This window comes from Loxodonta africana, chromosome 9 (genome assembly GCF_030014295.1).
Source record: "Loxodonta africana isolate mLoxAfr1 chromosome 9, mLoxAfr1.hap2, whole genome shotgun sequence".
NCBI lineage: Eukaryota > Metazoa > Chordata > Mammalia > Proboscidea > Elephantidae > Loxodonta > Loxodonta africana.
Genome location: NC_087350.1, coordinates 57,413,198 through 57,701,555, shown reverse-complemented (window position 1 = coordinate 57,701,555; position 288,358 = coordinate 57,413,198). Strand labels below are relative to the sequence as shown.

The 288,358-nt window shown below is 41.1% G+C and overlaps 1 protein-coding gene across 1 annotated transcript; it reads right to left on the bottom strand.

Moving 5' to 3' along the window:
* Nucleotides 1-61,150: 61,150 nt before the first annotated feature.
* Nucleotides 61,151-201,344, bottom strand: BRINP1 (BMP/retinoic acid inducible neural specific 1). Its single transcript, XM_064291546.1, has 7 exons — nt 200,892-201,344; nt 134,191-134,381; nt 128,976-129,145; nt 125,628-125,733; nt 93,815-94,051; nt 88,563-88,785; nt 61,151-62,291 (listed from the first exon to the last, which is right to left on the bottom strand). Exons 1-7 carry the CDS (start codon nt 201,107-201,109, stop codon nt 61,151-61,153), a joined length of 2,286 nt encoding a protein of 761 aa, XP_064147616.1. The 5' UTR covers nt 201,110-201,344.
* Nucleotides 201,345-288,358: the final 87,014 nt, after the last annotated feature.

The following is a 288,358-nucleotide window of genomic DNA, read 5'->3' as shown; positions in this document are numbered from 1 at the left end:
TACAAGCCTCCTCCCCTTTGATGTCTCCCAAAATTCTTGGCACCTTAGTCACTTCCAAAAAAAAAAAAAATGCTTAAGAAGCTTGGAGATGGGAATATACCAAGATCAATGTATCTGTCAGAGTGTCTGTTCATCTACCTGTCAATCACCCATTTCCAGTTACTCTTTGTGGATCTGGGGGACATTAATTCCTGACTGGACTTAGCAGAAGGCACATCTTCTCTCTTCAGAGTCTGGATGCCTCTCCAAGTGCTCCTCTAAGCCTACCGGGAAACCTTGAAGTTTCCCTTGAAACTCTCAGCCCAATACCCTGAAGCAGATGTCCAAGGACGTTTGCTCACTTAATGGCTGCTCAACATGTTTTCAGATCCGCACTATCTCCCCATCAGCCTTTCTGCAGCATGCATTATGCCTCCATCCTTGAAGCAGGTTCCCCAGTGCAGCGATTAAAACAGTTCTGTATTGGATAAACCTGGCACAATTTTCTAAAAGTCATCATCTCGGCATTTCCCCCACCACAGCAGAGAACCTCGCCTTCAATATCTGGGCTTGCTCATTTGTTTTCCTTCAGATGTTCTTTGAGATACTCTTTGCAGTGACCTCTGCTAAGGGAAGGGAACGTACACTCTTATCCTGGCATTATGCAGACACAGTGACAAATTGGTCTATTTTTTACACTTGACAGAAATGGTAGGGGCGGAGAACAGGAGAGACATATTAACTCATGGCGATATCTCTGACCACTGGTAGATAGAGTTTGGGAAAAGTTGTTTTTTCCCTCTTTTTTAAGTTTCCCTTCTTACCTTCTTATGTCAGTTCTCATATGTTCTTCCTTCAATTAGTCCCAGAATGTGACAATACTTCCAAAGTAGACTACAATCCTAGCAGATAATTGAAAGCAATATGACCAAGAGCAAATTTGCCTTTGCTCTCTTAAGCCAGCTCCTTATCCTAACCTCCCTCCCCAGCCTATCCTTAGTGACATAATCATTCTCCGAGTTGTCTGGTATTCAAATGATGGGTTCATTTTTACTCCACCCTCTTTTTGACTCCTCATGTTATTAAATTCTATTGATTTTTCCTTTGAAATATAGTTTTTGCTCACCTCTTTACATTTCTACTGTGTGTCCCTAATATGGGTCTGTGAGGGGTGGGCTTGTGTGCAACTGTGTTTGTGCAATTTTTGTTCCTTCAGCCACATTTTCTTGTACAGCAAAATTGTCTATTTTTCTGCACTGTATTGCAATGAATGTAAAGCGTGGTTGGACTGATTATCCTCCCGTGCAGTGTTGTGCTGATATTCTTCCCTGATAGGAGAAGTCATTCAGGGTGTCGCCTACTACTATGTCTCGCAAACTAGAAACTGACCAAAAGGGTGAGCTATCGATGGATGGCATGGTGAGAATTTATCTTGTGTGATCTTGATCTTGGAGGGGTCAAGGTGGCTGGGAAATAATTCTATCCGGTGATTTGTTAGATGTAATTGCTCGCTTAGAAATAGATCAGGAGCTACAGTGGGAGAAACCAGGAAAGTGACCTGCTAAGTCACTCTTTCCTCTGGACTGCCTCTCCTCCTTATTCCTTGTGCCATTACTGGATCCATTCCACTGTATTCTCCTTAACTCCTTCCTCATTTGTTCCCTTACAAAAGATTGTAGGCTATTTAGGGGGAAAAAAAATTCTGCCTTTTCTCATCAATGTAGCCTTAGCCCCTAGCCAAGTCTCTCACTATCACTTAATAAATGCTTAATAATTTTTAATTGAGTTGAATTGTGACAGCCTTTCAGGCTAGAGACTTTACAAATTAACATTCATTTTAAAATATCACTTTTCTCTCTTGTGCTTATTTTCCTTTTGTCCTTGCTTGGTATTTTAAAGTCTTTTTTTTTTTTTTTTTTTTCCAGTCCTAACCAGTCTCAGCACTCTTAATCAAAAACTGAAGGTAGAACTATCCATTTACTGGTGTGCAGAGGATTACATTGGAGGAGTACATTGATAAGAAACCGTTGCATTTCAAGAAAGAAAACCCCCAAAACAAGGTAAATCTCCCAGGAAAGTGTGAGATCACTTGTTCAGAGTATTAGTTGATACAATCTTGGTTGTAAATTAAAAAAAAAATAAAGCGTTGATGTAAATTAACTTATACAGTGTTGTATTGTTCTTAGCTGCCCTCATGTAGGCCCCCAACTCATGGCAACCCTATGCACAACAAAATGCTGCCTGGTTCTGTGCTATACCCATGATTTCTTACAATCTGTAGGGTTTTTATCGGCTGATTTTCAGAAGTAGATCTCCCTACCTTTCTTCCTAGTCCATCTTAGTCTGGAAGCTCCACTTAAACCTGTTCAGAATCACAGCAACACACAAGGCTGCCCATGAGGCACATTGGCTGGGAATTGAATCTGGGTTTCCTACCTAGAAGGCAAGAATTCTACCACTGAACGACTAGTGTCCCTCAAACATACAGTAATGACATTAATTATCTGATACCATAAAATTTCTCAAAGTTGCAGGGACTTCTTCAGGGTTAATAAATTCCGTCTCTTCAAGAACCTGAATTTTTCCATCTCTCTTCTCTGCTATCTCTGGATTATCAACTTTATCCTCAGACTCATCCCCCTAAAGTTCCTAAGATGTTGCCAGCAGCAAATGAGACCTTGAGCTCCCTTATTCACATGGAGTGGGAAACAGAGATTTCCAATCTTGAAATATGTTTATTCCCAATAAACCAAAAAAACCAAACCCACTGCCGTAGAGTCGATCCCGACTCATAACGACCCTATAGGACAAAGTAGAACTGCCCAATAGAGTTTCCAAGGAGCGCCTAGAGGATATGAACTGCCGACCTCTTGGTTAGCAGCTGTAGCACTTAACCGCTACGCCACCAGGGTTTCCTTATTCCCAATAGCCAATTTAAAATGTATTCCTACCCCAAGATGAATAATAGGCACCAACAGAATGTGATACAATAATTGGCTTGTGTCTAGATTCCTGGACAATCAATGGGAAAGAGGGAAGAGTTATCAGGATTGGCTGATAGGTATTTCAACCACATATCGCTATTGACATTTTGGGGGTCAGGTAATTCTTTGTCATGGGTGCCGTTCTGTACTTTGAAGGATGTTTATCAGCATCCCTAGTATTCAATCAATAATGGCATTAGCACCTCTCCCCAGTCATGACACCCCCTAAAAAGTCTCTATACATTGTCAAATGTCCCCTTGGGGGCAAAATTACCCCTGGGTTGAGAGCCACTGGCTCAGACCAATCAACTTGAATGCTTTCAAATCAAGCACCACGTCCACCATAATCAGCAAACCCTCCTTCACAGATTTTCTCCTTTGAAGTTGTAAGTTTTATTTTAAAATGTTGGTCTTACTTACAAGGTTATGGCCAGACTATCGCAAGCTCTAACTTGTCTCTCTGACGTTTGCTTCCTAAACCTCAGAGTCTATAGTCTGCTGTGACTCCATGTCACCTGAAATGTCTTTTTCATTTTGCCTTGTACCACCCTTTCTACTCTCTAGTATGTTGCCTCCAGTGTCCAAATTGGGAAGGCACTTTTTGAGGAGGGCAACCTGTTTCATGGTAGTTGATGCCAATACAAAAGAGAGAGATTAGAGGAAAAAAACAAGACAAAACAAGGTATCATAGCAAGCAAAGCTCTGCATATTCACTAGAATAGCTACATCTGCCTGGCTCCCATTCTATGAACAGGGACTGCGCTGGATGCTTTGCACGCACTGTCTTATTTAATCCACGATAATTCATGCAATTTATGTTTTTGTATATACATTTTACAAGTGAGGAAAGTGAGCCCCAAAAAAGGTTTTATTCTTGTCTAATGTCATGCAAGAGTCCCTGGTGGTGCAAATGGTTGACACACTCAGCTGCTATAATCAGAAAGTTGGAGGTTTGATTCTATCCCTGGGTATCTTGGAAGAAAGGCCTGCCGGACAATCTACTTCCAAAAAAATCCACCATTGAAAATTCTGTGGGATACAGTTCTACTCTGACACACATGGGGTCTCCATGAGTCAGAACTGATATGTCATGCAGCAGGTGTGGCATAGACCCACGATGTGAACCCAACACTCTGCCACTCTAAAGCCACAATTTTCTAGTTCAGTGTCTGCCAATATCTATGTCACTCTTCTTTTCTTAGTGTACCCCTTGGTGCTCTAACCTTCTAGGATTATATCATTCTTTAGGGCAGGGAGACTGGGCACAGGGAGAAAGAGAAAGAAGAGGGAGTTCTGAAAGAAAGGGAGGTTACTGAATGGAAGCCTGAATCTGCCTTATGGATTCTGTCTCCACAAGGCTGCCTTCTGACTCATGTGATAAATCCTGCTCCCTCCAGTCACTTTCTTCAGCCACAGCTGCACACAACATAGTAATCACCATCAGTAGGGGTCATCTCCAAATTGCAAAGGACAGCCCAGCAGAGGAAATGATAACAGATAACACACAGGGCCTGTATATATCCATCATGCAGACAAGGGCTGCATGCAGAATTCTAAGTCCATCCCCGTAGCTCCACACTGACTTCCACTTCTTTTGCAAACATACTGGTTTGAACCACAGCTTTCAAAAGCCTCCCTGCTGTTTTTTTTCATCTTCCTTAAATCCATTTTACTTAATTAGATTAATTTTTTTCTCACTTAACATTTCAGCTCTCTGTTACCAAAAGTGAAAAACAAGAAACCTCCAAAAATGAAGAACTATTAAAGATCAACTAAGCTATGGCTTCTTGCCTCGTTGTTGCACAGCTCCTAGCACAACGTCTCTGTCCCTCTTGATCTGGCCACAGCTGAGATCTCACTACTCTTCTTCATGTCTACCAGTTTCTACCAGACTGAGCCTCTTACACCATACACTCCAGGACTCCTTCCATGTGCCTTTGCCCGTGCCACTCCTTGTGTTTAGAATGTTCTCTTATACCTTTCTCTGTGTCCAGGTTGTCCTGTTTTGGCAATCCAACTTTTGCCACAGTATCATTCTGAAAGGCTAGAGTCATTATACCCATATGATAGATAACCACCTGTCTGTCAGTTTGTTGTGCTATGGTGGCTTGCATGTTGCTATGTTGCTGAAAGCTATGCCACAGGTATTTCAAATACCAGGAGAGTCACCCATGGTGAACAGATTTCACCAGAGCCTCTAGACTAACAGATTAGGAAGAAAGGGCTCGCAATCTACTTCTGATAATTAGCCAGCGGAAACCCTATTGATGACAACAGAACATTGTTTGACATAGTGCTAGAATAAGAGCCCCCTGGGTTGGAATGCACTCCAAATACGTAGTGGCTGCAAAAATGGATTCAAGTACACCAATGATCATAAAGATGGTGCAGAATTGGGTAATGTTTTGATCTGTTGTACACGGGGTCACCGTGAGTCGGAGCTGACTCAATGGCAGCTCACAACAACCATATAGATGACAAAAGATTTAAGGGACATGATCGAAGTCGTGAAGTTGGTAGGCTGTAGAGCAGGCAACTGAAATCTGTGTTCTCTGATTTTTTAACTCTTAGTATGATATAGGACCCCTGGTGGCACAGTGATTAAGAGCTACAGCTGCTAACCAAAAGGTCAGAAGTTCGAATCCACCAGCCACTCCTTGGAAACCCTATGGGGTAGTTCTACTCTGTCCTATAGTATTGCTATGAGTCAGAATTGACTCGGTGGCAAAGGTTTTTTTTTTTTTTTCTTTAGTATGATGTAATACTCACCATTTTCACCACACCATCTAAGCATAAAGGTATACCCTCAAAATCACCTCCAGCCCCCTTTCTCATAGCTACTTTATCTTCAGACATCAGCTGGTAATATCAACACGGTCCATTTAAGCACATTATCAATAAAATTTCTCTCCTGCTCTCTTTGTCCTAAACTCAAAGGAATAATTTCCATAAGATTAATTCTGAAGTTACTGTTGCATTTGTATAGCTGATGCCATCTCCTGTTATCTTAATTGCATATTTGGAAAACCCGCCCTGTGCCTGTTTCATATGGCATGCCATTTGGTGTTTATGACCATCATCCTACAGTCAACAGCATGTGGGGCACTCATCCAGTCTGAGTACTAAACTTACCCAGTCTCTCTCCCAGGGCCGTCATGAGAAATAACTAATAAAAATAATTACAGTAATAGAGGGTCATATAAATGCCAAATGCAACAGCAATTCTTCAGTCTAAAGTTTCTTAATACCTCTCCTCCACCGACATCATAAAAGTGGTGGAAAGGCAAGATGTTAGGCATAAATAATTGGAAATATTTTCTCAGGCATTATTTCAAATCCCTCCATTAAGGGTTAAGATTCAACTTTAGGGTCAACCTGAAGGTTAGGCAAAACTTCAGGGATAATTGAACTTGAAACCAGTGTGACCTTTTCGAAGACCTCTTTTTCTATTTATGTATTTTTCTCCAACCAGCAATAATAATAATATATAAAAAGATACAGGAGTAATGCTTAACTAAATCAGATGCAGATGGCTGTTTTATCAAGCTGAGGCAATTTTTATCATTTTAAAAGCTTTTGTTTTTGTAAAGGAAAGAAAACGAGCTATGTTCTCTTGCCTTTTTTTTTTTTAAAGAGGAAAAAGCATATGTTTTTTTATTTGAAATGGAGTATTAATGGCGTTATCTCTCGAAAATTGCTGCGCTAGAATGAGTTGTAGAAAATGCATTTACTTGCAAGGTTTCTGGTAAATTCTTCTCTGACTTAGTTAGTGGCATATTATATCAGCCTACCTTTCCAAGACAATACTGTACACACACCCAGAGAGTCAATTTCCTGGGCCTCTTTTATGAGATCGTCTTGTTTTCTTTGTTTATATTATTGATTTAGGGAAAATCATTTGGCGAATATTGAGTGTTCACCTAAATGAGAAGGTGGTAATATGCAGCAAGCAGACAGAGAGGGATATCCTGTAACTGGGATAATAAAACCTTGCATTGGCTCTGCAATTTATGGTGAGCATTACCCTGTTTGAACCTTACCATACCCCTGAGAGTTGTGGGGACAGAGAATATATCTCAATTTTATAGATTAAAAGTCCAAGTATGGAGAGGTTAAGTGGCTTTCCCCACCCCTACCTCCACCCCACCCACCCCCCATGCAGCCAGACATTAAACCAAGACTAGAAACTTCACCAATCAATCCAATGTTCCATTGTCTGTACAAAACTGCTTTGATATTCAGAACCAACCAATCCATCCAGAAGCATTAGTAGAGCACATACCGTTTAGCTGGGGCAGCTGCTCCTTGGAAACTCTATGGGGCAGTTCTACTCTGTCCTATCGGGCCGCAGTGAGTGGAATTGACTAGACGACAATGGGTACCGGGTCAGGTATTGAAATACTGATAGACACGCAGCATTTTTAGACACTGCTCCAGTACGCAAGGTACTTAGCATCTTGAGTCTAAAAGGCAAAACAGAAACCCACAAACTAATTAGTGAAGAAGACGTGAGTTAAGGGTCAAACAGGGGCCCAGGTAGCACAGTGGTTGTTAGGCTACTAACCAAAATGTCGGCAGTTTGAATCCACCAGCCACTCCTTGGAAATCCTATGAGGCAATTGTACTGTCCTGTAGAGTCACTATGAGTCAGAGTTGACTAGACAGGAACTTTTTTTTTTTAAAAGATCAAACTGTAGGATCAAGGTAGGCTAGTAATGCTTGTGAGGACTTTACTGAGCAAGTGGTCTTTAATAAAAGCCTTAGGAATGAGTAGAAAATTACTGATGATTTTTTTTATCAGCTAACATTTATGAGTAAGTTACTTGAGTTTCAACTTCATTCGCTTATCCAACAAACATTTCCTGGTTTTGACACTAAGAAAGTATTGTAGCATAATGGAGAGCTGCAGGGAAGAGATTCTGGCCCTGGCAACTTAACTGATGACAGTGAGCAAGTAGCTTCACCTCTTTACACCTCACTTTATCCATCTGAAAAAATGGGTTTAGAAAGGATCTAATTTTAAAAGTTTCCAGGAAGAGTACATAAAATAAAATATTGGCAAATAATAACAATGATAATTTATTTATGTTGTTGTAATTATTATTGTTATTTTGATTATTAATACCCTGTGGTAAGGGTTGAAGATACAGAAATAAATAAGAAAAAGTCCCTAGTCTTAAGAAATACCATCTAACAAAAGGGATTGTCCATATCCCTTTCTTTATTCCTTCCTTCTCCCTTTCTTCTCTTTTTCCTTCTTTCTTTCCTTCCTGTCTGCCTGCCTACCTGCTTGCCTGTCTGCTTTCCGGTAATTCCTTCATTTAGCATTCCTTTCTTTCTTCCTTCCATAATTATTTTCTGAGTACCTCATCTGTGCCAAGTGAAGTGCTAGGTGCTCAGCTTTCAAGGATAATTAGTCAGGGACCCAGCCCTGAAGGACCTCCAGGTCTGGATGGGGAAACGACCCACAGTAGACAGTTACGATGAAGGGTAAGAAGTGCTGATGGGGACACACCAAGACTCCAGGAGAGCATGACTCCATGGCAGAGAGCACTGTCTCCAGTGGCAATTCAAAGTCTTTGAAGAAAATTCGCAAGTTAGTCTATAACATGACCATAAATGAACTAGCACCCCTCAACCTCCCTGGGTTTGTTTTCTAATACTCTCTACAATAGTTCCTTCTTTCTAGTCTTGGTAAACTCCAAAGCTATTCCTGACACAGGACATTTGTACTTGCTGTCTGTGATGATTAAGATTGTGTGCCAACTTGGCTGGGCCATGATTCTCAGTGATTTAGCAGTTATGGTATAGTTTGGCGGTCTTATAATGAGGTAATCACCTCCATGATGAGATCTGATATAATGTGATCACCTCTACGATGGGATCCACTATGAGCAGCCAAAAGAGAGTTCTCTGAGGGGTGTAGTCTGCATCCAATATGTGTGGACTTTCTGGCAAAGCTCACTGACTTTTGCTCTGCTCTTGATCCTGCAATGGGCTTATTAGCATGTGACTTCCAGTTCTTGGGACTTGGGCCAGCAGTCTGCTGTCTCACCTGCCGATCTTGGATTCATCAGCCTTCTCAGCCATGAGCCAGAAACCTGCTGTCTCACCTGTGGATCTTGGGTTACTCACCCCTTGCAGCTTCATGAGTCAGGAGATGCTTCTAACCTGATGCTGACACCTGATCCACGGACTTGCCAGCCTCTACAAGCACATGAGCCATTTCCCTTAGATTAATCTCTCTCTGTATATATAATCTTCACTGATTTTGCTTCTCTAGAGTACCTAGCCTAAGACACTGTCCCTGATACCTGGAGACACTCTTCTTTAGCTCATTCAGTGAATGATTTCTTTTACCACTCAGGTCTCAACAAAGAAGCCTCCTTCTTAAATCTTATTAAAAGAGCTAGGCCCTCCACATTATTTTATATTCTCTATTACCTTTTTTTTCCCCCACTGGTTTTTTCAGAGTATGCATATTTACTTGTTGCCTTGTATCTTAATATCTCATCCACGAGAACGTAAGCTCCATGTAAATGGAAGCTAACCTCTCTTGTTCCTTACTTCATTTCCAGCCCTTAGAACAGAGGCGGGGGGAGGGGGGGGATAAAATTGAGAAACTAGCAGATTCATAGTGAGCAGGCAGAGATATTCTGAAACAAATAACATGGAGATTCGTGTAAAGTCAAAGAAGCAGAATGCTGATAGATTTAGAAGGCCCTGTAAAGCGTAAGTCCAAGAGAGATGGAAGAAACAGAAGTTCAACATGATTCCGTCCACCAGACATTTATGGAAGACTTATTGCATAATAAAGGGCTATGCTAGCCACTGTCTAGCGGTAACAATAGTAAGGTTAATAATAGCTAAACTGCTAAAACCTATTGCTGTGGAGTCGAATCTGACTTATAGTGACCCTACTTATTTCAGAGTAGAATGGTGCTTCACAGGGTTTTCAATGGCTCTAAGCTTTTGGAAGTAGATAGTCAGGGCTTTCTTTCTCAGCTCTGCCAGGTGAACTTGAACTACCAACCTTTTGGTTAGTAGCCGAGCACAAACTGTTGGTGCCATCCAGGGACCTTGCTAACCTGCTAACCAGTATTAATCATTTCCTATGCTACAGGCCCTGCTCTAAGGACTTTACATGTATTATCCAATTGGTAAAAAACACCGTGAGGTATGCAGTACTAAAATCACCATTTTCTGAAATTCTCTATTAACCCAGAACTAAAACCATTCCCAAAGCCAACTCTTCAGACAAAGATTAGATTGGACTATAACACATTAAATAATACCCGGGAAGAGTGTGCTTTCTTAGTTCAAGTAAATACACAAGACTAAATGTGTCGCTCCTGTCCAGAGGCAGGATGAGAAGGCAGAAAGGGATAGGAGCTGGTTGAATGGACACAGGAAGCCTGGGGTGGAAAGGGGGAGTGTGCTGTCACATTAAGGGATTGCAACTAGGATCATATAACAATATGTGTATAAATTTTTGTATGAGAAATTAACTTGAGCTATAAACTTTCACCTAAAGCACAAGAAATAAATTAAAAAAAGAAAAAAAAGTCCAGACTTATTGGTCCAGTTGAGACTAGAGGACTCCCTAAGACTATTGCTCTGAGATACTCTTAAAAAACAAACAAACAAAAAAGAATCACCATTTTGAAAAAAGAAAATTGAAATGGAAAGTAGAGTGGCTCACCAAACGCCAGCTGGCAAAATTCACATAAATGGCTGCCAAAGGAAAAGAGAGTATTAATGAAGTTTTGCCAAATTCCTCCGTATGAATGAAGGAAGAGAAATAATCTCTCAAGACACGTCAAAGAAGAAGTCATGGATAAGGCAGGCAACATTTGGTCTACACCTGGTGGGGTGAAAAAGGCATTGCTAGGTAGAGGATGGGGTGATAGACTCTCCAGGATGATGGGAGGCCATGGCTAACACTACAGGGTTGTCAAAACGCAGTTGAGTGTTTTCCTGCTTGAGTTCCAGCATCTGATAGTACTCAGAGTTGGAATCACATTCTGATATGTAACAGCTCTGTGACCTGATCAAAGTCACAGCCCAATTTCCTTCTTTGTAAAATGCCACCCATCATTGCTTGTGGTGAGAATTAAAGTAAATCTTGCATTTGAAGTACAGTACCTGATACATACCAATCACTGAAATGCTTTCAGCTCTCATTCCTGGCAATTCAGGAACATAAGCATCAAAACCATCAAGAAACTCTGTGTAATGTAAGCCTGTAAAACACAATCTGAGATCAGTTCAATGAAAGCTATGAATGTTTGTGAGAAGTTTAGACTTTTTTCTGTAAGCCAGTGGTTTCAGACTCACATAAAGGGCTCTAAGCCTACAATGCATTGTCAGGAGGGATCAGTCCCTGGAGAAGGACATCACGCTTGGCACAGTACAGGGTCAGCGGAAAAAGGGAAGACCCTCAATGAGGTGGATTGACACAGTGGCTGCAACAATGAGCTCAAGCATAACAACGATTGTAAGGATGGCTCAGGACTGGGCAGTGTTTCATTCTGTTGTGCATAGGGTCGCTATGAGTCAGAACCAACTCGACAGCACCTAACAACAACAACAACAACAACAAAAGCCTACAATGCAGAATATTCTAGGAAATGGTGGTTCTCAGGAGAACTCAGTAGGGCATCTAAAGTATTCTGTGTTATGATTATTTTTAAACACAGTTCATGGCTAAATAAAACAAAATCACATTGCGGGTCAAAAGCAGCCATTTGGCATCTAAGCAACTAGTTTGAGACCTCTGTAGGTGATCTTTTGAGAAAGAACATACTCCAACTTATTTTTGAAATATCACTCAGGCAATGTGGAGAGAATGGATTTGGGGATGCCAGCTTGAAGATTACTGAAATCAAGCAAGCAGTGAGGACCTGAATAAGAGGAGTTGGAGAGAGTTTGAAAAAACAAGGCTGACTGGAAAAACACTGGGTTAAAATGGGGGAAAAGAAAAAAAGGCAGAACCAAAATTTAAAATTAAAAAAAAAAAAGTAGACTTTGGTTTTAATTAAAAAAGAAAGAAAGAAAGAAAGAAATTACAAAAATTCTAAAAGAGGTCCAAAGAAACCCTCAGGGCCATTGGATTTGCTCCAGAAGACCCCTGAGTGGTTCAGAGCTGACAGCTGGTGATGTTGCTGAGAAGTGTCTGAAAATGTTAAGACCCTCCTGCCCTTGCAAAGATACTGGCGACTTCACTGCAACAAGTCTCATGTAGCCAAGGAAGCAAAAATATAGGCGCAAAAATGTCAATGTTGAATAACAGAGACTAGAGTTCAGGAAAGGTGATGGGAGTAACCAATTAAGACTCTAGTTGTGGTAGAACAGCTCCTTCTGCATCACAGCAGAAAAGCCTGTCTTTGAATCCTCATAAACCTGTGTCCTTCATGGAAGTACCCACTGAAACAATTCTGCCCAACAGACAGCTTTGAACACCACTGTGCAAATGACTGTGCTCTGGGCAATATGGGTGAGTGTAAGAAGAACATGGTGCAGATCCTTTAACCTACATAGTTTAATCTGAATGTAGAATGTATTGGTATTATTTGTATATCTGTCACATGTGGAAATAATAGTATTTTAGATATACTGAGTTATATAAAGATACTATGTAAATTATATGTAGTATATCTACACTAATTACATAAATTAGTACTACACTAATTACATAAATTAGTACATAAATAAAAACACACCATTAAAATTAATTTCACCTGTTCCTTTTTAAGTTTCTAACACAGCTACTAGAAAATTTAAATTCATAACTGGCCTTTGTTTGTGGCTCACATTACAGTTCTATTGGACGTGCTGTTCTGGACTTTGACCAGTTGAACCTCTTGCTGCCCCCTAGTGTAAATGGCACCTTACTGCCCCCATACCTTAGCCCCTTTGTCTTGTCTTTATCTTAACTGAAAATCTTACCCACTCCTGAAACCCATCTGAAATATCATAGCTTCAATTCAATTTTATAAAATCTCTAACCACACCAATAACCTCCCTTTGAACTTCTGGAGACTTCATTTATTCTTATATGTTTATGCTAGCTTTCCCCGTATTTTTTACATTTATTTAACCAGAATGTAAATTTTTTTGAAAAGAATCATATATAACACTCCATTTTTATAAGCCATAGAACTTTCCATAGTGCTCTATATTTTTTGTCTTCTGAATTTAAAATAATTCCAGGATATTAGAGTCTGTTATGAGTATTAATTAATAATTGGGATGTGGAAAGCTAGAAGTATCAATCTAGGAAAATTGGAGTTATCAAAAATGAAATGGAATGCATAAAAATCAATATCCTAGACATTAGTGAACTGAGAAGGACTACTATTGACCATTTTGAATTGGATAATCATATAGTCTACCATTAAGACTCATTAACAACCTGTGATATGCAGATGACACAACATTGCTTGCTGAAAGTGAAGAGGACTCAAAGCAACTACTGATGAAGATAAAGTGTGGATTACAACTCAACGTAGAGAAAACAAAAATCCTTACAACTGGACCAATAAGCAACATCATGATAAACAGAGAAAGTATTGAAGTTGTCGAGGGTTTCATTTTACTTGGATCCACAATCAATGCCAATGGAAGCAGCAGTCAAGAAATCAAACGACATATTGCATTGTTCAAATCTGCTGCAAAAGACCTGTTTAAAGTGTTAAAAAACAAAGATGTCACTTTGAGGACTAAAGTGTTTCTGACCCAAGTCATGGTGCTTTCAATCACATCATAGGCATGTGAAAGCTGGACAATGAATAAGGAAGGCCAAAGAAGAATTGATGCCTTTAAATTATGGTGTTGCCAAAGAATAATGAATAATACCATGGACTGCCAGAAGAACGAACAAATCTGCTTTGGAAGAAGTGCAGCCAGAATACTTATTAAAAGCAAGGATGGCAAAACTTCATCTCACATACTTTTGACATGTTATCAGGAGGGACCAGACTCTGGAGAAGGACATCATGCTTTCTAAAGTAGAAGACCCTCAAGGAGATGGATTGACATAGTGGTTGCAACGATGGGCTCAAGCATAATAACAACTGTGAGGGTGTTACGGGACTGGCAGTGATTTGTTCTGTTGTACATAGGGTTTCCATGAGTCAGAACCAACGCAAGGGCGCCTAACAACAATAACTGCATAGTCTACTATGCTGGGAACACTTCAAGATCTATTCTGAAGTGCAACGCCATCAATGATAAGATAATATCCATAAGCCTACAAGGAAGACCAGTTAATATGACTATTATTCAAATTTATCCTCAAGGAGATGGATTGACACAGTGGTTGCAACAATGGGCTCAAGCATAATAACAACTGTGAGGGTGTTACGGGACTGGCAGTGATTTGTTCTGTTGTACATAGGGTTTCCATGAGTCAGAACCAACTCAAAGGCACCTAACAACAATAACTGCATAGTCTACTATGCTGGGAACACTTCAAGATCTATTCTGAAGTACAACGCCATCAATGATAAGATAATATCCATAAGCCTACAAGGAAGACCAGTTAATATGACTATTATTCAAATTTATCCACCAATCACTAATGCCAAAGGTGAGGAAACTGAAGATTTTTTGCCAACTTCTGCAGTGTGAAATTAATCAAACATTCACTCAAGATGCATTGATAATTACTGGTGATTTGAATGTGAAAGCTGGAAACAAAGAAGGATAAATTGTTGAAAAATACGGCCTTGGTGATAGAACAATGCCGGAGATTGCATGATACATTTTGCAAGACCGATGACTTCTTATTGCAAATACCTTTTTCAATAACATACATAGCAGCTATACATGTGGCCCTCACTGAATGGAATACACAGGAATCAAATTGACTACATCCGTGGAAAGAGGCCATTGTCTCTTATCAATATCATCAGTCAGAACAAGGCCAGGGGCCAACTGCAGAACAGAACATCAAATGCTCAAGTTTAAGCTGAAGCTGAAGAAAATTAAAACAAGTCTGTGAGAGCCAAAGTATGAACTTGAGCATATCCCACCTGAATTTAGAGACCATCACGAAAATAGATTTGATGCACTGAACATAAAGACAGAAAACCAGACAAGTTGTGGGAAAACATCAAGAACAACAGACAAAAAGAAGCAAAAGGTCATTAAAAAGGCAGGAAAGAAAGAAAAGACCAAAATGGATGTCAGAAAAGACTTTGAAACTTGCTCTTGAACACAGAGTAGCTAAAGTGAATGGAAGAAATGATTGCTTAAAAGAATTGGACAGAAAGATTTCAGATGGAAGCTTGAGAAGACAAGTAAAGAATTATAATGAAATACGCAAAGATCTGGAGTCTGAAAGCCAAAAAAGAACATGCTCAGCATTTCTTAAGCTGAAAGAACTGAAGAAAAAAAATCAAGCCTCAAGTTGCAATATTGAAGGTTTTTTGGACAAAATAATGAACGAAATAGAAACAACAGAAGAAGGAAGAAATACAAAGAGTCGCTGTACCAAAAAGAATTGGGTGACGTTCAATCAAGAACTGATGGTATTGAAGAAAGAAGTCCAAGCTGCACTGAAGGCATTGGCGAAAAACAAAGCTCCAGGAACTGATGGAATATGAATTGAGATGTATCTACAAATGGATGCAATGCTGGAAGCACTCACTCATCTATGCCAAGAAATCTGGAAGACAGCTACCTGACCATCTGACTGAAAGGGATCCATATTTGTGCCCATTCCAAAGAAAGGTGATCCTAAGAATGGGAAAATTATCAACCAATATTATTAATACCACAATCAAGTAAGACTTTGCTGAATATAATTCGAAAACTATTGCAGCAGTACATCCACAGGGAACTGCCAGAAGTTCAAGCTGGATTCAGAGGACATGGAACAAGAGATATCACTGCTAATGTCACGTGGATTTTGGCTGAAGGCATAGAATACTAGGAAGATGTTTACCAGTGTTTTGTTGACTATGCAAAACCATTTGGCTATGTGGATCATAAAAAATTATGGATAACATTGAAAATAATGAGAATTTCAGAGCACTTATCTGTGCTCATGAGGAACCTGTGCATAGACAAGAGGCAGTAGTTCTAAGAGAACAAGCAGATAGTGCTTCGTTAAAATCAAGGAAAATGTGTGTCAGGATTGTATCCTTTCACCATACTTATTGAATCTGTATGCTGAGCAAATAATCAGAGACTGTACCCTATGAAGAAGAATGTGGCATCAAGATTAGAGGAAGACTTATTAACAACCTGTGATATGCAGATGACACAACCTTGCTTGCTGAAAGTGAAGAGGACTTGAAACACTCACTGATGAAGATCAAATTACAGCCTTCAGTATTGCATTGGGCAAATCTGCTGCAAAAGACCTGTTTAAAGTGCTAAAAAGCAAAGATGTCACTCTGAGAACTAAGATTCGCCTGACCCAAGCCATGATGTTTTCGATTGCCTCGAATGCATGTGGAAGCACTACAATGAATAAAGAAGACCGAAGAAGAATTAATGCCTTTGAATTATGGTGTTGCTGAAGAACACTGAATATACCATGGACTGTCAGAAGAATGAACAAATCTGCCTTGGAAGAAGTACAGCCAGAATACTCATTAAAAGCAAGGATGGCGAGACTTCATCTCACATACTTTCAACATGTTACCAGGAGGGACTAGTCCCTGGAGAAGGACATCATGCTTGGTAAAGTAGAATGTCAGTGAAAGAAAGGAAGACCCTCAAGGAGATGGATTGACACAGTGGCTGCAATGACGGGCTCAGGTATAACAACAATTGTGAGGATGGTGCAGGACTGGGCAGTGTTTTGTTGTTGTACATGGGGTCACTATGAGTCAGAACTGACTAGAGGGCACCTAACAACAACAACAATAGTGTGTTATGGAATCATGCTTTGGGGATCCCAGAAACTCTAATATAAGAAAAAAAAAAAAAAAAAGCCATTGAGTGGATTCCAACTCATAATGACCCTATAGGATAAAGTAAAACTGCCCCATAGAGTTTCCAAGGAGCAGCTGGTGGATTCAGACTGCCAAACTTTTGGTTAGCAGCCAAGCTCTTAACCACTTCACCACCAGGTTTCCAGTATAAGAAAGGGAGGCATTTATCCCATGTTCATCCTTTTGTGCCATTGTAGCTACTGGTGTAGGTTGTCAACTTCATAGGACCCTGGGGTAAAATGGAAAATGAATTCCTGAGAATGCAGAGGATAACACTTGGAACACAGTCTGTGAAATTAAAGTTAGCAAATCATGCATTTATCTACAAGAAAGTTAACAGTATATAATACTAAGATAAGGTAGCACAGAACTCTCCCTGTCTGAATTCAGTGCCTGAAACTGAAGAAGAGACTAGATTGGCTATATACTAGGGGAGATGGGGATAAGGGGTGGAGATATCACTATGGATTAATAGAAGATGGGTTAGAGATGGTATCTTGAGCCAGACTCAGAAGCATGTGGCTTTGAGACATCAATGAAAGAGACCACCATAAAGTCAACAGCAACACTAGGTGGCATTCTAAAATCATTGAATCATTTGGTATAACAGTGTATTCCTGTTAGTAAGCACTGGGGTGGGTGGTGATTCCTGCAAGTGAGAAATATTCCCTGAAATTTAGTCTAATTGGGAAGAAGGGATAAGCCATTTGGAACAGAGAGGGGGAAAAATTATCTCTACCTATAAAAAAAAAAATTTTTTTATCTACCTATCTACGTAGCTACCTACCTACCTACCTATCTACCTACCTACCTATCTATCTATCATCTATCTATCGTCTATCTCTCTATCCATCTACCTACCTACCATCTACCTATCATCTATCTATCATCATCTATCTATCATCTGTCTATCATCTATCTATCGATCTATCATCTATCTCTCTACCTACCTACCTACCTAATCTATCTACCCATCCATCTATCCATCTATCTATCATCTATCACCTATCTATCACCTATCTATCTATCTCTCTCTATATCTCTCTACCTATCTACCTACCTGTCTACCTACCTATCTACCTACCTACCTATCTGTCTATCTGTCTGTCTATCTGTCTATCTATCATCTATCGATCTATCATCTATCATCTGTCTATCTCTCTACCTACCTACCTACCAACCTACCTACCTACCTACCCACCTACCTACCTACCTAACCTATCTATCCATCTATCTATCCATCCATCTATCCTTCTATTCATCTATCCATCTCTCTCTCTCTCTATCATCTATCTCTCTACCTACCTATCTACCTACCTACCTAATCTATCTATCTCTCTACCTCTCTATCTATCACCTATCTATCTATCTACCTGTCTACCTACCTACCTGTCTAACTACCTACCTGTCATCTACCTACCTACCTGTCTGTCTACCTGTCTGTCTGTCTATCTACCACCTACCTACCTATCTATCTATCATCTATCTATCTAATCTATCATCTATCACCTATCTATCACCTATCTTTCTATCTATCTACCTACCTACCTGTCTACCTACCTGTGTGCCTACCTGTCTACCTACCTACCTGTCTACCTACCTACCTGTCTACCTACCTACCTACCTATCTATCTATCTATCTATCTATCTATCTATCTATCTATCTATCTATCTATCTATCTATCTATCATCTATCTATCTATCATCTATCTATCTATCATCTATCTATCATCTATCTATCTATCTATCATCTATCTATCTATCTATCATCATCTATCTCTCTATCTATCGTCTATCTCTCTATCCATCTACCTACCTACCTACCTACCATCTACCTATCTACCTATCATCTATCTTCTATCTATCAATCATCTATCTCTATCGTCTATCTCTCTATCCATCTATCCATCTACCTACCTACCTACCATCTACCTATCTACCTATCATCTATCTATCTATCAATCATCTATCTATCTATCTATTTATCTATCTATCTATCCATCCACCTATCTACTTATCTATCTATCTATCAGTCTGTCCATCTATGGAGAGAGAAGAGAGATTTAAGAATGCTGACCATGCTAGGGAATAGCACACATTCTAACTGGTAAGAATTTAAATGCATTATTCAGAGTAGGCTAACTCCTGTAACAAACAGCAACAATTTTCAACAGTTTAATGAAATAAAAGTTAAAAGTTTATTTTTCCCTCACAACAGAATCCAATGTAGAGAATCAGTGTTTGTAGGAAATGTGTGTTCCATATGGTTATTCAAGGACTCATGTTCCCTTCATTTTGTGCCCCACCCCCCACCCCATAGGTCATGAGAGTCCTCTCCATTTAGGTATTGGAAGGGGAAAAGGAGAGATGGGAAGGTTTTTTAACTTGCCAAGCCTGGACATGTCATACATAATTTGCATTCTCATTCCATTGAACAGAACTCTGACACAAGGCCACACCTGGGGAGATGGGTTAAAGAAGAGTAGATGCCAGATACTGTAATAATCAGAGTATCTAGTATGGTGTATATGTTGGATAGCCTTCTGCCATTTGTTCTTTCATTCATTCCTTTAATACACAATTTCTCAACCTCAGCAGTATTGGACATTTTGCACTGGATAATTCTTTGTTATGTGGGGGCTGTCCTGTGTATTGTAGGATGTTTAACAGCATTCTTGGTGTCCACCAACTAGATGCTAGTGTCATGCTCCCCCCTAGTTATAACATCAAAAAATGTCTAGAGAGGTTTTCATATGTCTTAGGGGTGAGACAAAAAAGTTGCCCTGGTTGAGAAACACAGATTTAATATATTGAACACTTCCAGATTGTCAGGAAATATCTCTTACTTGCTAGAGTGGTATAATTATGGAATTGTTGAATCAAGGACATCAGGAGCATACCACTCTTCCTGGTCCTTCATATATACTGTCCCTCAAGCATCACACCAAGGAGAACGAACTGCAGACAACAGGTCTCATCTCAATTATCAGCCCATTATATGTCTGCAGTCACCAATTTCTCTTTGTTTTCATTTCCTTGTTTCTCTTATCTCATAATCAATAATTTGCATCCCAGTTGTCTTCTAATTTGATCCCTATTCAGCTTTCTTCTGGATACTAAGTTCACCTTTCGACAACACATGAATCTACATGTAGTCTGCTGATCAACGTAAAACATTTTTCTCTGCTAGTCAGTGCTCACGCATAGTTAATCCAAGATACAGACTTACTCCTAAAAGTAGCATATCCCAGGAATGTTAAAAAATTGGCACTCTTGCTGTGGCTACCACATCCTGCACTCCTGTCAGACATCACTAATCAGTCACAATACTGAGTCTAGAGTCAGCCTCAGAATCCAGATGTACTTGCAGTCACTATTGACTGATCAGAGCTGGCATAAGATATTAAAACCATTTGCTCCACAACCTCTGCTATAACCCCTTCATTTTAGAGAAGACAAGAAAACTGAGGCCAGGTAATGAATGGATCTCCAAGGCCACAGAACATTTTTAGGCTCTGGCCTTCTGTTCCCTCTTCAGTCCATGTGGTATAGATTAACGAAGCCTGCCCAAGACTTGTGGGACCTTCTTGGAAGCAGGGCCTTGGAAAAGGGTGCTGAAAGCAGGAGTATTGCTTGGAAGGGCAGTTGGGGTGAATTTGATTTTAACAGATTCTCTTTTCTTTGCTTTTTGAACAGCAAAAAAATATTCAGTATATTGAACAGAGATTGAAGGACTATAACTGCCCCTACCACCATCATTTTTAAGAGGTTAAAGAGAAAAGAAGATTCTAAATTCTAACTAAATGCCTGAATTTATGACTCAAGAAAAGTAAGATGCAGCCATGCGAGGAATAGGTTAACTGCAACAGGATGTGTTGAGCCTGAACGTGGCATGTATATTGAAATGATAGGATTAGAGATTCCTCCTTATCCACACAGACTTTTTAAGGAAAAAAAAAATCATCTGAGTTTGGTGGGAAATCACAAGTTGTTTATGCTTTATAGTTTGTACACAATAAAATATATTGGGAAGAAAAATTGATCTGGTTAATTTTCTCATCTGGGTTTTATTTCCCTATCCTCAGCTTTCCTGGCTTGCACAGTCCATGTTTATGTGAAATGGGCTGATGCTTTCAGCTTGCCTTTTGATAATTATAGTCCTCCCCAGGAAAACAGCCTTACAGAGGAATTTTATAAAGGTTTTAAAGATTTTATTATGAAGGATTCAGTTCTCCCACAATTATTGGTTTTAAAAGGTACTTTGCTGCCATTGCCAGAAGAACAGCTATTGATCCCCTTGCAAAGGGAAGACCAACTCTTGTACACCCACATGAGCCCTGTGCCTTGGCATCTTTTAAACTGATATAATAATGTTGTAAAGTAAAGTGATCATTTGTCTTGTTGTGGAGCCTCTTATCTCCACTAATGGTGACAGAATAAACTTTAGGCCTATAGGCAATAGTAGCTACAAATTTCAATTTGGTTTTAACAGTACATTGGAAGCCATAATGAACTTCATGCTATTGCATGAAGTTTGTTCAAGAAGCAATTGCCAAACTTGTTAAGTAGACAACTTTCTAAATACCCCTATTCAGTCCTCTCCTCTCCATCACCTCTGCCTTAGCCATCAGCTTCTTTAGCTGGCAGTACTGAAACAGCTTCCCAATCAGTATCTCTTTTGCTTGTGTACACCTTGCTACAATTACTCAGTCTCTCCATTGCCTACAGGAGAGAGTCCAAACTACACCACGTGATATGCTAAGCCGTTGTGAACTGGTTCTTACACACTTTGTCTCTTACCTTGTTCCTTCATGAATCTCATGATCTATTCTGCCAAATTAGAGATTATAACAACTGTTGGAATAAAATAGTTTATGGTATGTCTTTCAAGGTGGCTGTGCCATCTAATCTATGGCATTGGAGTTTTAGAGCCAGATAGATATGAGTTTTATTTTTTGTTTCTCCACTTGGTGAATGGTCTTGAGAAAATAATTTAACCTCTCTAATCCTGTATCTTATAATGACCATTAGAATAAGAAGAAACAGATATAGGGAGCCAGGTACAATAGCTGCTGTATGGTTGGTATGCCTGATTCTTCTCCACCTTCACAATCATTAGCATTGTTGCAGCCACTGTGTATATCGTGTGCCTTCCAACCTAGGGGACACATCTTCTATCAGACAATATTCTGTTGTGATCTGTAAGATTTTCAATGACTAATTTTTGTAAGTAGATCGTCGGGCCTTTTTTTCTAGTCTGTCTTAGTCTGGAAACTCTGCTGAAACTTGTCCACCCCGGGTGACCCTCTGGTATCTGACATGCTCCTGGCATAGCTTCCAGCATCACAGCAACATGCAAGTTAACCTCAGTATGAAAAACTAAAAATTTTAAATTCTTATTGTGGCAGAAGTGTTTATTTTATGTGTGTACTTACTAATGGGTTTCTTTATAGTTTCTGGTTTTATGTCATAAATAGACCTTCCCACCTCAAGGTTTTTTTTTTAATTGTTTTCTTTTGTTTATAGTTTCACATCTGAAGTCTTTGATCCACCTATAATTAATTAGGTGTAAAGAATAATATAGAGATTTAGCTTTCATTCCTCTGCCCATACCAAATGGCTAGCCTGAGGTCCAAGAAATCTATTCAATAATTTATCTTTTTCCCATGGATGTGAAACTTTATAATCTATTTTTTCAATGTACATCTGAGCCAATTTATAGAATTTATATTCTGTTCCACTAATTTGTTAGTCTATTCTTGCTACAGTAACACATAATTTTAATTACTATAGCTTTTTAATGCATTTTAATATCTGATGGTATTTGCCTTAGGCTGGGTTCTCTAGAGAAGCAAAACCAGTAAAGTGTATAAATATATAGAGAGAGATTTATATCAAGGAAATACCTCACATGGTTATAGAGGCTGGAACATCCCAAGTCTGTGGGTCAGGATAGAGGCTTCTCTTGATTCATGTAGCTACAGAGGCTAGCGAACCCAAGAGAAACAGGTCATACAGGGCTCTTAATCACAGGCTGCGAAGATCCACAAATCCCAAGATTGGCAGGCAAGACCACAGGTAAGCTGCTAGCTAGTTCAAGTCCCAAAAACCAAATGTCAGATGAACAGGAGCCAGCCGCAGGATCCAGAGTGAGCAAAAGCCCCTGAACCTTGCAAAAATGTCCGCTTATACTCGATCCAGGCCACACGCCCAAGGAAACCTCCTTTCAACTGATTGGCTACTCACAGCAGATCCTACCATGGAGGTAATCACATTATATCAAATCTCATCATGGGAGTGATCACAACATCATAAAACTGCCAAACTACATCACAGCTGCCAAACCACTGAGAATCATGGCCCACCCAAGCTGACATACTACCTTAACCATCATAGCAATAAAACTAAAAAACCCAAACCCATTGCCGTTGAGTCAATTCTAACTCATAACGACTCTACAGGACAGAGCTGAATTGCTCCCATAGGGCTTCCAAGGAGCAGCTGGTAAATTTGAACAGCCAATCTTTTGGTTAGCAGTCAAGCTCTTAACCACTGTGCCTCCAGGGCTTTCTGATGGTACTTGGGCCCTCGTGGCCCGTTGGTTAAGTGCTAGTCCCTCTTATTTATCTTCTTTTTCAAAGTGATCCTGGCGATTTCCTCATGTGTATATTCCAGATAAATTTTGGAGTCATTGAAAATATGACTTAAAAAAAAAATGTTTTCAAGTTCCAAAGTGAAATATTTTATTCTATTGGGATTACATTGAATATCTAGATTAATATAATTGCTTTTTTTTTTTTTTTTTTTTACCATATTATACCTTCTTATACAAGAACGGAACCTTGTTGGCACAGTGGTTAAGAGCTACTGCTGCAAACCAAAAGGTCAGAAGTTAGAATCCACCAGCCGCTATCTAGAAACCTTATGAGGCAGTTCTACTCCACCCTATAGGGTCGCTATGAGTCAGAATCGACTCCACAGCAACAGGTTTGTTTTTTCTGGTTTGGTATACAAGAACAGGTTATGTTTTTTCATTTATTCAAGCCTTCTTTTAGACCATCAATAGAATTTTACAGTTTTGTTTTTTTCATATAGGCTTTGCACGTATCTTGTTAAATTTATTTCTAGGTAATTAACATTCATTACTGCTTTTATAAATATTTTCTTACATTAAATTTATATTAATATAGTATAAATATGTCTAATTGAATTTTTATAAATTCTAACAAATTATAATTATCATATTTCTAATAATTTAATTCATTTATCTGATTTTTTAAAGATGTGTAGTGATTTCATGTGCTAATACTAATTTTCCACCTTTCTAATATTATTTCCTTTCCTTCTGTAAAAGCAGTAATTAATAGTCCCAGAGTAAAGTTATAAAAAACATTCAACGTAGTGTTTTTCTTGCCTTGTTCTTTGTTGTTGTTGTGCGCTATTGAGTTTATTTTCAACTCAAAGCACCCCAACGTGACAGAGTAGAATTGCCCCATAGGGTTTTCTAGGCTGTTATCTTTAAGGCAGCAGATTGCCAGATCTTATTCCTCTGGAGCCACTGGGCACTTAACCATTCTGCAATCAGGGCTCCTTGCCTTGTTCTTTACTTAAATGGAAATGTTTCTAGTATCTTGCAATTAACAACCATTTGGTTTGAGATAGGGTTAAGACAGTATTCCTCTATTTCATATTTTATTAACCCTTAAAAATTGCTATAGATAAATTTAATAATTTGCCTTTTTGGATATCAGATGAGATAACTGCATATTGAATCCTCTCCTTTGATTTATTAAATATTGAATAATATTAATTTAATTCCTAATATTGAACAGTCCTTTTCATCCTGGGAGGGAGGGGAGGTCACTTGGTTGTAATGTGTTAATCTATTAATATGCACATAGATTCTATTTGTTAAGAATTTAGGGCTTTTAGATCAATATTTAGAGATGTATCTGTCTGCACTTTTCTATATTGTCCTAATTGTCTTTTTCTGTTACCAGCATTGTTTTTCTTCATCCATCCAACCGCCTACACACATACACAAAACATGCACACACACAAACACACATGTAATTCTTTTTAAATTAGATAGCTAATGGATAATTTATTTTTGTTTGTTATTCCAAAAGAACCACCTTTCATTTTCTTTATTAATTCTGTTTGTTTCAGATTCATTAATTTTGTTTTTACTTATTAATTCCCACCTTTTCTCTTCCTTGCATTTATATTGATATTCATTTTCTAAGCTTTTAGTTGAATGATTAATTCACTTATTTTCATGCTGTTTTATCTAGTAATGGGTAATATGGCTATGAATTGTTCTCTGAACATAATTTTAACTCTAGTACATAGGCCTGGGCTATGGTATTTTCATTGTTTTGTAGATATTCAACAATTTTGATTGTGTTTTGTTGCTGTTGTTGTTATTGCATGAGTCATTTAAACAAGAAGGTGGGATGGCTGGAATTTCTGATCTTGCCCCTACCCTTACAACCCATTTGATTTCATTGTGATCAGAAAGTAGCATCTCTCAATTTCTACATTTTATCAATTACTAACATTTTAATTAAAAAAAATAGCAAACAAAAATAAGATTGAGATTTGTAAATGCTCCATGGCACTTACAAAGAATACGTATTTGCTGTTCTTTGGTATAAAATTCAATATTACCTGCCTTATTAGTTACTATCTCCTACCAATGTTGTTCTTACGTATATAATTTTGACATGTTCTACTTTTTTTTTGCAATATTGATGCTGTGATACACACATAAAAATCTATAAAAATTAGTTCTCCATTGTAGATTGCAAATTGTATCATTATAAAGCCACCCTCTTTGTCTTCTTCCTTTATTTTTACTCTGATTTTAATGTTATCTTATCTTTGTAACTTAATCCCTGATTTAGTTTTGTTTGAACACTGTGTTTTTATTCAATATTTTATAATCTTTCAGAGGCAATTGTTTTAGTTGTGTTTTTACCGTTTCTAATTCCAAGCTATTTTCTGAATCAATATGATTTTTTATTAATATATGAGTTTCCCCTAATATAATTAAATAATAGTCTCCATTTTTGCTTTTGTTCAATAATTTTATTTTACATAAATTCTGATGTTTGTGCCCATTAGATTTTCCTGTTTTTTATGCTTTGCTTTTTTATTCATTTTCTATGAGCCAAAATAAAACCTCCTTTATAACTACATTTACAGCTAATAATAATATGCTAAGTATGTTTTTTCTTGATTTATCAAATGTAAGTAATATTTATGGAATCCCCTTCCAAAAAAGAAAAATTAACACACACATACATACACACACACACACATATACTTTCTTTCACTTCCCATGTTCTCACTTACATTTTGTGTTAGCTTCATTTTTATATAATTATTTCCATGGCTCTTAACATTTGCATTTTGCATAGCAACCAAAATTCCCACAATTTTTTTTTTTTTTTTTAACCACGACTTCTAATTTAACATAAATTCAGTGCATAAGATCTCTGTTAGGATAGTGCCTTTCTTTCTAAGCATTTTATTTTGCTTCATTTCTTGGTTGACTGGATTTTATGGTCAAGTCTTTTTTCAAAAAAGACTACTGGGTGACATTTTCTCCAAGTTCTGCCATGTATAAAAATGCATTTTGGTTGCCTTTATTCTCAAACACAAATTTGGCCAGTTGTAAAATTCTCGGATCACACTTCCTTTCCTTTGGCTCAAGGTAGACATTGCTTGCATGCATTGCTTCATTGTCTGCTAGCATTGAATGTTGCCTAGAAAAAAAATAAGAAGTCAGCCTGTTCCTCATCCCTCTCCCTGATTGGGTTGGGTTGTGTGTGTGTGTGTGTGTGTGTGTGTATATGACTGCTCTTAGGAGCCATTTTTTATCTTTGAAATTTATTAACTCCACATAGCTATGTCTTACTTTTTTGCAATTTTTTGTTTGTCTCTTTATTAAATCAACTTTCCTTGGACATGGTGCAGTCTTTCACTTTGCATATGTAGGTATCTCTATAATTCAGTATTTTTTTCTGTTACCTCCTAAAAAGGTTTTCTTTTCAATCTGTTCTATTTTTCTTCAGAAACACTAATCAGCCATATGTTAGCTCTCTACTATATTTCGTATAGAAGAACATGCTTGGCATTTCTCAAGCTAAAAGAACTAAAGAAAAAATTCAAGCCTCATATTAAACGACACAGGAAGCATCAAAAGAAGACGGAAGGAATACACAGAGTCACTATACCAAAGATAATTGGTCAAGTAAAATATGATCAGGAAATGATGGTACTAAAGGAAGAAGTCCAAGCTGCACTGAAGGCATTGGTGAAAAACAAGGCTCCAGGAATTGAAGGAATACCAATTGAGATGTTTCAATAAAGGGATACAGTGCTGGAAGGGCTCACTTGTCTATGCCAAGAAATTTAGAAGACAGCTATCTGGCCAATGACTGGAAGAGCTCCATACTTATGCCTATTCCCAAGAAAGGTGATCCAACAGAATGCAGAAATTATTGAACAATATGATTAACATCACACACAAGTAAAATTTTACTGAAGATCATTCGAAAGAGGCTGCAAAAGCAGGGCCAAGAAGGCAGAATAGTCAGACATTTCCCGTGGGCCCTCTTACAACAAAGACCAAAAAAAAAAAAAAACAAGTGAATCAATTATATATGACAATTTAGGAGCCCTGAACATCAAAGGCAAAGTTGAAGAGTCATACTGAGCAGCAGGAGGAGGGAGTGACAGTTCGGAATCAGGGAAGAAGTGTCAGACTTGAGCTAGCCAGCACCCAGCAATCTGGATTGGCTGGTGCATGCAGACTAAGGCAAGCAGTAGTGCTTGGGATGCATTTTACCACATTGGGAGAGACCGAGTGGTAGAGAGTCTGTGCAAGCCTCTGGAGCTATGGAGAAGCAGAGCTGTATCTGCAAAAGTTAAGTACAAATCTCCATACCCCCTAAGCCAGGAACTCATAGCAAGCACTGCCCCTTAGCCTAGGCACAGGCATAAGGGCTCCATGAACTTTGAATGTCTTTTACCCCACCTAGACCTGTGTGACCAATTCAACAGCATAGGCTCTTATTAGCAAAAAACAACAAGGTTTATATCTGAAGCCTCTTTTCAGCTGCAACAGTCAAGGGGCAGTGGTAAATTTGTGACAACTTGACAACACCCTACCCATTAAGCAGGGTCCTCACCCATCCACACCTGGGGCCTGAGGACTGGTGGCTTCACCCATTCCAGCTAGCCACCCACAACAGGGGTCTGAGAATAAGTGATGCCTCCCAGTTCTTACAACCAACTGCACTGGATGCTCCAAGTCCAGCTCCAAAACCCGCCCATCTACATGGTCTAGGTAACACCGACATGCCTTTTATCTAGGCACTCAGGGGTAGCCATCAGCACCCTACCTTGCTCAGAATATAGCCCTTTATTGCAGCCAGATACATTTGCTTGCTCCAATCACCTGTATGTAGCCTTGCCCACTTGGGTCTGTAGGTGAGAACCTGCACACACACTGGTGACAAACGGCCTGGACACCTGAGCTGATCCACACAAGAAAAGTAAACAGACTTCTGGGCTAGAACACAGTAAGCAAACGTATGATAAATAAATATAACTTATCAATGGCTCAGAGACAACAGTCAATACCAAATCACATAAAGAGGCACATCAAGATGGCTCCAGCAAGGGGCCAAAACAAAGAACCAGGAAACCTCCTGGAGGAAGAGAAAATCTTGGATTACCAGAGGTATAATTCAAAAGATTAATATACAAAAATCTTCAAGAGATCAGGAATATTAGGCAAAACTCAGACCAAACCGAGGAATACACAGACAAAGCAATAGAGGAATTCAGGACACCTATACAAGATCAGAATGACAAACTTAACTGGTTACTAGAATCCATAGGGAGACAGCAAATACAAATCCAAAAAATTAACAATAAAATTTCAGAATTGAACAACTCAATAGAAAGTCACAGGAGCAGAATTGAGGCAATGGAAGTCAAAGTTTGTGAGACTGAAGATAAAGCACTTGAGAGCAATTTATCTGAGGAAAAATCAAATAAAAGAATTTTTTTAAAAATGAATAAACCCTAAGAATTATATGGGACACTATCAAGAGGAATAACCCTCAAGTGATTGGAATACCAGAACAGGAGGGGGATAACAGGAAATACAGAGAGAATTGTTGAAGATTTGTTGACAGAAAATTTCCCTGATATCATGAAAGACAAGAAGATATCTATTCAAGAAGCTCATCAAACCCCACATAGGTTAGATCCCAAAAGAAAGTCACCAAGACATATTATAAACAAACTTGCCAAAACCAAAGATAAAGAAAGAAATTTAAGAGCAGCTAGGAATAAATGAAAAGTCACCTACAAAGCACAGTCAATAAAACTAAACTCTGACTACTCAGCAGAAACCATGCAGGCAAGTAGGCAATGGGATGACGTATATAAAGACTTGAAGGAAAAAAATTACCAGCCAAGAATTGTATAATAAGCAAAACTATCTCTCAAATATGTAGTTGAAATTAGGGCATTTCCAGATAAACAGAAGTTAAGAGAATTTGTAAAAACCAAAATTACAAAAAATATTAAAGGGAGTCCCTTTGGCTAAAGAACCAACAATATCGGGTAACAACCCAAGTCTAGACCACAGAACAGAACAACCAGATATCAACCCAGACAGGGAAGTCACAAAAATAAGTCAAAGCTAAAACACCGAAAATAGGGAAATAGAGACATCAATATGTAAAAGACGACGACATTAAAACAAAGAAGAGGAGCTAAATAGTGTAGTCATAGAACTTTTGAATGGAGAGGAAGTTAAGACAATATCAAGAAATGAAAGATTTGTTTAAACTTAGAGAAATAAAGGTAAATTTTAAGGCAACCACAAAAATTAACAAATCTCATCAAAATAAAAAAGAAGAAAAACATACTCAGCAAATGCAAAATCAACAAATTATTGGAAAAGATGAAAAGAAAATACATAAAGAAAAATGATTCAGCACAGAAAATTAAGGGGAACAAAGAAACTGTCAACACCCCCCCAAAAAAACCCAGAATGACAGCATTAAACTCATTAAAAAAAAAAAAAAAAATTTTTTAACCTATCAATAATTACACTGAATGTAAAAGGACTAAATGCACCAATAAAGAGACAGAGAGTGGCAGAATGGATTAAAAAAAAAAAAAGATCCCTTATATGCTGCCTACAAGAGACATGCTTTAGACTCAAAGATACATACTAAAATTCAATGCATGGAAAAAAAAAGTATCAAGCAAACAATAATAAAAAAAGAGCCAGAGTGGAAATATTAATCTCTGACAAAATAGACTTTAAAGCAAAATCCACCACAAAGGATAAGGGAGGACACTGTATAATGATCACAGGGTCAATACACCAGGAGGACATAACCATAATAAATATATACACACCCAACAACAGGGCTTCAAAATACACAAAACTAACTCTAACAGCATTGAAAAGAGAAATAGACAGCTCCACAATAATAGAAGAAGACTTCAACACACCACTTTCGGTGAAGGACAGAACATCTAAAAAGAAGCTCAGTAAAGACACAGAAGATCTAAACGCCACAATCAACCACCCTGACCTCATAGACATATACAGAATACTCCACCCAACAGCAGCCAAGTGTACTTTCTTTTCCAACACTTATGGAACATCCTCCAGAATAGACCACATATTAGGCCACAAAGGAGACTTAAGAGAGTCCAAAACATCAAAATATTACAAAGTATCTTTTCTGACCATAAAGCCTTAAATGTAAAAATCAATAACAGAAAAAGTAATGGAAAATAATCACATACATGGAAACCGAACACCTTGCTCAACAGCTACTGGGTTATAGAAGAAATAAAGAACTGAATAAAGAAATTCATAGAATCAAATGAGAATGAAAACACATCTTAACAGAACCTTTGGGACACAGCAAAAACAATGCACACATCCAAAAAGAAGAAAGGGCCAAAATCAAAACATTAACCCTATGAATTGAACAAAAAGAAAGAGAGCAGCAAAAGAAGCCCTTGGGCACCAGAAGAAAGAAAATAATAAATATTAGAGCAGAAATAAATGAAGTAGAGAACAGAAAAACAATGGGAAAGAGTCAACAAACCCAAAAGCTGGTTCTTTGAAAAGATCAACAAAATTGGTAAACCGTTGGCCAAACTGACAAAAGAAAAACAGGAAAGGAAGCAAATAATCCAAATAAGAAATGAGACAGGCAATATCAGACCAGACCCAACTGAAATTAAAAGGATCACAACAGAATACCATGAAAAACTGTACTCCAACAAATTTGAAAACCTAGAGGGAGTGGCCAAATTTCTAGAAACACACTACGTACCTAAACTAACACAAACCAAGGTCCCAAAACCCAGTGCCGTCGAGCAAACCAAGGTAGAAAAACTAAATAAACCTATAACAAAAGAAGAGATTGAAGAAGTAATTAAAAAACGAAACAAAAAAAAAAGCTCTCAGGAAAAAAAAAGACTTGGCCCTGATGGCTTCACTGGAAAATTCTACCAAACTTTCAGAGAAGACTGAACACCAGTACTAATAAAGGTATTTCAGAGCATAGAAAACGATGGACTACTCCAGAATGCATTCTATGAAGCCAGCATATCCCTGATACCAAAGCCAGTTAAAGACAGCACACACAAACACACAAAAAATTACAAACCAATATCTCTCATGAACATAGACACAAAAATCACCAACAAAATTCTAGCCAATAGAATTCAACAACATATCAAAAAAAGTAATTCATCAAGATGAAGTGGGATTCATAGCAGGTATGCAGGGTTGGCTGAACATTACAAAAACAATCAATGCAATACATCACATAAATAAAACAAAAGATAAGAACAACATGATCTTATCAACCGATGTAGAAAAGGCATTTGACAAAGCCCAGCACCCGTTCATGATAAAAACTCTCAGCAAAATAGGAATGGGAGGGAAATTCTTTGATGTAACAAACAGTATTTATACAAAGTCAACAGCCAACATCATCCTAACCAGAGAGAGTCTGAAATCATTCCACTTGAGAATGGGATCACCATCTTATTCAACATTGTGCTGGAGGTCCTAGCCAGGGCAATAAGGCAAGAAAAAGAACTAAAGCCATCCAAATTGGTAAAGGAGAAGTAAAAGCATACCTATTTGCAGATGATTTGATCTTATACACAGAGAACCCCAAAGAATCCACAAGAAAACTACTGGAACTAATAGAAGCCTTCAGCAAAGTATCACGGTACAAGATAAACAAACAAAAATCAGTTACATTTCTCTACGCTAAAAAAGAGAACTTTGAAAAGGAAATCACCAAATCAATGCCATCTACAATCGCCCCAAGAAGATAAAATACTTATTAAAAAATCTAACCAAAAACATAAAAAACTTATACAAAGAAAACTACAAGACACTACTGCAAGAAACCCAAAAGAGACCGACATAAGTGGAAAAAAATACCATGCTCATGGGTAGGAAGACTCAACATTGTGAAAATGTCAATTCTACCCAAAGAGATCTACAGATACAATGCAATCCCAATCCAAATTCCAATGACATTTTTTAAATTATTTTTTATTGTACTTTAGATGAAGGTTTACAGAACAGACTAGTTTCTCAGTAAACAGTACACATATTGTTTTATGACATTGGTTAACAACCCTACAACATGTCAACACTCTCCTTTCTCAACCTTAGGTTCCCTTTTACCAGCTTTCCTGTCCCCTCCTGCCTTCTAGTCCTTGCCCCAGGGCTGGTGTGCCCCTTTAGTCTCGTTTTCTTTTATGGGCCTGTCCAATCTTTGGCTGAAGGGTGAACCTCAGGAGTTACCTCATTACTGAGCTGAAAGGGTGTCCAGGGGGCCATACTCTCAGAGTTTCATCACTCTCTGTCAGGCCAGCAAGTCTGTCTTTCTTTCTGAGTTGGAATTTTTTTCTACATTTTTTTCCAGCTCTGTCCGTGACTCTGTATTGTGATCTCTATCAGAGTAGTCCAATGACTTTTTTTAACAAGATGGAGAAAAAAACTACCAACTTCATATGGAAAGGGAAGAGGCCCTGGATAAGTAAAACATGACTGAAGAAGAAGAACAAAGTGGGAGGCCTCACACTGATTTCAGAAACTATTATACTGCTGCCGTAGTCAAAACAGCCCGGTAATGGTACAACAATAGAAACATAGGTCAGTGGAACAGAATTGAGAATCCACAAGTAAATCCATCCACCTATGAGCAGCTGATATTTGATAAAGGCCCAATGTCTGTTAATACAGGACAGAGTAGAACTGCCCCATAGGGTTTCCAAGGAGCAGCTGGTAGATTCAAACTGCTGACCTTTTGGTTAGCACCTGTAGCTCTTAACCACTATACCACCAGGATTTCCGGGGACAACAATAGAAGCCCTAATAAATGCATAAACAGAATACAAACCATAACTACAATGCACAAACACAAGAAGAAAAACTAGATAACAGGGAGCACTTAAAAATCAAATACTTAAGCTCATCAAAAGACTTCGCCAAAGGGTAAAAAGAGAACCTATAAACTGGGAAAAAAAAAAATTGGTACGACATATCTGATAAGGGTCTAATCTCCAAAATCTACAAGATATTGCAAGACCTCAATGACAACAATTAAAAAATGGGCAAAGGATATGAACACACACTTCACCAAAGACCATGTCTTAGTCATCTAGTGCTGCTATAACAGAAATATCACAAGTGGATAGCTTTAACAAAGAGAACTTTATTCTTTCACAGTAAAATAGGCTAAAAGTCCAAATTCAGGGCATCGGCTCCAGGGGAAGGCTTTTTCTCTCTGTCAGCTCTGGAGGAAGGCCCTTGTCCTCAATCTTCCCATGGTCAGGGAGCTTCTCAGGTGCAGGGACCCTGGGTCCAAAGGATGCGCTCTGCTCCCAACACTGCTTTCTTGGCGATATGAGGTCTCCCTGTCTCTCTGCTTGCTTCTACCTTTTATATTTCAAGAGATTGCCTCAAGACACAATCTAATCCTGTTGGTTGAGTCCTGTCTCACTAACACAACTGTTGCCCATCCTCCCTCATTAACATCACAGAGGCAGGATTTACAACATATAGGAAAATCACACAATACTGGAACCAGGGCCCAACCCAACTGATACACACATCTTTCAGAGGATATAGTTCAATCCATGACAGAGGATATTCAGGTGGCTAACAAATAGATGCATAAGGAAATGCTCACAATCATTAGCCATTAGAGAAATGCAAATCAAACTACAATGAGATACCATCTCACTTCAACAAGGCTGGCACTAATCCAAAAAACACAAAATAATAAATGTTGGAGAGGTTGTGGAAGACACTGTGGAAATCAATTTCGTTCTTTCTTAAAAAGCTAAAAATAGAAGCACCATGCCATCCAGCAATCTCACCCCTTGAAATATATCCTAGAGAAATAAGAGTTGTCACATGAATAGATATATGCACACCCATGTTCATTGCAGCACTGTTCACAACAGCTAAAAGATGGAAACAACCTAGGTGCCTAGCGACAGACAAATGAATAAACGAATTATGGTACATACACACAATGGAATACTAAGCAACAATAAAGAACAATGACGAATCCTCAAAACATCTCACAATATGAATGAATCTGGAGGGCATTACATTGAGTGAAATTAGTCAATCACAAAAGGACAAATATTGCATGAGACCACTATTATAAGAACTCAAGAAAAGGTTTAAACTTATAATAGTGTTTAAACACAGAAGAAAACATTCTTTGATGGTTACGAGGGTGGGGAGGGAGAGAGAGGGGAATTCACTAACCAGATAGTAGACAAGAATCTTCTCAGGTGAAAGGAAGGACAACATGCAATACAGGGGAAGTCAGCACTATTGGACCAAAGCAAAAGCTTAAGAAGTTTCCTGAACACAACCAAAGGCTTCAATGGACAGAGTAGCTGGGGCTGGGTTCTGGGGACCATGGCTTCAGGGGACATCTAGGTCAATTGGCATAACAAAGTTTATTAAGAAATGTTCTGCATCCCACCTTGGTGAATGGCGTCTGGGGTCTTAAAATTTTGCAAACAGCCATCAAGGTGCATCAATTGGTCCCAATCCACTTGGAGCAAAGGGGAATGAAGAACACCAAAGACACAAGGAAAATATTAGCTTAAGAGACAATAGGGCCACATAAACCAGAGATTCCATCAGCCTGAGACCAGAGGAACTAGATCGTGCCTGCCTACCATCAATGCCTTCCCTGACAGGGAACACAACAGAGTCTCTGACAGAGCAGGAGAAAGTGTGGAGCAGAATTCAAATTCACATAAAAAGACCAGACTTAATGGTCTGAGACTGGAGGAGCCCCTGAAGCCATGGTCCCCGGAATGCTCTGTTAACTTAGAACTAAAATCATTCCCAAAGCCCACCCTTCAGACAAAGATTAGGCTGGACTATAAAAGAGAAAATTATACTTGTGAAGAGTGTGCTTCTTAGTACAAGCAGTTGTATGAGACCAAATGGGCAGCTCCTGTCCAGAGGCAAGATAAGAAGGCAGAAAAGGACAGGAAGTCATTGAACGGACACCAGATACCTAGGATGGAAAGGGAGGAGTGTGCTGTCACATTATAGGGATTGCAAATAATATCACATAACAATATGTGTATAAATTTTTGTATGAGAAATTAACTTGAGCTGTAAACTGTCACTTAAAGCACAATCAAAAAAAAAAAAAAAAAAAGGCTACAGCAGTTTAGCAACAGGCAAAGGGCAGGAATTCAAGCCGAATTCAGAAGAAGATGTAGAACCAGAGATATCATTGCTGATGGTGGATGGATCTTGGGTGGAAGCAGAAAATACCGGAAAGACGTTTACCTGTGTTTTTACTGATTATGCAAAGGCATTCAACTGTGTGGATCATAACAAATTATGGATAACATTGCAAGGAATGGGAATTCCAGAACACTTAATTGTGCTCATGAGGAGCCCATACATAGATCAAGAAGCAGTCGTTCAAATAGAACAAGGGAATACTACGTAGTTTAAAGTTAAAGAAGGTGTGCATCACGGTTGTAGCTTTTCACTGAACATATTCAATCAGTATTCTGAACAAATAATCTGAGAATCTGGACTATATGAAGAAGAACGGGGCACCAGGTTTGGAGGAAGACTCATTAACAACTTGCGTTATGCAGATGACACAACCTTGCTTACTGAAAGTGAAGAGGAGTTGAAGCACTTACTGATGAAAATCAAAGACCACAGCCTTCAGTATGGATTGCACCTCAACGTAAAGAAAACAAAAATCCTCACAATTGGACCAATGAGCAACATCATGATAAACGGAGAAAAGATTGAAGTTGTCAAGGGTTTCATTTTACTTGGATCCACAATCAACAGCCATGGAAGCAGCAGTCAGGAAATCAAAAGACACGTTGCATTGGGTAAATCTGCTGCAAAGGACTTCTTCAAAGTGTTGAAGAGCAAAGATGTCACCCTGAAGACTAAGGTGAACCTGACCCAAGCCATGGTATTTTCAATCACATCACATGCATGTGAAAGCTGGACAATGAATAAGGAAGACCGAAGAAGAATTGACGCCTTTGAATTGTGGTGTTGGCAAAGAGTATTGAATATATCATGGACTGCCAAAAGAATAAACAAGTCTGTCTTAGAAGAAGTACAGCCAGAATGCTCCTTAGAGGCAAGGATGGCGAGACTGCGTCTTAGATACGTTGGACATGTTATCAGGAGGGATCAGTCCCTGGAGAGGGACATCATGCTTGGTAAAATAGAGGGTTAGCAAAAAAGAGGAAGACCCTCAATTAAATGGATTGACACAGTGGCTGCAACAATGGGCTCAAGCATAACAACAATTGTGAGGATGGTGCAGGACCAGGCAGTGTTTTGTTCTGTTGTAGATAAGGTCACTGTGAGTCAGAACCCACTCAAAGGCACCTAATAACAGCAACAAAATATTTCATAGTTACAATTTTTCCAATAACTTTTACTCTTTATTCTTTTTCATATTATTTTAAATTATTTTTCTAAGTCTGCTCTCCATAACCCTATTTTTATGCTCAGTGAAGTCTTAATTGTACTTTTTTAAAAATCTATTCATTCCTTGGAAACCCTATGGGGCAGTTCTACTCTATCCTATAGGGTTGCTACGAGCTGGAACCAACTCAACGGCACCTAACAACAACGACAATAAAATAATGATTTTATTATTCTCATTCTTTTTTTAATTCATCCAGCTCAATTTTATGCATAATACTGTGTTATGCATGGGTCCAATACTGTATCTTATGATATTATCAGTCATCTTTGAATAAAGTCTTTTCTATCAGGCCAGGTATTTGCTGTGGGAAGGTGGGGGAGAGGGAGCCAGGACAAATGGGAGCTTCATTTCTGGGGACATTCCTCTGCCTGAGGGCATTCCTAGCCTTCATGATCAATTCCTCTGTTTATGCATGAACATGTCTCTTGTGCTTTCCTAGAAGCTCCATTTTTTTTTTTCCTAGAAACTCATTTTCTGGGTGATGATTTAGACCTGTATATCTTTATTCAGCTAATTCTGCCATGCAAAATAGATTATAGAGATGATCCAGCAACCAATCTATTTTCCCAGGAGGTGTATAAGAGATGGATTCAGAGAAGACCATCGTAACTGTTTTAGTGCTCAGGAGATGGGTTAGATCAGAGTCTTCACCAGTTGATCACTTCGCCTTCTATTGAGTGATGTGCAGTTGCTCATTCAATCAGCTTGAGGAAAGTCATCATTCCCTTGGAGTCAGCATCTTGCCTGCTACCCTCTGCCCCCTTCTCACAATGAGTAATGCCTATGCCATGAGAATTTGCCATGCTACTTCCTGCCTATTCCCACCATGACCCCAGAATGCTTATAACTTTTAAAAATGCATCTGGGTGGAGAATTTTGAGGAAAGATGGGATGAATAAATTGTTCTGTAAATGCAAAAATAGCACATCTGACCGCTACACACTTTTAGAATGACTAAAATTCAAAACACTAACGATACCAAATGCCGGGGAAGAATAACAGCAACAGGAATTCATCATTCATGGGAATGCATGATGGTATAGACGTTTTGGAACACAGCTTGGCAGTTTCGTATAAAGCTAAATGTAGTTCCACCATATGACCAACACTCACTCACACTCTTAGATATTTACCCAACTGATTTGGAAATTTATGTCCCCATAAAAATCAGCATGTTAATGTTTATAGCAGCTTTATTCATAATCACCAAAACCTGAAGCAATAGGTGAATAGATCAACAAACTGTGTACAACCATAGGATGGAATATTATTCCTGATAACTTGAGCTATCAAACCACAAAAAGACATGGTGGAACCTTAAGTGCATATTGCTAAGTGAAAAAAAGCTAATCTGAAAGGCAACATACTGTATGATTCCAATTATATAATATTTTAGAAAAGGCCATACTATAGATACAGTAACAAGGTCAGTGGTTTCTAGGGATCTGAGGGAGAAGGAGAAAGGGTTGAATAGATGAAGCAGAGGAGATTTCAAAATAATAAATCTATTCTGTAGGGTACTGTAATGGTAGATGCATGACACTATGCATTTGTCAAAATCCACAGAACTTTATACACAAACAGTAAATCTTAAAGTATGCATTTAAAAAAAAATTATTTAAGAGTGTGGAGGATCCCAGGAAGACTGTGGGAAGAGAATCTGCCAATGTTTAAAATATATAAGATAACCTCTCTGAGCCTAAAAATATGCTCCATACCCAAGAGGAGTTTACTGGTCAATCCAACCCCACGTTTATTTCAAGAATCAAACATTGAAATTCAAGAATGACTGGTAAACACTTAGGAATCTTTACAGTCCCCACTGTATTGCCTGGACAGGTATTTGAAGCAATCAGAATATGGCATGGCTATTTTTATTAGGCTTGTGGCAGACAGTGCTGAATGGTGTTAAGGGCAGTGGCACTGGATTGACTGACTGTGGATTTGAATATTACCTCTATCAGTACCAACTGTGGGAACCTGGGCAATTTATTTGATATCCCTGAGCATCAGTCTGTGACTATTTGTGGCAAAAAAATAAATTCTTTCTGTGAGATGCATGGTAAATTTCTTGGCACCAATTAGATATTCAATACAGCTACAGTAATGCTAATGGTAGCCAGTAGTAGTTGGCAGAGTTTTATTGGAGATAGTTAGCACTGGTTATGGCTTATAAGGCATTGAGTAGCCACCTGGTCTACTACTGTGTGTGATCTGCCTTGATTTGATCATGACACCTGTTAGCTTCTGGAGAACACACACAAAGGCCAAATTAGCTCATCTTCCTCAGCACAAGGCTGCCCACAATATGAGCATGATAGATGGTCACTGATTCAAAATAAATAGTTTTGATTCACTTTTTATAAACTGAATTAAGGACCAGATTGACTCTAATAAGAGGGGCCAAAAGATAAATTTTAGCCTCATTTAATCCAGCTTCATACTCTACCCACAAAGACTTTTAACTTGTTAAGGCTATATATGACTCAGCTTTATTTAATATAAACTATTTGGGAAAAATATAGAGTAGAAAATAAAAATTATCTTTAATCCTACCAATCATAATATGCCACTTCATTTTAAGATGTTTCTGTTTAGTATTTTTAAGGCACATACATACATATTCATATGTAGGTACAATATGTCTGTAATATATTTAGCATTGTGGAGGGGGTGGATTTTATAATTATTTTAAAAGGAGCATAACCTTATTGTTTCCTAACTATACCAAAAAAACCCAAAAACCAAACCCAGTGCGTCGAGTCAATTTCAACTCAAACCCTGGTGGCATAGTGGTTAAGTGCTATGGCTGCTAACCAAAGGGCCGGCAGTTCGAATCTGCCAGGCGCTCCTTGGAAACTCTATGGGGCAGTTCTACTCTGTTCTATAGGGTCGCTATGAGTCACTTCCTAACTATAAAAACTATACAGAAAAACAAACTAAAGAAAAAGTTTTCCAAGCAGGAATTTATTCTTTTTTGAAGAACAAGTCTTTAGCCTTAATGAACAAACACAAATAAAACTCTTTGTATGTTGATGGTCCTTCTGGAATCCCTGAAGGTGTTTGAGAACACAGCCTCTTAAACAAGTGAAACATGGTCCTCCCTCTATATTCTTATTTTGACCATTAATTTATTTAGAAAATCTTTTTACTTCTAGATAACAGAAAGTTATGTTTCAGTCCAGCGTGAATTAGTGGAGTCTGAATTAATGAGATTTGCCTGTATTTAATTCAGCCTCTTCCAGCATGTGTTCTTCATGATAAAATCACCCCAGGACGCAAGAACAAAACAGTAACAATTAAAATGCAACAGCAAAGCGTCAGCTCTGAGCATACATTAAGAAATCAATGAGACACCATTAAGGTTTTAAATCTTGTCCCATAACCAGGAGTGAGTGGTTTGCATTTCAGCTTGAAAAAGCAATTCCAGGGCACCAGCTCACCATAGAAAGCACCCTACTGACTCTAGGTCTCTAGAGGTACAATTTGGGCTTTGTCAGTAAAAGCCTTGCAGTGGAAGGTGTTAAAGCCATCTGCAAAGTAGACCTAGCCCAAATCTGAATGCACTTGAATTTGGTATGGATTAGAGGACCACGCTGGTGTTCAGTAGAGCATCTAGCCTGAATCATTATGGTTGGTGAAGGATCTAGGATACTGAGCGTGCTAGTAAAATCAGGAATGGATGTTGGAAATAATTGTGAAGGGAAGTCAAAATCGGGGAGAGAAAGGGGAGTTGACGTGAATGGCAGAACAAGAGTAGATGATATTGCAATGCAAACAAGAGATGATTGGCCCAGAAATGGAGCACTCACTCATTAGTGCCTTGACTGTACCCTGCAAATATGTCTATTATTGTTCCTTGGATGCACGTTTGCATTATTTTAGAACGTATTTCTATTCCTAAAAACAAGTGTAAGCCCTTTGAGGCAACAACTGAGTTGCAGTCCCAGGAAACAGAACAAAGTTTGACACATAGCTAATGCCTAATGAGTGTTCATTAAATAAACAAATGAATGAGCGACACTAAAACACAGAACCTCATTGTTTTAGAGCAGAATTTTTAGTCTGTCTAAGGGGAGAAAGAGAGCTGAGACAGGGCTAGGAAGTGGTTGATGAGAATAGGTCTGAATATTTGGCTGAATTCAGATATAACACAAAGAAATTGTGATCAGAATTAAAGGTTTATTGCTTAAGTATCAGGCATGGATTTGGGGAAATCCTGGGTCTGTTGGGAAAGGAGTTGTTTTCTTTAAATATGTGGTGTTAATCAAGCATAGCAAAGGTTATGTAGAGCTATTTGCATTTCAAACATCCACGGAACTTCATACTAGTGATATCCTGAGAGTTGAAAGTCAACAACGAAAGCCAGTGTTTTCCATGAGGTCAATGTAGAATGGCGTCAGAGGTCACGCCCCAGGCTCCAGGACCACTGAGAATTCAGTCCTGGCAGCACCACTTACTTCCTGCAACATGCAGGAAATTTTCCTTCCTCTGGATCCCTGGTTCCATGTAGAAAAAAAAAAATGTAGAAGGAGTCCATTAATTAGAAGCATGTTCCAGACCTCTCTCTATCCACTCACTTATTTCCCACATGAAAGTGGAGTGAGTCTTCTGATAGTTGAGTTCAGGAGAGAAAATGAGTGGCCTTTCTTCTCTGAAATCTGTCTACTTGCAAAGAACTGTGCTGCTCTCCTCTCTGGCATGTCGTAAGCTTGAGATGGAAGTTTTGTCCTTAAAGAAGAGGCCTGTGCTTGTCCAGTGCTGCCTGTGTATGGGTGGGTAAGTCCATAATTGTGGGGTGTAATTTTGGGAACCCATTGTGGTACACATCTAAACCACATGCTCCTACTTTTCCTTTATCAGTGTGGGAAGTGATATTTAGATCTCTGTTTATCCATTCTCAACTTTAACTGGTTTAGACCACAGGTGACATTTGGCCCCCTAAAACATCATCAAGGACAGTGTTGGACATCAGGCAGCTTAGTTTTCCTTGTCCATCAAGGAATATTCCAATGCAGGTACTCAATGGAGTGTGAAGAGGAATAAAGAAGACTATGGGTGGGAAGTGAATGGTTAATCCTAAAAGAGTGTACTCAGCTAAGAAGTGAGGTTTAGTAATGTAATGGAAAAGTACTGGTAAGAATGAGGTCCATATTTCAACTAGATGATTTGCACACTCATAGTATGAACACTTTCTGACTGGAGAGGTTTGCTCTCACCACCTCTTTGAGTTGAGCAGCAGCAGGGTGTCTCAGTATCAGCACAGAGTTGTTGTTGTTAGGTGCCTTTGAGTCAGTTCCAACTCATAGCTACCCATGTACAACAGAATGAAATAGAATCATTGCTATGCTTCACCCATCTTTGCAGCCCCTGTGCGAATCCATCTCATTGAGGGTCTTCCACTTTTTTGCTGACCTTCTACTTTACCAAGTATGATAGCCTTCTCCAGAGACTGGTCCCTCCTTATAACATGTCCAAAGTACATGAGACAAATTCTCACCATCCTTGCTTCTCAGAAGCATCCTGGCTGTACTTCTTCCAAGACATATTTGATCGTTCTTCTGGCAGTCCATGGTATATTCAACATTCTTCACCAACACCGTAACTCAGAGGCATCAATTCTCCTTCAGTCTGTGTAATTCTTTGTTCAGCTTTCACAAGTATTTGAGGCAGTTGAAAATACCACGGCTTGAGTCAGGCACACCTTAGTCCTCAAAGTGACATCTTTGCTTTTTAATACTTTAAAGGGGTCTTTTGCAACAGATCTGCCCAATGCTATTTTCATTTGATTTCTTGACTGTTGCTTCTTTGGACATCGATTGTGGATCCAAGTAAAATGAAATCCTTGACCCCATCAATATTTTCTCCATTTATCACAATGTTGTTTATTGGTCCAGATGTGAGGATTTTTGTTTTCTTTAAGTTGAAGCATAATCCACACTGAAGGCTATAGTCTTTGATCTTCATCGGTAAACACTTCAAGTTCTCTGCTTTCAGCAAGCAAGGTTGTGTCATCTACTGATCCTTCTTTATTTCCAATTTTTGGATTCCAAATACCAATAATTATCAATGCATCTTGATTGAATATTTGATCAATTTTAGACTGCAGAAGTTGGTAAAAATTTTCAATTTCTTCATCTTCGGCATTAATGGTTGGCGCTTAAATTTGAATAATGGTTGTATTAACTGGTCTTCCTTGCATGCGTATGGATATTATCCTATCACTGACAGCATTGTACTTCAGGATAAAAAACCAAAACCAAACCCAGTGCCATCGAGCTGATTCCGACTCATAGCAACCCTATAGGACAGAGTAGAACTGCCCCACAGAGTTTCCAAGGAGCACCTGGCAGATTCAAACTGCCAACCCTTTGGTTAGCAGCCGTAGCACTTAACCACTACGCCACCAGGGTTTCAGGATAGATCTTAAAATATTTTTTTTGATGATAACTAGGACATCGTTCCTCTTCAGTTTGTCTTTTCTGTCCATTTCAGCTCACTAATGCCTAGGATATTGATATTTATGGGTTCCATTTCATTTTTGATGACTTCCAATTTTTCTAGATTAGTAGTTTGTACATTCCACATTCTGATTATTAATGAATGTTTGCAGCTGTTTCTTCTCATTTGAGTGATGCCACATCAGCAAATGCAGGTCCTGAGAGCTTTACTCCATCCATGTCACTAAGGTCAATTCTACTTTGAGAAGGCAGCTATTCCCCAGTCATATTTTGAGTGCCCTCCAACCTGATGGGCTTGTCTTCCGGCACTATATTAGACAATGTCTCGTTGCTATTCATGAGGTTTTTTCAGAATTAGACCACCAGGTCCTTCCTCCCAGTCCGTCTTAGTCTGGAGAGTCTCCTGAAACCTGCTCATCATGGTGGCCATCTGCCATTTGAAATGCTGGTGGCGTAGCTTCCAGCATCATAGCAACATGCAAGCCACCAGTATATTACAAACCGACAGACAAGTGGGGGGAACACATAGCAGGTGCTCAATATTTGCTAGATGAAAGAAGGAATTAATGACTTAAATAGCATGAGCTTGGCTGTTAGAGTAAGTGTGAATTGTGCACTTCCAAAGTCCCAAAGCCAAAGACATTTTATATGACTCAGCTTCTTCTTCTGTAAAATAGGAATGCCTATAACTACCTTTCTTTCAAAGCCGTTTGAAGAACTAGCAATATGAACCTACAGGTCAGTGTCAGGCATGTAAGTGATAAAATGGCCCTGCTTCATGGGGCACAGTCAGAAATCCATCCATTCTAGGAACACCCTAATTGTAGCCAATGGGTTTGATTACCTACAACTTTATCCCTCATGTGTTGAACTAGCATCGAAATGAACCAAGGAAAAGTTTAAATGAGGTTATAATCATGTCAGACCTTTGCCCTGGTGAGCACTAAAGATGTGCCATAATGCGGTTATGAGCAACTTCTAATACAACAGAATTCCTGCTTTCTACACTCAATGCAGTATTTCCATTCACTTTATTTCTTATCAGGTGTCTAAAAAGTATACATTAAGGGTTCAAAAATTTATTTTTTAATCAGCTTGTTAGACAGTTCCACATACAATAACATCATTATATGGCAGGAAATCCTAGCTGATGTGAAGGGTTCCTTGCAATGTGACAGATTTAGGTCAGTGTCATTAATGCACATCCAGATTGATGTTGCCAGATTGACGATCACAGGAGATGGCAAATTCCCTTTGCACAGGGAAGAGTGAAAGAGGATTTGTCACAGTAGATCGTTCTTTCCATCAATTGGCCTGGCCCAGGCAGAATTCTGAGCCAGATGCTTCTGGAGAACGGATGTTAAATATCTACATAGGCTTTGGTCAGGTCCCTGGGTGGTGCAAATGATTTGTACTCGAACTGAAAGGCTGGTGGTTCAAACCCATCCAGCAGCACCATGAAAGAAAAGGCCTGGCAATCTGGTTCTGTAAAATTATATCCAATATAACCTTATGAAGGAGTTCTACTTTGTAACACATGGGGTCACCATAATTCAGAATAGACTAGACAGCAACTAACAACAACAATAACAACAGGATTTGGGCAGAGCACAGCCTGGTGGTACAGTGGTTAAGAGCTGGGTTGCTAACCGAAAGGTCACTAGTTTGAATCCACCAGCTGCTCCTTGGAAAACCTATGGGGCAGTTCTACCCTATCCTATAGGGCCGCTATGGGTCAGAATCAACTTATTTCATTAATGGTAATGGGTTTTGGGCAGAGCACTGAAATGGGAGTCACATGTTTTCATTCTTGCCTTATCTCTTCCATTGACTACTCCATGACCTTGGCCAGTTCTCCTTATCACTCTGGGCTTCCATCTGTGCATTTCCAAAATTAAGGAAAAAACACATGGGTAGTTCATTTTTTCATCCAGCAAATACTAACTGAGCACATACCTGGTGCCAAGTGCTGTGCTAGTACTAGGGATGCAACTGAGATCAAAATAAATATGGTCCTTAGCCTGAGATTGTGACATAGCTTCTCTGCTTACTTATATATAATGGATATAAATTTATTCCACAACATACAGATTGATTTTTTTCTTTTCTGGTTTTGAGTTGTTACCTACCTGATTAGTAGGATGACCATAGCAGTCATTAATGAGGTTCCCGCCAATCCTCTCTTGGATACTACATTAATTTGCACATACATGGTTCAATGCAAATGAGGTAGAGGCCTGGTCCTTGGTCTCTGCTGACTATTACCTAACTGGAGATGCCATGGACCAATCCTGTGTGGTTTTGAGGGTACTGCTGCCACAGAGGACCACACTAGACTGTTCAGTGTCCTCTCACTGGCCTCAGGGTCTTCACGAGGGGACCTGGCTACTTCTCTTACCCAGCGTCCAGGTTCTAAGGCACTGAAGCCAGCAGCTGCTTCAAAGACCAAGTCCCCCATGCGTCAGTCAGGTGTAGCTCTCCATCAACCCTTTATCAGGAAATCTACACCACCATGTCATCTCCCAAGGAATCAGTTCTCTCTTCTGATCCAAGCACCTGTCTTTCTCCACCTGGCCTCCACCTACCTCCACAGTGACTCCACCTTAACTCTGTGATGGATCATCATTGCTGTCTATTGCTATGCAGGATGCCATTCCTCTAGATAATGATGGGTCTACATCCAGCGCATGGAGCTATGCAATGCAGCCTTTCTGCTAACCTCACTGGATGGGTTTTTTTGCAGGATGGCCTCAGAAACTCAAATAAGCTGCTGTCCTTCCTGAGGATTGGATACAGCTCTTCTATCAGCAATGCTGCCCGTTTTGGGTAGTATGCATGTATGTACAGGAAGGGACAGTCATTATGGATGGTTACCCCTTGTTCATTTATGATGAGCCGATTTCCAGGAAAATAAGACACAGTTAATCTCTCAATCAGGCTATTAATAATAGTAGCTAATATTTATCTTGTGTTTATTGTGTACCTGGTGCTTTATATGCATAATCTCCTTTAATACTCCCATTTTAGGAAGTCATTATAAGAATCAAAATTAGACATGTATGCAGATAATGAACTTTCAGAGGAAGGATGGAGACGAACCAATATTTTTTTCCACGTGAAAAGTGCTATTCTAAGTATTTTCCCTTCATTGTCTCTGTTTTTTTTTTTCTTTTTAATAATATTTTAATGCATTTTCGATGAAGGCATACACAGTAGTTTAGGTTCCCATTTAATAATTTCTGCACAAATTATTCAGTAACCTTGGGAAGTTCTCCGTAGTCTCTTAATTCTCATAACAAACCCATGAGGTAGGTGACGTTACCTTCATATCAGGATGATGAAATCAGGCTTGGAGAGATGAACTAACTTGCCAAAGGTCACATAGCTGAGCCATGTTGTAGGCTTGGATGCACCCCTAAGGTTGCTTGACTCTAGAGTGTGTGCCCTTAAACACTATTCTGAAGATGAATTTCTTGCTTCTCTAGGCTAACTGGGACCTTAAATAAGACAAGTCCTTTGAAATGGGTCAGTTCTTGGGCAAAGAGTGCATTCAGCCACTGTTGCTGAAGGCTACAGGAAGATGACCAGTCAGTGTGAGCTTTACCTTCATAGGGAGAATGAAGGAAACAATAGTGACTGACAGAGAAGTAGTCCTATCAAACAGCATCAGGGAAAGCCATAATGGAATATGGGGCAACACTTATGACTGAAAGTCTTATAAGAGGAGGTCTAGGAGGAAAGACAGGTAAATGGATGGTACCTGGGCTCAGGTTAAAAAAAAACTTCATAAACCAATGAAAAAACAGGCATTAGTTGTTAAGTATGATATATGTTTAAGAGTAGAACTGCATTCTATAAGGTTTTCAATAACTGTCACCTTTTGGAATTAGCTTTCCAGGCCTTTCTCCTGAGACGCCTCTGAGCACTGAACTGTTTGAGCCACCAGCTCCTATAAACCTGGGAAGAAGTAAGATATGGCCAAAGAAATGCAGGGTCCTCTTTTTTCATGAACAGGGAAATTGGCAGGAGACTAGAGGACTAGGACAGGGATCCAAGTACTGGGATACAAGCATAGAGTGGAATAGCAGTAGGGCTGACTGGATGCTCAGTGTAGTTGATCACATGTCCTCATGCTTGAAACTGTGCAATGGCTGCCAATTGCTCTTAGAATAAAGTCCTGAATCCTTATATAAATTGCAAGGTGCTTCATCATACAGCCATATGTACTTGTTCATTCTTCTGCTACTGCTCCCCCTCATCTCCATCCCCAATTTATCCCCCACCCCCCACCCCAATCTCCAACTGCACTAGACCATTATTACATGAACTGGTTACTTTGTTACTCTGCATGGAACCATTTTTCTTTCCCCTCTTTGTTCAACTCTGTCTTATTGTTCTAAAAAAAAACCTAGTGCCGTCAAGTCGATTCCAACTCATAGCGACCCTATAGGACAGAGTAGAACTACCCGGTAGAGCTTCCAAGGAGCGCCTGGCAGATTTGAACTGCCGACCCTTTGGTTAGCAGCCGTAGCACTTAACCATTACGCCACCAGGGTTTCCCTAGCCCAGAATGGATGCAGAGAGGAAGTCGTGGAAAGCACCAAAGGATCCTTTGGTGCTTTCCACGACTTTCCCCCTCTGCATCCATTCTGGGTTAGGGGCCCATGTTGTATGCTCCTATATAGCATCTTATACTTTCCCCTTCTTAACATATATCACACTTAACAATTAAGGCCAGTCTTCCTCTCTAAACCACAAATTTCAAAAAATATCTGTTAAATAAATGAATAAGACTTGAACTTTAACACCTTCAATCTCTACTGACTAAGCACTATATTTTCTCCAGATGTTACTTTGAGATTGACTTTGTAGGTGGTGATCGAATGGCTGCAGCTGTTGGGAGAGGTGGCCTACATGTGTTGGGAACTGGGCATGTCCTGCTGGCTTCAATTGCCACATCAACATTCAATAAAACAGACTCACCAAGCTCTGGCTTGGCAAATCTTTCTCAGCACAAGTTTCCACAGTGTTTGAAATAAATAGTATAAATGTATTTCTCCACTAATTCAGACCAAGATTTTTCCCTTTGCCTGCCTTTTGCTCAGCCTAACCCCTCAGAGGACTCTCCTCTCAGGTGATCCCAATTTGCAGGTGTCCCTTGCGCAGGAGGCGGGGTTTTGAGCAAAAGTTGGGGACTGCTGTAGTAGCAGTTAACGCACCAGCACAGAGCTCACTCAGCTGTTCCTGGCTGGGTTGCTTAGCAACATCCCTGCTTGCCTGGAAATGGGGTGAGGCTGTGCTAGGCTTTGTCGGAGGAAAGAAAGCTGGAACCGTCACTCATTCTTGTTATTACTTCTCTTACAAACTTGGTCTTTCATTCTCATTTTGCCTGATTCCAGTTTTATCGTTTAAAAATGGTATCTCCTCCAATTGTACCCTACCTCTATTTTTGGTTTCAAACATATTTGCTGCATTAGTTACTTGTGAACTTCTAGGAGGCAGGGATTGTCTCTAACTCTTTCACACAGTTCCCTGCTGGAGGAGCTTCCAGAGAAGTCACATATGTAACAGTAGAAGCCAACGGGCATAATGGGACCATGATGGTAAGCCCTGGCCTGGTGTCATACCTGGATAAGGTGAATAATGAAACTTACTTTTATTAAGGGCTTACTATCTATTTTTTTTTTTTTTAATCTATTAGGGGCTGTTTTAGGCAGGGTCTTACCTGAGCTAACTCATGTAAGAGGTGGACTTATGTCAAAAGAAATGCCCTCGTGGCAGCCTGATGTAAATAAAGGGAGTTATAATTCTCCCCATTTGACAGGTGAAAAAACTGGGGTACAGGAAGGTTAAGTGACTTCCAAAGGTCACATAGTTTGTAAAGGGCAAAGCCAAGTATTGAAACTTATCTGGACCCAGAGCCCATGCTGCTAACCTCTCCATCTACAAAAGTAACTGCCAAACCAAACCGAGGTCACCTAACCTTCCTTGTTTCCTGGTTTCCTTACCTGCATAATAGAAATAATAACAACTCTGTCTTAGAGATTTGTAAGAATTGGTTTAGAGACATATTAAATATCTGGGACATTATAGAGGCTCAGTAAAAATTACAAGTTGCCCTCAAGTTGATTCCGACTCAGGGCAACTGAGTGTTTCAGAATAGGGTATGTGTTTCAGAATAGAACTGTGTTTCAAAGGGTTTTCAATGGCTATGAGCTTTCGGAAGTAGGTTGTCAGGCCATCCTCTCAAGGCACCTCTGGATGGGTTCAAACCTCCAACATTTTGGTTAGTAGCCGAGCCTGTTAATCATTTGCACTACCCGGTAAACATTGTTGTTAGGTGCCATGAGGCAGTTCTGACTCTGTTATACCCTATGTATAACAGAATAAAACACTGCCCAGCCCTGTGCCATCCTCACAATCATTGCTTTGTCTGAGCCCATTGTTGCAGCCACTGTGTCAATCCATCTCGTTGAGTGTCTTCCTCTCTTTCAGTGTTCCTCTACTTTGCCAAGCATGATGTGCTTCTTCAGGGACTGGTCCTTCCTGATAACATGTCCATAGTAAGTGAGACAAAGTATTGTCATCCTCTCTTCTAAGGGGCATTGTCACTGTACTTCTTCCAAGACAGATTTGTTTGTTCTTCTGGCAGTCCATGGGATATTCAGTATTCTTCACCAGGACCATAATTCAAATGCATCAATTCTTTTTCAGCCTTCCTTATTCATTGTCCAGCTTTTGCATACATATGAGGCACTTGAAAATACCATGGTTTGGGTCAGGTGCACCTTAGACCTCAAAGTGACATTTTTGCTTTTTAACACGTTAAAGAAGCCTTTTGCTCTTTTGCAGCAGATTTGCCCAATGCAATTTGTCCTTTGATTTCTTGACTTCTGCTTCCATGAATGTTAATTGTGCATCCAAGTAATCCTTGACAACTTTAATATTTTCTCCATTTACCATGATGTTACTTATTGGTCCAGTTGTGACGATTTTTGTTTTCTTTACACTGAGATGTAATTCATACTGAAGGCTGTGGTCTTTGATATTCATCAGTAAGTGCTTCGAGTCCTCTTCACTTTTAGCAAGCGTGGTTGCATCGTCTGCATAATGCAGGTTGTTGAGTTTTCCTCCAATCCTGACGCCACGTTCTTCTTTACATAGTCCAGCTTCTCGGATTATTTGCTCAGAATACAGACTGAATAAATACGGTGAAAGAATGCAGTCCTGAAGCACAGCTTTTCCAAATTTAAACCACAAAGTAATCCCATGTTTTAGTCAAATGACTGCCTCAATGTACAGGTTCTGCATGAGCACAATTAAGTGTCCTGGAATTCTCATTCTTTGTAAGCATTAGCACTTTTGTCTACTTGGTTGCTAACCCAGAGATTAGCAGTTCAACTCCACCAGCTGATCCATGGGAGAAAGATGTGGTAGTGTACTTCTGTAAAGATTCACAGCCTTGAAAACCCGATGGTGTGGTTCTACTCTGTGCTATAGGTTCGCTATGAGTTGGAACCGACTTAATGGCAACAGGTAAGTCCTATTTCCAAACAAGGGTAGAAAATTGAATAGGCTTTTATAGCCCTCTCTTCCAGAAACATTGCTTGAGAAAATGTACTTAGAAGTATAGTTTTTTTATAAATATTTAATGCCCCTAATGATGATAAAAAGATCCCTGAATGGCACACAGTTTGTACTTGCTACAAAAAAAAAAAAATTTTTTTTTTTTTTTTTTTACTAACCTAAAGGTTGTAGGTTTGAACTCATCCAGCGGCACTGTGCAAGAAAAGCCTGGTGACCTGCTTCCATAAGATTACAGCTAAGAAAACCCCATGAAGCAGCTCTACTCTCTAACATATGGAGTCTCCATGAGTCGGAATTGACTCAGCAGCAACAGGCTTAATCATGACATAGTATCTTAATCTGCCTTTCTATCAATTAAATATTAATGACACTGTGAAGGAAAGAAAATTGGTTTGGATGTTATGACTAAGGATGACAATTCTGGGATTTCCAAAATTGGGGAAATGTGAATAGTCTGAGAAAGCAGGGTGGCAGCAGGAAGCAGAACAAGGACAATGAGAGGTCTTCACAGAGGATAACTTACTATCTGTGGAAGTCATTCCAATCCTTCCTCCATCCCTTCTAAAGATCCACCCTAGCTATGTGTGTCTACATCTGAAGGGTCTGGGATAGGTTCTCAGAAACCTTAGACCAGACTCTTTCCAGCTCCACCAACTACTTTGAAATGTGGGAATTGGTCCAGCTAGAGATCAAAAGCCTCCTCTGTGTGTGAAAGCTGTGGGGAACAGACTAGGGTTTTCATCCTGTGACCCCAATTACCCATGCCACTGCTTACCGCCTGCCAGTTCACTCCCTGGGGTCTGCTCTTTTCCAGAGAGAGCAATGTACAAGCCAATAGCCCTTTGTCAGAAGAGGTGGAGTCCTTGCCTGGGGCCAGAAAGATCCCCCAAGGGGTTAGAGAAGGAGTAAGAAATAGGTCTGGGCTCTGAGCCAGCATTCCACTTATCCCAATGGAAAGTCCATCCTAGGCAGCTCATTCCTCTTGGGTCCTTTATAAGGCTCTGTGTTTTCAGGAGACAGTTCTTTTAACACTATCCTGATGCCCCCACTTTTGGCTCACAGAGGAATTTAATGGCTCTGCATAAGACGAGTGGAGCCCTGGTGGCACAGTGATTAAGAGCTTGCCTGCTAACGAAAAGGTCGGCAGTTAGAATTGACCAGCCTCTTGCACCTGTTACCATCGAGTCAATTCCGACTTGTAGCGACCCTATATGACAGAGTAGAACAGCCCCATGGGCTTTCCAAGGAGCGGCTGGTGGATTCAAATGGTCCACCTTTTAGTTGGCAGCCAAGCTCTTAGCCACTCTGTGACCAGGGCTGGTTCAAATTCACCCAGAGCACCACAGAACATAGGCCATAAAACAAATGGAGTGCAGTTCTACTCTGACACACAGGGGGTCACTATGAGTTGGAATCTACTGGAAGGCAATGGGTTTTTGTTTTGCTTTGTTTTATATCACAAGTGTGGTGCCAGATGTCTAGCGGGTTCTCGGTTATTCTTATAGACAGCTGTTAGAGCACTTATTTGCGTTTATTGGGGCAGTAGCATGCAGTGTCATAGTTAGGAAACCTGTTTTTGAAGATGGACAGATCATAATTTAATCACTATCTGTGCGGCCACAAACAAGTTACTTCACCTTTCAAATGTTCGGTTTCTCCATGTGTAAACTGAAGCAATAGATAATTAGACCCACCTCATTGAGTTTTCACTGGGTTGCTGTGAAGTTAAATGAGTTAACTAACATCAAATTCTTACTACAGTGCTTAGGCTGTAGAATGAGCTTACCTGATTGTAGGTGCCACTAAGATTATTCATTTTGCATATATATCTACCCAAATATTTTTACGTCATTTATTTAACAACAGATTTGCTTCCTATATACCAGGAACTTCTCTTCCCTCTAGGCTCTTTAAAAAAAGAATTGCCATCGAGTTGACTCCGACTTACGCCAACCCCATGAGTGTCAGAATAGAACTGTGCTCCATGGGGTTTTCAGTGGCTGATTTTTCAGAAGTAGATCGCCAGGCCTTTCTTCTGAGGTGCCTCTGGGTGGACTGGAACCTCTAACCTTTTGGTTAGCAGCTGAGTACATTAACCTTTTGTACCACTCAGGGACTCCAACAACCATATTAGGGAGGATCTATTAAGAAACTCCTCCTTACAGAAGAAGAAGCTGAAGCACAGAGAGGTTAAGTAACTCAACCAAGTCATACAGCTAATAACTGGCAAAGATCTAACCCCTCTGTCCTGTCTCCAGGCCTGCTCTTAACCATAGCCCTATGCTGCTTGTCTTTTTCTGCCAGGAATAATGTTGAGTATAATGGTTAGATCTTTGACCTAGGAACTGGGGACTTTGAATTCTAATCCTAGTTCTGTAGGGGCCTGATAATTTAGGAAACCCCAGTGCCTGGGTCTCGGCTTTAAGCTCAGAATCCTTTTGCACACTAACATATTGTTAAAAAAAAAAAAAAAAAAATTTGTTAGGTAACATTATTATTAATTTATAATTATGTGTTATACAATTAACACCATATAATTAACAATCCCTTGGCAGTGTTTATAATCATCTCTTAATTTATAAGAACATTACAATTTCCTCACTTGTTCAGGCCTGTGGCAAAGTCAGAGCAATCTTGGGTCCCTGGTTAAAGCTTGCAGGGATCACCTGACAGGGAAAGCACAGTCGTTCTTAGTGACATCAACACTCAAATTTAAACCTGTAGCTTGAGTATTGCTTCTTTCTCCTTATCATTAGCTCTGAAGCTTTTATTCAAGATGTTTATCAATGCCATTTTCTTCTCGGGGTTGTTGTTGTTAGGTACACTTGAATCAATTTTGACTCACAGTGACCCCACGTGACAGAGTAGAACTGCCCCATAGGGTTTTCTAGGCTGTAATCTTTATGGGTGGTGTAGTGGTTAAGTGCTGCGGCTGCTAGCCAAAAGGTTGGCAGTTTGAATCCACCAGGCACTTCCTTGGAAACCCTATGGGGCAGTTCTACCCTGTCCTATAGGGTCACTATGAGTTGGAATTGACTCGACAGCACTGGGGCTGGGGTGGGAATCTTTATGGGAGCAGGCCTCCAGGTCTTTCGCCCACAGAGCCTCTGAGTGGATTCGAACTCCCAACAGAACCACCAAGCACTTAATCATTGTACTACCAGAACTCTTTCTTCTTTGGACAAATGGCTTCAGTTAGAAGTTTTATCCTGACTGTGAAGCCTGGCCTGTGGCAGAAGCTCGTTCTCCCCTCTTAAGGAAAGACGGGCTATTAGATAGAGCCAATACAGCTTTGGGGAATACCTACAAAGCAAGGAATTCTGGAGGTGGAGGTCGGATACATAACTCAGAGGGCAACTTGTGATTCATGAAATTCATTGGTTTAGCTCAAGTTAGTTAATAGAGGTTTTACTTTTACTAACACTCTCTCTTATAACTGCATCCCTTTTCATCCTTTAACCCAGCTCATTACTTTCCAGTTTTGAGACCCCCTTCCTTTAGTTCATACTTATAAAGAATATCTCTACTGAATAAATTTGGATTTTAGTATATGTTGAGTTTTATTAAAGTGACCACAACTGCCATTTCCAAGACTTTTGTCTTTATGGTAAAGGCTGCCTTCCCTGAGGGCAGGATTCTGCTAGATGTACTACATTAACTTGATATGTGATACTAGGCCAAAATATGCTTGAGAGAGTGAAAGAGAACTAATCTCATGGTCAGCAGTCAAAACTTAGAGAATAATTTGGGGTATAACTCCTCATCTCTGAAAGCTGAAGTGTTAAAATTTATAAAATAAAGGATTTACCCTAGATCGGAGGCACTTACTCAAGGTTTGCAGCATTCCAGAATGTTCATGGAGGAGCATTAAAGGATCTGTGAAATATTATTCAAAAATATGAGTGAAGGTACATTTTTATTGGGAAAAAGCCTGGAGCTTTCACATTTCTCAGAGATATCTGTAATTCCCCCCAAATTAACTATGTGACGTTTGAGGTGATTTCCTGCTTGATAATCTGAATCTATTCCACATCATTTTTTACATCTTTCTTGGTTTATGTATTTGTTGAAAGGATCGAGGGTCCCAGGTCACAGTAGTCAGAGAATGTACTATATGCCTTTCTGATATGCCTTGACTCAGAATGGTGACAATTAGGCCCAATACCGAAAGTAAGGAATGACCTTAACCTTGTAACTGCAGACCCCGATAATGGTTTAGAGGCAGAGGAATGTTGAGACAGGAGAGCTCACTCAGGCAACCTTTTCCTTCTAGGTTCTAATATGTGCTCATTATAACCATCCAAGGATTTGAATTGATCTTCAATTGGAAAAAACATCCTACATATGATAAGATTTTGGCTACACAAGAAAAAATATATATATATATACATACATACACACATATTCCCTCATATATATATACTTCTTTATATGCGTTGTTGTTGGGTGCCAACTCATAGCGACCCCATATTACAGAGTTCACTGCTGCTTTGGTCCTCCCACTCGTTGCTCCTTGCTGAAATCTTGTTTCTTGGCTGTAATCTTTACAGAAACAGATCACCAGATCTTTTTCCTGTGGATTCACTGAGTGGGTTGAACCGCCAATGTTTTGGTTAGCAGCTAGGGGCTTAACTGTTGTGCCACCAGGGCACAACAAATGGCTCAAACATACCTACTGTTGTAAGGATGATGCAAGACCTGACAACATTTCGTTCTGTTATACATAGGGTCACTGTGAGTTGGAGTCAACTCAATTACACCTAACAACAAATATATGTATTATAGAGATATGTATCTTTTATACACATACACACACATATCAAGAGGAGAACATATGCGTGTGAGTTTGTGAGATAGGTAGATAGATGATAGATTGATAGATGATAGAGATAGATGATAGATAGATAGATAGATAGATAGATAGATAGATAGATAGATAGATGATAGGCAGATAGATAGGCAGCTAGACAGGCAGATAGACAGGCAGATAGGCAGCTAGACAGGCAGGTAGACAGACAGACAGACAGACAGATAGATAGGCAGATAGAAAAAAAGGTAGACTATATGCATCATATGCATGTGAGTTTCTATAACCCATTAGTGGAAATGTCAAGGGAATAATTCTTGTCTATTAAGGGATTGAATTAGATGACCTTTGAAGACTCGTTTAGTCCTTAGAGTCTATGATTCTATTTGTCCACTCTTCTCTTCACTCTCCCCGATAAATTGACCATCTTTAACAATATATTTTGCCTTATTCGACTGCTACTGTGTTGCGTCACCTTCCTTTACGTTAATAGTTGTCTGGTATGTCTTTATTCGTCCTTTTATTTTCAGTTGTTCTCTTTTTTTTGTTGTTGTGCTTTCAGTGAAAGTTTACAGCTCAAGTTAGTTTCTTATACAAAAATTTATACACACATTGTTACGTGACCCTAGATGCCATCCCTATAATGTAACTGCACATTCCTCTTTTCCACCCTGGATTTCCCAAGTCCATTCAACCAGCTCCTATCCCTTTCTGCCTTCTCATCTCACCTCTGGACAGGAGCTGCCCATTTAGTCTCAGGTATCTGACTGAACTAAGAAGCACACTCTTCAGAGTATCATTTTATATCTTACAGTTCAGTCTAATCTTTGTCTGAAGAGTTGGCTTCAGGAACGGTTTTAGTTCTGGGTTAACAAAGAATTCCAGGGCCATGTCTTCTGGGGTTCCTCCAGTCTTAGTCAGACCATTAAGTCTGGCCTTTTTACTAGACTTTGAGTTCTGCACCCCACTTTTCTCCTGCTCTGTCAGGGACTCTGTTGTGTTCCCTGTAAGGGTAGTCATTGATGGTAGCTGGGCACCATCTAGTTTTTCTGGTCTCAGGCTGATGGACTCTCTGGTTTATGCAGCCCTTTTTGTCTCTTGGGCTAATATTTTCCTTGTGTCTTTGGTGTTCTTCATTCTCCTTTGCTCCACGTGGGTTGGGACTAATTGATGCGTCTTAGATGGCCACTTTTAAGATCCCAGGTGCCACTTACCAAGTGGGGTGCAGGACGTTTTCTTAAATAAATATTCTTATGCCACTTGACCTAGATGTCCCCTGAAACCATGGTCCCCAGGCCCCTGCCCCTGCCCCTGCTACTCTGTCCCTCAAAGTGTTCTGTTGCGTTCAGGAAACTTCTTAGCTTTTGGTTTAGTCCAATTGTGCTGACTTCCTCTGTATCTTGTCCCTATTTTTTAAAAATGTATAATTTGTAGTCAGACAACATCTGTCTTTTTACTGAACAGTTTTGTCCCTTTATATTTATAGGGATTATATGTGTAATAAATTTTGTTATTGTATCTGTTTCTGTTTTCAGCTATTTCCATGATTTTTTTCCCTGTCCTGTCTATTTTTAAAACATTTTCCTTTACTAATTTGAAAGTTACACAATCTACATCTTTTCTTTTAGTTGTTAATCACTTCTTATCCTCCGACTCTATGGTCTCTTCCCCTGATAATTTACTACCATCTAGTAGGTCCATATTATTATTCTTATTTTTTTCTATAGAACAGACTATAGGAAAAAATGTCTGTCCCTGAGAAAACTTTTCCAGCACAGATAACCCAACACGATATTCCACATTCCAAATTACATAATTGGACTTGAACAATCCCAAGGCCTCTTTATTTCAATTGCATCCATTTCTTTTACTTCGTATACTTCCTTCCATTTTGTGACATGTGGTTTCTGTATGACTATGATTTTAATCATCAAAGAGAGCCTTAGAGTTAGTGTGATCTTCTTGTCCTCCTTTTTGAAGGGGGCAGATATGCCAAGGTCCAGAATTTTCCAACGATTTTATTTGATAGCTAATTAATGGCCTTCTCCAGTTTCCATGGCAATGCCATGCTTTGCTGCCAGGCCTCATCCAAATGGGCATTCTGTTCACTCTTGCGTCTTAGCATCAGCATATTAATCAGACACCATAGGTCCTTGGTTGCACGTCAAACCGGTAAGACAGTAACCGAATTAAAATCTCACTCAAAGCTTTCATGTTTCTCTTCCTCCCAGCTTGAGGGGAACCTTGTCAGCTCAAAGGGCTGGCCCAAGTAGAAGGCATTTGGAAATCCAAAGATCTGTATGTCCCTTAACAGCAAAGGGTTTTCTTCTCACCTTAGAATAAATATTTTGATGTCTGAGTCTTTTTCTCCCCTTGAAAATTTCTCTATTTCCTGACCTTTCCAATCATTAGATATTGCTGTATTCTCTTTGTAAGGCGAAGTGGCTGAGTTAGAACTTTCAAGTTGAAGGGAAGAAGCCTTTCCCCCACACATACAGTTTGTGAAGCCTGGGGAATAACTCAGGTTGGAGGTCCTAATTTAATTACAATAAGGATTCTGTAGTAAAGTGCACATGAGATTGCCTTGCAGTCTGTAAAGTGCTGTTCAATTATGAGCTGATACTATGAGTCTTTGGAAGTGCTTGGAAGGTGAAGATGAAAGGGAAAAGGAAGAAAAGGATCTGAGAAATAATCAAATGAAATCATACTTCAAGTCAAAAAGATTACGGATGATTATTTCCACTCCTCTTATTGAGCCAAAATCTTTACTCCCATTGGTGGACTTACCATTTAAAATAATTTCTTCTTTTCCTTCTTCTTATTATAACCAACTTTCGAACACACCATGCATATTCACAACATTGTGTTTTTATATTCACTGTTTCTTTGGCTCTTCTGCTCCTTGCTCCTTGTCCAAATTCTGTTCATTTTTCAAGGTGCAGCACAAATCTGCCCCTTCTATGAAGTCTTTCCCAAACCTATGAACAGAATTAACATCTTCTTTAGTGCTCCTCTGTGTGTGCTTGACTCCATGATAGCCCTTGTCGTGATACATTGTAATTATTGGTTTTATGTCTATCTTTTTCAATCGTGTGTGAGTGATTCAAAAGCTTGGACCATTTCCTTACAAATATTTCTATTTCTGACATGCTCCGTTCATATAGTAGGTGTTTAAGAAATATTTGATGATTTACTGGTCTTTTGCAAAATCTTGTGCTCCAAAGATAAGCTTCTATGTGACCTCTGGCATGACGGATTTCTAACATAAATGGACACTGAATCCCCTCAAAATCTGAGGTCCCAAAACTTATGCTGGTGTGAAGTGCATGCTACACATTAAAGGTGGTATCAAAAATATGTGCTAATTCATACTAAAATCTAGAAAATTAAAGTTGGCATTTACCGTTCTGGAAAAACAAAACATTTTTCTCAATTAAATAAACTAGGTGATTCTTCACCTCTTATGCACTAAGGCGCTCTCTTTCTTTCACCTTAAGACAAATTACCTCAGTGATAGTGTTCTCTTTGTGTCATATCATCACAGACTTCGGTAACCTCTGAGACAGGTCTTTGTACTTTACCTCGAATAGCATTACTGTGAGAAATGCACATTCCAGAACCAGAACCAGTGAGTTGAAGGTATATAAAAGCTGGTCAAGGTATGCAAGGACTTTCTAATAATTAGATCTGTTTTACAACACAAGTTGGTATGAAAACCATTGTTCCCCTTCAGTGAAAGAAGAATCCGAGCAATATGGGAGAAAAAGCTAATTAGCCTCCTGTCCCTGGAATTGTCCAGTCAGGAAACAGCAGTGACTTCCCTATGATGGGGAAAAGGAAATTTGCATTTGGCAGAAATTTAGACTAGAGGAGCTTTATTTTCTCTTCCAAGCCCAAAATTGTATGATTATTCTCTGTTTCTCTTCTAATTTAGAAAAGAGGATCCTGATGTCCAGGAAGCACCTCTAGCAAGTACTACATTAGCAAAGGGATAAACTCAGAGTTCTCGGAGCCTAAGAAATGATGTCTGCCCAAATCCTGTACAGCAATGCTTTGAAATGAGTTTTCTTTCTTGAGCGTCTCCTTCAGATCTAACCCTCAGGTCCCACACAAAGACTCCTCACCTTTCACAGAAGCCAAAGAAGTGGCCGTGTTATTTCCGTGTGTGTACGTGCACGCACATCTGTATATTCCGAGCTAACATGCGATCATTTTTCAAATGCTTGAGGGAGTCCACCTGATAGGCCAACGCAATATTAGAACCTACTCTATTTTATTTTATTTGGGCCATTGATTTTACTCAAACTAGGATTTGATCTTTAATATGTAATGCATTCCTCGAAAATCGTATACCATTTCTTTTGGGAAAAACTAAGTGGAAAGGTTTCTTGATTTACCAAAAAAAAAAAAAAAAAATGGAAAAAAGCTATCAAAAGAACATGAGACTAAAAAATACTTCATCCTTTCACAGACCGGTTGGAGGGAAAAACACAAAAGTGCTTAGAAGAAGGGACACTGCTGAAGGAGTCAGAGGTATAGGTTCAAATCATTGCTCAAGCAGTAACTCTGAGTGTAACCATGAGCATGGCTTTCTTCTCTGAGTCTATTTCTCAACTGAAATCATAGAGTTTGACAAGTGACATCTAAGATTCCTCATTGTTTTAATATCCTATGATCATGTGATTGTCTCTCCCCCCAACCCTACCTATTGTCTGGTTTTAATTAGCTTGAATTTATTCAGAATGAAAGAAGCCATATGAATAAGACAGCTGTGACATAGTCTCCCCATCTCTGTGTGAGTGAACCGAAAGAACCACAAGGAATTAGGCATACAGAGGGGAGAAATCTTAACCGAAGAAATATCTTCTTTATCTATGTCCATTTCCTCCCACAAGGAAAAATGGCAGTGTCGGTTGTACATTACATATATCTCTCTTTCTTTTTAGTGTTTAATCTTAGCACCTGCACAGCAGAGATCTTTACAATTCATTGCATATGCTCTCCCCTTTCTCCCCCCTCCATACAGCACCTGAGGCCTACGAAGCAACTCCCTCAAAGCTCCACAAAAGGCTGAGACCCTTCTTCATGACAGAGTATAGAAATAACAAACATGCCCAACAGTTTTATACAGTTGCTAGAACGTTTGTTTCCAACAAATGAAGGCTTTCCTTCTTTTCTTTGAATATTAATTACATTTTACAAATTGTTGTGTGTTTTTTGTTTTGCTTGGTTTTGTTCTGTTGTGTTTGTACAACAAAAAGGGAAAATCCATGGCAAGTGTCTCGGCTTAACAGAGTTTGGCTGTCATCTGGTCCGACTGTTTGAGGATCTCGGTGTTGTAGAGGTCCAAGGCATGGTTCACCCTGATGATCTCGCTGTTGGTCAGTTTCAGGCGATGTTTCAGCATACAAGAGAACAAGTCCAGCTGCGGCTTCCCTGGGGCCACAGGAGGGGCCAGGCGATTAATTCGGTCCCGAATATCCAACAAGAGGAGCATCACCGAAGAAGAGGAATAGAACTGGCCGCCTTGTGTGTAGGACTGGTTGACCTGCTGAACCGCGCTGCGAAGGAGATCAGCGTTGAACCTCAGGCTGTACCCAAACACTTGCACATCCGAGATCTTGATGTAGAATTGCCGCTTGGAAGGATCGGACAGGTCCACCGGGCCCTGGCCAGTCTCATTACGCAGTAAGGTAGGTAGCCGAGTCCGACTACGTAGGTAGATGTGGACCGTCTCAAAAAACGTTTTCCACCGATTGCCCAGCAAGAGTGTCCAGTTGTAGCACTGGCTGTTTTGGAGGCGAATCTTCTCCCAACGCGGGTAGCCGAATTCACCGAAGGGCATGTTCCAGCCCTCAGAGTGACTCCCGCTGAAGGGGTTGACATAGACAAAGAACATGGGGTCCAGGCTGCTGTTGCGCATCTGGCAGATGCGCATGGACATGCCGATCACCATGTGGATAAAATCCATGCGGTTTTTGTTGCTCTTGAGAGTAAGAGACATGCGCTTGCGCCACCGGGGGTCAAAGAAGGTGTCGAGGCGGATTTCGTTGCTGATGAAAGTGGTATGGACATAGAGGCGTGAGTCCATCTTCTGCAACAGGTACTTCAGCTCCAGGTCCTGGAAGTCCAGGTCGGTCTCAAAGCTGATGAACTGCTCGCTCCGCTCCGAGTCCACATTTTGTGGTTCGCAACGGCCTCGGTACAGCTTGTAGCCCTTGTTGCAGGAGCCACAAAGTGAGATGTTAGCCAGGCTGCACATGGCACAGCTGTTGTTCCCTCCTATGATGCAGGGGATGGGACGCTGGCACAACGTGGTGCTGCCATGGCACACACAGCTCCTCTGGCTCTCCAGGAAGGTTCCCCAAAAACCATTCTCATTGCAGTAGAGAAGTGACTGGACCCTTGCAAGCCACTGCTGAATTGTCCTGGAGGATAGAGGGAAAATGGAGAATGTTAACCACCATAGGCGGGGCTGTGGGTTATCCTTATCCAACTTACAATGCCAATTGGTACTGTTCAAAGGATGAATGGAATGGGTGGAGAGTTATAAAAAGAAAGGCACTGAATTTAAGTTGTAAGAAGTATATTATAGTTCCCTGTAATACCTCATACCAGCTGTATGACATTGGGCTTTACCCTTCTAGCATTCAATTTCTTCATTTGTAAAGGGGTTGGAATAAATGTTCTTTGAGGTCCTTCCAACTCCATTATATATTAGCTCCAAAGAAGTCTGATGGAGAAAATTAAGGTGCCTGAACTCAAATACCCCTGCCTGATGACCGCAAAGTGTAGAAAACCAGCAACGGAAATTAACCCCCATCAGATGTTTCAATCTCCTTCACAGATTCCTTCAGTGACGTTATATAACATCCAACAGCTGTAAAGAAGCAGGTTATATTTTATAATACTCTAGAGATCACAAAGTGCTTCCATATTATCTTATATGATCCTCACAGTGGCTTTTCAAAACATGTCAGAAAGATGTTATTTCTCCCATTTTTCCAGATCTCCAAACTCTCAATTCAATGGGGTTTCTATTACAACATGCATCTCTAGGTCTCTTTCCCCACCAACTCTCAAGACTATAAACGATACTCAAGCCTGTGCCCAGATTCCAATCACTGAAGCATTCCAGTGAAGACAGATCCCCAATCAGATGAAAAGCAACAGAAGAACAGGTAAAAATATGTAAGATAGTTAACTCAGAGGCCTCTCATCTTTCCTTGTTTCTGTGCACATCACCTCTTGGCCATCTTCTGTTGCTATGACTAATGCCTTACATGTGCCTAGCGCTTTTTACCCTGCACAGGGCACATTTGCTCCAGTTTTCTCACTTGAGCCTCACAACACCACCCTGAAAATTGCTTGGGACTTGAGGTCAGTCAGAGATTGCCTAAGTCCTTGCTCCTTCACGGAGGGCAGACTCCTTTACCATCCTAATCATCTCTACCACACAGAGCTGTTGTGAGATTATATGAATTTTATATGTGAAGGCTTAGCCTCAAACTTGGCAGGTATTAAGGACACAATGAATGTTACCACTTGTTATTACTTTAAGGGGACTATCGGTTCCATTTTATAGATGTGGCAACTGAAGGTCAGAAGTGAAATGATGAACTCAAAGTCATACAACTAGTAAGTAGAGAAGACTCCTGGCTCATAATTATGCACTGTATGTCAAGCAAGAATCGAGATAATATTTTTTTAAGACTGCAATGTGCTATGGTGATGTTGATGGTAATGATGATGGTAGTGGCTCAGGAAACATGATCCCCATTTTGCACAGTTGGTAATAGAAGCCCTTTTGCATTGTACAGCCTGTGGTATGAAGTATTAGCAATCCATCCATTCCATCATTTCCATTGCTGAGCCATAGTTGCTCAGCCCAAGAGCTTAGGGGTAGGTGGTAGAGCCTAATGTGAAAGGCATGGACATTAGCCCAAGCCAAACTGAGTTCAAAGTTTAGTTCTGGTACTAGGAACAAGACATTCCATCTCTCTAAGCCTTAGTATTCATATCAAAAATGAGGTTAATAAAGTCCATTCTATGTAGCTGGTGAGAGGATTCAGTGAGATAACACATTTGAAGAGCTCAGCACAGAGCCTGGTGTAGAGCAGTTATTAAGAAGGTAATAAGTATTCTTTTCTTAGAGAATAAGCTATTCCTTTGAACGTATTGAGACACTCTCAGGGATTTCGCTATCTCTGTGAGTTTGTGGGAAACCATTTTGGTATACAGGACATTTGAAAATGGATACTGTTGAAATGACTTCCCAGAATGCTTTTCTTTAAATGAGTTGCTTATCAGCTGAGGGAAAATGGAGGAATAATTAGTACACTCACTCCTAGAGATTGCTCTGCTTTTTAAATCCCCAGTACCACCCCTGACAATAAAACTTCCCCATACAACACCCTGTACCAAACCCCCGGGCTTCTTTGTCTACTTCTTTGTCCCCTCCAGGCTCTGGGCCTTGAGAGGGCCAGGCCTCCTACCCTGCTGAACACCTAGCCCAGAGTCTGGCTCTTTAAATGTTTACTCAACAAATGAATGTTTGCTGGATGAACGAACAAAGAAAAATTAATATTATTCTTATTTTTCATTAAAAGAAAACACAATTTTCCCTCCCCCCTGGGACTGCAGTATTAGTTTTAGATACCATCTACCCACACGAGCCCAGTCTCCCCAGCCTGCTTCATGAGACCAATCCCATTTCAGCCTGGAGAACAGCAGCAGGCCCGGCCTTCAGAACACAGAGCTGGAATAATAATAAGCTATGCAGCTCCCACCTCCCCAACCAGAACATTGACTGAATATTGGGTATGAGTCATCTGATATTTTTGTGAGCCGCAGGGGCCCTCCACAAGTCTCTGATTGCACGGTTCCATCTGACAAGAGCGCCATTTCAAAATGACTCTTTCAAATGGCCCACACTTGCCCCTGTCGCTCACTCTCCAAGTGACAGGACAGTACCCCATTTAGAGTTCCTCTGTTCCCATCTGCAAGGCACTCTATAACTCCGTAGAGCGCCCCCTTTCTCGTGTCTCATCATTGGGGCTCTTTGTGAGGACCGCAGCCCCCTCTCCTTGGATCAATGCATCATTGTGGCTGAACTCTCAGAACCCTCGGTGGGGGAAATAAAAAGATGCAAGTTCCTGGTGATGCTGCCACAAGCGACAGGGCTTGTGACACATTAGGATTCTGGCCCTGTCGAGCAGGAGGGATTGGGGACAGAGGCCCTCTGAGCAGCATTAGCGAGAGGCATGGCACCTGCATCTCCTGACCTCAGAATAATCATGAGGTTGTGGGCTGTATCAAAGAAGGCATTAACAGTACAGCAAGAGGACTCAGAAAGGGGGCGGTGTGCAGAGGCGGGGTGGGGGGGGGCAGGGAGGGCAGGGCCAGGAAAGAGGAAAGAGAAAATGGAGGAAGAGGGTGGAGCATGGGGCAAGGGTGGTAAGAGAGGAGAAAAAGACCTGGTGGGGGAGATGGTGGGGAAGAGATGGAGCCTGGCCTAGATGAGCAGACAGGCTGATGCAGGAGGAGGCCCTGAGGGGTGAGAATGTGGCAGGATGAAATTAGAGTGAGCAGGACAGAAATGAGGAAATTCAGCCAAGTCTTCACATGTCATAACTCATAGCTACACAGATTGCGGGTGCTGGATGGGCCGTTTTGGGGCAAGTCACCCACCTCTCTCCTTTTCTGGAGAGGCAGAGGGTAAGTTTGAGAGGGTCAGTGAACTTTCCTTTGCTTTCCCATACTTCATTTGGAAGAGAGGAGTAAAACCAGAGGAAAAAAAAAAGCACATTCCTACCTTTTTTTTTTTTTTAACCCCAGGAACTTTTAATAAGAGAACTTGCCTCAATCAGGACTATCTCCTATACCTTCTCCATCTCCATCCCTGAGTAGTAATCACTGATTTCAGAAATCCTACAAGGTTGAACGCAAACCCTGGTGGTGTAGTGGTTAAGAGCTGTATCTGCTAACCAAAAGGTTGACAGTTCGAATCCACCAGGTGCTCCTTGGAAACTCTATAGGGCAGTTCTACCCTGTCCTACTATGAGTTGGAATCGACTCGACGGCAACAGGTTTTTTTTTTTTGCAAGGTTGAATTGCAGGCAGCACTCTAAGCAAGCCAAAGAAATCAGTGGCTTACAACTGTTGAGCACCCAGGGGTGTATTATCCAACAGGCAAGGTAAGCATACTGTCCACTTTGCTTACCAGATTATCTGAAGTGAACAATTTCATATTTTTATTTTTTGGTTTTATTATATATATATACTTTTTTTTTTCTTTACCACATTAAAGATTCTGCTTCTAGGTATGGCTGGTGTCTGTCTCTCTCCAAACTCCACAGCACCTTCCCATGGAATCAAGTCCTTTTTTCAAATTTACAGTCCCTGACAGGGACAGATTACCTAGTGAGCGTAACTTGCTTACTGGTTAATCTGTCCCTGCCTGGTCTACAGCGGGGGCTCACAGGGGTGGGTTACCCAATAAGTAAGGTAAGTATGAGCTTACTAGTGCTTACTTCCTAATCTTTAGTGCACAATTTTGCATCTTTGATGTGGTGAAATCCATGTGACATTGTGCGCTACAGATCAGTAAATAAGCACAAGTAAGCCGGTGCATACCTTGCTTATTGAGTAATCCGGCCCTGACCAGGCATTGGTTGTGCTGGAGGCTCTTCATACGGTCTCTTTGAATAGCGTGTGTAACTAACAAGTGTCACAGATGAAGATAATGAGGACTCGAGAAGTGAGCTAACTTGTCTGGGATGATGAAGTTATTCCACATGCAAATACTAGACTCTACCATCGGTGCACTTTTCTGCTGAGTACCATAATGCAAAATTATAATGATAAGGGAAGCCAGAAGAAGGAAGCAGTCCTCAAGAAGAGAAAGAAATTGAGATAATAGAAAAATACTGAAAGTTTGAGCACGTGAAGGGCCTATTATCACATTCTGTGCTTCCTCTGGACCTGCCAGGATCCCTACCCTCCATTCACAGTTAATTGGAGCTCACCAACAAGTGCACAAGGAGAGGCTGGGGACCAGGGGTAGGAGGGACTGCGATCTATAAATACCACTTCCCAGGCTAGCTGGTGACAGCCTGCCTCAACCCTGGCAACAGAGGAGCTGGCTTATTAGGCCTGCTCCAGAGGGGAGGGTCTCACAAAGGACAGAAAGCCCCACTGCAAGGCAGTGAGGTCCATGTTTTAAAATGCTTTTCTCAGTCCCTGAGGAGCCAAAGCATCTTCCATTTGCAGCCAAAGCTGAACTCCAATATGTTCAAATCAGCATCTTTCTGTTGGATGAGATTTCAACTCGTTCTGATGGTGGGCCGGAGGGAGGAACAGAACGAGGACAGACGGAAGGGGGCAAAGGTGCATTTACATTTCAAGCTGGAAAATCCAGAAGTCAATTGGCAGACACCATAGAGGCTCCAAACGAAGCAGTTTGGACAACAGAAGCAGAAAACCTTCAAGAAGAAGCCTTGGAAATGTTGAGCCCTCCTCCTCATGTTTAGCCCCGGGAAGTTGAGGATCAGTGCTTCTTGAGTGCTTACCATATCATGGTGGTTGTCCTTTTATCCGCCCATCCAATCCATGAGCTCGGTCTTCCTTGTGATTCCATTCTGCCAACAAAAGCACTGAAGACCAGAGAAGGTCTGTGATTCTTCTAAAGTTGCACAGCATGGAAGTAGTAGGCCAGAGGTCAAACTTTCTGGATCCAAAGCCAGTGCTTCCTCAATTACTTTGCTGTACATTTCCTACCCTCTAAAACCCACACTGCAGGAGAAGCCAGGCTCAGAGCCATGGAGACACCTAAGTGGTCCCCTGCAGGCTCTGTCTTTGCTCAGCCAGGATGTTCTGGTGACCTGACAGGTCTCCCGGTGACACAGCATGGAGTTGCTCATCATTTGGAGGACAGAGGCTCTGCCACCCAGAGCTACCCATCAGTGCTTTCAAAGGCACACATCTCCCTCTCAGAACTGCCCGGGTGGGGAGCCCGGGCTAGGATTCCTAATTCAAGCAAACTCCCTGCTGATTTTAATTGGAGGTTTTGCCTAAGATAGGCATGCTGTGCCAGGCCAGTGGCATTTTAGGGAAGATCACACAAATTGAATGCTAAGGAAAGAGCAGGGGAAAGGTCTAGGCTAAAACAGAAAGCGATAATCCATAACTCTCATTTTCCTAACAGGAGTGTTTATTTAAATGGAGAGGAAATGGAAAAAAAAAAAAATGAAATTGGAGTTCCGAATTATTCTTTTATTTATGGCCCATGCTTCTTCCTTGGCATTTCTTTGACATGGTAATAGGTGTCTGAGTAATTCAGTGAGACTCCACAAAATGTATATTCCATAGAGCACAGACTAGACTGGGATGACAAACAGTTGTTTTTAGGTTTCTGATGATGGGCTTTTTTCTTTTTTTTTTTTGGTTATGCTATGTGTCTGTGTGTGTTTTCAAGGAATGGTGCTGATAAAAGATGAATATGTCAATGTTGCCAGAATGGCTGGGGGCTCAACTGAAAGGAGCCTTGGTTTATGGATGTGCTAGTATGAATTACAACGGGCCATCAGACCCCTCTGTGCTCATCATTTTGCCCAGCTACATATTCAGCTTTTAATCATTCCCTTCTTGGAGTTCCTATAATTGTTTTAATAATATATTTTCTTTTTTTTTCTCTCAGTTCTTCATGTGATTTCAGATCCTTGTTCACTGGCTAATAACAATAAAGAAGGAAAGACCCAAAGAAGAATTTCATAGTCCCTTGCCATGCTGAAGATATCTCTCCCAGTTTGAAACTGCTGAGTGAAGGCCATAGATCTTACTTGTGGGGAGCAGGGACAAGGGTAGAAGAAGGAATAAAGAGAGCAGCAATGCAAAATTCCAATGGGGTCTTTAAAATTAGGTTGTCAGGAGCTTAATTGGGGAGGATTATGAAACAATTTTTGCAATTACACAGTCTGTGTCTGGAAGAAGGTGACAGGCAACATCAGCTGCATATTCAAATTCAGCGTTTTGCTTTGGGTGTTGGATGCTCTGGAGACAAGGGAAGGAAAAAGCCAGCAGTCTCCATAGAGCTGACAGAGGGCCAAAAGCAGCAATGCATTCCCAGGTGGAAGACTGAAAGAGTGGTTCATTCTTCCTGGGAGGTTGTCAGGCTGGATTATGAGAGACTCTCAGAGCAAAAGGTTATGAAGTAAGCAGGGGCAGCCATCATCTGTCCATCAGTGGAGGCTTGCATGCTAAACAGGTTTCAGAGGAGCTTCCAGACAAAGATGGGCTAGGAAGAAAGGCCTGGTGATCTGCTTCCAAAAATCAGCCATTGAAAATCCTATGGATCACAATGGTCCAATCAGCAATTGATTGTGAGGATGGTGCAGGGGCCAAGTCAATGACAGCTAACACCAACAACTGAGTCTAATATGCCTTAACCTTAACCAAACCAAAAACACCAAACCCATTGTCGTTGAGTTGATTCCAACTCATAGTGACCCTATAGAATTTCCAAGGAGAGGCTGGTGGAGTCGAACTGCCAACCTTTTGGTTACCAGCTGAGCTCTGAACTGCTGTGTGCCACCAGGGCTTTAACCCTACAGTACAATAATGGCCATCTAGATCAATAATGTGCAGAGTGAGCTGGGGTGACCACAGGCTTAGGAGCAGGTTAAGTAAACACTGGACCTGTTCTACCACCTACCTGTTATTTGACTTTGGATAAGTCACTTGACTTCTCTGACCCTCAGCTATCTTATCTGTCAGGTAGGAAAGATAATATTTACCTTGCACTTTGTCTTTAGACTTACAAATGAATATGTAAAGACCCTGAGAGGTGTTCAGCGAAAGGAAGTTATGTCTGACCATTAACCATTATTGTTACTGAGGCAAAGAATAACCATATTTTACAAATGTTTCAGGTAAAAATATTGCTCTCAGTTATCAGATCAGCCCAGTTGATTATACCCTAGTACTCTACTCTCACTTGTTACTCACCCTCCTCAGTTCTAATGAACGCTGTCATCATGATGCTTGGAGAAGAAAGGGCTAGATGTGGGCTTGGGAGTCAGGAAAGCTTGGCTATTGAATCACAGCTCTGCTATTCATTATTTGACCTTGAGCTAATTGCTTGTCCTTTATAAGTTTCAGTTTTCTCAACTACAGAATGGAATAATAACACAGTCCTTATAGTTGTTTCAAGGTTCAGATAAGATAATACATGTAAAGCATCTAACAAATAGTAGGTACACACTGGCTCTCATGAAAGCAAACTTGTGTTCCTCTTGGGCTCACACAGCAAAAGGTTCCTCTGAAATCAATAATTACAGATTTTAAAATCCAGGGAAAGAATTCAATAAACACTGCTGGGTGAGTTGAATATTATTGTTAAAAAAAAAAAAAAAGGAATCTTGATGCTTAATTTCTTCTGTATCCCCCCAAATCAGTAACAGATGGATTGCAAATCTAAATGTGAAGGGTTGTTGTTATTGTGTGCCATTAAGTCAATTCTGACCCACAGTGACCTTGTAGGACAGAACAGAACTGCCCCATAGGGTTTCCTAGGCTCTAATCTTTATGGGAGCAGATCGGTAGGTTTTTTTCTCTCACAGAGCCACTGGTGGGTTCGAACTGCTGACCATTCGATTAACAGCCAAGTATTTAACCACTGCACTATTAGGGCTCCTATGTGAAGAGTAAAAACCAAAACCAAACCCACTGCCATCAAATCGATTCCAACTCCTAACAACCCTAAAAGACAGAGAAGAACTGCTCCATATGGTTTCCAAGGAGTGCCTGGTGGATTCAAACTACTGACTTTTGGTTAGCAGCCATAGCTTTTAGCCACTACGCCACCAGGGTTTCCATGTGAAGAGGAGAACAATAAAAACAACAACAATGACAAAACAGCTTTTAGATCAGGGAAGCATCTTCATCTTCATTGCTCATCATAAAGAAAAAAAAAAACTGATTAATAGGGCCGTATTGAGATTAAAACATATCCATCAAAAGATACCATTAAGAGGGTGAAGAGACAGCCCTCAGTAGGAACATACATTTGCAGTACCTCTAGCCAACAAACGATCATATTCATAATACACAAACAACTCCTAGAAATCAGCAAGAAAAATTTATATAGCCAAGATAAAAGGGATAAATGATACGAACAGGCACTTCATAAAAGAGGATATTTGAAAGGCCAATAAGCACATGAAACTTCACTTCATTAGTCATAAGAGTAATGCAAACTAATACCACAATAAAATACTATTGCAGCAGGATGGCTAAAATAAAATAAGAAATAAAAACTAAAAAGATGGAAAACACCAAGTACTGGCAAAGATGTAGACATACCAGAATTTTTATATGATACTGGTGGGAGTGAAAATTGGTTCAGCATGTTTGGAAAACCATAAGTATCTACTAAAATATCTACTAAAACTGAACATATGCATACCCTACATACCAGCAATTCCACTCCTAGCGTGTCCCATACCCATTGTTGTTGAGTCGATTCCAATTCACAGAGACCCTATAGGACACAGTAGAACTGCCCCATAGGGTTTCCAAGACTGTAATCTTTAGAGAAGCCAAATGCCACATCTTTCTCCTTCGGAGTGGCTGGTGGGTCCAAATCAACAATCTTTCAGTTAGCAGCCGAGTGCTTAACCAGTGTGCCACCAGGGCCCCTTCCCCTAGTATATAACTAACAAAAATGCATAAGTAAGTTCACCAGAAGACATGTACAAGTATTATGCATAACGGCTCCGAATTGAAGATTATGCAAATGCCCATCAGCAGAATAGGCTTCTACACACTCAATGGAAAACCTTTCCACCATGAGAATAACTGAATCGCAACTACACAAAACAATATGGAGGAATCTCATAGAAGAATGAAACGGTTAAAGAAGCCAGGGACAAGAGTCCATACTATATAAAAAGAGGCAAAACTGACCTCTGGTGCATGCAGCAGTGAGAAGAGTAGATCCCTTGGGAAGGGGTGGAGAGTGCCCAGAAAGAGGCACATGGAGTGGGGTAGGGAGATATCTACTGCGCTGATAATGCCCTATTTCTTGATTTGGGTAAATTTATATGTGTGAATTCAGTTTGTGAAAATTCATCTTGCTTATAGCATTTATAACCTGTAAAAAACCATTTGCTGTCTGGTCAATTCTGACATGCGGTGACCCCATGTGTGTCAGAGTAGATCTCCAGGCCTTTCTAACGAGGCACCTCTAGGTGGACTGGAACCTCCAATCTTTCCATTAGCAGGTGAGCACTTTATATATTTGTACCAACCAGAGACTCCTATCTTGCTATAAACTCAAAAACCAAACCCATTGCTGTCAAGTTGATTCCAAGTCATAGTGATGACCCTACAGGACAGAACAGAACTGCTCCATAGGATTTCCAGGGCTGCATCTTTAAGGATGCAGACTGCCATATCTTCTTCCCTTGAGTGGCTGATGTGTTCAAACCGCCAACCTTTTGGTTAGCAATGGAATACTTAACCAACCACTGCATCACCAGGGCTCCTTTTTTATCTTGCTCTATACACTTGGGAAACCCTAGTGGCGTAGTGGTTAAGTGCTATGGCTGCTAACCAAAAGGTTGGCAGTTTGAATCCACCAGGTGCTCCTTGGAAACTCTATGGGGCAGTTCTACTGTCCTCTAGGGTCGCTATGCTATGAGTCAGAATCAAGTCGACGGCAGTGGGTGGTGGGTAAATACACTTATGATATTTGCACCTTTCTATATTTTTTATACGTATATAATACTTGCATACAAAATTAACAAAATTAAAAAAATTGTCTCTTAAACAAACAGAATAATACATTAAGGCAACAATGCATTACATCACTTTCAAACTTTCTAAAGCCCTTTTGTTTTGTTCTCTAATTCTGATCCTCCAATTTTGCTGTCACAGTCTGGGTTGAGAGGTTATCATAAATTTCATCTTAATGATATGAAAAACTGAGGCTCGGAGAGGAGCAGTGCCTTTGTAAAGGTCACCAGAGGGTTGTCACGTCGCTAGGATTGTAAGGCACCCACGTGTGAGTGTCTTGGCCTGGTGTGGAGGGTGGGGTAAGAAGGAGAGTTGGGAGGTGGCTCTCAGAGAGGATAAGAAAGAGCTATCCACAGAAATCGTAAGAAGTTAGTTCTATTTCTGACTCAATCCCCTGAGCCTCCAGATTCTATTTTGAACAGGATGCCACTTCTGAGGCAGGGGAAAAAAGTAACTATCTAAAAACTAAAAACAACAAAAAGGGACTAGAGATGCTTATTTTCTTGCCTTACGTCAGTGCAGTGAGTCAACTGCCCTACTTGCTACAAATGCAGAATAGCAAACAGGGATGGGAATGGAGATGTCCGGAGTAGCGAGGGCTTAAATGAATCCCGCAGGTTGTTACTCATGGTGGGGCTCAGCTGCCCACGTACATCGCCCTGCCCCTCGCCCAGACTGGACACCCTCGGGACGCCTTGCTGCAGTGTTCGGCCTCACTGCCTTCTTTCTTTTCCAGTAAATAAAAAAGAAATGACAAAGATATTCTTAGTTACAAGCTTCATTGCCACAGGGTTGGGGAAGGAGACATTTGTAGGTCTTTGGAGGTCGTTGTGCCAGGTGGCCAGCTGCTCTGAGCTAGCCCAAGTTTATCTGTGGTCTGTAAATTATTTAATAGACACCTCAATGCACCCTCAGAATAGGTCTTTGTCACCCAATTGCAACACCCTGCTCCGAAATACACACACATATGCAAACAAAAATCATCATCGGGTCAGGGACTCTCAAAGTAGCAATTTACTTTGTGGGGAGCTGCCTGTGGGGTTACCCACTGCTGTTGAGTTGATTCCGACTCATAGTGACCCTACAGGACAGGGTAGAGCTGCCCCATAGGGTTTCCAAGGGTGTAATCTTTAGGGAAGAAAACTGCCACATCTTTCTCCTGAGGAGCGGCTGATGCGTTAGAACCGACAACCTTTCAGTTAGCAGCTTAGCTCTTAATCACTGTGCCACAAGAATGCCTTCCTCTGGGGTTAGAATGGCTGAATTTCAGAATCCTAGAGCTAAATAAGGATGATCCATTTTACAGATGGAAAATAGTCCAGAGATGCTCTGCAATTTGTTTGAGGTCACCCAGTAGTGCCTGGAAACCCAGACCCAGAATCTGATCTTCCTCTCTATATAAGGATTATAAAACTGACCCTTCCTTCCCACTCCCACTATTTCCACTACACATATGCCCACTAAGTAATAAAATAGAAGTAGCTTATGGGACAGTTTCTTTCTTTAACCAGCCCCCCACCCCCACCCTCCCCCCAAAATATGCACCTGGTAAGAAGCTAGTAGCCTAAGAGTTAAACCTTAAGATAAATTCACTAAACAAGAATCCTGATTTTCAAGGTTCCAAAAGGTAGTTTTGCATCACAAAATATTTTCCTCACAAGGTCTCCAAAGAATACACTTCTCTCTATGCTAAAATGGGATATTACTGGAAAAAAACAAGCAAAAACCCCACTACATATGCCAAATGGCCACAGATTCTTTGAGATACAAAGTTGAAGTTCTCTTGAATCTGGACAGGTTCCATGGCTGCTTTGGCCAATATAATAAGGCAGAAGCGATTCATGCAGTTTACGGACCCAGGCCTTAAGAGACTAGCAGCTTCTACCTTCTGTCTTGGAAAATTTCCTTTTGAAACTGTGAGACCCTTTATAAGAAATATGACTACCTTAAGAAGAGACCACATGTGAGAGGCCATGAGACGAGGTGACGTGTGAGAATGGCCCACTTCAGCCCAGTCATCTGGACATCCCCATCAAGGCACCAGCCATGTAAGCTTTCTTGGAACCTCCAGCCCAGGCCAGGTGCCAGCTGACTCTCAATGAGTGACTCCAGTCAACTTCATGTGGAGCAGAAGAATTGCCCAGCCAAACCTAGAGTAAAATCCTGACCCACAGATCAAGGGCATGATATAATGATTAGTGTTTTAAGTCCTATGTTTCAGTCAGTTTGGTATGCACCCATAGATTCAGGACACTATATACTATGAACCCAAAAGAGAATTTAGGATATTTCATCCCCATTTTATCACTACCAAGCTATGTTACTATGCTAAGCAGATTCTAAAAATACCACCCCAAAATTCTAGGTACTAATCCCCAAAACTCGTGATTGTGTTCTTTCACATGACACAGTTGACCTAAAGATAGTCTAACCGCATGAGCCCCTTTAAAAGCAGAGAGTTTTCTCTATCTGTTGGCAGAAGAAGTCAAGGAGAGCCCAGGTATGAGAAGGAACCGATATGTCACTGTTTCTTTGAAGACAGAAAGGGCCATGTACAAGGATCTGAGAATGGCCTCTAAGAGTTAAGAGTGACTTCCTGTCAACAACCAGCAAGGAAGTGGGAATCTCAGTCTTGCAACCACAGAAATTGAATTTTTCCAACAACCTCCATGAGCTTGGACGTGGATTCTTCCCCAGGGTCTCCACATAAGAGATCAACCTGGCCAACACCTTGATTTCAGCCTGTGACACCTAAGCAGAATGCCATGCCATGCCCAGACTCCTGATCCGTGAAAACCGTGAGGTAATAAATGTGTTTGTTTTGCACCTTTAAGTTTGTGGTAATTTGTTAAGCCACAACAGAAATCTAGTACAGTTACTTTGGCCAAGCCACTTCCCCACTTTGCCTGATTTCACTCTTAAATAAAATGACAGGAAGAAGTTAGATGACCTCTAGGTTCTCTTCTGGCCACAAATGATTTCATAATTTTAGGTCATTTAACTTCCCTGAGCCCCAGGTAAAGCACTGATGCAGGATCAGTCCTGTACCTCTTCTATTTTATCTGCTAGATTTCAAGCTCTCCATGAACAGGTGCATCACTTGTCTTGTTCACCACTTGACCCCTGTTGTTGTTGTTAGTGGCCATACAGTCAACACCAACTCATGGTGACTCCATGTGATGCGGAGTAGAACTGCTCCATAAAGTTTTCTTGGCTGTTATCTTAACGGCAGATTAACAAGCCTTTTCTTCCGCAGTACCGCTGGGGTGGGTTTGAATCACCAACCTTTAGGTTAGCAGTGGAGCGCAAACAATTTACAACACCTAGGGATCTTACTCTACCCCATCGCTAAGATAATGCCTGGCACATTTTAGGTGCTCACTAAGTATTTGCTGGATGAATGGAGAAGATTCAGTATAAATATTAACGTAAATGTTGCTTGACAAAAAAAAAGACTGTGTATGTGGGTTGACAGCAGAGGGAGCATTGTTTCATAATCTTGGGCCCAAAAAACCAAAACCAAACCCACTGCCATCAAGTCGATTCTGACTCATAGCGACCCTATGGGACAGAACTGCCCCATAGAGTTTCCAAGGAGCACCTGGTGGATTCAAACTGCTGACCTCTTGGTTAGCAGCTGTAGCACTTAACCACTACACCACCAGGGTTTCCTAATCTTGGGCAAGTCACTTAATTTCTGTGAACCTTAGTTTCCTCGCCTCTAAATAGGAGGCTAATCCTTGTTCTAATTGTCCCACAGGCTATTCTAACTATTAGATAAACTCATCACTGAGAAAGCCCTTTGCAAACTTTAAAATAACCTATAAGTATCTGCCTTCGTAATAGTTCACTTTTTAAGGTTAGGAATGTCCCTAAGCCAAATGGGGTAAATTTATTCCCTAATTATACCAAAAGCCTAGCATCTTCCTGCTGTTACTTTGGCAGTTTCTGGTTAGCAGTCAAGCCACCCCTCGGTGGGGTGGTACCTGCAGGGATACAAAGCCACTGGCATCTGCTTAAGCAGCACGTGTTAGGAACTCAGCTCAAAGAAGAACAGTTGAAGGATGAGGATGTCTAGTCACAACCTGCCAGCAAAATCACCACCTGAGGTATTTTACCAAATAATCTAGGTCATGCCCTCTTAATCTGCTGTACATCACTCTCTTCCAAGGCTGTGTTCCTAGTAGCCCAATCTCTCTCTATTTAGGTTTTTTTGTTGTTGTTGTTAATTCAACATTTCCTAAACTTATTCAACCGCAGATACCCCTTACTTTTTTCTCCTTCACATTATTCTTCAGGATTCACTTACTGGAACTTGGTTTTTCTCAGTTCCTACCAAATGTATTCAGTGAGGGAGACTATATTCCTGGTAGTGAGAGGGCTGTTCTCATCCAGGGTTAGTGAGGTCCCTTGGCCAGTGACATCACCTAGGAATTTAAAGCCCACCCTAGACCTACTGCATCAGATACTCTCGGGATGGCACTCAGCAATCTGTTTTAAACGCCTTCTGAGTGCTCCAGTTTGAGAACCATTGCTCTAATCCATAGATCAGCGATAAAGCTCATGTCAACACAAGAGAGAAATATTGGATGCGTTTATACCCAGGAGAGGGAATCCTTCGATTCTCTAGTTTGTCTTACAAATGGCTACCCGAGGACACTTGCTGAACAATGGCTTTCCATCACCTAAATGATAAGATATAAGTTCTACCACTACCTCTATAATTTCACCCCAACACACTGGTCTAACCTTACTTATTGAATAACAATAAGGACAGTTATTGTCAGGTATAATAAGAGTTAATATTCATTCATCATTTACTATATTCTAAGAACCCTCCAGAGTTCTTGGGTGGTACAGTTAATGGACTCAGCTGTTAACGGAAGGGTTAGAGGTTTGAGTCCAACCAGAGGTGCCTTGGAAGAAATGCTTGGTGATCTGCTTCTAAAAAATTAGCCATTGAAAACCTTATGGAGTACATTCTACTCTGATACATATGGGGTCATCATGAGTCAGAATCTACTGCAACTGGCTTTACTAGTTAATAAACCTATGTATATATCTTGGGTAATCCTCACAATAACCCTGTGGGGGAGTTACTGCTATTATCCTCATATTAAAGATAATGGCACTTAGACCCCGAAGACACGGGTACATAGTTTATCAGGACCTAAATCATGGCTGCCTGGTTCCAAAGCCTATGTTCTATATAAATCATGATTTACATGGTCTCTCTGATTTCTGATTTCACATGATTTTCTCTTTCTGGATAAGATTAACCTCAGACCCCATTCTTGCTAAGTACTTGTTACTTTCCTGAATGGAAGACCATTATCTCCACCCCAAGTTCAAAGCTTTATCATCCCTCAGTTCCCATCTCAAATGCTCCCTCACTTCAGTTCAACAAATGCTATGTCATTTTGCGCCAGGCACTCTCCCTGCCACTGGAGACATACTGGTGGGGAAGAAAAGCAGGGTTCCTCCCCTCATGGATTCTGTGGTCAGGAAGGGCAATTCTGGGATTAAGCACACAATTGCAAATGTGCTGAGTGCTAGGAGAAACGCTGTGCAGGATAGGGCAGAAGCATACGGCAGAGGAGGGCAGCCTGGCCTCACGTGTCAGGGCAGCAACCCTGAGACAAACAACAAGAAAAAAAACCAAACCCACTGCCATCGAGTCGATTGCAATTCATAGCGACCCTATAGGACAGAGTAGAAATGCCCTATAGAGTTTGCAAGGAGCGCCTGGCGGATTTGAACTGCCAGCCTCTTGGTTAGCAGTCGTAGCACTTAACCACTATGCCACCAGGGTTTCCATCCCTGAGACACAGGGGTCTAATCTGAAATTTAAAGTCTGAATAGGTGAGCCAAGCAAAGAGGGAAGGGGCATTCTTCAGTCTCCCCAGAAGGAATGTATTTCTCTAACTTCTCTTTTCTTGAAGCATTTGTCTTTACTGCTATTCAAACTTTGTCTATAAAATGGGAAATGTAATAGAAACTACCTTGTTTTTTTTTTGGGTTGTGCAAGGGTTAGATGAGTTAAGACACATAGAGCATTTAAAACTGTACCTGGTACATAATAAGTGGTCAATATATGTTAAATGGAGCCCCGGTTGCACAGTGGTTAAGAGCTACGGCTACTAACCAAAAGGTTGGCAGTTTGAATCCACCAGCCGCTCCTTGGAAACCCTATGAGGCAGCTCTACTCTGTCCTATAGGGTTGCTATGAGCTGGAATAGACTCAACAGCAACAGGTATATGTTAAATATTATTATGATTAATTTTTTCTTATTGCATGACCTTGAGCAAGTAGCTCAACTAATAATGGTAAGTTACTAGGAATAAGAGCTATGTCTCAGGAAAAGCTTTTGCAATTAACCTCCACATAAATGACTTGCCACAAAACTGATACTTTCCTCTCCCTCAGATAAATGCAGTACGTGATGCCCACAGCAGACCGAACACTCAAGACTGGTTGGCTGAGCTCCTACGGAGTATGCATGGCTCTGTTCCTACCTAATAAGAAACACACTTACCAAGATTCAAAACTCTTTATTCTCAGCCCTGTTTATGTCTGTTGTGTTTGTTATTATTGGGAAGGAGATCTGGTGGCACAATGGTTAAGTACTCAGCTGCTAACCGAAAGATCAGTGGTCTGAACTCACCAGCTGCATCACAGGAGGAAGATGTGACAGTCTGCTTCCTTAAAGATTACAGCCTTAGAAACCTTATGGGGCAGTTCTACTGTGCCCTGTAGGGTCACTACGAGCTGGAATCAACTTGATGGCAACAGGTTTGGTTTTTGGTTACTTGCTATTATTATATCACGGAATTAGGAGTAAAACAAATCAACGAAATTTGGGTGTGAGAAAAAAATGAGTTGTTTTTCTCTGTGGAAACTAATTTGCATACTTTGAGAAAATTCTATAAAGACAAGTTGTTGCAAAAAAAATTGCCATCAATTTAAATAACAGCGAGGTAATTGAAAAAGACTAGAGGAGGGGCTGTAAAAACCTAGAAACATTTTGTTTGTTTCTTAAGAGTCTTTAAGATATTGCATCATTTTGCCTAAATGAAAGTTGGAAATATTATACAATTATTGGTATTGGTTTATGCAAGAAAGTCAGCAGAATTTCAAAATAGCAGGATGTACCAACCCTACCCCCAAAAGATTTTGGCCTTACTTCAAAAGGCTGACGAATGAATGTGCATTTATTTGTTTTAAGTTAAAATTAAATGTATTTATGAATGTGCGTGTGGCATGTATACTTTTTGGATCCTCTCCTTTAACTCAACTTTTTCAATTAACTGACAAACTAATCAGTTAACCAGTTGCCCACCAGTCGATTGCATCTCATGGCGATCCCATGTGTGCCAGAGGAGAACTGTACTCCATAAGGTTTTCAAGGGCTGATTTTCTGGAAGTAGATTGCTAGGCCTTTCTTTCCAGGTGCCTCTGGGTGGACTCCAACCTCCAACCTTTTAGTTTGCAGCCGAGTATGCTAACCGTTTGCACCACCCGGGGACTCTAGTGGTCTCCAATTTTGTCTGATAAGGAGCTTTGTACTTTGACTTCTTAATTTGTGCTAAAGGTGGCATATACGTTCTTTTTTACTTTTCTATTTTAGGTACTATTTTTATCTCCATCATACCAATTAGGATACTGAAACTTGGAAACTTACTACCATTTCAAGGGTACATCATTAGTAAACGGTAGACACACCTTGACCTGTCAGACTCCACAGAGCCTGAGGTCCTAAGTACCTTAAGTTCCACCGACTATCTTTTACATTATTACATATTGTTAGGTTCATGTGTTATCTTCTCTAATGGAGCCATCCAGTTCTTGGAAGTAGAAATGGCATCTTCATCAAATATCTGAGGTCTACTACCACTGTGCTCTTGTTTATATTAATGTTATAGCTGTGAGTTTCTTTACAGGTTATGAAGAGTTTTCACATATATCATATAAGCTGACTAGGACATCAGCTCAGTGGGGTCCTATGCTTATTATCTGGATCATACAGATGCAGAAACAGAGGGCTCAGGTAGGTTTAGAGACTTTTGGAGGTCACACATCTAATCAGTGGCAGAGCAGGGACTGTCAGTTTAATAAACTGAAACTGACTTCAGTTCAATAAAACATAAGAAGTCATATCCCTCTTGCCCACTGCTGGAATCTATGGAGACTCAGTCCTAAGGCAAGTAAGTACAGGGTTCGGAGAAAAGAATCAAAACCAGTGTGGATACTAAGGGTCATCAGAACAGAGATAACAATTATCTTGGTGGCCAGAATTCTTCTGCAGACACCAATTAAACACTGCATGGAGCAGAAAATTTGTTCAAAGCTGACATGGGTTCAGGAGCTATGGCCCCAGGATGGGAGCCTGAGGTTGATGCCCCCAAGGGATTTTCATCTAAACAATGCATAATTACATTATGCTTGCCTAAGTCCTGGACTTCTGGGTCAAGGCCACGTGAATTTGAGAAGTAAAAATAAACCAAAGACCAAAAGTCATCGGAAAATGCAAATAATTATACCATCCACCCACAAGTTAATCTTCCATAGATCTGCTTTGCCTCACAATACTATAATCTCTAAATAAATCAGAAGCTAGAAGGAGATAAGGGATTTAAAAAAAAAAAAAATCAAATCTAACTGACACTAAGCACCTACTCTCACTATGAGTCAGAATTGACTCAGCAACAATGGATTTGGTTGGTTTGGTTTCTGTGCAAGGAATTTTCTTCTATCTAGTTGAATTTAATAAACCCTGAATGGGCTTATTGATCCTTTTTATTGTCAGGAGCCCTGGTGGCACAGTGGCTAAAGTGCTTGGCTACTAATGGAAAGGTCAGTGGTTCGAACCCACCAGTAGCTCTGTGGGAGAAAGATGTGGCTGTCTGCTTCCATAAAGATTTATAGCCTTGGAAACCCTATGGGGGCAGTTCTACCCAGTTCTATAGTGTGGCTATGAGTTGGAATTGACTCGACGGCAATGAGTTTTTATTTTCAGTAGGGGATATTTCTCAGAATAATAACAGACTTAGCAAGAGGTACTTTCAGGATTTGGATCCAGGTCAGCTGAAGAAGACAAACTCCATTTAAGTTTCCATTTTACCGAATTGCCCAGACTATCAACCTGAGGGTCTGAATTTTAGTCATGATCTCTTCACAAATTCCCTGAGTGACTTTGTACAAGTCACTTGTTTCCTTTGGCCTTAGTTTCACCATCTTTGAATGAGAAAGACAATCCAAACACAAGCAATATATGTAGAAAACCCATAGACTACTTGTATGGTATCAAACCAAAACCAAACCCATTGCCGTGGAGTTGATTCTGACTCATAGCAACCCTATAATGGGACTTAAGTTTTAAAAAATTTTGTCAACATGCCCATTCTGTGTAGAAAATAATGTATTTGTCCATTCATTGAGCTAAGTTTCCTGAATAGTTACTGTGTGCTAGGTACTTTGCTAGGAAGTTATAAGGATAAAGTGCTGAAGAAGATGGGAACAGTAACATGCATGAAACTTACCATGTCACAGGGCAGACAGGCATTGACCATATAGATAAGCAAGGGTATACTGGTAGACTGAGACGTGCACTGCAAGTGGGAAGTCAGAGAGCAAGGAAAGCATATAAAACAGGTCCTGAGGCAGCCTTTTGACGCAAGAGACATGTTTCTGAGGAAACAGCAGGTGATCTGAGACTAAAGGATAAATAGAAGCTATTGCAGTGAATAGAGTCCCTGAGTGGTACAAAGGGCTAATGTGCTCACTACAAACCAAAAGGCTAGAGGTTCAAGTCCACCTAGAGGTGCCTGGGAAGAGAGGCCTGGTGATCGACTTCTGAAAAATCAGCCATCGAAAACCCTATGGAGCACGGTTCTACTCTGACACACATGGGGTCGCTATGAGTCAGAACTGACTTGTCAGCAACTGGGAAACTGCAGTGAATGAAAAAGAAAGGCACATTCCAAGTGGAGGAAACAGTCTGTGCAAACCTTGTGGGGTGGGAGACAGCAGTGAACATTCCGTGAGCTAAAAGTAGGTTAGTGGGGCTGTAGTTGAGAGAGCCCATGGCATAAGAGATAGGCAGGGGCAGATCAGGGCAGACTTGTAGGTCACCTTAAGGAGTATGCTCTCTCCTAGGAGCAGTGGGTAATAACCAAAAAGTTTGAAAGAGAGATGTGACATGATTGAATTTGCTTCTTAAGTATTAATTCTGTCCGCCTGGTGGAACACAGGCTGGAAAATGATTATAGTAAATTCTGGAAGACTTCGTTAAGAGGCCATTGTAATTTCAGGAAAAAGAAGAGCATAGTTTGAACTATGGGCTACACATTAAAATTGACTAATTAGCATCATCTGAAAGTGATACTGCTCAAAGATTCAATTACTGACCTTCTACCAATATTTTGAGTTGAACTGTTACTCTCTCATTGTCTCTGAGTGCTATTTCTCCAAGAGTTGGGAGGGACCTCAGAGATAATTGAGCCTAGCTGTTTTCAAATTGTTTTAGCAGAAAAAAAATTCTCTTATTTTCCCAAATGAGTTTTAATTCAAAACTCCCATAAAGAAAACTGATAAAGAGCCGTTCTAGTTAAAGGTGAAGTACAATCGCATGCCACTCAACCTGCAGCCTACCCTTGCAAGGTGCAGTGCTGGCACTCAGTCCTGTGGAGGCCAGGTTACAAATCGGTCATGGATGCAGTCTTGCCTGCACAGGGCAGGACCAGACCTTGAACTCAGGTTCCTGGTTCACAAATCAGTGTCCTTCCCAGCACATCCACAGGCTAGATAATGGTGTGTTGGGTACTAAGGCTTGTTCCCTGTTTCTTTAAATGCGTTCCAATACCTGGCATAGGGCTGGGATGACTGATGGCCCATAAACATTTATGGAGTTGCACAGAAGCCAACCAAATTCAGCAAGACTCAGACTGATTTTTTGTTTCTTTTCTTTCCGCTTCCCTTCTTTCTACCTTCTTCCTCCCCCCGCCTTTTCCTCTCCTTTCCTCACTTCTTTCTTTCTTTCTTCCTTTCGTCTCTTCTTCCTCCCTTCCTCCTCCCCCCCTTCCTTGAAATGAGCGGTGATTTCCACGACAATACAATTTTTTTTTTTTTGGTCTAGGTAGGTCATTTAAATACCTTGGATCATCTTGCCTAAGGGATAGGCATAGAGGTACTAAAAAAGACTCTTCTTGGGTTTCAGTCCTGCCTCTTGCTGGTTGTATAACCCTCAGCAAGTCATTTGACATTTCTGCGCCTTAATTTCCCAAATGTAAAACAGGGATGAATTAATGCTGCCAGATGGGTTGTTGTGACGATTAAAAGAGATAAAATGCATAGGAAAGTGTCTGGTGCCTGGTAGCTTTATAAGTGTTAGCTATTCAATGTTGCCTTGGCCCTAAACTCATTCTCATTCTCTTCCTGAGCAGTTTGGCTTCCATTTTACCCTGCTTTCATAGCCCCTTTTTGTAGAGCACTCAGAGTCTACAAAGTGCTTCCAGACATACCACCTCAGGCAAGGCCCACAGCAACCCTCTGTGACAGGCAAGCAGAAATGATTATACCCATTTTACAGATGAAGAAACCAAGTCTCAGAAACTTTCAGTGTTTAGTGATAGTTGTGATCAAACGTGAAGCACAACTCCCAGTCTTTCTAACTCAGCACGACATAAGAATCAACTGGTGGTGAAGACATCCATATGACTATTCCTTGTGTGTCCCTGGCTTTCCTTGACCAGTCCAATTAGAGCACTATAGTCTAACACTGGGGTCAGCTTTCGCTCAGGATAACAGAAATTCATCACGGTATCACCGGCATCTCAACGAGAATGTTATACATGGTGGACATGCAATAAATATTTGGTTAGGTGTTGAATTCTCCCATCAGCAGGTGTGGCTGGGAATTTGTCTTTCTGCCCTAATTCCCACAAGCACTTGGCATTGGGTCAGGGATGGATGCTTCCAGAGCCTGGTACATAGTATGCTCTCAGACACATAGGATGCTCTTCAGTTGATGTGCTCTGAAATGTGCTTCTTCTCTTTACCTGCAGGGGATGTATCTAAATTGTCTGTCTATGTCTCTGCTCAGGCTCTAGGGATCTACAACAGGGGTCTTTTCCTGAACCCCATCATGCTAGATGAGAGTGTCTGCCTCCACTCACTGCCACCTTGATGAGCTAAGCCTGTCTGTGGCATCATCATACCCTCAAAGCATGTATAGCTGCCACTCCTTGCCACTTCACACAGCCTTGGAACACAAGGGCTCCCACTGCTCTGCACCCCAGGCTAGAACCTGGCCAAGGCTCTGACTATCAAGGCCCGTAGTTCACTCTGCTTCTTGCCAGGAAGTCAGTAAGATAATTCCAGTCCTGCCACCTATCCGTCGTGTGACCTTGGGGAAGTTAATTACATGTCTGCTTCATCCGTTCTCACATCTATAAAACGGATCCAGTAGCACCTACTCCACAGAGAAAGTGTGCTGATTAGATGAGAAAATATATCATCATCATCAACATCCACACTCATTGGGTGATTACTGTGTATGAAGCAATTTATATGCAAAATATTGGTGCCTGGTAAAAATAAGAAGACAAATCGCTAACATGTTATGACCGTTTTCTATGTACCAGGCATTGGTCTAAGCACTTCATGTGAGTTAACACATTTAATTTTCACATAGCCCCTCAAAACTCTATCAGATAGACACTCATTATCCCCATTTTATAGAAGAGGAAATTGAGGCTCAAAAATGTTAGTAACTTCCCCAGGGTTACAAGGTAAGCAGATGACAAAGCTGGGATTTGAACTTAGGCAGCCTGACTCCAGAATCTTTACTCTTAACTAGCTCTGTTGCCTCTTACAATAGATGCTCAACAGGATATGGTGGACATGAAGCCCTCTGACTTCTGAGGCTAAGTCATAAGACGTCATGCAGCTTCTTTATGACTTGGTGTTAGGACGTTCCCTCTTGGCACCCAGCTGCCATGCTGCAAGAAACCCACGTGGAGAAGTCACGTGCAGGCTCCCTGGTTGAGCCCTAGGTGAGCTCCCAGCTGACAGCTGGCACCAGCTGCAGCTTTGGGGGTGAGCCATCTTGGATATCCAGTCCAGCCCAGCCCCCCAATGACACCATTTTCCAACGACTTGAGAGACCCCAAGTGAGAAGAGCCCAGCTGTGTCCAGTCAGAGCTGATAACAAAGTGTTCCTTTGAGCCACTAAGTTTTGGGGTGAACTGTTTCCCATCAACAGAAAACCAGAACACCCTTTTTCTCTAGCTTAATATTAAGATTCCAGCAAGCTTTGAAGCCAAGCTCCAACAATCTTTATTTGACCCCTCACTAAGTCTTACAGTCAACACCTCTTTGAAGTAACTATAAAATCAATTATCATTTATTGACCTTGGCACAATATTGCACGCTCTGAGCCCCAGTTCCTTTATCTGTAAAATAAGGACAGTAAGAGGACCTAGTTCATAAGATTGTGGTGAGGAAGAAATGAGTTAACCCACATAGATGCTAAAAACAATGGCTAACTTATAGAATGCATATGCTAAATGGCAGTGTCTAGCTCTCTTCCTCTCTCTCTCCAAGTCAGGCACTTTACTAGACACTTTAAATTTTAAAAGCTTAATCTTCTCACTTAACCTGAAAGGTAAGTGTCATTACCCCCTTTTGCAAATGCGATGCAGGGACTTACATAAAGCCCTGTGGCTGGTAAAGCGGGGTGTGGACCCGTCTAGGGAGGCGAAAGCCTATGCTCTTTCCCTCTCCCACTCTGCCTCAACAATGCCACACTTTTTTGAGGCAGGTGACAATCCTTGTGACACCCGTGGGAATAACAGCACCTATTCAGCGGACTGATTTCCCACAGAGTCCAGCAAGCAGACAAACTGAAGCTGAGAAAGCAGTTCATTTGCAAATTGTAGCTCGCTGAGCTAGAGGTACCTCGAGGTTCCCAGGGTTAGCACCTCTGTCTGACACTGTTCTGTGGCAGAGAGGTGCCCTACCGGTGTGAGAAATGCTCATTAAAGCCTCCGATTCAGATGTCAGGAAGCAGTCCACAGCCAGGCCAGGAAGTGCAGCTCTCCTGAGAGGGATTCAGGGGACCCAAGTGTCTGTGCCCCTCCTCATCCCAGTAGCCAGCAGTCAATACTCCTCAAGTGAATACAGTTGAGTGACTTGCGAATGGTGGAACTGCAGGCATCATCTCTGGGAACGTGGAGTAGAAATGTTATAATCAGGACAAGTTTTCTTATCTCAGGAGGAGAGGAAGCAGCACTGTGAGTTCTTTCTTGGAAGTTCCCAGTGGCGGCAGGACATTTCTAGCTGTCTACACCTGACAGCTTGCACAGGAAGGGTAGAGACTTATTCACAAATGTGCACGCCTGCACTCAGAATAGGGAAGTGACTTTCCCACGACCACACAGCTTATTAATGCTAAAGCATGAACCAAATCTAGGCCTCCTGGCTCTCTGTCCAGAGTTCTTCCTGTTACCCAATCTTGCCCTCTTCTCTCCCTTCTAATGCCTTTCCAGCTACTCTCCTCCTGGACTCCCATGAGCCTCCCCTAGACCTGGCTGCCTGGATAGTGCTTGTGCTCTGGCTGTTCTTTTCACCTGTAAAAATGTGGCTGCCCAGTGTCTCATTCTCTTAGATTTTTCTCTCTGCTCTCTGAGGTGACAACCAGAAAAACTGACTGGACCAATAAGCAACATCACGATAAAAGTGGAAAAGATTGAAGTTGTCAAGTATTTCATTTTACCTGGAGCCACAATCAACACTCAGGGAAGCAGCAGTCAAGGAATCAAATCAAATCTATTTGATGTTTGATAATGATAGTGCCCTTCTCAAGCAGGTCAATTCTGGGGCAAGGGGTTTCTTTACCGAAGGCCACCTTTTGTGTGGAGTGTTTTCCACTTGCCAGCAGAATCCTCCCTATTCCTGACCCAAATGTTGCCTTTTACAGAATGGAACCAGTTTCTGGATCCCCACTAGAACATGAGCTTCCTGAGGGCAGGGCCCATGCTGTGTGTATTTCTGAATCTCCCCCAGTGCCCAGTGCAGGTCACGTGGAAGGTGCCCGATGGATGTAAACAGAATCTCCTTCAGACATTCACTCAAGGGGGCCATTTGGGCACCTGTGGCAGGTGACAGGGGAAGGCATTGTGTGATGGGGCCCCTTTCCTAGTTCTACAATATTACAAAAGGAAGCAACTGCTTATTCTGGCTGTGAATAGTGTCAATGTCCAAAGAAATTCTATTTGATTCACTAAGCAATTACAACAAATTAGGTGCAGTTTGGGCCTGAAGCTGGAGGGAATGGGTGACACAGAGATGAGCGAGGGCAAGTGTATAAGAAGAAGGTGTCCTAATGGAGAAAAGAGGGAAAACAAGCTGGATAAGCTGGGATTTCAGACTAAAGGGAACTTAGAAGAAGGAGCCTTCTGTATGGCTTTACTCCTAGCCCTGAACAAAAGACTCCATAAATCAGTTGATTGCTTAATGAGCTAACACAACTGCTTCAGCTTTAAGATGGGGATGTTAAAATCTACATGCTGAGTTATTTTAAAATTAAATAGATAATACATTTTAAGCAACTAGAAGAACACCAGGTAGCAGTTAGGGTTAGTGTTAGTTCCCTTCCTTGGTGAGATGGAACAGACAACACAAATATTGAACATTCACTGTGAATTCTGGAAACAAATTCAACACAGCTAAAGCCAGTAGGAGAGAAGCCAGAGATGAACCTGAAAACTGTTGGTATGGACCATGCAAGATCTTCTTTACCAAACCCAAATGCACGGTCGCCATTGCATTTACCTGTGTAACAACCAAATCTAAGCTGGCACCAGGTCAGTGCCTGCAAAAGGTGGTAGGTGGTGGCAGCACTTACCTCTCTCTAGGCAGCTGGTGGTTGGGATTGTGGCGGCAGCGTACGCTGAGGCCGAAGAGCTTCCGGGCAGTGCGCTGGATCTTCTGCCTCTGGGCCTCCGTGGCACTCTGCAGAAGCTTGTAGCGGTTCTGCAGGTCCCAGTCGTTGCCCCAGTGCTGATGGATGCTCCCGATGGTCAGGAAATGGTTGCTGGGGAGGCGCTTCATAAACGATTTAAACTCATCTAGCAAGAGACAAAGGCCGAGAGAGTAGGGCTGAGCGTGACCTCCTACATCTGGGGGTACCTCAAAAGCTTAGCTTCACCTACCAATAAAGAAGGCTTGCAAAGCAAACCATCTTGTTTGAGGCCCACAGAACACTGCATTAGCCTGGTCTGTCTTAGTAGGCAGTGCAAAGGACGTTTCACTTTTAATACATTTTAAGCAAAGTACAAGATTCTTGTACTTTGCTATCACAGGAGTGAACAACCATCCTGTACCATTGCTTAAGTCAGGGTGTTATGGATTGAATTGTGTCCCCCCCAAAATATGTGTTGAAATCCTAACCCCTGTATCTACAAATATGGCCCTGTTTGGAAATCAGGGATTTCTTTTGTTACATTAATGAGGCCATATGGAATAGGGTGGGTCCTAAACCTAACCATTCTGAGTTATAAGAAGAGCAAAACAGATACAGGGACACACTTGGGGGAAGACAGACATCAAGGAATGCCAAGGATTGCTGGCAAACACCAGAAACCAGGAGAAAGGCTCACACAAGAAATTGACACAGCCAAGACCCTGATTTGAACTTTTAGTCTCCAGAGCTGTGAGAAAATAAATTTTCAGTCTTAATGAACCCACTTGTGGTATTTGTGTTACAGACGCATTAGATAACTAAGCCATAGGGCTTTCAGATTTCTGTCATTTGAATACCATCAATAAAATGATATTCACTTATTATTCATACTTGTATCTGCTTAATATTTTCTTTGAACCAATTTACTATTTTTTTTTTTACCTTAAATTTAAAAACAAAACTTTTATCCAGCTCTATATGGAAAACCACTATCATATGTCTTTAGTAGAATGGTAGCTAGAAAAATAAAGTTAAAAAAACTTTTTTGATGAAAACAATGTTAATAAATTCTAGCCAGATATTGTTGTTCCCTGCTAAATGATCAAACTCCTGAGCCTGCTTTCACTTTGAAATACAGGAAATTAGCAAGTGGGAGAGAGGTGTTACAGGCATATTAGCACCAAACTGAAACCCTCTCTTTGATGTAATCTGAAGGTTTGACAGAGAACTGAAAATGGATCAACCTCCCCTCTGTGTGACTGAGTCTTACGTGAAGTCATGCATGTGTACCATCTCACATCAGTTCACATTTTGGAGAACTCCACCTTAAGGATGGGGACTCGTTCTCTGGCCTCCTGGTGAAGGCTTCTGCCTCAGTTAGTGATGCTGAGATTTAGAGGGTCAGCATGTGCTACTACTTGATACAGCTTTGGAAATGATCGAGTTCAGCTTTCTTGTACATACAGGGAAGCTAAGGCCCAAAGTGAGAAAATGACTTTCTGGAGGTAGCACAGCCAATGAGTGGTGAGAGCCAAGACTAAAATCTGAGCTTCTGTTTTCCATCCAATCTCCCTGATTCCCTTTGCTGCCCACCACTCCACCCCCTGTCGTCAATGGGAAAATTAAAGAATTGATGGTTTAATCATTTTGCAGGGAAAAATGCAAAATGGTTGGGCTAAAAAAATAACCTGAAGCCTAACACTTTCCATTCATGTTATGAAACCTGCTTGAAATACATAAGGTATTCATTTTATTTAACAAAAACTTAAAAGTTACTCGATACATACCAGAGGCTAACTTCCTAATACATATTACTTATTTTTATAGCAAACGTACAGAATAGGTAAATTTATTGTCTCCATTTTATAGAAACCAGGGTACAGAGTAGTTAAGTAATTTGGACAAGGTCACGCAGCCAATAAGTGGTAGAGTCAGAACTCTGGCCTGAAGTCAAAGCCTGTGTTCTTACTTTCTACCTTACACAGTGAAACCTGTGAGAATGGAACTCATTGGGACTGCCTTGTTTTTCTGGGTCTTCCAAGTTTTCCGCCTTTGACAGGGAATAGTCTTACCACTTTTCTACCACTCTCTATTAGTGGAAAATATTTGAGTTTTCCTTCTCTGACACGTTTCCACCTTATACAAGTTCTGGCTTCCACAGGTTTTTCTGTACTTCCTCTGAACACAAAGTTTGGGAGGAAAAAATAAATGGTGCTCATAACATAAGGATCTGACTTTTAGAGAATCTCAGGCACCTCATTATAGACAGTCACACATGCATAAGTTCATCTTGACCAATGAACAGCTGTGTGACCCTGGGCAAAGGTCTCACCCACTCAACACCTCAGTTTCCCTGTCTGTGAAATGGGTATAATAAAATATAATTCAAGTATTGAGAGGGTGACATAGGATGCAGTACATGCTCAGAGAATGGCAGTATAAGACTGAAAGAATAGCACAACACTCTGCACTGACTTGTTCATTCAGTGAGCTGGCTGGAGGCAGGGGACTGGCCCTGATGACCTTGCGTTGTTTCAAACTGCCCCAACTCCTCCCATGGAAGACACACAGTTTATTTTATAGAGGACTCTGTTGAACCTTAAAGGGATAATAGTCTTTTCAATGAACCCAAATACAGGTCAGATGAGAAAATAGAGCTTAAAAGTTGAATATTTTAACTTTCTTTTCTGAAAGTTTAAGGATCCTCCCTGAGGAAAGAGGGATACACTGTACGTATGTGTGCAAAACCAGGCCCTGTTTGACCACCAACACCTTGGAGCTATCCCCAAATCATCAGTCTTTACCTTTGGCTGGTTATTTAATCCTTCCAAATTACCAGGTACTGAATCATCAATGTTATGGGGCTGAAAATAAGGAGGAAGACATACACGTTCAAGCCACAGATGCACGTATGTCTGGATGGATTTGTCTTAATGGGTAAAGCCATTTCAAATGGATAAGTACAAGGACATCTAGAACAGAAGTGCACCCTTGTGGCTAGAAAGCATGACACATAAATGACTTCTGTGGCCTATTCAGCTAATTCTGCAGCCTCTCAGCTTTCTGTGTTTCCTAACCCATCCGCTGAAAGTGGTTTCCCTTCCTTCTCAAGGATTTAATGCTAAGGATCCCAACTGCCTATGCACACAGCCTATGATCCCCTCTGCTTTTTGGCAATCAGGAGAATCTCTCTGCAAAAGCGTTTAATCAAATGTTCCTTTTGTTTGAGGCCAAATAATGGTCATAATACATTTCCACCATGAACTGCTCTCTTTTTTATCAATTCCCCTGGACTTTAAATGGACTAACGGGTGCATGTTCGTAAGGCATCCATAGCTCCATTCAAGCTGCATGACCCTGTGAAAGCAGGATCATTGATACATCAGGTGCTCCCAGAGCGATCAGGGTATAGAGCCCACGGAAACCAGTCATTTTCAAACATTGCTCAACAGAGCTCTGCTTTCATCTCTGGTACACAATGGCTCCAAGGTAAGATTTTGTTTGATCAAAGAGTTTCCTGGATAAAAATGTAAATAAATTCAAGTATTAAAAACACAAACATGTCCCCTCATTTATCAGATGAGGGAACTGAGGCCTGGGGGGTAAAGTAGAAATTAACAAGTTGCAAAAGCTGCTGTGATCACTACATTTGGAATCAGGCCCCACTGGATTCCATTCCCAATGCTGTCATTTACTAACTGTGTACGTGACCCTGGGGAAGACTATGGGTCTCGATGTTCTCTATAATACAGGAATATCACTACTAATATTAAGGCAGCTGTTGTAATAGATTTAAGGGATATAAGTTGCTTTAAAAACAGGAATGCTCTATACATATGTCCACCAGTTTAACAGATATTTATGCAGCACATACTACATGCTAACTAGGGACTTGGCATCCCCACAGAAATCTCAAGGATCGTTAATCTTATCATGTCCAAAACTGAGTGCATGGTCTTCTTTCCAAACCTTCCAGCATGTTCTAGCTCAGAGGATGGTACCAACATTCACCCAGTTAGACAAACAAGGAAGTTGGGTGCCATCTCTGATATCCTCTTCTCTTCAACTTCCATAGCCAATGTAACATCAAGCCCTGCCCATTCTTCCTCCTAAATATCTCAGCAACTCTGAATGTGTCCTGTCTTTACCACCTGTCCCATCACTTCAATCCACATCACAGACATCTCTCTCTTGGGCACCTTGTGATGGCCTCCCATGCGTCTACGCACACTCACGCTCTGATTTTTGCACCAGTCTGATACTTCGATCTCTGCTCAGTGATCATATCCTCATGGTGGTCTTTCCTGACCTTCTTGACCACATCAACTCCTGCTCCATATCACTGGCTCACAGAAGCATCTCGTTCTTTACATGTATACTGTTCAAAATTTTACAGCCGTTATCATGGCTATGGGATTAATGTCTGGCTTTCCCACAAAACTCAAAGCTCCATGAGGGCAGAGGTTTAGCTTTGCACCTAAGCCACTGTACGGCCTTTGGTGACAGATGTCTCTCCCTTGAAATGCATTTTGCTTAACCACAAAAACCAGGAAATAGCTAAGTGGCCTGAAAAGTAACTTCCCGCTTTGATAATCTATGAATTCTCTGGAGAGATGAAAGATAGATTGGATGGATGGATGGATGGATGGATGGATGGATGGATGGATGGATGGATGGATGGATGGATGGTAGGTAGATAGATAGATAGATAGAGATAGGTAGAGATAGATGATAGATGATAGATAGATAGATAGATAGATAGATAGATAGATAGATAGATAGATAGATAGATAGATAGACAGACAGACAGACAGACAGACAGATGACATAGAAACAAAGATACAGAGACACAGAGAGAGACAGACTTGGGAATCAATACGACTACCTTCAACTCTCCACTCTCCAGAGACTTGTTATGTGGCTTACTCTTCCTGCCTTCTGGACAACAGAGACAACACATCATATAACCACAAACTCAATTACTCTATTCATTATTTCATTCAACAGAGATTTACCGAGTACCTTCTCCTTTTCTTTTCTCCATGACAGGCATTATACCAGGCTCTGGACCCTCCAAAGTGAAAGAGTAGGGGCCACTGATTTTTTTTCCTCTCAGTAGTCTTCACTTTAGTTATAGATGAGGTTCCTTCTCTAGACTGAGCATTCATGCAGTAGCACTAAATTGGGCTCTCTACCTGAATTCTCCAGGTCCTTATAGGCTTCGGCCCAGGACTTGGCCATGTTGGCCAGCGTGTACTCCATGATCTGGATGTCGGTGATGGGGCAGTTGCACTGCGGGAACTCCTCGGCACACTGGCACCTGCACTGGCTGTTCTGGCACACGTACTCCCCCTCACCATTGCACATGATGTAGCTCAAGGCCGACTGGACAAACTTCTCTTGCAGATACTGAGGGAAGATTATCTGAAGACCTGTTTAAGAATAGCAAAAAGGGTATACAGAAAAGTTAAAATAGGTGTTTCATTAACAGTTTCAAAGGGTGATGCACAGGAATTTGAAGCTGCTAGATTCTCCCTGTGTATCACAACCAAATAATTCTGGGCCCGCCAAGATCCAGACAGAACAAACCTGCAAAGCCTCCATTTGCACTGCTTATGTTTAAACTTCTCAGGTCTTAACTGTAGCCATTTCTGAAATGCACACTCTATTCCACTTCATTAGGACAGAGACTAGAGCCAGATTTGGCATATGACTTTTCTATATTAGGGGAAAACCGTTATTGAAAGTATAAGATTATTAATTAGTTCTTCCTTTATTTATTTCCTTCCTCCTTCGAACACTGATTGTTGTTGGGTGCTATCAAGTCAATTTTGACTCATAAAGACCCCATGTGACAGAGTAGAACTGCCCCCACAGGGTTTTGACTGGCTGATTTCTTGGAAGTACATCACCAGGCCTTTCTTTGAGGCACCTCTGGGTGGACTCAAACCTCTAACCTTCAGTTAGCAGCCAAGCACATAGCTGTTGTGCCACCAGGGCTCCTTCGTCAAACATTTATGAACCCTATTTATGATCATGAAGTCCCTACATGGTACAAATGGTTAACACTCAGCTGTTAACCGAAAGGTTAGAGGTTTGACTCCACTCAGAAGTGCCTCGGAAGAAAGGCCTGGTAATCTACTTCCAAAAAATTAGCCATCGATAATCCTATGGAGCACAGTTCTACTCTAACACACACAGAGTCACCATGAGTCAGAATCTACCTGACTGTAGCTGGTTCTATTTACGAACACAAGTCCTAAGCTAGGTACTAGGTCTATAGAGATAACAAAGATACATGGTCCTTACCCTTGGGGAGTTTACAATATAATTAGCAGGGACAGACGTGGACACACATCAGCATAACACAGCTTTAGAGACAGAGAACAGAGATGGCCACAGGATGCAACTGGACAACAGAAGACTACAATAACGTTGCTTGGGTAGCAGGGAACCTTTGTAGAGGAGGTGGCCTTTTGGTTTGCTGAAAAGTGAGTGAAAGATCATCATGTATAAGAAGAACAGGAAAGGCATTTAAATGGAGGAACAAGAACAAAGACATAGCATGTCTGGGAGTGTCTGATGAATAAGTTGAACTCTGCTGGGTGGGGAAGCAGAGGCTGTAGAAAGGGGCAGAGGCCACAGTGTAAACGGCATTATTATATGCTAAGGAGTTTGGAGTTTATCCTGTGGATAACGGGGGCACTTTGGTAGTTCTCAAGGCTAAGAGTGATATAATTGTCACTGTTATTAGGTGCCATAGTCAATTCCCGCTGGGTGGGTTCAAACTGCCAACCTTTTGGTTGGCAGCCTAGTGTTTAATCATTTTACCTCCAGGACTCCTTAACAAAACCAAACCCACTGCCTTCGAGTCAGTTTTGACTCATGACTCATAATGACCCCGCAGGACAGAGTAGAATTGCCCCATAGGGTTTCCAAGGCTATAAATCCTTATGGAAGCAGACTGTCACATCTTTCTCACTCGGAGCGACTGATGGGTTCAAACCACCGACCTTTTGGTTACTCTGTGAGCACTTAACCACTGCACCAAGGGTTCCTTACCCATTGCCGTCAAGTCGATCTTGACTTATAGTGACTGTACAAGACAGAGTAGAACTTCCCCACAGGGTTTCCAAGGCTATAAATCTTTATGGAAGCAGACTGTCACATATTTCTTGCTCTGAGTGACTGATGGGTTCAAACTACTGGCCTTTTGGTTACTATCTGAGCACTTAACCACTGCACCAAGGGTTCCTTACCCATTACCATCAAGTCGATCTTGACTCATAAGACAGAGTAGAACTTCCCTGTAGGGTTTCCAAGGCTGTAGGGCCGCTATGAGTCAGAATCGACTGGATGGCAATGGATTTGGTTTGAATATCCTTTATGGGAGCAACTGCCACATTTTTCAAAGCACCAACCTTTAGTTTAGTAGCCAAGTGCTTAACCATTGCGCCACCAGGAATCTTTAGTGATATCATTAACCTGTTGCTGTCAAATCAATTCCAACTCATAGCAACCCTATAGGACACAGTAGAATTGCCCCATAGGGTTTCTAAGGAATGGCTAGTGGATTCAAACTGCCAACCTTTTGGTTAGCAGCCAAGTTCTTAACCATTTCACCACCAGGGCTCTGTGATATCTTTTTTTTTTTTTTAGAGGGGTATAAATTAGGAAGACAACTGTGTCATTAAAAAAAAAAAAAAAGAATAATCACATCTGAGATCATGAATTTTTTCTCCTTTTTGATTTATAAATAAAGCCAAGACCCGTCAAGTGGAAATGATTCGCCTACAGTTATAGGATGAGCGCTCTTGACTGAGTTCATGATCTTTTCACTACAGTTGACTATGCAAAGTCTTAATCCTTAAGACAATGATGGAGAAGACATTTTTCTGGGCATAAACACTACTTAATACCCTTGCGTAGCATACCAAAAAAAAACCAAACCCAGTGCCGTCGAGTCGATTCCAACTCATAGTGACCCTATAGGGCAGAGTAGAACTGCCCCATAAAGTTTCCAAGGAGCGCCTGGTGTATTCGAACTACCGACCTCTTCCTTAGCAGTCGTAGCAGTTAACCACTATGCCAATAGTGTAGCAGGTTATTAACTATGGTGCCCAGATGGAAGGGCAACTCTGGGCAGAATCAATTCATCAAGGCAATTTCACCTGGGATGTTTCTGTCCACCTCATTTGGAGCTAAGATTTTAGCCTACAAGGCATATGGGGGTAATGCTTTTACTACCTTTTATGTAAAAGAGAACTGTTTTTATTTGGACTAGTTGTCTTTTTCTCATTCATGCTGCAGGGGCAGCCCCTGATCCCACCCATCAAGAATTTTCTGTATGAACTCATCATTTCTTTTACTCTCTACTTCATAGTTGTGATTCTAGATTTTTATCTTTCCTTGTCTCCCCTTCACATTATAAAATAAATAAAGAAGCCCCATCATTTCAACCTACCTTCATACGGCAGTTATAAAAGAATACTTTCGAGGGGTATAGTGGGGCAGGAGACTGTGCCTCCCGCATTTCTTAGGGTGGGAAATAATGCTGTGGCTAGGAGCTGGGTATTGCTGTCAGTCTGGTTCCTCTACTAATTGCCTAAATCATCTCAACCAAGTAATTCAACCTTCCTAGGCCTCTACTTTCTCTTCTTTAAAATGGAGATATTTCCCAAAAAATCAGCCATCGAAAAGCTTATGGAGAACAATTCTACTCTGCCACATGTAGAGTTGCCATGAGTCACAACGGATTTGACGGCAACTGGTTGGTTTTTCAGTACCTACATCAGAGGGTTGTTGGTGGGATTAAATAAAACGATTCCTGCAGAACGTCTGGAACAGTTCCTGGCCCAAGCAATATATATTATCTATTCTCATCTTTGGTGATAATGATGCCACTCCTATGATGAAATTTTGTAAAAGCTGAACACAACCCTGGAAAGAAAGGATACTTAGACAGGCAGTCTTCAAATACTTAGAGAGCTTTCATAAAAAAAGAAAAAAAAAAAAAAAGGCTATAGAATTTCCCTGTGCTTATTGAACCAGCACTGGGGAAGAGCTGTAGAGAACCGTGGGTCCCATGTCAATAGCAGGAAAGGGGTTATTACAGGGCATAACAGCAGGGCCATGGTCCATTGTAAGACTGGTAAGTGCCAGACCAATGAGCAAGGGGCCCATCTGAGTCTGAGAGATTGTTCAGCAGGGCTACTGTACAGGGAATACAGATGCCAAAAGGGAGGGTAAAACAAGGCAAGCTAAAAAATGCTTTCCAAACTGAGTCTACGATTCTCTCAGAGCATGCATTATTGAGTTATTTTATCTGTATCACCATTTTTGCTTCCAAAGCAAAATTTATTTTTGGCTGATCCCAATCCCCTATAGGCATCTGGTTGTATGCATTGGGGTTACGTTTATGTTGCTAAAGGAATTCTATAGACTATATTCTCAGTCTTATTTTTCTAGCTTGCTCATCATTTTCTTCCTCCCTTTTGTAGGGGATAAAATATTCTATTCTTAGTCCCAGCCCAAAAGGAATTTAGGGAGAGCATTTTTAGAAAATTGCGTCAAATCATTTCTCCATTTGGCAAGGATACAAAAGGCAGTATTACCTACCCCACTTAATGAAACTGAAAACAGATGAAGTTTGGGGTTGGGGGGTTTCTGGGAGCAGCTGAAACACAAAACTGGCTGCTTTTTAAAAATGGAAACTCAGAACATGCCGAGTTGTCTCTGAGGCAGAATCTCCTGGGCAATTTTGAAAGAGAATAATGAAGACATAGCAATTAAAAAGCACTTTTCTGCAAAATGTCATTACTGTTTAAAGTTACAGAACCATTTCTACGGCAGCGGAGGTTCACACAGCAGTCACAGCCAGAGTCCTCTCCTGATGACCTGTGTCCAACAAAGAGGCCCATTGCTGACCTCATAGATCGGCGCCTGAATCTTGCCGGCTTCAATGGGAGTCATAAATAATTTGGAGCGGGATTTGGCCTGTGGAACCACCGTGTGAAAGATATACAGCTGCCGGCTGGGGCTGTATTTCTGTCCCCACAGTTCCCAAAGACACACACACACACACACACACACACGCACACACACACAGGGAAAGGAAAACTGAGAAAATGAGAGAGAGAAAAAGGCCACCATTATTGTCAAGCATATAAATTTTGCCTCACAAAACCCAGGAAGGCAAGAGTTGAGAGCTTCATTTCAACACCACCTCACCCACGCTGAACATATGGAATATTCCCCCACCCCCAATCTCATTATACTAAAAAAAAAAAAAAAAAAAAAAACTTGTTATACTTTTAGGTGGAATGTTTCACCGTGTATGCCACAGAGTTGAGTGGGCAGAGTAGATGTGGGAACATCCATGCCGTCTTCCTTCTCTTCCTGATTCTTGCCTCTCCTCCCTAGTCCTCCCTCCCACCTCACCACCAACACAGACATCTCACTTTTTGTGTGTGCGTATTTTAAAGCAGTTTTTGTCTGTGGAGACCTGATTTTTCCTCCTCTCTGTCACACAATGGATATCTCTATTTCCTTGTCTCCCTCCCTCATCTCCTAACACCCTCTTCTTTCCTCAGAACACACCAGACACCCTGCCCTTTTTTCAGCACCTTCAATGTGCCAGTTTGTTCTTCCTACAGTCCTTGCACTTGCCCTTCCCTGTGCCTGGGGTATTCTTTTCCCAGATCTCTGCATGGTCCCCTTATAATCCAGACCGTCCTAGGCCACCCGAGTTGAAATGCAACATCCCTGTAGCATTCTTCTTTTAGGCTCTTCTATTTTCTTCATAGTATTAATTACTGACTGAAATTATCTTACTGATTTGTTTTCATTTTCTTTTTTTCATCCTTTCCATTAGAGAGTGGGCTTAAGGAGGACAAGAGCTTTATCTGTCCACTAGAAACCCCCAGAGCGTCAAATAAGGACAAGCGCAGAATCAGCTCTATGAGGTTACTATGAGGTGAAATCGACTTGATGGCACTTACCAACAACTCATCTATTAAATTAAAAAAAAACAAAAAACAACTATGCTCTTCCTCATTCCAGCTGAAGAGAAAATTGCCCCATCAGACTTTTGGGATGTTAGAATTTAAAAGTTAGGTGAATTTGCCCAATATCCTCTGACTAAAGTAATAGAATCGGGACTCAAATCCAGGCATTCTCACTGAGTTCTGAAACACTTGAGAGTCCTTCAATTTCTTTAGTGGAAAAAGAGCAGGGACTGACATTCCTGGCTCCATATCCTAGCTCTAGCACAGAGCAACCTTGTATAGTATCTTCTGGAACTTCCATTTTCCCATCTGTGAAGTTGAAATCTCAGTAACCACCTTCCAGGGTTGTTGTGAGGAATAAATGGGGTTGGGACACACAAAAATGGAACTTTGGACCTAGCATAATTAAATGCTCAATAAATGTTAGATTTCCTTTCTTTACCCCACATCAGGCCATGGTCCATTCCAAGACCAAACGTGAGCCCTTTTTGGGAAAATCTACCTTGAGTAGGCCCATCCAGGTCAGCATGAATCATTCCATGAGTGCATTTCCACTTAGGAGCAAGATAACAATTACTGTAGGTCTTTATAATTGATCACTCCATCACTCTTTTTTCTATGGGTTTCTGTTCCTTCCTTCCTTTCCTTTCCTTCCTTCCTTTTTCTCTCCCTTGTTTCCTACCTTCTTTTCTCTTTCCTTCCCTCTTTCTCTCTTCTCATCTTTCCACACATATCACTTAAGACCCTACTATGTGCCAGGCACTGTGATGTGGATACCAGAGTGAATAAGACAAGAAAATCTTTGCCCTCGCAGATCTCACAGCACCTAACTCAGAATGGGGCAGGAGGGGTTGAACAAACTCTCTTAGAGGGAGTGACATTTAAGATCGAACCTAATGGATAAACAGGTCATAGGGGATGAGTAGACCACAGAGAGAGGAGTCTAGAAAGTGGAAACAGCATGTGCAAAGGCCTCAGGCAATAGAATTGCCAGATGAGAAGGAGCCTGGCCATCACCTTTCTTTTTGATAAACAGTTCTTCAGGTTCATTTGTTCCTAAGTCCCCTTAGAGAAGAAAGGAGAAAATTCTGGAGCCTCAGAGAAGATCAAAACTCTGAAGAGAGGAATGACACAGAACAGAGAGCTGTGAGCTCAAAAGAGGAACAGTAATTTTTACACCAGTAAACTTCCTTGTCTAATACATGCAGTGAGTCTACTTGAGGTTCAGAAAAAGATCTGGGGACTCACTGCATTGTTGAGTTTCAACCATAGGGGGGCGCTAGAGCAACAGAAGAACTTTCAGGGACCACCCCCCCCCCCCCGTGGATCCTTGGAGAACTTCAATGACATTGTCAATATTGCTGTGAAAAGCAGGCACTTGGTTCAGGTGACCTTCCACTGTGAGGCTAGGGAACACTGAATGTCCGTCCAGAAAAGAAGACTCAATCAACAGACATTGAAAACACACCTGAGACCTAGAGATTATAGCCCAACCTTCTTTTCTGACCTTAAGCCTTCTCTTTTGCTGACAGAAGCTCTTAGCCTCTTGTCCTTTCATCAACAAGCAGTACATTGGAAATTGCTGGAGGAGATAAGAGGTTTAACATAGGTTTCCTACTTTTTTTTTTTTTTTTTTTTTTTTGAGGACATGGAGGGGTTACTTGAAGTTTCAACACTAAAGTTCATAATCCAAGAACAAGAGAGAAAGGCCTCAACTGATGATTAAAATATAAAAAGTAGCACCATGACTGGAACACAGCAGGGGGTCAGTAAATATTTTCAAGTACAGATTAAGTCAGTGGCCTATCATGAAGAAGAAAAAAGAAAGCTAGAGACAATAATTGTGGATGTCTTTTTGGTAGGTTTACCTATGGGATAGAATCGACTCAACGGCAACGTGTCTGGTTTTTCGTTTTTGGTTTGTGGTGAGTGTAGGATGTGAGTTGCACCTTGAAGCATGAGCAGGGTCTGAATAAATAAAGAATAGCTACAGCATCCCATGCACAGGGCACACTTGGAGTACAGGCAGTCAGTGTGCGAACACCTCGGATCATTCTAAGTCTAGTTCAAGGAAAGAGCCATGATCTTCATGGGCTATTTTTGCTCAGCTTTGCTTCATATTATTTTATATCCTAACTAACATAGAGGTATTTTTTGACGGATTTGCTCTTTTTTGACCTATTTCATTAGATATTAAATGCACGATCTCTTACAATGCCAAAGGCAAAAGAGAAAAAATACAGATTCTATTTTGGTTGAGTATGAATATTTTTCTATATTGTTCTGGCATCAAAATGTGGCCCCCTGCAGACATCTCTGAGCCTTATAGGCTCCCAGCTGTTGTCTTGTACCTGTGAAGTTCTGCTTGTCAGATTCTGTCCGTTTCTGAAATGCACGAGGTGGGGAGAACAACAACTAGGACTGCACCTTTTGCAACAAGTCAGCCTGATCCCCTTCTTCATGAAAGCCCAGGGATTTCAGACTGGCAGATAAAGGACTTTATGGCTCCAACAGCCATGCTGAACTCCAGTGTAATGAAGGCATGCAGGTCAATTACCCATCTGTTTGTGTTTCTATTGCTGTGAATTACAGTATCCATCGCTGACAGCTCATTGGAGTGGAATGAAAATAAGACGATAATTCACCGGGTGAAACTGTGCAGAAAGGGCGAAAAGGCTATGATCTCATTCAGAAGTTCAGCCCTGTCTCCGTGATGGGTCATTTACACTCTGGGAAATAAAGAAAGGCAGCCACTTGGGGGAATAGGAGGTGGGCTTTGGCTCCCCCATGCAAGAATTAGGGAGTACTCCCTCCTAGACAGAGTAACATTTGTGTTCTCATGAATCATCATCTTTTCTGGAGGATCTTAAGGAGAAGCCTTGGAACTTGGAATATTGGTTGAAAGACACAGATGGATAGAATTTAACACAATGCAACGAAAACCTTTTTAAATGTTGGAGAGGTTTTGAAGGATGAAATAGTTTGTCTTGCTAGGTAGAGAACTCTTCCTCACAGGAAGCTTGCAAGTAGAGTTTGAAAGTTGACATGATAGGAATGCTCTTGAGAACCCAAGATTCAAATGGCATGTGGTAGACTGGATTATTATTATCCCATATTCTGTGCTCCTTTCTTAGAGTGTGTTCTCTTCAAGATGATTACACACCCCACCCTCTGAACTCAGATGGGTTCACATGACGTTTTGGGCAATACGGTATGCATGTAAGTGATATGTATCACTTCCAAAATGAAGCTGTAAGAACCAACACGTGGCTTCATCAGTTTCTCTTCTCCTACGAACATAAAACCAGAAGTGTTCCAGATACAGTCTACCAGAGGAGGAGAATCAAAATCAACTCATGACTATCACACAGCATAAGCAAAAAATTAACGTCTACTTTTACAAACAACTGAGAATCAGGAATCGTCAGCACAACATAACCCAACATATAGACAGATACAGGAGTTGGCAAACTAGGACCATAGGCCAAATTTAGTCTGCAGCCTATTTTTGTAAATAAATGTTGTCGGAACACTGTCAAACCCATTTGTTTAAGGAAACCCTGGTGGCGTAGTGGTTAAGAGCTATGGGGGCTAACCAAAAGGTCTGCAGTTTGAATCTACCAGGCGCTCGTTGGAGTTCTTCTCTGCCCTATAGAGTTGCTATGAGTTGGAATCGACTTGATGGCAATTGGGTATATGACTGCTTTTAAGGAGTCCTGATGGCACAAAGGTTAAGCGTTCAGCTACTAATCAAAAGGTTGGTAGTTTGAACCCACTCAGAGGCTCTGCAAGAGATAAGACCTCAATCTGCTTCGGTAAAGATTACAGCCTAGAAAACCCTATGGGGCAGTTTTAGTCTGTCACATTGAGTCACTATGAGTCGAAAATCGACTCTACGTCATCTAATAACGTGGCTACTTTTATTCTATAATAGGAGAGTTGAGTAATTGCAAATGGGAATGTGTGGCCAACACACATTTACCACCTGGCCCTTTAAAAAGTCACCCTTGTGGGACTGTGGTTAAGCACTCGGCTGCTAACCGAAGGTCAGTGGTTTGAACCCATCAGCCGCTTCATGGGAGAAAAAAAGTGGCAGTCTGCTTCTGTAAAGATTGAAAAAAAAAAATTTTTTTTTAAACATTACAGCCTTGGAAACCCTATGGGGGAGTTTTACTCTGTCCTATAGCATTGCTATAGGGTCACTATGAGTCAGAATCAACTCGACAGCAAAGGGACAGCACTTTACAATGAAAGTCTGCCAACCCCTGTACTAGATAACCATTTTTTTCCAACCTTGATTTTCTATGATCCTACCATTGTTCATTTATTTATTAAGCAAAGATCTATCATGACATCTGTTATGTGCCAGGCACTGTTCTAGGCTATAGGGAAAGAGCAATGAATTAAAATAAAATTCTTGGCGTCATGAAACATATGCTTCAGTGAGGAAAAGTCAATAGAAACTATAAATAAAAACAGAGGAGGATTTACATTGAGAAAAGGTGTTGGGGGCAGGGGGACTTCTAAATGACACTTCCAATTTTGAAAAATAGAATATTATCTAAACTATGAAATTACCAAGAGTAAGGTGGCTTTTTAAAATCAATCTCATAAATTTTCCACTTGAAGATACTCTTGAAGCTTTAAGAAGAGGTTGTTAATTTTTAAACATAAAGTGCTTCCCTCAAGTTCTCTGCTCTGGGTTGCTGTTGTTAGGTGCCTCAAGTAGCTTCCAACTCATAGCCACCCTATATACAACAGAATGAAACAGAGCCCCGTCCTGTGTCATCCTCGCAGTCATTGCTATATTTGAGCCCATAGTTGCAGACACTGTGTCAACCCATCTAGTTTAGGGTCTCCCTCTTTTCCCCTGACCCTTTGCCTTACCAAGCATGATGTCCTTCTCCATGGACTAGTCCCTCCTTATAACATGTCCAAAGTATGTAAGACAAAGTCTTGCCATCCTCGAGTATAAGGAGCATTCTGGTTGTTCTTCTTCCAATACAGATTTGTTTATTCTTATGGCAATCCATGGTATAGCCAATGTTCTTTGCAAACACCATAACTCAAAGTCCTCAATTCTTCTTCTGTCTTCCTTATTCATTGTCCAGACATTTTTACTAGTTAAACCAGACTATTGTTTGGTTTTAAGAAGACTTCCAGGGATAGTTTTGGTTTAAGATTAAAAGATTATCTCGGCAATAGTTTTTCATCCAGCCTCCATGGCTCCAGACAGTGTGGAGTACATGAGAATTTGAAGTTCTGTTCTGTATTTTCCCCTTTTGATCAGGATTCTTCTACAGAATCTTTCATCAAAATATTCAGTAATGGTAGCCGGGCACCATCCAGTTCTTCTGGTCTCATGGCAAAGGAGGCAGTTGTTCATGGAGGCAATTAGCCACACATTTCATATCCTTCTTCTACTTCGGACTCTCCTTCTTCCTCTGTTGCCCCAGGCAAATAGAGAACAATTGTTGTGCCTTGGTTTTTAAGGTTAGCTTCATGTAAAACAACTATAGCACTTTTTCCCCAATGTGAAGACATTATTTGCTTCCCTAGTCTCTAGACCCATCTTCTTCTACAATAACCATACCTTACTTTGTTAAGGGTAATAATAACCAAACAAACCAAACCTGTTGCTATCAAGTAGATTTTGACTCATACCAATCCTACAGGACACAGTAGAACTGCCCCATAAGGTTTCCAAGACTGTAATCTCTATGGAATCAGACTGTCACTTCTTTCTCCTGTGGATCAGCTGGTGGGTTCAAACTAGTGAACTTCTGGTGAGCAGCCAAACACTTAACCAGTGCACCACCAGGGCTCCTCTCAAAGGTAATGATTTTGTTGTTGTCAGCTGCCGTGGAGTTAGTTCCTACTAACAGTGACCCTACGCAAAACAGAACAAAACGTTTCCCAGTCTGTGCAATCCTCACAGTTGTTGCTCTGTTTGAGCCCATTGTTGTAGCCACTTCATCAATCCATCTTGTTGAGCGTTTTCCTCTTTTTTGCTGACCCTCTACTTTACTGAGCATGATGTCCTTTGCCAAGGACTGGTCCCTTCTGATAACATGTCCAAAGTATGTGAGATGAAGTCTTGCCACCCATGCTTCTAAAGAGCATTATGGCTGTACTTCTTCCAAGACAGATTTGTTCACTCTTCTGGTAGTCCATGGTATATTCAGTATTCTTTGCCAACATCATAATTCAAAGGCATCAATTCTTCTTCAGTCTTCCTTATTTATTGTCCAGCTTTCCCATGTATATGAGGTGATTTAAAAACACCATGGCTTGGGTCAGGCAAACCTTAGTTACAAAGCGACATCTTTGCAGCAGAAGTCTTTTGCAGCTGATTTTCCCAATGCAATATGTCGTTGGATTTCTTGACTGCTGCTTCCACAGGCATTGACTGTGGATCCAAGTAAAATGAAATTCTTGACAGCTTCAATATTTTCTCTGTTTATCACGATGTTGCTTACTGGTTCAGCTGTGAGGATTTTTGTTTTTTATGTTTTTTTTTTAATGCTAAAGTGTAATACATACTTATGGACTCAGCTAAAAAAAAATCTCAGCTTCCCAGCCTTCCCAGCAGCTGGTGGTGGCCATCTGACACAATTCTGGCCATTGATATTAAAAGGAAAATCTGTAGAGGATTTCTGTGGAGGATTTCCTAGTTTCATCAATAATTTCTTATTCCTTCCTGGAATGTATCATGATGCCTAGGGATGTTGTGGCCATGTTTCAACCAGTGGTATGAAAGCACCATAGGAAGGATAGTAGAAAAGCAAGATGGAAGGAGACTAGGTACCTGGTGTCATGGTTAAACCACCAAGGCAGCTCAGAAGGTTCTACCCAGAACTTCTTCTAAGTTGAGAAAAAATAAGCCTCTTTCTGTCTAAGCCACTATTTGTTGGATGTTCTCTTAGTTGTAGTTTAGTATCCCTAACTGACAACCCGAGCAGCTCCTCCTCACCCCATCCATTATCAAGGCCCACTTAATGCCAGAGTGGACACAGCATAGGATTTAGAGTCAGATAAACCGTTTCTCTCTTTCTACCATCACTTCCCCAGTCCAAACTACCATAACACCTTATGTAGACCACAGCAATGGCCTCCTAACTCCTTCTCCCCTTCTTCTACTGCTCCACACATTGCCAGGTGCTTCCATGTTTCTCTTGACATTTCCGTGGTGAAAACACCTTTTATGAGTTCTCAATTTTCCTAAGGTAAAAATAAGAAGTCCTTAATATGGTGTCTTGGTCATCTGGTGCTGCTATAACAGAACTACCACAAGTGGATGGCTTTAACAAAGAGAAATTAATTTCTCACAGTCTAGCAGGCTACAAATCCAAATTCAGGGTGTCAGCTCCAGGGGAAGGCTTTCTTTCTCTGTCAGCAATAGAGGAAGGTCCTTGTGATGCGTCAGTCTTCCCTTGGTCTGGGAGCACCTCAGCACAGGAACCTCGGGTCCAAAGAATGTGCTCTGCTCCCGGTGCTGCTTTCTTGGTGGTATGAGATCTCCCTGTCTCTCTGCTCACTTCTCTCTTTTATATTTCAAAGAGACTGGCTTAAGATACTATCTAATCTTGTATATCTCACCAATATAACTGCCACTAATCCACCTCATTTCATCATAGTGATAGGATTTATAACACATAGGAAAATCACATGAAATGGTGGACAATCACATAATACTGAGAATCATGGTCCAGCTAAGTTGACAGGTATTTTGGGGGGACACAATTCAATCCACAACATAAGGTCTAAAGCATTGCATAACCTAGCCACCTGTTACCTCAGCGGCTGTCTCTAATCCTGGCACACTTTGGAACCAGTCACAATTACTCTGCATGGAAGACCCCACTTTGGCCTAGTTAACTCCTGCTCATCTTTCACATTTCCAGTCAAATGCTACTTCCCCAGCAAAGCCTTCCCTGGTCCCTAAACTTTATTCAAGCCCTGTGCATTTCATTCATAGCATTTATCACTGTTCAAAATTATATACTTGGGTGATTATTTGATTGCATAATATATGTCATTCTTACTGGACTGCAAGTGCCATGAGGGCAGGTTCCAATTCTATTTTGCTTACAACAAAAATTCCAGAAATTCGCACAGTGTCTAAGGGGACCTGGTAGCACAAAGTTTAAGTGCTCAGTTGCTAACCAAAAGGTCAGTGGTTCAAACCCACCAGCGGCTCTGCAGGAGAAAAAAAAAACAACCCTGGAGATCTGCTCCCATAAAGATTATAGCCTAGGAAACCCCATAGAGAAGTTCCACTCTGTCATATAGGTGCAATATGAGTCTGAATCGACTTGACAGCACACTAATAACAAAAACAAACCCAGTGTCTAACAGTTAGCAGGCACTCATGCATATTTAATAGGTAAAGGGATAAATGAATGGATGTAGGAACTTGTGCACAACTTCTGGCTCCAGCTCTTACTAACCTCATGACCTTGGGAAAGTTAACAGGCTTAACTTCTCTGATCCTCAGTTTTCTTATCAAAGCTTACTTTGTAGGGTTGTTCCAAAAATTAAGTGAACTATTTTATATCTTGATTGTAGTGATAACTACATGACTGAATAAGTCTGTCAAATTCATAGAATTGTACACACCTAAGAGGGTGAATTTTACTATATGTAAATTATACCCCAATGAACTTGAAAACATAATCAATGAATTAACAATGTTACAACAGAAACACCATGTGGATGGCTCCAATAAACAGAAATGTATTCTCCCACAGTCTAGGAGGCCAGAAATATGAACCCAGGGTGTCAGCTCCTGGAGAAGGCTTTCTTTCTTCAGGGGAAGGCCTGTGTCATCAATCCTTCCCTGGTCTAGGAGCTTCTCAGCACAGGAACCCCATTCCCAAGGACACGCTCCACTCCTGGAGCTTCTTTCTTGGTGGTATGAGGTCTCTATTCTCTCTGCTTGCTTCTCTCTTTTACATCTCAAAAGCGAATGACTCAAAATACAACCTAACCCTGTAGATTGTGCCCTGCCGTATTAACATAACTGCTCTTAATCCTGCATCATTAAGAGGTTAGGGTTTACAACACACAGGAAAATTACATCAGGTCACAAAATGGTGGACTGGGAATCATGGCCTAGCCAAGTTGACACACATTTTGGAGCCACACAATTCAATCCATAACAACATGTAAAGCTCTCAGTTACACAATAGTTGTTCAACCAAAGTCACTTCCTGTTCTAACCAGTTTTCTCTTGTTTTCCGTGGATGCCTCAGGCAGTCTCAGGCGGTCCTTACGCTAGCAATCAAAAGCATTTTGCACACATCTCAAATTCTAATAGAATGCTTATCACATTGTATTATGTGTGTTTATGTTCATGCCCCTACTAGTCTGTGAGCTCTCTGAAGGCAAGAGGCAATGACTCATTTATTTCCCATTGCCCTATCATCTATCACAGAAGTGGGCGCCCAGTAGGAATGCGTGAAAGAAAGCGAATTTGAGAGGGAATGTGCTTCAGAGAAGACTGGAGTTCTCTGTTCTGTGCTTAGCAGGTTCCACGTCCTTCCTTCCATCTCTTGTAAGCAGGATTTATATCTTCTTTCCCACCATCATGGCTTGAGACCTGAATGCTATTTTGACTTCGTTTCAGTAGTTAGAGAAACAGGTCGTGCTCAGAAAAATCTGACTTAAAAAAAAAAAAAAGTACACAGACCCAAAAACCATTTTAAGAAAAAAAATGGTGCTCAAGCACTTCACCACTAATTTTAGCACAAATTTTTTTTGGATCCATTGCTAACCTTAAGGACAATAACTGTGCCTTTATTATCTCTTTGCACTCTTCACTAGATATGAAGCACAGCGTTAAATTATAGTAGGAGTTCAAAAATAAAATTGCTCAATTCAGCATCTGTTAGTAAAGCATACTCAAAGCCAACCCACTGCCGTCGAGTCGATTCTTACTCCCCATTTTATTGAGTGAGGCTTTATTCCAGATAATAAAACCCAAACCAAAACCACTGCCATCATGTCAATTCTGACTCATAGTAACCCTACAGGACAGAGTAGAACTGCCCCATAGTTTTTCCAAGGAGCAGCTGGTGGCAAAATGTTGGTAGCTGAGCCCTTAACCACTGTGCCACCAGGGCTCACACTAGATTGTAGATACAGAAAATCAATAAGACACAATTTCTGACATCCAGGTGCCCCAGTTGTGTACAAGAACAAAATTTATAAATGTATAATTACAACAGAATATGCACAGAAATATCCACGAGCTTCAGTGGCAGCAAAGAAGAAGTTCCCTTACTTCTGTAGGAGTAGAAGAGTTCAGGCAAGGCTGAGCTCAAACAGTGTACAGAGTTCAGCATTCACCAATTTGTGTGTCAAAGAATCATAGATCTGCAAATATCCCCTGGATCAAGTAACTTCAGGGAACTCTGTACTAGATCCATCTCTGGAGACTCATAGTGCATATTAGCACAGTTAAGGTACTGAGAAGTCCTGCAGTAAATAAATGCGGTTTATGTTGCTTAATTCAGTATGTAAGTACCATTGAGCTTTTGCTAAGTTATTCTGTGGTAACAAATAACCTCAAAATCCCGGTGGCTTACAACCACTAAGGTTTATTTTTCGCTCGTGTTATAGGTTGGCTGTGCTTTGGCTTTGCTCCAGATGTTTGGTATATTTTAGATCCAAGCTGAAGGAGCACTGCTTATTAGGAATTTGACATTCTCATGGCAGAGGGACAAAAGCAAGGCCAGCCCAGGCAATGTCTCTCTTAAAGCATCTGTTCAAATATAGCATGCATCACGTTCTTTCACATCCCATTGGCCAAAGCAAATCACATGACCAAGCCCAATGTCAACTGAAAGGATGTATACACCTCCCACAGGGCAGTATTACCAGTCACATGGCAATGCACCAGGGTACGTAATCGCCTTAGAGGAAGAAAGCAATCATGTTATCTGTCACAAAGTAAAACCTTAGTTGGGCACCAAGCCTTTTTTTTTTTAACACCTATTAATATCCTTCAGAATCGTCATATGTTGCTGTTGGAAACGCAAAACGGTGCAAACACTGTGGAAAATAGTTTGGCAGCACCTCAAAAAGTTCAGCATAGAGTTACCATATGATCCAGCAATTCTACTCCCAAGTATATACCCAAAACAATAAACTACTTACATTCAAACAAAAACTTGTACACATATGCGCATAACAATACTATTCACAATAGCCAAGGTGTAGAAACAACCCAAATGTCCACTCATCAAATAATGGATAAGCAGAAGGAGATACATCCACACAATGGAATGTCATTCAGTCATAAAAAGTAATGAAATATTGACACATGCCATAACCTGGATGAACCTTGAAGACATTATACTAAGTGAAAGAAGCCAGGCACAAAAGGCCACATACCGTATGAAGCTACTTATATGAAATATCCAAAACAGTCAAATCCATAGAGACAGAAAGTGGGTTAGTGGTTGCTAGGGCCTGGAAGAGGTGGGATTGGGGACTGACTCTGCAATGTGCATGAGGTTTCCTTTCTGGGTGAAGAAAAAGTTCTAGAATTAGATAGTGGTGGTGAACGCACAACACTGTGAATGTACTTAGTGCCACATTGTACATGCTAAGATGGTTAAAATGGTCAATTTTATGTTATGTATTTTACAACCAAAAAAATTTAAAAAAAAGGACGCAAAACAAAACAAAAAAATCTTTCAAACTAGTGTACAATGGCATGCACTTAATGGCTTATGGAAATGCCAGTCCAGCTAGTATCATAAGATCTGAAGTTGATGAACATAGTTATTTAACAATTTTTTTTTTTTTTAGGATCTACAATATATGTCACACTGCTTCATACAGGGAAGCAAAGAAAAATAAGACCTGTTGCCCAATCTCAGGAAGGCACAGAAAAGTGCATTGTGGCAGTTCATACCAATTAATTAACAAACACTAATTGAGCCCTTACAACAAGGTAAACACTGTGCTAAGAAGAAATGAATAATGTGTAAGTTTTAAAAAAGATAGGATTACTCTTTTAGGGGTCTTCATTGCAATTTAGTGGCAGATATGTACAATTGTGCACATAAGACAAGGTAGAATGTATCTGGACTATAATAAAGGCACATCGAATGTGCTATGTTTGCAGTGCAAAAACCAAAAAAAAAAAAAAAAAAAATTGCCATCAAGTCAATTCTGACTCGCAGCGACCCTACAAGACAGAGCAGAACTGTCCCATACAGTTTCCAAGGAATGTCTAGTGGATTCAAACTGCTGACCTTTTGGTTGGCAGCCATAGCTCTTAACTCCTACATTACCAGGGTTTCTGCAGTGTAAAAGGAGACCTTAATTCTCGCTAAGGTGAACTGTGAGGGAAAACATAAGGATTAACTCAATAATCTTAAAATATAAACAAGTAGCACAGTTATATGGAGTCAATGAACTAACTATTGTGGGTTACTTATTTAGGCTCTAATCATCCTGACAGTTGATTTTTGTACAATCAATGAGATTGACAAGGAATCTAATGGGACACAGTTGTTAAAATAGATGAAATTGCCACATCCTGCACACTTAGCCACAAGTTTATTTGAAAAATATATGCCCACATGACCATATACTAAGAGATAACTTCCCTAGTATCTTTTCCCTCATAACCAGCTGACACCTGTCAGTTTATACTTGCTTAGAATATACACCTCCTTCCTGCACAAGTCTGAGTCTCCATCTTGATTATAGGTTCAGGTAAGAGGGGGCACTTTTTATAATCACAAACTGCTGGAATGTTACAAGACCTTAATGATCATCTGTTCTAGGGGTATTATTTTTTTCTCCCCGTTCTGAATTCTTTTGAGAATATTAAGACAGCTATGGATCTTCTCCCCTGAAAATCAGGTACACATACATACATATACAATTTGGCAAGTAGTTTTGGGAAAACCACGGTATCTCTAAAGAAAACAGCAGAACCTACACAAATTTACAGTGCTGGTACAGAGACAGGACTATATAAATACTTACTCTAATAAAAACTATGATTATTCATGGGCCCAGGTTGATAGGCAGTATGGTGTAGTGATTAAGAACATGGGCACTGGGTGGACCAGGGTTCAAATTCCTGCTCTGCCACCTACAAAATAAGCTACCTAACCACTGTGAGTCTCAATTAACAAATCTGGAAGATGGGGCTGTGTTGATGTTTACATGAGAACTGATATAAAAAAAATGAGCTCTCATTGATCAGGGGACACTGAGCACTATTAAAGGTAATGGAAAAATTTCAAAATGAGTAATGGTGACGATTGAAGGACATGAAACACATAATCAATTTCACTGAACTGTACATGTGAATAATGACAAAATGGAAAAATGTTTTGTTACACATATATTTGTTGTTGTTAGGTGCCACCAAGTTGATTTTCAACTGATATCAACCCAATGTGACTGAGCAGGAGTGCCCATAGAGTTTTCTAGGCTGTATTTTTTTTATAGGAACAGATCACCAGCTCTATTCTCTGCTGAAGCTGCTGAATCAGTTTGGACTGACAACCTCTCAGTTAGCAGCCAAGTGCTTATCCAGTGCACCGCCTGGGCTCCTTCCATGTATATTTACCACAATTAAAAAAAAAAAAAAAGTAAAAGAAAGAAAAAAAGAAATGCTTTATATATGGCATATGGGAATTATTCAGTAAATTTTAACTATGATTATTACTAACATAACAAATGTCTTGATTTTAAGGTCTGATGCCTTCTGTTTTCCAAATAAATGGAGAACCATGGTTCTGAGTCAGAGGTGTTCCTAAGCCTGCTTTGCAGGTTAGAAGACTTTGGGCTTAAGTAGCCCAAAGTCTTGTCACTATCAAGCCTTCTCTCCTGACCACTGGCCCCCCATTGCATTTGTTTTCTAATTAAGTCTTTGGTGGATCTCTTGAATCCACTTCTTGAAAAGAACTCCACTTCTCCTTCTGACAGGGCAGAGAACAGAGTGGGTGAAAGTCAGAATTCCTCTTTGTCAAGGAGCAGTGCTCTTTTATTGAACAGGTCACAGACAGACCATAGTAAGGTAGGGACATGGCTTCTTGTCAAGTGTCTCCTAGGGCCTGCTCATCAAACAAGGGGGGCCTCAGTAATGAGCTATTCCCTGTAAACAATGGCTGTGTTAAAGAGGACTCCCTCAAAGCTGCTGACTAAAGCAGACACTGACTACAGTCACTCAGTGAAGCAACCTGGGATCCCAAGAGCACATGGGTGATGGGGATATAGGGAAGGAGGAGGCTTCTTGAAATGGAGACCAGCTCATGTCCTGTCTCCTCTTCCTCTCCTACTAGTTGGGTAGGGACTGATTCTGGTTCTATCCATGTGACGATGTGCTGTTCTGACTCTGAGCTACAGGAAAGGAATAAAGTAGCTTAGAGCCCAGACGACTAGGAATCAAAAGCTAGGGCCTTGGAGAAGAGACTTCATACCTTTGAGTCCCAGTTTTTTCATCTGGAAAATGAGAAGCATGATCCTCACTTTTTAGTTGTTAGGAGAAATAAATGGGCTAATGGAAATAATGCATTTGGTAGAATGCCTAACAAGGAATAGGAGCTCAAAAAATGTTATTTTTAAACATTCCTCCAGCATTCTCTATTCCTCTCTATTACTTGAGGCAAGATTATTTCCAATATAGTCATCTTTACCCCATTTGTGCTACTTAGCTATTGAGGAAAGGGATTATTGCTATTATTTCTCTTCCTCAGCTTCTTTCCCCTGTTCCTCCCTCTCCTTCTCCTCTATTCTCTCCCTTTTTCTTGTTCCCCTTCCCCCTCCTTCTTTTGCACTCTCTCCTCTCCCTTCCATTCTCCTCCCTATCCTCTTCCCTTATACCGTCCTTTTTTTTTTCTCTTCCCCTTCCCCTTCCCCTTCCCCTCTTTCTGGTCCCTTTTCTCCCTCTTTCCTCCTCATCTGCTCTTCCTCCCCTTCCTCTCCTGTTTTCTTTTCCCCTCTTCCCACTCCCTTTCTCCCTCTCCCTTTCCTCTTCTGCTTCCACCTCTTTCTCCTCCTCTTCCTCAGCTACTGTCAGTCTTCATTGTTATTGTTAGTTGTTGTAGAGTCAGGTATGACTCACAGCAACCTTATGTATAACAGAACAAAATGCTGCCCAATCCTGTGCCATCCTCACGACAGTAGGTATGTTTGGGCCCCTTGTTGCAGCCACTGTGCCAGTCTGTCGTGTTGAGGTCTTCCTCTTTTTCACTGACCCTCCACTTTACCGAGCATGATTTCCTTCCCCAGGGATTGTCACTCTAGCACCAATCATATACAAAAATTCAATTCAGAAAACATGTATTTATTCCACTGTCCATGGCATTGTGTTGAATACTATGAAATACAAAGTTGGCAAGGCAAAATCTCCTCCTTAAAGAACCCTATAATCTAATCTAACAGAGGAGATAAAAGCCCAAGCAAAAACAATTATGATGAAAGGTGAGTAAAAAAAAATCATGCCTTAGAGGGATCTAACCAAAGAGCTATAAGGAGCCAGATGAGGGGATTCTAGGCAGTGGTGTTCATGTGAATAAGCACATGTATGTGTGAAGGTCTATGGAGGGGGTTTAATGGTTCCTGAAGACTAAGTGGAATGCCAGCAGTTAAGATGAAGATGTGAAGCAGCCCTGGTAGAGTATAAGGCTGAGCAAAGGCACAAGGGTGTGAAAGAGCAGGATGAGTTAGAGGAAAATTGATTTGAAAGATTGGACATATGGGTCATTATCATCACCGCTAATGTTTATTTGACAGTTAAGTTCTGATAGGAAACTCCCACATAAACTGCTCCAAAGGGAACTGATGAGAGTTAAAGCAGGAAAGTGACTTTGGGAATCCATCATGGAGGGTCTTGAAAGCCAAGCTGGGGATTTCATTCTTAAACTTCAAGGACCTGGGAGAGCCATTGAAAGGTTTCAGGCAGGAGTCGATCCTAACTGACCTGTGCTTTAGAAAGATTAAACTAAAAGGATGAGTTAGTATACAGTGAATATAGAACCACTGAGGAAAAAACCAATCACTTCATTGATCCATTAAGAAAAAACAATCAAACTGAGATTTATCTCTTATGCAGGCCATTAGGCTTTTGATCTATATGTAACTAGTTTAACTCTCTGGACTGTGAGCTTCAGGGAAAGTCCTATTCATTTATCATCTTGATTCCCCCACTGCGTCCAGCCCAGTGGCTCTTTGGTGCTTCACAAATGTTTGGGTGCTGAGGTTTGATGGATGGATATATTGCGTGTCTACTGTGTAAGTGACACTGTGTTTAATATGTCCAGGGACAAAAAAGCAGAAGTCATTCATTTATTTGTTCAACATATATTCAATGAATGTCTGATATATGCCAAACAGTGTGCTTGGCTATGCTGTGGAAGATGCAAAGATAAATAAAGCAAATATTTTGCAAACAACATACAAATAGAGAAGGTAAAAATAATACCTGACATTTTTGAATGCTTAATCTGGACCAAGCACTATGTACGTTCTTACATGCATTAGCTATTATAACACTCACAACAACTGTATGACGTCAGTAAAGAACAGAGGCTTAGAGGCTGCAGTGTCTTATCTGAGGTCACTCAGCTACCAAACGGTAGAACTGGTACTTGAACTAAGGTCTTTCTGATTCAGTGCCTTTTATAACCCACTATTCTACATTGTCTCTCTTTGCTTAAGGAAGAAAGCAACAAAGACCACAGGGAGAGGAGAAGGCAATAAAGAAAATGAGAAGCCCATAATATAGAAGGTCAGAGAAGCCAAAGTCCTAAATACTGTGCTCCCAAATGGCTTTTCAGAAGAAGTAGCATTCGAAGGGCCCAGTGGCTTGATTCCCTACCTAGAAGATGTAATATCCAATGGAATAAAAAAGTCACATGCACTTTTGACGAATGCTATCCATGTAAGGCAGCATAGTGGCTCTATATAACAGACTCTACCCTCAAAAAATGCTTGTTAGGTTGAACTAAATTCAGTATAATGGAGACTTATAAGTGTAAGAGTTCAAAGAAAGTAGAGATCTTATGATCTGAATTATTATTATTCATTTATTCATTCATGAATTCCTTTAACAAATATTTTCTGAGCACTGGGCTGTGTACCCAAAAACCCACTGCCATCGAGTCGATTCCAACTCATAGTGACCCTATAGGACAGAGTAGAACTGCCCCATAGAATTTCCAAGGAGCACCTGGCAGATTTGAACTGTCAACCTCTTGGTTAGCAGCCATAGCACTTAACCACTATGCCACCAGGGTACCAGGCTCTGTGTATTGTGCTAGGGATAGGTATGGTCTCTTCCAACCAGGAACTGACATTCCAATTGGAGGAACAAGTTAGTAACAGGACGATTATACTACTGTGTGACAAGTGCTAGGGAAGAAGGTAGGAAGGGCACCTAACAACCTGGGAGGAGAAACTTTCCTGGAAGAGGTGGCATCTCAGGAAGTGGAGAGGGTATGTGCAAAGGTGTAGTGCAATTTAAAAAAAAAAAAAAAAAGGCGATGCCTGTAGTGGATTGTAAGAAATTCCATCATTAATCTGGATTAAGGGTGTGGGTGTGTGCTGGATGGTGAAATAAGACAAAGCCAGAAGACAGGAAAGACTTGGATTATGAATAGCCTGGTGGAGCTCTGATGGCACAGTGCTAAAGTACTCAGCTGCTAACTAGAAGGTCGACAGTTTGAACGCACCAGTAGGTCTGTGGGAGAAAGATGCGGCACTTTGACAGCCTTGGAAACCCTATGAAGCAATTCTACTCTGTCCTATAGTGTTGCTATGAATTGGAATCAACTTGACGGCAGTGGGTTTGGGTAAGCTAAGAAGTCTAAACTTTATACCCAAACCTCTATAGAGGCCATGAAGAGTTTTAAGTAGGGAAGTGACAGCATTTGATTTGTGTTTTAAGAAAACCATATAGTCTGCTGTGAGGATCAGCAGGAGTGAGATCAGAACCAAGAAGGCTGGTTTGGTCATCATTATAATGATGTAGGGAAGGAAAAAATGATGAGATGCTGAAGCAGGGGGTGGGGAGGAGAGGATTTTTAATGAAGGGATGTTGCATTGAAGAGATGGAAAGAACTTAATAAAGGAGAGGAGTCTATTTTAAGCATGAAGAAAGCATGAGTGATAGGAGATGGAACCTCCTCTGGAAAGAGCGTAGGTTTCAAGCAGAGACATGAGAAAAGAATGGGGAGGAGTATGAGGAAAGAAGAAAGAAAAAGGAAGAAATAAGAAGAGGATAAGAAAGGGTTTAAAACCAAGAAAGGAAATGAACCATTTGAGCACGAAGATTAAGAGGAGGCTCTCGAAATAAAATTCTCAGGTGGTCCTGTATGAAGGTGTAGGCAGTGGTTAGATGATGCCTCAAGCCAGCAGTCTTTCATCCCATCTGTCCTCACTCCCCTGGCTTCCCATCTTTTAGAGACCTTTATCCTCCTCTCCACCATCTTTCTCTTTTGGAAACTGGGGATGGGCTAATGAGCTCACTCCTTTTTCAATGAGATAAAGCCCATCTGCCACTGAATCTAAGATGCCATCAATTTTTTTTTTTTTTAATGTACTAAGAAAAAAAAAAAAAAAGGAGTCACTAAGCGGTGCAAACATTCAAAGAGCTCAGCTTCTAACCAAATGGTTGGCAGTTTGAGTCCACCTAGAGTCACCTCAGAAAAATAGTGTCAGTCTGCTTCCAAAAAATCAGCCATTGAAAACTCAATGGAGCACAGTTCTGCCTTGACATACATGGGTCACCATGAGTTAGAATTGATTCAACGGCCACTAGCTAACTGGTTAAGACTTAAAAAACAAACAAACAAACAAAAACCCACTTAAAATCTATGAAAAGTAATCGCGAGTAAAGTTCAAGAAAATGCTCTCATCATCACATCTATGAATTGTACTCACATCTGGGCCCATATATTCTTTACCTCACTTTACTGTGGTTGAACTGTTAGTTACTACTAAGACAAATAATTCCAGTCAAACAGTAGACCCCATTCACTCTTGTCTGTTCAACTTTGATTTTAAAAGCACCCCTTCTCTTGCTTTCAACATCAGTTTTTTCCCTCTCTACTGAATAATTAGCATCAGCATATAACATTCTTGTTTTTTCCATGTTGAAAAGGAAAAAAAAAAAAAACCTCACTTGATTCCATACCACCTTCTGCTATTGTGCCATTTACTACATAACTCCTCCACAGACTTTTCTATGGGTTGTCTTCTCTACCTCTCTTTCATTCTCTCTTGAACTCATTATACTCAATCTTAACCTCCATCATTCCATTGAAATATCTCTTGTCAAGGTCAACAATGACCTCTATGCTGCTAAGCCAAATACTTTGTTCTCAGTCCTTAATCAGCAGCATTTGACAGTTGATCGTGATCTCTGTTTTGAAAAACATTTTTTACTTTTCTTCCATCATACTAACTCTCTTGGCTCTCTTCCCAGCTCTCTGTGATCACTCCGCAACTTCCTTTTCTTGTTCCTCATTATCATCCCATCATCTCAATCCTTCTATATGAAATTCTCCATAGCTCAATAACTGGAATCTTTCTCTTCTCTACCTACACTGTCTCTGAAGGTAAATTTGTCCAATTCTATGGCATTAAATGTCATCTCTATGCTAATTGACATCTCCAGTTCTTTTGAATGATTTTGCAAATGCCTATTCAACATCTACATGTGTATATCTAATAGACTTCTCAAACATAGCAGGTTCAAACCCAATTCCTCATGTCTCATCAAAACCAGTCTCTCCCACAGTCTTTCCCATCTCAGTAAATGATAATTCCATTATTGCAATTGCTCAGACAAAACCCTGGAGTCATCTTTGACTTCTCTTTACCTCCCACAAACATTTTCCAGTACATTGACAAAAAATATCCCCCAAAATATGTCAGTCCTATTTAAAAATATATCCATAATAATTCATTATATAAATATATTTCTTGATTGGTTTATTCTCTGCTTTGCCCTCACAATCCTACACACTAAATATAAGCCCAAAATGATACTTTGCTTATTCTACTCACTCATGTATATCCACCTCTTAAAAGAATATCTGACATATAGTCAATGCTCAATAAATACTGATGAATGAATGAGTGAATATATGAATCAATACATTTCTGGTTCATCTCTAGATTTCAGCAATGTATTCTCTCTGCATCCTTTTCCATATCAATGAGCTACTGAGATCAAGCTTTGTTCTCTGAATACCCCACCAGATGAATACTAGATTAAATTACATGACAATGTCGGTAAAACACTCAATGGGCTTCTTGGAGACAGGACTGTAAAATTAAGAAGTTATCATTGCGCCGTCAGTGTTATTTCTACTAGTTTGGCTGTTGCTGTTACGACTACTAAGAGCTTCTGATCATTTCTATGATTCTTTCTTTCTCATTTCTAGTCTCCTCCAATCCTTTCTTTTTTCTACTTCCTTCTACATTTTCCCTGGTTTGATGAACATTTTATGAAATAACACAAGGTAAAGGTCATTAGAGTGCCATTCATATTGTCCCCATACCCAAATAAATCTCTGCAGATCTCCCCTCCCAGCCTCATTCAGAGGAAGTAGAGAGCAACACCATTTCAGAGAAGGGTCTCTGAAGTCAGACTGTCTTGGTTAGAATCCAGTTCGGTTACTCATGGAGTCATCTCTCTAAGCTCCAGTTTCCTCACCTGAAAAATGAGGATTGTATTTATGTCTTCCTCATAGGAACGGTGTGAGGTTTAAAAACATAATAAATATAAGTATCATGGCACAGTGCTTGGCACACAGGGAAGAATAGTAAACAGTAGCTATCATTATCTCTCCACCACCCATCTGTCATACTGTGTTGGCTTGCGTGATGCTTTGATGCTGGAACTTATACCACTGGTATTTCAAATACCAGCAGGGTCACCTGTGGTGGACAGGTCTTGGCAGAGCGTCCAGACTAAGACTAGGAAGAAAGGCCTGGTGATCTAATTCCAAAAATTGGCTGATAAAAGCCTTATGGATCACAACAGAATATTGCCCAATATAGTGCTGGAAGATGAGGTTGTAAGGCATTACAAAATAGCTGCTACGATGAACTCAAACATACTAACAATCAGGAAGATGGTGCAGGACTGGCAATGTTTCATTCTGTTACACATAAAGTCACCAACTTGAGGGTAGCTAACAACATTATCTCTGTCTCCTCTACCCCTAATCCACGCAGCCCATCCTCTAGCTGTGCTCTTTCAAAGAACTAAATGCTTTTTCGTATCTTGCTGCTTTATTCATGTTTTCTCTTTGCAGAGGATATCAAGATGTAGAACATTACTATGAACTTTTAATAGATACATATTTTATGTACAGAAAAGAGTACACACAAATCATGTGTGTACAGCTTAGTGAATTTTTACAAAGTGAACAAACACTCCCTGTACTACCTGGCACCCAGATGAAGAAAGAGGACTTTGCCAATATTCCAGAAACCTCTCTTGTGAACCTTCAATCACTGTCCCACTCCTCCTCCTCAAAGTTTAACCCTCTCTGGACTTCTAAAACAATGTATTTCTTTTTACTGGCTTCAAACTTTACGGGAATAGAATCATACAGTATGAACTCTTTTGTGTCTGGTTTCTTTCCCTCAATATTATGGTCATGAGATTCTTCCATATTGTTGCTTAAAATGATAATTTATTCTTTCTATTGTTGTATGATAGCTCATTGTGTGAATGCATAGCAATGTATTTATCCATTCTCTTGTTCATGGACACTTGGGTTGTTTCCATTTTGGGGTTATTTTGAATAAAGCTGCTAAAAATAGTCATGTATTTTGCTATCATAGGGCACATTTCTGTTGGGTACATCCCTAGGAGTTAGAATTGCTGGGTCACAGGGCAAGGTCATTTTCCAAAGTGGTTGCACCAATTTACACTCCCACAAACAGTACATGTAAGTTCCCACTGCTCCACATCATGGTTCCTCGGTATTGTCTTTTTCATTTTAGCTACACAGATTGTCGTGTAATGGTATTGCATTGCAATATTAATTTACATTTTCTTTTTCTGACTAGAAGAATCTGAACATCTTTCAAATGTTTATTTGTCATTTTGATATTTTTGTTTGTGAGGTGTCTGTTCATGTCTGTTGCCCATTTTCTTTTCTTACTGGTTGTCTGTCTTTTTCTCATTGATTTTAGGAGTTCTTTCTATATTCTTTGTAAGACTTCTTTGTCAGATAAATGAATTGCAAATATTTCCTTCCATTCTATGGCTTGCATTTTCATTTTATTAGTATCTTTTGATGAATAGAAATTTTTAATTTTAATGTAGTACAATTTATCAATCTTGTCCTTTGTACTTAGTGCCTTTCCTTTTGTATACTACTAAATAAATATCAACTACTCAAAAGTTATGAGATATTTTCATACCTTACATTTAAGATGCTTCTTTTTTGTTTTATCTTCTACCAGGAAAATATTCTTTCCCGGCTTTTTTTTTTTTTTTTTTCTCTATGACTTCACTACTTGGCCAGAAAGAATGAATTACTTCCTTTTCTGAATTCCCATAATACTATGCATTATTTTATTATCTTTTTATTATATTATGTATTACTTGAATCACATGTATCTGCCTAGCTAGCCTCTCTTTCTCATCCCCATCCTACTCATCCAATTATTTAAATTCCTCCTGGTCTTTTCACTAAATCCTGGTCATGATGCCTCCTGAGTAATTCTAGAATTGGTCTATTTCTTTCCACCCCTACTGCTACCTCCACGGTCTAAACCTGAGACATCTCCTCTTGAGTACTGCACTAGCCTCCTAACTGGTCACCAGCCTCTAATCTTCTACTTTCTAATGAATTAACCACCCAGCAGCCGGAGTGATCTTCTAAAACATTAATTTCTTTGTGCTATTTCCTTGCTTAACACTCTTCCATGTGCCCACTGTTCTCAGGTTAAATTTCAGCTCATTAATATACTGCAGAGGCCTTCCAGGATTTGAACCCTGGCTTGTATCTTGTAATTATCACCATTGAGGGCTCTGCTCTAATCTCTAAAAATCTCATAAAACATCTACGTTTCCTCAAACACCCCTTCCTAAAGACTCTTCTGTCTGCCTCCAAACCCACGTCTTGCCCTCCTATTCATCCTTCAGGTCTCATCCTACGTATGTTTTCCACAGCTAAACCTCCCTGACTTCCTAGTAGCTTAAATCCCCTTACTATCTGGTACTATAAAAACCAAAACCAAACCTGTTGCCACCGAGTTGATTCTGGCTCATAGCAACCCTATAGGACAGAGTAGAACTGCCCCATAGAGTTTCCAAGGAGAGTCTGGTGGATTCAAACTGCAGTCCTTTTGGTTAGCAGCCGTAGCACTTAACCACTACATCACCAGGGTTTCCTCTGGTACCATAGACCCTTCATAATGTTTCTCCATTAAAATTCACTATACTTATTATTGTTTGTTTTAATCCCATCTTCTCTGAGAGAATGTATGCTTCCTTGGAACAGGAACCATGTCTGTCTTGTCACCACTGTATCCTGGTGCCAAGAAGCGTTCCTAAAAAAATGGTTGAACTAAATTTAACCGGTGTGTGTTCATATATCTAGCGCCTGGCATCAGGTTTGGCCCATAATATATCTCAATAAAGGTTTGATGATTTATTGTCTTCACAAAATCCTAGAATCAGTATTGGAAGGGAAATGAACATACTTTCTTCAATTACCAAATCCAATCAAATGATGCTTTTGTGTGTGTGTGTGTGTGCGTGTGTGTGTGTATAACATATTTCTAATAAGGTAACCAGTGGCGGATCTGAGTTCTGGAGGGCTGAGGCTTACATAATAGTTCCTCTCTGGTAAAAGGAATTCAAAATTATATATGAAAGTCAGTATTTATTTGGAATAAGAAAAGATAGGGCCTTGGAAGGTGAGGGAGTCCTGGACATTAAGCAGCATTATATTCATGGTAAATCTGCCTCTAAATGTCCCCACAATCTCAGTAACTTCCTTGGTAGCAACCTTTACTCCGATTATAACTCACAAGTCTCTCCATTCTCAACATGCATAGGAAGAAATAGCAGAGTTGTCAAAAATACAAACTGGAGCCCATGCTGGGGTTTGAACCTCTGCTCTCATTTCACAAGGTTGCTTAAAGTATCACCTAACTAATAAGTTTCAAAACCCTGAGCAGATCTGTTTTTCTTCTCACCTTTCTCATCACGCATTCCCAAACCCATCTGTTTGGGTGGGGTTATTCTTCCTGTATTAGAGGTTTTATTTTGCTGTGTTTTGTTTTAACACTAAGCCACTTTCTGGGGCTGAATGTCCCTGAGGAATTTTCATTCATTGCTCCCAAGTGACACTACAGGTCCTCCCTGCAACCATTTTCCAACCATCTTCTATAACAGGAGCACAAATCAGAGTTGCCAAGGAACCAGAATATAAAAGTCATATTAGGCTCTGCTTAGCTCTACCTGCCAATCTCAGCCCAACTTTCCTCCCACTGACATTCAGAATCACCTTTATCGTATACCTTTCTAGAAGGTCACGTTTTTAGTCTGCTCAAAGTTAAGGCATGTCATTTTATTTCTGACTATAAAGTTAATACATGATCGTTATAGAAAAGTTAGAAAAAGAACTGGAAGTCTAAAATAAACCATCTATAACCTAAACCATCCAGAGGTAACCTCTTTTAACACCTTAGCATATCTCTTTGCAATACGATTTTATACGTATCGCTTCACATTGTTAGCATCATGCCATACATCCAATCAGAAATCCTCCACTGTTTTTTAATTAACATTATATCAACTCATTTTCACATAGTGTTGGAAATTCTTTATAAACAGCATTTCAGTACCTGCTAAGATTATGTTGTAAGGATGCAACATAATTCACTTAGTCTCCCCATGTGGAAAATTGAGATCTTTATACACTGTTTTTTGCTGTTATAAATAATGTTTTTATGAACAACTCTACTTGTACTTAAAGACAGTCTTTTTTTCTCCCCCCTGCAAACGCCTCTCCTTTTATGATGAATTGATAAGGATGAAATTACTATTTTAAAGGATATATTTTCTTAAGGATACATATGGAACATCTAAAAAGGACTTGACATATAATGGACATCAAATAAACATAACTGAATAAATATCAACAAATTAATACCTACAATGGTTGCATTCTCACTAGCAATGTCTAGGAGTGTCTGTCTGTCCACACCCAGACAGCACTGAATGTTTTCTCTTGTTGTTGTTGTTGTTAGCTGCCGTCAAGTCAATTTTGACTTGTGGCGACCCCTTGTGTGTAGAGTAGAACTTGCTCCACAGGGTTTTCAAGGCTGTGATCTTTGGGAAACGGATTGCCAGGCCTGCCTTCTGAGGCACCTCTGGGTGAGTTTGAGGCGCCAGCGTCTCAGCTAGTCAAGTGTTTAACTGTCTGCATCATGCAGGGACTGTTAAAAGTGTGTGTGTGCAAGCGCACGCACACGCATGCACACACACATTTAAGACCACAAACGATCAGCAAATAAGGAGGAAGAGGATTACATAACTAGAGCCCAAAATTCTATAAAATGCCCTATATTTCTTGGAATTCAAATAACATCTGCCAAAACACATTGGGAAAATAAAAAACAATAATGTAGATAATTCAGACGATATATGAAATTTTAATATACATTAGGTCTGAAGCATCTATAAATAACACTGTTCAGACGTTTTCATCAAAGTAATCAGATAAAGCTCCCATTTCCATACTTTCTGTGGGAAAAAATAATTAATAACCATGAATTTAACATACTGTATATGTTAAAAATTTTAAAAATATATCTTAACTGTCTTAATTTCCATATTCATCATTTTCATTGGATCCTGTCTCTTTCATCTTCATTCTCTCTCCATATCATCCCTCCCAGTCCTCCTCTGAGTCCCTCCTCCCCCAGGTCTCACCTGGGCTCCTTCCTCACCTTCCCCAGTCTAGCCCCACCATTCCTACCAGCTTCCTACCTTGAAGGTGCAGTTTGCTCTCCGTGCTTTGCAGAAGGACGGAACTCACAGAGTCCAGATTGTCATAGCTGTTACAGCCCAGAGGCCCAGTGCGTGTCTCTGTGACCTGGAGTGGAAACCAAAAAAGAGAGCTGTGAGGGGAGTACCCTCGTCTAGGACAGACTCTGGGAAGTCTTCTCCTGGCAGAGACAAAGCTGGCAGAGTGGGTCTTCTGGCCTGAGTCAATGGCCACTTTCTGAGAGTTTTGCCTGTGCCTTGCACTGGCACCTTGTTGGTGGAATAGCAGGGTGATTATGCACACAGACTGGAGCCAGGCTGCCTGGGTTTGACTGCTGGCTCTCACTTCACAAGGTCACTTTAAGTACCTCAACTAATAAGGTGAAGCACTATAGTCCCTCTCAAAAGCTTGGGTTCTGGAATCTGGAAAGTCAGGATTTAAATTCTGACTGGCTCATTTATTTGCTGTGTGAACTAAGAAAGTCACTTAACGTCTCTAAACTTCTACAAACTAAAGCTAGCAAATCCTTCCAGGGATGTTGCAAAGATGAGACAGCATGGGTAGAAGTGCCTACCACAGGGCAGATGTTCAGTGAAGGGCATCTGAGGATAAAACATCTCTATAAATCAAGCAGATTATATGTGTATTATTGTTACCCCATTGTTGCCGAGTCAATTCCAACTCATAGTGACCGTATGGGACAGAGTAGAACTGCCCTCAAGGATTTCCAAGGAGCACCTGGTGGATTTGAACTGACGACCTTTTAATTAGTGGTCAAGCTCTTAACCACTACGCCACCAGGGCTCCATGTTATTGTTAGGCGAGAACAATAAAATTATCCCGTTTTTCAAAAGAAGCTTCAGGACATGTTCAATCAGTGCTACCACAGGATAAAATACTCAAACCTGAGGGCAGTGACTTTCCAAAACATTGTCTTAAAAGACTTGAGGTAACTTGAGCTGTAAACTTTCATCTAAAGCGCACACACACACACACACACACACACACACACACACACACACACACACACACAAAGACTTGAGGTGCTACCAGTAGGAGTACAGCTATTAATGAGGATAACTTTGAACTAAGTATGGCTTAGCATGAAACGGGGTCTCTTCATCCCTTCACCCAAGGCACTATCATTTAGCATAATCACCTATAGGATTGTTTTGAGGTTTGCACCCAAAAATAAAGACACAGCATCTATTGTTGTAGGGAATAAAGTTTTGGAAAACAGCCAAATGTACTTTCAGATGTCAGCTTTGCCCTTTCCCAGCTGTGAAACCTTGAAACAGTTACTTTCCCTCTCTAAGCCTCAAATTCCCCATCTATAAAATGCCAGTAATGCTCTTATCCACCTCATTGGGTAAGGAGAACATAATTACAAAGTGTTTAGCACTTAGGAAACAGTTAATAAATGGAGGATAATAAAGTTTCTCTTTTTTTTACACACAAGTTACTATTTTTTGTACAGAACAATAATATAGTAATTATTCAGTTAGAGTCAAAGCTACCAATTCATTTTACTACAGATATCCAGAAAAAGAAAAAAAAAAAAAAAAACAGGCAAAATCTCCTGGCCTGGGCCTGCTGCTGGCCTCAAACACAGCTGGAAGGGAGACATATTCTAGCCCGATGAGTCTTGGGGTAGTGGCAAGAATGGCAGGAAAAACTCAAGTACCAATTAGATGTGGAAGGCAGTGCTATGGTAAGAATGGTTTCTTGATGGTCTCTGGGCCATTTCTCTGAGATTTCCCTGTTAAGGCGGCAGGATGCACAAAAGAGGATTATCTCTGTCAGAGCTTCAATATCTCAATTCCACATCCCATCCAGTGGGGAGAGACCATTTGGTGATAATGAAAACCGGGCCTTTACGGTACTCCGACTCAGACTGCTTCATAAAGATCCATCTCTCGGCGCCGAGCTCCCTAACAACACAATCCCCCTAATATAGGCGATTCTTCTCAGATAAGCTGGCCCTTTGTTTGTCTAACAGATTTATTTCTCTCCTTACTACCTCCCTTCTCAGTAATTTGCTCCCTCCCACACTTTTTCTTCCCTTGGTCGATTTCTGCCTCATATGCTTGAGTCTCCCTAAATATTTTCTCCTCTTTTCCCTGGAGATATCTTTGAAAGTCTTAAAATAAGTCCAGGCTTGCATTTTATTCAGAAGAAACTAGAGTGAAGACTCAGAAGTAAAATGCAGGCATAATTTGGTTTAAGAAAATGGGAGAGGAAAAATCTCCACTGAAACCCTCAGAAAAACTAATCCTTTATATCAAAAATGTCCTTCCACATTCTCCTTAGAGAGAGAATCCCTGAATGCATAGTATTTAAAATGGAATCTATTCTTTTCTTTTTTGGAAATTCCTTGTGCTCTAAGTCACAGAATTGAAAGTCTAGAGTTTCTCTACCCAATAGGGTCACTAGCCATATGTGGCTATTTAAATTTAAGTTTGATTAATTAAATTTAACACAATTACGAATTTAGTTCCTAAGTAGCTACATTTTCAGTTCTCAGTGACCCCATGTGACCAGCGGCTACTGTTTTGGCCAGCACGGATACAGGACATTTTCATCACTGCAGATGCTTCTGTTGGACATCACTGGTCTAAAAGAGCACAGATCAGCAAACTACAGATGACCTGCTTTTGTAAATAGTTTTATTGGAACACAGCCATGCCCATGTATTTACATACCGTCTTTTGCTTCTCCAGTGCTAAAACAGCAGAGTTGAGTCAGAGCAACACAGACTAGCAAAGCCTCCATGCCCAAGCAAGTCTGAGATATTTATTACCTGGCCCTTTACAGAAAAAGCTCACTGGCCACTGTTCTAGTGAGTTGAGTTCTAGTCCCTGCTAAGATACTCAAAACCAAACCAAACCCACTGCCATCCAGTCGATATGCACTAGCTGTGTAACTCTGAGTATGAGGCTTTAACCTCTGGGCCTCAGTTTCCCCATCCGTAAAATGGGGAAGGGGAATGAAAAATATAGAGGTTTAAAAAATCACAGTCCTTGGAGTCAGAGGCCAAGTTTATGCTCATTTTCTTCGCCTAGAAAGGAATCCTGATAATTGTCCATACAGAAGAACTTTAGGTGTGAATGAAAGGACTGCTGATAATTATGCTAGGACCATAGCCAGGACAGTCCCAGTAAATCAGGATACACGGTCACCCTAGTGATAAAGCTTGTGCTATTCCAGGGTACCTAGCGACATTAGTCAGAGTGGGTGAGCTTCGCAAGTATGGAGCCAGGAATTTTGTCTGCCCATCCACTCTCAGAACATCTGCCTTGTATTACTACTGTCTGAAGAATCCGCCTCCCGAATCCGCCCTCAAGTCATACCTTGATTGCTCCAGTTGATATCTGGATCTCATGGAGCCTCCTCATGGTGCCATCACGGTCAACAAAGTAGGACGATGCAAGCTGGTGCAGAGCTTCAACACTTTGAGTGGCATTCCCTGACTTCCTGTCTAGGCGACTTTTGTCCATGTACATGGTCAAAGCCTCCTCCCCTGCATGAGAGAGGAAAAAAGCTCAGGTAGCCTGTCGAGCTTTGAGGTATGAGGACAGGGCTCCAGGGCTTCAGTGCTGAGAACAGCTTCAGTCCTCTACTAATTTGCCCAAATTTCCTTCTGCCTCTGAAATCAGTTTCCATCTGAAAATCAAGGGTACGATTAAAGAGAAACGGTCCCTGTTTTCTTTTTACCATATTAAATGTTGTTATTGTTTTTGTTGTTGGGTGCCGTCCATTGGATACTGACTCATAGCGACCCCATGTGACAGAGTAGAGCTGTTCCATAGGCTCTCCTAGAAAATTTAAAGTTAACACACATGACTCACACTCGTGACACACATTATATTTCTATTAGACAATGCTAGCCTAGGGAGACAGAAATATAAAGAGACCATTTCAAACACCAGATGAACAGTCAACACAGAGGGAGGCACAGAGTAAAATTGCAGCCAGGAGGAAGGGGCCTGTATCTCCGTCAGTAATGGAGGCCACAAGACCCTGATGACTCTGCCTCTCTGGAGCTGCAACCCTCGCCACTACCCCTGCACAAGTATGCCCCGTTTCTCTCATCTTCTGCTTTTCTCCTGGCCAACTTGTGATCTTCTGCCTTTCTCCTGGCTAACTTGTGATCTTCTGCCTTTCTCCTGGCTAACTTGTCCTCATCCCTCAGGATTCATCAAACACATGACCTCCTCTGGGAAGCCTTCCCTGAATCCCCCAGTCCTCACCTAAACTAGGTTACGTACTCTTCCTGTGCCCTTTCACAGTCCCCTGTACTTCTCCACTATATCACTTACCACATTATCTGGTGATGGCTTGTTTAATAGCCTGTCTCCTCCACTACAGCAGAAGCACTGGGAGGTCAGGAAGTATGCAAGAGTCTTTCACCATTTCATTGCCATTGCCTAGCACAATATGGGCATGTATCAGGTGCTCGGCAAATGATTGAAGATTTATGGATGAATGAGTAAACATGGAGCTACTGTACGTCTACAATGTTTACTGATTTGTCTCTCCTACTAAACTGAAATCTCCCAGCAGGAAGGATCCTAATTCGTCTTTGGGTTCCCTATGCCTGGGCTTGAGTTGAGTTCTGAGTAAGACACTCAGGTTTGGACTTTCTTAGGAGCTCTCGCTGGTTATTCGAGAGGACATAATTTTCCTTCCTTTAAACTCCATAGCAACTTGAATTGATTTTTTGTAAAAATGCCTGTTGATCCAATTAGGCTTTGAGTTGTTGTGGTGGTGGGTAGATGGTGGGGGCACAGGAACCATCTGATTCATCTTTGTAAAGTTCCCCAATGCTTCTCCTAGGATCTGATGCAGAACAGATTTTCAGTTATCATTTTATTGATAAATTGATGGAGAGATGGATGGATGGATAGGTAAATGATGAAGTAAGTGACAATGCTAGCTAGAGCCATGAGGCAGAGGAAATAAATATTCCAAGTGTCATCTCAGGCTCTCCAAGGGGCCTGTGAAAGAAGAGGTGAAGCAAGCCCACTTCCCTCTAGACTGGGAACTAGCAGAAGCAAACCTTAGATCAACAGGGGTTAATGGGCTTCTGGCTTCATTATTAAGACTTAATTTCTTGTTTATTAAGAGAATGTTCTGTTTAGAGTTGTTTTCCCATTTGGGCATTCCTGCAAATTGCTTCCTCACCCTACATAGGCCTTTCCTCAGTCTTTTGGTCCTCCAGGGGACACTGCCTCACTCTCTGAAGCACCTTCCATCAGAGGGGAAAGTGTGGGATTCAGATATGTAGGAGATGGGGGATGTGGCGGGAGTTGGTTGTTTTACCTTCTGAATCAATACGATGTTGCTCCCAGATGGGGGCTGGGGATGTCTGGACTTTAAGGTGTCTGGGATGTTCCTTGTCCTTTTAGCCCTCTGTGATTTTATTCTTAGTCTTCCTCTTAGCCCAGGGGAAATCTCTCAAAATGCAGGGCAGGGAATAATGAATACATACAAACATACACATACAAACAAAAACCTGAACGCTCATGCATACAGATACTTATGCAACACACACACACATTTTCAAACATGTATACACTGTATCCATATGTATGAGTACAATGTGTATTATAGGAATGCTTGTGCACAGACTAACTTTCTTCCAACCATAGGCAGGAGTCAGTGCACATCTATGTACTAAGCATACAGACCCATGTACACATACCAACTTAATCACACATATCACACAGACACACAGCCTCCAAGACCTTTCCTTTGGCGTCAGATATGGTCTTCAGAGGGATTACAGGAAATCTGTTTCCCTGTGTGTTATTCTATATCCAGAATTTCCCCCTAATCAACTTCTATAAGAAAACCACTCATACCAAGGATTTGATGACTTTAACAGATTTCACCAAAACTTTGGGTATCCCGTGGCAATGGCTTAGCTATCAGTCCTCCCACTGGCTGCACTTCCTCTTTCTCACACCCTTTCCTTCCGTTTCCCTCTCCCTTAAGAGCCAAATGAGTCCATTTCCATGTCCCACATGTGGCAGTTTAAGGACCATCTTTTGTTTGAGCATCCCCTTGGGATTCACCTGGTACCTCAAACAACTTACCAAAGAATTTTCTAAAACAATATAGATTATTAGGAAAAATCAGAGTAAGTACAGTTGCCTGCATTTCCTTCCTACAGATGAGGAAGCTGATATACAGACAGAAAAAGGGATTCCTCAATGTCTCTCCCACCCAAGTGGCACGAATGGCCTTCAATCCTAAATCCCTAAGTTCCTGAGCCGCATTAGATAATAACAACAATAAAAAAAAGGATGATAACAACATTTTTAGGTTTCAGATGTTGTACTAAGCACTTTTAATTCACCATTTTATTTAATCCTCACAAAAGCCACGAAGGAGGTCATATAATTATGACTATTTGTGAAAAGGAAAACTTAGAGTGTTGAGTAACTTGCTAAGGTGACATAAAGCTGATGAATAACAGGTGGCAGGATTTGAACCCAGGCAATCAACCTTCGGAACTTCCCCATTATTCACTACTGCTTACCACTTCCCTTCTCTCAGACTGCGTGATGAGACACTTAAGAAATATTTTTTTCAGGGGTGAATGAATAAGATGATGATGCAAAAGGACCTCACACAGTTTCTGGCACAGAAGAGTACACCTCTTCCCCTTCCCTCCCCCTACTGCACCACGTTTAGGGCTGAGTGAACATTTAGGGCTTGCTGTCCAACACCGGATCTCAATCCAAAGCTTTGCATATTTTAAAATGTTGTGCTGTAAAAACAGGAGAGAAACAAGGCTCTGTAAATAATTCACCACCTTGCCATGGAAAAATTAAAAATATATTTCACTGCAAAAGAGAGGTCTTTGTTATTTGGGATTTCCAGGGACTTGGACAGAACACAGTTTTTAATTGAGGAAGTGAATAGGTAGCAATGATTTTTTTCCCCCAAGTGAACTGGGAGGTGGGAGAAGTTCAAAGGCAATGGTACAGGTTAACGTCACAGTCCGTGTAGAAGTGAATTCATTTTCACTTTACAACAGAATAGAATTTATACTATTTGATTTAACATTCAAAGTCCTTCTTAATTCAGTATCTGACTAGCAACAGACAACAAACACATCCTGGTTGGCTGACTGCTGGTGTGGGTGTCTAGGTGGCAAGTGAGATGGTTAAATAAATGACTAATGTTGGGTCAAATGTAATGCAGACTTTGTAGACTGAAAATCCTAAGTGCAAAACTTAGCTTTGTCACTTGCTAACTATATGACCTTGAACAAGTTACTTTGCCTCTTCTGAGTCTCATCCTCCTCATCTATAAAACGCACACAATATGACAACTTGCGGTTTCTGAGGACTAGGGAAAAAGTACAATGCCCACTATGTGGCAAATATTCAGTAAGTAGTGACTAATATCATTGTAGGAACAAATGAATTTGCCCAACCAATTTCTCTATTCACATTCCCCACAAAAACCTATACATTATCAAATTACTAATCTGGTATTTCTCAAAACATATATGCTCAGCCTAGAAAGCTTTGCTACTTTCCTTCAACCCAGCCAGCTCCTGTCAGGGGAAACTGCCACTTCCTTCATGAAATCTGTCCTGACCACTAGAGCACACGGTGAGCAGCCCCTCCTCTGAAGATCCACTGGTATACCTCACTAGACCCTGTTCCATTACTACACTGATTATCATTTAGCTGGCATAGGTCACACCTACCACACCTAAATGCAACTCAGCTGCTCTCTAAGCTGTTGGCATGGCGGTCCACCACAAAAGGGGTTTTCCTAAAGTTCAACTGATCCAGTCAATTGAATATGGAAGAACTGATGTCCAAAAGATTGTAGCTCATAATAATATCAAATGATGCAAGCAGGCAAGACTCATACATATCTAAATGCACTAGTCGCTACCATTTCCCATTTTCTTTGCATTTTTTTCTTTCCCTTTATCCTCTCTTCTTATTCTCAATCTCTCAAAGGTTTATTGGGGATAGTGGGGAGGAATGGGCAAGACTGATCAGAGTGGAGGAATTATTTCACTTTCCTATTAACCTACTCTAAGCCCTTATGAGAGACAAATGATACCCCATTTGTAAAATAATAGCCTCAAGTTATCAGAACCTGAAGTAGGCTTAAATAAATAGAACAAATTCCCTACATCACATCTAAAATTCAATTATTTCTCCAGGTTAGACCATATTCCAAAGGATTTAAGAATATTATCAGATTAAGCATTCCGAATGATGAGACTACATTCCAAGAAACTAAGACATTTATCAGATTAAGCAGTACCAATAAAATGAGCTAATTCCAAGGTTAAGCCATATTTCTACAAAACAGGAAATTCTCATGTTAGACTGTCCTATAAAATTGAATCACCTGCTCAGATATGACAAAAACAAACAAGTCAATTTGGCTTATCTAGCAATATATGCTTTTTGGTGATATACAATGGCAGAGAGGTTCAGGAGGCTTTTATTTCAGGGTATCCCACCCTTTCTTCCATCCCAGACCCAAAGTTATGACACGGCTACAGCCCAGTGGCTGCTGACCTACCTCCCAAGGTGGCAGAGATGAGGAGGTGGGTGCCGTACTTTTTGATGATGGTATCGATGAACTGCTGAGTGGTGGGTCTCCTGCCAAGCAGGCGGATGCTTCTTTGAAACTCTGGCATGAGGGGCACTGGATGGCGCACCAGATCTCTCCTCTCGATGGCTGTGTTCCTCACCTTCCAACGGGCAAACTCCCTGGGTAGGAAAGATGAGCGAGACTTCTCAACCTACCATCTCTGCCTCTAAAACAAAGCCCATCCCATCGCCCCATCCAGGCATCTCTCCTTAGGTGGGAGAGTGACAATAATGATTTTTAATATTTGTTAGGTGACAATTTGATCTGGAGCTCTCAATCCTCTTCAGCCAAAAATATTTACTGAGTACTGTTCTCATCAATGGAGATACTGTGGTGAACCAGATAGACCGGGTCCCTGCCCTCGTGTTGCCAGCATCAGGGATAAAAACATCAGGGGTGGCTTTTACTAGTTTATGGGTGAAGAAAAAAAGGAAACAGAAAGAGCAATAATAATAATGATGATGATGACACTCACGGCACTTTAGAGTCCACCAGAATGTCATGCCCACTTTCTTATCTATCATATCTATCACACTAGCCCTGTGACAGGGGATTATTACCATTTTCTTATACCTATCACAGGACCGAGACCAAGGTCTCCATTATCATTGTCATCTAGTTGCTTGTTCTTTTCTCTCACTAGACTGTCAATGATACCACAGAGATGGAAACTTTTTAGTTGTTTTTTTTTTCTCTGCAAAATATCTCAGTGCCTGTTACATGGTAGGATTCATAAAAATACTAGTTGGATATATAAATAAACAAATGAATGGAAGAAAGAAAGCAAGGGCGCTAAAGAGGGGGGAAAGCTATGTTACAATGGAGCGCACCTAAGGCACAAAGTGACTTCTGATCTGATCTACAATAATTCCAAAATTGAAAATTTAGCCCAGAGTTACGTTTAATTCAAAATGTTAACATGCATTCACTGAGTGCCTACTACTGGAAGAAACTAAGTTAGGCTCTGAAGACCATGTGGGAGAGTTTCAGTTTTTTCCTTTATTAATGACAGAGCAGGTCAAGACTCAAGAGGTTTGAACTTGGAGTCCAACTCGAAATCTCACTCTGCCTCTTGCCAACCGTGTGGTGTGATCTTGGGCAAAGCACGTCACCTCTGTGGACCTTTATTTACTTTTATACATATACATATAAAATACAACTAACATCATCTCTTTCCTAGGGCTATTGCAGGTATTACATGATTCCTAGAGTGTGAAAATACCTTCAGAAAGGGTCGTTTCATAACTTTTTTCCTTGCAAGTTTCCAGACATGTGAATCATTAAAGGCTCAGAGACGGAGAACAAGGAGCATACACACTGAGTATAAGGGGAAATTGAAAGGGTCTTGGTTCAAATTGTTTTTGCTTAAATAATGATCACTGTTCCTCTCAAAGATGCAGCTTTTTCTGAAACAACCAGCTCCCCATCCTGCCTGAGTTATGTCTTAATCCCCTGAGAAAAACAGACTAGCCAAGAGGGCTGTAGGGTCAGTTTAGATAAATGATGAGAACCAGAGTTTAATGAAAAGGTCTCTCTCTCCTGTCACAAGATGGGAGAGATGAATGAAGGAAGAGGTATGGGGCAAGAAAAAACAGAACAGGGCAAAGTATACCCCGGTAATTCAGTGGTGGAGTCTGACCCTTGATGCAGAAGAAACTGGGTGTGAAAAAAAGGTTTAAAATTGGAATACGTTTCCAAGCCTCAGAGCTTATGGCTTGTGTCTGTTCAAGGAGTTTCTGTCCATAACTGATAACACAGCTCAAATCCTAAGTAAAGTCAACTCAGTGCCTTGACATACCCATTGCCATTGAGTCGATTCTGACTCATAGAGACCCTATAGGATGGGGTAGGACTGCCCCATGGGATTTCCAGTGAGTGGCTGGTAGATTCAAACTGTGGAACTTTTGGTTAGCTGGTGTAGCTCTTAACCACACTTTGACATAGCAGGCATTTATTAAGTCAATCAGCTGCATTCAGGAAACCCTTGCAGGGCATCTAATAATTGCAGGTATGACGCCTATAGGAGAGAGATGGACACACACATCCTCATTCCTTAAGAAGCTCAGTCTAGCAGGAAAGACAAAATGTTTACATTTTATTGTAAAAAGACAAAAAGGAATACAGGGCTCAGAAGGAGCAGGAGCATGGATCTCTTCTCAGGCCTCTAGAGAGAGCTTCTCAGAGGAGTCCTTGTCTAAACCGTAGTTTTAAAGTTTGTATGCAATTTAGATAAACAGATGTGTAAAAAAATGTGTGTGTGTGTATGTATTTTTATATATATATATATATATATATATATCTCAAAAGTCACACAGCTGGTTATTGAAAGAGCTGGGAATAGAAAACTGATATCCTGACTCTTATATCACTGCTTAATATAGATATTGACAAGTATAATATAAAAACACAGCAAAACCAGCACCAATGCAGAATTAATGCCATTCCCCACCACCAAATACAAGGTCATGACTGAATTTCTTTGTTTTAAACTGCCTCCAGTCTTCCTGAAGTTCACCGGCTATAAATACGGGGCCTGCGGTCTGTGTTGGATCCTTGAAAAATACTAGGAAGGAAATCAGTGCTGGGCACCGGATTCCTCCTTCACATGGCAGCTGTAAGACCCAAGTGAGGAGATGCATGTGGCCTGCCAGGCAGAGTGCCAGGCACTTGGGAAGAGCTCAAAAATGGGGGGCAGTTGTTATAAAGAACCTACTATGTGCTGGGCACTGCCTGCTTGACATCATGGATATAGTCCCTGATTCTAAGAAGCTATTCTACTTATTGGAAGAAGTCGTAGTTCAGGGAAATAAGGTGTGCTATTTGCCAAGGTCACAGAGGGATCAGAGAGGAGGGTACCTCGCCCAGTCTGGAGAAGAGGCTGGGTGGGTGCGAGTGGGAGTGGAAAAGAATTCTCCTGTTCAAGCTGAATCCTGAAGGAAACCTAGGATTTGGCCAGACAAAGATGGGGGAAGAGTGTTTCAAGAACATTAATTTCATGTGCAAAAATGCAGGGGGATGAGAGAGAATAAGAAAGTTGGAGAAAAATGATGAGTATGTGTGTGCGACATGCATGTATGTATGTATGTGTGTAAGATGTATAAATGGTAAGAGGTGAAGATAGGGAGGTTGGCAGGGACCAAATGATGAAGGTCCTTGTTATGGATTGAACTGTGCCCCCTAAAAATATGTGTTGTAAATTCTAACTCCTATACCTGTGGTTATAATCCCATTTGGGAATGAGTTTTCTTTGCTATGTTAAGAGGCCACATCAGTGTAGGGTATGTTTTAAGCCAATCACCTTTGAGAAACAAACAAACAAAAAAAGCAGATTAGGAACAAAGAAGCAAGCAGAGATGGGGGAAGATGATGCCACACGAAGACCACCCCGGAGCCGTGGAACAGAAGCTGAAAAGAGACAAGGACCTTCTCCCAGAGCCGACATAGAGAGAAAGCCTTCCCCTAAAACCAGCACCCTGAATTCAAGCTTCTAGCCTCCTAAACTGTGAGAAAATAAATTTCTGTTTTTTAAAGCCATGCACTTGTGGTATTTCTGTTATAGCAGCATTAGATAACTAAGACAGGCCTTCTGTGCCAAACTATGCTATTTTTTTTTTTTTCCGTCTCTATCCTTTGTTCTTACTGGCCAAGGATCCAGGCTAAAAAAGTTTTGAGAACGAGTTTATGTGATTTGGAAACCACTGTACGGATGCTGAAGCAAAGACGATAATAGCTCCAGGGTTCTGTTTTTACACTATTTACTAAAATATACTTAAAGAGTTTTTTTTTTTTATAGTACCTAGATCTATTCAGAAATAGATTTAAACAACATATGAGCTAAAAACAATGTTTTATACATCCAAAACTAGAGGAACTACTATTCTTTATGGCTCTGAGAACACAGCAGTAAATAGTAAAAAGCCTTGCTCTCAAGGAACTTGCAGTCCGGTGACAGAGGTCAGAAAATAAACAACTGTGTAACATGTCAGAGGAAGATCAACATTATAAAGAAAAATAAAGCAGGTAAAAAGGGTTTCAAGCCTAACAGTGGGGTGAGCATGTGGTTTTATACACGTGGCTTGGAAATGAAAAGGTCTCTCTCTCCTGTCACAAGATGGGAAAGATGAATGAAGGATTTCATGGTATTTGAATGGAAACTTGAAGGAAATGAAGGACAGAACTACTGGGGCTACCCAGTAGAAGTGTTCCAGGGAGAAGGAACAGCAAATGCAAAGGCCCTGAGGTAGGGGCGTGCTTGGCCGGTTTGGGAGGGTAACATCGAACTGGCCCAGAGGAGTAAATGAGTAGAGTTAAAGGAAGGTTGATAATAATAACACAAAATAACGTCATAAAATTGGGTGTGACTAGGCACAAATCTTGAAGAGCTTTGTTAGCCTTGGCAAGGGCTTTTCTGTTTAATTTCTAAATGAGGCAGAAAGTCAAAATAGGGGTTTTGCAGTAGAAATGATGCAATCTGATTTATGTTCCCAAAAAAGGATAGTCAAAATAAACAAAAGAAAACAAAACCCACTGCCATTGAGTCAATTCTGACTCATAGTGACCCTATAGAACAGAGTAGAACTGCCCCACAGGGTTTCCAAGAAGCTGCTCGTAGATTAAAACTGCTGACTTGATTAGCAACCAAGCTCTTAACCAGTGGACCACCAGGGCTCCTTTAAACAGCCAGACAGTAAATATTTCAGGCTTTGCAGGCCATAGGTCTCTGTCACAGCTACTCAACTCTACTGTTGTAGTGTCAAGCAGCCATAGCTAATATGTACATGAGTGTGTGTGGCTGTGTTCCAGTAAAACTTTATTTACAAACGCAAGCCAAGGGCCAGATTTGTCCTTCAAGCCATAGTTTGCTAACCCGTGTTCTAAAAGCACTACTCTAACTCCATTTATAGCAATCATCCAGTCTAATTCACTCCATTCATAAAAGCAAAAACTGAATGCCAAAGAGATTAAGTCTTTTGCCTTAAATCACACAGCCAATGACTGGCAGGGTTTAACTCAGAACCTAGGGCTGCTAACTCCAAGTGCCGTTGCCATTTCCACTGCAGTGTGCTGCCTAATAAAAAGAAGGAAAAGAACATAAAAGAAAAGTCTTGCTTGTCATGTTGTCTAACTGCTCTGCTGGCCAGTGAACAATTTCATGTAAGTTCTCAGTGAACTGAGCACAAGAGAAAATATATCTTTCCTTCTGAGCCACAGAGCACAAAAATTCCCCTTGGAGGAGAAGGCAGAACTCACAATGGCACAGGATTTGCGGAATATGCTTATGCCCAATTAAGCATCCCAGCAGGGTGGGCAAACCAATTAGACTGAGATTAAAAAAGGATCCTGGATGGGAGGCATGGAGTGGCTGCAGCAAGGCCCACCACACTGGGGGAGCTGAAGGTGGCAGGGCAAGTGATGACAGGCAGAGGATGGATAAAGACAGAAGCCAGGGTTGCAAGGTTTAAGATGAGGCTGAAGAGAAAAACATAAGCTTTCTTTCTAGAATTAAGCATTGCCTTTACAGGAATCCTCCCCCATCGTCTTTACTAGCCCTCTGTTTTCCTGCATGTGTGCTCACACAGATATGTACACACACACACACAAAATGATACATTGAGTATGAGGTTGCACTGGAGAAAATAGAATGATTATGAGGCAAGCAGATGAACTGGCCCTGTGCCCTCGGAAAGGCGCTTCCTCCCCTGGTGTCATTGTCTCTACCTGTGAAATAAAGCAAAAAAAACACCTGTTGCTGTCAAGTCGATTCCAATTTATAGTGACCCTAGAGGACAGAGTAGAACTGCCCCACAGGGTTTCCAATGAGCGCCTGGTAGATTTGGACTGCCAACCTTTGGTTAGCAGCCATAGCTCTTAACCACTATGCCACCAGGGTTTCTTACACGAATTTCAGCCCTGTACCTTTCGGCCTATGCTTTTGTCATTATTGTTAGGTACCGCCATGGCAGTTCCTACTCAAAGTGACCCTATGTACAACAGAATGAAACACTGCCCAGTCCTGCATCATCCTCATGATTATTGTTATGCTTCAGCCCATTGTAGTGGCCACCGTGTCAATCCATCTCACTGAGTGTCTTCCTCTTTGTTTCACTGACCCATTGCTTTACCAAGCATGATGTCCTTCTCCAGGGAGTGGTCCCTCCTAATAACATGTTCAAACCATGTGAGACCAAGTCTCACCATCTCTGCTTCTAGGAGCACTCTGGCTGTACTTCTTCCAAGACAGATTTGTTCATTCTTTTGGCAGCTCACGGTATATTCAATATTCTTCTCCAACACCATAACTCAAAGCTGTCAACCCTTATTTGGGCTTCCTTATTCATTGTTCAGCTTTTGCATGCATATAGTTGTTGTTAGGTGCCGTCAAGTCGGTTCTGACTCATAGCGACCCTATGCACAATAGAAAGAAACACTGCCCGGTCCTGTGCCATCCTTACAATCGTTGTTATGCCTGAGCTCATTGTCGCAGCCACTGTGTCGATCCACCTCGTTTAGAGTCTTCCTCTTTTCCGCTGACCCTGTACTATGCCAAGCAGGATGTCCTTCTCCAGGGACTGATCCCTCCTGACAACATGTCCAAAGTATGTAAGATACACTCTCGCCATCCTTGCCTCTAAGAAGCATTCTGGTTGTACTTCTTCCAAGACAGATTTGTTCGTTCTTTTGGCAGTCCATGGTATATTCAATATTCTTCTCCAACGCCACAATTCAAAGGCGTCAATTCTTCGGTCTTCCTTATTCATTGTCCAGCTTTCCCCTGGTGGTATAGTGGTTAAGTGCTATGGCTGCTAACCAAAAGGTCGGCAGTTCAAATCCACCAGGTGCTCCTTGGAAACTCTATGGGGCAGTTCTACTCTGCCCTATGGGGTCGCTATAAGTTGGAATCGACTCGACGGCACTGGGTTTTTTTTTTAAGGCAACTGAAAACACACTAAAGCCTGTGCTTTAGAGGCAGAAATCTGGGGTTAAAACCTGATTCTTCCACCTACCAGCTGTGAGATTTTGAATTTACTTATACTCTGGAAAATGAAAATGACATCTACCTTAGATGGTTGGGGTAGGATTATATTAAATCATGTAGCACAGTGCCAAGAACATAATAAGCCCTCCATAAAGTGTTAATGGTAAAGTAATTATCAACATTATCATTGCATGATTATCTGAGAGGCATTATATGGTAAGTTGGGTGATAGTGGAAGGATGGCAGGAAAGGAAAAGAGGAAGAAAGGAATTTAGGAAACAATCATACCCTTTTTCAAATTACCAATAGATAGAACTTTTGGAATATGTAGGATTTGATTCCTGTGAAGTACAGCAAAAGCAATGAAAGTGGCCTTAAGAAATGGGCCAGCAGTTTATAAACTGTCTCCAATTCTATTTTCTAATATATGGGTGAGGACTAAATCACGCATCTCCCCAAATATTTCTAGGAGGGTTAAAAGAAATAATTGTTAGAAAAGTTATTTGTTATTTGGAACTGGGTATGGATAAAACCCAAAACCAAACCCACTGCTGTCGAGTCAATTCCGACTCATAGCGGCCCTGTAGGACAGAGTAGAACTGCCCCACAGAGTTTCCAAGGAGGGCCTGGTGGATTTGAACTGCCAAACTCTTGGTTAGCAGCCATAGTACTTAACTATTACGCCACCAGGGTTTCCTGGGTATGGATAGGTATGGACAATTATCCACTATTTTCTGTTATCCTTATTTTCTGTTAATTTTCTATTAGGACACACTTATAATACTGATGTTTCTATTGCTTGAGGCTGTCTTTTTGGTTTCCTCATCTGTAAAATGGGGAGGGGTGAAAAGCTCTACTTCCGAAGGTGGTTGTAAAGAGGGCATCTCCAACAGTACTGGGTTCATAGTAAGTGTTGGATAAATGTGAGTTAACTCCATTTTTTCCTCCTGAATAATTGAGGCTACAAATAACCTCTGAATAAGTGAAGTACTACTTTACTCTTCTTTACAGAGAATGTTTTATGGCTGTGAAATAGATGATCTTCTGTCTTGTATCTTTCAGCCTAGGTTTTAGAGGCAGAAATCTTAAGTTAAAATCTGATTCTGCTACCTACAAAAGCAGAAATAGGTGAAGACAGTTTTTAAAAAACATATACATTTTACTGACTTTTAAAACAAATAAAGAGAATGAGGAAAATAAGGGGAAAAAATTTTTTAAAAAACTGGGTTAAAATTAGTATGCAAAATTAATTCTAAAAAATCCTGAACACTTAATGGAAGTGGACCACAAATGTCAAGGAGCTTCCTTGCACCCAAAACAAAAAGGGAATCACAGCCTAAGGAACCAAACAGCCAAGAAGATCATAGAGTAGTTGATGGAGAATTACAGATTTCCTGGGGTCTAATATAAGACACACACATCTCCCCATGAGTTCTCATAAAAAGATGGATGCAGAAGATGCTGGCGAGTAAGGTCCTCAACAATATACCAATGGTATGAGTTTGGTGAGCTGAATTGGCTCAGCGTAGCCTAATGAACATATGCCAAAGCACTATTCAATAAAAGGCAATTCCATGAGGATCAAACATATTATAGACTAGATACATAGCTCCCTGGTGGCCTGACTTAATCCAAAGATACATTTTAGAATATTTTATAGACACTACTACAGCTGCTAACCAAACGGTCGGCAGTTCGAATCTGCCAGGCGCCCCCTGGAAACTCTATGGGGCAGTTCTACTCTGTCCTATGGGGTCACTATGAGTCAGAATCGACTTGACGGCACTGGGTTTGGTTTTTTGGGTTACCCCCAATAAAGGTTTGTTGAAAGCATGACTAATTACAATCACACCATGTTTGCATTTGTTTATTCCTAGATGTCTTATCCTATTGGTTACATTAATTAATTGTGTGTTAGTGGAATAAAAGGAAGCCTGTAAGTAAGAGGAAGGTGTTGGAGGGGAACTCTGGGACCACTTCTGCTATTATTAGCAGCACGTTTTCCCAGAGGAATCGCAGAGGAGGACAGGGAAGAAGACATGAAATCATTGAGCTGAGAGAGAATGAGGGGTGGGGGCACTGCTCTTGCCTGCTGTTCCCCGTCTCTTCCCACATGGTCCCCAGCCAGCTCAGGGAAAGGTGAACCCAAGGGCATGTGTGAAGTGGAAATGATGCATCTTAACAAGCGAGGGTGTCAGTGCCAAATTCCCTGCCTGCCTCCGAGCCCGGAACGTAAGTGGGAGGGCAGCTGAGAAACAGCAGCATCCAAGCGTATCTCCCAGGGCATTTCAGCCCTAGAGGAGTGAGGGGAGGAAAATAAACCAAAGCACTGTCACTGAAAACGTGATTACAAATAGTCCTATTTTAATTGCAAGTAAAGACATTGACTTAATTTTAAGGATAAAATAATTCTTGCTTACAATTGGTATATAACTCTTTCTTGTTTCCAAAGTGTATTTACTTAAATGATGGCATTTTATCCTTATACCAACCCTAGTAGCAGCTCTGAAGTCTCTTATGGGGATTAAGTTCAGAGAAATGGGGACAGCTAATTGAGAAGTATATTGGAATAGAGCTACTTGCTTCTTATACAGCAGAAACTTCAGAGGGAAAAAAGAGAAACAGGCATACTTGGAATGGCCCAACTTTTATATAAATGGACCATTTCTGGAAAAATAACTGGGGTTCTTCATGAAGCATTGCTAATGAGGGCAGGGGGCCATGATGGGGGTTATTGGGATTAATTGTGGGAAAGGCAGCTTAGAAGATGCTTGCTTTATGTCACTCTGAACCATCGGTGTTGCCTGAGGTGCCCTCTGTGTACTTGAGCAGGCTTACTGCTTTGCCACACAAAAATGCAAAAAGCATCAGGGCGGAAGAGCTTTTGGAGAAATACCCAAGGCCACTGCTTTCATAAATGAGGACACTGAGGCCCAGAAAGAGAAACAAGCTTGCCCAAGATCACAGAAACACTGGTGGTGGGGGGACTAGAACCTGGGTTATTGATTTCAGGTTCCACATTTTATCCCCTGAGGGACTGACTGCCTCATTTCCATTATTCCCATTTTTGGGGGACTGGTTCTTTAAAAACCCCTGTCACATACTTTAGGTTCCCAACAACCTAGGAGAAGGAGATTATTGCCAACCCCTTCACAAGCTGAGGAAACTGAGGTCCAGGGCAGTGAAGGCCAAAAGCAAATCCATGCCAGAACTGGGATGGAAACTCAGATTTCATGGTTCTCTGCCTGGGCCCTTCCTGGCTTCTTTCTGAGCCCTCCTTCCCAGCTGGCATGACCTCCCCTAAACTACCCCATGCTCTGCAGAAGGACAAAGTGTAGGACATCAAGGACAATCCAGTACTCATTCCACGAATTAGACCACGCGTCCCTGAGTACATGGGGACAAAACAGGTCCCTTCCCAGAGATGTTGTGGCACCCTGGGACAGTAACAACTTTAAAGAAAGGCCCAACTTTGGATCCCAGCATAAAGCTACTCACTAGCTGAGTGACCTTTTGCAGATTCCTCAGCCTCTCTGAACTTCTTTATCAGTGAAACAGGAATTATAAAACTTATCTTGCAGGGTTGCTGGAAGGACTAAACATAACGAATGCAATTAATCCAGCAGTAGTAGCTACTCAATAAATGTTAGCTATTTATCCTTTGGCAAGACATTCTAAAAGGGGAGTTTGTCATATAACACATTAACATTTAATGGATATTTTAAATGATCTTAATATGCCCATGGGCTCCAGGGATTACACAAACTGCATATAAATAATATATTTAAAATTCTGTTTACTCAATTTGTCTCTCTACTTATTTCCAAAGCATCTATTGTGAAAGCATGACTCATAACTAAATATAGATTAATAAAAGTTTGGAGCAGCAATTATTTTCCAATTATCATAAATCCCATTAAGCATTGCAATTATATGAATTTTCTTTTTCAGATCACAAAATTTGAGAGCTCCGAGGGACCACAGAGTATGTCTTTGTCATTGCCATCAATCCTTAGATGGTAACATGGAGACTCTGAGAGGGGAGACAATTTTCCTGGGGACACACAACTGTCCGTAGCAAAGCTGGTTCTAAAATCCAAATCTGGTGTGCTCGGGCCTTAGTTCAATTCCCTTTGCCACAGGGCTTCTTTAGGAGAGAAGTGAACAACTTCTACCCCGTCAAGTAACACTGCATTTGGCTGCCAGCTTCATTCTTGCTCTAAATTGTAGGATTAGTGAGCAAGCTGCCATTTCTGAGCCTACACAATCTCCATAGTCTTCTGCTAGACCTTTTTTTATTTCATTTCCCTGTATAAAAAGCCTCCTCGTTCCTGCTTTAACCTATTAAGAAATATCTATTACTTCAACTCATTCAACAAACATGATGGCCCTGTATCAGGAATTGGAGCTCTAAAGCCACTCTTTACTGAACCCAAATGTACTAAAGTCCTTAAAACTGATATAACGTTGGGCTTGACAAACTATGGCCTATAGACCAAATCTGTCCCACTGACTGCTTCGTAAGTAAAGTTTTATTAGACCGCAGCTATGCTCATTTGTTTATGTATTATCTATGGCTGCTTGTGCACTACAACGGTAGAGGTGAGTAGTTACAACAGAAACCATAGCATCCACAAAGTCTAAAATATTCACTACCTGGCCCTTTACAGAAAAAAGTCTTCTGACCCCTGATTTAACTCATTGACCTGGACATTTAATTTTTTGTAAGGAAATAATCAAAGATGTCTTCTGAGATGTTTAGATTCAACTGGGCAAGGAATGGGTAGATCAGTAGATTCTGTGTAAGGTTTCCTTGACAAAATGATTCCTTTGCCCTAAAAATGTATGAAAACTACTGAGCCAAAGCAAATCAGAAAACAACGTTTTCTCACACAGCCTGCTTGCAGCACCTTTAAATGTAAGTAATAAAATCATTATTTATCTAAATCAGAAGAAACTATAATGCCTGGGTCTCATCTGATTTAAGAAAATAGACATGTTTCAAGTGGAATTTATGATCTGATAATTGAACAAGGTAATTGGCTTAATATTGGCAATGATGGAAAAACAGCATGGGGGTGGTGGTGATAAGGCATTCTCTGAGGTATTTGATTACCCAAACACCACAAGAAAAAGGCAGATACAATAATTGTTCCTAGTTGGTAAAATCTGATGAGTTGTAAGGCCATGACATTATGGCTCCAAAGACTAGAACTGAAATGACCATGGAGAACTGACAGCAAAGTAAATCCCAACTCAATAAAGTTTGCTCTGGGAAGAAGTGAGATCCCTTTTTATGAAGATATTGAAGTAAAGTTTGTATCGCTCATTGACAGAGATGGTTATAGGAAGAATTCAGAATCTAAAGACAGTTCAAATGGTTGTTTCTGAGCCCTCACTGACTGAAAAACTCCATGAGTTTCAGTAAAGAAAAATAGGGTTGGAAAATAAAGAAGTGTCCTCAGCGTGCCCAGATGAATTGGGCATGTTTCAGTTGGGAAAAGGTAATAACAGAATGGTATTCTCAAACAGGCAATAGGATGACAAATGAAGATTATGCAAGAAATTACACACTTAGCTTTTTGTCAGAATTGGTTAGATAATACTCCAAATACATTGAGAGATGCAAGCCTCCTCCATATTCCACAGCTCCATAAGATTGTGAGTTTTAACTATTCTTTCTTCTAAAGCACACAAAAAAGGCTGCTCTCCATCAAATTATTCTTCACTTACCCTTCTTCATGTCTCCACACACAACTACCAAATACTAGTAAGCTAATTGCCCATTATGAACCAAAGTCTATGAATTCATATATACTGTTTTTGAACCACCTCCTGTTTCTCCTTTATCTCTTGCATTTTCAGTAAGGTACTACCAATATTTTGTTTGGTATTTTTATGTTCTTGGAAAAGTATTGTCAAAGAAGACATGATCCAGAAGGTGAGGGATGGTCATAGTACACCCACCACTGTCTATGACTCCCATTGTCTATGCACGTCTCCTCAAAGGCAGTAGATCTAGAGGAATAAATAATATGCACTGGACTGCCATCCGCTGTACCGTAATAAGCTGGACTGCCTTGTTCAAGTAACAATTCCTCTTTGGGTTTTGCTTTCCTCAACTGTAAAATGAGCAAATTGGGCTGGATTAATAGCCTTCAACTTTTGTTTAGACATGAAACATTTGATTCATTGATTTATTCTTTCAAGTAAGTATTTTGCTTGTTTTGTTTAGAATAGACTATGATTCAGTTTTTATTTTAGGTGCAAGGATTATAGCAGGGAACAATAATGACAAAGAACTTAACATTTTTCTGGGGAAACAAAATAAACAGAAAATTTAACCAAATAAATATTTTGCTAATTAGCTAAATTAGATAAAAGCAGAACTTCTCCAGAGATAGGGCTGGTCCCAGAAACCTGTCTCTCCCTCATCACTCTACTCCCCAGGCCAAGGAGGACAATTTGAGAACTATCAGACTCAGATTCCACATGGGCTTCTTGAAGTAAGGTCTTTAGGCCACCTATGTGGTAGGAATCCATTTTGCAATACAGAAATGAGAGCTCACTCAAAACAGCAAATCAGAATCTCTGCCTCTGCCTTTTTAACAACTTCCCTGGTGATTCTTCTGCAGAGTAAAAATGAGAACCTCAGGACTAAAGATTCTCTGAGGTCACCTCCACCTTAGGCAATTTTCTTTTTTTTCCCACCGAGTAAACTTTTTCTCAACTTTTGGACCTCCGCCTGAAGGTCACTTCCACATGGAAGCCCTTCCGGACTCACCTAGCCGGCTGGGTTCCCCCACCAATGACCACAATCGGTGATTATTTACTTGAGCGATTTGACTGTGATTCCCCTTCACCAGGAAGTCACTTCCATGGGGCAGGGGCTGTATGTATTTGGCTCAGTTCTAAGCACATTGCCTGGAACCTAAAAAGTTTTCAATAAATAATTCTAAAATAAATGAAGGCAGTATGAATGGGTTTATGAATGGATTTTTCTGCTTTCCAGCATTAAGAAGCTCATATTCTTAGGCACTCTCCATGACCAGATTGTTTCACTGTCCATGCTGAGCCCCTGGAGCCTGGCAAGTTACTATAGGACTTGGTTTCCAAATTGCTTAAGTCTTCAGTGACTTCCTGTTTCTATTTATTACTGCACCCTGTTCCGTGCGTAGGCAGAGATGGCAATTTAATCCTCAGATGTGAGGAATTTTGGAATTAATCCTTAGCACCTTAGTGCTTTCATTTTTCCCTTTTCCAATCAGTAACACGTCTAATAAGTCCCGAGATCTACAGAAAAGGACTCTTAGGGGATTAAATAAAGCAAAGGTCTTAGCCAAGACACTGGGAACTGCAAATGCTGCCCACATGGTTCCCTGCTTTCACCTTGACAGCCCTACAATTCTTTCTTAATATTATTACAGCCAGAATTATCTTCTCAAAGTGTGGGTCAGATCATACCACCTCCTCCGCCTGGATGGAAAGCCATCAGCTGAGTCTCATTGTCTTCAAAATAAATAGGAAACTCCCTCGATTGGCATCCATGATTCCTCAAATTCCTAGCTCCTTCCTCTATTGCCCTATCCTCATTCCCCTTAAACTGAAGTACCTGCTTTGCAGCCCCATTCATAACTAATATTATTCACCTCTACCTTTTGCTTACATTTTTGAGCTTTCAGAGACTACCTACCAACAGCAATACAGCCAGATCTCTTAATACTGAATAGAAAGCCTTCCTTGACCTGCCCAGCTTTCTTACTTCTCCAGCTCCTTCACGACCCCCAAATCTCACCTTCCCCTCTTAGGCATACAGTTTTGTTTTGTTTTTTAAGCTCCATCAAGTATACAAACCCACTCTGACCTCTGGGTCTTCCTACATGTGGTTTTCTCCACTAGAAACTCTTCCTCTACTTAATCTGACTCACTCTTACTTACCAGTAACACCTTGCACTTCCCCACTCAAAGTAGGCATCACCCTATACTAAACACTGCCTCTTCACTTCTCTTTGTCCTCTATTAGATGATACACTCTGTATGAGAATAGGAAAGGAGCAGCTCATTTACCAGGCTATTCTTAGTATATAGATAAGGGCATGGAATAAAGTAGGTTCTCAAATATATGGGAAAAGAAGAACCACGTGTTTCTCATACTCAGGGGACTCTAAGGCTTCCCATCTATTCATCTATTTGGCAAATATTTTTTTGTGTCTACTATGTTCAAGGTACATTTCTAAGTGCTAGAGGTACAGTGATGAAAAGGATAGGCAAAACCCTTGCTTTGGAACTTACATTCTAGTGGGGGAGCCAGAAAAAAATATATATATATATATAAATACATAAATATCAGACAATGATAAATGTCATAAAAAAAATTACAATAGTAAAGCAAGGTAAGAGGACAGAAAGTGACAGGCATGAAGAAGGCTCATTTTTAGTATAGGCTTCTCTAAGGATGATAACACCCTTGCTGTTGATTCCAACTCATAGTGACACTATAGGACAGAGTAGAACTGCCCCATAAGGTTTCCAAGGCTGTAAATGCTTATGAAAGCTGACTGCCACATCTTTCCTCCAAGGAGTGGCTCATGAATTCAAACTGCCAACCTTTCCGTAAGCAGCTGAGTGCTTAACCACTGTGCTACTCCAAAACCAAACTAAACCCATTGCTGTTGAGTTGATTCTGACTCATATAGGACAGAGTAGAGCTGCCCCATAGAGTTTCCAAGAAGCACCTGGTAGATTCGAACTACCAACCTTTTGGTTAGGAGCTGTAACACTTAACCACTACGCCACCACGGTTTCCATAGGGGTTCATTAATTGTGCTCATGAGGAACCTGTACATAGACCAAGAGGCAGTCGTTAGAAGAGAACAAGAGGATACTGAGTGGATTAAAATCAGGAAAGGAGTATGTCAGTATTGTATCCTTTCACCATACTTGTTCAATCTGTATGCTGAGCAAATAATCCAAGAACCTGGACTATACGAAAAAAAATGCAGCATCAGTATTGGAGGAAGACTCATTAACAACCTGTGATATGCTGATATGCAGATGATACAATCTTAGTTGCTGAAAGCCAAGAGGACTTGAAGTATTTACTGATGAAGACCAAAGGCTACAGCCTTCAGTATGGATTACATCTCAACATAAAGAAAAAGAATCTTTACAACTGGACCAATAAGCAGTATCATGATAAATGGAGAAAATATTGAATCTCAAAGATTTCATTTTATTTGGATTAATAATCAACGCTCATGGAAACAGCAGTCAAGAAATGAAAGTACAAATTGCATTGGGCAAATCTGCCACAAAAGATCTCTTCGAAGTGTTATGAATGAAAGATGTCACTTTGAGGACTAAGGTGTGCCTGACCCAAGCCATGGTATTTTCAATTGCCTCACATGCATGCAAAAGCTGGATAATAAATAAGGAAGATGAAAGAAGAATTGATGTCCTCGAGTTATGGTGTTAGCAAAGAATACTGAATAAACCATGGACTGTCAGAAGAACAAACAAATCTGTCTTGGAAGAAGTGCTTCCAGAATATTCCTTAGAAGAAAGGATAGTGAGACTATGTCTCACGCACTTTAGACATGTTATCAGAAGGGACCAGTCCCTAGAGAAGGACATCATGCTTGGTAAAGTAGTGGGTCAGCAAAAAAGAGGAAGACCCTTATCAAGATGGATTGACACAGTGGTTACAGCAATTGGCTCAAACATAGCAATGACTGTGAGGATGGCACAAGACAGGGCAGTATTTCATTCTGTTGTACATAGGATTGCTATGAATTGGAACCAACTCAACGGCACCTAACAACAACAAGGAAGATAAATATGACCAGAGACCTGAACGAGGTAAGTGAAAAATAGATGTACATACCCGTTCCAGGCAAAGGAAAAAGAAAGTGCAAAATGCCCATGATTGTCAGTGAACTTGGAGTGTTTAAAGAATGGCAAGAAGGACAGGTTGGAGAGGCAGGCAGAGGCAGCAGGGCTACATCAAATAGGCTTTTGTGGTAGACTAAATAATGGTCCCTAAATACGCCCATGTTCTAACCCCTGACACATGTGAATATGTTACCTTACATGGCAAATGATGTGATTAAGTTAAAGAATTTGAGACGGGAAGACTACCCTGTATTATTCAAGTGGGCCCAATGTAATTATAAGGGTCCTCATAAGGGGGCGGGGGGCAAGAATGTGAAAGGCAGAAGGAGGAGATGGGATAATGGAAGTAGAGGTTAGAGTGATGTACTTTGAAGACAGCAGAAGGGGCTATGAGCCAAGCAACATGGCTAGCCACTGGAGACTGGAAAAGACAACAAAATAGATTCTCCCCTGGACACTACAGAAAGAACACAGCTCTGCTTCACCTTAATTTTAGCCCCATAAGACTCACTTCCGACTTCTGATCTCCAAACATGTAAGATAATAAATATGTGTTGTTTTAGACCACAAAGTTTGTGGTAATTTTTTACAGCAGTGCTACAAAACTAATACAGTCTTGGTGAGTTGTGGAGAGGACTTTAGACTTTGTATTAAGCATAGTGAAAAGCCACTGAGAGTTCCGAGAGGAGGCATAACAGAATCTGAACTATTTTTAAGTTAAATTACTCTGGCCCCTTTGTAGAGGAGAGCTGAAGGTGGGCGGGGGGAGGACAAAATTTGAAGTAAGAGGAGCCATTAAGAGGTTACTTCAATGGTTCAGATGAAAGCTGATAGAGGCCTGGGCTGGAGCAGCAGTGGTCAAGATGGCTATAACTAGATGCACTGGAGATGTATTTTGTAAGTAGAGTCAACAGGATTTGCTGATGTGGGGCATGAAATAAGTCAGAATTGACTCGATGGCAATGAATTTGGTTTTGGGGGGGCATGAAATGAAGAGAAGAATCATGGGTGCCTTGTGATGTGGGGTACAAATAACTGGGTTTATAGTGCAGCCATCTGGTGAAAATAGAAACACTGGCAAAGGCACACATTTGGGGAGTGAATGCATATTTTGGCATGGCACATTGAAGAAGTCTCTTAAATAGCTGAATATATAAGTTTGGATTTCAGGGGAGAAATATAGGCTGGGGATATAAATTTAGGTTCTCAGGGTAGATTACATAAGAACATGAAGGCAGGTGAGATCATCAAAACATGGACATAGATAGAGGCCAAAGGGCTAAGACCCCAGGTCTTCGATACTGAGAGACTGCAAAGAGAAGGTGAGCCTAGTGGTGAACAAGAAGGATCAAAAAGCAAAGTTGAGTAAAATAAGTATTTGACCCTATAGGACAGAGTAGAACTGCCCCACAGAATTTCCGAGGAAAATAAGTGTTTAATTAGCATAAAATCAGAAGTACCTACCATAGATTATAGATCTGGCCCTTGCTTAACTCTCCAACATCATTTTCTACCATTCTTCCCCATTAACTACACTATAACTACAGTGGGCTCAAACTGGCTGAGCTCCCTTTGCTCCCAGTTGTAGCCTGCAGGGGGCGCTCTTCCCTCAGTTTTTTGCAGTGCTGTCCCCACATCATTCAGGCCTCAATACAAGTTACCTGCCCAGAAAGGCTCTTCCTGACCACCACCACAGCTAAAGTAACCTCTCTCTCATTATTGCATTTTCTTTTCTTGGTGGCATTTACCATTATCTACAATTATTTTATTCAATTGTTCATATCTCATTGTCTTCCTCCACATACTTTCCAGGTCCCAACCCTTTTCCCCACTTGAACATAAACCCCAGGAGGGCAAGAACGTTATCTATCCTATTCACTGCATGGTTACCTACGCCTAGAATGGTGTCCAGCACTTAATTACGTACCCAATAAAATGAAATAACCCACCTGTCGAGATCCATCCTTCAAGATCAAGTTAAAATTCTGCCTCATCTACAGAAACCCCTCTAACATTTCCATTGCAAAGAGAATCTGAAGGGACACTGAAACATAACAGAAAGAAAGCAGGCCTGGAAATCAAGTCAGTCCCAACCCTGGCATTAACCAGCTGTGTGGTACAGATGGTTAATGTGCTCAGTTGCTAACCAAAAGGTTAGTGGTTTGAGTCCACCCAGGGGTGCCTCAGAAGAAAAGCCCAGTGACCTATTTTCAACAAATCAGCCACTGAAAAGCCTATGGAACACAGTTCTACTTTGACACACACACAGAATGACCATGAATGAGGGTCAACTTGATGGCGCCTGGTGGTAGTGGGGATGGTTTTGCACTAGTCACACAAGCTCTTGGGGCTTGTTTCCTCATCTGCACAGTGGGGGTTACAAAAGTACTACCTCCACAGGGTCCCCGTTAAAGGTAATATTTCTAAGAAGCCGGCCCCATAGAGGTGCTCAAGAATGCTGAAGAATGCCTTATAACCACTCTCCCTCCATCCTGGGCATCCCCATAGCAGGCATATTGGAACCACGCTTTGTCCTCACCAAACACTGCAAATATCAGTGCCAGTTCAACTCTGTTTGAGTGCAGTGACTTGCAAGTTCTAGATCCCTGGTAAATGCTTGTGAAATGAGTCACTCTCCCCTTCCTCAGGGGCATGAAACATTTTTAGCTTTAATTTCTTTCACTTCATTTTTATAAGCGTCTCATCCCCAGCAGTGCCTGCACTGGGGTCAGGAGAGTCAGGAGAGTTTGTTCATGTAATCCTCTGCTGGGTACTTTTACCTCACTGTTTCTCTTTCTTTTCTTCTATCTTTTTTTTTTTTTTCCAAGCTAACATTTATACAGTTTACAAAGCTCATCTCAAATAACCTACTTTAATCCTCAAGATTGCCCTACGCAGTACAGATTTTGATTTATACCATTTTTAAATGCAGAAGAGGGAGCTCCACAGGTGATGTGACTTGTATAAGGCAACAGAGCCAGAAAGCAGTGGGGCCAGGAGGAGACTCCAAGTACATGTGACTTGGAATTCTATATTCTCTCCACTGTGCCACACCACTCATTCATTCATTCAATCATTCATTATTCATACATTCATGTATTCATTCAGCAATAAATATTAGGCACTAGGCATTATTCTAGACACTTGAGATACATCAAAGAACAAAACATCCAAAGATCCTACCCTTGTGAAACTTCTTTTCAAGCAGGATGATCCAACCAATGTTCATGATTTTGACCAATCCCGAGTGAGAAGAAGGGAGGGGTGAGAAGTTGCCAGGATGGCCAACATGGCTTTCCCAGAACTGTGCTGTGCTCCAGGGATACAGGAATCAAGAAGATCTATTCTCCCACTCAAGGAACTCAATCTAGTGTAAGGGAGAAAGAAGCTGAGACAAGCTAAACTCTATGCTTCATGTTAGGGACCAGTGCTGCTCTGTTTACTACAGCCATCCCAGTGCCTAGCCCATGGCAGATCCTCAATAAATACATATATATTTTTTTTAAAAACAAGACATCCTAAAATGAGGAGGAAGGTGATTAATGCTCTAAAAAAGCATTAAGACCATCACAGGAATTCACATGGCAGTCCAACCATTTCCTGCTATAGGAAATGGTGGTTGAGCTTTCATAGTCAATACGTATGGACATGCATAGCATTGGTGGGTGAACGAAGTCATGGATGGATGGTTAGGGCCACAGAGATGCCAAGGAGCCTCTAAAATCTGAAAACACAAGTGTCTCCTGTTCTGGGAAAGAATTTACTCTACTCACTCCTGGAGAGTCACCTGAGGGACCCTCATTTGCCTAAAGGATTTGTGTCTGTCTCACAGTCCATTCACAGAAGGAGATGTGATGCCATGAGAGGAACTGGAAGAACTCTGGCCATGTGGGCTGGATCCCTCACAACATCACCCATGAAGTCTTCTGGCCAAAAAGGGGTATCTTAAATCTAATCAAGGGTCTAGACTTAACTTCTAGTTTGTAGGAAATTCAGAGGACAGAGGGGCAACTTAAACAACACAGCAAAATCGTGCTGAAAAAATCCAGAATGTTGGACATGCTACATTTATTGTTGCCCATTTCTCACAATGTCATTAAAAAAAAAAAAGTCAGGGGCAGGGTCAAATTTTACATTAAAGGAAACTAGAAAGACCAAGGAAAAAATGCAATATGTGAACTTTGATTGGATCCTGAAAAGGAAAAACAGCAATGAAAGACAGTCTTGGAGAATACTGAGGCTATGTGAATATATTTGAATAGCTAGATAGATAGATATAGTTATTAGATTATATTATAGAACTAGTATTAATTTTCCTAGAGGCTTTAATAGTATCATTACTTATTAAATTTTATTTATTTATTATTTGTATTACAATATATTTATTATTTATATATGCCCTTATTCCTAAAAGGAGTATAATGAAATATTACACAGGAGTTCCATGATGTCTGCAACTTATTTTCAGAAAAAAATAGGGGGAGGGAGGGAGAAAGGGGGAAAAAAAAAAGAACGCAAATATAACAAAATATCAGTGACTGGCAAATCTAGGTGCAGAGTGTATAGTTGTTCATATCCTTTTCTTTCAACTTTTTTTTTTCTAAATTTTGAAATATTTTAGAAACGTTTTTCAAAATGAAAATGCTGGGGGAAATTATTATTTTTTTTTTAAGAGAATTGCTCATTTATATTGAACTTAGAGGTGACATCTTGTTGGGCTGGCTGACCTGGGTGTCCATGTTGAAACGAGAATGAGAATGACCAGTGTTGAATTCCTAAGAGCAGATAAAACTGTCATCTCCCAGAACGCTGCAGATAATGCCCCAAGGGCGCTGCCTGCACGTCAAGACAAACGTTCCAATGGAGGTTAAAGCCAGCTACCCAGGCATGACCAGGGCAGTGAGGCAGCTGAAAGGGGACACGGACTCTGTGTGTGTTGAGCTTGCTACTGTCAGACATTTTCTTTCCACGCCATTCCCTGCTGTAGCAACAAACATAAAAGACCGGCCTCCCTGGTGGCCAAACTGGCCCCAGCAGCCACATCGCAGAAGCAAATACTTCCTGCAAGCTGTTCCAATACTAGCTCTCTTCTTCTTCATTGGATAATTTAGAGTAGTATACACTTGTGTTCTATTTACTCAGGTATAGGAGTAAAAGCAAAAGTATTTTCACTCAGCGATATTTCTTAGGTGAGAGAGTGTCGTACCCAGAGAAAAATGCATACGATATTCCTTAGGTGAGAGAGTGTCGTACTCAGAGAAAAATGCATATGATATTCCTACAGAGCTTAAAATACACCCATGTGCCCTCCCCCAACAAGAAGGCACTGAAATCACACCAGCGGCAAGGGCTCCAGGGCCCTGCAGTTTCCTCAGCACCGTTCTGGGTGCTGTGGGCACCCAGTGCGACGGGAGTAGAAAGCAGTAGTCCTGCACTCCAGAAGTTTATCATCTAAAAAAGGAGATAAAACTTAAAAAAAAAACAAAACTCAGAAACCTGAATGAACCCTGGAATACTATTCCCGGGACTGTCACCAAAGCACTTTGTGAGCGGGGGTGAGCTGTTTCTCCTCTCTAGGCCTCTACAAAGGCAAGGATCTGAGTAACATTTCCCTAAAGTCTCTTTCAATACTAATATACTATGATTCTTTGAAACAAAGAACAAGTGAGTGTGAACCCTGACTGATTCTCCATCTGAATCCAAAATGAGGCCAGAGAAGTTCAGATGGCCCAAATGGAGGGGCAGGATTTTGCTGGGCTTTCCAGGTAGTGAGGATTTGAGTAAGGAAAGAAAAGGGAAAAAGGAATTTCAGGGGCTGAGATTGAGGCATGGAGGCTGGGCTGAAAACACAGCCTGAGACAGGGATGGAAAAGGGTGAAGAAGCCCTGCAAGGATTGGCCCACTGAGCCTAATTCCTCCTGAAAGGCCCAGCAGAGTGCTACTTCCTCCAGGAAGCCTTCCAGAGCTTCTATATCCACACCGCCTCTCTAAGCCGAACTAGTTACTTATGATGATCTCTTCAGTACTTATTCCCCAACCAAGACCCAGTGCCCTCGATACATAGGACGGAGTAGAACTGCTCCATAGAGTTTCCAAGGAGTGCCTGGTGGATTCGAACTGCCGACCCTTTGGTTAGCAGCCGTAGCACTTAACCACTATGCCACCAGGGTTTCCGACTCAGTACTCATTAGCAGATACTTATTATTGAGCACCTACTCTGAGCCATGCATTTTAAATATTATCTCACTCGACTGCTACTACCGAAAGGGGTGGGTATAAAGGCCAAGGTAAAAATGCCAACATTCAAGCACAGACGAGTTAGATAACGTGTCCAAGGTCATCCAACCAGACCAAATCTGTTTACAACTATTTCACTCTACTTGCCCATGGCTTATCTTCCGACTGGATGACGAGCTTTCTCAAGGACAGATCAACTCTGCCTCTGTATACTCAGGGACTAAGCACAGGGCTTGGCATAGAGCTGAGGCTGATTATCAAAATGCCAACTCAAATAAAATGATACTGGAAGCCTAGGCTAAGGCACAGATTTAAGGAAACTAAGAGAGCAGAGTGAATACAATTAGCAAGCCTACTTTACTGAGTCAATGACGTGCCGTTTGTCTTGAGTCGTTCCATGGGTCAGCCAGCCAAGGAAACCTCTGCCCTCCTTCTCTCCTCCCACCCACAAGCTGTGTTCTCTAAAAGGCAGGTGTTTCCCAGCACAGGGCAACAGAAGCAGCAACACAGGGAATGAGAGCAGAGGCAGAGCCAGCTTCCCTCTTCTGGCTTTGGGAGATTCAGCTCTGCGAAGTAGGCCGCTGGCATGTGATGGATACGCTAGAGAAAAACCACGCTCTAACAGGAAAAAACAAAATGAAGAGTAAACAGAGTTAAATGGTTCTGCCAGGGTGACTACGTGATGGATTTGGTTGAGATTACACAGAACTTTTGAGAGTTTGTGTGTTTCTGCCAATGGACATAGCTAGATGGGCCTGGATCAATTTCACTGGACTGAACCCCCAGCCAGCCATGATTTGGAAGAGATCACAGGCAAAACAGGAGGAACACACATTCCTTTGCTGGGAAAGTCCCTCCAACATGCTGCACATTTATGCCTTTATCTATAAAACAGAAGGAGGAATACCTACCTTGCCTACGTCACAGGTCAGGTGCAGCAGCCGAATGAGAAAATATGTGCAGAGTCAATCCCATACCCATCTACCAACAAGGAAACCAGGGCTCGGAGCAGCAAGTGATTTCATCAGAATCATAAAGAGTCAAAAACAAATTTTTCTGAGGGTGCCTCCAAGTCAGAGAGCAAATTCAGCACTTATCTCGCAGGATTTTCTAATTAAAAAATAAATGTGTGTGTGTGCGTGTGTGTATGTGTATCTAATAAGAGAAGTGAGAAGGTTTCTCTCCCATACACACATATATACAGGGGCATAGTGAGGAGAGTGGGGGGCAGAGGTGGATATTTGCCCCTGGAGACAAGTCCAAGGGGGCCCCAGAGGAGGTACAGAATGACATTCCAAGGTGCCAGACAAGAGGAGGCAAGGCACTTCTGCTGACATGTGGCCACTATCAACATCTTTTCATCTTGAAATTGCGGGGAGGGAGGGGGAAGCAACTTAGAGACTGCCTCTGGACACTCATTACCCTCGCTATGCCTCTGCATATATATAAATAGTATAAATACAATAGACATATATATACACTCACACAATATGTATGTAATACATGCAAACATACATGCACTCTGCTATGTACTTATATAATTATGTTATTTTATCCTCATAATAACCCTATGGGTCAAATCATAGCTTCATTTACAGATAAGGAAAGTGAGGTTCAGAGAGGAACATGACTTGCCCCACGTCACTCATAAGTAAAAGCAGAGCTGGGATTTGAAACCAGGTCCATCTGACTCAGGTCCTTGTGTATCACACTGCTGCATTACTTGTTTCCCTGATAACAAAGTTCATAATGCACAACTAAAGAGATTAATTTTTTCTTTTAATAAATACTTTAGGCCTGTAAGAGTCTAATTTCAAATGAATAGGACCCCTTCTGATCAAGGCAACATTACGTTTTGTTAAAATTAAATTATCTCTAAATTCCCTGTCATCCTGTTTTGCCTTGAGGTTATGTATCCATTTCTGGTTCCCATCAAACTGTGGGCTTGCCCCTTTAGGGCAGTAGCCTTATTCTGCTTATCTCCCAACACAGTAGTTGCTCATGAAATATGTGCTGAATTTAATAGGAGCACGTAGGTACTCTGTTCTGGTTGATTGCGTACCTTAAATGATTCTGAAGTGCTAAGAAGAGAAGTGCGGAGACTTCATGCGCAGTCTTAACATGAGGGACCCTCCAAAACTAACTCCAAAATGGACACACTGCTGGGCACACCCAATGTGGAATTCTGGATGTCTTGTGACCAAGTTCTCCCCATACCATCAGAGTCTCCTGTCACACCTGCAATGCTGTTTTCACTAGTTTTTTGCTAGAGACATCAATCCCAAGGCATGGGCTGTGAGCCTCCGGCACCTATTACCTGACAGCACGTACAGTATCGATGGCTTACATCCTATACGGTACAGGCATTAAGGTGTTTCCAAATGGAGCCTGTTAACTGAGGAAGGATGTCATGAAACTCTGGGTTCCCTCCAAGAGAATCCCCAACGAGCAGGTCAGAGAATTGTACTCTCTCCCGTTCTCCCTTTGTCCCCTACTTCTTCCCCGTGTCCCTTTCCTCCCTCACCCCTTCCCCTTTCTTCCAGTTTCTCTCTGTTCCGTTTCGCTTTTTGCTTTTCCTTTTTTCTTATCTGTCATTTTCGCTTCCCTACTCCCTTCTTCCCTTCTTTTTCATGCCCCCTCTACTTGAAGAGAGACAAAGCATCTTTTCATGAGGACTCACTTTCCTGAAATACCTATAGCAGTAATCTTAATTGGGTACTTTCTTAAGCACACTGAAAACAAGGTCCATTAATGTCTATCATAATATTTCCTAATGAATCTAGGGTACTCCACTGGTCTCACCCCTTTGGAAGCAAGGAAGAATAAAGACAACTAAAGATACAAGGGAAAGATTAGTCCAAAGGACTAACAGACCACATGTACCACGGCCTCCACCAGACTGAGTCCAGTACAACTAGATGGTGGCTGGCTACCACCACTGACTGCTCTGACAAGGATCATAATACAGGGTTCCAGACAGAGCTGGGAAAAAATGTAGAGCAAAATTCTAACTCAGGAAGAAAGACCAGACTTGCTGGCCTGACAGAGACTGGAGAAATCCTGATAGTACGGCCCCCGGACACCCTTTCAGCTTCAGTAATGAAGTCACTCCTGAGGTTCACCCCTCAGCCAAAGATTGGACAGACCCATAAAACAAAATGAGACTAAAGGGGCACACCAGCCCTGGGGCAAGGACCAGAAGGCAGGAGGGGACAGGAAAGCTGGTAATAGGGAACCCAAGGTTGAGTACTGATATGTCATGGGGTTGTAAACCAACATCATAAGACAGTATTTGTACTAACTGTTGAAAAACTAGTTTGTTCTATAAACCTTCATCTAAAGTACAATAAAAAAAAAAATCCTAATGAAAGTTCCTTTATGTTTAATTACCCAAGTAATACGTGAATACCAATATTTGTTTAAAAAGAAAAAAACTTTAAATATAGGTAATCACCATTATCACGGTGTTGCCATTCTGATTTTTCTCTTTATATGCACTTACATGCATATGAAGATACTCTTAGCAAACACAAAGTATTGTTTCTTTGTGTATGTGTGTGCATGCATGTGTACATGCACACATACGCATACACATATTTAACATACACGTGGGTAACACTACTATATGGACCATTCTGTATTGCTTTTTTCCCAACACCATCCCCTATAAAACTTTGTGTCAATACAAGAGGTACTGCTTTATTTTTTTTTAATTTCTGCAGATTGTTCCACATTATCACTGAACCATAACTTATCTCTGCATCAGCCTATGAATGGATATTTAGATTGCTTCTAATTTTTTTCACCACTATTTCACAAATCATGCAGCAACGAACAACCCTTTTCATACCTCCCAGTACACAGGCGCACATTCTCTCTAGGGTAGATACTAAGAGATGGCATTGCTGGGTCAGAGAGGTTGCCCGGTACTGTGGACTGCCTTCCACCGCAGCTGTACAGACTTACACTCTTTTTTTTCCTTCTTAATTTCCTTTCCAATTATCTTCTCTTTCTTCTTCCCTTTACTTTTATAATTACTATTAAAGTTTATATACAGTAATATTGGCTTAATTTTTTTTTTTTTTAATATATCTATGAGTTTTGACAAATATGTAGTGTTGTTAACCACTGCCACCATTAGGGTCAAGAACAGTTTCATTACCCCAAAAACCACATTTGTAGTCCAACCCTCCTGCCACTCCTCAGCCCTGGCAATCATTCCCCTGTTCTCCATTCTTATAGTTTTGCCTTTTCCAGAAGGTCATAAAAATGGAATCATATAGTCTGCAGCCTTTTGAGTCTGGCTTCTTTTACTCAGCATAGTGTCTTTAAGATTCATCTAATTTGATGAGTTTATCAATAGCTTATTCCTTTTACAGGATTCCACGGTAGAGACATACCACTGTTTGTTTATCCATTCACCTGCTGAAGAACACCTGACTTGTTTTCTGTCTTTACTTCTTTCCCTTTTCTTCCTTTCCATATCCATTTCTTCTATGCTCCTTCCCTCCTTCCTCTAGTATGTTAACCTCTGAAACAGGCTAGGCGCAACGAAACCTCCATCAGGGTAGCTGAGAACACAGTTCCAGACGATGCTTTTCTGACATCATTTCCTACTGGCTGGTGACAGCTGATCCTGTGCATCTCTTCCCAACTCCACCTTCAGTGACATCAAGCTGGTAGCTTGATAGTGGGGATATTTACACCATGGAACTAAGTAAACACTATTGTCAAACATTTTTTTTTGAGGGAGAGGGAGGCAGTTGTTTAACATATACCAGTATACCACTGATTCTAGGAGATAAGTTTACCAGGACAGAAAAAAACGCTAAACCCTTCTAAAAGGTTCCAATTGATGCAGGTGAGTGCGAGGGAAAGAGCGCCTGGTGATCAGAATTAGATGCCTGACATCTTGACCTAGAATAGAAAGATCCTAACTTTTCAGGAAAAAAAAATTTCCAGAAATTGAAGCATTTTTTTTTTTTTTAGAACTCTTTAAAGGCAGGAAACATGGTACCTAGACAAAAATGCCTTGAAGATAATTGAGGACAACGCACCCCATTGCCCACTCCTCACTTACTTCCTGAATCCCTTGTTTGACATCTTTGGAATCCCAATCTCTGCTCGAAAAAAATTCAGTGGCTGGCAGCTCACTGCCTCCTCAGGATTGTTCCTCATCTACTGAATCAAATTATATCCCCCATGTCCTTTGTCCACCATTCTTCCCAGTGCTTGTGGCAAGGCTGCCCCTCCCCTCCTCTGGGACCCTTCTGTACTTACAGTTCAGGGTCTGTATATACAGGGCCCCTCACTCGCCTGCATCCCGGTCCAAGTCCCACTCCTCCCTCATATCACGCCCCGCAGCCCCTCCACAGTCCTGCCGCACCGCAGGCAGTGCCTGTATTTAGAGCCTTAATCTTCCGGAGCAGCGAACCATTCCCCACACAGTCAGAGGCAGCCGGCCTCCCTGACTGATTGTTTGCTGATTTTGTTTGGCACTTTTTTCCTGGCCTTATACAAAGCTTATTAGGGAATCATTTTCACATTCCATAGATTATATTTGTGACTCTGCTCCAATAGGGAGCTTCAAACAGAGAGATGGATGAAGGGAGCCTGAGGAGCTAAGGGAGGCCCAGTAAGAACTGAGTAAAAAAAAAAAAAAAAACTACATATCCATTTACCTCACATCTTTTTTTTCAGCAAAATACTTTTTTTATCAATTGATTTTTTTTAACACTCCAACTGAGGAAGCAGATCAGATAGTTTATTTCCATCTAATAGATGAGAACACTGAGGTTCAGAAGCTGACACTGATTTGCCAGAGCTCAGTGAAAATCAGTAATAGAGCCAAGCTTAGAATTCTGGTCTCCTTAGGTACTTCCCAGTGTTCTTTGCAGAGGAGAGAAAGAAACATGAATTCAGGCTGTTTGGGGCAAGTTCAGTCAGAAATAATGAAAAGGCTGAATAATTTAAAGTTAGCAAAGCAAACAAACACCATTCAATGTCTATAATAAAAGGAACATGTGTCCTCATCTAAACACTGTGGTTGGCAACCCCCTCTCCCTCCCCGTCCTTTAAAACTCAATTCAGGTAGATGACCAACCATAAGAGTCTACCCTGCCCCTGCCTGTGAGGTGCCGTGAGGTGCTTCTCGAAGGTGCTGCTGGACATCCCGTTCATAACGTCATCATTTCCCTGGTCCATCTTGTTGCATTTATTTTCACGCCAGTCTACCCTACTAGACCATGTTGTCGTTAGGTGCAGTGGAATCAGTTCCGACTCATAGCGACCCTATGTACCACAGAACAAAACACTTCCTGGTCCTGCGCCATCCTCACAATCTGTGTTATGCCTGAGCCCATTGTTGCAGCCACTGTGTCAATCCATCTCCCTGAGGGCCTTGCTCTTTTTCGCTGACCTTCTACCTTACCAAGCATAATGTCCTTCTCCAGGGACTGATCCCTTCTGACAACATGTCTAGATTACGTAAGACGCAGTCTTGCCATCCTTGCTTCTAAGGAACATTCTGGTTTTACTTCTTCCAAGAACTAGGCCATGAGCTCCTTGAAAGAAGCGACCATGTCAAAATCACCTTTGTATCTTTAGCACCTGAAAGAGTGCCCAGCAATAACTGGTGGTTCAGTGGTATAATTCTTGCCTTACAAGTGGGAGAACAGGGTTCAATTCCCGGCCAGTGTACCTCATGCACAGTCACCATCTGTCTGCCGGTGGCGGTTTGTGTGTTTCTATAATGTTGAACAGGTTTCAGTGGAGCTTCCAGATTAAGATGGACTAGGAAGAAAGGCCTGGTGATCTATTTCCAAAAATCAGCCAATGAAAACCCTATGCATCACAATAGTCCCATTCCCGATTGACCAGGGGATGGCACAGGATCTGGTAGCATTTTGTTCCATTGTGCATGGGGTCACCATGAGTCAGGGCCAACTCAAATGCAGCTAACAACAACAACAAGTAATAGGTGCTTAACACATGTTGTTCAAATGAAACTAATGGGAAAGTCTTCAGAGGTTGCCATAGTCCCATTCACATCAGTTATGCAGAAAAAGGTGGAAATTACCCAAACAAGAGTCGATCGCTGAACTCATGAACTGCTGATAATAAGTTATAATTATCATATAAATTCTGTATGCAAGACAAAAAAAAAAATTGCCATTGAGTCGATTCCGACTTATAGTGGCCCTACAGGACAGAGTAGAACTGCCCCATAGGATTTCAAAGGAGTGCCTGGTGGATTCAAACTGCTGACCTTTTGGTTAGCAGCCAAGCTCTTAACCACTACGCCACCAGGGCTCCAAGACAAAGGGATACCTACAAAAATGCTTAAAATGTTTTCTTGAGACATGAACTCAAAAAAATCTATTGCCACTGAGTCGATTCCAACTCATAGCAACTCTACAGGACAGAGTAGAACTGCCTCACACGGTTTCCTAGGCTGTCAATCTTTATTTTTTGTTTGTTTGTTAATTTTTTATTGAACTTTAGATGAAGGTTTACAGAACAAACTAGTTTCTCATTAAACGTCAGGACTCACATTGTTCTATGACATTGGTTAACAACCCCATGACATGTCAACACTCTCCCTTCTCAACCTGAGGTTCCCTATTACCACCTTTCCTGTTCCCTCCTGCCTCCTAGTCCCTGCCACTGGGGGCAGTCTTGTTTTGTTTTATGGGCCTGTCCAATCTTTGACTGAAGGGTTAACCTCAGGAGTGACTTCATTACTGAGTTGAAAAGGTGTTCAGAAGCCATACTCTCAGGGTTTCTCCAGTCTCTGTCAGGCCAGCAAGTTTGGTCTTTCTTCCTGAGTTAGAATTTTGTTCTACATTTTTCTCCAGCTCTGTCCAGGACCCTCTATTCTGATCCTTGTCAGAGCAGTCAGTGGTGGCAGCTGGGCACCTTCTAATTGTAGTGGGCTCAGTCAGGTGGAGGCTGTGGTAGATGTGGTCCGTTAGTCCTTTGGACTAATCTTTCCCTTGTATCTTTAGTTTTCTTTATTCTTCCTTGCTCCTGAAGGGGTGAGACCAGTGGAGTATCCTAGATGGCTGCTCACAGGCTTTTAAGGCCCCAGACGCTACTCATCAAAGTAGAATGTAGAATATTTTCTTTATAAACTTTGTTAGGCCAATTGAGCTAGACGGTCTCCAAGGCCATGGTCCCCACAGCTCTCACTAGGCTGTAAATCTTTACGGAAGCAGACTGCCACATTTTCCTCCTGAGAAGTGGCTCATAGGTTCAAATCGCTGACCTTTTGGTTAGGAGCAGAGTGTTCTCAACACTGTACCTCTAGGGCTCCTTCTTGAAATATAGTCCCTAGACATTTTTCTTGAAATACAGTCCCTGGAAATTGCATTCATGCCAATTTATTATTTAGCAATTTTCCTTCTGAAGAAAGTGCAAAAGAGAGCTCACTACCTGCCCAAATCAGCACAAAATCTGAATTAGTGGGGTCAAAATTAATGAGGCTTGTAAGAATGTTCATATGCTTTGCCCTAATAATCCTTCTCTTGGGAATCTATCCTAAGGAAATAATTCAAAGAAGAAAAATGCTGTGTGCATAAAGAGGATCATATCAGCCTTAGTTATCATTCTGAAAAGACAGCAATGAAATAAAATGTCCAACATAGGAAAATGGTAAATAACGTCCAGAAAGACTCTTTTTGGGAGCATAGGTAACTGTTTACAAAACTAAATTTCATAAGAAATGCAAGACTTTGAAGTTAGAGCTATAGGTTTATGGCAGTATACAAAGAAAGAAAGAAGGTGGTTGTTTTAAATAGCGAAATCATAAGTGAAATATCTAGTACCTTTAAATGCTGGTGAGATAAACTCAACTAAGATTTAATAGTAATTATCCAGTACCAAAACCAAACCTGTTGCTGTTGAGTCGATTCTGACTCAGAGTGACACTGTAGGACAGTGTAGAACCGTCCCACAGGATTTCCAAGGAGCAGCTGGTGGCTTCAAACTGCTGACCTTTTGGTTAGCATCTGAGGTCTTAACCACTGAACCACCAGGGCAGTCCTTGGATCACGCAAACAGTTAAGCACTCAACTATTAGCCTAAAGGTTGGTGGTTCGAAACCACCCTGAGGGAACAAGGAAAACAGGCCTGGCGATCTTCTGAAAGATCATAGCCTTGAAAAGCCTATGGAACAGTTCTGCTTTGCACACATGGGGTCACCACGAATGGGAACCAACTCAACAGCAAATGACAACAACAACAACAGGCCTAACTCAACCAGGAATCTCACTATTCAGTTTATCGCCTAGTCATTTTTTCCTTCATTTTCCTTTCTTTCATTCTCTGAACATCCACTCTATAGGATGCACTCAGGATACAAAGAAAAAGACATAGTCTCTGTCCTCAAGAAACAATCTGGTCTGAAGGACTGGCACCAGCTAAGTAAGTGCAGGACGGTAAAATATTAAATGACTGCAACAGTAATAGGGCCAGCCAGATCTGAATCATTCTGCAGGAGCAGGGGTATGTGAAAGAAGACTCTTCGGAGGAGGAAACATTCAGCCAGGCCTCGAAGGCTGCTTAGGATTTTAACAGAAGTAAAGCCATAGAGGTGTGAGTGTGCCCAATGTGTCTAAGAAATTGAGAAATACTCAACGCCACCAGCACAAAGCGTATAGGAAAGAGAGGTGATGGGGATAATTGTGCTTAGGGAATGGATGGAGAAGGGACCTTGAATGCCAAACCAAGGAGCTCATCCAACACTGCTAACACTGGTTCCATGAGCGTAGAAATGAGACAGGTTACTGAGGGTCAGGAATTACACACAATTCTCATTGCTCACTGCCTTTCGTGCCTGGCCTGGCAGAGATACTTCTCCTCGTATGGGATATTTTATTCTGTTTTTAAGAGCTCTTCATTTTTCATTTGGGACAGAAAGTTGGAGCTGGCTGCAATCTGCAATCAATCAGCCCGCCTTTGTGGAAGAACTACCGGCAACTAGTACTCTTCCTTTGTGGGTCTTTTAGCACTGATGTAAGCATTCCAAAATGACTTACGCAGTGTGTATGAGGAGGAATGGAGGGAGGAAAAGGCAGAAAGAGTGGGAGAGAGGAGGAAGGAGGGAAACAGAGAAAAAAAGGAAGGCAGGATGGGCTTCTCTACCAAGGACACTAGTGGCCATAAATCAGTATTGCCCAAGAATGTAAAGACTTGAGGAGGTTTCATTTTCTGAAACCCATCATTCTACTTGCTTATTATATACATTCGTCATGCTTTTACTTATATAAAACCAGCATCTATGTATAGACACACTTCTTGTTTTGGCAAAAATGGGATCATGATGTGTGTGTGCAACTTGCTTTATGCTTTATTTTTTACTTGATAATACATCTTTTTTTTTTTACGGATCAGTAATACCAGCATAGATTGTCTTCTTTCTGTTTACTAACTCTGCAATACTATACAGAGGCACCATAATTTATTTGAACACTCTCCTGTTGATAGATATGTAGGTTGTTTTCAGTTTTTGTTTTTTGTGTGTGCTTATTTGGTTTTTTGTTTTGTTTTGTTTAGTGAATAGAAACAATGCTACAATAAATACTTCTGTAAGTGCGTCGTTATACACATCATGAGTCATTTTGGAGATAATTCTTAAAAGTAGAATTACAAAGTCCTAAGTTATAGACATCTTAAATTTTCAAAAATACAGATTTACATTTCTGTCAGCAAGGTCTGAAAGTGTTCAGCACTCTAAGGGTTTGAATAATTCACCAAGGTCCTTTACCCCTTACCTCCCCCGACCCCTCCATCCCTCGCTTGAGAACCCAAAAACCAAAACCAAACCCATTTGCCATCAAGTCAATTCCAACTCATAGAGACCCTATAGGACAGCGTAGAACTGGAGTGACTGGTGGATTTGAATTGCCAACTTTTGGGTAGCAGCTGAATGTGTAAACACTGCACTAACAGGGCTCTTGCCCGAGAACAGGGGCGGATTAACCAGTAAGCCCAGTAGGCACTGGTTTACAATAAGCAAGGTACACACAAGCTTAATTGTGTTTACTTACTAATCTGTAGTGTACAATTCCACATGGTGATAAACAAGTGAGATTGTGCACTACAGATCAGTAAGTAAGCACAATTAAGCCTTGTGCACCTTGCTTATTGGGTAATCTGTCCCTGCCTGAGAATCACTACATGGAGAAGAGATGCTACTGTTAGGACTGACTTGAGAATGGTGCTGAGATGGAAAATCAGATCCACAGTGGGAAGCAGCCGAGATACCTGGGTGCCAGCCCCGTCCCTGCATCTGTGTAGTGCTGAGATCCTGGCTATGTCCCTCTGTAAAGTTCAGCAGTATAGGGATGAGACTTTCTGAGCTTCAGTTTCTCATGTGGTTGGCCTTGATGATCGAAGGTCCCTTTTGGCTCACTCAGACATCCAGTGATTCCACAAAAGGAGGAATAAAGGAGAGGGAAGGCAGACAAGAGGAAAGAAGAGAGGGAGGGAAGAACATAGAGTAATGAGGAGGAAGGAGCAAAATGGGTAACAAAAGAAAAAAAAAAAGCAAAGAAAGGAAACGAAGAATAAGTCCATCTCCCGTGCTGTTGTTATAGAAAAGTTTTTTTTTTTTTTTTTCAAATTCAATATGCAGCAGTGCCAGGAGCTATAACCTTTGGAAGTATGAGCAGGGGATTCTGAATGGGGACTGGGGAACAAGAATGTTGTTCTTTTATTTTCAAAAACCCCAAATTTAATTTTGCCCAGAAACAATGTTTTTCATGTTGAGTGAAACCACAGGCAGAGTAAAAGCTGGTTGCAAGGGAGAGAACGTGGTGTTAGATTGCCTCTCGTGGTTGTGTGTTTCTGTGTGTGCTGCAAACACAAAAGCTCTCTGCCCCTCGGAGGACGTGGGCTCTATTCTCTTCAATGTTATATTAATCATAGCAGCCAAAGACATCATTTTCATTGACCACCACCCCTTTGCCTTCTCTTAAACCTTTTCAGAACAGAAGTTGATGGTGGACCTATCCAAGGGCACAGCGCTAAGGAGAAGTAGAAAGAAGACCGGACGAGGAGTTTGAGGTCTAAATCTGGCCCTCAATGCTTCTGTAGCCATTGTTGTTAGTTGCCATCGAGTCTACTCTGATTCATGGCGACCCCATGCACAACAGAACAAATCATTACCCAGTTGTACCATTGGTATGCTCAAGTGTTGTGGCCACTGTGTATTTTGAGTGCCTTCCAACCTAGGGGGCTTATCTTCTAGCACTATAAAAATAAATAAAGAAGTAAGCCCATGGCCATTTAGCTGATTCCAACTCATGGCGAACTTATTAAAAAAAAAAAACCAGTGCCATCATGGTCAGAGTAAAACTGCCCTGTAAGGTTTCAAAGAACTGGCTGGTAGATTCGAACTACCAACCTTTTGGTTAGCAGCCTAAGCTCTTACCCACTGTGCCACCAGGGCTCCTTCCAGTACTGTATCAGACAATATTCTGTTGTGATCTATAAAGCTTTCTCTGGTTAATTTTCAGAAGTAGAACGCCACACTTTTCTTCCTAGTCTATTTTAGCCTGGAAGCTCCTCTGAAACCTGTCCACTATGGGTAGTCCTGCTGGTATTTGAAATAGTCTTGGCATAGCTTCCAGCATCATAGCAACATGCAAGGCACCGCAGTATGGCAAACTGACAGATGGGTGGTGGTATGTAACTGTAAATGAAGTCATTTCCCCTTATAGGCCTCCTGGAGTATTTCTTTAAAATGAAGGGGTTGAAACAATACAGAGGTCCCTATACCAGCAGCATCAACATTACCAAAGGACTTGTTAGAAATGCAAAACCTCAGACTCAATCCTAAGACGAAGAGATGTAAAAATTCTGTGGGTGGGGCCCAGCAACTGGTGTTTCAACAAGCCCTCCAGGTGGTTCTGATCCTGCTTGAAGTCTGAGAATGACTGAACCACAGATTCACAGATTGATAAACTACCTGCCTTTCACTTTACACAAACTTCACCCTGGGGACTTAAAAAAAAGGGGGCGGGGGGCAATATTGAAGTTTAAAAACCCTTTAGTAGTCTCATATCCCCAAGGGCAAGCATCACCTTGACACCTGATGCTATCATCCCTCTCTGTTGTTGTTAGGTGCCATAGAGTTGATTTTCCCTCATACTGGTCCCACATGACAGAGCAGAACTGCCCCATAGGGTTTTCTAGACTGTGAACTTTACTGGAGCCCATCACCAGGTCCAGAGCCACTGAGGGGTTCGAATCGCCAGCCTTTCGGTTAGAAGCCAAATGCTTAACCATTGCACCTGCAGAGTTCCTTAGCTCCTCCTACTTTCTCCTTACTCAAGGGTACTAAAGGTTTCAAACTGGTTCCTTCTGGGTTCTGGTTCAAACCCATGCTGAGAATTTGCATTTCAACAAGTTCCCAGGAGATGCTTATGCTGCTGGTTAGGGACTGATTCTGAGACCCACTACTAGAGCAGTGTTTCTCGAATTGTATTATACATAAGAATCACTTGGATTCGTGTTAAAATGTAGATTCGGATTCAGTACATCTGAGGCGTAAATGCAACATTGCTGCTTAAATTGTAATCCTTAGCCCAGCAGCATTGGCATCCTCTGGGAGCTTACCAGAAATTCAGAATCCCAGGTCCCACCTAAGACTGGCTGAGTCATAAGGTGCGTTTCTAACAAGAGCCTGAGATGATCCGGACGCACATTAATGTTTGAGAAGCCTGCCGATAGTTCTTTCTCCCTCCCACCGTTTCTTGATTCTTCTTCTCACTCATTTTTTTAAATCACTTTTTCTTTTAGTTTCCTTTGGAAATTCCCATGCCTTCTAGAGACATTGCTTAGACCTAGGCTGACCCTCGGGTTTAACAAACTGCACATTACCAGTAACTTGAATATTTCAAATTTCATACTCAGAGCCAGTGGCTGATGAAGCTGCAGTTTCCTCTTCGCCCTGTTGGAGGCAGTGTGGCACAGGCAGGAGTCCTGAACTCAGCCATCAGAGGATCCAAGTTCCAATTCCAGCTCTACCCCAACTGTGTTTCTGACAAACGCATTTAACCTTCAGTAGCCTTGTTTCGAAAATGAAGATACACAAGCCTTTTTTCTTGGGGCAGTTGTGACGATCAAATGAGATAAAGGAAATGATTGTACTTGGTAAACAATAAAACCAGGATTCAAATGCAAGGAATCGTAATTTTAAAAACTCTTTCCCTCACTCTTTCCTTAGGGATTTTTCAAGAACAGATCTCAAATCCTTGCCCCTTTTACTCCATCCCACTGAAATGGACAGCAATTGCTACATTTCCAAGCCTGTCCGTGGGTTTTTATAAGGCAAGCAAATACTGGAGTGCTCCACTCCCTCCTTCTCAATAAATGTGTTTATCAACCGGTAAATTCCAACATATCAGTAGCTTGTTACAGAGAGAAAAGGTCACCACCAAGAAAGATGTGCCATTCTACAGGAAATTTGGGTTTAATATATACAAGGAAGCCGGCGCGTGGAAATCTCTTTGGAAATGATAAAGGCCTATAATGAAAAATACCACGACAATACTAGACTCATTTCAGCAGATAAATATTTAATATAGATCAGCCAAGATTAATTGCCTACTGAAACGTGCCCTTCCTCTGGCTGGTGAGGAAAAAAAGCATCTTTACGTTAATTTATAACGGAGTTTTTGAAAGAAGCAAAGCTTAGCTTGTCCCAGGCTCATTTTGCTTGCCATTGAGAAATGCATCGCACCATTCCCAAGGCTCCTGCTCCACTCTGGGCCCTTACTGCAGCGTGGAGTGGACCAGCCACTCCTGCGCATACTAATCAAGTTCTTGCAGCCATGAAAAAAAAGTTCTAGAGATTCACTGAAATGAGGACATGGAGCAAACAGTAGAAAGACCATCTCGGCTCTCGTGGAGCTGGTGCAGAATAGATCTGAATTCAAAATACAACACAGATGGCAGAGAGGAAATCAAGGAAATTTAGGGGCCATACGCATAGTCCAGGTTCTGAGGAATTTGGCTTCAGGCATATATACATTTAACCTCACCAGCAAAGAGAATTGCATATGAATGTCCCCATTTTACAGATAAGGTGCCACTGAAGCTCAGAGCAGCTAGTCAAGGTCTGCACAGCTAACAAGCGATAGAGGTATGATTTCAATATAGGTTATTTCTGACTCCGGAACCCAGGCTTAAAGCCCCTAATTTAATTACTCATCCAATTGTCGAAGTTTTGCATTTAGAGATGAACAGTATTAAATGAACTGCAAGTCTAGGCCTTTTGGCTCCAAGGCTCTTTATACCCCCCCACTCTTTCTTTTTTTTTTCTATTTATTCGTTCTCTTTTTTTCCTCCTATGCTGACTATCCTTCAGATTTTCCTGTGTCCCCAGTGGCTTGCTGGTGCCTTAATACTGGTATTCAGTACCATTCAGAGAAAAACATAACTTCACCAGAGTCTCCAGCAGGGACCTTCTCCTGACAATTCAGTTGTGGCATGCTGCTAACTCCTTTTTTAGGAGAACTGGGGGTCCAGTTTGCAATAGGAAGCAGAATGAGATGGTTTCAAACAGAAATACGAACGTACGGGCAAGAACTGTAACCAACTTAGAAACAGAATCACACTCTTCATCCTCTCCCAATGAATACCACCTTCAAAGTCATCATTCTCATCATTTATATGAACTTCAGCACTGGGGCTAGTTGGGGATGTCATTATTGTTATCACCATCAAAATGTCTACCACTGATCCCAACATTTTTGTCATGGTCAACATTACTATTATCAACAATTTTTCCAATATAAATGATATATCCTCTGAATAACCACTGAGAGCATTAAGGGTGTCATCACTGTAATTGTTTTTAACAAAAAATAACACATTCAATGCATGCCTACTACGTACTGAAAACATAAAGAACAAAGGGCATGGCCTTTGCACACATGGGATTTTGATGTAACTGGTGGACAAGATAATTAACAATACAAAGCTCTGCTTTTAAACGCCAAAAAGAATGCTCTTTGATATTCTGCAAATAGCAAACACAGACAGTCAGGCCTGTTATAAGAAGTCACACACAAGAGGAATGGGGGAGACTCACTGGACAGTAAATTCTATACTTGTGTCTGCCATTTTTTTCTGTATGATAACGATCAAGTCATCTAGCTACTCTGGCCTCAGTTTATTCAATAAGAAATCAGAACGAAGAACTAGGCAGACGCTCAACCTTTTCCCAGGCCTAAAGATTCTTTGAACACTTGAATTGCATGAACATGTACTTGGCAGCATTTTTCCCCTCAAATCATCAAATAGTCTGTTGATTTTACCTTGAAGAAATCAAAGGTAGAGAGAAATTTGAGATAGGAAGGGAAAAAAAAAAAAAACCTTGCAAATCTCATCTGATTTATCTCTTCTCTCTGGGGACTCAATCATGGATCATCCCAAATGCTCAGTTTACAGGGCACAGAGTACTTTAGTTTTAAATAATTCACATTGTGCTTTAAGGGCTCCGTTTTGAGAGCATTCCATCATAAGGGAGACTTGGTTCCAAGAAACTCTTCTTGAATAACACTCTAAATATATCATTGCAGGATGAAATTCCCTCATCATCCCTTTTCAGAGATGGTTTTTACTTTTATTCCACATACTCTTTTGGAAGTAGGCAGCTCTAGGTTTGAATCCTACTTCTTCTCCTTATTGTCTCTCTGACATGGGACAAGTTCATTAACTTCTCTAAGCCACAAACAGGCATATCTCCATGGTAGAGTAGTTATGATAATTCTATTAGCGAGATATGTCAGAACACTGAGCCTGCTACACTGGACTTGTTTCCCTGAAGAAGAGAGAAATAAATATATAAATCAGGTCATATAAAGGACATAGGGTTTTCTACAGCTTGTAGAAGGAATCAAAACTTCAAATGCTTCCAGAGTTATGATATAAAACTCAAGTGTATAGGTACCTACTAGAATATCTGGGTATAAGTCCTGAACACTGTCCCCATCTGAAAGAAGCATGTATCATTCAATTCCAGCTCACTGTTGCAGAAACAATGGCCTAGGCTTACCAGACCTATTGATCTTTCAAAATAAACCAGATATTGGATTTTTCTATGAAGTATTTAAAAAACAAAAAAATAAATCAGAGGTTAATGGTTAAGAGCTTGGCTGCTAAGCAAAACGTCGGCAGTTTGAATTCACTGGCTACTCCTTGGAAACCCTATCTGGCAGTTCTACTCTGTCCAGTAAGGTCGCTATGAGTTGGAACCAACTAGATGGCACATAACAACAATTTAAAAAAAAAAAAAAAACTCACTGTGAGTCAAGCAAAAACATGCCTTTGAGACCCATTTGGTAAGCTGGCAGTCAGTTTGCAAGCTTTAGCTATTAAATAGCAGGACCAGACCAGATCAGTGGGAGGCCGTTAAATGTCTGGTCTATTTGCAAGCAAGGACTCCTTCCCACAATCCTTCTTTCTTCTCATCTCACCAAAAGAGACTCGTTTAAAGAGGACAAATAACTTCAACCTCACAGTAGCTTTCTGTAAATAATTCACTGCGAATGATGTTGTCAGCGTGTGACTCTTGGAGGCCAGATATGTAAGAGGCAACATTCACCACTGAGTTGTTTTTTCTCTTTTCCTTTTTTAAAACTTTTTTCCCATACCTCAGACATAAACTGATGATCTGATAGGCACAAAACATAATGCTGGATGCTTTGGAGAATGAAAGGATAACTAGAACAGGGGCCTTGACCTCATCAACCAACAGACTCCTTGTGGAAAGAGTAGCAACAATACAAAACAGAAAGCAAAATGATGTCTTTCAGCCATCATTTAAGTAACAAGCAATCACTGAGTGCCTACCACATGTTATATATCAAAGGTTAAGAAAAAGAAAACAAAGGCTGGGAGCAAGGGGCTCTGGGGGAGGAAAGTGATAAATCCTAAATGAAATCACACCATTTGTTGGTGATATATTTGGTGGGGAATGGGCAAACACTTCTTATACAACCTCATAGCCTCAAAATATAGCACACTGCCTGGCACATAATGGGTGCTCAGTAAAAATTTTTTTGTATATGCATATAAGTGAATACATAAAAAAAAGGTGTCATTTAAGCAAACTATTGCATTCTAAATACAGTTTCAAAAAGGCAGAGGAAGGAGAAGTAAGCGAAAAAGCATTCTAGAGCAAAAGAACAGCATGAGAAAAGGAACACAGGCAGGGCCCAAAACAACAAACCCAATTCTTCGAGTTGATTCCGACTCATAGTGACCCTATAGGACAGAGTAGAGCTGTCCCATAGAGTTTCCAGGGGGCACCTGGTTGATTCGAACTGCAGACCTTTTGGTTAGCAGCCATAGCTCTTAACCACTAGGCCACCAGGGTTTCCAGAGGCAGGGCAGTATGCATAAAATTCAGGGAATGGTAATTAGTTGGGCGTGACCTTGCCTATAAGTATAAAGAAATACGATAGTAAGGAAATGGCTGGAATACCAAGCTGGAAAATGTGGATTTTATACCTACAAATACTAAGAGCTATAAAGATAACAGAGAAGAGGCATCTAATCTTTATTTTAGGAAATCGATTAACTCAGGTCGTACTGTGTAAAGGCGAGAACTAAGTAGACTTTTGCAAACATGGAACTGAGAGAAGCTGGTGGAGTGAATTAGGGCTAGAGAATGGAAAGAAGAGGAGACAAAGAGTAAGTCCAAAGCAGTAGGATGTGATGGCTGATTAGATATGTGGAAAGTGAGAAGAGACATGGTAAGATTATTAATCTGGCTAACAAACCTCCTTAATGGCATAACCTCATATAGAGCTGCGACTACCATGGACAATGTCTTAAGCATGTTGAGTGTCCTACTCATTCTAAGTTCTCATCAGCTTAGAAACCCAGAAGAACCCATGCATTGTCTAGTAACACACTGGCATAAGTCAGAAGACTACGGTGTTTTCTACCCCTGACTGATCACATGACTTGCTGCAATCCTCTCAACTTAAATCTCCTGATTTTGATAATTCCCCAGTAATTCCATTATAACCACCTAGTCCAAGCCATTAGTATCTCTTGCTGGGAAAATCTGATAGCCTCTTTATTGGTCCCAGCTTACACTCTAGTTCCCCCCACTGACCAATTCATCCACAGTGATCCTTTAACAAGTAAATCACAAACTTCTGGTAAAGGTAAAGTAGTCAAGAAAAACCTCCTACACATAACAATGCTAAAAACTAGATAGATACTAAAAGACAAAAAATTTAAAAGTAATGGAAAGCACACAAAAACAGGCAGAAGCCACAAGAGAGTTTGCGTTTGAAAAACTGCAACAGCAAAAGCTAAGAATGGCAAACGTGTGGGTTTCTGGCCTGAGGGTGCTTCCTAACCCCAAGGCTACAGCAGCAAAAACAGTGCTGGAAATCTGCAGCTCACATCCTCACGGAAGTAGAGAATAGAGGTCAGGGATACAAGAGGAGTGGAAAATTATAAGAGGAAGTCCTGACAGCAAGAGAACCACAGAAGGGATGAGAACCAAAACCCGAGTAAAAAAAACCTGCTCAAATTACTTGCTGACGCCTGAACTATACTTGGGTAAGAGAGACCCCATGAAATCAGCTGAAAGAGAAAGCACAGAAAATAAAAGAATCTACTCATCAGAGATAAAACTACATAGGGGTAGGTCTGTGTGTTTGCTGCTATTTAAAAACAGTATTTTTGAAAAATGTACACAGTTGGGGTGGCAGAAAGCTTAATCTTTACAGGCTTGAAGTTTCAGAGGACAAAACCCAAGGCATGCAGAACAACTGAAAAATAAAGGTTTAGGGGAGAATACTTAGAAATAAGGAAACCAAAGAGAGGGAGAATCTCCAAATTGGAGTACGACCCCCCTCTAAATATTTAACCAAAAAACCAAAACCAAACCCATTGCCACTGAGTTGATTCTGACTCATACTGACCCTACAAGACAGAGCAGAACTGCCTCATAAGGCTTCCAAGTAGCTGCTGGTGAATTCAAACTCCCGACCTTTGGGTTAGCAGCTCCAAATATTTAACAGACTGTAAAATTCACAGGCACAGGGAAGACCCCCAGGGGACCAAGCTGAAAAAGCAGCAACTGAAAGCCACAAAACAAAGCAGAGATGTAAGTGCCTGCATACCATAGGGGAGACAAATTTTGCTGTATAAATACAGATAAGTTAACTGTGTACTAGAAAAACAACAACGACATCAACAATAAAGACAGAAGAATACATAGGCACTACAGCATATTATTTACAATGCCCAGGTTTCAAAAGGTAGACAAAAGAAACTGACTTCAAGTAAATAAAGATGTTGGGTTTATCAAAGACTTCACAGAAGCTATGATAAATATGTTCAAAATATCAAATAAATGTACATTTAAAAGAATATATGAAAATAATGAATGAATACATAGGGAAACAGAGAAATGGAAAGCATATATTAAAAATTAGACATTCCAGAGCTGAATGAAAATTTAAAGTTCAATATGTACGCTCAGTATCATATTTGAGATAGCAGAAAGAGCAAAGAGTACATTTAAAGATAGATTACAAGAGATTATGCAATCGGATGAACAGAGAGAAAAAGGATTCAAGAAACTAAACAGCACCTCAGAGACTTGCGTGACAGCAGTTAAGTGGCCCAAGATACTTGTAATCGGAGTTCCAGAAGAAGAAGAGACAGAAAACAGGGGAGAATTTTTTTTTTAGGAAATAATAACTGAAAATATTCCAAGTTTGTTTAAAAACAATTTAAAAGCATCAGAATAAAATCCAAGCAGGATGAAAACACAGGCATCAATGAAAAACCTACAGCTAATATCATACTTACTAGTGAAAGGCCAAATACTTTCCCCCTAAATCAGGAACTAGGCAAGAATTTACACTTTCAACACTTCTATTCAACATATTACCAGAGGTTCTAGCCAATGCAATAAGACAAGACAATGAAAAGGCACATGGGTTGGAGATGAAAAAGTAAAAATCTCTTTATTCACAGATGGTATTACTATATATGTAAAAAATCCCAAGGAACCTACAAAAAAATCTACCAAAACTAATAAGCAAATTTAGCAAGTTTGCAGGATACAATATATAAAATTCAATTGCATTTGTACTATTATCAAAAAAATATAAAAAATAAAATAAAATTTGAATTTAATTTACAATACCATTCAAAAACATGAAATACTTAGGAATGTACTCAGTAAAATATGTACAAGTCTAGCATACTGATTACTGAAAAATATTACTAAAAGAAATTAAATATCAAATTAATGGAACAGTAAACCATGTTTATGAATCAGAAGACTCAATGTTGTTTAGAGGACAGCTCTCTCTAAACTGATACACAGATGCAATGGATATAATTGATACAATGATGCAATTGATATAATCTCAATCTAATTTCTAGCCACTAATTAAGAAAGCAAGAGGCCTGGTGGCACAGTGGTTAAATGCTTGGCTGTTAACTGAAAGTTCAGCAGTTCAAACCAACCAATCACTCCGAGGGAGAAAGATGTGGCAGTCTGCTTCCATAAAGATTCACAGCCTTGGAAACCCTATGGGGCAGTTCTACTCTGTCCTATAGGATCCTTATGAGTTGGAATCAACTCGACGGCAATGGGTAATTAATGAAGTCTAGGACTGGTGTAAGAAACACAATAGTCTACACATAAGTGGTCAATTGATTTTTGAGAAAGATGTCAAAGCAATTTACTGAGAAAAGGGATGTCTTTTAAACAAATGATATTTAAAAAACCAGATATCCATATTGGAAAAAGAAAAAATAAATATTAACCCTTACCTTATATACAAAATAACTTGAGATGAATCACCAGGTATGAGTATTTATCTTTAAATAAGCCAACCCTCCAAAAATTGACAAATTGCTTTGAAAGATTCCTAAAAAGAAACCACTAATTGAAGACTAATAACATAAGCAAAAGAAAATGGCAGAGCTGACATTTCTCCTATTCTTGCAGCAAGCACTTCATTAGCCATACTACGAAGTAAAAATAATGACAGTACAATCATATCTTCCAACTCCCCCCACAAAAAACGTTTAAAACAATCAGAATGATTATTTGCCATTTGGGTTTACATGTATCCACTATTGCTGTTGGGGCACTAGTGGCACAGAGGTGAAGAGCTCGCTGCTAACTAAAAGGTCAGCAGTTCGAATCCACCTGCAGATCCTTGGGAACCCTATGCGGCAGTTCTACGCCATCCTATAAGGTTGCTATGAGTCAATAGCAACAATTTTTTTTTGGTGACTATTGCTATTAATGCCCTGTTAAGCAATAAACTAAAATAAAAATGTAAAAATACTTTATTCTTATTTAATCATTCCTATCTTTTTAAGTGTCTGTTTGTGGTTGTACAATAACGAGCATTACATATTTGTATACAGGAGAAGCCCCAGTGGTGCAGTGGTGAAGCTCTCGGCTGTTAACCGAAAGATCGGCGGTTCGAACCTACCAGCTGCTATGTGGGAGGAAGATTTGGCATATGATTCCATAAAGATTTACAGCCTTGGAAACCCTATGGGGCAATACTACTCTGTCCTATGGGGTTGGTATGAGTCGGAATTGAATCAACAGCAATGCGTTTGGCTTTAGGGTGTGGTTTATCTCTTTCTTAAGGAGACCTGGTTGTGCAGTGGTTGAAGCACTCAGCTCCAAACCAAAAGGTCGGTGGTTTGAACCCACCAGCCACTCCGAGGGAGCAAGAGATAGTGGTGATTAATTGGATATCACCAATTATTAAGGTGGTTAAAGAACATATCAAGGAGGCTACCAATACAAGTTTGGAGTCTTGAAGCCTAGTTCTTCCACCTATTAACTGTGCAATCTAGGGCAAACTGCTTAACTATGCCTCATATGCCTTTGTGTGAAATGAGGCAACATTCAAAGGTTAATGGAAAGATTAAGTGATATAATTCAAGTAAGTGGTTAGTATAGAGTTTGAGGCATGGTAAGCACTCAATAAATATTAAGGATTGCTATAAGTTATATTATTATTAGGCAAGGAAGAGAAATAACTCAAGAATAGTGGCCAACCTTCTGGCTTGGATCCCTGACTAATGATGGTGCCATCATCTGAGACAGAGAACATAGGAAGAGCAGCACATTGGTGGGGAAGGGGAAAAACGAGGATCCTGAGATTTCATGGAAAAGCCCAGTGCAAATGTCCAGTTGGCAGTTGGGTACAAGGATTTTGGAGTTTGGAGGAGAGATGAAAGCTGCAGATAGATATTTGGAAGTTGTTGGAACATAAGTGATAATGGAAGACATGGGAGCAAATATGGTTGCCCAGGGAGAGTAGAGGCAACAGCAACATTTGATTGCTATCTGGAAGTGAAGAGGCCCATAGAGCAGATTTAGATAAAACATCTATAACACAGTTGTAGTAAAACAGATGCCTTATGAAAATTAGAAAAACATGCTCTCTCCAGGCAGACAGATTACAAGACAGTGTCCCTTTCAGGCATAATTATGCAGCCTGATGCTAGGATGTAGCCTTCACATGCCTTCCTCAGCAAAGATCTTTTGCACAGTGGACAAGCAGTGCAACTATACATGGCTACCAGAAAATCAACCTTAGATTGTCAAGGGTATCCAAGGTCACTTAAGTCAATTTGCCATTTGTGATTACATTCTTTCCTGAATTCTTTTGGTGATGGGGGAGTGACCAGCTCCTCAGTTTCATCAAGGTGTGTTCCCTCCTATTTCTGACAACTTTGACCATCAAAAACTCCTCAATTAGAAGACTGCACTGTGTAACCACCACCAATTCTCTCTCTAGAGCTAGCCCATGAGGAACTCTTTTCTCCCCAGGGCAGATTCCGCATATATAAGTTCATGAGCTTCCTGCACATTAATAGGTATTGGTCCAGTGCTGGTGGCCACTTTCTCTGGTTCCCTTTTAGAGACAAGTTCTGAAGTTACTGCTGACAATCCAGCACACAGTGACAGGTGGATAAGGAAGCAGCTGAGACGTCTGCCGATGTCTTTCACCTGATCTTGTTTCCCAGAAGTACGTGGGTGGTACTCAGCAAAAGAACAGGATCCAAAAAAAAAGGAGGGGGCGGGGAGGAGAAAATTACAGAGTATGCTTAAATAGAACAGCATAATAGGTACAGCCATGTGCCTTCTTTCTACCATCTTCCATCGCAGGGGACAAAAGAATCCCTATCCTGAAGCATGGTGAGTTGATCGTTTTTAATGCTATATCAGTCTGCTTATTTAAAAACAAAAAACACTTTGTTTCCAGAGTCAGGGGATGATATTCAATGTGAGTTAATTTCCTTAAATCTCTGAGAAGCTAAGGGACCCATGGAACAAGTAAAAGCTGGAAAGAGCCTCAGAGAATGTTTAAACCTAACATTTCATTTTACATATGGGGAAACAAAGGACCAAACAGGGCAGTGGACTTGACCTAGGCCACTTAGCAAATTCGATATAGGGTTAAGATTAGAACCAATAGATCATAAGAGCCATTCCAATGATTTTACCACCCAACTCAACCATACTACCTCTGCTCGAATTGACTGCTTAAATGGGAAATGGAAAAAAAATGGACATGGTCAGGATAGGAACAAGAAAAATAAATACAAAGCTGTATATGCCTATATGCCTTTATTATAGATTCATAGCATAACTTTGTAACTGTTTACTTATCTGTCATTGTCACTATACTGTGGAAATGACAGATAAGTCCTTTACTTAGGAGGTTCTGTTGCTATTCACATCCACAGTAACTAGTAGAATGTGTGGCACAAAACAGAGGTTGAATACCTATATAATGAATGAACGAATGAATGAATGAATAAAAACAGAAGAAAGGGTAACAGACATTGTTCTTAGTCTATGGCTTATTAAAGTTCAATTTTTCATTGACTCTGCCAATGCAGAAAAATCTACCTTACAACTTGAAAATTATGTGAATTTGTGTCTTTCATCCAATAAGTACTTCTCCAGGTCTATTTTACACTAGAGGAAGATGGACAAAAGTTTACACCCAAAGGTCTGTAAGATGGGGGTATACTTGCGGTGTTTTTTGTTTATTTAGTTTTTATGATGGTAACTAGATCAAAGATGAGACATATAGTTGAGGTCCAGAAACCTAGGCATGGCAGTTCAACATCTAGCTTACCAGCAAGAGTCTGCCCTGAGAAGATTAATTACAGTGTATTTATTGATTCAGTCATTGATTCCAACAAGACTTTTTGAGCAGCTCTTATACTTCAGACGTTGTTCTTGGCTCTTAGAAGACAAAAACCAAAAAACCAAACCAGTTGCTGTTAACTCTATTCCAATTCATGGAGACTCCATGTGTGTCAGAGTAGAACTGTGCTCCATAGGGTTTTCAATGGTTGTACCCCTTCAGAAGCAAGTCACCAGGGCTTTATTCCAAGGTGCCTCTGGGTAGATTCAAACTGCCAACCTTTCAGTTAGTAGCCAAGTGCTTAATCATTTGTGCCCTCCTCCTCACCAAAGACTGCTTCTTAGGAGACAACAGCTATCAAAACAGGCAAAAACCCACGCCCCCTATGGAGCTTACATTCTGGACCAAGGGTTTCTGAAAGATGCTGTGGCTTCTTATGAAAGTCCCCATCATACAGAATGAATGATCGGTAAACTGAGAGCAAATTTTCCCTGGAATACAGCATGTTATAAGGATGCTCAGGGGAAAAGACAGTGTGAAATATGAATCTTGGGATTATGTTCTACTCCAAGAATTAAGAGAAAATTTTCCAGGTGTTTCCCAAAAGCAGCATATGTCTCATTCTCCGTCACTCCAAATGCCATCTCTAGAATCTTTGTGCAAGGAGCAGGCGAGATACTGCAGGTTTGCAAACCTCTTCTCCATTCTCTCTTGAAAATTATTGCAGTCAACACCAATGATGCACCCATACTGAGTACCAGTGATAAGAAGGGGCTCATCAAACAAAAAAGCAGCTGCAGGGCCATTAAAATGAGTATTAAAAGTTGAGTCAGAAGGATTGAACTCAAGTCAATGTACCAGATATATCACACACGACAAAACACTTAGATGCTCAGAATGTCGGCTACCTCATCTGTAAAGTATGGAAAAATGTCTTGTGAATTTTAAAGCATACATATAAAAGTTATGCTTGTAAAGGAGGAAGAAGAGCAGGAAAGAGAAGAGGGGAAAGATTTAAAAAAGAGGAGAAAATAAAGAAGGAGAAATGAGAATCATGGAATATTAGAATGAAAAATATCTTTGCAATCACTGTGTCCCAAACTCTAGCACTACAGATGAGTGAACTAAGCTGCCAGGGTAGCAATTTGCTCAAGACACAGTGATTCATACAGTGATTTCAGTGTTCAGGATGGAGTATGGCACAGGCTCCTTGATTCCCAGGGGCTGCTTTCCTTCACCTTTCTTTCAGCTCTCTGTATAGCCAGTGGGTAAGACTTTGGAGCCAGATTGAGTTGGAATCACAGTTATGTCACTTCCCAGCTTGATAAATTACTTAAAGACCTTGGGTAAATTCCTTCTCTGAGCCTCCATTTCCTCTTCTGTAAAACTACCTGTTATATACGGTTATTGTGAAGATCGAATGACTTAATAAGGCTTTGTGTTAGCTATTAATATCATATTCAGTATCATATCAAACTAGTCTATCTGTTCCATTCTGTTAGTGCTTTATTTATTTTATTATTTATTTTATGCTGTACTTTATAACTTTGTTCTTGGTACTGGAATGAATTCCAGTTGGGTTCTGTTTTGGAATTCCCCCATTTAATCCCGTTCATTTCATTTCAGCTCAACTTTCAACATCAAGGGTGTGAGAGTTACGTGGTAAGGTGCTTCTACTGCCTAAACACTCTCCATTTGGAAACTCCTGGTATCTCATAGCCCCATCCCTTGTCCTTCATACTACTGCTGCTGCTACTACTACTACTACTACTACTACCACTACTACTACTACTACTACCACTACTAGGCAGGTTGAACTGAAGCTGTTAGAGTGAGAACCCCTACTACTAATAGGCAGGTTGAACTGAAGCTGTTAGAGTGAGAACCCTGTGCTGTCTGAAGGCAGTGCAATATGATCTGCATTTTCCTTTTGCTGACGAGCATCCCAGACCTGGGTGCCCTGGTGCCTTTTCGTAAATCGAAGGAGTATTGAACTCATTATATTGCAGCACAAGTTATCCTTTCATCAGTGAATTTGTCTGGGTCAACTGTTCTTGCATATTTATTCTGGGCATCTGAAAGATAGGACATCTAACGGTCCGTCTCCAATATTACAGCTGCCGTGCATTTTGTTATCCTAAAATGATATTCTGAAATCAGGCCATTCAAATGCAATTATTAAGTACCAAAGCACTATCTTCTATCAGAGCAGTGGAAGGAATCCAAAGTCAGTCCCTGAGCACCAGAAAACAAGAACAATAGGGTGCATATTTACGTGATGATGCAGGGTTTACCAAGCACATTTACTTCCACTTTCTCTTTTGAGCATCACATTCTACAACCATGTGGGGGAGGTGAAGAGTATAAATTCCTCTATAAGGAAGAGAAAATTGAGACTCAGAAAGAACAGGCCACTACTCAAAGATCTAACGGGGAAAGGGAACAAGGCATGGCTGCAAATCTTCTGCTGCAGATAGTACCCACCCCCTCACCCCCAATCCGCTTCCTTCATTTCCTTGTTGTGTTCAGTAACCAACTTCCAGGGTATTCTCTCATACTCATCGAACACTTCAGCACCTGACTTTCAGGCTGTGTCTGTAACCTAAGTCCTGTCTTCATTCCATGTGCTTAACTCATCCAATACCCCTTAGCCTCTCAGTCCCTTGACCTGCTCCATCTCAATGACTTTCACCCCTGTCCTTTTCCGGCCATCTACTCCCATGGTTATGCTGCCCCTGGATGATGCAGATGGTTAAGTGCTCAGCTGATAACTGAAAAGTTGGCAGTTCAAACCCACCCAGAAGGTGCCTCAGAAGAAACACCTGGTTATCTGCTTCTGAAAGGTCACAGCCATAAAAACCCTATGGAGCACAGTTCTACTCTGAAACACACGGGGCCGCCATGAGTCAGAATCAACCTGACAGCAACTGATACTCCCATGGTTACCTCTAGAATGTATCATTTTCCAAAGCTAATCCAACTCTGAAATATTATGTTAAAACATTCCACTCTCCAACTTGTGCATCGCTACACCTATTCTCCCACTTTATCAACGCTTCTAGGCCCTTGATTCTCCCCTTTCCCTTCATTATCTACTGTCTTCATTTCTTTTTGTACTCAACTTAGATCTCATGATCCACACCTACATTTACTCTTTGCAATACATTTTATTTTGTTGCCCAACTGTCCTTCCATCTCATCCTCTTTCCAAACATCCATTCTGCTTGAACCCAACACTTCCACCACCCTTGCTTTTAGCCAAACTCTTCAGGTTTTTTATTTGTTTGTTTTTGAGAATAGTATTCTAGCTGCACAGATTACTGCCATTTCAATTCCTGGTGACCTTATAAGAACCCAAACTGCGCTCTGGTAGTCCTTTTATATTTCCTTAAATCCTTCCTTCTACCATTCTGCAGGTTAACTATTCATAGTTTCTCCAAATGCTACAAATGTTTTTGGCACTCACCAACATCCATTTCTCAGTGACTAGTTTCACATCCTACTTTCATAAAGAGAACAGAAGCCATCCAAAGTCCCTTCAGCTTCTCATGAGTAAAATCAACAGTTATCTCCACCCAGGGAATCCCTGGGTGGTGCAAATGGTTAAGCGCTCAACTACTAGCTGAAAGGTTGGTGGTTTGAACCCACTCAGTGGTGCCTTGGAAAACAGGCCTGGTGATCTGCTTCTGAAAGGTCACAGCCTTGAAAACCCTATGGAGCAGTGTTACTCAGCATACGTGGGGTTGCCATGAGTCAGAATCACCTAGAGGGCAACCAACAACAAAAATCTCTACCCACACCTCTCCTTCCCTTCTGTCTTCCTATTTCAATAGAAAAGTGTCCCTCCTTAATATTTCCCTTCCTACCTCTTCAGGAATTGCTTCATTAAAACCAGCCCCATTTGTCCTGCAGCATCAGTCTCTTCATTTCTTAATGGTCCCTTCCCTCTTAAAAACCAATGAACAAAATCTTTCTCTTTATTTCACATCTCTGCTCCCTTTCATAGCCAAGCTTCTTTTAAAAAAAAAAAAAAGTGTAATCACTTATCTCTCACTTATTTCTCAACCCACTGTAATCTGCCTTCTATTCTACTTAAAGAGCTCTTGCCAAGGTCAAGATTTTAAGTCTAAAACAATCTTTAGTTCTTAGCATATGTAATATCTCAGAAGCTATGGCCCCTGATTACCCACTTCTCCCTTCTTAAAACATTCATTTATTTAACTTTTATGGTACCAAACGTATCTCATTTTTCTCCTGTACCACTGGCCATTTTTCAGCTTCTCAATGCCTTTCTCTCTACATGCTAAACAGACTCCTCTCTGAGTAAGCACGCCCCCAAGGGATGACTTCAATTACCATTGGTAACCTGATGATTCTGAACACCATTTTTTTTTTTTAATCCCAGCATTCTCTTTTGAGGGTCAGAACCATTTATATAACTGTCTACTGAGTATCTACTTGAATGTCCTAGGTATTTTAAACTCAACATTTCCAAAGCTGACTCATCATCCTCAAACACACATTACCCCCAAAAAAGCCTCTTTGCCTTCCAGAACATCATACTTCAATAAAGACCACCACCATCCACCCAGAAACCCTGGTGGTGTAGTGGTTAAGAGCTACAGCTACTAACCAAAAGGTCAGCAGTTCAAATCCACCAGGCGCTCCTTGGAAACCCTATAGGGCAGTTCTACTCTGTCCTTTAGGGTAGCTATGAGTCGGAATTGATTCAACAGCAATGGGTTTGTTTTGTTTTTTACCATCCACCCAGTTGACCAAGCCAAAAATTGTCCTCTCCCTTTACCTTATTTAGTCTAGATCCCATGATTCATCTTTAAGGCATGGTCTTGTCAATTCTCTTGCTTCTTGAGTCTTCTCTTTCTCTCAACCTCACGTTCAAGCACTCACTAAGCACTGAGTTTTCTGCCTCCTTAAAATACCTCAAATCCCCATTGATACCACTTTAGTCCAAGACACTATCATCTCTCACCTGGATGATTGCCACAGTATTCTGTTTTCTTGCCATTCATTTTGCATTCCCCAATACCCTCTCCCAACTTTCACCTATCAATCAATTTTCTACATTTTAGCAGGAATTATCTTTCTAAGATGACAACTTAAACATGTCCCACCTCTGGGCAAAATCCTCTGAAGAGCTGCCTATGGTCTTAGGATATGGTTCCCAATTTGTGTGCTGAGGTGCTTTAGGAAACTAACCACAGCAAACATACAGGAGCACAGTGGGATATTTTAAATTTTCAAGGGAAATGAGTGATAATTGACATTGTTGGTCATCATAAGGAATACCAACTCCAGGTAGCTCATGGTTTCAATATCAGGATGTACTGTATTTCTTTCAATGATGGCATATCTTTGATTTTTGGCAATTGCTGCAATTACAAAGTTAAGTACTGAACAAAAATTAATGAGGAACAGGAAGTAGTAACTGTGGTTAAGAATGAGATAAAATATTACTTTTTCTTTCAATTTACGTGTATTATTTTTCAAATAGCTACTAAGTTGCTAGGACATGAATGCTTTATTACATTGTTTGGACCTAACTACTTAATAAACAAAATTATTAGTATTTCTTTGTGCTAGGGGCACCATAAAACTTACTGAGACATTAAAGATACCTTGAAATAAAGAAGCTTGGGAACCTCCACCTTATGATAAAGTTCACAGTCTTTTATAAAACATACATAGAGCTTCATGAAACCAAACCAAATCCACTGCCTTCGAGTCGATTCCAACTCACAGTGATCCTGTAGGACAAAGCAGAACTGCCCTACAGGGTTTCCAAGGCTGTAAATCTTTATGGGAGCAGACTGCCACATCCTTCTCCCACAGAGTGGCTGGTGGGTTCGGCTAGCAGCCAAGCGCTTAACCACAATGTGCAGGACTTCAAGACCTAACTTCTACTGACTTCTCTGGCCAGCATCCTACCATTTTCTCTATCTACCACCCACGCTGAACTACCTACAGGTCCCAGAACAACTCTGTCCCGTTCTGTACAACCCCTCAGAACAGGTATACATACGCACACATCCCCATCTTCCTCTGCCTAACTCTGATTGTCCAGATCTCAACTTAAAAATCTCCTCTTGAAAGACTTCCTGAATCTTGCAAGACCAGCCTCAGTGCCCCTCCTCTGCATTCCTACTGCACTTTCTGTTTCTTTCCCAGGACTTCTCACACTGCTCTCCCCAGCCACCCTACAGTGCCCCTGAAAAGCATAGATCAGCAATGCTTTGGTGTCATCAGAATCTAGCACAGTGCCTGCACACAGAGGGACTCAACACATATTTGTTGAATTCATATCCATGTGAGCTATTCCTTCTGTAAAGTCAAACAATCTCTAACCACTCAACAGCACTGAGATTTCTCTATCATTTGTATTCACCTCCTTCTTTCTATATGATGTAAAACCAGGTGTCATGCTAGAGTCACAGAGAGGCTGTCACAAGTGCTCAGGGTTGGAGGCTGCACCTTGCTGGCCTTCTCTAACAACAAGCCTACAATCTGAAAAACAGCAGCGTTACCTGTCCCCATCCCATACCCCAAAACGCTGCTGATTACTATGAAGGCGCTTACGTGAGAAGCCATCCCTGAGGGACCAATGTCTTCTGAGTATTACAGATCAAAGACAACCTGGAAAGCACCATGCAGCGGGAACTGGAAGATGAGATGTCACAGGCTGCTCCTGTCACCTGGGCTGATTAATAAATTAGACGCTTGCAAATCATGGGACGTGTACTGTGTACATGAATCAGAGCATGCTGATAGCTTAAGGACACCTTGCCAGTGTGCTGGCCTCTAAATTCCTCCCACATGTGCCTCAGGGCACCAGAAATCTTCCTCTGTCTGGCCATCCTTCTTATCCTCTTCCTGAGAAATGTCCTCTTAGTCTAAGAACAGGGCAAACGCTGCCTTCATATGGCACCTGAGCTACACAGGGCATCTAAGCTTAGAAAACAGAGCACACAGGTCAGCCATCCCCTCTGTCGTTGGAGACCTCCTGCAGGCTTTCTCAGAGTCCCTGTTGCTGAATTTCCAGGGATTGGTGCTTCAGACATTTGTCTTAGCTGCCAGTTCTCAAGCACTTGCTCTGTGCTAACCAAAAACCAAACTAGTTGCTGTCAAGTCAATTCCAACTCATGGTGATCCCTTGTGTTTCAGAATAGAACTGTACTCCATAAGGTTTTCAATGGTTTTGACCTTTTAGAAGTAGATTACCAGGACATTCTTCTCTGGTACCTCTGAGTGGATTCAAACTGCCAACTTCTGTTAGTAGCCCAGCAGTTAACAATTTGTGCCACCCAGAGACTCTAAAGTATTATCATATGTTATCTTCTTAAATCTCACAACACTTCTAGAATTTATTCCCATTTTGCAGATGGAGAAATTGAGGCTCAGAGGGTTTATTTAATGTGCCCAAGATATCATGGGTGAGAAGTGGCAGAGCCAGGATTCAAACCATGGTCTTCCCGAGTTTAAAGACTTGCTGCTATTCATCACTAAATGAACTCTGGTGGCACAATGGTTAAGCACTTGGTTGCTAACCAAAAAGTCAGCAGTTCAAACCTATCAGGACTCCATGGGAGAAAGACCTGGCAATCCGCTCCTGTAAAGATTTCAGCCTAGGAAACCCTACTGGGCAGTTCTATTTTGTCCTATAGAGTCACCAGGAGTTGGAGTCTACTCGATGGCATACAACAACAACAACTAATCACTAAGCTGTAGCGACTGTTTCAGATTTCACATAAGCTCAGATACCAACTTGTGGTAACTTGTGGTCGGGAGTTCCCTTCAAGGTGTGCAGGGAAGAGTCAGGTATAGATGCAGGGTGGGAGGCAAAGCCTTCCTTGAAACCACTCTGAGAATCCACTGCTAATGAGACCCAATGATTCTTATGCCCAGAAGAAAAGATCTTGAGAGAGAAACAAATTGCCCAAAGCCAGAAAGCTTGGCATTCTGGTTCCTTTCATAAGAGATATAAAGGTTTCCAGCAGCTGTAGAACTTTCCATAAAAGAATGCATCCTGCCACAGGGTGCCAAGAATGGAATTGGGGCAGGTAAGTCTGGACTCAGCACAGGAGGAGGCCACCTGCTGGTGGAGCTGCAACCAGTCTGTTGGTGGCACTGAGGAGTACTTGGGAGTTAATGAACTCCATCATCATTGCCATTGCCTAGTGTCTCCATTGAATTAACTGCTGTGGCTCTCTCATCCATCTCTCTTTCTCCCTTTCATGAATTCCTAATACCGCAGCCAGAGCAATCTTTCTAGGTGTATACCAAATAGTTTGTCTCATGTTTCTAACCCTTAGTTGTTTTCCTATTCCCTACAACAGGGAAGGCACAGGTTTCGACCTGTCAACCTGAACCCACTGCAAACCCTGCTAATAGAAAATGGCACTATTTTCCTCTCAGCTAACACTTGACCACAAAATAGACTCAAAGACAGTGTTTTTCAAACTGCAAGGCTTGACCCATTAGTGGAAGCTGAAATCAATTTAATTGGTAGACAACAGTGTTTTACAAAATAAATGAATCAGGAAGGAATAGATTATATTAGGATGGAGTAGAATAAAATAGAAAATATTCAAATACATCACATGTAGTAATGTTAAGTACTGGTCCATGATTTTTTGTTTCAATTATCTTTCTTTATATCTCTATGTTTATTGGGAGTCAATGTAAAATGTATTTCTTAGCACAAGCTACGGCCCGAAAATGTAAAATACACTGCTTTAAATAGCTGTCAAGTAATATCCTGCCAGTTAAAACACTCTGCAGGTTGACTGAATTCTATTTGCCATCCCGAATTCCTTTCATTGTTGGCTCCAAGCTGCTATTCAGTCTATGTCCTATCAGTACACATACCCAAAAACACAAACACACATGAAGACTCAGAGTTCCAGGCTCTCTCCTGCCTCCCTGCTTTTGTAGGTGCTGGTCCATCTGCCTGGGCGACTTTTCTTTCCTTCTCATGAGCTGCTGATCCTCCTTGACGACTTAGTTTAATATCACCTCCTCTAGGACACCTGCCCAGGCTTGTCTTTTCCTCCTATCTTCCCCCACATTCATCATGCCAATGACAGGAGAAGTCTCCCTTCCCTACAAACATAGCACCCACGGCATTGATCAATCAGGGAATTTGGCACAAGGCACTGGGGTTGCTTGCCTTCTAGTCAGTTTCCACCAAGATAACCATGCGCTCCTTGAGGGCAGGGATCAAGGCTTTCCTCTCACTATCCCCAGGGAGCAGGAAAAAGTCTTACAGGTAGGAATTTGGAGATAAGTATTTGCCAAATGAATGAGTAAGCTGCAGGTGCTCCATTCAGACTTCCATTCTTCTTTTTCTTCTCTGTCCACGATTTGGAACATTAAGTCTGAAGCCCCAAGGGCTTGCCTCCATTCTCCTCCTAACCCTTCCAGTCAAAACGACGGCTATCTTTTGGATCAGTTTAAAGGCACTGTGTCAGGTTGTCCACATGAGGGATGCAAGCTGGTCCATTTTCACTCATCGCTCCTGATTAAAGTCGGACAATGGCTCTGCAGAGACTCGGCCAACTATGATTTGCAATTCCCAGAAGTCAGCCCAATAATGGCATGGAGCAAAGAGGTAAAATACTGCTAAGGTACCCGTTTGGTAGCAATAAAGCTATCTTTCTTGGAAGTGAAAGATAATTTTAAATAACTAACACAAAAGATTACTTTAGAATTGACACCAAGTGACCCAGGAGATGTTTGCTGCATATGCCTCCCTTTCCCTCTCTATTTAGGGAGAGCTTGATCAGAAATTTTGAAAAAGGGAGAGGAGGATGTGGGAAGATCTCTACATGGATGAAATAGACAAATATGAACATGGGACTTCGTCCCATTCTCATCTTCTTTTGATCCTATTAGGCATGTTCTTAAAGGAAGGAAAGGTACCTGCTGATACACTTGGTCTAAGCTGGTTTTTAATGACTCAGGCCATGAATATCTGGACCTAACTAAAAGAGAGTCTAAATGCCCTGCTTCCCAAGGAATCCTGTAGTCAGAGAATTCTTAACCTACTGGATCTTCCATACCTCCTGAAAGAATGGAGACTATTCTAGAGTGGAGAACTAGCATCCCTTAAATGCTCCCTGTCTGTCACAGGAAAAAGAAATTGATTCAGCCTTCCTCAGTGCATCAACCTTAATACATTTGAGACCATGACTAAAAACATGGAAAATCCCTTCTCCTTTGGTCCTGTAGCCAGACAATCTGGGAACCCAGCCATTACGGTGTTGCCTATATTTCAGCCATCCCAACTCAAACTCATGAAGATCAAAATCTAAGACCATTTAGTTTCTAATATCGTTCCCACCACCCCCCCCTTTTTTTTTTTTAAGAAATACTTGCTCTAGATCAGGGTTTCTCAGCCTCTGCACTAGTATCAGTGCAGGCCAGATAATTCTTCGTTGCTGAGGGCTGTCCTGTGCATTGTTGGATGGCAACCCTGGCCTCTATCCACTACCTAAATACCAGCAGCACCCACCCCACCAGTTATGACAATCAAAATGTCTACAGACATTGCCAAATGTCCACTGGGGAAAAAACACTTACCCCTGCTTGATAACCACTGTTCTAGGTCACTGGTCTTCATTTATATCCTAGACCAAGAGAATCTGCATATCTGGGGAAGGGCCCAGACACTGGTATTTTTAAAAGCTCTGCAGGTGATTATAATATACAACCACTATTGAGAAGAACGTCCCCGTATATTAAATCAATGTCTTACCTAACTCCTCAACTGTGGCTCTGCCCTCTGTTGAAGTTCCTATACCACAGATGGAATGCCAACTTCAGGAATAAAAAGTCAAAAGAAGAACAAGAGATAAGATTATCCCACGCGACAGGAAAACGGATGCTTCTAATTCCACTTCTTTTCGATCACAAACCAGGAGGTGGATTTAGAGCAAAGTACACAAAGCAAAGGCTCAAGAGGAGACATGGCTTCCTCAGCCTGGTGCCAAGTACCCAAAATGTGGAGGTGTCCCTTTAAGAGTGAATGTACAACACTAAAGCTGCCAAAGCCAGCAATCCCTTAAGTCTCCTCACAAAATTCCAGTCCCGCTGAGAAAAAGTGGTTCTAAGGCCGAAGAAGCTTGGTCAAATATTATTAAATAGTGTAGTAAAGATCTTGAAAAACCCTGCAGTAAAGAGGCCTGTACAACTGTGTTTGACTGGGCTTCCCACACGTATATTTATTTGGGAGCAGAGCATGGTTAAGCATGCAAGTTCTGGAATCAGCTTGCCTGGGAACAAATCCTACTATTTCATGAATTTGCTCTCTTGCGCTGGAAAAGTTAGGTAAGTGGAGATAATAATAATATCTACCACAAAAAATTATTGTAAGGATCAGTTGGCATAACCTATTTACTGTTTGTAGTGCAATGCTAGGCACTTAGTAACCTTAGCAATTAACTTATCATTGTTGTTATTATTATTTATTTGACTGTGAGGTCCTGTGGTCTCCCCTACCGCAGAAGACAACTTTTAACATCACCTTAAACTAGAGTTCTATATAACATATTTTAAGAAGTGAAGATTTAGACTAATGTTAGCCATACTAATAGAAATACAACCTTGCACCACATGATAACAAGATTCTGTTTGGAATCTGGAGGCTGGTGACTTTCTTTCTGATTCAACCATAAATCTCCTGAGTGATGCAGTGAAGGGCTTCTCTCTCATCCCTTGAGGACTTTGTTCATCACTAAATCTCCAGTACATCTGACATATCTAGGGGCCCAAGCTTACTGCTGAATGACTGATGAAAAAGGACCACATGCCATTCATCTCGGTAGAAGTGTCCACCCACCCACAGCCCCATTTACTCAGCTAAATATCTTTGTCCACAAAATCTACTATAGATATTTTTGTGAAACACATGAAGGAACCTTTCGGATAGCAGATTACAACTGAGATTCATACAACTCTGAAATAAATAAGCAAGGCAGCTAAGCAATCAGACTTGCTTTCCCGAGATTTGATTTACACTCAACTTTCAGGTGCCTATTTAAGGCTCAAAGGGAGGTGCACCATAAGCCACAAACCACTTGCTATGCGACCTGTAGGGAAAACCACTCAATATGAAACCATCTCTTGTGGTACAGTGACCACCATTATCAGCATCTCTCCTTCTGCTCTGATTCTTCAGAACCAAAGCCAACAAAATGTACCACATGTCTCCTATTAAACCCACCTTTGAAATAATTGCTAAATTTACAGCGATTATTGGTGATCTTGAAGTCAGGAAAAAAATAAACAAACAGAAAATAAGGTACAAAAATACAATAGGAATAGAGGAAATAAATGCCTTTGAACCAAGCTAACTTTTAAATTACCGTGAGGAGAAAAGAAATAATTTCTAGTAACATAACCAGCCTCGGGGCTGGGGGAGGAGAACTTGGACTTACTGACTTCTGCCAAATGCCAGGCTCTGTATTCTTGATATCTAAGTTACTTTTCACCACAACCACACCAAATATTTAATATTATCTCTATTTCACAGCTGAGAAAACTGAGTCTCAGAGAGGTCCTATCCAAGGTCAAAGAAAGTCTCTCGGTATTTGGTAATAAACCAGGTAACTAAGTATAAAGTTAAGGGCTCATGTTGTGGGGTCTCAGAGACCTGAGTCTGAATTCCAGCTCTGCTCCTTTCCAGCTATGTGATGTGGATACGTTTAATCTCTTGATGCCTTAGTTTCCTCCTCTATAATATGGGACGATAATACTATTTTCCAAACAGAATGGCTGTATTTAATGACTAATATATATACAAACTGAATACAGAGAAAGTCAAAACAGATATTTCTATTAGAATGATTGATTTAGAACCTTAATGAACAATTTTTTTCCAAATGTGTGATACTTTAAATCTTACAAAGCATTTTCACACAAACTGTATCTCATTTGATCCAGTAGGCAGGACGGACATCATTATTCCCTTCTACAGAGAAGAAAACTGAGTATCTGAGGGATTCCTTATTCATTCCTGTCCATGGAATAATTATCTGCTTATTCACTTTACTTTTCCTATGTCCTCCACTTCCAACACTGAACTTGGCAAAGGAGGGTTTGGACACTGCGGGTTGTGGGTTTTTGGTGTGTATATATGTTTGTGTTTTATTGTTTTCTTTTGGCCACCTCTGTACCACCAGATCATAGCTCAGTTTACGGTATGTGATTAGTGTTAAATACTAGAATGATAGATGTATGAAAGAACAAACAAATGATATAGGAATGAATTTGCTCAGGGTGAGAAAGCTAGAAAGTAGCTCCAAAATGAATAAAATATGAATCACCAGACTCCAGGTCCAGAGTCCTCTCCCCACTCCATGGTATATTTTCAAATGGCAATATTTCACGGAATCATGGAATTTCAGAGATGGGAAGGACCTTGATGACCTCCTCAGCCAACATTTCCATTCTATAGATGAGGAAACAGAGGCTCAAAAAAGTTCTATAATCTAGCCAAAATCACACAGCAAAAAGGTAAGTGAGCTGGACCAGAACCCAGGTTCCCTGACTCCAAGGTCAATGACACTATTCTTCACCCTGGCAGATTCAAGACCTGAAAACTCCCCCAGCCTCCCATGTGTCAGCTTGGGCTTGTGAGTGATGGAGTGTGCACCTCGTGTGCCCAAACCACTGTGTACACATATTACTGCTCTACTCATGATGAAACATGAGAGGGGGCTTCTGCTGGGACTTAATCTGAAAGGTTCTCATCCTTGCCTCTGGCAATGACTCCCCACCACAACTTGAAGAGCTGAAGGCAGCCTCTGTGTTCACATGCATGAGCAAAGGGATGCCTTAAGCTACCTAAGTGAGGAGAAGCTTCCTCTCAGTTTCTTTCTGAAGCTCCCAGATCATGCTGGGTTCTAGCTGGAATGCTGGAGTGGAAGAACAGCTAAGGTTTGAGGTCTAGAACATCTTAGTAAGGCTGGCCCTAGCACAGCAGAGTATACAGAACATTTTGTAGTAAGGCCTTTCTTTCATGATGCAAATGTCAAGCTTCCAATGTGCTGTGTCCATGTTACCACACAGCCAAGACACACTGGGAAATTGCCTGTTGACGTGTTTTATTGTTTCAATAAAGCAGAGTGTGATGGTGGAGAAGGTATCAGCTGACAACTGCCCCAATGAGCACATTCTAGTTGGCATTTGCACCTGGATGAGCATATGTCTCTGGGTACCTATTTGCATGTGTGTCCATGTGCAGATTTTGGTGAGAGCTCCATGTAATTCTTGCACATGGTTGCTGTCCTATTAGTGTTCGCGGAGTGACTAGTCTCCCAGCTATGTATGCCTGCCCTGAACTTTTTTCTTCCTAGCACGTACTACCATATATGTGTATGTGTGTGTGTATATATACATATGTGTGTGTATATGCATATGTGTGTGTATATATATATCATAAAAAAATTTTTTTTTATAATACATATTTTGTTTATATATATATATATATATATAACCAAAGCAGTCCCCTTTGAGTTGATTTCAATTCATGGCAACCTTATGTGTTGCAGAGTAGAGCTGTGCTCCATAGGGTTTGTGAGGCTGTGACCTTTCAGAAGCAGACTGTCAAGCCTTTCTTCCAAAGCAGCTATAGGTGGACTCCAACCTCCAACCCTTCAGTTAGTAGTGGAGCACTTTAACCATTTATACCACACAGGGACTCCTTTGTATACACAGTGTGAGTGTGTGTTTAATGTCAGTCTCTCCCACAAGCGCAGGGACCATGTTTGTTTTATTCATCAATGTATCCTCAGCCCCAAACAGAGTGCTGGGTCTGTGGCTGGTGCTTAGTAATTATTTGAGGATTAAATAAAAGAAGGAAGAAATAACTCGATGGCCAGGGGCCTGACTTCTGGGTTGAACTCCATCATTTAATTAACCACGTGACCTTGCTGAAATCTTATACTTAATTGCAGAGCTAGAAATGATCCTAGAAATCAGCTTGTTGGATGATTGCAAACTTTGCTTTAGCAATGGAATTCAAAATAAAACACACATGAAATCTGAACACAAAAGCAAAGGCAAATCTGCTTTTATGTAAGGGGGATGTATAGTGGGAAATCTGCTTCATTACCCCTTTGTCCCTCTCCCCACTAGAGGGGTTTCTCTGACTGCCTGAACTAATCTTCAGGATCCAAATAACATAGGTTAAAGACCAGCGATCTCTGTCAACTCTATCATTTGACCAAACCAAAAACCCAGTGTCGATGAGTCAGTTTCAACTCATAGCGACCGTATAGGACAGAGTAGAACTGCCCCATAGGGATTCTAAGGAGTGGCTGGTGGATTCAAACTGCTGACCTTTTGGTCTGCAGCCACAGCTTTTAACCACTGTGCTACAAGGGCTCCTATCATTTGACAGAGGAGGAAAATGGAATCTAGGAAAAGGAGAGGGCTGGCCTAGCATCCCACACCCACTACATGTCAGACTTGGAATTAATATCCAGATGTTCTGACCTCCAACCTCATTAGCAACCTTCCACCTCTCAGCATCTTTAAAACTACCCCTGAAATATTTACAGAGGGGTTATGAGGAAGAAATGGTAACCTGTTTGGAAAAATACATTCAGAGTTCTGAAACAGTTTACATTTGGAAGCCATATTGGGGCCACCAAGCCAAGTGATTGAGAAAAATAGCTTTGGAATCAGGTAGGTCCACACTTGGACCCCAGCCCCAATCTTAACCAGACAGATGACCTTGGGCAATGCATTCAATCCCCCACCCCAATTTCTGGTCTCCTATGTGTACTACTCACCTCACCAGGGATGTTGTGAGGACTGAACACCCTCCCTTTCATGGCACATCATAACTGTTCAATAAATGATTGCTACTGTTTTTTTACTGTTCAGCACTGTGCATGGTACCCATTTAAATATGCAGTGATTTCAATAATAATTGATATTTTTGAAATATTGATCACCTAATATGCACCATATCTTCCCTTACAAAGCTCCATTACAGTTCATTGCCGTGTCATATCATGACTAGATCATAGGGCCATGTATCCTCAGCACAGGGCCAGACATACAGAATTTAAGAAACACTTGTAAACAATGGCTGGATGCCTAAAGCTCTAGCATATTCACTAGTGTGACAATGAGCTTATAACCAAACTTTGTTTCCAGTCCAGACCCTGCCTTTTCCAGGCTACATGACTTTATTCAAACCATTCAATCTTTCATTTTGAAAGTGGGAATATGAATGCGAGTCTTCCCAACCTTAAAGTGGTCTTAGGGGCTCAAACAGGACAATAAAAGAGAAAGCCATACATAAGAGCAATTGAGTTATGATTTGACAAAACTCAAACAGAATAAGATATCCTGAAAATTCACTACATCTTCTGCCCGCCTTAATCCAGTGTCTCAAGCCTGCAACTTCCCCATTGCCATGTATTTCAGCTAATGAACGGCATGCTCTGTCAAGTAATCAATGAGTACCCACGCTTCGTTTATGCATCTACACAAACAGCAATGATTACATTCTGCTCGAAAGTATTTTAAGGATCCAAATTTGAAATTAAGTAGATAACTAGTACTCTTGGATGATTTAGGAATAATTTCCCCCAGGGATAGCCCCTAGAATCGATCACTGTGTTTTTGAAATTCTGATATTCTCTTTTAAGAGAAAAAATATCTCTTATTTCTCATTCTTGTGTTTTCTTCCCCCTCTTACCCATCCCATATCCATTTTCCTTTGTGTTTCCACTTTTCATTATGCCCAAAAGAACCTCTCCCCAATAACTCTCTAATTATTTACCACTCTTCAAGGCCCATACAAAGTTCATCCACTAACTTTTGCATTGAGAGAACCATTGCAAAACGTCAATCACTAACAAGCCAACCTTAAGGAAGGATTTTAAATATTCAGAGCAAAATCACAGGGATTTGCAGTTCGTGGAGATTTCATGAATCACCCAGCCCAATCACCCCATGCCACAAAATGTGCAAAGGAGGCTTGCCCATTTTTCATATAAAATACATGGAAAATTTAAGACTTGAATTGGTGCCTTTTTAGTTGCAGGCTGGATCCTTTTCTTTAACATGCTGCTTGGTTCTCCTATTCTAATTGGCCCAGGAGTGTCAGGGTTTACCCCCCTCTTTTCTAAACTTAAGGAAGGATCACAACTCCAGGGAGGTTTTTTTTTTTTTTTGGTCATTTATTTTGATTTTGGAAACCCTAGTGGCATTAAGTGCTACAGCTGCTAACCAAAAGGTTGGCAGTTCGAATCCACCAGGTGCTCCTTGGAAACTCTATGGAGCAGCTCTACTTTGTCCTATAGAGTCGCTGTGAGTGGGAATGGACTCGACGGCAACAGGTTTTTTTTTGGGGGGGGGTTATTTTGATTTTACATTCTCCAATTCATTTACATCTACAAATATTTATTGTGTGCTTTCATTTACAAGGCAGAGCAAAAATCAATTAGAGGATCCAGAAATGAACTATCTATAAGCCTTAAAGAGTTTTCAGTTAGGTGTAAAAGAAATATGAGTTTTTATTTAGGTGTGAAAGAAATAGGAGAATGCATTCCAATGCCTAAGGGATTCAGATTAAAAAGGGATAAGTGTAGAGAATGGTGGGAATATCAAGGAGAGAATGAATAAGTGAAATGGGGAAAATCTAAGAGAGCTTCAAAGAAGAAAGGGCTTTGGACTGAGCCAGAACAAATAAGTAGGATTTCTACAGGCCAAGAACCAGGTCAGGTCTGCTCAACTACAAGCTGCTCATTGACTGTGCCTACTTATATGTTTAGGTAGCATACTGGGTACATTAGTAGAATTTGCCAAAGTCTACCTACATCTGATATGGTTGAGTAGAAATGCTGTGACTATGGATACAGATAAACCAGGATTTGGATTTCAGCTCTACTACTTTCGGAACGTGTGACTTTAGAGAAGTTATTTAACCTAGCTGAGGCTCAGTTTTCTCATCTATAAAGTGGAGAAAACAAGCAGAACCTGCCTCTGATGATTATTAAGGTTTCAATGAGATAATATATAAACTATAAGCAACATTCCCAACACACAGTAAGTACTCAATAAATGTTATTCCCAACACACAGTAAGTACTCAATAAATCATCACCTTGTCATTGTTAAACTCTTTTATAAAGTTAAGAAAAAGAAAAAAAGTAAAGGGGCACCTTCACTGTGGTGGGGCCCCTCTGTGGAGGGGCACTATGCCTTGATCCAGAAACCCCACCATAAAGCGAATCCCATCCCCATGTCTGATCCCACAAAGCACATGATGAATGAAAATCAAGGTTGGCTTAACCCATCTCTTACCTGTATATTTTATATCTGGTTGTAAATCCTTGACGGTGTCTTTCCACAAAGGATAGGTAGCTCCTGGAGTGGTGGAAAGGGCCCCTGTCTGAAATAAGCCAATCAAATTCCTTGGAGACATGTTGGTCTGTCCCAGCTGGTTCCTGGTGGGAGGGCTGCACTGAGATACGGCCCCATACAAACAGGAAGTAGAGGAGCTCAACAAACCTCCAGTTCATGCTTTTCTGCCGGCCTTTTTCCTCTCATTCTTGCTCCATTCTGTGGAGTCCTAAGCAGAAAAGAATAAGAAAGAGAGAAAGAGAGAGGAAGGAAAGGACAAAGGTAGGTGAGAGGAGGAAAAAGAAAAAAAAAGCAAAAGGAAGACAAAAGAAAGAAACAAAAAAAAATGCAATTAACACAATCTCATAATAATACAACAGTAGAATGTTTTCAGGTTTACAAAAAGCAGTGCAGTTTCTGTCTAAGCACATAGAGCCCAAGGAGATCTGGGCTCGCCTTCCTGCTTTGCTGTTCACGTATTGCATGACTGTGTACAAACTGCTAACTTACTTAAGGATTTAGTTTTTCTCCTCTGTAAAACAGAAGACAGGCTTAGGTGCCAATATCTCAGCACTAGGTACTCAGGGCATATGTGTTGAATGAATGAATGAATGTAGAAGCAGAGTCTCATACGGTCAGTAAAGCATGTGGAGAAAGAACTCACATGTCTGTTCTATCTACAGTCTTCCCAAACAACCTGCCTCTCATCCCCAGGACTCAGTAAACAAGCGTTCTTTTCTTTTCCCTCTCTCTCTCTCTCACACACACATATCCACCGAGCAAGTTCTTTGCTTTGCATTATCAGATGAATACACAATGTCTTATGATGGATTATTATCGTGACTATATGGTTTTTTTTTTTTTTAATATGGGTTAGATACTTCATGGATGTAGAGTTGGTGGAGCTCAGTAGAGTCCGCTGCTGCAATGCTCAGTACCTCCCTCATCCCAAGGAACAGCAACTAGAGAATTCACCTGCTGGGCACGGAGCCTCCAAGTTTTCTGGCATTTGGAGGGAGGCCCAAAACCGAGGGGCTATGCCGGATCTTGCCAACCTCTTTTTTTTGGTGTGGTAGCATAAAGGAGCCGAGGTGGTACAACGGTTAAGCAATCAGCTGCTAACTGAAAGGTTGACGGTTCAAACCTACCCAGTAGCTCTACAGGAGGAAGTCCTGACAACCTGCTCCCATAAAGATTACAGCCTAGAAAACCCTATGGGGCAGTTCTACTTTGTTACATGGGGTAACTGCAAGTCAAAAATCGAGTTGAGGGCACCTAACAACAACAAACATAGCACAGTGATGCTATCGGGGAAAATGTTTGAGACTAAGGGATATTTTATGTTGAGGCTCCTCGTAGGGAGGAAAGAAGAGAAATCACCAGACCACACCTAGCTTTTGGAAAATTCACAAGTCTTGTTTTCATTGTCTCATCACTATTCTACTTCTAGCTTTATTTACTATTCCGTCTGTGCCTCCTTCTTCCTGCTTATTCTAAAAGAGCTTATCTTACTCCACAGTCAAAGGCAACTTTGAATCCAGGGCCCAACAGTTATAAACAATATTATTTCCGGCAAGTTATTTTACTTCTTTGAGTTTCAGTTTCCTGGTCTAAAAAGTGTGGTTAATAATAGCACTTACATTAGAAACTACTGTTGAGAACTAAATAACATTATTTACATATAAAGTGTTCCACCTGGTTGGTGTCTAGCATACAGTAAGTGCTCAATAAGTGGCATCAATGTTGACAATGATAATGATGATGAATAATGTTGACTGATGGTGTGAACTTATCTCCTGCTAGGGAATATCTTTCCTCATGTTGTCCCCATTCTTTGTTCAAGTTCTATTTGTCCTTCAATAGGCATTTAAGGTCACGTCCTCAAATGTCACTTCCTTTTTCTATTTCTCAAAAAAAGTTTTAGTAGCCCCTTTCCTCTTAGCGCTAGTTGTTTGTTTCATATAACTGTATGTTAACACTTATTATATTTCATTATGCTTATTTAGGTTTATGTGTCTGTCTCACTCACTGGGCCATGAAGCTGTATCTGGTGAGAGCCTTCAGGAAGACTCGGCTTCTAGTCTTGGTTACCTGTGTGACTCTGGACAATCAAGTCCCCTGTCTTGTCCTCACAGTCCTACTTCAATCATTTAAACATGTGGTAAGGGCCACATATTTTTTTTTTTTTTAAGGGCACAACAGTACTAAAAACACATATAAACCAAGTGTAAAACCACATATAAACATGCTTACATATGATACCTTGTTTGTCTACCCTTCCATCTGAAAATAGGAGAAAAGAAAAGCTAAGAAAGAGAAAATAAAAAAGATAGATGTGAATTTCCTGACCATTTGGATATTTCTCTCTGTTACCCAATTGTATCATTCCATTATAAATTTCTACAAAAACCCGCTTGGCACTGCAAGCCCCAGCTGTCAGGGGCAAAGGAGAGAGGCACATGAGCAGAGAGAGAAACGGGCTGGCAGAAGCTGTGGCCTGAAGTTTTGTTCAGACCCTGAAACAAAGCCACACACGTTGACTGCAGACCTGTAACAGCTACAGCTGCCAGAGCTGTCTGCCAGAGCCCACCTGAGTGGCAAGCGGGGGGTGGAGGTGATTGTTCAGAGATCCCAGTGGGGAGCTACAGTGCACTGAAACCGCAGCGTGTCACACATACAGCCCCGCTACATGGCTTCTGTTGTGAATGGGTGCAGAGTGGGAGCCTGCAAGAGAATGCCTGGCTGTTAGACTGTTTGTAAGGAAACAATGCAGAACATCTCAGTCTTCAAAAGTGGAACCAAGCTGTACATGGAACAGCAGCAGTGTGTGAGAAAGAGAGTGTGTGTGTGTGTGTGTGTATGTGTAAGAGAAAGTCCTCAGCCTATGGTCCTAGAATTAGAATTAACTGGAATTTGAAAGATGGAACCCAGTGCTTCTCAATTGGGGGCGATTTTGCCTTCAGGGAACGTTTCACGATGCCTGGAGACACCTTTGATTGTCATGACTGAGGGGTGCTACTGGCTTTTAGAGGGTAGAGACCAGGGAGGCAGCTACGCATCCTACAATGTACAGGACCGGCCCCCACAACAAAGAATATCAGTTGAGAAACCTGATGTTATCCAACTCCTTTTTATGGATCATGACCTTGAGACCCATCAGATAAAGGACTTGCCCCAGGTTGCCATGAGTGGCAGACTGGACTAGGGTCCTGTCTTCTGGTTACAGGTTAAGTATTTTCCCATTCTGCCACACTGTCTCTGCATGTGTAGCTGTGCTTGAGCCTGTTTTCTTTTTGGGGCCGATGATACAATCTACATTTCAGCAAGTAGGGACGAACGTGTCACGGACAAAGTCTGAATACATCTCTGCTGACTTGGACCACAATAATTCACAGAGCACTAAAAATGTAAATGAAAGCTTTATAAAGTGGATTTTAACAGAAATAGACATTTTGCTGGGCAAGAACAAGGAATAGTACATGCATAAATGTTGTCATATGAGAAACAATGACACTTTGACTTCCATTCTATAAACAAGGTCCTTTTATCATCAATAGAATATGAGATTTTATTAAGTATCTACTGTAAGCTTGGAAACCCTGGTGGCATAGTGGTTAAGTGCTACGGCTGTTAACCAAGAGGTAGGCAGTTCAAATCTGCCAGGTGCTCCTTGGAAACTCTACGGGGCAGTTCTGCTCTGTCCTATGGAGTCGCTATGAGTCGGAATCGACTCGACGGCAGTGGTTTTTTTTGGGGGGGGGGGGGGTAAGCTCGTCTCTGAAAATGTCTGTTGCCATGGTAGCAGCCAAAGATTCAAATGCAAATATTACTTTACTTTACAGGTTACTAACAGTATATTCCACCAAATGGGTTGTTGTGGTTGTTAGGTGCCCTCAAGTCAATTCTAACTCACAGCAACTCTCTGTAAAACAGAACAAAACACTGCCCAGTCCTGTGCCATCCTCAAACTCCTTGCTGTGTCTTAGCCCGTTGCTGCAGCAACTGTGTCAATCCATCTCATCGAGGGTCTCCCTCTCTTTCACTGACCCTCTTCTTTACCGAGTGTGATGTTCTCCAGGGACTGGTCCCTCTGATAACACGTCCAAAGTACACAAGACAAAGTCTCGACATCCTCACTTCTAAGGATCATTCTGGCTGTACTTCTTCCTAGACAGATACGTTCTTTCTTCTGATGTTGTTGTTAGGTGCCGTCGAGTCGCTCCCAACTCATAGCTACTCTATGTACAACAGAACGAAACACTGCCAGGCCCTGCGCCATCCTCGTGATGGTTATTATGCTTGATCCTGTTGTTGCAGTCACTGTGTCAATACATCTCACTGAAAGTCTTTCTATTTTTTGCTGACCCTCTACTTTACCAAGCATAATGTCCTTCTCCAGGGACTGGTCCCTATTGTTTACATGTCCAAAGTATATGAGACAAGGTATCGCCATCTTCGCTTCTAAGGAGCATTCTGGTTGTACTTCTTCCAGGACAGATCTTTTTCTTCTTTTGACAGTCCACAGTATATTCAACATCCTTTGCCAACATTGTAATTCAAAGGTATCAATTATTCTTTGCTCATCCTTATTCACTGCCCAGCTTTCGCATGCATATGAGGCAATTGAAAACACCATGGCTTGGGTCAGGCACACCTTAGTCTTCAAGGTGACATCTTTGCATTTTAACACTTAAAGAGGTCTTTTGCAGCAGATCTGCCAAAGGCAATGAATTCCGTGATTTCTGGACTGCTGCTTCCATGGGTGTTGATTGTAGATTCAAGTGAAATGAAATCTTTGACTTCAGTCTTTTCTTCATTTATCATGATGTTGCTTATTGGTCCAGTCGTGAAGGTTTTTTTTTTTTTTTTTATGTTGAGGTGCAATCCATATTGAAGGCTGAAGTCTTTGATCTTCATCAGTAAATGCTTCATATCTTCATCACTTTCAGCAAGCAAAGTTGTGTCACCTGCAAATTGCATGTTATTAATGAGCCTCCCTCTTATCTTGATGCCCTGTTCTTCTTCATATAGTCCAGCCTCTTGGTGTTTTTGCTCACCATACAGATTGAATAAGTATGGTGAAAAGATACAACCCTGATGCACACCTTCCTGACTTTAAGCCACACAGTATCCCCTTGTTGTGTTTGAACGACTGCCTCTTGGTCTATGTACAGGTTCCTCATGAGCACAATTAAGTGTTCTGAAATTCCCATTCTTCTCAATTTTATCCATAATTTGTAATGATCTACACAGTCAAATGCCTTTGAATAGTCAATAAAACAGTTAAAAATCTTTCTGGTATTCTCTGCTTTCAGCAAAGATCCATCTGACTTCAACAATATATCCCCCATTCCATGTCCTCTTCTGAATCCCGCTTGAATTTTTGGTAGTTCCTTGCAGTTGTACTGCTCCAACCACTTTGAATAATCTTCAGCATAATTTTACTTGTGTGTGATATTAATGATATTGTTCAATAATATCCACATTATGTTGGATCACCTTTCTTTGGAATGGGCACAAATATGGATCTTTTCCTACAGGTTGGCCAGGTAGCTGTCTTCCAAATTTCTTGACATAAACGAGTGAGTGCTTCCAACATTGCATCTGTTTGTTGAAACATCTCAGCTGATATTTTGTCAGTTCCTGAAGCATTGTTTTTCGCCAATGCCCTCAGTGTAGTTTGGACTTCTCCCTTCAATACCACTGGTTCTTGATCATATGCTACCTCCTGAAATGGCAGAACATCAACCAATTCTTTTTGGTATAGTGACTCTGTGTTTTCCTTCCATCTTCTTTTGATGCGTCCTGCATCGTTCAATATTTTACCCATAGAATTCGTCAATATCAAAACTCAAGGCTTGAATTTTTTCTTCAGTTCTTTCGGCTTGAGAAACGCCGAGCATGTTTTTTTCCTTTTCAGTTTTCTAACTGCAGGTCTTGGCACATTTCACTATAATACTTTGTCTTCTTGAGGCACCCTTTGAAATCTTTTACTTCATCATTTCTTCCTTTCGCTTTAGTTACTCAATGTTCTGTTCGAGAGCAAGTTTCAGTCTCTTCTGACATCCATTTTCTTTCTTTCCTGTCTTTTTAATGACCTCTTACTTTTTTCATGTATGATGTCCTTGATGTCATTCCACAACACATCTGATCTTTGGTCATTAGTGTTCAATGTGTCCAATCTATTCTTGGGATGGTCTCTAAATTCAGGTGGGATATACTCAAGGTTGTACTTTGGCTCTCATGGACTTGCTTTAATTTTCTTTAGCTTCAACCTGAACTTCCATATGAGCAAGAGTCGGTTCCACGATTGGCCCCAGGCCTTGTTCTGATGATATTGAGCTTCTCCATCATCTCTTTCCACAGAGGTAGTCGATTTGATTCCTACGTATTTCATTCAAGGAGGTCGACATGTATGGTCACCTTTTATGATGTTGAAAAAAACTACTGGCAATGAATAAGTCATTGGTCTTACAAAATTCTTTCATGTTATCTCCGGCATCATTTCTATCACCAAGTCCATATTTTCCAACTATGGATCTTTCTTCTTTGTTTCCAACTTTTGCTTTCCAGTTATCAGTAATTATCAGCGTATCTTGATTGCATGCTTGTTTTCAATTACAGATTGCAGAAGTTGGTAAAAAATCTTCAATTTCTTCATCTTTGGCTTTAATGGTTGGTGTGAAAATTTGAATAACACTCATACACCTTGTAGGTGTATGGGCATTATCCTATCACTGACAGCATTGTACTTCAGGATAAATCTTGAAATTTTCTTGTTGACGATGAACGTGACACCATTCCTCTTTAAAATTTATCATCCTCAGCATAGCAGACCATACGATTATCCAATTCAAATGGCCAATACCATTTCAGCTCACTAGTGCCGAGGATATCGATCTTTATGGTTCCATTTCATTTTTGACAACTTCCAATTTTCCTAGATTCATACTTCGAACATTTCACATTCCAATTATTAATGAATGTCTGCGGCTTTTTTTCTCATGAGTCATGCCACATCAGCAAATGAAAGCCCCAAAAGCTTTACTCTGTCCTTATCATGAAGATCAACTCTACTTTGAGGAACTAGCTCTTCCAGTGGTATTTTTAGTGCCTTTCAACCTGAGGGGCTCATCTTCTGGCTCTGTATCACACAAAGATCCACTGTTTTTTGCTGGCAATTTTTTTCAGAAGTATATTACCAGGTCCTTCTTCCTAGTTTGTGTTAGTCTGGAAGCTCCACTGAAACCTTCCACCATGGGTGACCCTTCTGCTATTTGAAATATCAGTGGTATAGCTTTCAGCACCACAGCAACACACAAGCCACCACAGTACAACAAACTGACAGATGATTGGTGGGTACAGCTATGCTGTTTAACAGATGAAGACCTTGAGACTTGAATACATTAAATAACCTTTCCAAGCTCACAACTCCTAAGTGTGAGATTTAGGATTTTAACCTATGTTTTTTTTTATACCTCATTAGGAAGTATATAAAACTTTTACTACATCTCTCCCCTGTGAAGCTAAAATGTGGTCCTACCCTTCAGAGATTTAAAATACAGTGGGAGTCATACCTGTATATGAACAAGTCTCATATGAAATATGTTGTCATAAATACTTTAATAAAGGAATAAAGTCCAGCGGAAGAATAGAGGCAGAAGAGATTGGTGCAGCCAAGAGATCTGGAAGGGTCCCATAGAAGAGGTGGTATTTGAGGAGGGCCTTAAATGGCATGTGAGGTTTTACTAGATAGAGATGGGGAAAAGGAAATTCCTGGTAGAATAGGTAACATCAGGCCCTGGGGATGGGAGAAGGCGGAGTGTTTGAAGACTGACAGGGTATATGTTAAGAGTAGCACTCAGGGTGGCAGAGGGTGCCAGTGAGAACAAGGGTGGGTGAGGCATTTATTACCAGCCTCTCTCTTTCCTCTCCATCAAGCGAAAATGGTGCATTTCATTTCCATGTTATATTCTACGGACAAAGTATTGTAGACGTTCAATAAATTCAATCACTCCCATTAACATACTGAGCAGCTATTATATATCAGGCACTGTTCTAAAAGCTGGAGATTTCATACTGAGCAGGGCAGCCAGGGTCCTCAGGGACCGTCCTTTCTAGTGTATGTGTCTGAGGGGGGCAGGGGGATGGAGGAAGAAAATACACAAACGAGCAGTAACTATATGTGTGGTGGCAAAGAGTGCTCTAAAGAAAATTAAAGCAAATAAGGTGGGATTGAGAACAAGAATATTGCTTTTTATACGGGGTGGTCAGGAAAAGCTTCTCTGATAAAGTGGCTTTTCAGCAAAAGCCTGAAAGAAGTATGGAGATAGTGGCACAAATGTCTTGGGAAAAAAAAAAAGTCAGTGGAAAGTGAAAGGATCAGTTATGTTCAGATGTGGGTAGAGGTCAGAGTCCCTAGGTAGTCCAGCGCTCCGGTGCTGTCATGGGTTGAATTATGTCCCCCCAAAAATGTGCGTATCAACTTGGTTAGGCCATGATTCCCAGTGTTCTGTGGTTGTCCTCCATTTTGTGATTGTAATTTTATGTTAAAGAGGATTAGGGTGGGATTGTAACACCTTTACCAGGTCACATCCCTGATCCATTATAAAGGGAGTTTCCCTGGGGTGTGGCCTGCACCACCTTTTATTTCTCAAGAAATAAAAGGAAAGGGAAGCAAGCAGAGATGGGGATATCTCATACAACCAAGAAAGCAGTGTTGGAGTACAGCATGTCCTTTTGACCTAGGGTTTCTGTGTGCAGAAGATCCTAGTCTGGGGGGAGACTGATGAGAAGGCCGCAAGAGAGAGAAAGCCTTCCCCTGGGGCTGATGTCCTGAGTTTGGACTTTTAGCCTACTTTACTGTGAGGAAATAAATTTCTCTTTTTTAAAGACATCTAACTTGTGGTTATTTCTCTTATAGCAGCGCTTGATAATGAAGACAGCTGCTAACTGAAAGGTTGGAGGTTCAAGTCGACCCAGCGGTAGCCTGGAAAAAAACTTCCAAACAAGCAGCTATTGAAAAACCCTAGGAACACAGTTCTACTCTGACACACATACGGTCACCATAAGTCAAGAGTTGATCCAACAGCAACTGGTTAGATATAGGTCAGGTTGTATTTCGATCTTTCACAACAGGGAACTTAGTTGAGCTGCCATGGAAGTCAGTTTGAGGAGGGAATCATGTATTAACTGAGCTTTCACTATGTGCTAGAAGTGGGCTAGTTTCTTTACACACGTGACCTCATGGAAATACAGGAATAGGGAAAGGCTACGGTCCTAGTTTATAAAAAAAAACCTGAGGTTCAGAGAGGTTAAGTGGCTGGTCCAGAACCACAAAGCTAGCAAATGGTAGAGGCCGTGCTGTGCATTAGGGAGCCACTGGCTACATGTAGCATTTGATATGTGGCTAGTCCAAATGAAGATGTGCTGTGCATGTAAAACACTGCCAGATTTCAAAGGCTTAGTCCGAATAATAAAATGTAATTTTATGCATGTTTATATTGATTACATGTTGAAATATTACTATTTTGGATATATTGGGTGACATAAGATGTTATTACAGTTAATTCCACCTATTTTTAACTATTTTAATGTGGCTTTTAGAAACTTTAACATTACACATGTGGCTTGTGTTTCATTTCTACTGGGCAACAATGGGCTAGAATGATGCCTTTCTACCGGATGACACTGACCAAGAAGTGAGCATCCACTTAATCCATCTCCATATTTTAACCACTATTTGGAGAACCCAGCTTACTCTACCTTGCAAGTCCTTTGTTGAGCCACTGTCCAGTTACCTGCTCCTTCAAAACCAATAGAGACAATAACAAAAATAAATAATATATACATTGCAAATAAAAAATCTCCATGCTCAAGGGCTAACCCAAACCCAGTGCCATCTACATCTCCAAAACTCCATATTCTAAAGACCAACCAAACCTGTTGAGTTGACTCTGCCTCATGGTGACCCCATGTGTATCAGAATAGAACTGTACTCCATAGGGTTTCCAAAAGCTGATTTTTGGGGGGGTCGATCACCAGGCCTTTCTTCCAAGGCACCTCAAACCTCCAACATTTCAGTTAGCAGGCAAGCATGTTAACTGTTTGCCCATCCAGGGACTCCAGCCTAGAGACAGCCCTGGCTATTTTAGAAATGTTGTTTTCCTAAAAAAGATTTATAAAGGGAATTTCCTGTTACTGTGGTTTGGTGCCTGTGAAAGAAAGGCTGCTTCTATTCTGAGCAGTGCCCTAGACCCCCAGTGACCTTGGGTGAGTCACAGGGCTGATGCAGCATAGTGCCCTGGTGGACGTGGAGCTGCTGACACAAGCTTAGCATGGAGAGCATACGAGGCCCTCCATTGAACCATGCTACATATAAGCCTGAAGAGTTATTAAGGGAATTGGGTTCATCCCACACAGAGGGCATTCTCTAATTGTTGCCATTATAAATTATTCATATCCCAGGCAGACACCCAGGAGAAAGCGACGAGAGAGGATGATGGCCTTCCAACAGCAGTGCTGCCGAGATCCTGCTCTGGAGCTCCCTGTGTAGATCGCCAGGCTGTGGCTCACATCCCAGGAAAGAGGGTGGAAGGGAGTACTTGCCCCAACAGGGTCCCAGAGGAACCAGACTGAGCTGACGGCCGAATCTGAGAAGGTGACCCACAGTGCCTGCCTGCCCACTGAACCCTGGTCAACTAACTGGCTGATCTCAGCCAGGCCTCAACTTCCAGACCTATAACTCCGACTCAAATATCACACCTGAGGCAGACCTACAAAGCTGGGTGACCTTGGGCATGATAATTAACCCCTCTGTGTTTCAGTTTCCTCATCTATAAAAGAGAGGGGGATCAGGAGGATGAACACCTTTTAGGTTTCAGATAAGATTAAACAGGATTTTAAAATGAGTTTATCTTAGTGTCAGTTTCAGCTGAAGCCCAGGACAATAGACGCCATATTCTAAAAAAGGTGCGCGACCACTATACAGGGCTTAGAAAAAGCGTAACCAAACACATTTTTTGCTTTCTTAACCTCTCACCCATATCAACAACATAAAACATCAGATGCTGAGATTATAACTGGAGTTGGAGTGAAAGCTGACAGTATGCTGTGAGTCCTCCTACCTACCCCCAAACTCCTGGTAGGGGGGAGTTGGGGGTAGAAGTCCCTCACCTCGAGCCCAGGGAAGAAGCTTCAACAAGACCACTGAAAAGCATGATAAATATCCCCTGGAGCTTGGGGGAAATTGGCAGATTGGTGGCTGACTCATACAAGAGAAATCTAAAAAAAGAATTCAAAAGAAAGTCTAAAGAGAGTCAGGCTGAAGCGTGGCAGCAGAGTGGGGGCTACCCTCTGGTAAGTAACTGCCTAACTCACGGGTAAATGGAATGTGTTCCTCATGGATCAGAGGTGAGTCACGTGCAAGAGATCCAGGTGCGATTCACCTAGATCCTGGCCCGGAGGGAAAAGTGGATCCCAATCAACAGAACCAGGAATTGCACTGACATTCACCAAGATCTAAGGGATGAGGAGTAGACAAACAGATGAAAGAGATGTATTTTCCCACATCCAAGGAGTGACAAGTAAAAGATCCCAGATATGAAGGAAAACCCTGAAACACCCCTAAAAATGTTGCAACCAAAAAAAAAAAAGTTAGCACTAAACGTCTGCCAAACTCAGAGAGCACTGTTGTTAGACCATGAAAAAAGCACTAGCCAAGGAAGACTCTTGCTACCTCTTTACCTCCCATCCTTGACTAACCCCTCTACCCTGAAGGAGTCCGAGACCAAGGTTGGCAAAATGGAAGCAATACAGTAAAAGCTTAAGTCAGGGAAAGATAAGAGAAAATGGAGAAAACGTGCAATTTCCACTTTAAATAAATTTTATTTTACTGCAATGTTACAATTTGTTGTAATATGTTGCAAATTACTGAACTGAGATGGTGTATGGGGGACAGAAGCAATCAGAAAAATTACTTCGAATTAACAACAAAGAAAAAATTATGGGTCTTGCCTTAACTTTCATCCAAATTTTAGAGAAAATCAGTTCCAAGAGTCACTTCAAACAGTGGAAGATAAGAATCAGGTTAGTTTCTGATCTTATCCTATGAATCCTGTTTGGCCAAAGTAAAAGTTTCACATATTTAAACATTTAACTCAATGCCTGAATGACTGTAAGAATCCAATTTAGTCAGCAGTCTTCAGAGAAGAATTTACTAATCAGGGCACACAAGGCAAGAAAAATATTAGAGCTTCCAGTGTACTTATTTATTACTATTTACAACACTCTGGTCGTCACAAGTCACTTAATGGTACTAGAGTGAAGTGTGGGAGCCTGGTGGCATGGAGGGGCTGGGTTCCCTCTTTCTTTCACTTGTAGTGTATCGTGATGCCATGGGCTAATGACAGAGATTTCAGGATTATATTACCTAATTTTAATTAAACCACCTCTCACAAAATGAACAAATGGCTTAAAACAATTCTTGCAAAGAAACTATATATTGACAATAACGATAACAATGCAGGCCAATGTGAACAAGAAAATGACGAAGGACCAGCTACGTTACAATGCCAAATTCAAACAATGAAGATCTAATGAAATTTGTCAAGAATTGCCCAAAACAATCCAAAATTATCAAGACCAACTAAAATGTGGATTTACAAATACTGCTATTAAGGCTGTCCCTTGCTCTAAGTGAATTTTGAACCTAGGCAATTGCGCTATTAGCTTATAAAGATACCATATATATAATTTCTATACAAATATTCAGAAGAATGCACATAGTAAAAAAATTTACTAACCGATAGTTGTGCAATTATAAAAATAAGTTGAGAAACCACTGGAATGCGTATCATTATAATTTTCTTTTCTTTTTCCATTTTGACTTATTTATTTTTATTGTGCTTTAAGTGGAAGTTTACAAATCAAGTCAGTCTCTCATACAAAAATTTATATACACCTTGCTACATACTCCTAGTTGCTCTCCCCCTAATGAGACAGCACACTCCCTCTCTCCACCCTGTATTCCCGTGTTCATTCAGCCAGCTTCTGACCCCCTCTGCCTTTTCATCTCCCCTCCAGGCAGGAGCTGCCCACATAGTCTCATGTGTCTACTTAATCCAAGAAGCTCACTTCTTACCAGTATCATTTTCTATCTTACAGGGCAGTCCAATCACTGTCCGAAGAGTTGGCTTTGGGAATGGTTCCAGTCTTGGGCTAAGAGAAGGTCTGGGGACCATGACTTCCCGGCTTCATTTTTTGTATTATTATTTTCAACCACATACTCAACAGCATCCCTAAGAAATTCCATCAGGACTTCAAACTCAAAATATGCCCAACTAAACCCATCGTGACCTTCTCACACCTCCCTTTCTTCCAGAATTCCAAAGGAATCCCACAGTCTCCCATGTCATGCCCATGAGAAGCCTGGGATTCTTCCTAACTTCTTCCTCTTCCACTCTATTTAATCATTGCTGCTGCCACCCCCAGCTAATGCCCATGTCTTTTCTATTTGTTTTCATAAACATCCACTTCCTTTGCAAACCTTATCCTTTTCCTGTGTTCTATCCACTTCTCCCTTTATCCTTAGAAATATCCCTTATTTAAGCCCCATCCCCTCTGCAAACCTTATCCTTCTCCTGTATTCTCTGTAATCCTTGGTATAATCTGCACTTCTTTTCCCTTTACCTTAGAACTACCCCTTATCTAAGGCCCACTCCCTCTTGCCATCTGCCACTCAGAAGATGCCTATCTCTCACGTGAACTATCACAATCATCTTCCTACTAGTCATCCTGCTTCACGTACCTCTTCCTCCTCCAACCTAAGCGTCATTCCAGCCATCAGACTGATCTTGCTAAATAAAGATATGGCAAGGACACTCCCCTAATTAAAAAGACCCGATCATCCCCTGCTGTTTACCGTACTCCTAAGTCTTGCATTCAATAATTTCTATGAGTTGGATCCTTTGTATTACTCATCTTTCCTACTTCTGTCTCCCCACCTCCCACCCTCAACTCACCCTGTTCTCCAGATTCTCTCTCCTATTGCACTAACACAGTATAAATTTTTTATGCCTCAGTGCCTTTGCTTATGCTGTTCCCTCTTCTTGTAATGTCTATCCTCATTTCTCACCTTTAAAATACTCTATTCATGTTTCACATTGTATTTTAAATGCATTAAAGGAGTGGGGAAAAGACTATCGAACACCTACTATGTGCTAGATATGACGCCAAATTCTCATGTCCCGAGACATTAAATCTACACAACAATCCTGAGATAGAATTCTATTTTACAGATGACAAAACTGAAGCTCTCTTAAAAATCTGGTTATTTGTCCAATGTCACATTATTTAAAAATGGCAGAATTCAACTTCGACCTAAGTAAATTCTATAACTCACTGCTTTAAAACACTACACTAAGAAACCATCTTATCCCTAGCTGTTGTTCTCTTGTTCTGACAGTCATAGACAATCGCAAATCAACTCTAAAGATGTTAATGAAGAGAACAGCTGATAAATCAACTCAAGGTGTGAAAATCCCGGAAATGCTCAATCTACGGAAAACTACAGAAACCTGAATGAAAACAGAAATAAGTGAACATTTTTGTTGTGAACTTTTGAAATCCTACGTACTATTTTTTTTAATTAAAAGTACAGGCATAAGTTATATATACTGCCTTTTTCTTCATAAATATTTCATTTGGAGCCACATTTAGGGATGTGAAAATCTAAAATCATGAAAATTTCCTTTTGAGCTTTCCCCAAAAATCATCAGTCATATCTGCAGAAGATTTTTCAAAAAGGGATGTGAAATTAGCATTTTGGAGTGCCTATTCTGAGCCTGTTTGGTAAAATTCAACAAATATTTATTGAGTTTCTATTATTTTTCTTGTCCAGGATACAAGACGGACATAGTAACAGGTAATTTCAATGTAATGTAACAGGGCAAAACTAGAGTATGCCCAAGATTCTGTGGCGCACTCACAGTTTCCAAACTGACCACATTGTATTCATTTGTGATGGCGGCCAACCCAGGCACACCTGGCCCCTGCTAGGGACTCAGAGAATATTTCCCAGAGATGACATCCAGGAGGAGCCATAGAAGATAAGGAGGTGTTTGTGGAGTAAAGAAAAGTAGGCACCATACTTGAGGCCAGAAGAGCGGCTTGTGAAAAAGAATGATGGAGTATGGTGTGAGTGTAGGATCTACAAACATATCTAAGTTTTTGCAGTGGGAATTTTGAGGCAGGGAGTAGCAAGAGATAAAGCTAATGAGTTAAACCCATTTTATGATGTTTTATAATCATATCTTTGCACATGACTGGGAGTTTCTTGAAGGCAGGGCTTCTTCCCCCTACTCCTCACATACCCCCACGATCTAGAACCATTCATGGGATAAACACACACACATACCGATTGCTATCAAGATGACTCAGAGTCATGGCGACCCCATATGTGTCAGAATTGAACTGTGCTCCATTGAGTTTTCAATGGCTGACTTTTCAGAAGTAGACAGCGTGGCCACATAAAACCAAAAAAAAAAAAAAAAACTCATTGCTATCAAGTCGATTCTGACTCAAAACAACCCTATAGGACAAAGTAGAACTGTCCCATAGGGTTTTCAAGGAGGGCCTGGTGGATTCGAACTGTTGACCTTTTTGGTAAGCAGCTAAGCTCTTAACCACCACTCCATCAGGGCTCCTCCAGGCCATATGGTAGGAGTTAAATCAGTGTTTATTTAATGACTGAACTAAGTAAATCAAGAGCTCTGATTAGATATGTGAGATCATAGGAAGCCACCAAAGGCATTTGAACAGGGAAGTTCTATGCTATATTTTCACTGTAGATGATCACTCCAATGCAGCGGGTAGTAAGTAGGTGGATTTAAAGGAGGACAAGGATAAAATTGAGGAGGCTATTACAATAGTCCAAACTAGATATTGTCTGAATAAGATATTTTAAATTTCACAGATGGAAAGTTAAAAAAAAAAAAAAAAAAACGGGGAAAATTAGATTTGATGACTGAGAGAAGAGGGTGGAGAAAGGAAGGTTTCTGTGATGGCTCCTAGGTTTGGCTCAGTGACTAGGTTGGTGATGGTGCCATTCAGATAATAAATGATAATGAAAGAGGAACATATTTAGGGTGAATGATGATAATTTCATTCTTGGACCTGCTGAGTTAAAGATGCCTGGTAGACTTTCAAGTCAGGATTTCTAAGAGGCTGCAGAATCTTTTGAGTCCAAATATCAAAAGAAAGGCCAGAACTAGAGGTACAGATTTATAAATCAATATGAAACTGGTGTTGATTCTGTTAAAAAAAAAAAAAATTGCCATCAAGTCCATTCCAACTAACAGAGACTCTACAGGGCAGAGTAGAACTGACCCATACAGTTCCCAGGGTCGTAAATCCCTACGGAAGCAGATTGCCACATCTTTCTCCTGTGGAGTGACAGGTAGGTTCCAAATGCCAACCTTTCAGTTCGTAGTTGAGCGCTCAACCACTGCACTACCAGGGCTTCTTTCATGGTGATTAGAACTCTTCAAATGAATGAGAACAGCCAGCAAACATGTGTGACACAGAGAAACAGCAACCAAAATACTGAGAAAGGCTCATATTTAAGCAGCATGAAGAGGAAGAGAATCTCATGAAGTAGGCTGAGAGGAAAATATAAGAAGGGGAGGAGAATTATGAGAGGATAATGTCAACAAAGCCGGAGGGGCAGGGATGTTTTAGAAGAGAAGGGCCTCAAGTTTCAAAAAGCTGCGGAACAGTCCTACAAGATAAGGACTCAAAATGTCTATTGGGCTAAAGAATACAGAGGTGGGCGGCAGTTTTCAATGCCTTGATGGGAACTGAAGATTCATTGAAAGAGATTAAGGCATGAATGGGATGTGAGTAAATGCAGACACAGAGTGTAGAGTACTTGGCTAAGAAGGAAAGATCAAAAGAGCAGTGCCCAATGCCTCTCCTTCTCCTCACAAGTAAAAAGTCAAAGAAAGATTTGTTTCTTCATTGAAAGACTTGAGTGTATTTACAGACCCAGAGGACAGACCTAGAAGAAGAAAATAAAAATATGGGAGAGAAAGATTAGTATTTCTTGAAAGAGCAGCATAAATCTGTCTGCAAACCCCACATTGTAAAACAATGGATTAAGTTTTATCAGAGATCTGAACAGAGTGCTGTTGGAGCAAAAGTGGAAAAAGTAGCTCAACCAGAGCCAGTTCAAAAAGGCTTCTCAGGGGAGGTGAGATTTTACTTGGACCCTGATGGGATTTCCTAGCTAGAGGGCAGGCATTCCAGGTAGAGGGGCCAGTATGAGCAAACACATGGAACCATGAGCACCCACCTACTATGTGCAAACTAGATGTTGTGTGGGATAAAGACATGAGTAAGACAAGGTCACTGTCCCCAAAGAGGCATACCAAATAGCTTAGGGCAGAAAGGGATACCACGCACGGGAACTGGCCCTATGCAGGTGCTCAAAATATAATTGTTCAGTAAAGGAATAAAGTGTTCTGGTGAGTTAATGGCTCTGATTTCTTCCCTGTGCCTAATCGATTCTTAATGTTTCTGGAGCAAACAAATAAAACACTTAAGTTTCCATCTGAACCCAAATTCCAGCATTTACTCATCAAAATCTCTGACCTTTGGCTTGATGTTTCCAGCAGGTCACTTCTGAAATCATCTGAAAGGTTTCTGGCATCTCCATCTGGATAGAAGTTCCTTGGGCTTAGCTAGTTCTTGCACAATGGTTTCATCCCTTTATAGAGTGCTTTTAAATGATGAACTAAAAAAACCACTACAGCGGCTGCTTGTTCACGACAGTCATGGAACGCAAAGAAGGCAGGGGACACATCTGAGTGCTTAAGCAGGTGCTGGTGTGCAAAGAGATTATGTACCCATTTGATCTCAGAGCCACTTTTGACATACACAGGACAGTGATTTATACCTTTCATTTTAGAGATGCAGAAATTAAGGTTCAGAGTGGTAACACCAGTAGCTTTTTTAAAATTGTTGCTGTTAAGTGCTATCAAGTTGGTTCTGACTCATAGCGACCCTATGTACAATAGAATGAAACACTACCTGGTCCTGCACTATGCTCACAATCATTGTTATGTCTGAGCCCACTGTTGCAGACACTGTGTCAATCCATCTCTTTAAGGGTCTTCCTCTTTTTCGCTGATCCTCTACTTTACCAAGCATGATGTCTTTCTCCAGGGACTGGTCCCTCCTGATAACATGTTCTAAGTATGTGAGATGAAGTCTTAAATTCTTGCTTCTAAAGAGCACTCTGGCTGTATTTCTTTCAAGACAGACTTGTTCATTCTTCTGACAGTCCATGGTATATTCAATATTCTTCACCAATACCATAATTCAAAGGCATCAATTCTTCTGTCTTCCTTATTCACTGTCTAGCTTCAGCATGCACATGAGGCAATTGAAAATATTATGGCTTGAGTCAGGTGCACCTTAGTCCTCAAAGTGACATCTTTGCTTTTTAACACTTTAAAGAGGTCTTTTGCAGCAGATTTGCCCAATGCAGTACATCGTTTGATTTCCTGACTGGTGCTTCCATGGGCATTGATTGAGGATCCAATAAAATAAATTTTTTAATTAAACATGAATATTTCATTTAATCCTCACAGTAAGTCTCTGAAGAGGGTACAAACCAGAAAAGTTCAGTAAATTTAACCATGGTCATAGCTAGTGTAGCACAAGAATGGATCTAAATGCAATTCTAGAACCTGCACCCTAAACCACTAGCCATTAATGCCTTGACTATGTTCTACAAAGATGAGGAGTAAACCAGGACCCAAACTCTTACAGCAGGCTCCCAGCTGGTCTTCCAGTCTTGAACTTTTCCATTCATCGCCGACAGAGAACATGGCCAGGCTTCACCGGTGAGAGAGAAGAGCATAAAAGAAGTTGCCTTTTTTTCCCGACCTTTTTCTATAGGTCTCAGGATCTTAAGAGGCAATAGGGGCAGTCCCCATTTTCACTCTCTACCTTTAGCTACCCCACAGCTATCTTATTCCCTGTTCACACTGGTCGTTACCTCCCTGTCACCTGCAGGATGGTATTCTACTTACTTACTTCCACCCTGTCTACTTCCCAGACCCTCCTTGCCACGTTCCGCTACCCCTGTGATTTTTGCTCCAGCACACCAAAACATCTTACAGCTACCTTGATTTTTTTTTTTTTTTTTTTGCAAACTCTCTGAAATGCCTCCACATCACTAGGTAAAGAGCAAATTTTCATTCTCCCTGGAAAATGCATCTCCAGCTCTTCACCTCCTGGAGGTCTTGCCTAATCTCCCCTGGTAGGAGCGAGTGCTCCCATCTTTGGGACCTTGCTGGAACTTGTCTGCACCTTTACCTGTTTTTCTATCTCATTCTATGGTGGATGTTTCTGATTCTGCCACTGGATGATGTACATTCCAACAGTAGAGCCCAGGTCCCAACTCATCCTGTATCAAGTTTAACATGGAGCCAAACATATAGTAAATGTGATGGGCTTTCCTTGTTTGCCTCTCACATATCCGTGAACCCTTCTTAACAGCGTTCAATTTTTGTTTAGGGCTCTATTTCTTCCCCACTTTCAGTCCTTGTAGAGTGAGGTATAGGTTCAGGTACCAGACCATGAATCGATTTGAACTTATACAATGTAAAAGACTTTGATGAAGCCTCTGGAACTGAGACAGCCAGGCTTTTTTCCCAGTCTGCCCCTAAGAGGATGGGAGGGTGCAGCCATCAGACACTGTGAGGAGGAGCCTAGGCAAAGCAGGACCAAGATCTGTCCTAACATGATGACACCAAAGGAACGCAGAAGCAGCCTGCCCATCTCTGCCCGTGGGCTCTAGTTAAATAAGCCAATCAAATGCTTTTTTACCATAAGTTAGTGTGAGTTTGGCTCTCTAGTATGAGCAACACAGAAAGCTCCAACTGACAGGGCAATTTCTCAACACACACTTGCATAAATCATATGAAATGCATTTCAGTCTAGTGTTACTTCTTTGACCCTCCCTCTAGTTCTGGTTTTGGGTGTTTCTGCTGTCATAAGTGCTCCTTGGTAAATGTGTGCGTGGTCAAGTCTGTCTTCCACAATTACCAGTGTCTCTTTCCACCCCACTATAAATCCGCAGCAGCCCTGGTGGCACAGTGGTTAAGGGCTTGGCTGCTAAACAAAAGGTCAGCAGTTCAAATCCACTAGTCGCTGTGTGTGACCGTATAGGGCAGTTCTACTTCTGTCCTGTAGGGTCACTATGAGTCGGAATCCACTCGACGGCAACAGGTTTGGATTTTTTTTTTTTTTGTATTAAAAAAATATTCTGCTTTGCAACTTTGGTCCTATTAACATGATAATCAGCCAAAGACAGATACAAGGGAGTCAATTTTCCCTTTCTCTTGGTGCACTCTCAGGTTTCAAAAGAAGCAATCCAAAGACCACCTATGTCAAAATCACTAGGGACGCTTAATTAACGTTCAGCTCCCTGGACTCCTTCCCGGACCTAGGAAGCAGCAATCTCTGTTGTTGTTGTTGTTGGGTGCTGTTGAGTCAATTCTGACTCATAGTGACCCAATATGACAAGCAGAACTGCCCCATAGAGTTTCCTAGGCTGTAATCTTTATGGAAGCAGGTTGCCAGGTCTTCTCTCCTTGGAGCCACTGGGTATGTTTGCAACACCTAGGAGAAAGTAATCTCCAGTAAGAAGAGAATCTGTGTATCTGCGTTCACAAACACTCCAGGTGAATGTTATGTACACTAAAGTGGGAGAACCACTATGGTCTGGGTTGGGGAGTGTGTGACATCTGAGACCATTGCTTAACTCTAAGAAATACCTGAATGTTGTTGGAATTTCAGGTATCACTACGAGCTAGAACCCAGGCCCTTCACATTGCCCTTCAAATCTCCTTCTAGATTTCTAAGCGCCCAACCAGCCCCATGTGTGTAATTTTGGAAAGCAACATCACCTCTTCAAGCATGTTTTCTTGTCTGTGTTGCCAGATCCTGGAACTCTGGATTTAATAATACTAGCCGCCATTTTTGAGCACTTACTATACTAATAATAGTGACAAAAAATCGTTTGCTGAGCACTTAGTGTGTGGCAGGGGCTGTGTCAAGGCTTTACAAACATTACATCAATTGGCCTGCAGGATAACCCATGGGATAGGTGTGGCAGACTACTTTAATGGCCCAAATCATCACCCCTCCTTTATTCAGGCACTTGTCCTGTGGCTTTACAGCTCCTCCCCCTAAAGAGCAATGTCTGTTTCCCTATTTCTTGAATATGCGCCTGTCCTTGTGACTCCCTTTGGTCATTAGAATAAGGCACAGTGGAGGTGTGCCAGTCTCAGAACCTCTACACCTCAAGAGACCTTGCAGGTTTCTGCGTAACCTGGTGAGTTTTCGTTACCGCCAAGAGAAGGACATGCCTGCGGGAGGAGGATGGAAGACACATGGAGCAGAACTGCCCAGCTAACTTGCCTTAGCCAAGCCAAAAGCAGAGACACCAGTTGAACTGCAGGGACAAGAACAACCCTGCCTAGATCAATGAGATCAGACTAAGTCAGCTGGTCCCCAGCTGGCCCACAGACACGTCTGCTGTAATAATAAATGTCAGTTGTTTAAAGCCCTCAAATTGGCTGGGGGTGGAGGGTGGGGAACGGTGTGGTGTGGTGTTATGCTGCAATTTTGTGGCAATAGATAATTGATACACTGTTGTTGTTGTTAGTTACCAGGGAGTTGATTCCAACTCATGGGGACTCCTTGCACAACAGAACCAAATGTTTTCTGGTCCTGTGCTACCTTTATGGTGGTTGGTATGCTCAAGTCAATTGTTGCGGCCACTGTGTATTCTGAGTGCCTTCCAACCTAGGGGACTCATCTGTCAGCACTGTATCAAATATTCTTTTGTGATCCACAGGGTTTTCACTGGCTAAATTTTAGAAGTAGATAGCCAGGCCTTTCTTCCTATTCTGTCTTAGTCTGGAAGTTCTGCTGAAACACGTCTACCATGGGTGACCTTCTAGTATTGGAAACACAGGTAGCATAGCTTCCAACATCATAGCAACACACTAGCCCCTGGAGTATGACAAACTAATAGATGGCTACGGGAATTGATACACTAGGTAATATTATTATCCCCATTTTGTAGATAAGGAAAGTGAAGGTCAGTAAAGTTAAATAACTTGTTCAAGGTCACTTCATGGATAGTAAAAGTCAGAGTTGAGAATTGATCTTAGGTGTATTCAAAGCTTAAGCTCTTAACCACCTCACTACACTGTATCAGCTACTAGGCTGAGGACTCTCATCCACAAGCCAAGTGTCTGCTTAAAACTAGTGTGGTTTGAGGGTCCCAAACAGACTCCACTTTTAAAATACAGCTCCCCCTCCTTCATCAGAAATGCTGGAGGTAAGGTCCCAGAATCTATAGTTTTAAGAAGCTTCTAGATTATTTTAATGCATTCATGGGGGTGATTACCCCATACCGGAAGTAGGGGAGGAGGACTGGCCCTGCAAGAAGGGACACCATATGTTCTCTGAGGTCCCATCCTTCTCATAGGCTGTGAACATGCAGTCTAACCTAATCTATCTATGCATAAGAAAAGAGACTTGCAGGTTTTAAGCCAGAAACGAACAAGGTGTTTCACTGGGAGCCTGAGGGAAAAAAAAATGCATCTTTTGGAAGAAAGAACCGTTAATCTTCAAAACACAAACCTTTTTTTTTTTTTTTCCATATTAAAGCCTTCAAGCCTAGGAGGTCTGCTGAGGCCTCAAGTCTGGGAAACAGCTTGTAGTTTGCAGATTAAGGGGGTCTTTGACCCAAGGATCCATTCTTGTGAAACTCCAAAGGAAATGCCTGGTCTATTTCTAGCTGATACACTCCCTGACAGGGGCAGCTTTGAATGCTGTCCAAGGAGACAGCGTCTTCTCTGCTGGGGCTGGGGGCTAGCACACAGTAGGCAGTTAGATGAATGGAAGAGCTCCTAAAAAAGAATCCTTTGCCCCAAAATATCATACATGTTTCCTTGCCAGGTTGCCTCAAATGCTCGTTAAAGAATAAACACAACTTTGAAATATTAAAAGTTCCTGCTCAATGAAGAGGGCTAACAATACTGCGCTGTTGGTGTGGGGTGGGGAGGGGAGGACATGTACCTGGCACTCTAGGACTGAGGGAGCACATCACCTCATCAGAGCTCTACAACAACACTGGGTCGCTAGCAGGATGAGGAAACTGAGTCTTGACTCCATAGACAAAGAAACTGAGCTCCAGAGAGTGGAAGTAGTGTCTCTAAGACAACCTAACCACAGGCAACACTTGGTCTACAGGACAGGCATCTCATACCCTTTCCTAGGTCTGGCCCCAGCTCCAAGAACCACAGGCAACACTTGGTCTACAGGACAGGCATCTCATACCCTTTCCTAGGTCTGGCCCCAGCTCCAAGAGAATCAGCAAGGCTGATAGAAAGCCTGAATCAGGGTTATTTGTGGAGGCTAAACTAGAGGGTGCCATGAAGCTTAACGGACACTAGAGTAGGCTGATCAGGATGGCCTAATTTCTAGCTCCATTCCTGCCACCTATAAAATCAGAAGGGTTGATTTAGGTGTTTTCTTGGGTTTCTTCCAAATTTAATATTGTCTCAAGCTATGATTCTATACTGGAGAAAAAAAGAGGAAGCTCACGCATTCTGAGAGAGAGAATGAACAAACCATACTCAATCTTGGCTTGCCTCAGAGGAGGGGAAATCATGCCAGACAAGAGGGATCAAGTCTGAGGAAGTGAATGGATTTGATTTGTCTAAGCCTTAAGAAACCAAATATTACTGAGATGTTGACTGACCGCCATTGACTTCCAAACAGAAAATGGCTTCCAGATATACTGTGGGTTCTCACGAGGGTCTGCTAGAGTGAGTGATGGGGCAGCCATGCACTGCCGGAGAGTGGGGAGAAAGATTATAATGTTCTCCTGACTGAGACCAACAGAGAGAGTCAGCCCAGGAGAGGGAGAGAATAAAGAGAAGAAGGTACCAGCTGGGCCTCCGCCAAAAAAAAGGCTCCCATAATTTACACAAAACCCAGAAGGGCCTCAGCAAATAGTTAACCTAAGACTGCTTTAGGCAAGCTACATTGTTAGATGTAAAGAGAGTTGGTCAATGCAAAAATCACTGGCATGGGAGTCAGTAGGCCTGGACTCAGTCCCAACTTGGTCTCTGATTCATCACGTGACCCTAAACAAGGTTCATCCCATCCATGGACCTCAGTTTGTCCATGTAGAAAACAATTGGAGGGATTAGGACTCCTCCAGCTCAGGCATTCTATGGCATCATACGATCAAATACTAGTGATTTTCACTCATTGAAGAGGCATTTATTGGGTGCCTTTTTTTGTGTGTGTCCAGAAATGAGGTAACTAACTTCCATAAACCTAAAATCCACTTTCTGTAAGATCAGCAATTATCTCCCAGATGGGGAATGGCTCAAAGGTACATCTGATCTAGCTTCTACTTTCAGAAAGTATGTTGTTGTTGTTAGCTGCCAGGAAGTCAGTCCCCAACTCACAGAGTCCCCAAGAACAGAATGAAACACTGCCCAGTCTTGTGCCAGCCCCATGATCAGATTGGGACCGGATTGTTGTGATCTATAGGGTTTTCACTGGCTGCATTTTGGGGAAGTAGATTGCTAGGCCCTTCCTCCGAGTCCATTTTAGTCCGGAAGCCCCACTGAATCCTGTTCGGCATCAGAGCAACACGCGAACCTCCACCAACACATTGGTGGTGGCTGTACATAAGGTGTGTTGGCCCAGAATTGAACCTGGGTCTCCCACATGAAAGGCGAGACTTCGACCACTGAACCACCACTGCCCTCTCAGGAAGTACAGAATTTTAATATTCCATGGTGAGATGTCCATCTTATTCCTAATGATTCACAGGAAAAAGGCATTTCTAAAGACTCACTAAGGCTTCCTGCAGTCACAAAGTCCTTCTCGTGGGTCCCTCCTGAGCCTTTCTTGCTGTCTAAGGCGGTCGTTCTTCCTAAGGCTGAAGCATGTAAGTAGAAGTCTCTTGGCCTGCAGATGCAACATGTCTTATTAGCATCACCATATATATGCCGGGTGTAGACTGAAAAGGAAACTCATCAGAAATGTTAGGGTGCCGCTTCCTTCGAGTGTTCTGGAACAGTTTACACGGAATGGTCCTTAGACAAAATTAAATCCAGGCTGCTTCATTTTATGAAAAATGAAATCAAGCCTCACCCAAGGCCCCACAGACAGTTTAATGACAAAAAAGCCAGGAGTAGAGACAAGGTCTTCATCCCCCTCCTGCATACTATTTTTCTCCTCCAAGCAGCCTCTCTTACTGCTGCAGGCATTGATTCTTTTTTTAAAGTAAGGTTTTTGTTTTTATTTTCCCTGCTTGTTTGTTTGTTTTTAGCATAAGGGCCACTTCCAATAAAGTCAACTTCCCAAATTCAGCTCCTCATTACTCTGAGCACAATCATCCTATAATGTGTTTGAGGGAGGGAGAGACATTCAGGTCTTTGGGAAACGCATGGGAGAGGTGGTAGAAGGGTGGGCTGCGAGGGTAGGAGTAGAATGAGGATAGTGTGTGTGCTAGGCAGCGGAGGAAACAGAAATGCTGCAGTCAAATGCAGAGGTGGAAACAACATAATTGTATTGATTCAGAACGGAGCTTGCTGAGGCTGATGTCGCCGGTTTCTTCCCAGCTTGCTCTGCAGGTGTGTGAAGAAGGCACACACACACTCTAGGAGGTTTAGGGTCACCTACTCTGCATGCAGGGGTAAATTGTGGAGAATGGGGACCAGATGGGATGTTTTCACTTCACAGGATGAGAAAGAGAAGAGGGAAAGAGAGAAAATACGAGAATGAAAGAGGATGGACGCCTCTTCTCGGATGAATAAAGAAACTGGGTGGTCTAAGATGACAGGTAACTGGTCCTATGGAAATCAGAGATGCTCCACTTTTGTTGTTAAAAGGAGGACTATGGAGATGGAGGGAGATGGGTCCAGCCTCTTCTCCATCATGACTGCTAAATTCCTAAGCAGATTGCATCCCCTCTTACCTGGACTACTGGAGCAGCCTCCCAACTTATCTTCTGGACTCAACTCTTGCCCTTCTAAAGCCCTCCAAGAAATAGATGTTCAATAAATGTTTGATGAGCAAGTGAACAGTCTCTAATATTGATTTCATCATTCAATGATGATGAATTTTTAGTGCATCATCACTTCTTCAGGGAACGCAAATTCAAAAGCCTACAGAGGCCATGCAGTTCACGTGACGGACTGAGGCAGCCAGGTGTAGAATCAGTAAAGGAATTATGAAGAGAAACCACAGGTACATAACCCACTCCAGAAGGATTACAGATTGCTTTCACATGGAAACAGGAGCTCTAGGCCCTGGAGTCACGAGATTTCTCAGGACAATACAGAAGGAAATCCATATTTTTATCTGAAATCTCTCCATTTTTAAGCACTGACAAATGATCTCACCCCTGCCCTGTGAGGACCAAACAAAACACATCCCTATGTGGATGGGTCACATTTGTTTGTGACCCCAGGCTTACAGAATGAAGTCCAAACATCTTAGCTAAGCAAGTGTCAGGCATGGGACTCTGTTGTCTCTTTAATTCTCTGCAGGAAATATCACTTCCATTTTATAGATGAGGAAACAAGCTCAGAGAGATTAAATGACTCACCCACAGTCACAGAACTCATCAGCTGAAGAGAAAGCATTCAAATCCAAGGCTGTCCCAATACATCATAACAAATGCAACTTGCTCTATAACATTCGCATTTAAAGTTAAATCCAATATGGCCCCAAATTCCAAGTATATTCTGGCTCCTCAATCCGTTCTTACTAACAGTCTTACTCTACATTTAGGCTAGACTAATCCATCTGGACATGGTATCTCTGTCCAACTACTCCCCATACTTATTCCTTCTCCTTGCCCCTCCCCAAGCTCCCCTGTGCTCCATAAAGAGTTTGCCTCCCATAACCCTGTCTAGGGAACAACCCTAGCTTCCATCCAGAAGGGGTTAGATGAGTTATTCTTCCTCTTTAGAGATGACACCTAAAGTGATTTTACTTATTTATTTAGAACCCACACCCCACTTACCCCCAAGATACATTTAAAGTGATATTACAAAGTTAAATAAGACATAAATCAGGACAATTAAAAATATAAATGGAACAAAGAATAGTTAGAATGAGTTAAGGAGTAGATGTTACCAGGCACCTGGGATAAGCTAATTGATCTGGATTTAGTTCTGAGGTTCCTGGCAGCTGAAGTAAAGTGAAGTTAATTGGCCCCTAAGGGGCTAAAATCCATGAGTAGGGTCTCATTAGCATTATACTTCAACCACTAAACAAAGAAAGGCTGATCTGAGATCCATGAAAGTGTGCCCCACCCCCCGGGATGAAGGGATGAGTCCATGAACTGGCCCCAATCGGAGAATCCCCCCTTCCCTGTTGTTTGGTGCTGCTGAATCGATTCCGACTCATAACAACTGCCTCATGTGACAGAGTAGAACTGCTCCATAGGGCTTTCTTGGCTGTAATCTTCACAAAAGCCAATCACCAGGTCTTTCTCCCGCAGAGCCGCTGGGTAGGTTTGAGCCGCCAATCTTCTAGTTAGCAGCCAAGCACTTAGCCATTGGAGCCACCAGGGCTCCTTCCCATTTCTCTAACCCAGGACAATCTCCAGAATGCAAAAACAAAAAGAAAGCACAGAACCTGGAGAAAGCTAGACAATGCAGGCCTGAGAAGTTGTATGATTTAGGCTGACTTATCTCATTTTCTGACATGCAACACTAACCCTTTCTCATTTCATTGAGTTGTTGGTAAAAGTGAGACAATAGGTGTCAAATGCCCAACTAACGATGAGTACAGTAAATACATGATTCATATTAATTCTTCCTACAGGATTGTTACCACCATTCGTCTGTTAGTTTGTGTACTGTGGTCCCCCATGTGTTGTTGTTATGCTGGAAGCTATGCCAGAAGTGGTCATCCATGGTGGACATGTTGTCAGCAAGCTTCCAGACTAAGACAAACTAGGGAGAAAGACGTTGCGATCTACTTTTTTCAAAAAATGGTTAGTGAAAACCTTACAAATAGCAGTGAAATGCTATCTGATACAGCACCGGAATATGGGCCCCTCAGATTTGAAGGCACTCAAAATACAACAGGTGAAGAGCTGCCTCCTCGAAGTTAAGTTGGTCTTAATGATGTGGATGGAGTAAAGCTTTTGGGACCTTCATTTGTTGTTGTGGCATGACTCAAAATAAGAAGAAACACCTGTAAACATCCATTAATAACTGGAATATGTGTCTTAGTTATGCAGTGCTGCTACAATAGGAATGCTTCAACAAACAGAAATTTATTCTTTCACACTTTAGGAGGCTAGAATGCCAGCTCCAGCAGAAGGCTTTCTCCCTCTGTCAGCTCTGGGCGAAGGTCCTGGTCATCAACCTTCCTCTGGTCTAGGAGCTTCTCAGCACAAGGACCATGGGTCCAAAGGACTCGTTCTGCTTCTGGCTCTTCTGTACTTGGTAGTACTGAGGTCCCTTTCCTCTCTGCTCGCTTCTCGCTTTTGTATCTCCAAAAAGATTGACTCAAAACACGACCTAATCCTGTAGATTGTATCCTGCCTCATTAACATAACTACCTTTAACCCTGCTTCATTAACATCATAGAGGTTAGGATTTACAACACATAGGATAATTACATCAGATCACAAAATGAAGGATAATCACACAGTACTGGGAATCAAGGCCTAGCCAAACTGACACATGTTTTTGGGGGACACAATTCAACCCATAATAACATGGAAAGTACGAAGTATAAATCTAGGAAAATTGCAAGTCATCAAAAATGAAATGGAACAAATAAAGATTGATATCCTAGGCATTAGTGAGCTGAAATGGACAGTTATTGGCCATTTTGAATTGGACAATCATAAATGGTCTACTATGCTGAGAATGACAAATTGAAGAGGAGTGGTGCCAAACTGAAGAGGAAGGCTGTTGCATTCATTGTCAAAAAGAACATTTCAAGATCCATCCTGTATTACGGCAATGTCATATTCATATGCCAACAAGAAATACCAGTTAATAAGACTATTATTCAAATTTATGCATCAACCACTAATGGCAAAGGTGAAGAAACTAAAGATTTTTACCAACTTCTGCAATCTGAAATTGATCAAATATGCAAACAAGATGCATCGATAATTACTGGTGATTGGAACGCAAAAGCTTGAATCAAAGAAAAAGGAATAAAATAAAAAAGGAATAGTAGTTGGAAAACATGGCCTTGGTGACAGAAATCATGCTGGAGATAACGTGATAGAATTTTGCAAAACCAATGAGTTATTCATTGCAAACACCTTTATTCAACAACATAAATGGCCATAATATGTGTGGACCTCACCTGACACAGTAATTACATTGACCACATTTGTGGAAAGAGACAATGGGAAGCTCAATATCATCAGTCAAAACAAGCCCGGGGCCAACTGTGGGACAGACCATCAAATGTTCATATGCAAATTTAAGAAGAAGCTGAAGAAAATTAAAACAAGTCCACAAGAGCCTTGAGTGTATCACATTTGAATTTAATGACCATGTCAAGAATAGATTTGACCCACTGAACACAAATAACCGAAGTCCAGATGAGTTGTAGGAGGACATCATACATGAAGAAACAAAAGATCATTAAAAAGACAGGAAAGAAAAAAAAAGACCAGAACAGATATCACAAGAGATTCTGAAACTTGCTCTTGGATGTACGATACCTAAAATGAATGGGAGGAATGATGAAAAAAGCTGAACGGGATATTTCAAAGGGCACCTGGAGAAGACAAAGTATTATAAATGTGCAAATACTTGGAGTAAGAAAGCCAAAAAGAGAACAAAAAAACTCAGCATTTCTCAAGCTGAAAGAATTGGAGAAAAAATTCAAGTCTCAAGATGCAATATTGAAGGCTTCTATAGGCAAAATATTGAATGATGCAGGAAACATCAAAAGGAGATGGAAGGAATACACAGAGTCACTGTATCAAAAAGAATCGGACGACATTCAACCATCTCAAGAGGTAGTATACGATCAAGAACCCATAGTATCGGAGAAAGAAGCCCAAGCTGCACTGAAGGCACTGGCAAAAAACAAGGCTCCAGGAATTGACAGAAATACAATTTTAGATGCTTCAACAAAGGAATTCAACACTGGATGCGCTCACTCATCTATGTCAAGAAAATTGGAAGACAGCTGCTCAGCCAACCGACTGGAAGAGATCCATGTGTGTTCCCATTCCAAAGAAAGTTGATCCAACAGAATGCAGAAATTATCGAACAATATTATTAATATCACACACAAGTAAAATTTTGCTGAAGATAAATAAAAAACAGTTGCAGCAGAACATTGACAGGGAACTGCCGAGATTCATGCAGGGTTCAGAAGAGGACATGGAAGGAGGATATCATTACTGATGTCAGATGGATCTTGGCTAAAAGCAGAGAAAACTCGAAAGATCTTTACCTGTGTTTCATTGACTATGCAAAGGCATTTGACTGTGTGGATCATAACAAATTATGGTTAACACTGCAAAGAATTAGAATTCCAGAACTCTTAATTGTGCTCATGTGGAACCTGTACACAGGCTAAGAGGCAGTTGTTTGAACAGAACAGGGGATACTGTGTGGTTTCAAATCAGGAAAGGTGTGTGTCCGGGTTGTATTCTTTCACCATACATATTCAATATGTATACTGAGTAAATAATCTGAGAAGCTGGATTATATGAAGAAGGATGTGGCATCAAGATTGGAAGAACACTCATTAACAACCTGCAATATGCAGATGACACAACCTTGCTGGCTGAAAGTCAAGAGGACTTCAAGCACTTACTGATGAAATTCAAAGACTACATCCAAAGCCTTCTGTATGGATTACACCTCAACATAAAGAAAACAAAAATCTTCACAACTGGACCAATAAGCAACATCATGATAAATGAGAAAAGATTGAAGTTGTCAAGGATATCATTTTACTTGGATCCACAGTCAACACCCATGGAGGCAGGAGTCAAGAAAGCAAAGCATGTATTGCATTGGGCAAATCTACTGCAAAAGACTTCTTTAAAATGTCAAAAAGCAAAGGACTCACTTTGAGGACTAAGGTGCACCTGACCCAAGCCATGGTGTTTTCAATTGTCTCATATGCATGTGAAAGCTGGCCAATGAATAAGGAAGACCAAAGGAGAATTAATGCCCCTGAATCATGGTGTTGTCGAGGAATATTGAATATACCACGGACCGTCAAAAGAACAAATCTGTCTCGGAAAAAGTACAGCCAGAATGTTCCTTAGAAGGGAAGTTGGTGAGACTTCGTCTAATGTACTTTAGACATGTTATCAGGGGAGACCAGTCCCCAAAGAAGGACATCATGCTTGGTAAAGTAGAGGGTCAGCAAAAAAGAGGAAGATCTCCATGAGATGGATTGACACAGCGGCTCAACAACTGGCTCAAACATATCAACGATTGTGAAGATGGCGACTGGGCAGCATTTCGTTCTGTTTTACATAGGGTGGTTACAAGTCGCAGCCAGCTCAAAGACAGCTAACTACAGCAGGATTGTTAAAACCAAAATTCTCATTAGACATAAGCTTTATAATTGATATCTGTCCTTTACACTCTCTGGAGAACAAGGGAGGGACAAATAGTTAAGAATCATAGGAAGGAACAGAGGATAAGGGATCTAATGGGAATCAAAGGCAAAATGGTAACAGTGAAAAGGCCAGAATGGGGAGCATGTGGCTCTGAAAACCAATTTCCAGCACTAGGTATTTTATAGGCCCTAATCTCTGTCCCCCTTCTAGATGTTTCAAGAGAGCTAGAGAACATAGAAACTTTCTTTTCACTTCCTTCTTCTATATCTCATTCTAGCTCCGTACCATCCACATCATCAGCCAATCTAGTCTACTCCTCTCAAACTGGATCTTCGACTATGTGAGTACCCTTAAACAATTCTTAGAGTTAGGGAATGGAAGAGTTGGCAAGAGGCTACAGATTCAGGGGTCCAGCATTTCACAAAATAAGGGCCGTCTACATGCCCAGAGGAGCCCTGGTTGCTTAATGGTTAAGCACTGGATTGCTAACTGAAAGGTCTGTGGTTCAAATCTACCAGCAGCTCTATGGAAGAATAGACCTGGCTCTGCTCCCATAAAGATTATAGCTTTGGAAACCCTATGAGGCAGTCCTACTTTGTCCTACAGGGTCACTACGAGTTGGAATCAACTGGACAGCACACCACCACCATTACCGCTACCACCGCCACAATAATACACTGGACAGAGGAGACATGCTTTTAAGTGGAGACCTGATTTTTCATCAAGTAACTTTAACTCTTATAATGAAAAAAAATTCCTTTTTCAATTCTCTCTCAATTCTGATTATGTTAAGAAAGAAGAATCATTTTGGTGTGATTACATCCTTAGTTTCTTTCTAATGTTTATAAAAAAGAAAAAAAAATGTTTATAGATACCCTTTTTTAGTACATAGAGAGCAGACCTCAAGATCAGAGACTTACACAGGCAATAATATGAACACAGAATATCATCACACTGTGTTTGTTTTCAACGTATTTATTTGTACTTGTATGTTGTTGAGGGGATTCCTACTCATAGCAAACATACCAGACAGCAAAGAATTGCCCCATAGGGTCTCCCAGGCTACAATCTTTACGGGAGCAGGTCACCAGGTCTTTTCTCCTGCAGACCCACAGGAGGGTTCAAAACACCAACCTTTCAGTTAGCATCCAAGAGCTTAACCATTACACCACTGGGGCTCCTTTATTTATTAATACAGTTACCAGCTATTTAGTGCAAATAATATATATTTTTAATCTGTAGTAATGATATCAAGTTCCCCTTATAAATACATGGTTGAAGTAAAACATAGATTGATTTAAAGAAAAATATTAAGGAGTATAGATGGAGCAAAAAGACAGCAGAAATTGTTAAGGTGGTGGTACCTGTAGGACTGACATTTCAGAAACACTGATCTAATCCAATTCCTTTGTTTAATGGACAAAGAAAGAAAGATGAAGGGAAGTTGCCTGCCCAAAGTCTGATGTAAAAGCAAGGACTTGGAACCAGATCAACCTTAGTTAGAACCCCAAATCTCCCAATTGCCCCAATTGCTATGGGAGTATCATATCACCCATCGAAGCCTCCCTTTACTGCTTCAAAAAATGGGAACTTTATAGGCATCTGCATCATGGCCTGGAGCTAGACCCAAAGTTAGTACGTCCATCACCTGGCAAACCTCTGGGGTGCCCCCTGTGGCTGACAGGTGATACGTGAGCAAAATTACCCCCGATCGCATCTGTGGTGGCCTGATGTTGCTTTGATTCCTGTTCCTAAGACGTAACTATCACTGGAGCACTGCCCCAAACTGCCCCCTCACTCGTGCTGGAAAATGCGTGCTCAGTAACAAGCATGCAATTTTCCATCCCCCTACTCAATCCCTATGTTTGCCATTAATTAACTGTGCCACCTTGGCAAGTTGTTTTATTTCTCTTTGCCTCAGTTTACATATCTGCAAGAATAAAGGTTAATATAATACCTTGATCAAATCAATTAGTGCATGTACAGCAGTTACGGAGCACCTGGAAGATGGGAAGCACCCACTAAAATGCTTCCTTTTATTATTTGGACCCATTGTCAAGCCACTCCCTCAAGCCACTGGAAGAACTCAGCACAATAGTACTCAGGCTGTTGTGCTGTGTCTCAGATGTGACCCACCAGGTGTGACAGGAGAAGGACCCACAGCTGTATAAAGTGCAGATGCAAATAGATCATTCCTCTCCGCCTCCAGGGAATGAGATACGGAGTCAGTGAAGGGTAAAGTTTAGAAAAACATCCAATTAAAAACACATCAGTAAGAGAAAGTTGGCTATATGGGTCACGTTCCTCGAGTCGTAAACCCTGAACTTAACAGCTCCGATCCCCACCTGGCACCACGCAACACTTCTCCCCCACCTCCTTGTTGGCATTTACCACGTTCACTGTATTTACATTTAACTTCATGGATCTGGCTCCTTCAAAATGTTCACTCCTCCAGCATGGCTCCCTCTGAAAACCCTTTCCTGTCCCCCTAAAAGGAGTTCTTGAACCCACAAGCCTATCTTCCTACATGTAATACTTGCTTCCCGATTCTTTATCTCAGTCTCTGCAGGGGGTTTCCAAATCAGGTCAGTTAATGTCCCTCTCTTGCTCAGTCCTTGAGAAGTAAGGGATCCTTAGCAGATACTGACATCTGAGATACTATCATGTCTTGGAATAGAATATACCTCTCCTGCCTCAATTCTACCTGCCTCCAGCCCACCTAAACCCCACCAAAAAACAAAGCAGTTGTTGATGAGTCAGTTCCTACTCATGGCAAACTCACGTATTTCAGAGTAGAATTTTGCCTCACAGAGTTTTCCATGATGGACTTTTTGGAAGTAGATTACCAGGCTTTTCTTCTGAGGTGCCTCTGGGTGGAATCAAGCCTCTAACCTTTTGGTTAGCAGCCAAGAGAGTTAATAGTTTGCACCACCCAGGGACTCTGCAACCTACCTACCTATGGCTAATTATCCTTCTTCAAACATTCATGTGTTTGCACACATTGTTGCCACAGCTAGAAGCACGCTTCCCAGAAGAGTCTTCCTGTTGAACTCATACTAGTCCCACGATACCCAGGTGAAGCATTTTTCCTGCCTCCACCTCATCCCAGATCTCACCCATGTTAGCACTCTTTCCTCCAGAGCCCCACAGTATGTTGAGGAGACATTATAGATGGAAAGCAGCTAAGAGAAGGAGTGTCAGAGTCCAAACACCTCGGTTTGTTTCTGTTATGGATTGAATTATGTTCCCCCAAAAATGTGTGTATCAACTTGGTTAGGCCATGATTCCCAGTATCATGTGGTTGTCCTCCATTTTGTGATTGTAATTTTATGTTGAGAGGATTAGGGTGGGATTTTAACACCACCCTTACTCAGGTCACCTCCCTGATTCAAGGTAAACAGAGTTTCCCGGGGGTGTGGCCCGTACCACCTTTTATCTCTCAAGAAATAAAAGGAAAGGGAAGCAAGCAGAGAGTTGGGAACCTCATACCACCAAAAAAGCAGCAGCGCCAGGAGCTGAGCACATCCTAAGGACCCGGGGTCCCTGCGCCTGAGAAGCTCCTTGACCGGGGAAGATCGAGGAGAAAGACCTTCTTCCAGAGCCGACAGAGAGAGGAAGCTTTCCCCTGGAGCTGATGCCTTGAATTTGGATTTTTAGCCTACTTTACTGTGAGGAAATAAATTTTCTTTGTTAAAGCCATCCACTTGTGTTATTTGTGTTATGGCAGCACTAGACAACCAAGACAGCTTCCCACTCTGCGTTTATTCTTTTTGTTTTTTTGCGCAAGATATTTAACACTCCTGAATTTGTTTTCTTGTTGGTAAATTTGGGTAGTAATTACATTCTACCTACTCCAGAAAGTTCTGGAGTTACTTGAGACAGTATATATAAAATGTTTTAGTGCCTTGCACATAGTAAATGCTCCATAAATATGAATTGTTATATTAGCAGTAAGAGTAGGCCAACTGACTGGAAGAGATCCATATTTATACCCGTGCCACAGAAAGGTGATCCAACAGAATGCAGAAATGATTGAACAGTATTATTAATATCACATGCAAGTAAAATTTTGCTGAAGTTAATTGAAAAGTGGTTGCAGCAGTACATCAACAAGGAACTGCCAGATTTTCAAGCTGGATTCAGAAGAAGATGCGGAATGAGGGATATCATTGCTAATGTCAGATGAATCCTGGCTGAAAGCAGAGTACCAGAAAGATGTTTACTTGTGTTTTATTGACTATGCAAAGGCATTGACTGTGTGGAACATGACAAATTATGGATAACATTGCGAAGAATGGAAATTCCAGAACACTTAATTGTGCTTATGTGGAACTTGTACTCAGACCAAGAGGCAGTTATTTGAACAGAACAAGGGGATACTGCATGGTTCAAAATCAGGAAAGGTGTGCGTTAGGGTTGTATCTTTTTGCCATACTTAATTCAGTCTCTATGCTGAGCAAATAATCCAAGAAGCTTGACTATATGAAGAAGAACAGGGCATCAGGATTGGAGGAAGACTCATTAACAATCTGTGTTATGCAGATGACATACCTTGCTTGCTTGAAAGTGAAGAGGATTTGAAGCATTTACTAATGAAGATCAAAGACAACAGCCTTCGGTATGGATTACACTTCAACATAAAGAAAACAAAAATCCTCACAACTGGACCAAAGAGCAACATCATGATAAGTGGAGAAAAGACTGAAGTTGTCGAGGATTTCATTTTACTTGGATCCACAATCAACAGCCACAGAAGCAGCAGTCAATGTGGTGTTGCCGTGAGTAGGAATCAACTTAATGGCAACAGGTCTGGTTTGTTATCTATATGACACATATGTTTTAGTACTCTCAAATTGTATTCTATTTACTTAATATTAACCTGTCTCCTGAATTGTAAGCTCTTTAAAAATAAGAACTATATCTGTCTTGTTAACTTTTATATCACCAAAATATAGCACACAGTAGGTGCACAACATACATTTGTCAACTGATTAAACTCCTCCAGAGCAGGAACATATCAACTTTATCATTTTAGCCAAGCTTCTAGCACAAAGGAAAGCCTTTGTACACATGCTCATTGAATGACCAGATTGATGGATAGGCAGATGGATGGATTTCCAAGATGCCCTAGCAAAAATGCTTACCTGATATCCAGTGCTGAGGGGGTTATAAATCTACCTCCACCTCCCAGTGTCTGAGGCCATGCATTCAACTCAAATGCCATAGCCACCATCCAACTGTGTAAACGCTTTTTCTTGCTAAGAGGGAGACTCAATCAGATTATCCATTCAGCACCCTCTATTTCTGGGGGTCCTTATGAAAAAGGCTATTTATGCCTGATACTTTATTTACCTCAGTCCCCTGCTTTTGCTTATCGAGAGCGCCTCAGTACATAGAAAAGCACAGTCTCAGACTCCTGTCCCTACCCCACATAACTGCACCCCCCCCATAACCTTAATGGCCCAGTATTTCTTGTATGCACGAAACTGAAGGCATTGTTGACAAACTTCTGAAAACCAGCAAGAATCCATGCTACATCTTGGTTGTAGGTATTATCCAGATGGCAGCCTAATCTCTGGCAACAAGCAAAACCCAGAGAGCCGGAAACACCCACAACCCCTGTCTCAATTAATATTCACACACACATCTGATTTCACTCATGCCGTGCAGAAACCCTTTCCAGATTGATCCCATCATAAGGATACTTGATAACAATTCCAGACCTTGAACAACATCAGTCTAACAACTTGAGTTCCCTTAATCCCATTTTCAACATTAGTTTCATCTCATCAATTCCATTATGATAAGACGGGTCTTCATCGTGGTAGTGAATTCCTGGGGAGAATAAAAATTTTAAATTTGGGAGGGAAGGGCCTTATGAAAAAGACTGTCTTGTCTGCTGTAATGGTTCTAAAAAACCCCACCAAAGGGAAAAGATTTATTTTACTAATTCTTCAAAGAATTTTCCAGAAAGAGGAAACTTGATGACTCCAAATCTTTCCATAGGCTGTTTCATCTCTTCAGCTGCCCAACCCCCTGCCTTCTTGATGGAATTACCTTGTTCATCCTTTAAGGAGACTTTTCCAGCTTCCCCATGCTATCTATGTATGTTAAAAAAAAAAAAAAGTTAGCCTTCTCTAAACTCCTACCATCAGTCAGTTCCAAATTTGTTTTTACACAGGGAAGTTAAGTGGCTTTTCCAAGTTTACTCAACTACTAAGTGGCAGAGCAGGAGCTTGTGCCCAGGTCTTCTGATCCAAGTCAAACTGGGCCCCCTTCTATACCAAATCTGATACGTAAGCCTTGATGATGAGACTTAAAATCTGTTGAGCCTAGGTATCAGGCACTGCTCTAAGAACTTCACCCAGTTAAATTCATGTAATCTTCAAAACAACTCTCTCAGGATTTGATTACCCTCACTTTACAGACAGGATAAGTGAGGCAGTGCATTGTTAGGTAAACTCCCTGAGGTTATACAATTAGTTAATGGGGAAGCCTGGGTTCCAGGGTCCAGAATGTGAGCTCTAAGCTATATTCAAATTCCAAAGCCTTGACTGCAAACTTCATATGCCATATTGCATGCCTCATCTTGACACGTTGACAAGAAGGACTGAACACAGAAAAGGAGCTTGATATATTTTTGATTACCTGGAGATTCACTTATTTAGCATACATTTAATGATCACCTACTATGGGCAAGATATTACCAAGGCATTATCCAAAATAATGAAATATACAAAGATATGCTAATGGTAGTCTGAACCTGGAAATGGAATTGTGATGTGGAATGAGAAACGGACTTACTCTGTGTGACCTATAACATCAGTATCAGCCTTTAGGACTCCATGGCCAAGTCAAATTTGTAAAACTAAATTTTTGGACCAAGAAGTTACTGACATTTTCTTGTGCCAGGAAAGGGGGTTTAATTAAAGAGAAACTGCAATTACTATTATCAGCATTTTATAATAGACAGTACATTGTAACCACCAACATAAAACAGGGAGGGTAACATCTCAAAATAAAAGATGTCCCTTTAAATTTTGACACCAAATTTTAGACCAGCGTTTGAGAGCCCTCAACTCGCAGGACTTGGCCAAAGATGGATGGCACAGAAAGGCACATACGTAAAAGAAGAGCTCAACAGGCAGAGATTCCAGCAATAGAAGGTGGAATTGAGGAGTGTAGGCATTGGGGTTCATGAATCGGGAAGGGGCTAGAACTTTCAGCGATATTCCAAACCACAGAGTTTTTGATTCCATGGCTTTTCCCTCCACCAACCAATCACCCCATTGCCATTGAGTCAGTTCCGACTCATAGCAATCCTATAGGACAGAGCAGAACTGCCCCGCAGGGTTTCCAAGGAGGACCTGGTGGATTTGAACTACCATAGCTCTTAACCACTACGCCACAAACTTAAAATGCTGAAACAATCTAATTATAGAAGTATAAATAAATAAAGGTTATGAGTTGTTTTACTGCCTTTTCACTTTGGGGTTCTGTCTCAGGTAGAGGCTAGAAGTCTGAATTCAGAGTACTGGCTCTAGGGGAAGGCTTTCTCTCTCTGTGGGCTCTGGAGGGAGGTCCTTGTCTTTTCTACTTCTGGTTCCCGGTTCCTTGGAGATCTCCATGTGTCTTGGCATCTATCTTACCCCATCTCTGCTGCTTAGCTTGCTTGTTTCTTCTCTTTTATGTCTCAAAAAAGATTGATTCAAAATAAACCCTACACTAATCCTTCCTCATTAACATAACAAAGACAACTCATTCCCAGATGGCATTATAACAACAGGCATAGAGGTAAGGAATTACAACACAAATTTTGGGGTGACACAATTTGATTCATAACACCAGGAAAGACAGCTTCCACAACATTATCCAGAAATGTTAGGTATCTCCTTAGAACACACCTAGTGACAGTGATAATTTATACAAGTCAGAGAACCCAACTCCTTTCCAGATCCATCTCCTCCCTAAGGTGCAACAGGAAGTTGCTCACATAGAGTTACTTCCTGAAAGCTCTCCCTCTCGCCTGAAAATGTCTCCCTGAAAGAGGTGGAAATGATGTCTGGAGTTCCACCACCATACTGACTTCTTGTTTACAGTTCTAAGGGATTTTCTTACCCTCAGGAGTAACCGCAATCTGTTTCTTGTTCAGCCTCTCTCTTTACCAGCTTCTTCCCAATACTAAAAAGTCCCTGGGTGGTACAGTTAATATGCTCAGGTACTTACCAAAGGCTGGTAGTTTGAGTCCGCCCAGAGCTCTGTACCTCAGAAGAAAGGCCTGGCAATCCACATCAGGAAAAAAATCAGCTATTGAAAACCTTATGAAGCTCAGTTCCACTCTGACACACACGGGGTCACTGTAAGTTGGAATCAACTCAATGACAACTGTTATTTTTTTTTGCCTTCCCCAAAGCTAACCTGATATTCCTAAAATGACAATCTGAGTAGTGAGGAGATTAAGAGTAGAGGCCACAAGCAGACAGACCTGGCTTTGGCTGGAGCTCTGGGCCCACAAACTATGTAACTCTGGGCAAGTCACATCAACTGTCTTAAACTCTCTTCACCCATTTGTCAAGATATATCTATTTCATGAGGCTTTATTTTTTGTGCATTTGATGAAATGATGATTGTCAACCATCATCACAGTGTGTGGCACATAGTAAATGTTTAGTAAAAGGCAGCTATCATTACTATTATTAGGATACTGCTTTGATTAAACCCATCAATGGCTCCATTCCACCTCTAGATGTGACCTATTATTATCTGTTGCCACCTCAACCCACCATTCCCCGTGCCTCACTCCCTACACCCACTGCTGAGTCCTTTGCCTTTTCTTTGTAGATTTCTTATAGATATTTCAAGCATGCCCCACTCTGTTTTATCCCTCCATCATTTTTTCCCAGGCTATACCTTCTGCCTAGAGTGTTCCCACTACTCTATCCCCACCCTAAAATTAATAAGCCCTTTTTTGTTTTAAGATTCAGCTCAGTGCCATCCCCTCTTTAAAGGATCCTCAGACCCCCTATGAATGGAAACCACGGCTGATATATGACTCCATGCCAACACTTCCTAAGCTGTTATGAGAGTGGACTTTGGAAGGTATGGAGTCTTCCTTATTCATTTCAGTATCATACACACCAAAATCCGGCCCCCTGGGTAGTATTCATCTAGCAAATGTTTCATTAATAAACAAAATGAAATGAAACGACAAATGAATGGCGTGACTGGATAGGTGTAGCATGAGGGTAACACTGCACGATTTGCAATGCATGTGTGCTTCAATGAACCACTTGATCCTCATAACATCCTGGGCTTTCCCAGGAAATCCAGGCTGAGGGAGTAGGGGTGATTTGCCAAGTTGAAACATGGCAGAGCGAGGACTTAAAAGCAAGTCTCCTAATGCCCAGTACAAAGTCCCTTCCACACCAAAACATAGTCTTTGTTACTAAGAACTAATAGTGAAAACGTATTAGAACAAGCCTAATTAAAAGCCGGCTAAGAATAGCGAGCAGGCACAAATGAGAACAGAATCCATGGTTCCATTGCAAGAAAGAGTAGAAAGACGTAAAGGTGAGGTGCTCAGCATAATCCCAGATACACACAGGGAACACAATAGCTCAGGGTAGAAACATGGAAGAATCGTTAGTCTGGGCAAAAGATAATGAAAGAAAATGAAAATAATTGGAAATGGACAGTGGTGATGGCTATACAACATTGTGAATGTAATTAATGTCACTGAATTGTACACATAAAAATGGTAAATGTTTTGTTATGTACCTTTCATCACAATAAAAAAAATTTTTTTTTAAAGATGCTGGAAACAGACTTCACCAATTTGCTGATTTCACCAACGGCCAGCCCCATTTCCTGTACTGTATTCCTTCCCACAAGCAAAGTTTTAGCCCTTGGAGAGAAGCCGAGAGATTTCTGCAAATGTTTTCTCTTCAACAGATGGAGCAGAGACCGAGAAGCGTTACAAGGAAGATGGATCGGTGCGTCACATTTGCAATAATAAAAGTATAGCATCGGTTAAAAGCAGTTGCAGTTAAATAGAACTGGGAACCCAGGGCTGGCCTAAATCTTTTTTTAATTAAAAGTGAATGAGAATTTCAAAGTTCCATTTCAGCCCCTCCGAGCATCAGGACAGTGAATCTGGAATGTTTATGTGGCTGTACTGGATGGCAGACCATTTGAGATTTACGTGGGCTCAGGTCGTAGCCTGGGGAAAACTTTCAGCAAAGAAAATTGTGAGAAGAACAGGGAAGGGGAGGCACATGGGCAGAAAAACCTGAGTTCAAATATGGGCTCTGTTTTGCGTGTCTCCCGGCAAATTACTTCATCCTGAGCCTCAATTACTTACATCTCTGAAATGGAAAAACAACCTACTTTTGAGGGTCCCTGAGAGCTCTAGGTGAGACAATGGAAGTGAAACACCTGGTGCATAACAAAATAATTCATGCAGGTTCTTCTCACCCTGCATATCCCAAAGTGCCTTAACAAGAGCATCCTGTTGTCTTCTGTTTCAGCCACATTCCTCTCTTCCCAAAATTCTGTCCCTTTCTCCTCCTTAAGCTTCTGTACTATGAATACCTGCTAGCACTGGCTTCCTTTTGTTCCCTCTTCTTCCATCTTTAAAGTCTATTTTAATATCTAGACAAGACTTTCACAAACTCTGGTCTCAGGACCAACTGAAATGGACCCACCTAGGTGCTTTTTAAAACTTGAGATTTGAGGAGTCCCTACATAGTGGAAGAGGAGCCCTCGTGGTGCAGTGGTTAAGGTGCTAGGCTACTAACCAAAAGGTCAGCACAGGAGAAAACTGTGGCAGTCTGCTTCCATAAAGATTACAGTCTTGGAAACTCCATGGGGCAGTTCTGCTCTATCCTATAGGGTCGCTATGAGTTGGAATCGACTTGACAGCAGTGGGTTGGGTTTAGAGGTAGTGCCAACAATTAAGCGCTCGACTACTAGCCAAAACGTTGGCAGTTCGAGCCCACCCTAAAGCACCTCAGAAGACAAGCCTGTAAATCTGCTTCTGAAAGGTCATAGCCTTTAAAATCCTATGGAGCACAGTTCTACTCTGTACACATGAGTTGGAACCCACTCAACGGCAACTAGCAACTATAAACTCACTAAGGCTCCAGGACTCTGGGTCTTGGATCCTGCGTGTCAATCAATGCCCCAAGAGATGGTGACACATGCATATGGGTATCTGGAAATCACTATTCAGGAAGAAAGCTGCAAGTCAGAGGTTCTTAATCAGGGATGATCTTTAGAACTCATCTGGGGAACTTTTTCAAAACACCCAAGTCAGAGCCCTACTCTAGAAAACCTGATTCAGTGAGTCTAAGCAGGGCCTAGATACATATATGTTGATAAAGCTCTCAAGGGTTAACAACTGCTGTTTAAAATCACTGCCCCAGGAACCCACACAACCGTGTCGACAGTATGGATGAATTGATGCCAACCTATCTGGCCTCTGTCTTCTGAATGCCCTCCCATCATAGCTCACGCAGGCCAGGCTCCCCTGTCCCCCAAGACCAACAACACAGATTTGCTTTGCAGAATGATTAGGGCTTCAACTGGTACATACACATTTTCTACATGTATATTCATATACATTTACATATATATTTATGCATACTAAGAAATGCATATATAGCCACAAGTCCATTACATATAGATATCTGGATACATATATACACACACATATGTACACACACACACCTGCACGCAAACACCAGCACATTTAAACACAAAAACATATAAAATTTTAATAGAAATGTCATTAATATAGAGACACCATTTCATATACCAGCCCTGGTCGTTTCAATTCTAAGAGCCTTTGACACATTTTCAGAATAGAAACTGTAATACATACTTCATAGTTGTGAAATCAAAGATGTTGGCATTTATGAAAGCACTTACTTCATTGTCAGGAACATAGCAGACACTCAATAAATGTGTGTCAGGGGCTACCTATGCATTTACGTTTCTTATTCATAAGCACATTCATTTCTACATAAGTTCAGCCACATAAGAATGTGCTCAGGAACTGGTAAATACATTCAAACACACTTGCATACATATGTGTAAACATATTCAAATTCATATTTTATGTAAGCAGCACATTCACACACACACACACACAGCTTCTGTAGTACCCAGCAAAGAGCCCCCCACCCACACTCTACACACGTCTTTAAACCAAGTTCTTCCTGTGCCTGTCAAAATATGGCATCAGACCTGGGGTTCTGTGAAAGAATATGGAGGAAACAACTATCACACACAAAATGGATGCCAAGTTCTTCAATTAAAAAAAAAAAAAAAAACTGATCTTGCAATGCAAGGCAATGCTTCACAGGAAACATAGCAAGGGCACAGATAAACAATAGTTTCTCCTGTGCCCACAAGAGAAAGCTCTGAAGGAAAAGACCATGAGACTGGATGCCTGAATGGCCTACCTATGCAAAGTAGTACTTTCTAGAAACCCAAAGAAGTCATATTGAACCATATACTGCTCCTGTACTCCTGGATCTTAAACAGCTTCAAAAAAGAAGGCCAATATTATGAGAGTATTCTCTGAAATGACAGCATAGCTAGGTTTGGCCAACATGAATAACCATGGCAAAAATGATCAATGGGCAAAATCAGGAATTCCACTTTCTTTCATGCTTTCTACTAAGTGTTTGTCATATATATCAATCAAGTCAACGATTACCCCACTATGAGCTTTTAAAGTGCTCAGAAGCACCACCTATCTCTACTACCGATGTCCCTTAACCACTTTATTTGCAATCAGTGCATAGTTTGTCATCAAGCATTATTTATCCCTAAGCCCACTTTTTTTCCCTAAGCATATCTGTTTTTTCAATGTTTTATTAGTATGTTCCCTGAATTGGGAACGAGGATGACCCAGATAGCCATGAAATGTCATTCTCTTCTGAAAGACACTAATTTCATGATTCTGTGATTTTGAAGATTAGGAGGTACTAAGATCTCATTTTTATATTCCATAAACATTACATTCTATAAGTCTGAGATTCTGACTCCTAATCTTCATTATTCTAAGATTCTCTGATTCCAAGGTATGATAGATTCTAAAATTCTACAACTATGATTCTAAAATGCCAATATTAAAAGAATCTAACACTTAGAGATTACTCTTCCAAGCCACCATAAACTCGGTTTAAATGAGATTATTAGACGATTTCCCGTGAGACAGAAGGTACCTCAGTCAGGGTCAGATTGTCTGTCTTGAACGGGGAAGGCAGAGTGGTCCTGAGAAAGAAGAACTAAGTGCAATAGAGAAAAGAACGCTTAAACAGACCCCAAGGTTTGGAAGGACCTCCCTTAGCCCCAGTCTTCCTCCTTGACTCCATTCCATGGCCTACAAAACTAGTTGCTGCAGAGTCGATTCCGACTCATGGTGATGCTGTGTGTGTCAGGGTAAAGTTAAGTTCCATTAGGTTTTTAATGACTGATTTTTCAGAATTAGATTGCTAGGCCTTTCTCCAAGGTACCACTGGGCAAACTACAGATTGATAGCATTAATCCCTAGAATATAGATGCCACAGAGGCAAGGCTCAGCTGTTCCTTGCCATTTTATCCCCAGTAACTAGCACTGTAACTGAACATAAAAGATTCTCAATAAAGATCTTGTGATTAAATGAGTGAGTTGCACCCTTTGTAGTACTTTTCCTCCTCTTCCTTCTCCTCCTTCTAACCTCCCTCTGCCTTCTCCTCCTTGTTTTCTTCAATCCACCACCTCTTTCTCCATAATTCCTTACCAGTATTTTGGAACTTTCATATATATTATCTATTCAACCCCCATAAGAATCCAGTGATACATGAATTATTATCCCCACTTTACAGTTGAGGAACCTGAGGTAAAGAAATTAAACGACTTACCAAATATCACATAATTAAGTGACAGAAAAAGGTTCAAATACAAATTGTCTGATTCCAAGTTCAGATCTCCTTCCTTTATTCCACAACTGCCTTATAGTGCTCTTAATAACAATGATGATAATAGTAATACCACCAGAGATTAAGAGAACCAATGCCTAGAAAGGGGGTCTAAATTCCTCAGTTTAGCTCCAAATTCATTTCTCAGTCAATTATCAATTCCCATTTCAGGATCTCCAACAATGGAGGGTCTACCACACCCAACAGTTCATTTCATTTTATAGCCCTTTCTCCTCCTCCTGCGAGTGCTGTACATGGCATGTGTTTATTTTTCAATTAAAGCAAATTAAACTTAATTTTGTTTTGAGAACTTTTTTTTTTTTTTTAGAATTTCACAGCCCATGGTGAGATAATTGAGACCCTGCTGTTTCTGGAAGCACTATTTACAGAGAGCAGGCCTAAATCCGGCACAACCATGAAGGAAGTCATCCTTAACCCCTCCCTCTCCCTTGTCCCACCATCACAGTTTCTCCCCGTCCATCCACTCTCCTGCCACTGTTTGGAAGAACATCTTCTGTCTGTCCTCTGAGCCACCACTATAACCTGCTAAATAACACCAGGCCTCCAGTCTCTCTCCTCATCTTACCCATCTCCTTGTCTTTCTTAATCCCAGACCCAATCAAGTCAATCCTTGCCTTAAAAGTAATCAACAATTTTCTAAACACAGATTACTTAACATGAGTTCCGAGGTCTCCAATGATCTACACCTAGACTATTTCTCTAGCCTCACCCCCTAGCATGCTTTTCCAGTGACAATGAACTATATATCCTCTCCCACTCTCCACGTGGAATGCCCTTCCTCCACTTAACCACCTGGCCATTCAACGTTCATGGCTCACACAGACAGACCTCCGCTCTGCTCCCTGACGTGCCTCATCTGCTCCAATCCCAGCACCAGATACTCTGTAGTATCTCCAGCTGCACAAATTTCTCCTCATCACACTGGCAGTACCTGGTGATTTACTTGCAAAAAAGGAGCCACTGAAAACCCTACAGAGCACAGTTCCACTCTGACACACATGGGGTTGCATTGAGGTGGGGTCAACTCCTGGCAACTGATTTAGAATCTTCTGAAGTTCGTTATGCAGGATATTAATAGGAATTAAATCAAAAATGGAGATTTAAGATTCCATGGTCAAGCAATTTTGGGAAAGCTTGAATTAAAAAGTCAAAAAGCTCCCTAGGACTTGTCAGAGCTTTGAACGTGCTTATAGATACTTTATGATTCCCAAGAAGAGGGTAAATCACAAAGCATTTCCCAGACTTATCTGACCACACAACACATTTTTCTCAGAGTTTGAAGGACTAGTGCACCATGGAAAATGACATAAAGATGCTCTGCCAGTAAGATAATTGCTATCTGGGAGTCAGGGAGTCTGCAGTTCTAAGTTTTACTGTTGTTGATGATGATGTTTTAGGTGCCGTCTCTATTAATGCAGATTGTGGCCTTTGTAAGGCACTTCCCTGTCTGACCCTTAGTTTCTTTATCTGTAACAAAAGGGAAGATTGAACATGATGGATACTAAGGTCGTTTCTATGCTTCTGTGATCAAAGACAGAAGCAAACCGTAGTCACGTCTTTGTTTCCTCTACCTGGAATGTCCCCTCCTTCCACTTCCATTCCTACCTGCCCTTCAAGGCCCATCTCCAATACTACCACCTGTCCAAATCCTTTCCTTAACAACTTAAACTAGTACGTTCTCTCTCCAGAGCTCTCCCATGGAAACTTATTTCACATCTATAAGAGGGCTCCTTGAATACAGCTCATACTTTCTTAATTTTATCTATTGGTGCCAATTACATGCCATGCATTGTGATGACAAAGGTGACTAAGACACGGATGCTATGCATGCCTTCTGTTTCCACTAGCCCTCTGAGATGTGGCTTGGTCATATTTGGCTTCCCAAAGAGCTCAGCACAATGACTTATAAATAAGGTGGTCTGTCTGGAACAGAATATGTTACTCATACATTGACTTTAGAGACCATTTGAAGTTGAAATCAATTGTTTTAAAGCCTTTTTTTTCAAAGCCTTGGAGCCCATTATTCGAATCATATACAAAAGTGTAATAAAGCAAAGCAAATACAGCAGACCTCTTGCTCCACTGAGGGACAAGCTGGGGATGGAGGCAGATCTACGCCTACCTGCTCAACACCAGTGGTGGGCCTCAGATGGCTTCTCAGAAGCCCTTTTGAATCTCAAGCCCTCAATTCACAAGTGAGGAAACAGAAGCCCAGAGAAGGAATTTGACTTACCTAAAATTCAAAATGAAATTAAAGCCAGAACTAAAGTCTTCTGATTCCGAGGCATTAGCCACTAAATCTGTGCTTTCCAAGGTGTGATACACAAAACACTATCAAGTCATGAGACGATTCCAGTGATACACAGCTGTTCTTTGAAGCATGTTATAGCTTCTTTTATGTGTATTAGAAAGCATAATCAAATCTTTGCTCTTTATGGGTAGTATTGAAGATGCCAAGCACAGTTCCACCTCAGGGATTCTACTCTTGCTGCCTCCATCTGGGATGTTCTTCCCCCAGATATCCACACGGTTCTCTCCCTGTCTTCCTACAGATCTGCGCTCACAAGTCAACATTTCAGAGAGCGCTTCCGTTGCCCACCCAGATAAAATAGCAAGCCCTCTCCTACCACACCATCTTCTTACCTCCCTACTACACAGATCACTATCTGACACGTTATATGTTTACTTATTATCTTATCCCTCAATTAGGATGTCAGCTCCACGTTGGCAGGAATTTAGTCAGTTTAGTTCATTGCTGCATTCAAAGCTCTTAAAACAGTGTCTGACACAGAATAAGTGCCCAATAAAAATATTTCTTTGTTTTTTAAATGAAAAAATAAAAGCTGCATTTCATAAAAGGCTGTACTTAACATAAATTTCCACCAATGCTACATGAGAGTGTCCCTTTCTTTGCATTCTTGCCAAGACTGGACACTGCCATTCAAAAAAAGAAAGAAAGATCAACAACGAATCTGTGAAACATCTAATAACATGGAAAAATCTAGAAGGCATTGTGCTCAGTGAGATAAATCAATCACAAAAGGACAAATACTGTATGAGACCACTATTACAAAAATGCATGAAAATGTTTCCAAGTAGAAAGAAAGAATCTTTGATGGTCACAAGGGAGGGTAGGGATGGGGAGGGAAAAAAAAGTAACTAAATAGTAGATAAGTGGTAACTTGGACGAAGGGTAAGACACAGTACAAGGGAAGTCAGCACAACTTGACCAGAGCAAAGTCACAGAAGCTTCATAAACCAAACCAAAAACCCACCGCCGTCGAGTCGATTCCGACTCATAGCGACCCTACAGGACAGAGTAGAACTGCCCGATAGAGTTTCCAAGGAGTGCCTGGCAGATTCAAACTGCCGACCTCTTGGTTAGCAGCCGTAGCACTTAACCACTACGTTACCAGAAGCTTCATAGACACATCCAAATGCCCTGACAGACCGAGCCACTGGACTGAGGGCTGGTGACTATGGTCTCGGGGGACATCTAGCTCAATTGGCATAACACAGTCTATAAAGAAAGTATTCCACATTCAACTGAGGTAAGTAGCAACTAGGGTCTTAAAAACCTGTGAGGGGCTATGTAAGATACTTCTACCAGTCCCATCCCGGCTGGAGCAAAGGATAGGGAAGAAGAACAGAGAGGCGAGGGAAAGATTAGTCCAAAGGACTAACGAACCAAAACTACCAAAACCCCCACCAGACTGAGCCCAGAACAACTAGATGGTGCCCGGTTACCACCACCAACTGCTCTAGAAGGGACCACAATAGAGGGTCCTGGATAGAGAATGGGAGAAAGATGTAGAGGAAAATTCAAATTCACAAGTAAAAAAAAAGGCTTACTGGTCTGAAAGAGGCTGGAGAAACCCCAAGAGTATGGCCCAGAACCCTTTCAACTCAGTACTGAAGTCACTCCTGAGGTTCACCCTTCAGCCAAAGATTAGACAGCTCAATAGGGCCAACAATAACACACTTGAGGGGTGTGCTTCACAGTTCAATCATGTACAGGAAACTGATGGGCACACCAGCCCAAAAGCAAAGACAAGAAGGCAGAAAGGGACAGGAAGACCGTAGGAATGGAAAGAGGAAGCCTGGGGTGGAGAAGTGGAGAGTGTTGACACATCCAGAGGTTGGCAACCAATATCACAAAACAATTTGTATATTAACTGTTTAATGAGAAACTAATTTGCTATGTGAACTTTCATCTAAATCACAATAAAAAAATTCTTTTAAAGCCATTTTGATAAAGCTACCGTATTTTTATACAAATAATGAGTACCTTCTGAGTTTGTCTGCTGGCAGACCCCTCTCCCCATGAGGTATTTTCTCTCTCTATGCTAATTTACTTTTATAGCAACAGGTGGAAGAGGATTGGCCTGGCAGTGCTTGTGAGGGGGCCTCATGGCTGGGGCGGGGGGGTGGGCAGGGGGATGCAGCCTGCAAACAAATACAGAGGGCACATGCCATTTGTGTAAAAATATGGTATATGGCATTACATTGCTATTTTCATTTATTTGATTAATAGTGAAGCTAAAAGATTTTTTTTTTTTAAATAGGTCTATTGACCAGATGTGTTTCCCATTCCATTTTTACCTGACAGTCCCACCACCAGATCATTTTCTAACAACAAATGATCTTATGATCATATTTGGGCTCACGCACCATTAATAAACCAGTTCCTGTTGAGGACATTCCAACTCATGGCGACCCCATGTGTGTCAGAGTAGAATTATACTACATAGGGCTTTCAGCTGTCTATTTCTTGGCAGTAGATTGTCAGGTCTTTCTTCTGAGGCACCTGAGTGGACTCAAACCTCCAACCTTTTGGTTACAAGCCAAGTATGTTAATGGTTTGCACCACCCAGGGACTCCTGTTCCATTAACAGGGAAGGAGGAATTTGCCTTAGGACATTTTCCCTACATCCACTGCTCTCCTCCTTCCTACCCATTCTCAACCACATTCAACATTCCTTTCTTTATGCTTACTTGTGTGGGTGTTTGTGTGTGTGTGGATAGAGATGATACATACATAGATACAAATACTGCATAGATCTATGTATATTTTTTCTCATTCAACATCTGGCTGTCACAGTCACGTCACCTCTGCCCTGCTATTTCATGGGTTGCTTTTAAGGTGCTACTGTTACCAGAGGTAGCTTTGGTGAGTCTGTTCACCAAAGCTCTTGGCTTTGGCCTAGAATTAGAACATATCTTATTCTATGCCTACTGGTCCTGCTCTCAGCAGCATTTGAACTTCTACAACTTAAGGGTACAAATAAACATGCTAAGCTAAGGTCCCCTGCTAAACCATTGTGAAGTTAAATTATTATTTTAGGAGGCTATGAAGTTGGCAGCCAGAAAGCACTGGAAGAGTGGAAGATATTCAGGATTCTGACAAAGAAAGAAGGAGAAATGGCAAAATGCACATTATTAAGGGGATTTAGTAAACCTCCCTCCAGTGGCGCCATCTATATCATCTCCTGAAACATGTAAAATACATGCTTTTCTCATTTAGGCGTCTACAAACCCAGGATTGAGGACAGGGCTTTCTGCTCCCATCCACGGGGAATGACAGAAATGCTGAAAATTTGCAACTTACCTGGCCCAAAACAATAGAGCAATCAACCTTGACTTTAGGAGGCCACTCAGCTGCTAATGGCTAGATAATATTTTGAGGGGCAGGAGGAGGAAGGGCAGTTCAGTGAAAGGACATTATTTTCAGAGTCTGATAACATGGGTCTGAGACTTGATTACGTCACTTATTGTATATCTTGGAGCAAATCCCTCTCACTTCTGATGCACAATGTCCTCGCCTGGAAAATGGGTGAATAATCCCAACTTCAGGGTGTTACTATAAAGATTAAAAAAGATCAAACATGTTAAGGTATGCAAGCACTTGATAAAATAAATGATGATGTTGAGGAAAGGGGAATCATGAGGAAGGAGATAACCAAATCGGTTCACACAAGAGCACCCAGCATGCTGTCCACCAGCCAGGCTCCCATAAAAAAACCAAAAACCAAACCCAGTGCCGTGAAGTCAATTCCGACTCATAGCGACCCTATAGGACAGAGTAGAACTGCTCCATAGAGTTTCCAAGGAGCGCCTGGTGGATTTGAACTGCCGACCCTTTGGTTAGCAGCCGTAGCGCTTAACCACTATGCCAGCAGGGCTCCCACAGACACCAGGAAAGCACCATGGTCTTAGAGATTACAAAAGCAAATCAAGAGATACAATGATCTGGGTTGGAGGGAGCTGGGGTTCTAGTCCCAACTCAGATACTGTTTGATCTTAAAGAGGAAAGAGTGTAGATGTAAAAAAAAGAAAAAAATGAATCACTCTCTAGACAGCAGATACTTGTTATTTCTGGTGATGGGAAAGGCAATACCAAACATAGGTGAAGTGTGCACAACTTGACCAAGGTACAGTAAATGATGACATTAAGAAGTATACAAGAATAATGGCATATTTGGTAAATGCTACAGCATACACAACTTTGCAATAACAGCAATAACAATCAAAAAATGTGTGGTTACATAAACAGATATGTATGCATATAAGTATATAAAAATATAGGAAGGTATATACGTGTTATATACGTGTGTATATACAGGTGCATGCATAGGCATATCTGTAGGCATATGTACATACATGTATGTGTGTGTTGCATATATATTCATATATATAATAAAGCACATCAGAGACACAGTTACAGATACTTTCTAGACCCAGCGAAACACCTCATGGGATTGGTTTACTGAATCTGAAGGCTTAAGACCATAGTGTCATAGGGCAACTCAGTCAACTGGCATAACAAAGGTCATAAACTTTATGTTCCACATCCTAGTTTGGTAAGTCTGGGGTCTTAAAAGCTTGTGAGTAGCCATCTAAGATATAACTATTGGTCTCTACCCTTCTGGAGCAAAGAAAAAAAGAGAGCAAAGACTCAAGGAAGAAAACTAGGACTAATAGCCTACAAAAACTATGACCTCATCTATCCCGAGACCAGAAGAACTAGATGGTGCCCAGCTACCACTACTGTCAGTTCTGACCAGGGACACAATGAGATGATCCTGGATAGAATGGGAGAAAAATGTAGAACAAAACTCAAAATCTTAAAAAAGGCCAGACTTACCAGACCTGTAGAGACTAGAGGAAACCGTGAGACTTTGTTGTTAAGATGCCCCTTAAACTTTGTACTGAAACCACACCCAGAGGTCACCTTTCAGATGAAAAACACATTGGCTCATAAAATAAACAATGTCACCTGTGAGTGCTGTGCTCCTTTAAAAAGTCATCTATATGAGGCCAAACGGTTCACATTTACCCTAAAGCAAAGATGAGAAGGTAAAGGGGGTCGGAGAGACTGCAGAGGACAAAGATGAATGGAAATGGAACAGCCAGAATGGAAATAATGAGAATGTCAACCCACATTGTGAAAAATGCAACCAATGTCACTGAACAACATGTATACCAAAAAGCCACATCCACTGCTGTGGAGTCGAGTCCGACTCATAGCAATCCTACAAGACAGAGTAGAACTGCTGCATATGGTTTCCAAGGATTGCCTGGTGGATTCAAACTGTCAACATTTTTGGTTAGGAGCTGTAGCTCTTAACCACTAGGGTTTCTGAACAATATGTATAGAAATTGTTAAATGGGAATCCACTTTGCAATATAAACTTTCACCAAAAACATACACACACACAAAAAAGACAAAGTTGAACAGGATGATGCCACAGATGACTGTCAGCTCTGATAGCAGATGATCCTACAAGCATATGTGGTTTCTGACCCATGGTGCTATAGAGAATACAATATCTGCCTTGGACATTCTGCATCATTCCGAGCCTCTTCCTACTTTCTCACTCTCTCCCTTCCCCTACCATTTTGCCACATTGGATAGGAGGTGGTGGATAAAAATCACCGAGTGGACTCATTTGAAAGGTAGTCTCAGGAACCTGATAATAATCTCCTTCCTACGGGTTATTTCCTGTTTGAGAACACATCTGAGAATATGGGCAATGCTTAACGTAATGCAACATGGTGTGGTGATAACAAAAGGGAACAACAATTAACATACAGTGTTGACAAGCTTCTGACCATTGTTGGAAGCACTAATCATATAAACTCATTTAATTTCCATAAGAAGGAGCCCTGGTGGTGCAGTAGTTAAGCACCTGAATGTTAACTGAAACACTGGAAGTTCTAACCCACCAGCTGCTCTGCAGGAGAAAGATGTGGCAGTCTGCTTTCGTAAACATTACAGCCTTGGAAACCCTATGGTGTAGTTCTACCGGGTACTATAGGGTCGCTTTGAGTCTGAATCAACTTGACAGCAACAGGTTTTTTTTTTTTTAATCTCGACAATAACTCTCTGAGGAGTTACTATTATCATCTTCATTTTACAGATGAGGAACCTGAAACAAGAACATTAGGTCATCTGGCCAAAATCAGATAGCTAGGAAGTGGCAGAGTTGGCATTCATACTCCAGCCTCCAAACTTTCAGCCTTACACTTTCAAGTCAGACAGAAATAGATTCAAATGCTCAACACGCCAAGGACTCATTATGTGGCCGTGGACAAATGGCATAACTGCTTTGCCTTGGTTTTCTCATATTTAGACTGGGGATAATACTACTTGCCCATAAGCTTGTTGAGAATATTCAACAAGATAATCCATATCGAGCACTCATTACAGCACAAAGAAACATTGGACGTGCTTGGCAAATACACTTTCCCACTTTGAGAATGGTTTTCTACTAGTGGGATTTCAGTCACCTCTAAATGTCGTGGGTGAATGAATATCTTTTAGAACTCCCTCAAATGCCACCTCCTGCTCTACCTAAGTATTGAACTCCCACTGTCAGGAACGAGCAGAGAGGACCACAAAACTGTGGCTGACCTGGTAATATTTTCAGGAATCATTTGTAAGGCTGCACTGGACTTTGAATGATGCTATTCTATTGATGTGCATTTAGAATAAAATTCTTTATGGTCCCTTGCAGCCCTCCCCTGCCTCAGCCATCTCGAGCAATGACCTTTGATGAGGGCCACTTCATCTAAAACAGTTGTGTCTCCAAAATTTGTCCCAGCAGCAAAACCATGTTACCAACTCCTGCTGGGTAGTCTATTTTCCCCTTACACTCTTAAACATACCAAAGTGCTGATTTTCTTTTTTTAATGGCCCCTGTGCTTTGCACAGATGTTTTTTATAGAGCCAGCCAACATTCCTTGGAGGTCCTTCCCTCTGAGGTGACTATAAACTCAGAACTCACCAAATTCCATGAGAAATGTAGCTTATACACTACCATATAAACTGAAATGCACTTTACTTAAGGCAGGTGTCTGTCACAGTTCTTGGAATGCTCTTCCAGGCTTAACTTGGGGCTTTTAGAGAATCCAGAATTCCACAGCCCCACTAGATTTTCATCTACTTTTGCGGATTGCTAATTGCTAGAATGGAGACTTGAGGACTGGCCGCTTAACCAGAGCCTTTATAAGTGTGGGTCCTCTAAAAAGCAATCACATTCTGGACGTCTGCCCTCCCTTCATCTGAATCATTTTGTATCTGTAACACGGATGCTCCACAGTACCCCCAGAATCCATTATTTCTCATAGAGGTTCCCACTGGCTCATTTGCAGGACCTCTGAAAAGCTAGATAAATTATATCTCAGAAACTCCTCTGGGCCAGTGTTGGGTTAACCTTACAAAGGGTTCTAGCTGTTCAGATGGGCCATTTACTTGGAGCCCTGCTGCTTCAACCTTTACAGTTTACACAAAAACGACTGCATCTTGTTTTTGTTAATTGCCTAATGAATCTACCTCCCCACCCTTGGAGAGACATAGTCTCTTAGCTGTTCCCAAGATGGCTCTGACATCCTTGTATAGAGCTCTGCACCCTGTGAGAAAACCTCCTGCAAACTGAGAACAGGATTTGTTCTGAATGATATATTTGGTGTCCTCACCAGCTTCTCTGCCTCTTTGTTCTCTATGTGTATGTGTCTCCTCCAACGGACAGCACATAAGCCTGGTAATTTACCACTCTCAACTTTCTCACACCCCTTCTTCAGTCGACTCTCCTTAAGGCCACCTGCAATCTCCAAAAGAGAGTTCCCTTGGGAGATAAAAATCCCCTTCACCCTCATATGAAAAAAAATTAATTTCACTTTTCCTTAGTCTCATTATCTCTTCTTAATTGTCTTTTTTGCCCCCTCAGTAGCAAGGAATGTCTATGGATTTGAGGCAGCCTTTTCAGGCTGCGGTGTTCCAGGAAGACAGTGGGCTTCATGTGAACGCTTAATCACTTTGATATTAAGAGTTACAATAGCGACACAGATCACCATCTATCCCACTCAGCAAGCATGTCTTGAGTCACAATCTGTGCCCTGAGGTCTGACTTCTTTTAGATGTGCTCATTTTGGGGAAGATATTTAACCCTTATGACGAAGTATGGCCACCTGGAGTGGTTTCTTTCTCTGCTTTTACAAGAAGTTTGTTAGCAACAGTTCCATAGATTGGGCAATGTCCCTTCAATGAGTCAGGGCACAATTTTGTGGTCCTCAATTTAGAGAAGCAATCCCAGAAAGGAAAAGATATGTTCTTAAGGTGGTCCAGGTATTCACTGGTGGAGCCAAGACTAGAACCAGGTGTCCTGAGTCCCTGTGCTCTTATTACATAAAATTAGGAATTAATGGGGATATGAAATGAAAAGATATGGCCTCTGATCTCCAAAAGATTATAATCACTGTCATCATCATCCTCCTCACTAGCATTATCACCACCATCAGTGCTGCATCATCCTCTCATCTTTCCCTTCCCCAAATCTCACAGAACTTGTAAAATGACACCTATCCGTCTACCATGTATGATAATTATTTTATGAATTTGCACACCTCCTTTATTAGATTTCCAGCACCTTGCAGGCTTCACATTCATACCCACTAAGTCACTTTGCTCAAGGCCTTTCGGAGACAAGACATGCAATATTTGCTGATCCAAACTGATTCCAGCTCTCATTCTTTTTTGCCAGACTTCATTTCAATTACCTTCTCCCCAGGTATTCATTTCTTTCCTCCTCCACTATCCATTTCACCTTCTCCTGCTTCTCCTTGCTTTAGTTTTGTCTCCTTTCCTTTGAACTATTCCAGAGCATGGCACTGAGACCAGAGCTAGAGATTAAGAATCCGAAGAACTCATTGAAATGACTGATTAAAATGGACATGATAAAAATCTGTCAAGTGTACTTCATGATAAACTTCTATCAGTTTGCAAACTCTCCTCAGTCCTGACTCTCTACCTGCTTCTCAGCTAGGGAAATGCTAAGCAGGGAGCTGTCTAAACTTTTCAGTCCCTCATCTTGTACAAGGCCTTGTATGAGCTGGCCCCTGCCTATCTTTTTGACTTCACCTCATGACACTCTCCTTCTCATTCAAAAACCTAAGCCATACAGGCTTCTAGTCTGTCCCTTACACTTGCTAAGCTTGCCCCTACTTAGCGACTTCATCTTTGCTCTTCTCTCTATCTAGAATTCTCTTCCCCTACAAAATCACAAGTCTGTTTCTTTCTTATTTAAATCTCAGCTCCAATATCCCTTACTCAGAGAGAGAGCTTTCCCAGCTACCCTGTCTGAAGTTTTATACCATCCACATTTTTCTCTAGCATATTACCCCAAATTATTGCTGTCCAGCACTTACAACTATAGGAAATTACTTTGCTTATCTGTTGGTTTACTCAGTTATCATCTATCTCTCCCCACTAGAGCTTGGTCTCTGTGAAAACTTAACTGGGTTCATGCTATATTTCTCATATCTAGATCTGCACTAATACAGTAGTCACTAGACACATAGAGCTATTTGGCTTCAAATAAAAAATAAATAAAATTTAAAACTCAGTTCCTGAGTCACACTAGCCACAATTCAAGTACTCAATAGTCACATGTGGCTAGTGGCTACCATACTGAACAGCGTAATGTTTCCATCATCACAGGAAGTTCTATTTGACAGCATTGGCCTAGACCGATTCTTGGCACATAGTAAATCCATTACCACTGAGTCAATCCTGACTCATAGCAACCCTATAGGACATAGTAGAACTGCCCTATAGAGTTTCCGAGGTGCGCCTGGTGGATTCGAACTGCCGACTTTTTGGTTAGCAGCCATAGCACTTAACTGCTATACCACCAGGGTTTCCTTGGCACGTAGTAGGCACTCTGTCGAATGAATAAATGAATGAAGGTTTCTTTTCATTCTTACTCAATTTCAGGTCACTCTTTCCCTTTTTAGGCTATGAAACTCTAGAAGCGGGATTAACTAGAGAACACAGAACAATATCCAGCATGATGAGGGGCCCCCAAACTAATATTACAGGGAGATAGGGCTATAGAAATGGGAACACCAACCCTAAAAAAGAATACTTGTGGTGATATGATTATGTTTCCATAATACCTGAAGAACTGATAACTGGAAAGGAATTATACATGTGTTTTATGATCTCAGAGAATTATGGATAAAAGGAAGAACCCTCCAAATACTAAATAGGCTTGTTTTTGTGGTAATGAGCTCATCATTGCAAAAAGTGCCAAAACTGGGAGAAATTAGCCAAGTATTATGGATATTACATTACAAAAATTAATTCTTTGTCCTTGAATAAGGAAAAAGATTTGGTTATTGAGAAACCTTCAAACTCTAAGCTAAAATACTCCCTGACTCTTTCATAACATCAGTTTCAAAGAGTTAATAATATGCCCCAGCTACTCCAAGCATCCAAGAAACAACCCAATCCCGTTGTACATCTGCATTGGTTATGATGAATTCCGTGGTCCAGTGGAAACAGTAGAGATGCTGAAGTACAGAGGACCTAGGTTCCAATTCTAGTCCTGTTGGTTATGTGACCTTGGCAACGGACCTAATCAGCATGAGCTTCACTTTCCTTTTATTGTAAAATGGGCTGTATCTGCCTCACTGTACAGGAAGGAAGATTAAATAAGAAAATAGAAATAAAGACCCTGGAACAGACTAGGGCAATATTCATTTCCAAGTAGGATGTAATTTTGCCTGTCTGTATCATCATAATTATTCTTATATTGCTGATATAAAACCCATTGCCATTGAGTCGATTCCAACTCATAGTGACCCTACAGATGGTATAATATTATAGCCGTGATCCTATTGCTTTGAGTGAATAAAACAATTACGTGAGAGAGAGAGAAGGAGACAGAGAGAGAGAGGGAGAGAGAGAAAATCTGTTGAAACTGTACTTAAAATGCAATTCAGCAAACATTTACAGAGCAACTACTACGTGTCAGTCTCTGGGATAAAAAGATGTTCCTAAGAAGATCATAAATGACAAGATGGACAGATACCCAAGGGGCTGAAAAACAAGGCAAACAGAGACAGGAGCTGAAATAGCTTCAGACAAAATTATATAAACAAAGAGGGGAGAGAGATTAACTCCAAAATAAACTCTTGGGAAGACTTCTTGGAGGGATCGATTGGCTGGATGTTGAAAGAAGCACAGGGTTTTTGAAAGTAGAGACTAAAGGGAGAAGTTGGAGGAAAGAAAGATAAAGATATTTCTTGGATAAGCGTTAGAATGGAAAACAATGGAAGGGATTCTTTGAAGAATGACATCTGAAGACTTGGTCTTTTCAGATGACCCCCATTTTGTTTTTAAGATGGTTACCAGGAGTCCAGTGGCCAATGTGTTAAGCTCTGGATTTTAGCAAGAAGGAGTCAGGGAGAGAAGAGCAGAATATGCCTAAACACCGAAGTCTGTTCAGGTGATGAGTACTGGAGATCTTGTCCAAGGAATTGGGAGGGGGCAAGAGAGAGCACGCAAATCACGAAATGTCTTCTCACACAACTGAAGGCCCCTTGGGCAAAGATCTTGTCAGAGAAATAGAGGACTTTGTGGTCAGTAACATAAACTCTTGCAAGCACTAAGAAGGAGAAGATGCTTTACTTCTACTGAACAGGGCAGAATGTCTTTACAGTCCGGGACTACCCTGTTTCAAATATATTCGTCTTAGCCTGGGCTGGGCAGTCTAAACTCACCAGGGGCCCAACAGCTGATTCGGAATCTCTGAGGTGTTTCTCCTTGGTTGAAATGGAGTCACAGCTCCCCCTTCTGGGAGCTAAAATACCATTCAGTCCCGGAACAGCCTGCGTGGAAAAGGCTCTATTGCAGATGGGCCTGAAAACCCCACGTTTCTCAATGTTCGTCTGCACCCTGAAGGGAACATTTAGGAGTCGGGGAGCAGTTTTGCATGGGTCTGACTCTGGATTCTCTAGGGCCTATGATTCATAAGGTTTTATAGTTCACTTTCTCTGGAGTTAGGGGTCTCCATCTTCATGTGCGTGATAGCTTTATACGAGGGAACACAATTTGGTGCGGAGGTTGCGATTTTCTTTTGGAGAATACAGCAAGTAGGAAAGGCTTCTGGGTCTACACTGGTATATGTGTGTTTGAGTGCACGTATACATGTGTCGTTGTTCATTCTCCTGTGCTTGTAATACGTATAAACAGGTAAGGCCGAGATTCTAATTAATATAAAGAAATTAATTTGCCTGAAGTCTTTGCATAGGTGGATGGGTGCACACTTTGCTTTCTGGAAAACCTGCCTTAATAAAGAGCTCAGATAAAGCTCAGAGCATTTCCTGGGTTCTATCTACCAGTTGTAGTCAGTATTGGGTCCCTGCCTGGATGCGATGCTCTGAAGGCATTGGTGAAAGAATGCCTGTTCAGTGTGTGTGTGTGTGTGTGTGTGTGTGTGTGTGTACTGTGTGTGTATCTAATGAGGAGAGGGGTGGAAGCACTGGACCCTTTCTCTTCACGGCCACATTTCCAGGTGGAGAAGCTTTGAAACACATCTCTGAAATGAGAAGTTGTGTGAGGTAAGACAAGTGATTGTCTTGGGTGGAAGTGTGGTGGTGGGGTCCGAGCTAGTAGCAACATATAGACCCTGGGCAGAGTGGAGGAGTGGAAAGGACATTGACCTGGCTGTCAGGCAACCTAGGTTCTAGCCCTAGGCATGCCACCAACTCACTAGAGAATACTAGGGAATTTTTATCCCCTCTCTGGGCCCCAGAGTCCTGCCTGTCTGCTCTTTAATATTCCTTCCAGCTTCGATTGTCTATGAATTGAAAAAGAGAGAAAACGAAAACAGCTCCCAACATGGGGCCTCCTTCTCTGCTCCTACCCAAAATGAGCTAGGGAGCTCTGCTCTGACATGAGTTTCCAGAAGCAGGTTCCCCATGGCTGTCTGAAGGGCTTCAGCCTGAAGTATCAGCCTCTGGCCAGAGACCTGTGTGTCTGCAAGCGAACGCAGGTAGCACCACCACCCACTCGTCAGGGCAGATTCCTGCAAACACATGTTTGCTTTTATCTCTCCCCAGAAGATATATATATACACACACACACACACACACAGATTTTGAAAGCCAAGTATATTTTTACCTTTTTCCCCCAAATGGCCTTTTCACTGGTCTTTTCAAGCTCAGGCAGACAAGAGGCTGAGCCCCAACATCTCAGCCCTTGTCCTCCCAGCACCTCGCTGCCTGAGAGCAGAAAGGCTGTCTCTTACCTTGGGAAAGTAACAGCTGCCGAGTCTGGAAGCCATGCTAACAGCAGTAAAACTCAGCATTTCTGCTGAGTAGGACAAGCCTTTAAGTGGCAGCCGGGAATCAAATCAATGGCTGGCCACAAGTCTAAGCCCAAGATAGGTCCTAGCCAGGATGGCCAAGGGACTTACCTATACAGCTTCCTAGTAGGTAGAGAAAAGGGGGCCTTGGTCTGAACTGTCCTCATGACTATGAGATTCTGCCTGCAGCCCCTGTGCCCTTGGCAGTGTTTTAGAGCCAAGCAAGAGATGGGAAGTGCATACTGACAGCAGTTTAAGTCAAATTACTGACATCTTCTGCCATGGGTTCCCTACTCACAACCCCTTCCCAAACTGGAGGTCTCCCTCAAAACACATACACATACACACACACACAAATATATGCCACCTCTCTGCCTGCCTTCTCCCAGTATCCTCCTAAGTCCAGTGGAACCATGGTTGGGGTGGGGGTTGGGGGGCACAGTTTAGGAAGGGATTATCTGGGGTGTCTCAAGCCTGCCTGAAATGGGGAAAGGAAGGTGGAATCTTTTTTAGGGAAGTGCCCCATCCATCTCCTCCCATAATACCCAGAGCTGCCCTCAAATGAAATTTCCTTTTGAGACTCTGGGCAACTACAATGGATGGGCAAGTCCCCTAGGACTCTTTCCTTTCCCTTGAGGGGGATCATGCAAACTTGTCCAGATCTTCCCAAAAAGCCCCAGGAGCAGGAGGTGCTGTCATGCTGCTGCTATTACAAACTGGAGGCAGGGCAGATTCTATCTCAGTCCTGCCAAGCCCCAGATAAGGACTCCACTGCCGACTTCTCCCTTTCTCTGTTACCCACTACCCACTGTCTAAATTCCCATTAGAATCCTGGAGTCTGACCAGTGTGGAATTTAAAGCGACAGCATCTCATATGCCTCAGGGTTTGGCCATTTCTCTTTCATATTAAACCACATTAAACGATGGGTTCAAGTGTAGCAGGACTCCATCCTTTGGGGGAATTTTCCTTCAAGGGGACCAACATTGGGCTAAATAAGGTGTCATTCCTATCCCCCAAATCCTCCCCAAGTCCAGAGCCCCTTGAGGAAGTCCACAGCGGGTTTCCCGATGGCTACGTGATCCTATAGTAAGGATCCCAGGCCGCGTAAGCCGAAGAGACCTAATTAAAAAGGCACACAAGCGCACATATGCAAACACATACATACGTACAAACGCGCACACACACTCACGCTGTAAGTAGGTTATAGGACCTTTCTCCTCATCCCTTCTCTTTCACACACACACACACACCACAAACACAGCCACCAAACGCAAACGAGGCCGCACAAGCAAACACACACTAGCACCACACCAAGTTCCCACCAGGCACACACGTCGGGAGAGCGCGGGGCGGGGGGGTGGCGGGGACCACACAGGCCACTTACTAAAACCTGCATTTAACCCTTTGCGTCCCAGAGAAAAGAGACAACCCCCCACCCCGGAAACTGAGAGGACTTGGAGGCGGCGGGGAGGGGGGGAGCAGAGCGGACTAGGGTGCCTGAGGGGGAGGGGCTGGGGCGGGCGGGGGCTCCCCGAATGCGGTCCAGGGCCGGCTCCAAGGGCAGCTGGGCTGCCGGGCGCTGAGCCCGGCGCCGCCTTACCTGGAGTCAATGTCCGTCTTTGGCGGAGAGCTGCGGGCAGACGCTTTTTATTCGGCTCGGTGGGAAGTTGGGAGAGCCCTGCGTCCAGCTCGCATACCGGGGACGGCGCGGGGACTGCAGGCGCGGGGGTACCTGGCTCCTAGCAGCCTGGCTCATACTCAGCCGTAAAGTCCCCTTCGCTGGCCCCGAGGACAGGCATGAATGCCGGCTCCGGAAGGCGGTCACTACTCCCTCTGCCTCCCGGCTCTCTCGTTCTGGCTCGCTCGCTCTCGCCCTCGCGCTCGTTCGCTCGCCTGCGCTCTCCTCCTCCCCCCGCGCCAGATCAGTTCGCAGCGGTGGGGACCCGGAGCGAGGCGGCTGGCGAATGGAGAGGGAAGTCCAAGTGCGCCGCGGTCTCCGGGAGGGGAGCAGCGGAGGCCGGGCTAGGCGGGGGGAGGGACTTACCCGGCGACGGGCGAAAATGAATGGGGGAGCGGAGGCCGGGGGCGGGGAGGGAGGAGCCGAGCGCCGGGGTTTATTCTGAGGAGTGTTTTGTACATCTTTAGGCGAAGGAGGAGAAGAGAGAGGAGGGGAGAAAGGAGGCTGTCTTGGAGGAGAGGGACGCCCTGGGTGGGCTGAGGCTGAGCCATTGGGGAGTCTCGTAGGTCCGGGGATGGGGTGGCGTGTCTCCGCGTATGTGCACCTAAAGGGGCTGTGTATGTGCGCAAACCCGAAATCGTAGTGGCCTTAGGCGTGTCTGCAGCTGTGTGTGTCGCGAGCGATCTGAATGTTTCTGGGTATGCGGGTACTTGTGTGGCTGTGTATCTGAGTGTGATTTTTGTCTTGGGAAGTGCCTGTGTGGGCCCGTTTGTATATGTGTGTCTCAGTATTTGATACTGTTTCTCTGCGTGTGTAGGCGCGAGCCCACGTAACCTCCTCGAGTTAAGCAAGTGCTTCTCTTTACGTGGGCAGAACGTAGGAGTGAGAAGCTGAGGGCACGCAAAGTTCTCTGGAGACCACCAGAGGCAGGGAAGAGGCAGGGCAAGGGGGCTCAGCCATGAGTACGAAGAGTCAAGGAGTACGGATTTAATGTGAAATACTGCCCGAGGGTGCTGACAGGGAGCCTCTTCCTGAATCGGGAAAGAAGGCCCACACAGGACCTGAAGTCCCACAGACTGCATATCCTGTATATGTGCTTACTGTTTTCTTTTTTGTTTAAACCAAATCAGCAATGCAGACCCCTAGTCCCTTGAAGTTTAGGCAAAGGTGAAACTGCCAGATGGAAGGGCAGGGAGGGATATGGAAAAAAATGATGGGAACTTTAAAGAAAGGCAGGTGGAGTAACAGTGCTGGCTCCAGAGGATTTGGAATCCTGTAGCTATGTGATCTTGCCCCTGGTAGCGGTGACCCTGGTGGCGCAGTGGTTAAGAACTCAGCTGTTAACCAAAATGTTGGCAGTTTGAATCCACCAGCCATTATGGGGCAATTCTGCTCTGTCTTACAGGGTCACTATGAGTCAGAATCCACTGAAGGGCAACGGGTTTGTTTGTTTGCTTGCTTTTTAACCCTCAATTCCTCATCCGTATGATACGAAAATACAACTACCAATCTAATGGGGTTGATCTGAGATTTAAGTGAGTTAATGCATGTAAAAGCACTTAGAATACTCTCTGGCACTTAGTAAACGCTCGATACGTGTTCTGTTATGATGGCTGTTGTTATTAATGCTATTATTATCCAAAGGATTATAGGAAAGAGAAGACGTGATAACCAAGGAGGACTTAAAAAGATCTAGGAGGCAGTGAACTAATTGGAGAAGAGGAGTCTTGAAACCAAACAGAGAGAGAGAGAGAGAGAAAGTGCCTGTGTCTCAAGAGTCCTTGGATGAAGAGAGGGGGAAGAGGAGAAATGGGGGCCAGCAGCCAGTTCTCTTCTGAATTCCTCTCTGCTTATCCTCTCCACTTTGATGCAAATGAGAGGGAATCAGCACCACGGACAGCTCTCCAGCCTGGGCGGATGGAACTTTCTCCTGTTTTGCCTGGGCCATTTTCTCCTCTCAGCTCCTGGCCCAGGTTTCAGATCCTAGGCAGTAGTTCCTGGGGCAGTTCTAACTTTGATTCCAGCCACGAAGAAACACACTCACCACATACATTGATTCTCCCATCAATTTCAATATGAAGCTCTAAGGTTGTTATTTCCTATTTCTGCCTCCCTCCTTTCTTCTTTCCTCTTCCTCTCTGTCTCTCTCTACCCCCTCCCTTTCTTCATTCCTCCCTCCCTTTCTTTCTATTTCTCCACCATCTCCCAGCTCAGACCTGCCTCCTTGGACAGTAGTAGGCAACAACAGCCATGATAGGAATGCAGTTCTGAAAATAGCCTGAAACCACCTAGTTAGAAAGCTTCAGAGAAGGACCAAGGTACAGACTGATTCATCTGAGCTCCTCTCTCTTAACCTCCCAATATGGGTTAGGGTCCAGATACCTTAGAAAGAGAAGACTTAATACTGTAAAACAGTTTCTTATCTTCCTCTCCCCTACCTCACACAGTCAATATTTCCCTCAGGAAACATAGAACTCTTCCCAACTCCAAATGTTAGAGAGAAAGAGAAAAAGGAGAGAATTTTTTTAACTTCCACCATGCCTGAACATTTAAGCTTTCCCTATATTGCATATTATTATTTGTACAATGCTACGAGATATAAGATGGATAATACTATACCATTTTTACATAATAGGAAATTGGAGCTTGGAAAACTTGAGTAGCATGCCAAGGTACAGCTAGTAGGTGACGGAGTCAGGAATTCCATACCTGACACTGATTCTTTACTGTGTCCTCTGGGCATATTAGAGAAAGCCCGGAGTGATTGCAAGATCATGGAATTTAGTAGGATCACAGTGCCCAATCCTAAATATTAACTTGAGTAGCTGAGGCCATTGCATTCTCTGCACCAATGGAGTATTTAGCAGCTCTTGTCCCTGGAGGAGGAGATGAGGGATTTGCGTAGACAGATTTAAGGCTCACCCGAGTCTTATGGTTTCTGAGTTTTGACTAAAACTCCAACCTTTCCAGGTCTTAGTTCATTTGCATTTGGCTCTGTTTAGCTTCCCTATTTCTATGTAGAAAGGCTAAGAGGGCCATTAAAAAAGTCTCCAAAGACTCCTTGGTCATCAGAAAAGTTCTCAGTGTGAAGTATTCCTAATGACTTATGGAGAAAGCAATTCGTACCATATGGATAACATTTCTGCAGAAATACACACGGGTGGGAAAAGGTTTAGAGGCCAAAAATATATTTCTTTTTTTTTTTTTTTTTCTTCTTTGCCAAAGAAAGAACATTTAAGGCAGCTTGAGATATGTGAGAAATGTCTTGTTCTTTCTTTGGGGTGGGTGTTGGTGAGCAGCTGTTTGCTATTTCCACTGAATTTACCAAGAGCTTGCCTGGGAAGGAGTTGCCAATGGCTTAAGGTAGACTTAAGAAAGAACTTCCTGTCTATAGACAGATACTAGAACAGTACCTTTTTTCAAGTGCATTTAATGAGGCAACTGGTTGTTTCCTTTATAGTCTCCACAACAGGATGAGTTTGATAAACATTAGATCGACATTTTAGGATCACAGACTCTTTTGAGAACCTTATGATTACTATAGACCTCTCTCTAGTGAAAAAGGTATTTACAAAAATGCCCACAATATACTATATGGAATTCCATTGAATCCCTGCATGCCAGTATTATTTATGAGTCTCTCCCTAGACCTCAGATTTGGAAACTCTAGAGTAGATAACCTTCTGGTCTCCAACCTTACCTTGGATTTTATAGGTTGTTTCATTTAGACTTGAGCTTAAGAAATTGGAAAAGGGAAGCCAATAGGGAAATCCATAAGCAGGTAAGTAGCCCAGTTCTAGAAACACACAAGAAATACAGATACATGCTCAGTGATGTGATGGAGGGGCCATCCCCTCCTCTTTAAATAAAGATAAGATTCACCCTGTTTGTGCAGAACTCTGAGTTACCTGCTGCTGCCTCAAAGGCTTAAGTTTACCACTCCTGTCAAATCTCAAAAAAAAAAAGAAAAGAAAAAACCACTGCCATCAACTCAATTCTGACTCATAGCAACTCTACAGGACAGAGTAGAACTGCCCAGTAGGGTTTCCAAGGCTGTAAATCTTTATAGAAGCAGACTGCCATATCTTTCTCCCTCAGAGTAGCTAGTGAATTCGAACCACCAACTTTCAGTTAGCAGCCCACCGCTTAACCGCTGTGCCACCCAGGCCCCTCTGTCAAATCTCAAAGGAATTAAGATGCCTTAATCTGGGGTGCTTTGGGTTCAGAACAAGCTAAACAGCTGCAGAAAAAAAGCCCGCATTTATTGAGTGCCTACCAAATGTCAGATGATGTGAAAAATTCCGAGATGAATGTTTTTCCTGGTCTCTGACTTCTAGGAGACTGGAGTTCATTGCATAGCCAGACTTGTGCCTAAATAATCACAGGCACCATAGAATGTAAACGTCATGAACAGGGCCTGTAGGAAATGTTGCGAAAGTTGACAGGAGGAAAAACTTGTCTCTATGTGATATGTAACATTTGGTACTTAATAAGAGCTCTTAAAAAAAAAAAATCAAGTTGAATTAAAAGAACTAATATTTATTGTTGAAATCTCTGGGGTAAGCAAACGATTAAGTGCTTGACTACTAGCCAAAAGGTTCGAGGTTCAAGAACGTGCCTCAGAAGGCTTAGTGATATGCTTTGGAAAGTTCACAGCCTTGAAAACCTTAACAAGACATTTGACTCTGCACACATGGGGTCGCCATGAGTTGGAATTGACTTAAGAGCAACTAAGGAAAATAACAGTATTTATTGGGTACTTATTATGAGTGAGCAGCATTCAACCCTTCAATGTCTCTCATCTAGGTTATGAGTATCTCCTAAATGAACAAAAATGCCTTTTCGTTTTTCCCTTCCACCTCCTCACCTACTCCCCTATTCTCCACTCCCAACTCGCCCTACCCTCACTCCATCCCAACCTTGCAAGGGCCATACGCTTAGAACTCAGTTCTCATCCATCACTCTACTTATCAAAAACCTGGAAGGACTTCTAATTTTATACTAAAGTCGGGACCTTTTTCCCTAGTATACAGTGCCCTCCATCATCTGGCGCCTATTTTCTTTACAATTTTATTTATCCCTAGTTATCACCCTTGTAACTTTTCTGTCATCAAAAAATGAATTGCTTACTGATTCCTATAGAGGTCCCAGCTTGCCTTTCTTTGTACCCTTTCTCATTCTAGTCCCTCTACTACCATGTCTTTTTCTCCTCAGCAACATTTCATTTTTGCATGACCAAATCTAACCTCTCCATAAATACACAATTTATATGTCATCCCTGCTTCTACTCAGTTAGGATAAAACAAATTTTAACATGAAGTGCACAGGGTTGTACGCTATCTGCCCCCCCCTTCCAAATACACTGGGCCTCTTTCAGTTACTAGTTTACCAAGTTCTTTTCTGCCTCTAAGCTTAGTGCTAGGTGTTCCTTCTCCCAGAAACTGCTTTCCACTCCTGGTCCAGTCCTACTCAGCCTTCAAGTATCAGTGTAAATGTCACTGTCCTGACCACCAGGTCAAGGCAAATCTGGTATCAGCTTTCTTACCACCTTTTATATCTCCTTCATAACATGTATCATCATTGTAATTATATAGTTATTGGTGACATTATTTGTTTAATATTTGTTTCCCCAGTTAGAAGTAAAACTCAAAGGAATAAGGGATATCTTTACCACAAGAGCTTAGCACATAAAGATACAGTGAACACATATTAAACTTCTCCTACATCCCAGGAACTACTCTGTGTGCTTCACAAATTCATTTAATCATTCAAGCCGCCCTCTGATGTCAGAACTATTATTACAATTATCATCACCATTTTACAGATGAGGAGAAGTAAAAGACTGAGAGGTTAAATAAATTGCACAATATTACATATCAGAGCCAGAATTCAAATCCAGGCTTGCCCTGCCACAGAAACCAAATACATAGCCACTCTGCTGCCTAGCCCTTCGCAAGGCAGGAGCCCAGTATGTATCTATTGAATAAACAGAAGCTTTTCCCAGCCCCTTCAATACTTAAGTATATTCTTTCTCACATGACTATGTGAAACTGCACTTTCTGCCTTTTATGATGGTTATTCGCATGTGTGAACCCGGCTCCTGGTATCCCCAGTTATTGGCTGTGGTATCTCAGCAAACACATTTATATTCTGGAACCATGCCACCACTTACTAACTCCCTGACCAGGAAGAACCTACACCACTCCTGGCCGCCCATCTTGGCCCCAACCCCCCAGCCGCCAGAATGGATGTGCTGAGACATGAGCACATGCAGACTGGTTTCGCTAGACATGCTCAGCTTTCTCTCCCTCTTCTCCCCCTCCTTCCCATGTTGCTAAAGTTTCAGCTTCCTCAGGTCTGAGCCTGCCCAGACCATTACCCTGGAGGCACATGAATTCTAAAAAGAGTTTAGTAAAAGATGTTCGTAAAAATACTATTGTGTTGGCTGGGGCTCAAGGGACAACCCTACTGCACACTTCTTCAATATTGTACTTGAACTGAAAATTTAGTATATTTAAGCCTCTTAGAAATCTCAGCTAGTTTCTCCCCAGTTTGGTTTTGTTTTAAACCTTATTATTATTATTATGGCAATGCCTGAAAGCTGTGTATTTTAAACCTAAGGTAGCCATGCCAGGTAGCCCCACTTTACAGAAAAGCAAACGGAGGCTCAAAGACCTACAATGACTTGCATAAGGACAACACGTTGTAGTGATGGGCCCGCGTCTTGAACCCAGGCGTTCAAACTCATCAAGTCTGTTTTGCCGGCTCTGTCTTTATTTCTCGGTCAAACACAATTTTGGTGATTTAGTGATCAATATATCCTTTTCTGTTCTCTCTTGGTGCCTCTGTTCTGACAAGTCAGCACTACCCCAGTGCTCACTCTCTGTCACATTCCACTAGGGGGAGCCCTACATAGGCTATTAGAAGATTTTAACCTGCCTCACATCCATTTTCCTCTTTGGCTAACAGTACTTTTATTTTCCTTTGGGATGCCTACCCTACTCCATCTCTCAGCTCATTTGGTTCTAGGGGGGCTGATCCTGTCCCTGGATCCAGGACACCTAAATAAGCCTGGCCAGTCAGGATGTCCTATCTTGCTGGTCACTGTGATTGGTTTAGAGATGGGCATTAACACGGGTTGGGCCAATGAAAATGAACCCCAGAGTGTTTGCTGGAACCATTGTGAAAAAGTGCTCCTAAATAATAATAATAATATCAACAAGAATATACTTAGCTGGTAGAATCCAAGCCTAAAATTTTTGCAACTATTTTGCCCACTAAGATGAAAGGCCTGACTGGGAATGAAGGCAACATGAAGGAAAGCTTAACACAAACTGGATCCAGTATTGTCTGAAATCACAGACATGCATTTGACTCTTTCAGATACATGAGCAAATAACTTTCTGTTTAAACCAGTTTAACGTAGGTTTTTGTTGTTTGCTACCAAATGTATCCTGACTAATACAGCATTATAAATCAAGGTGATTGGGTTTCAGAAACATAACTTGTAGGAGTTTTGATTTAGAGATACAAAAGTAGGGTAAAGAGTTGAACTGAGAACCAAGTGACTAGACATTAATCCAGTGCTGCCTCTGGTAAGCCTTGTGTCCCCAGATAAGTCTATTTTGCCCTTCTGGCCATGTGTTCTTGATCTATGTGATGGGCAGAATTCTAAAATAACCGTTAATGATTTTCTCTTTGTATAATCCCCTCTTCTTTAAATGTGGGTGGAACCTGTGAATATGACGAGTTAGCACTCCCATAATCATGCGTGTCTAAAAGGAGATCATCTTGGATGACCCTGGCCTAATCGTGTGAGTTCTTAATAACAGAGAGTTTTCTCTGACTGGTTGCAAAAAAAGGAATCACAGAAATACACTCTGGCTGGCCTGAAAAAAAAGCAAACATCTATGTCGCAGGCTGCCTATGGGGGCCACAGAGTAAGGACTTTGAGCACCGATACTGGTCCCTGGCTGCTATTGTTGCCGTAGTTGCCTTCAGGCTGATTCCAACTCATGGCGATACCATGTGCCAATAGCAAGCAGGAAACCGGGAACCTCAGTCCTACAACCACAAGAAAATGAATTCTGCTAATACCCAGTGAGCACAGACGAGGTTCCCAAGCCGCAGAGAGAACCACAGCCCCAGCCGACACCTGAATTTTAATCTAGTGAGACCTTGAATAAAGAACGTAGTCATTCCATGCCTGAACTTAGGACTGACAGAAACTGTGAGACAATAAATTTCTATTATTTGAAGCCACTAAATTTGTGGTAATTTGCTACACAGCAATAGAAAACTAATATAATCTAAAATAAGCTAGTTAGGTCAAATCGTCTTGACAGTTTTCCCTTTTGTTTCTGACGTTACATAGTCAGATGGCGATACCTGCTGGTGCTAAACTATCCCGGGAATCCTATGACACATCCACAGTCCTGCTCACCTCACCTCATATCCAGTCACAAATACCTCCCAGGCTGGAGAGCGAACAAACCCTCCCACCCAGCTTGCAAAGCTACCCAATCCAGGGACTTCTATATAAAGGCTTTTCCTGTGAATGTATCCTTTTGAAGCTAATTCCATCTGGATAAACATGATTATTGGGGAAGGGGAATGTGAAAATTGTTTCCTTTTGCCCCACAGCTTGCCTCTGTAAGATGGTCTACTGACCCAGTGACATTGTTTGTCCTAAGGTGTGAATAAACACTAATAATTCTCAAGTCAGTGAGCATCGTGGATATGACTTTGGAGTCATGCAGATTTGGACCAAAATCTGGCATTATCACTTCCCAGGAAGAAACACAGTAAAACCTACCAGGAACCTTACACATGTAACTTTAACCACTTTGCCTCAATATCCTCAATTATCAAATGGAGATCACTAAAAACCTGTTGCCGTGGAGTCAATTCTGATTCATAGCAATCCTACAGGACAGAGTAGAATTGCCCCATAGGGTTTCCAAGGACTGGCTGGTAGATTAGAACTGCTGAACTTTCAGTTAGCCGCTGAGCTCTTAACCACTGTGGCACCATGGCTTCCAAATGGATATCAGCACTTTTTTGTTGAGCACCTTTTCTGAGCAAGGCATCAGGTCTTTAGCAGTGAGCAGACCACTCTCTTTTGAAGTACATAGTTTCACGTGGAAGTAATACTTACCCCATTAAGATTGTTGTAATAATTAAATGAGATAGTATGTATTTAGCATAGAGCGTTTGAAGTAGGCATCAATTAATGGGAGCCGTGTTTAGAGCTGTGTTACACCTCTTAGTTGAAATTATAGAATATTATTATTAATAACAGCTCTTATTGAATACTAACTTCGGGCAAAGCATTTCCCTAAGGGTTTTCCATGTGTTAACTCCTGTAATCTTCACAAAAAACCCTAGGAAGTAGGGGCTATGATTTTCACCCCCAGTGAGAAAATAATTAGTAATTGTCAAACTGGGATTTGAATTCAGGTAGTAGGATTCCCAAGTCCATGCACTCCACCATGATTTTATGCACCCTTTCATTAGATTCCTTTAAAGAAAAAGGAGCTTGGTGATGCTATAGTTAAGCACTCAGCTGCTAACCAAAGGTTGACGATTGGAACCCACCAGCCACTCTGCAGGAGAAAAATGTGGCAGTCTGCTTCCGCAAAAAAAAAAAAAAAAATTTTTTTTTTTTAAAGATTAACCAAAATCAAAACAGTTGCCATCCAGTTGATTCCAACACATAGCAAACCTCTAGGACAGAAAAGAACTGACCCATAGGGTTTCCAAAGCTGTAATCTTTATGGAAACAGATTCCCACATCTTTCTCCAGTGGAGCAACTGGTGGGTTCTAGCTTAACCCTTAAACACTGCACCTCCAGTGTTTATGGCCTTGGAAACCCTATGAGGCAGTTCTGCTGTGTCCTATGGGGTTGCTATGGGTCAGAATCAACTCCATGGCAATGAATAAAGAAAAAGGGATGACATAGCACAGGGTTGTTTTGTTTCGTTGTTGAATGGTGAAACCATCCCAACACAGCAATCCATATACCACCTCCACACCATGTATGCCCCCACATGTGACAAATTCTGACCGAGTTACCAACACTTTTCGTGCTGGATAAAATGACATTGATAGCACCACTGTTGTTATTTTTACTAACCATTTGTTCCATGCTTATAATATGCCAGAAAATTTGCTAAGTGCTCCCAAGGTATTGATTAATTTAATAAATTAAGCAAATTAAAATAAGTTTCAAAAAATGGTGGGACATAGATTATCCCCACTTCATAGGTAAAGAAGCTGAGGATCAGAGAGGTAAAATAATTTGCCTAAGAACACGCAGGAATCAAGAGCTGAAGCTAGGCTGGAAATCCAACCTTGTACGTCTGTGGTCTTACTTGCTATGCTGCTCTATGCTCAGCCGTACTGCTTGTATTTTTCCAAAATGTAATGTATAACATAGACAATGCAATGAACTCCACTACTTGAGTCCAAAGTGATATCAAATTGAAATATAAGCACATTTTATTTATAGCTTGAGAGTGTTTGGACATTTATTAGATAGGTCACCCTACCATTCACTTTTTGAGGAGGCATTGTTGGCTGGGTATCTATGATATAAATGCATAATTTTGTCAATGTCTATAATCAGTTTCTGTTGCAATTAGCTTAAATTCAGCCAGTTACTCTTTATTTTGCTTCAACTCACCAGATATTCTCAGAGTTTCAACATCTCTTGGTGTTTCGTGTTTGTTACCTCTCCTCCATCCCTTGCCTGGGGCATCTATTACTAATCAATCATAGAACCCTATCCTGCAAATCCCCAAAACCCTTCTTAACACAACGCTCCAGGCAACAACTACCAATCAATTAAATTTGGCACAGAATTGAAACCTATGTGTCAGCCCTGCACTACATCCTGCAGAGATGAAGGCTTTTCCCAGATTTTAGAGATATAAGCATGCCTGTCTAATGGCACTATCAAATGGAAAAATCAGCAAAATTATGAATTAGGGATATCTTTACCTTTCTATTCTAAAGGTCAAGCACTGCTCAGCTTTTATCATTCTCTGTGCTTTTATTACAGATGTCATGACAGAAAACTGTTTACAGAGCCTGGGTCCCTGCTGCTTCTTGTGTGAAATATAATGTTAATGGAATCCAGACACATTTGTAGATATCAAGCCCTTGCTCATTAATATGTGGGCACTGAAGGCTTTAAGAGGGTCAGGTATCCCAAGAAACAAATTACTATCTGTTTGTTTGAACAATGAGAAGGTAAACAAAGCCGTGGTTAATGAATTTAGTCATTGTTCTTCTCTGCTGGGATATTTGCCTGTATTAGATCTTACTGACAATAACACTATTAAATAATCAGACCATGATAAAACCAAGCCATATACTTTTCCATGCTAATCATTTTGCGGGATTGCTACACACTCCAGGGGGCAACAACAACTTCAGATAGAGTCTGAGAGGGAGTACTTAATCAAACTTGCTGTATCAATTAGCACTCTCTTGCTTGTAAATGACAGGAAACCGATGAAACTGGCTGAAGCAAAAAAAAAAGAAAAAAGAAATTTGTCTGTTCAGGTAACTGAAAAATCAAAAGTAGAAGTTGCTTCAGCTTTGGCTCAAGATCATCATCCTCTCAGCTCGTTCCCCTCTGAGTTGGCCTGCCCCTCAGGCAGCCTTTTCCACATATAGGGCCTTGGGCAGTCTAAACACCAGTGCTAGCTGCTCCCAACCATCACAAAGTCCTAAGGCTGTGCCCAGGTGACTACGATAGGGTTGTGTGCCCATTCCTGAATCTCCAATGTGATCTTTTTGATGTTCCAAAACCAAAGAATGACTCAACATAACCCGAGCCATAGGGATTAAAGGGTAAAGGCAGCCCCTCAGGAGAAAATTAGGGTGGTGTTATCAGAAATACGGAGACAAAATAATGTTGAGAACAAATGTCTACATCACCAGCCCACCGGACCCTAATCACATCTGTCCATTAGTCTCTTCTAGGGAAACATACAGACAAATTTAATTTGAGCAAGCTGCCGTCTAAGATACATCTACAGGTTCCATTCTGTCTGAAGCAAAGGAGAATGAAGAAAACCAAAGACACAAGAAAAATATTACCCAAAGGACTAAATGACCACGTGAACCACAGCATCCACCAGCCTAAGCCCAGAAGAGCTAGATGGTGCCTGATTACCACCACCTACCGCTCTGACAGGGATCACAACAGAGGATCAGGGACAGAGTGGGAGAAAAATGTAGACCAAAATTCAAATTCACAAAAAAAATAATTTAAAAGACTGGACTTACTGGTCTGACAGTGACTGCAGGAACCCCCCGCCCCAAGGCTGTGGAACCCGGACACCCTGCTAACTCAGAACTGAAGCCACTCCCAAAGCACACTTTTCAGCGGAAGTTTCGACAGGCCTATAGAACAAACTGTAACACAGGTGAGGAAAGTGCTTCTTAGTTAAATAAAGCCTGCAAGACCAAACGGGCAATTCCTGCCCAAAGGCAGAACGCAAAGGCAGGAAGGGGCAGGAAAACTGGGCAAATGGACACAGGGAACCCCGGGTAGAAGCGGGGAGAGTGCTGACACATTGCGGGAATCGCCACCAATGTCACAAAACAATTTGTGTGCAAGTTTTTGAGTGAGAGACTAATTTGTACCAGAAACTTTCACCTAAAGCACAATAAAACTTTTTTAAACATAAAAAAAAAAATCCAAGATAGAAATTTGAACTAGGGAGTCGTATGCAAATTATATTGCTAGAGTTTCTGAACCAAACCAAAATACAAATGTTTTTTTAAAAAAATTGATTTTGAAACAATTTTTAAAACATTCACCTGAAAAGAATTGGGGGATATTCACCTTCACCACTAGCTTTGGGACCCTCAGCAAACTCTTAGACACTGTATCTTCCTCTTCAATATGGAAATAATATTTTTCCTATATCTTTCTCAGTGTTGCTTTAAAGTCCCAGAATATTTTGTCAGAAAGATTCTTAAATATTACTGAACTTACACATATTACAATTCAATGATCATAGTTAATTTTGAAATATTTTAGTGATGTTATTAAACGTGACCAATGATAGTAAAAAAAAAAAAATTCTATTCTTTTTTTAACCTTTTTATGCTCAAACTCGCAAGCATCACAAAGAACAGGAGAAAGTGAATGTGATTAGAAAGCGGAAGCTAGAAAAAAAAATGTTTTTAATTGCCTCCTTTTCCTGGGTTAAGTAGACTACAGATCATAATCCAGATATCTACAATTCGAAAACGAGAATTTTGAGTAGCAATTAGCAAGAGACTATAAACGGCATTTTCCTACCCCTTGGAGTCTATGGGAGCCCTGGTGGTGCAATGGTTAAAAGCTATGGCTGCCATCCAAAAGGTTGGCAGTTTGAATCCACCACCTGCTCTTTGGAAACCCTGGGGGCAGTTCTATTGTGTCCTATAGCTCTACTCTGTCACTATGAGTTGGAATTGACTCGAAGGCAGTGATTTGGTGTCTATCAGTAATTTTAATATATTGGTTTCTTTATAGTGCATGGGTAGCCATTTCTAATCAATGTATTTTGAGATGCATGAAATTAATATGTAAAAGGAAAGAATCCAATAATTGAATCCAGATGGTCCATGTTCTTCTCATGGATTTTCCACTCATTCAACAGTGTGATCCTAAGAAAATTATTTAACTCCTCTGGGCCTCAGTTCTAAGATTGAAGCATCTCAGAAGTCCTTTCCACCTCTGCCAGCTGGTGAGTCCACGGTCTCTGGCCCGTGTTTGGAACCTTACCACAGCCTGGCAACCTGCTGCATCACATCCAGGAGCTAGAGATTTGGGACCATTTGTAGAGCAAACTCTCCTGCCCAGGTCTCAGCTCTATGGCAAACAGAAGCCCAGCTGAGACCTTGACCTGATAAACTGGGTCTAAGAATGACAATGGAATCCCTGGATGGTACAAACATTAACAAACTCAGCTGCTGACCAAAATGCTGGAGGTTTGAATCCACCAAGAGGTGCCTTGGAAGAAAGGCCTGGTGATCTACTTCCCAAAAATCATTGACTTAAACTTCTAAAGAGCACAGCTCTACTCGGACACACATGGGGCAGCTATGAGTTGGAATCCACTTTTTTTTTTTTTTTCTAAGGGATGACAGTGATCCACTTTCTATCCCACCAGCTTATTCTAACCAACCTTCTAAGAGCTAGCTGGTAAAAGCAGTCACAAATCTCCCAAGACCCCATAGAGATATTTGGGGTTAATATATGAAATTAGCTATACCATAATATAGCCTTACAGAAGATTAGTTCCATGTGGTTATAAGCCACACAGTGGTTAAAAATGTAACCTTTGCAGCCAAACAAACTTGGTTTCAAATCCTACCTCTGCCATTTACTTGTTCAATTGGGGCAGACCACTTCACCATTCTAAGCCTCATTTTCCTCATCCGTAAAATTGCCCCAATAATATTTAGCATACCCACCAAATAGAGAACCGAATAAAGGTTAAAATATAATGGCTTAGAATAGTGCCTGGCCACTTTTAATTTTCAATCCAGTGTTTGAAGAAATCAGATTGTATGCCATCCCATCGTCAAGAAAATTTAGGTTCAGAAAGTATTCTAGATCTCATGATTGTATTCTAGATACAGGTAGATTCAGGATTAGAATCCATAACCTAGCGCATCATCTGGCACATAGCATGCCTTCAGTAAACATCTGTCTAGTGAATAATGGAAAAAAATCAGCACGTGTTGGTATACCAACAACTAACTCAATCTTCTTTTTCCTCTTTCTGCGTGTAAAAATATTGGAAGTTCTAACACATAGTGAGCAATGAGAATGTAGTTCCTGTTGGGGACATTCACTGGGTTATGACAGCCAGCCAGATAATGAAAATATTCTTCCTGTGTGTACAGTGTTATAATTAGCCACCTGTAGTTACAGAGAGCAAGGATATGAGAAACAGAAGGCACTTATTTTTTTTCTTACATTTACTCTGTTAAAAAAAAAAAAATTACCTGTAAGCTGGCATACACCTGGTAGCTAGAAAAAGCCCCAGTTCTGCCTGGTTCCCCAAGTCCCTGACAGGCCACCAGAGTGAGCCAAGTTATGCTGATGAGGGTATCCGAGTAAGGGATTCTTCATTTCCCACTGCTATTCTGTAGATAGGACTTGCTGCAAATCCCCTTGATTGATGAGCTCAAATTAGACGCAGTTCCTTGCCCCTCTCACTGTTCATGCCCGCTCATCACAAGCTCCAACCCGGCTGAATGTGCTCCAGGAGAGCTGTGTTGATATTTCACTGCTCTTGAGGTCTCTAGTGAAATACAAACCGCATTTCTCCTCTTAAACAAATACCCCTGTAGTGGTAATCTTATTTGACTGTGCCCAGAATGCATTGCATGCATTGCATAAACCCCTGTCTCTTGGGAAGTTGTCATCTACCTTAGGTAAGGTCAATGGTCCTTCACTGCCTTCTAAATGATCATAGGTCTGGGACCCTTCCACAGGATCTGTGGAGACATAGAGAGATCCAGAACCCTCCCATGCCTTCTGTTCTTTTAGAAATTCAAGGGCACTTTTTCTATACATTAATAACTACAAAGTCTCTAACAGTTTCTGGGAAATCTTTAGTCTACGGATAGGACAAAATGTTTTTATTTTGTTTAATTGGAGGATGGAAAGTCTCTGGACTTATTTTTGTTTTTGATTTTTGTTGTTGTTGATTTTTTTTTTAGACAACCATCTCCATTCTCATCCAATTTAAACTGTATAATCCTCCATGCCTTAGTAAGCTTGCCAAATTTAGGATATGGTAGGCTGAGCAAGAGTCTTATACACTTGAGCACATGAGCATTCATGCTGCTCAAGCAGAATCCCTTGGAATCTAACTGTATTCCAACTCCGGAACAGTGTTAGATGGAGAAAGAAGGACAATGAGGTTCTAATCTGGTCTGGCCCACTCACTTCCAAGCATTATTCATCTGAACGACTGGCAGTGCCTTTAAAAGTATCCACTGTGGACTCACAAGGCACTGAAGCAATTCTAGAATGATCTTTAAAGGCCAAGTCCCCATCCCATTTCCAATCTGATGTTTGAACCTCAGCTATCAGGAAAGATGGTTGAACTGATTAAAACCCCCACATTGAGTTGATGTTGTGGAGAGTTCCCCAAGCTGCTGATGGGTTGTTGCCAACCAAGAGTCACCTTAGGAAAGTATTAATTAAAGAAGAGATGAAATTATCTCCTATTGGGTTAGCACATATAAGTGACATTTCCAGTGTGCTTATGCCTCCAGAAAAGAGAGGCAATTTGAAGTTTTTCTAGTTTCATATTCCTATCATTTTTTTTCCTTCAAATTTGAGTGCCCACGGAAGTGTTGGCATGATACTTCAGGAGGCGGGGGGAAGTCAAAAGACCACTTGAATTTGAATTCTGACTCTACTCTTTTCCTAGTTATAAATGAGGCAGGGGCAAGTAACTAGATTTACCTAGATGCTGGTTTTCTCATCTGAATCATGGGAGTGATGATACCTGTCCTGCCCACCACACAGGAACATCACGAAGATTGTAGTAAGAAATGTAAGCATTTAATAGTCTTAAAAATTATAGTGACCATGAAGACCTTTTCCTTTAGAAAAATCTAAGGGAGAATAAGGCACTGAGTTGGGTCAAGTGCAGGGATTATAAAGCTGAACGAAATCTTCGGGTAGAGAAGGAAAACAAATTCAAAGCCAACTGTTTCATAGGTTTTGAATAATGTGAATTCTTTCACTAATTATAATATGCAACATTTATTGAACCTTTGCTTGATGCAAGGGCTTTATATACATTATCTTATTTCTGTTTCACCAAATGAGATACAGTCTGTTATTACTATTTTTATTTTACAGGTGGGGAGTCACATAACTCCCCAGGGTTTTACCTACCATCTATACAGTGTCCATTGATCCACTCTCCTCAATGTAAGTATTCAGATGACCCTAAGTGCTGAGAGTAGGAAGGAATACTTGAGGTTCTCTGCTTGAAATGACGAAGGACATGGCACTTCTTTTCAAAACCTGATGATAAATATCGTGTTTGTGTGAGCCTCAGTTTTCCCACTTGTCAAATGTAGTTTATTAGATGATTCCTATTGTATTTTCCAACTTTTAAGATTATGTATCCAATAAGGAAGGCAATTTTTAAGATCTAAAACTGTTGTCCAAATGGTAGCCACATGTGTCTATTGGGAACCTGAAATAGGGCCTGAACTGAAATGCTCTGAGAGTGTAAAATGCACACTGGACATTGAAGACTGAGCATGAAAAGGAAATGTGAAACGTATTTAATAATTTTTATGTTGGTAACACGGTGAAGTGATGATATTTTAGATATATAGGGTTAGATAAATTATCATAATTTCTTGTTTTGTTTTACTATTTGTAATGTGGCTACTAGAAAATTTAAAATTACATTTGTGACTCATTATATTCCTATTGGACAGTGGATTTGGGAAGAGGGAATGGTCACTATGGATGACGGTGACGGAGAAGTTCTGGAAGGGAAGAGTGACTTGACCATAACTTGGAGAATGAGGAAAAGGTAAACTACAGATGCTGACTAAACCTCTCGTGGTCATTTTTACATTAACTATTCCATGGTGACATCAATAATTAGATCGTCAGGTGAAATGTGAACGGAGGCCAGTAAAGAATTGGTGGTATACAAAAAATCTAGCCACAGGAAATGGTAAAGCTGGGAGCAGTAACACAGGTCTTCTCATCGTCAAACCCATGCTCTTTCTCCTATACCAAAAAGCACCTTTCTAAAATGTATTTACTTTACTATAGCCAGTGGGCTAAAGATTTGCAGTTCTGATTGTTCATTTTCTCTTCTTATCTCCTTTCACCGATCACTCACAGGACTGCCAACAGGATTTAATATTGTTATTTTATTTACTACAACCATTTCTGGCCCCTGCACTCTGCTTGATGCAGTACAAAAATAGTGTGCCCTTTGGGAAAAGAGCGCTGGGTCTCTGTACCTCCATGCCTGTATCTGCGTTTATGAACCAGGCAGGGCAAAGAGAGATAGCAAGTTGGCTAAGTATGGCTCCAGGGGGAGTGGATTTCTGGCAGAGTTGATAATGGAAACTGGAGAATTTCACCTCCAGGTCAGTGGCTGAATCTAGTCCAGTCTTTCACTGCCTGCTCAATATGATTACTTGGTGGATAGCAGCTAGGAGTTGGGACTTACCTCAAACGTTTCTCTATTCTCCAATTGCTCTCCCTCCCTCCTTACAGCCCAACTCCATGCCTTTTCCTTCAGGCCCATTTTTCCTTGAAAACCTCCCCTCATTAGTTGGAAATGAAAAGCTAATTCCCACTGACCTCACTTCTTCCTATACCAGAAATGAGAGACAGAATGAAGAGCAAATAATACAGAAACACAGGATTAAATGTCACCTCCTATATATTCTAATATCGTCATCACTATTGATATAAGTCAGAATCGACTCGACGGCAAGGGGTTTATTTTTGTTTTATCATCATTGAATATTATTAATTTAATAAAATATCATATCTGACTTGTTTTGGAAACTAAGGTGTTAATCACGTTATGAAGGATTTTGAATTAGTCCTCGTCATCAGTCTGTTTGGTAATCTTGTCCATATATATCAGCCATACCATAAAGTATCATTTTTCAAGGAGTGGGTGCCAGTGATATCAAGGAAAGTTTATTGGCTTCAGAATGAAAAGACTTAGGTTTAGATCTGGATTCTTCTACTTATCATATGTATAATCTCAGGTGTACCTCTTACATAAATAAGCCTCAGTTTTCTTATCTATTAAATGTGAGTAATAATTTTGTGCCTTACTGAATTGTCATATGTCAGCTCAATAAATGGGTTACCATGCCTGTCTTTCACTGATTTTGTACCATTATATGTCTGAGAGTAGAGGGGCCTTTAAGGTGTAAACATACACCTGAGGGATGCAAAGATAATCCATTAATAATTTTAATGGGAAATACTAGAATTTCTGTTTCTATGTATTTTTCTTATACCTGAGAGTTTATGTTCCTTAAATATGTAGGTGATGATAAACATAATATATTTTATGCCTTTATTTGTGCATATTTATGATATGTGTACTGCTAGGAATGCACCATAGAAAGTATTAAGAGGGCCCCATCAAGTATTTCTGAATCACTGGAGTTGAAGATGAGGATGGTGAGGGAAACTGAACTAAGTTAATGGTCACGCAAAGGCAGGCCTTACAAGATAAATTTTATAATTTACAAATTATTGAGTTTCCATGTTTATTCCTCCTTTTCTCATAGTGTGAAAGGTATAATTATATACTCTTTACACAAAATTCTGGTGAAAAGAGTCCTAATGGAGAAAATGCCAACTTCTACAGCATTTTTACAATTGTGTATTATGTGACTTTGTTCCAGACCTCTTGCTCAAGCCAATTAAATAATCTAGTAATTTTTTTTTTATATATATATATACTAGCATTGGGCAATTAGAAATTGAACAAACAAAACAACACCATATATAACAGCATTAAAGAGCATGAAGCACTTAAGGATACATTTAGTAAAACATGGCAACAACTGTACACTGAAAACTATAAAACATTGCTGAAAAAAAATGTAAAAGATGCGACTAAATGGAGATGTGTACTATGTTCATGGATCAGAAAACCTAATATTTTTATGCTGTCAATTCTCCCCAAACTGAGCTACAGATTTGCAAAAATCCTAATCAACATCCCACCAAGATTTTTTGTAGAAAATGAAAAGCTGATTATAAACTTTACATGGAATGCAAACAACCTAAAATAACCAAAGTGATTGAAAAAGAACAAAGCTGGCGAACTTACACTACCTGATTGCAAGAATTATTTATAAAGCTGCAGTACTTAAGACAGCGCTGTTTTGGTATAACAACAGATATATAGTTCAATGGAACAGAAGAAGATATTCAGAAATAGCTCCAAATATAATTGGCTAATTTACTTTTTACAAAGGAGCAAGATAATTTAATGGGGAAAGGTATTCTTTTGAACAAATGGTGCTGGCACAACTGGATATGCATGTAGAAAAAAATGAATCTCCACACTTACCTCATACAATACACAAAAATTAATTCAAAATGAATCATAGAAGTAAATGTAAAAGTTAAAAAATAATTCAAAAGATAGGATAGGAGAAAATCTTTGTGACCTTTGGTTATGGAAATATTTCATTCATAGAATACCTAACACAAACTGTAAAATAAAGAATTTTTAAACTGAACCTAATCAAAATTAAAATCTTTTGTTCTTCACGAGGCATTGTAAATAAAATGAAAAGGTAAACAACAACCTGGGAGAAAATATGTCATAAACATATATCTTATGAAGGACTTTTAACTAGTATATATAAATAACCTTTTCAATTGCATAATAAAAAGATAAGCAGCTAGATCAAGAAAGGAAGGAAGAAAGAGAGGATGGAGAGAAAAAATACTTGAAGACACACCTCACCAAATAAGAACATACAAATGGCAAATAAGCACAGGAAAAGATGCTCAACATCCTTAGTCTTTAGGGAAATGTAAATTAATACCGAATTGAGAAACTTCTACACAGCTGTTAGAATGGCTAAAATTAAAAAAGAATAACAACACCAAGTTTTGTTGAGGACCTGGAGCAAAAGGAATTCTCACACATTGCTGGTAGATATGCAAAATGATACAATCACTTCAGAAAACTGTTTTGCAATTTCTTATAAAGTTAAAATATAACCCTGCAATTCCACTCCTAGGTATTTACCCAAGAAAAATGAAAACATGTCCACGCACAGACACGTACAGCAATGTTAATAGCAGCTTCACTAATAATATCCCAAACTGGGAACAACTCAAAGGTCCATCATCTGGTGAGTGGATCAACAATTTGTACAAGCATGAGCCCATGGCATAAGGAACAAACTACGGATACACAACAACCTGGATCAATCTCAAAAACTTTATGCTACACTAAAGAAGCCGGTCACAAAAGTCAATACAGTGTTTGATTCCACGAACATGAAGTTCTAGAAAACACAAAACGATGCTGACGGAAATTAAGTTCATGGATACAAGGGACTAGGAATGGAGAGAGGAGATTGACTACAAAGGGTCACAGGGAATTTTGGTGGGGGGCTGGAGATGAAGGAAATGTTCTTTACCTTGGTTGTGGTGGTGGCTACATGACTGTATACATTTATCAAAGCTCATTGAACTGTACATTTAAAATTGATGATTATTATTGTATGTAAATTATACCTCAATGAAGCTGATTTTAAAAAATGAATATGTATGTATTTGCCAATGTGAAGTCTAAACGGCGGTACGCTGCATGTTCACAGTTGTTATCGCTGTATTTCAGGATTAGGTATGATTTTTTTTCTTCTTGTTTGCATTCATTTCCTTATTCATATATTCAGAATCTATTTATTAATTAGCACCAGACACTCTACAACACTACAATGGCTGGCAAGGTAGACATGGTTCCTGCTACCATGGACTCTATACACTGAAGCAGACTGTTTTCTTCTCTGCATTTCCTAATTTTTCTGTGATGAATATGTTTTATTTTTGTCATAAAAAGGAGAAGAAAATATGCATAAGATTTATGAAGCATCTTTCAATCCTCTTCTGTCCTAAGCTTGCTTCTCTGATTCTTGTCACTTTGGTGATCATCAGCGTATGTTCAGTACACAGAATGTATCGGGTAGGGTCAACTGCTGTCACCAAGAAAAATGAGAAGAAATGAGACTCTGACTGCTTCCCAATATGTGTTAGGACAAACATATGACATGCCTCAAAATTTACACTGCATGAGTCAATATTATATTTGAAATATTTAAGTAATGTGTATAAGTAAATAGGAGTTCCTGGGTATCACAAACAGTTAAGCGCTTGACTACTAGTTGAGAGGTTGGTGGTTCAAACACACCCAAGGCACCTCGGAAGACAAACCTGATGATCTGCTTCTGAAAGATCACAGCGTTCAAAACCCTATGGAGCAATTCTACTCTGCGTGCATGGGGTCACTAACAATAACAATATAATACCCCACTTAGGTAATCCATATGAGAGAAAAAGAAGAAAAAATGTGCCGGTATAGCGGGGTGGAATGTGCCATCTTATAAGAATTCACTTATCTAATAATATAGTTGTTATAAATTTCCTGTAAAATCACAGACTAGCTCAGCTGATGAAACCTTATCAATCACATAGTCCAATATCCTGGTTTTACAGACTCCTAATGCCTTTTGAGAAGGAAATGACCTTTTGAAACCCATGCTACTCATTACTGGAGGAGTCAGAAATAGAACTCAGGTGTCAAAAGTCTAAAAATCCAGATTTCACAGGTGGCTAGTACTTTGAAACTTGGAGTTTATCCAGGTTTTAAACACATGGCATGTGTGCATCCCTTTTACTGCCATCACTGTCATGTACCTGACAGACATTACTAATCAATCACCATACTTTCTGGCTAAACTCTGACACAGCCTCAGAATCTAACAGTTCTAACAGTAACTACCAATAGATCAGAGTAAACATTTTAGGTGAAACCCAAGTGAAATACACACAACACACACATCCCTTATGGAATATATAACAACCTTCTAGCCTACCCAAATAAGAGTTTTTACTTTCCTGTCTGTGTCCCACAGTTTGCATCTGGAAAATATCAATGATAACCCCTATTCTAGCCTTATGTGAGGATTAGATAAGGCAATATATGTGAAAGGGTTTTGGAAATTCTGGCATTAAATAATAGTAAATCACTCCCCTCCCTTTTGTGTCCCATCTTTCTTTCTCGCCCAAAGTGTACGTGGCTGTAGTATAGTAAGAGCTAGTTTCTTCTGCCAAAAATCAACTTGAATCTTAAGTTAGAAGTATACTGATAAGAGATCCATTTTGATTCCTTTTTATTTTAGGTTTTCCTTTCCATTATGTACCATTTAAGGATATTAAGTATAAATAAATATGATTGCTGAATGAACTCTCACAGAGACAATACTAATTGAAAAATATGTCATGTAGCCAGACAAAGAAGTTAGTGATTCAAAATCTTCTGGGCTATATTCTCTTATCAATTTGGCTAGCTGAGCAATGATTTCATGTAGTCATGTGCTGTGGGAGATAGGGATCAGAGTTGTTCCTCTTTTACCTCTTTATAGTATAAATGATTAATTTAAAACTGCTATTAGACCCTAAACACTGATATTTGAAGTAGATTTAAAAAATTGAGAATAACCCCGAACTCTCTCTTGTGAAAAGGTGATGAATCTGAAGAGATCAGCCTTGTGGGGCGCAGAGAAGAGCAGACTAGGATGAAGATTGGCAATATGAAGGCAAATGAAGACAAGCCAACACAACCAAACTAACCATCTGATACAAACAACTTACCTAAAGATATTTAGCAACTTACATTTGTGCTATTTCCTTAGTTTTAAAATTACGGACTTCCAATTTTCGGGTTCCTAGGAGGGCTGGAGGAGGAAATATCAGAAGCTCCAGGAGGTGAGGGAGGAGGGAGTTTATCCAAATTCTATCAACCTCCCTGTCCATCATGATAGAAGCTCTAGTTGAGATGCATTGCACATGGCAGATGGAGTGCATTAATGACCTCGATCCCTTACTCACCCCTGTATCCACACGCTGTACCATGTAACTTTTCTGTGCTCCTCCTTCCCACTCTGAGTCTGGGCTCATCTATGTGACTAGCTTTGGCCAACAGTTGTTAGCAAATGCAACACAGCAGAGATTTCTTAGGAACTGTACAACTGGGCTTGCTCAATCTTATACCTGTACAGTCAGCATTCAAACATGCCCAGATTAGCCTGCTGATGGATGAGAGATACATGGAGCTGAGCCAAATCACAACAGTTACCACAGTAGAAAAAAAAAAAAAAAAACAGTAGAAGCCAGTCTAAATAAGCTGGTACTTGGCCAACCTACAAAAACACATGAAGGGGCCCAGCCAAGACCAGCAGGACCATCTAAATGATCACAAGCTGACCTCAGGTCCATGAGCAATAAATGCTTGCTATGTGTTACTGAGGCTTTATGATTGTTATGCAGCAGCACTGCAATAATGGATAACTGATACACTCATCTGGTGAGAATGAGATTTACCCCTCAGATGCTTCAATCAAGTTCTTAGTTGTAAACAAAACAATTCACTATAATTTGTTCAAATCAAAAGAAGGAAGTAAGGGAGGTGGGCAGAGAAGAAGAATTTATTTAAGCATATTAGGTAGCTCATAGAATTCTGGGAAGACTGGAGGGTCAGACCTGAAACATCACAGCTAGGAATGATACCAAAATTTCTTCTCTCAGGCATAACTCCATGCCACCGGGCACAGGTACTTGGTTCACACAACAGATGCTGAAG

What these genes read in the sequence shown, in the direction of transcription:
- BRINP1 (XM_064291546.1), bottom strand. Translation starts at nt 201,109, where the DNA reads ATGAACTGGAGGTTTGTTGAGCTCCTCTACTTCCTGTTTGTATGGGGC. An exon ending in GAGCAAACTGCACCTTCAAG is followed by an intron (nt 94,052 to 125,627) that starts GTAGGAAGCTGG and finishes ATTCTTAAACAG; the next exon opens with GTCTTCAGATAATCTTCCCT. An exon ending in TAAGGACCTGGAGAATTCAG is followed by an intron (nt 88,786 to 93,814) that starts GTAGAGAGCCCA and finishes GTCTCTTGCTAG; the next exon opens with ATGAGTTTAAATCGTTTATG.